Source organism: Heloderma suspectum, chromosome 1, assembly GCF_057233095.1.
Source record: "Heloderma suspectum isolate Gila_16-S chromosome 1, 16-S_ref, whole genome shotgun sequence".
NCBI classification, from domain to species: Eukaryota; Metazoa; Chordata; class Lepidosauria; order Squamata; family Helodermatidae; genus Heloderma; species Heloderma suspectum.
Window position 1 is genome coordinate 439,339,266 of NC_139458.1, and position 203,235 is coordinate 439,542,500.

The 203,235-nt window shown below is 50.2% G+C and overlaps 5 protein-coding genes across 14 annotated transcripts in view; 3 read left to right on the top strand and 2 right to left on the bottom strand.

Annotated features, from left to right (window-relative positions):
* Positions 1-48,287: 48,287 nt before the first annotated feature.
* CCDC25 (coiled-coil domain containing 25) lies at positions 48,288-71,284 on the bottom strand. Of its 2 annotated transcripts, XM_084832679.1 has the most exons (9): positions 71,171-71,284; positions 69,608-69,655; positions 68,307-68,346; positions 64,427-64,478; positions 63,038-63,113; positions 58,086-58,189; positions 54,858-55,060; positions 50,327-50,372; positions 48,288-48,962 (listed from the first exon to the last, which is right to left on the bottom strand). In XM_084832679.1, the coding sequence occupies exons 1-9, from the start codon at positions 71,193-71,195 to the stop codon at positions 48,933-48,935; spliced, it is 624 nt and encodes a 207-aa protein (XP_084688805.1). In that variant the 5' UTR covers positions 71,196-71,284; the 3' UTR covers positions 48,288-48,932. The 2 variants fall into 2 exon arrangements, with proteins under 2 accessions (XP_084688805.1, XP_084688754.1); XM_084832628.1 differs by lacking the exon at positions 48,288-48,962 and having other exon boundaries at positions 48,969-50,372.
* Positions 71,285-83,433: 12,149 nt separating this feature from the next.
* Positions 83,434-106,807, top strand: ESCO2 (establishment of sister chromatid cohesion N-acetyltransferase 2). 7 transcript variants are annotated; one of them, XM_084829533.1, is made up of 11 exons: positions 83,499-83,572; positions 84,470-84,529; positions 85,015-86,011; positions 88,958-89,048; positions 89,258-89,318; positions 99,908-100,040; positions 100,250-100,381; positions 100,654-100,743; positions 101,259-101,402; positions 102,798-102,982; positions 103,563-106,807. In XM_084829533.1, exons 2-11 carry the CDS (start codon positions 84,486-84,488, stop codon positions 103,693-103,695), a joined length of 2,010 nt encoding a protein of 669 aa, XP_084685659.1. In that variant the 5' UTR covers positions 83,499-83,572; positions 84,470-84,485; the 3' UTR covers positions 103,696-106,807. The 7 variants fall into 7 exon arrangements, with proteins under 7 accessions (XP_084685660.1, XP_084685659.1, XP_084685663.1 ...); XM_084829537.1 differs by having other exon boundaries at positions 85,022-86,011; XM_084829536.1 differs by having other exon boundaries at positions 83,499-83,564.
* An 18-nt stretch (positions 106,808-106,825) lies between these two features.
* On the bottom strand, positions 106,826-117,050 carry PBK (PDZ binding kinase). 2 transcript variants are annotated; one of them, XM_084829540.1, is made up of 7 exons: positions 116,792-117,050; positions 115,676-115,772; positions 114,990-115,132; positions 114,528-114,697; positions 112,970-113,099; positions 108,374-108,547; positions 106,826-107,980 (listed from the first exon to the last, which is right to left on the bottom strand). In XM_084829540.1, the coding sequence occupies exons 1-7, from the start codon at positions 116,847-116,849 to the stop codon at positions 107,775-107,777; spliced, it is 978 nt and encodes a 325-aa protein (XP_084685666.1). In that variant the 5' UTR covers positions 116,850-117,050; the 3' UTR covers positions 106,826-107,774. The 2 variants fall into 2 exon arrangements, with proteins under 2 accessions (XP_084685666.1, XP_084685667.1); XM_084829541.1 differs by lacking the exon at positions 108,374-108,547 and having other exon boundaries at positions 106,916-107,980.
* Positions 117,051-124,374: 7,324 nt separating this feature from the next.
* Positions 124,375-176,201, top strand: SELENOI (selenoprotein I). 2 transcript variants are annotated; one of them, XM_084829544.1, is made up of 10 exons: positions 124,375-124,697; positions 157,352-157,420; positions 157,788-157,896; positions 159,251-159,325; positions 160,376-160,638; positions 165,290-165,398; positions 166,675-166,723; positions 167,122-167,302; positions 169,825-170,007; positions 171,544-176,201. In XM_084829544.1, exons 1-10 carry the CDS (start codon positions 124,641-124,643, stop codon positions 171,670-171,672), a joined length of 1,224 nt encoding a protein of 407 aa, XP_084685670.1. In that variant the 5' UTR covers positions 124,375-124,640; the 3' UTR covers positions 171,673-176,201. The 2 variants fall into 2 exon arrangements, with proteins under 2 accessions (XP_084685670.1, XP_084685668.1); XM_084829542.1 differs by having other exon boundaries at positions 124,614-124,697; positions 157,357-157,420; positions 171,544-173,272.
* A 24,863-nt stretch (positions 176,202-201,064) lies between these two features.
* The window catches only part of ADGRF3 (adhesion G protein-coupled receptor F3), a 3,039-nt gene continuing 868 nt past the window's right edge, over positions 201,065-203,235 (top strand). The window contains exons 1-2 of the mRNA XM_084825282.1: positions 201,065-201,541; positions 203,028-203,235. The exon at positions 203,028-203,235 is cut by the window's right edge and continues 320 nt beyond it. Coding sequence (XP_084681408.1) covers positions 201,065-201,541; positions 203,028-203,235 — 685 coding nt within the window. The remainder of the gene's footprint in view (positions 201,542-203,027) is intronic.

A 203,235-nucleotide genomic window follows, 5' to 3' on the forward strand; every position in this document is an offset into this window, starting at 1 on the left:
AGCCTGGGCACAGGACCGCCTTGGCCCCGGTCTGGGCAGGCTGGCTGTGGTGCTTCGCGCTCCTTTGACCGGGACAGCGAAGGAGCCCATCCCAACGGCTGCCTCGCCCGTCCCAGGGCTCGCCGTCGCTAGCCCCCCAGCGGGCAGAGTGGAGATGATGCCATCCCCAGCCATGCCCATGGAGAGTGCTCTCAGCAGCAGTGGTGTCGTGGAGGCAGCGCTCGCCAGGACACAGTCCCGGCACTTTCTCATGAGCAGGGGATCTGATGTCATCTGCCGCCCCCCTCAGAATGCCCTGCTCCCTCTGAGCTTAGCTGCGATCCTCGCCGTAGCTGCAGGGGGAATGAATTTTCCAAGCAGCTATGTATTGTTCCATGTTGCAATGCAAAGCATTAGGGATGACTCGGTCTGGAATGAGCAATTAAGACCTCTTCGCTTTACCAAAGACGGGGTCCTGGTGGAGATGAAGACTCCCAGAACTGGTTGGTTGATACGGATCGACACAGCGGCCTGAAATTTTCGGGCTGCCCTTGGAGACTGTCACAGTGAGCTCCCGCATTTCCAGATTTACCACTGCACCGCTGCTGAAGAGCCTGACACCCCCCGTGCCTCGACCGGAGAGCGGGCCGGATCGCGGGGGCGGGGGGCTGTGTGTGCACTTCAGCCTGCGTTTACGGAGATGCCTGCAGGCTCCCAACCCACCGCTTGCTCTGCTAATGACCCCTAATTGCAAACCCGCACCCTTTTGCTGGCTGTTCCGCACGGTGGATGCAGGGCCAAAGAGGCTTCCAGGCGCCTGCTCTGCTCCACTCCCAGCTGGGAGCATCTGGAGAACAGCTGCCCACGGCCGCGGACGGTCCCAGGGGCACAAAGAGCCTCCCGCCTGCTCCAGATGGAAAGCTGGTGCGTTTTTTTTCTCGGAGGGAGGCTGCTCCCTGTGGATGCCCGTTTTGGGCATCGACACAGCGGGGGGAAGAGTGTTCTGGGAGGAGCGGATTCTGGCTTGCCAATCAGGGTTACGTTCACCCCTTCCCTGCCAGCATTTCCAGCACTGACCAGGTGAAGTTGCCATCTTTTTTGTGGTGGGCTGTGTCAGGGCATGCTTTGTCATGTGTCTGGCACCCCTCAAGGTCACAGCTCACCAAAACTTTTTGAGCGAACTTGAGCCAAGATGGGATGTGGCAAGACATCACTGTCGCATGCACCGCAAGCATGCTGGAGTGTCCACAAGGCCACGTATCCTGCCTCAAAAGAGGCAGCTTGTGATGGCTCCATCCCAACAAGCTCAGAGCAAAACAGCCACTCAGTAATGCTCCCGCAGTGGAGGTCGCATCTATAGGAAGGACCCACCACCATCAGTAGGATCTCTACTTTTTCTGGCAGCACATCACAGCGCACAGGTAGAAATTCAACAGGTAAAACTCCCCATTGTTACATCTCGCATCTGCTGGAGTGCTCCTGTTGTGCAGCAGTTAAAAGCGCATGAGCCCTGCTGCCAGAATGAAAGGTGTGGAGAATGTGGAGAGGGAGAAAAATGTCTCTCCCTCTCAAAATACTAGCAACCGGGGTCATCCCATGAAGCTGATTGGTGGGAGATTCAGGACAGATCAAAGGAAGGGCTTCTTCACACAGCACAGAGTGAAATTATGAACTTGCTACCACAGGATGTAGTGAGGGCCACGAGTTTGGATGGCTTTAAAAGGTGGTTGGACAAATCCTGGAGGAAAAGACTATCAGTGGCTACTAGACCTGATAGCTGTGTGCTCCCTCCAGTACCAGAGGCAGTGAGCCTATGTTCGCCAGTTGCTGGGGAATATGGTAGGGAGGGTGCTGTTGCGCTCATGCCCTGCTCGTGGGTTCCTGGTTGACAGCTGGCGGGCCCCTGTGTGAACAGAATGCTGGACTAGATGGACCCTTGGTCTGATCCAGCATCAGGGCTCTTGTGATGTTTTTATGTTCTAACCCCCCTACACCCTCCCTCCAATGTTCAGTCAAGGGTGTCTCCTCTCCCACATCATAAATAAAGGCTATTTTGGGAAATACATATTGGCTAGAGGCTAGATGCTTCTCCTGAGCAGGAACTGAGTGGAATCATCTCTGGAATAATGAGAAAGGGGTGGCTCTGAATCATCTATGATAGCCAAATGGCCAGATTTTTTCTTTTCTAAAGCCTAAACAGCTTTTGTGTCTTTAATAGTTGCTCAGTCTACAGAAATCAGCACCTGAAGCATGGTGTGAAGATAAGAATGATCATCTGCTGACGACTAGAGGTCAAACTGCTGTTAAAATCATAGGAACAGAAGCCAATAAAAAAGCTGGCAACCCTGGAATCAAGATTCACAGTGCAAGAAGAGCTCTGCTGGATCAGGCCAAGGTGGGTCCATCCCGCCCAGCCTCCTGCTCTCCAAGAGCCAACCATGGCCCCGTGGGAAGCCCATGAGCCCAACAGCACCCTCCTGCTCGTGCTCCTCCTCAACTGACACCAGAGGCTGACGTCTTCTGCACGTGAGGCTCACACAGCCACTGAGACGCGTGGCCACTTACAGGCCCCTCCTCCTGGCATTTGCCTGCAACGGAGGCGCTGAGCTTTGGTCAGCCTGAGGGCCGAATTCCACTTCAGCCAAGCATTGGGGGGCAGCACTCCAATGGTGGGTGGGGCCAAAGGCAAAGTGGGCAGGGCTGCAGGCCGAAGGGGTGGGGCCCAGACACCAGCCCATTTGAGAGTGAAGCTCCCCTGGCCAGCAACTCGGCCACAGAAGAGGCGCTCTGGCCTCTCAGAGCGGGGGGGGGGGGGCTGCACAAGAGCTGCGAAACCATCAACCAATTGGGGGCAGGGCTGGGGCCTTCTGGGGAGCCCTGGGGGGCTGGATTGGGGCCCCAGGACGGCCAGGTTTGGCCCGGAGTGGAGGCTCTGAACCCATGGCCTCTAAGGACGTGGGAAGACCACAAAACACCCTCCGACCCCAAGGCAGGGCACGGGAGCCTTTGTGGCCTGGGGCCGAGGGGCTGGGCCTCCCAGCTGGCTTCGTGTCACATCTGGCGAAATGTCTCCAGGAAGCCACGCATTCTAAACGTTCAGCCGGCATCCGGTGTGTTGTTTATAAGGCACAAAATCAAACAACTTCAGTGGAGGGAAAATTTGCGAGTTTTGGCGGGGAGCGGGGGATCACAGTGTGTTTATTTATCTGGAAAAGCTTGCTACGTTTTTTGATCTTTGGCAGAATCACACCAGCCAGAGAAATAACATGTCCCCAGTTTGGGGGAGTGCCTGGAAGTGGCCTGGTTGGTTCTGATTTCCTTCATTTTTTAACTTGGGGGGAGTGTGTGTGACACAACACAACGACAGCAACAGCAAGGCTTGCCACAACAGTGTGCATGATTTCTCAGGAGGCCTGATCCCTTTTGAGGATATATTCAGAGCAGGGTTGAGGCCGCAGTCCTGTGCAGATTTCCCAGGGAGTAAATCCTACTGAAATGAATGGAGCTCTCTTCTCTGTAAACCTGCATAGGATCAGGCTGCTAAATGCAGAAGCCAAGAGTGGGATGACAAGTGAAGACTTGAGTTAAGATGTCTGAGGGCTTAACTGGAGGTTACACAGAAATCTATGAGATGAAACTCAAACGGCCTCCCCAACTTTTTTTTAAGAGAAAAGCTACTCTGCAAGGGGACAACAAAGAGCAGAGAAGAGGACTTCAGCGTTTCTCACCCATCAGGCTTCTCCTCCCCAGAGCCCACCCCCAGCATTTCCTTCCCCTCGCAAGGCTCCAAAGCCAGTTTGCAAGGATGAATGCGAAACAAAAACCAAAGTCCGGGGTGGGGGGTTGTTTTGCAGATTTCTGTGTAGCATTTAGCTCAGTTCTTAAGTCATTTTTCCTCATTCCTTGGCATCCTGAGGGACACACTGGAAGTTATGTGCAGCAGTTTTTAATGACGCCCCGGCAGATCATTTGAAGAGCAGCCTCAGGAGTGGACATTCTGAGGGGAAGAGCATGTGGGGGCAGCAAGTGCTTGACCCTTTCCCTGCTGGACTATTTATTGGTTTGCTTTGTACCTCGCCTTTCTACCAAGAAAAATGGCACTCAAGGTGGCTTACAATCATAAATAAAACTGGATTAAAACAGGAATAAAAGGTATGCACTGAAACACAATTAAAAACAGAACAATAACGGAATGAAAACAGCACCCCGCCCAACAGACCCGCTTCCATGCCAAAGGCCTGCTTGACTAAAAAGGTCCTTGCCAGCCTGCAGACGGTCAGCAGAGGGGGAGTCAACTAAGCCTCCCTTGCTAGAGATTTCACAGCCTGGGGGCAGCCACCAAAAAGGCCACCAAATGCACCTCTGAAGGCAGCGGTATCAAAAGAAGGGCAAATAAAAACCCCTTCCCCCACCCCACTCCTCACCGCAGCCTTGCCACACATGCTGTTCGGGGGGTTTATATAAACAGTTGAGAGTGCCTGTTAGAAAGGCCTCCCGTGAAGCATCTTGTTTGTCTCTTATTCTGCCACCACAGTTCTTCAAGAGTTGAATATCATATTTCTGTATTTTTTATTTGCTTTTTGTAACCAGCCTCTTCACAATCAGGGCCTCACTCTAAAGGGAGACAGAGGCTGAGACAGAGAGAGACTCCCTCTAGATCAGCCTGGTGCCCTCCAGATGTGTTGGATTACAACTCCCAGCATGCATCTGGAGGGCACCGGTTGGGAAGGCTGATCTAGATCCACCCTGGTCTTGTGACACATCCTGAGAGGCTTCTGCACACACAGTTCACCTTAATTCAAAGCAGGCAGACACAAAATGTGAAACACAACTATTTTCTTTTTGTGGTCAAGCCACACGTGCTGATCTTTTGCTGACCTTTCTTAAATTCATCAGATATTTGCTGACCAACTAGCACAGTTTGCTAGCTCGTATAAGCTATTTAAATCACTGGCTGGAAAAGAAAGATGCTTAAATTCTTGCCCAAGAATCAAAGGACCTAAGAACCTAAGATGAGCCCTGCTGGATCAGACCAAGGTCCATCTAGTCCAACAATCTGTTCACACAGCAGCCAACCAGCTTCCTGTGGGAAACCCACAAGCAGGACATGAGCACAACAGCATCCCCCCACCCCTGCCCAGGTTCCCCAGCAACTGGTGTAGAAAGACACCATGCCTCTGTTGCTGGAGATAGTATAGGGCCATCAGGACTAGTGAAATGACATGACATGTTTTCACCCCAACACTTCCAGGCATCTAATTCTTGTTCATTCTGTAGGCCTGAACCAGGCATGTTGGAGAAATGTGCAACGCTTTCAAATGTGTAGCATTTCTATTAATCCAACCTATGGATTCCAGAGCAGACAGGCTTTTTCCAAGTTGTGCAGAGTTGCAGACCTTTTTTAAAACTTTGTTTTAATTGGGGGGGGGGGGTTGCGCAAATCTGCACTTGCACAAATGCAAACAGGAATGAAATTCTACATCCCTAAAAATCCAATCCCATCAATGAGAGACAATGGAACAAAAGACACCCGACAACCCATGAAACAAAGACGGAACAGATTTATCCAAATCTGTACATCCCTGGCCTGAACCTATAGCAAAGTTCACCAGAGCCAAAGTAGATGCAGAACAGAGGAGAGTTTACAGGCTTTTAAAAGATGCGGGGGAAGATTAAAAGATGCGGGGGAGATATGATAGCGCTCTTCAAGTACTTGAAAGGTTGTCACAGAGAAGAAGGCCAGGATCTCTTCTTGATCATCCCAGAGTGCAGGACACGGAATAATGGGCTCAAGTTACAGGAAGCCAGATTCCGACTGAACATCAGGAAAAACTTCCTGAGTGTCAGAGCAATACGGCAATGGAACCAATTACCTGGGGAGGTGGTGGGCTCTCCCACACTGGAGGCCTTCAAGACGAGGCTGGACAGCCATTTGTCAGGGATGCTCTGACTTGGATTCCTGCATTGAGCAGGGGGTTGGACTCGATGGCCTTGTAGGCCCCTTCCAACCCTACTATTCTATGATTCTATGATTCTATGATTTTGACAAGATAAAACATATGGAAAGACATTTTGGATCCCCTAGGGTTCAACAAGCATCAGTTCTTAGTTGCAGAAATTCTGGCCCTGCTCCCACCCCCACCACCCTGCCGAAATTGTAAAGGGAAATGGGGACAGCTGCAGCTTATCTCTTAGTGAGAAAGAAGAGATAGCAGAGAAAGAAGGGGGAGAGGTTTCCTTCCCATAAGCTCCCTTCTCTTTCCCTCTCCCCCAGTACTATTTCCTCTCTGGGGAAAAACTTGCTAACTGAGCTAAAAACACACACACCATTATCTGGAAAGAGGAAGGAAATCTGAACAGGAAATTGGGTCAACTTGTGTTGGGCTCTTCCCCCCTGCAGGTACAGGAAGACAAGGTTGTAGGGCCATCAAGGACATGAGGATGTTGGAGAACTGTGCTCAGTCCACACAGGGAATATACCTGAGTACCAGTAGTAGACTTTGAAATGCAGGCGCTTATCCTGGCGCGCAAGCGCGCACACACACACACACACACACACATACACACAGTCATTGGGACATAGAAATATTATTATTATTATTATTATTATTATTATTATTATTATTATTATTATTATTATTATTATTTCTATACTGTCCCATAGCCAAAGCTCTCTGGACAGTTTAAAAAGTTAAAGCATTAAAGTACAATATACAAAGTTCAAAAACCATTTACATAAAAGCATAGGGACAGTATATACAAACAACATATAACTAAATATAACTTTGAACTAAAAACAATGTTTAGAAATTCCAACAATAAAACACAGCTTAAAAACAGTATACAAACATTAGCAAAAGGAACAAGAGCTCTCAAAAGGGAAGGCCTGCCGTAATAACAGTGTCTTTAATGCCTGCTTAAAAACCTTCAGCAGGCGCATTTCAACCAGCCAGTCGTTCCACAACTGGGACAGCAAAGGAAAAGGTCCCCTGGCGTGTGGCTTCCAGTCTCATATTAGGCAGCCGCAGCAGAGAGCCCTCAGAGGACCTTAGGTGGCGGGCTGGGATGCAGGGGAGAAGGCGCTCCCTAAGGTACCTTGGACCTAGACCATGCAAGGCTTTAAGGGTAAGAACCAGCACTTTTGTTTTGCTTGGAAACAAATTGGCAGCCAGTGTAAAGATTTTAAAACTGATGTAATATGGTCTCCACGGGGTGTCCCAGAGACCAACCTGGCTGCCATATTTGGTACCAATTGAAGCTTTCGAACTAAATATACAGGCAGCCCCAAGTGCAGCACATTGCATAAATCACGCCTAGACGTTACCAGTGTGTGCATCACTGTTACCAGGTCCACATGTTCCAGGACTGGGCGTGGCTGGTGCATCAGCTGAAGCTGATAACAGGCACTTCTCACCGTTGCCGCCACCTGGGGTGCCAGGAGCAGGGTTAGGTCAAGAAGCACCCCCAAGCTACAAACCTGGTCCTTCGGGGAGAGTGCAGCCCCACCCAGAACTGGTTGACATACCTCAATACTTGCATTAGGACCCTTCATGATGAGCACCTCTGTCTTGCCTGGATTCAACTTCAGCTTGTTCCCCCTCATCCGGCCCATTATTGACGTCAGGCAGTCCTTCAGAGGAGTCATGCCTTCCTTGGATAAAGATGATAAGGAGAAATAGATTTGGGTGTCATCAGCATACTGACAACACCCAGGCCCAAACCTCCTGATGATCTCTGCCAGCAGTTTCATGTAGATATTGAACCGCATCGGGGATAGAAAAGCAGCTACATCCTGCTTTTCTATTCTTTATACTCAAGAGGATAACATTCTGGTAAAAACGAAACACAGACATCCAAAGCAAGCAAAGAAACAAACCAGTAATAAAATCTCAATAAAAATGTATGGGGCATGACTGCAACCCCGTGCATGGTGCCTGGGAGCAAGTGCCATTGAGCTCAGCGGGGCTTGCTTCTCACCACATTAGCTCAACTGGTAAAACACAGGGAGCTTTAACAGAAGGTCTGCAGCCAGCCGATGTGCATGCTTCCACCTCTAGCAATGCAAACAAACATGCAAAGAAGTCTTCCCATGGAAACTGCTGGAGTGAAGAACCCCGTCAAAGGAAAGAAGCATTATGCAGCTCCAGCTTGAGCATTTGCCCTGCTCTCTGACTTCCTCTATGCCAGCCTTCCCCAACACATGTTCCTGGGGATGATGGCAGTAGTAGTCTAACACATCTGGAGGGCACCAGGTTGGGGAAGCCTGCTCTATGTTAATCTGTCACAAACACCAGTAAAACCTGAAAGCCCCATTATCCCCTCATTCCCTTGCCACAGCAAGGCGCATCTGTCAAGGCAAAGCTCGTCCTCACTCCTGCAAAAACCCCACTGAAATGAATGGGAGCTGAACTCTCCATTTCCAGTGGGGATTGTGTGGATGGTATCCACTGTCAACACATTTCACACCTCCCTTGGCCTGCCAGTGGAAACAGCCTGCTGCACACCCGCCGGTCAAAGCAGCCCACCTAAGAGGGGCAGAAGATGTGCTAAACAACGATGACTAGGGGGCGGGGTGGGGATTTTAAAGCTGTTCCCCATCTGTGGTCAGTCAGAGGGCTATGTGGGAAGACGCCTGCCGCTGGAGTTGAGAGGGGAGCCTCGCGTTTCCCTCCGTGCTTCATTTCTGCCTCTGCGTTCTGGCCTATCATGGTCGTGCCCATCCCCTTCTGCTTCTCTGGGCCTGGCTTGGCGAGAGCGCCGCCTCCCTCACACAGGCAAGGTGCTGCCGCATTCCTCGTGGGACTGGAGCAGGCCAGCCTTGGAGGGAGAGCCGGCTGGCCCCCCATTCCTCCCTGCTGGGGGTCCCTGAAATTTAATCTGGCAAGGCTCCCGGGCTTCTTCCCCCCAGCCTGCCTGGCCAGAGAGACGCCAGGAGGGCAGAGGCCTGATTGCAGGGTGGAATCAAAACAGAGCCTCTCCTCCCCCCTTCTCCAAACATCCGCCCCCCACGCGCACCCCTCACCCTGCATTTTCAAACAGCCAGCAGCGTGGGAAATAGCCAGCAAGCTGACAGCATCCAAACCAAATGAAGGGTTGAATAAAACCACAAACCCCCTGAGACCTGGAAGGGCTGAACTGAAGGGGAGTGTGGGTGTATTGTTTGACTTCCACTCTCCAAAATAGATCAGCCAGCCTCAAGAAAAATATGTTTTTTTTACTGGCAAAGGGGGACAAAGTTGTAAGAAAGCAGGGGAAACTAGCAGGGTTCCCAGCTCAAACCCCCTGGCATCTAAAGAGGCAACTAAGCTTGTCTATCAGCAGAGAAGGACCATTTGGAACTGTAAGGAAACGCTGGGAGGGGAAGGATGAGGGGAAAGAAAGCAGCCATGTTGCCAGGGATTTGGATGGTCTACCTCCCTGGAAATGCAAAGCTGTGCAAGGCTGGAATCTGGAACTAGCTACTATTTTTAGTGTCCTGGGAATTTCAACTTTCATTTTTTTAAAAGCATGCTCCTGGTCCTTATTATAAGCCCAAAAACATTTATGTATTTTTTTGTTCAATTTATGAGCTGTCCTATTGCTGAAGATCTCATGAGGGCCATGTGGCAGGATCCCAAAAGTCGTTGGGAGGACTGAGACTTCCAGTGCTCAGGAGGTGGGGAAGCTACGCTGGGCAGAACTCCTTCCCTTCCTTCTGCGGAGCCAGCAGTAGCAGCATAAAGGATGCTGCGATCTCCCCACTTCAAGGCTGGTCAACACAAAGAAAGATGCACCGTGGAATTGTTATGTGCCTCTATCGTGCAGGGTTTGGGCTTGACCAGCAACGGTTTGATGTTAAATTAGTGCTGGGAATTTACTACTGTTTTCCCCAGCTTGCTCGGAAGAGGCAGTGTGGTAGAACCAAACTACTGCTGTTTGCAAAGGGAGGTGGAAAACACATTCCAATGGCAGTCGGCCTGGAGAAATGTCATGCCCCCCCCCCCGCCTCTGTGAACTCAAAAGGATGATCAAAAGCAAATGCTCATGGGGGCACGCACGCATGCATGCGCGCACACCCCGTGACAGCAGCACGGCCCGGTTCAGGTCACAAGACTCTCTGGCGCCCAGAGGCCTTATCAATAGTCCAGGGAGGTTACATGCCGCTACCCCATGACTGTGGGAGAGGGGGCCCCATCCACAAGGAGAGCCCCCACTTCCGCTGCAGTGTTGGGTTTGGCATCTCTCGCGAGGGAGCGGGGGGCCCTGTGCGGCTTCCTCCAATGTGGAGGGGCGGCAGCCGCCAGCCAAGCTGTGGAGCAGGAGAGGTGGTTTGCCACCCAAGGGGCTGTTCGGTTCCTTGCAGTCCTCGGCATCCCTCTCAAAAAACAAGGCCACGGCCCAGTCTGCCCACAACGGCTCCTGTACACGCTCCATTCAGGTGAATGGGACAGACACAAGAGCAGCTTAGAATGACCGCTGGGATGCTGGGGAAATGTGGCGGCGCTCTTCATCCTGGCAGCCCCAGGGAAAGGCCTAGGCAGGGGGAGGGGGAACGACACCTGGGACCATCACAGCACCTAGCAAAGCCCCATTTAAAAGTCTGCAGCTGCCTCCCGCCAGCCATCTTAAGGCTGTGACTGAAGGCAGGCTCCATGGCTCCAGCATCAGCTTACTTATTTCCTCCCCCCACCCCCCACATTGTTTACCTTCTAGCCTGATGAAGAGCTCTGGAGAACTTAGAAGCTTGCATGTTCTTTGGGGGCCTTTGGGTTAGCCCAATACAGGTATTGTCCTAAAATAGATTTTGACCTTTCTCTTATGGCCCACATGGCTACCTTTGCTTTTTGGTGTGTGTGTGCTTTTCTTTACTGTCAGTTCACACGCCAGCATTGGTCCATGACTCACAGAGGGCACAATTCTATTGGGAAAGGCAGCCACCTCCGAACTCGGAGGCAACCGCCTATCCAATGCAGGGCAGGAAATGCGTGGAGGGGATCACCCCCTCCGCACTTCAGCCACCCTGCATTTGTGGCTAGACAGCTGATTTCAGTTGTCTAGCTGCGGGAAGGTGGAGCAGAGGAAGTGGTGGCCAGACGACACATTGGATGTGTCATACTTCCGCCTTCTGTGCCCCAGAACGCCCCTCAGAATGCCCCATTTACACCGCTCTGGGCTCCTCTTCCGAGCGTGGGGTAATTCTGAGCTGCCTGCGAGGCAGTGTGGCAGGTGGGGGAAGGTCGGTTCTCAGGGAACCGACCTCAGAGCGTGGGCTCCGAGGCCGGTTCTTGGAAATCGTCATGTCCTATGGCTTTCTAGCCGCTGACCAGCAGCCATAGGATTGCTCCCTTAGTGACCTTAACCAGAGGTGGGCAACCTACAACTCCCAACAGCCCTAGCCAGCATAGACAATGGTGAGGGACAATGGGAATTGTAGGCCAAAACATCTGGAGGGCCACAAGTTGCCCAGCCCTGCCTTTGGCCACTCTCTGTCTCTCAACTGACGTTCCTGATTGGTAAAATGGGGACAAAAATGGTCTAGCTGAGCAGCATTTTCAACATCAGTTAGTGTGTTTGGTTTTTCAGATACAAGGTGATTAATGAATGTTTGATTGCTTAAGTGTATAAGTACCATTTTAAAGAGGGTGGGGTGGGGTGCTGTTGCGCTCATGACCTACTCTGGGCTCCCCATTGGGGCCTCTGGCTGGCCACTGTGGGGACAGATGATAGATGAGGGAGGCCTTTGGTCCAATCCAGCAGGGCTTTTCATATGTTTTTATGCCTATAAAGCACGTTGCAAATTTGAAGTGCCACTTAAATAGCAATAGTAATCTGGATTCCCAAGGACCAAGGATATTAATATTAGTACTCCTTGGTACATTCCACATGGTACTTTCCCTGTGGTGCCGGCGAGTATCCATTTCCACGGGGGGAAAGCATCACCTGAGAAGCACAGAGCCGGCCTAAGGGCACCAGGAGTTGCCTGGGGAGGCAGCGCCGGTGAGGTCACTGGAGAAACAGTGAGCAATCCTTACATGGCGCCTCGGAAGTACCTCTGTTGTGACTGTGTGCAAACAAAGACTCACTTGCATGCCAGCATCCTCTGTGCCAAGGGGGCTGACACTGGGGGTTGGGAAAAGTCTTGGCTCACCGCTGGGGCTTTGCATGGAAGAGGTCCCAGGTTCAGCGCCCGGCATCTCCAGGAAGGGCTGAGACAGACAGTCCTCTCTGAAACCCTGGAAAGGTGCTGCCAGTCCGTGGAGACCATGCCAAGCTAGAAGGAGCAGGGGTCTGGACTCCGTATCAGGCTGTACCCAGTGGTGCAGTGGTAAATGTGGGTGTGCAGGCCCCCCTCCTCACAGCCCCCACCACCACATCCCCAAGGAGCATCCAAAATTGCTGGCAGCTGGGTGCATCCATGCCCACACACCAGGTCTAGCCATTTTCAGCTCTACCAGGAGATGGTTGCTTATAAAGCAAATGGGTCTCAATTGCCCATTCAAGACAAGCCTCCCCAGAATAGCTGACATCAGCCCCCGCAACCTGGCGCCCTCCAATTGTGTTGGACTACAACCCCCATCGTCCCACAGCCAGCTCTGTGAGCTGGACAGCACTGTACCAACTCCATCTGATACGGCGGCTGCGCCCCTACCTTCCTGACCATCTGCTCCCATCAGTAGTACATGCCCTGGTCTCCTCTCACCTGTGTTTATTCAGTCAGTCGCTTCTGACTCTCCATGGCTTCATGGACCAGCCCACTCCAGAGCTTCCTGTCGGCTGTCGCCACCCCCAGCTCCCCCAAGGTCGAGTCTGTCACCTCCAGAATATCATCCATCCACCTTGCCCTTATGTGGCCAAAGTACTTCAGTTTTGCCTTTAATATCATTCCCTCAAGTGAGCAGGCTGGCTTTATTTCCTGGAGTATGGACTGGTTTGATCTTCTTGCAGTCCAAGGCACTCTCAGAATTTTCCTCCAGCACCACAGTTCAAAAGCATCGATCTTCCTTCGCTCAGCCTTCCTTATGGTCCAGCTCTCGCAGCCATAGGTTACTACGGGGAAGACCATTGCTTGAACTATGCGGACCTTTATTGTCAGTGTGATGCCTCTGCTCTTCACGAGTTTATCAAGATTTGTCATTGCTCTCCTCCCAAGAAGTAAACGTCTTCTGATTTCCTAGCTGCAGTCAGCATCTGCAGTAATCTTTGCACCTAGAAATACAAAGTCTGTCACTGCCTCCACGTTTTCTCCCTCTATTTGCCAGTTATCAATCCAGCTGGTTGCCATAATCTTGGTTTCTTGGAGGTTTAACTGCAACCCAGCGTTTGCACTTTCTTCTTTCACCTTCTTCATAAGGTTCCTCAGCTCCTCCTTGTTTTCAGCCATCAAAGTGGTATCATCTGCATATCTGAGATTGCTAATGTTTCTTCCAGCAATTTTAACTCCAACCTTGGCTTCATCAAGCCCAGCACGTCGCATAATGTGTTCTGCGTACAGGTTGAATAGGTAGGGTGAGAGTATACAACCCTGCCATACTCCTTTCCCAATCTTAAACCAGTCCATTGTTCCATGGTCTGTTCTTACCGTTGCCACTCGGTCGTTATACAGATTCCTCAGGAGGCAGACAAGATGACTTGGTATCCCCATCCCACCAAGAACTTGCCACAATTTGTCATGATCCACACAGTCAAAGGCTTTAGAATAGTCAATAAAACAGAAATAAGATGTTTTTCTGAAACTCCCTGGCTTTCTCCATTATCCAGCGGATATTGGCAATTTGGTCTCTAGTTCCTCTGCCTTTTCGAAACCCAGCTTGTATATCTGGCAATTCTCATTCCATGAATTGCTGGAGTCTACCTTGCAAGATCTTGAGCATTACCTTACTGGCATGTGAAATAAGTGCCACTGTTCGATAGTTTGAACATTCTTTGGTGCTTCCCTTTTTTGGTACGGGGATATTTTTTCCAATCTGTTGACCATTCTTGTGTTTTCCAAATTTGCTGGCATATGGCATGCATCACCTTGATAGCATCATCTTGCAACATTTTAAACAGTTCAGCTGGGATACTGTCGTCTCCTGCTGCCTTATCATTAGCAATGCTTCTTAAGGCCCATTCAACCTCACTCTTCAGGATGTCTGGCTCTAGCTCACTGACCACACCGTCAAATCTATCCCCGATATTATTATCCTTCCTATACAGATCTTCCGTATATTCTTGCCACCTTTTCTTGATCTCTTCTGCTTTTGTTAGGTCCTTGCCATCTTTGTTTTTGATCATAACCATTTTCGCCTGGAATTTGCCTCCAATGTTTCTAATTTTCTGGAAGAGGTCTCTTGTCCTTCCTATTGTATTATCTTCTTCTGCTTCCGCGCATTGCTTGTTTAAAAATAATTCCTTATCTCTTCTGGCTAACCTCTGGATTTTTGCACTTAATTTGGCATATCTCCCCCTATCACTATTGCCTTTTGCTTTCCTTCTTTCTTGGGCTGCTTCCAGTGTCTCAGCAGGCAGCCATCTTGCCTTCTTGGTTTTCTTTTTCTTTGGGTTGTTTTTTGTTGCCGCCTCCTGAACTTCTGTCCATAGTTCTTCCGGGACCCTATCTACTAAATCTAGTCCCTTAAATCTATTCTTCACCTCCACTGCATATTCATTAGGAATATTAGTGAAATCATATCTAACTGATCTGTGGGTCTTCCGTATTCTCTTTAGTCTGATTCTAAATTGTGCAATAAGAAGTTCGTGATCCAAACTACAATCAGCTCCAGGTCTTGTTTTCACCGACTGCATAGATGTCCGCCACCTTTGGCTACAAAGGATGTAGTCAATCTGATTTCGGTGTCGACCATCTGGTGAAGTCCATGCATAAAGTCATCTCTTAGGTTGCTGGAAGAGAGTGTTTGTTATGCACAGTGAGTTGTCTTGGCAGACTACTGTAATGCGCTCTGCGTGGGGCTACCCTTGAAGATGGTTCGGAAGCTGCAACTGGTGCAGAACGCGGCGGCTCACCTGATTAAAGGCAGCCACTGGCGTGATCACATCACTCCGGTGCTGAAGGAGTTGCACTGGCTACCAGTTGTTTTCTGGGCCAAATTCAAGGTGCTGGTTTCGACCTTTGAAACCCTTTACAGTTCTGGCACAGCCTACCTCAAGGAGTGCCTCCAGCAACACCAGACAGGCCACTCAACAAGATCAGCCTCAGATGGCCTTCTCTCTGTCCCATCAGCCTGGACAACTAGGCTGGTGAGGATGAGGAAGAGGGCCTTCTCTGTGGTGGCCCCCATTCTGTGGAACTCCCTCCCTAGGGAACTCGGCCATGCCCCCTCTTTAATGAGCTTCCGCCACACGCTGAAAACTTGGTTGTTCAGGCAGGCATTTGGGGTTGGTTAGGGAAATTTTAGAAAATGTTTTAATGTGTAATTTTATTGTTTTTAAACTGGTTGTATTGTTGTACATTGCCCAGAGTGGCCAGGTGACCGGCCAGATGGGCAATTAAGAAAATAAATAAATAAATAAATCTATCTATCTATCTGGAGGGCACCAGGATGGGGGAGGCTGCCTCACATGACAAGGAACAATATTGTGTTACTGGGAAAATTCATTCCCCCCCAGCTACTGTGAGGACTGCAGCTGAACTCCAAGGGGACAGGGAAGGGGGGGGGCAGATGACCTCAATGTCCTTGCTGGTTAAACAGTGTCAGTGCTGCACCCCTGCAAGCCCCAGCTCCACAACGCCTCCAGCAGTTTCCGATGTCTAAAGGCCAAGCAGCTGCTTGTCCCACACTTTTTCGTGCTGAAAAGCACTCAGTGTTGTCCTCCTGCTGGCCTGTGCATTGAAGATCACGGGGAGGGCTCAGCTGTGCGGGCCCCTCCCTGCCCTTCTCGCTGCCCGGACCAGCGTCCCCTGGACCAGGCCTGCCTCTGCCAAGAGCATCACACTCTGCTCTGGCTGGGCTTTGCTGGCCATCCTGAGCACAGCAGACACTGTTCTGATGACATTCTGCTAGCTTGGCAGCTTCTTTCCATCCGGCCCCCCTTTGCAAAGGCAATGCGAGTGTGGGGCTGGCCCCTTCCCTGGGATAGGGTGTGCATGCCTAGTCATTATGTGCAACATTGTGCCTTTCATAAGGAACCAGAGGAATGCCAGAAGAGCCCTGGTTTGGCCTGCGTAGGACCCCCGGTTTGATCCCTGGCAGCGTCTCCAGGGAGGGGCTAGGAAAGCGTCCTGCCTGAAACCGGCACAGCCCTTGCTGCCAGGCAGCATCAGCAATAGCGGGTTAAGTGGACCAGGGGCCTGACTCAGCACAAGGCCGCGTTCTATATTTCTATGTCCTGCTGCTGGATCAGACCAAGGGCCCGACCGGTCCAGCATCCTGCTTCCCGCACCAGCCAACCTGATGCCTCTGGGAACAGGGCATGAGTGCAATAGCCTGTCCTCCCCTGCTGCCCCCCAACTCAGAGGCAGATTGCCTCTGAAGAGGGACGTCCAAGGGCCTCACGACTAAAAGCCCCTGCCAGCCTCCACTCCGCCTCCTCCGTGAATGTGCCCCATCGCTCTTTAAAGCCACTTAAGCCAGAGGCCGTCACTGCATCTTGCGCAGGGGACGCCAGACTGTGTGCTGCGTGAAGGACTCCCTTTTGTTTGCCCTGAGTCCGCTGCCCCCCACTTTCCCTCCAGCAGCAGCGGCCATGCCACGGGGCCGCAGCGGCGAGAGGGGAGGGAAGCGGGCCGCTCGGTCAGCAGCGCCGAGTGACCCCCCGCCCCCGCCTCCATTCGAGCTGGTTGCAGACCCGCCACGCAACGCGGAGAGCGGGCGCCCGAGGCGGCGGGCTGGCCTCGCCTCGCCCCTCTCGCGCCGCGGCTGCTAGGCGCCGCCTCGTTTCCGCGGAGCAGCGCGCCGCCCCGGGAGCCCTCCGGGCGGAGCGGCGGGGCCCGGAGCGTGGGAAAGCCGCGCGCTGGGTGCGCCGTGCGCCCGCGCGGCCTGGCGCAGCTGTTTTGCCCCGTTCTCCGTAACGGGTTTCCTGCGGCAAAGAGAGAACGGGGGGCGGGGCGGCGGGGACGCCTGGCGGAGCGATGCCCGGGAGCCGACGCCACCGGGCGCCCCCGCAAATTCCGGGCGGGGCGGGGCGGGGCGACGGCGCGCGAGAGCCCCGCCTGGAAAGCGGGCGGCTCTCCCGGCCCGCCAGGCGCCGCGCGGCGCTCCTGCGCCCGGCGCGCCCTCCGTCCGAGCGGGCGGCACCGCCTCGCGCGTGGCCCCGGGGCCTCCTTGCCCAAGAGGCTGCCTGACCGACCGGCGTGGCAGCCCGAGTGTGCACGCGCAGAAGAGGGGAGGGGGCGCGCGCCTTTGATTTTCCCCTGGGCCTGGGGGCTCCCTTTCCGCGTCGCCCTTGTAATGCGCGTGACCGGGGCCCTTCCGGCCAGCGGCTCCCGTGCTGATCCAGCCATCTGCCCTGCAGCTCCCCACGGGCGTGAGGCAGGCGGAGCGGGGGCCCAGGGCCACCCAGCTAGCTTCACAGCTGAGTGGGGACTTGGACCCGGGTCTCCCTAGTCTGGGCTGGCGCCCCGCCCACAGTGCCAGAAATTAGGACCTCTGTGGGCTCTCCTTGTGATGAGGCGAGCCCCAGCCCTCATTTCACCCATGCGGGGTCCACATCACCTCCCCTGTTAAGGAGACCCCGGCCCAGCCTCTGCCCTGCTGCCCTCCCCCGCATTTCCCGGAGGAGGAGGGGTGCTTTTGGCCTCCTTCCTTAACCCAGTGGGGGCACCGTCATCTTCCGCCCACCCCAAGAGCTGCGGAGCCTTGTTCCTGGCCGGCCGGCCTGCCCAGCGGCTCCTGGGGCAGGAAGGGGGCGGCAGCAGGGAGTGCTTGGTTGGCTTTGTAAGTTTCCATTCCAGGAGATTCTGGCCTGCACATTCGAAAGGCACCAGCCCGGTGACTCAGCATTGTGCCCAGCCCCTCAGGGCACCTACATGACTCGCAAGTCATAACCGAGTGGGGTGCTGTTGAAAAACAAGAAATAAGTGCCCATCCCACGTGGGCTGCGCGAACAGAAACTTTACAGGCACAGCACAGCCACAGGCCTTGAGCCTCAGGGGCAGGACACTAGATGAGCCAGGCAGACTGGGTGGGTGGGGGAGCTGGTTTGGGGGCAAGAGCAAAGCCCAGTGGCACCTGGTACAAGCAAAGGACAGCAAAGGGCTACAGCTGATGACTCAGGAGAGGAGCCTGATAAGACACGGGAGGTAATAACAAAAACTGCCATTAGAACCAGAAAAAAACCGCCTGGCTACTTTGACTGCTGCTCAGCAGGGGAGCACCCACTGTGCATCCCAAAGATCCCAGGTTCAGTCAAGGTAGGACCAGGAAAGACCCCTTGTCTGAGAACCTGGAGGTCAACAGCCAGTCAGTATAGGCTCTGTGCTTTTCTCTGCTCAGAGAGAGGCCAGAGCAATCACTCTATGGCTTTCTCTGCACAGAGAAAAGGACCGGTCCCTCTCAGTGGAAATCGGAGATTATACTGATCACAGATAAGAGCGGGGAGAAGAGTTCCTGACTGGAGATAAGAGCTGGGGTTAAATGGCCTAAATGGCTTTGGACCAAAGTATTTAAAGGAACTCCTCTGTATAAATCAGCTGCCTCTGACTTCAGATCAACATGGGAGGCTTTTTTCCAAGCACCTCAGATACATTGTGCATCAGCAAGGAAGATGCATAATGTATCTGATATGTTACAATATGTAACATGTCCCTAAGATCAGCTGCTGTCGCAGAGGACTGGAGAATGGCCAATGTAACACCAATTTTTAAAAGGGATCCAGGAAATTACAGGCTTAACATCTGTTCTGGGTAAATTGGTTAAAAGCATTATTAAAGATAAAATTAGCATATAGAAGGACAAGCCCTGCTGAAAAAAATCAGCATGGCTTCCGCAAAGGTAAGGCCTGTCCCACTAACCTTTTAGAGATCTTTGAGCATGTCAATAAACATGTAGACAGGAGTGATCCAGTAGACATTGTTTACTTGGACTTCCAAAAGGCTCTTGACAAAGTCCCTCACGAAAGACTCCTGAGCGAACTTAGCAGTCATGGAATAATAGGACAGGTCCTCTTATGGATCAGCAGCTGGTTAAAGAACAGAAAGAACAGAGTAGGAATAGATGGTGAATTCCCCCAAATAGGGGGACATAAACAGTGGGGTCCCACAGAGATCTGTATTGGGACCAATGCTTTTCAATTTATTCATAAATGATCTGGAATTAGGAGTGAGCAGTGAAGTGGCCAAGTTTGCCAATGACACCAAATTTTTTAGGGTGGATAAAACAAAAAGGAATTGTGAAGAGCTCCAAAAGGATCTCTCCAAACTGGGAGAATGGGCATCCAAATGGCAAATGTGGTTCAATGTTGTTGTTGTTCAGTCGTGTCCGACTCTTCGTGACCCCATGGACCATAGCATGCCAGGCCTTCCTGTCCTGCTCTCTCTCCCGGAGTGTGCTCAAGTCCATATTCATTGCATCGGTGATGCTATCTAGCCATCTCATCCTCTGCCATCCCCTTCTCCTTTTGCCTTCAGTCTTTCCCAGCATCAGGGTCTTTTCCAGAGAGTTTTCTCTTCGCATTAGGTGGCCACAATATTTGAGCTTCAGCTTCAGTATCTGTCCTTCCAATGAGCACTCAGGGTTGATTTCCTTTAGGATGGACTGATTTGACCTCCTTGGAGTAAGAGTCTTCTCCAGCACCACAGTTCGAAAGCATCAATTCTTCGGCGCTCAGCCTTCCTTATAGTCCAGCTCTCACAGCCATACTTTACTACTGGGAAAACCATAGCTTTGATTAGACGGACCTTTGTCGGCAAGGTGACGTCTCTGCTTCTTACTATGCTGTCTAGGTTGGCCATAGCTTTCCTCCCAAGGAGCAAGCGTCTTTTAATTTCATGGCTACAGTCACCGTCTGCGGTGATCTTGGAGCCCAAGAAAGTAAAATATGTCACTGCTTCCATTTCTTCCGCTTCTATATGCCAGGAAGTGATAGGGCCAGATGCCATGATCTTAGTTTTCTTAATGTTGAGTTTCAAACCAGCTTTTGCACTCTCCTCTTTCACCCTCAACAAGAGGCTCTTTAGATCCTCTTCGCTTTCTGCCATGAGGGTGGTATCGTCTGCATATCGGAGGTTGTTGATAATTCTCCCAGCAATCTTAATTCCGACCTCTGATTCATCCAACCCGGCATTTCTCATGATGTACTCTGCATATAAATTAAATAAGCAGGGTGACAATATGCAGCCTTGTCGTACTCCTTTCCCAATTTTGAACCATCGGTTATTCCATCTCTGGTTCTTACTGTTGCTTCTTGACCCTCGTACAGGTTTCTCAGGAGACAGGTAAGGTGGTCTGGTACTCCCATCACTTTACGAATTTGCCACAGTTTGTTGTGATCCGCACAATCAAAGGCTTTAGCGTAGTCAATGAAGCAGAAATAGACGTTTTTCTGGAATTCTCTTGCTTTCTCCATGATCCAGCGAATGTTGGCGATTTGATCTCTAGTTCCTCTGCCTCTTCGAAACCCAGCTTGTACTTCCGGTAGTTCTCGGTTCGCATACTGCTGAAGCCTAGCTTGTAGGATTTTGAGCATCACCTTGCTGGCATGTGAAATGAGCGCAATTGTGCGGTAGTTTGAACACTCTTTGGCATTGCCCTTCTTTGGAATTGGAATGTAAACTGACCTTTTCCAGTCTTGTGGCCACTGTTGAGTGTTCCAGATTTGTTGGCATATTGAATGCAGCACTTTAACAGTATCATCTTTTAGGATTTTAAATAGCTCAGCTGGAATACTGTCATCTCTGCTAGCTTTGTTGTTACTAATGCTTCCTAAGGCCCACTTGACTTCACTCTCGAGGATGTCCGGCTCAAGTTCAGTGAGCGCACTATCATGGCTATCAGGGACATTCAGATCTTTCCTGTATAGTTCTTCTGTGTATTCTTGCCACCTCTTCTTAATCTCATCTGCTTCTGTGAGGTCCCTGCCTTCTTTGTCCTTTATCTTGCCAGTCTTTGCACAAAACGTTCCCTTGAGATCTCCGATTTTCTTGAAGAGATCTCTAGTCTTTCCCATTCTGTTGTTTTCCTCGATTTCTTTGCATTGTTCATTTAAGAAGGCCTTCTTGTCTCTCCTTGCTATTCTCTGGAACTCTGCATTCACTTGGCTATATCTTCCCCTTTCTCCCTTGCTTTTTGCTTCCCTTCTTTCCTCAGCTCCTTGTAAAGCCTCATCAGACAGCCACTTGGCTTTCTTGCATTTCTTTTTCTTTGGGATGGATTTCGTTGCTGCCTCCTGAACAATGTTACGGACCTCCGTCCATAGTTCCTCAGGCACTCTGTCTATCAGGTCTAATCCCTGAAATCTATTCCTCACCTCCACTGTATATTCATAAGGGATATGATTTAGGTCATACCTGAACGGTTTAGTGGTTTTCCCTACGTTCTTCAATTTCAGCCGAAATTTTGCAAGAAGCAGCTCATGATGTGAGCCACAGTCAGCTCCAGGTCTTGTTTTTACTGACTGTATGGAGCTTCTCCATCTTTGGCTGCAAAGGACATAATCAATCTGATTTTGATATTGACCATCTGGTGATGTCCATGTGTAGAGTCGTCTCTTGGTGGTTCAGTGTAAGAAAGTGTAAAGTAATGCACACTGGGGCAAAAAATCCCAACCAAGTATGGGCTTCTTCACATGGAGCTTTTATCCTGCTATGGAGATTGGTTACTCACAGAAGTTTGCGGGTCCTTTAGAAGAGATCGTCAACCTCTAGGGTGTCTTCCACACTAAATGACCTTTATTACGTTTTTTTAAAATCTGAGATAATGAGCTATCAAATGACTACGCCTGTGTTCCCTTGTTAAAAGAGGAAAACTCGCAATAAGAGGGGCTAGACCACAGCACCATCTAGCAGCTGTGTAATGAAATATATCAAAGACTCAGATAAGGGGGGGAGAGAAGTGTGTGTAAAGGGAGTCCATTGTGATCCTGCATTTAAAATGGAAGTGGAAAGCCCCATTTTAAATGTGGGATTATAGGCTGGTGTAGAAATCCTCTGTCACCTGATGGGATCCGAGCTAGCAGTGACTGATCAAGAAAGAGATCTTGGGTTTGTGGTGGAGAGCTGGATGAAAATGTCAACCCAGTGTGCAGCTGCCTTAAAAGGCAAACTCCATGTTAGGCATAATTAGAAAAGGCACTGAGAAGAAAACTGCCAATATTATTCTGCCCTTATACAAATCTATGGTGCACCCATACAGCTCTTCTATAACATCTATGGTGCAGCCACACCTGGAATAATATGTGTAGTTCTGGCCACCACACCTAAAAAAGGATATTTTAGAACTGGAAAAACTGCAGAAAAGGGCACTAACATGATCAAAGGGCTGGAGCATCTCCCTGAAGAGGAAAGTTTGTTGGAATTGTTTAGCTTGGAAAAAGGAAGGTAAGGGGAGACAGGATAGAGATGTACAAAATTATGCATGGTGTGGAGAATGTGGATAGGGAGACATTTTTCTCTCTCAAAATACTGGAACCCAACGGGGTCATCCCATGAAGCTGATCGGTGGGAGATTCAGGACAGAGCAAAGGAAGGACTTCTTCACACAGAACGTAGTTAAACTATGGAATTCACTTCCACAAGATGGCCACCAATTTGGATGCCTTAAAGGGGCATTGGACAAATTCCTGGAGGAGGTGGCTATCAGTGGCTACTATTCCAGATGGCTGTGTGCCCCCTCCAGTACCAGAGGCAGTGAGCCTATGTGCACCAGTTCCTGCAGGAACTCATGTCCTGCTTGTGGGTTTCCCGTGGGCAGCCGGTCGGCCACTGTGTGAGCAGAATAGTGGACTGGATGGCCCCTTGGTCTGATCTAGCATGGTTAAGAAAGCCTTCTCTGCTGTGGCAACCTGAGTGTGGAATACCCCCCCCCCCACGGAGGTGTGACTGGCAGCAGCATTTCAATTATTTTGGTGCTAGCTCAAAGGTCCCCTTCCCCCCACAATGCTCCATCCATAGGAAGCCACTGGGTGAGGTCATCTGAGGTTTTGGAGCAAGGTGTCATCAGCATGCTGAGATGCCCCACGTGTTTCTCTTTGTCATCTGAGTCAGGTGAGGCTGTGCAGGTGCAGACCTCGGGACGAGGGCCAATAAACTGACATTGAATCCTGACAGGACCAAGGCTGGGCCAGGCCTTTAGCCGTCTGTTCTATTGCATTTGCTGCCTTCTCTGCATTTATCATGATCGTATGGTTTAGAGAGAGAGAGAGTTTTGTATTAGTTTTAAAATATCTGCACACACCCCTGGTGTCCACAAGCGCAAAGAGCAGTTTTAAAATATTTTAATCAATCAACACTCGGTGCTGTGTGGACCCTCTGCTATTCGCAGGACAGCCGTGCCCCAGCGGCGCAAACGCCCCTCTTGCGTGGAGGCAGCCTCCTGCTCACGGTTGGGTGGGCCTTGGGCCAAAGTCCAGGGCCAGCAGCCCAGGGTGGGCAAATGGCTGCCCAGGGAGCAGTGGGGAGGAGGGCATCACAGAGGCAAGAACTGTACTCCTGTGGGCCTGAGGGCGCTGTCCTTTCGGTGCCAACATCAGCGTTTGAGCCTACCAGACTCCTGGCGGCCTTTCCCCTCTGCAAGGGTGGGGGACCTATTAAAATGGTCCGCCCCCAGAGATTAAGGGATTCCGATGGATTCCAGAGGGCTCTGGGGGATTTTCCTGCTGGTATGGCTGTGCTCCTGTCGAAGCCCAGGTCGCTCTGTGGAATGCAGAGATGACTCGGGCGGCTGACACGATCGCGCCCAAGCGCCCTCTCCCTCTGAGCAGAGCCCGGCCAGCTCCTTGGTATACACCTGAGCTGAGGGCAATGAAGCAAGAGGGGAGACGGCTAGAACGCAGGTGGAGGAAACTCGTGCTGAGTCTGACCGAACACAGGTAAGAGCCCACTATCGAGCCTACTCTGTGGCGGTGAGGGTGGCAAAGAGGCAGTTCTTTTCCACCAGCATTGCATCTTCTCAGTGTCGTCCAGCGGAGCTTTTCTGAGTGGTTCACGGCCTGTTACATTCTGGGCCAGGGAGAGAGACGGTGGAACCCTCGGTAGCACGCTGTGACGAGTTTGCACGGCACTTTGAGGATAAAGTCGCTCAGATTCGTCATCAATTGGACACCACCATTAATGCAGTTCCATTGGTAGAGGCGTTCAGAGCACTGTCTGGTCCAGTTTTATTGGATGAGTTTCAGTTACTGAGGCCTGAGGATGCGGACAAGGTGCTTGGCCAAGTCCGATCGACCACTTGTGTGCTTGACCCTTGCCCTTCATGGCTTATTAAATCAAACAAGGAGGGGTTGTCCGGCTGGGTCCAGGAGGTTGTAAATTCCTCCTTGAGAGACGGAGTGGTGCCTGGTGCTTTAAAAGAGGCAGCAATTAGACCACTCCTGAAAAAGCCTAACCTGGACCCAGAGGATGCTAACAATTATAGGCCAGTGGCCAACATCCCCTTCCTGGGCAAGGTGCTTGAGCAGGTGGTTGTAGGACAGCTCCAGGCACTCTTGAATGAAACGGATTATCTAGATCCATTTCAATCGGGCTTCAGGCCTGGTTTTGGAACGGAAACTGCCTTGGTCGCCCTGTGGGATGACCTCTGCCGGGAGAGGGACAGGGGGAGTGCGACCCTGTTGATTCTCCTGGACCTCTCAGCGGCTTTCGATACCATCGACCATGGTATCCTTCTGGATAGGTTGTCTGGGTTGGGAGTTGGAGGCACTGCACTACAGTGGTTCCGCTCCTACTTGGATGGCTGATTCCAGAAGGTGGTGCTGGGGGATTATTGCTCTGTGCCATGGCAATTGTGCCATGGGGTTCCACAGGGCTCTATTCTATCCCCCATGCTGTTTAACATCTACATGAAACCGCTGGGGGAGGTTATCCGGAGGTGTGGGCTGAGGTGCCATCAATATGCGGATGACACCCAGCTCTACCTCTCTTTCTCATCAAAACCAGGTGAGGCAGTGGCTGTTCTGAACCAGTGCCTGGGCACGGTAATGGACTGGGTGAGGGCCAATAAACTGAAACTCACTCCAGACAAGACAGAGGTACTGTTAGTGGGTGGTTCGTCTGCCTGGCTAGGTGATATTCAACCTGTTCTGGAGGGGGTTGCACTCCCCCTAAAGGATCAGGTTCGTAGTTTGGGGGTGCTCCTGGATCCAGAACTGTCACTTGAGGCACAGGTGAACTCAGTGGCACGGAGCACTTTTTATCAGCTTAGGCTGGTATACCAACTACGCCCTTATCTGGACAGAGACAGCCTTGCTACAGTTATCCATGCTCTGAGAACTTCTCGTCTGGATTACTGCAATGCGTTATACGTGGGGCTGCCTTTGAAAACGGTCCGGAAACTTCAGCTGGTCCAAAATAGGGCAGCAAGATTGTTAACAGGGACTGGCCTGCGAGCTCATATTACGCCAGTACTTTTCCAGCTGCACTGGCTGCCAGTCCATTTCCGGGCCCGATTCAAAGTGCTGGTGTTAACATTCAAAGCCCTTAATGGCTTGGGGCCAGGTTACCTGAAGGATCGCCTCCTTCCATATGTGCCCGCCTGGACCTTAAGATCATCATCAGTGGCCCTTCTCCGTGAGCCCCTGCCAAAGGAAGTGAGGCGGGTGGCAACTAGGAGGAGGGCTTTTTCTGCTGTGGCACCCCGGCTCTGGAATGAGCTCCCTAGTGAGGTTCGCCTGGCGCCTACATTGTACTCCTTTCGGCGCCAGGTGAAGACCTTTTTATTTTCCCAGGCATTTTAGCTTTCTAAATTTTTATCTTTGCTGTTTTAAATCTGTATTTTAAACTCCTGTACTGCTGCTAGGTTTTATTGTGGTTGTATTGTTATATTGTGGTTTTAATGTTCTATATATTTTAAATTGTTTTATTGTGTGTTGTTTGGTTTTAATTTTTGTGAACCGCCCAGAGAGCTTCGGCTATTGGGCGGTATAGAAATGAAATAAATAAATAAACAAACAAACAAATAAATAAATACCAGGAACATAGACGCAGTTGTAACACACGGAGTGGCATTTGGGCGGAGAAGAGAAATGTCAGTTGAAGTAATACATGCGGCCCCCATAAGACCATTAAGGCAAGGGCCTACAATGACCCTGCTGCCCCACTGCCTACTAATCCCTACACAGGCAGCACTTCCCATCTGCAAGGCCCATGAGCTCCATGGGCCTCCTCCTACCAGAGCTGTCAAGGAGGCCGTGATTGCTCCTGTTTTACAGCTACAGGCCCGAGGCTGCGGGCTGGTGACCTGCCCAAAGCTGCACCCCACAGGCATGACAGATGTAGCACCCTTCTGCTCTCTCTGTCCACAGAACCACACGGCCTTTCCCAGTGGCCCTCCCAGCAGAGTCGCCACTTTGGGCCCAGCCTGGCCCTTCCGGCTCTGGGGCAGCTCTCCAGCGCCTGCCGGCTGGCCTTCCCTCCCAGATGGCTGGGGCCTCTGCGTATGTCGCTGCTTTAAGGCCAGGCCAGGCCGGAGCAGGGGCAAGCTGGCCAACGTGGGGAACGGCTTCCCCCCTGCAAAAACACAGGCGTGCCTCACGGAGCAGCACAACACCCAGCCTCCCGCGGCAGGGACGGCAGCGTTCTGTGGGGAAGAGGCCTTCCCCCCCACGGTCCACTCTGCGCCAGCACCAGGAGAAAGTGCTCTTGGAGCCCTCCTGGAGGAGGGGCCGGAGCCACGGGAGGGTCGCGCTGGCTGGTCCACCTCGCCTGCCAGCGTCTGCAGACAGCGACTCTTCCCAGCTTCATGTTTTTCACAGAAGTGCTGGCAGGACGGTTTTCTGGGCGCATGGAAATTCTGCTCAGGCAGCACATTATATTTGTTAGCATAGGCTGCGAATGAGGAGGAGGAGAGTCTGGCAAGAGGGGGCAGGAATTGCAGAGTAGAATTTCAGTCACGTTAGCAGAAAAGCTCGAAAAGTCAATGGATGGCAGGCTGCGGATGGCAGGCAGGCTCTGGATGGCAGGCAGGCTGCCGCTTTCGACTCTGGCTGGGCTGCCTTCGCCGTGCCTTTGCCGCCGCCTCTCTGGAGTCCTAGAGAGCCCCACTGCATTCCGGAAGCAAGAGCCCACCTCAGCACATGCACGGAGCAGGCTGCGAAGCAGGGGCCACCAATGGCCACTCACAGATCTTGGGGCTGGCGCTGCTGCTAACGGGCCTCCGAAAGCGAAGATTCCGCCCCCCAAAGCAGCCGAATTGCTCTTGAGACTAACAGGCATTTTGACTGGAGGACCCGTCTCTTTGGCCTTGCGGGGGGCGGGGCACCTGAGCCTCCCCAGCAGGCTCACAGCGGCACCCAAGCATCTGCCTCTGTCGCAGACTGAGTTCCACGCCGGCTGCGGAAACATCCTGGATCCCAACAGCAGGGGAGCAGGGAAGAAGGCGGCAGAATGTCCCTGATCGCAGCAGCTGAGCTGGAGGGCTCTTGGGGGACTCTGGTGCTGCCAGTTCTGGGGGGCGGGGGAAGCTGCCCGATCTTTTTGTCCAACTGGGCAAGCAAGTGGGTGTCAAGCTGAATGCTTGGGCCAGGCTGGGTGGGGTGGTCACCGTCCAAGGCAGATGGCACCCCCCCCCCCGCACACACACACAGCATGGACACATGGATCCAAGCACACAAATAAGGGAACTGGCCAGGCCCGAGGGAGCTGGGGGGGGGCAGAACCTGCAGCAGGGACTCGGGCCGGGGTGTTTGTTTAAGCACAAGCAGCTAACAAGGCCCAGCTGTGCTCCCTCTCCTCCAAGCCACTGCCACAGCAGGATCGTGGGTTGGCTCAGGACAAGGGACTCCAAACCCTCTGCCAATGGCAGCATAACAGGCAGCCTGGCCGGCGAAGGCGGCAGACTGGAGAACAGGAACAAAGGGAGTGCTCCACTTCCGCCTCTTGGTCCGTGCTGGGCCACTGGGGTGTGGCGTCCTCTGATCCTGCAGGGCAGCAGGGTGCAGAACCTCAGGGCTGCGGCCAAGGTGGCCCGCTTGCAGCCCCAGTCCAGCCCCCCAGGGCTCCCCAGAAGGCCATGCCCCCTTGTCCCGCCTGGACTGCAACAGACTCTGCATGGCCAAGAAGCAAGGCGACGCAAGCGTCAGCAGTCAAAGAGCCAGGAAGCAGTCAGCTCCGTGGGGTCGGGTGACAGCTGGAGCGGCCACGACAGCAGGCAGAAGTCAAAGCGCGGTCGGGCAGCTGGATCTGTCACACAGTCCGGAGCAGAGCCACGAAGGAGCCCAAGGGTCCGGAGCCCAGAGCACCTGTCACAGGGCGAGGCCTGGGGGGCACGGCAGAAGGCCCAGGAGCTGGAGGGACAGTGGGAGTGGGGGTCACCCAGCCTCGGTTTCTGAAGCAGAGCTCCCCCTTCCAGTGGGGATGGGCCTGTGGTTCTCTCTGTGAGGGCCCGGGCTCCCCACATCTCCTGATACAGAGGGCTCCACAGAGTCCAGGATGCCCCCCTCCCGTGACTGCAGCTCGGTTGGGGCTGTCCTGCTTTTGCCATGTTCCCTTCCTTCCAAATGGCTGGCGTGCTTCTCCCAAGGCGCAGAAGTGAAAACAGGCTGGTGTTTCGGCCCTGCCCCCATGGCCTTTAGCCCCACCCGCCACTGGGATGCGGCCCCCGGGAGCTTCTCCAAAAGGAAATTCGTCCCTCGGGCTGAAAGGGGTTCTGCGCCCCTGCTGCAGCAGAGGGGCTGCGCAAAGCACAAGCCGTGGGTGGCCAAGAGACGGAGGAGGCCGCGTGTCTCTGCACCGCCCGGCCCCAAGGGGGAGGCTGAGCAGTGCCAGAGAAAGGGACGCACGCTGCTCCACCTCTGCCCCGCTTGGCCGTGGCTGCACCCCAGAGGCAGCTGCGCCAGGCCAGGGGAGGGTGGGCTGCCATGCAGGATGGACACACAGTTCCCTTGTGGACGTCTTCTGCAGGGCACTGGCTGTGGGGTGGGGGTCACGTTGCACACACAATGGGCCAAACCAGGGCAGACGCACCAGCAGAGGCATTTTAGGGAAGCTGTGCAGAACCTGAGCTCGACAGACACCCCACCCCCCGTATTTCACTTGAAAAATGCATCGGCAGGAAGTATCCAGGAGCCATGGCAGAAAGGGGCCGGCCGTTTGTAACCACCCCTTTGGCTGCTGTGGTGGCAAAGACCAGAAATGATGTCAAAGGGAGCGTGGCATGCCCCCGATGCCATCTGGTCCCCAGTGGGCATGTCGGGGGTGGGATGATCCCCCGGTGCACCTGCTGGGAAGGGACGTGGCTGTGGGTGAGCCATCTTCCACTGGAGGGGCCCAGGGGGCTCTGCGGGCTGGATGGGGACCCCTCCTGGGTTCCTCTGTAGGCCAAAGTTTACACCACGAAGCAGCATGGCCAGTGGAGGCAAGGGCAGGCAGATTCGGAAGCCAGGCACAGCCAGGAAGGCGCTCCAGCTTCAAGCCATCGCCTGGAAACGCCTGCAGAACAGCCAGCCCGTGCCAAGGGCCTTGTTCCAGCGTGCCACGCACTCTTGCACAGGTCCTGTTCCTTTCCAGCTTCCTGGTGCGCATGGTGCCTTGCATTCAGGGGAAGGGCCGCTTGGGTTTCCCACCCCAGTCGTCTTAGGCCGGGCCAGGGGCCAAGCGAAGGCTGCGTCCCAAGCCCTCGTCTACACCCAGCCTGAGCCATGCGCGCAGACCTGGGGATAACCCAGCCATCTGTTACGTAACCAGGCCAGCCAGACAAGGGAGCCCTTTCAGGGGCTGCCAAGAGAGCGGCTGGTAAGGCTGATCTTCTGTGCTATTGGCCGATGCCGAGTGAAGCGATGAGTACAAATCACCAGCAAGCTAAACGATAAAAGGGAGAAATGGTTTCCCAGCATCCCAGAAAGGAATGCAGAGCTGCTTCCCCCCCCACACACCCCGTCATGGGACCTGGGCAGGGAGGACAATGCCAGAAGTTTAGCCCCTCTGCATCCTTGGCTGACCAGCAAGTTCACCTGCTGGTTGCCAGAATACTTTGCACAGACATCAGAAGATGCAACGTCTCCCCACCCCCACCTGTTTCCTTTCCTTGCAGGTTCAACAGCAGGATGACACCAGGAGGGAGCCGGAAGTCACCTGCTCCTCTTCCCAGGTATTGACTGGTACTCCGTCCTCCAGAAACCTAGAACAAGGTCTCAGCCAATGGTCAGAGAACCCTGGCCGAGGGTGAATTCAGCCTTTGCCTCCATTGTTGCTCTTTTTCCTGAGGACAGCGCTGCCTCCTCGTAGGTGGCCCCTTTATGCACCTGACAAAGTGAGCTCTGCTGCCCCATGACAGCTTCTGCTACAATAAATGTGGCCGTCCTGAAGTGGGAGGGGTGTAGCCTAGAGGCAAAGGTGCCACTTCAGTCCTGGTGTCCCAGTTTGGGGTCGTAGCTCAGTGACAGAGTGGATGCTTGGCCTGCAGAAGGCCCAGGTTTGATTCCCGGCATCTCCAGGTAGGGCTGGGAAAGACTCCTGCCTGCAGCCCTGGAGAGCTGCTGCTGCCTGCCAGTGTCCACAATACTGGGCTAGAGGGACCAAGAGTCTGGCTCAGGATAAGGCAACTTCCAATGTCAGGTGTTTTGACACATTCTCAGCTGAAAGATCTTCCAGGCATGGCAAGTCTTCTCAAAATACACCGGAGAATTTCATGTGCCGGACTGGCACCTTCCTGCCAAATTCTCCCAGGGTTGCGCACATGATGGCCTTGCCTGGGGCCGGAGGAGCCCTCGCTCCCTCTCTAGCTGCTGCAAACACTCCCACAGAGACCCTTTGTTCCTGCCCAAAGCCCTTCCCAGGCCGGATGGTGCTGGGCTGGACGCCACCCCCGCATGCTGCCTTGCCTTGCCCTGCAGTCCAGCAAGAACCCCTGCCAGTGCTGGCTCAGCGGGAAGACGAGCTGTCATAGGAAGGGCCGGGCCGGGCGCAGTCCAAAACCTTGGGGCTTCTGGGTTTCCATTTGCTCCAGCGGGCCAGGCCAAGGTCAACATTTCCTCAGCTGTTGGGGCTGCTGGCAGGCCTGGTTCTGATGACAAAGTAACTTCTGCCACACTCCCAAAAACACAAGGAGCCTTTCAGTTCAATGGCTGGGGGGGGGGGCTCAGAGCAGGTTCAGTGGGCCTGGCTTGCGCATGGATGATGCCAGCAGGAAGGTGCATGCAAGGCACAAGGCAGTGGTGTCCAGAAGGACAGGTCCCACCTCCTGGCACTCCCTTCCCACGGCCTGGGCTGCATGATGCAGTGATGACAGGTCTCTTGAGAATGTGCAGAGGGCAGACAAGCCACAGCTAGGGTGTCAGCCTCTGAGGTTATGGAAGAAGGGCCATTAAGTTAAAAAGCCTCCTGCTCAGGCTGGGGTGGCTGGGGGGTCCTGCCAGTATTTTGAAATGTAGACACAACTCACAGGCCATTTATTTTATTTATTTCTTACATTTGTATCCCGCCTTTTTCCTCTTGCAAGGAACCCAAGATGGCTTACATGGCCCATCTTATCCTCTGCATCCTCACAATAAGCCTGTGAGGTCTGTTAGGCTGCAAGTCAGTGACTGGCCCAAAGTCACCCAGGGAGCTCAATGGCTGAGCAGGGACTAGGACCCGGGTCTCCTCAGGCCCAGTCTAACATTGCAACCACCATACCACACTGGCTCCTGCTACACACACACAGCAAAGATAGTTGTATTTATTTCTTCCGCTGGATGCTGAAAGTTGAAACATGAGTTTCGTCTATTTACATGCAGGCTTTTGGTTTCACATGGTTAAGCCAGGCTTCTCCGAGCTGGTGCCCCCAGGTGTGCTGGACTACAGTTCCCAGCATCCCCAGCCAGAGATGCTGAGAGTTGTAGTCCAACACACTTGGAGGGCACCAGCTTGGGGAAGGCTGGGATAAGACCTGCCCAGCTTGCAACCCACCAGGGCCAGGGCACCCACGTCCACTGGCTGGCTGCCGCAAGGCGCTTCAGAAGGGCCGTTCCTCAGCAAAACAGGGCTTACTGCCACCTGGGGGTGGGGGTGCTAGACACGGCTGTGGGCTGTGTTCATGAGCCATGCGCATGATCTAGGCTGCCTGCCCCAGGGTTCCACGGTAAGGTGCTCAGCAGAACTGGCCATTGGTGGAGGCTGCATCTTCGGGACTGTGTCGGATCTAGGTATTTTCTTTCTTTCTTTCTTTCTTTCTTTCTTTCTTTCTTTCTTTCTTTCTTTCTTTCTATACCACCTAGTTGCTGAGGCTCTCTGAGCAGTTCACAACAATTCACAAAAAACTACAACATTATAAAACAATATTATAATAAAACATGGTCTAAACTTTTTTTTAAGGTACAAAATTTAAAACAGGCAGATGGTGGCAAGATGGCAGCAAGCAGAAAGCCTGCTTGGAAGATCTGGTGCTCCACCTAGACTCACAATAAGCTGTCGCTCCTCTGTTTTTTTTTCTCCTGGGGGTCTCTGCTGCCTGCAGCTGATGGGAGCATAGGCAGAGGGGCTGTTTCCATCCAGTTCCTCCCAGGGGAGGTGAGAGCTGCCTGCAGCTGATGGGAGCATAGGCAGAGGGGCTGTTTCCATCCAGTTCCTCCCAGGGGAGGTGAGAGCTGTCACCGTGCAGACCAACCAACTCCTCCAGCAACACAGATGGGCCCAGGGCTGAGTCACTCCACATGGCTCCTGCCCAGCCAGCCAGGGGCAGACAAGGGATGAAGGCGTTGGCCTCAGCCCCCACACTGACGCAGGCATCATAGGGAACACGGAGGGAAGGGAGTGCCATCACGCTGCCTCATCTGGGTCCAAGCATGAGGTAGGGGAACATCACTTGACCCTAAGATGGGTGGCGTGGACCACGTGTCAAGCATCCTGGATGTGTGGCAGCGTTTGGCCTGTCCTTGCCAAGGTTGTCCTTTCTCATCCCAGCGTCCCATCACCAAAACCAAGTGGCCCAAGGTTGCTGTGCCAGGGAGAAGAAATGCAACAGATGATGTTCTGGGGAGCAACTGGGAGTGCCCAGGGGTTCCTCGATATGATCCGTTGTGGCTGACACGGCGGAGCAACAGCGCCATCGCTGCCAGCGGGGATCCAAGCACAGCTCTTCCGCCTTTCCAGGCATTGTGGTTTGACACGTGCAGTGACCTACGGAACGGGCTAACCTACCACCACCATCCCTTGGCACATGCTGCTATAAGATTGCCAGTGAATGCCGTTTTATTACCCCATTTATTTATTTTGATCAATCGTTTCATTAGTGCTAAAATGCTTTTCTGGCCATTAAAAAAAAAATCAACTATTTGTGTCCTAGGACTTCAAGAAAAAGTGTTACAGCACCGTTTAAATAACTGACACATTTTTAAACCACTGCCTTTCTGGTCACCACCAGTTCAGCAAGATGTGTTTCCCCCACACACTTCAACACTTCTGATCTATACTTTCGATCCAAAACAAACATCAAACATTTGGGGTCGTATCCAGTGGCGTTGTTCTGCCAGCAGTAGGGAACTGCTGGTGAAACAGATTTCCCCTTCCTCCCTGCACCCCCGTGTTTGCCCCCGCAATCTGCTCCAGAGGTTTGGGGGACCCTCCGGAGCAGATCTGGGGCATGTGCAGGGAGCTGCAGACAGGGAAGTCCCATCACACAAACAGAAGCCCCGTCGCGAAAGCGCATGTGACCCGCACGTGTGAGGGTTGGGTCCAGTCCTTTGTTTCGCTGATGTTTCCTAGAGAGTAATCAGGCAGTGGCGCTTAGCAGCAGCAGCGCTGGCAATGAAGATGGTGCGGGTGGGGGTGTTTTGCAACACATCGGCCGCCTAGTTTCATTTTAAAAAATCAGTTATAACATCAGAAGAGGCAGGGAGCCAGGAGTGGTGCCTGTGAGCACAGTGGCGCCCCTGGGTGCGGTGCTGGGAACAGCAAGAGGGTTTGGGGGGGCAGTGCTGAGAAGACCCTGTTAGAAAGCTGAGGTTTCCTTCTGGGAACGCCAGGAGAGCTCAGCCAGCTCAAACCAGGCCTGGGCCCCGCGTCGCCAGGCTGCTGGCAAACATGGGCACCCCCAGGAATTTGCCCAGCGCGCGCGGGGGTGGGGTGGGGGCTGTAGCAGTTCAGCTGCGCTCTTTTCCGGACTGGCATTCCGGGAGGACTAAAGAAAGCCCTTGCACGCGGACTGGCGCCCCTTCAGACCGCGGTCCGCCCGCGCGCCTGCCCGCTGCCCTCCCGGCCACGTGTCCAGCTTCGCGGGCGGCAGCCGGTCAAGGCAAGCGCGCCCCAAAGGCGCCGGAGGCCGCGGGTCAGCGCCCGGCCAGCTCGCCGCTCGGAGCCCGCCTGCGAGGCCTGGGCCGGCCGCCGCACGCGCTGGGCGGCGCCGGAGCCGAGGCGCCGGAGGGCAGGAGAGGCTCGCGGCGCTCCGCGGAGGCCCCCGAGCGAGCGAAGGGCGGAGGCGTCCCGCCGGCAGCCTCCTCGCGGCGCCGCCGCCGCGAAGGCTGGCGCCCGCCCGGGGGCCCAGAGGACGCGCCCGGCGCCGGTCGAAGCCGAGCGGCGCCTCCGAGCCCCCCGGCCGGCCGGCGGCCTCGCCCCGCCGCACCCCGAGCCGGAGGCTGCGCGCTCGAGCGGGGAGCGGGCCGGGCCGGGCCGGAGAGGCGCCTGGCTGGCGTCGCCCCCTGCCGGCGCTGCCCGGGCAGCAGCGCGGGCCGCCTGCCCAGCCGCGGGCGGGCGGGCGGGCGGCGGGATGCGACAGACGCGAGGCGGCGGGCAGCTCGGACGGGCCGCGGCTGCCCCCGAAGCGGAGCCTCGGCCTGGGCCGGCCGCGCGCTGCGTGCCCGCGCGGCGCTGCTCGCCGCGGGAGCCGTGCGCGCGGGGCCAGAGCTCGCCTCCGTTTCAGCGCCGTTGCGAAAAACGACGTTGCTGCGTCGGTGTTCAGCCGAGATGGGTTTGAAACTGGCCCTCCCCCGTTATGCAGCACGGCGTGCTGCTGACTAGGGAGTGTATTGGGGGGTCCCCACTGCCTCGGGGGCCCCAGTTCTCCGTCGCTGCTGATGTACAGCAAGAATTGCGGGATTGAGACAGGCGAGACTGACAAGCGGATGCCATGGGGCTGAACTGACGGTATCAGAAATGCACACTTTGCGCCCCCCCCCCCCCCCGGTTTGCAGCAGCCTCCGCTTTCTTGCAGGGGCAGCCCAAGGTACTGGGGCCCGGGGAGAACAGCAGGGAAGCACATCCTAACACCGCAATGTTTACAGACGGACATTTGTTCCCAGGCACAATTCACGTGCTGGCGTTGACCTATGAAGCCCTAAGACTTGGGGCCAGGAGCCATCCTGCTCTGGGGGCGGAGGCATCATTTCCCCCCTCCCCCGCAAAGCCTTACCTGCCAGACGGAGTCATGAACAGCCGCTTATTCCAGCAAGGCTGACACCCCACACCATAAGGTGGGCTGAGCAACCTTTGGGGGTTCAGACTGCCAGGGGTTCCTAACCTCTGCAGGCATGGAGACCCCACTAGGAACGTCCACTTCCAGAGAGCAATGAATCCAATCACAGCCCTGGCTGACTGCTGGAACGGGGCAATGTCCCAGGCAGTTGAGCTGGCTCACTCCTAAATTGTGGGCAGAAATGCCTTTGAATGGCCCCAGCTGGCATGTTAGGAGCCCCTGGTAATCTACAACCCCAAAGGTTGCCTCTTGCACCCATTCTTGGAGAAAGCCATTCTGGCTGCGGTCATGCAGGCCTTGGTCATATCAGGCTGGATCCCTGCAGAGTGCTCTCAATGGGGCTGCCCTTCAAAAGTGTTCAGGAGCTTCAGCTAGCACAAAATGTGGCAGCCAGGATGCTGGCTGGATCTGTGTCACAGAGCACATCAGCTATGTGAGCTGCACGGGCATCTACTGAATGCCCGGGCACAACTGGTTTGGGATGGGTCAAGTCTGCCCACCACTTACGGTTATCATTGGAAGCCGTGCTCCGCGTTCCTTTCCCGTCACAATATAGCTGGATGGGCCATGGGATGGAGACCTTCGCAGTAGCGCTGTCAAGGCTGTGGAACACCCTTCCTCTGGAAGCTTAGTCACAGAACTGGCATCAAGGGTAGGCATGGCTGGGCACCTGCCGAGGGCCCACATCCCAGCAGGGGCCCACTGCCAAGAGCCCCCTAGATTTGTTCCTATGTTTCACCATTGCACCTCCTTGTTCACCTGCCTCTTGCCCTGGCCCAGACAAGAGAAGTGGAGGGGGGGGGGGAGATGCCGCTGCCAATTTGATCACTACCTGCTAAGCAAGCAAACCATAGTGAGGATGAGGAATAGCTAGTAGCAATGGTGGGAGAAGGGGAAACCTTGCAGGCTCTGTTATCTGTCCCTGGGTCCCCCACCCTTGCTTTAGACGGATGCTCAAGGCATCCCTCTTTGCCCAGACTGTGAGGCTGTTTTTACTATGCACCCTGCTGCTACAAATACGTTTCATGCTGCTCCAGTTTTTAGCTCTGCGTATGCACGTTGCTTACCTATAACTGCGGTTCTTCGAGTGGTCATCTGTGCATTTGCGCATACAGGCCCTGCACCTGTACTGAGTCTCATTCGGGAAACTTCTATAGCTGAGGAACGTTTTTGGTGGGAACCCTCCCCCACTGTCCACTGTGCATGCCCCAGGGGGTTCCTGCCCGTTCCCTTAGTTCCTTGGGACTACCTTATGCACCCTCAGACCCGAAGGAAACCAGTCACGCCTCGGTACCAACAATGAATTCAAGGCTGGCACTGAAGTGGGGATGGTGGGAGGGCTGTGTGAATGCACAGATGACCTGCATTTCTTCTTTGTAGTCTCTGTGCATCACACATATGGGCGATTAGCAAGCTCACTTACCGGTGGTAGGTAGGTGCCTCACGCCAAGACCAATGTCAGAACGGCTCACCCAAACGCACAGTCGGAACGTGCCCTGACATCGAGTTTGTAGTGCTTCACAAAGGTCGACAATTTCAACCAAATCGCTGCCCTGCATAAGTCCAACAGCGGTATGCCTTTTGCAAAAGCTGCAGACGTGGCTACTCCTCAAGTAGAATGCGCTTCAATATGAGACAGGCGCTCGAACCCAGACCAGACCAATGGTTTGCATGATCCATGAAGCTAGTCTTTGGGAGGAGACAGGAGAACCCTTCTTGGTGCCCCCATAACAAACAAACAGGCACTGCATGGTACGGAATGGCGCTGTCCTGGACTTGTAAAAAGCCAATGCCCTCTTGACATCGAGAGCATGCAACTATCTCTCCAGGTCAGAACAAGGGTCTGGGAAGAAAGCTGGTAAGAATATGGTTTGGTTGACGTGGAAATCAGAGACCACTTTTGGCAGAAACTCAGTGCCCAGTCTCAGGTCAACCTTGTCCTTGTGGAAGATCATGTAGGGATGATCCGCTCATAAGGCACAGATTTCACCCACACATCGAGAGGACACGATAGCGACCAAGAAGGCAACTTTCCACGATAGCAGGCGAAGGTCTGTCTTGGCCAGAGGTTCAGAGGGCTTTGAGAGAAGGGCACGCTAGACAACAGAGGGACTCCATTGAGGAACCAGAGTTCGAACCAGGGGAGTCAAGTTTTTTAGACCCTGCAGGAACTGACGAGCAGTAGGGTGAATAAAAAGGGGAAAACTTTGAACTGGCCCTCTGTAACAAGAAAGAGCTGCCAAATAGACACTTATGGATGAAAGTTTTAAACCTTTTTGAAACAAACTATACAGAAAGAAAAGAACATTCTCAACCGATGCCTGAAGAAGATCGAATGCATGAAGATTAGCAAAAGTCAGAAAAGATTACCACTTTGCAGCATAGGACTGATGGGTAGACGGTTTCTTAGATGCATCCAGGATTGCCTGAACTCCGAGCTGAACTCGAGGAAAAACAGTCATTGTCGAATCTTCCAAGCCATTAGCTTCAGAGTGTCGAGATCGAGGTGACGAATCCTGCCCTGGTCCTGAAAAATCAGGTCTGGAACTTGCGGAAGGTGCAAGAACCGTCTTCCTGAGAGACGCAGCAGGATTGGAAACCATGGCTGTCTCAGCCACCAAGGAGCAATTAGAATGCAGTCCATCTTGTTGTGTGTTATCTTTTGGTATAGCACCTTGGAGAGAAGAGGAAATGGTGGGAATAGATAAAAAAAGTTCCCCTCACCACTGTATCTGGAACGCATCGCCCAAAGACGATCAACCGAACCCCGCTATCATGCAGAAGTGAGGGTACATGGCATTCACTGGGGTCATGAACAGATCCATTGAGGGATGGCCCCAGTCCAGAAAGAGACAAACCAGAATGGAAGCCGACATCTGCCACTTGTGAGGCGACTGGTATGCCCGACTTAGGGCGTCTGCCAAAATGTCTTGACCAGCGATGTGAAGAGCACTCAAAGAGATGCCCAGTTGAACTATCCATTGGAAATGTCTAGGGTGAGGGTCACAAGTTCACTGGTTAGACCTCATCTGGAGTACTGTGTCCAGTTTTGGGCACCACACTTTAAGAAGGATGCAGACAAACTGGAGATGGTTCGGAGGAGGGCAACAAAGATGATCAGGGGACTGGAAACAAAGCCCTACGAGGAGAGACTGAAAGAACTGGGCATGTTTAGCCTTGAGAAGAGAAGACTGAGGGGAGATAGGATAGTGCTGTTCAAGTTCTTGAAAGGTTGTCCCAGAGAAGAAGGCCAGGATCTCTTCTCCATCATCCCAGAGTGCAGGACACGGAATAATGGGCTCAAGTTACAGGAAGCCAGATTCCGGCTGAACATCAGGAGAAACTTCCTGACTGTTAGAGCAATAGGACAATGGAACCAATTACCTAGGGAGGTGGTGGGTTCTCCTACACTGGAAGCATTCAAGACAAGGCTGGACAGCCATCTGTCAGGGATGCTCTGACTTGGATTCCTGCATTAAGCAGGGGGTTGGACTCGATGGCCTTGTAGGCCTCTTCCAACCCTACTATTCTATGAAGTCTGGAAAAGTTTGCTTCCAGATGTGCCACAAGACCGTTGTATTGTCGTTAAGGATTTGTACATGACAACCTTGAAGGTAAGGTTGGAAAGCTTGCATCATTTTCCAGGCTGCCAAAAACTCTTAAGAAGTTTATGTGGCACTTCCTTTCTCTTGCCGACCGGAGGCCTTGTGTTCGCAATGGACTGCAGTGAGCTCCCCATCTGGAGAGAGACGCATCTGTCCTCAGGATCCATGTAGGAGACAGTTGGACGAAGAGCATGCCTCAGTCCAAGTTGTCCTGCTGCATCTGCTAACGAAGGGATGTCAACACTTTGTCCGGGATCATGAGTCGACAACGCCAAGGATCCGGGGTGCAATTGACGTTTCGGAGCAACCAGTTCTGAAGTGGCCGCATCCGAAGTCTTGCCCATTGAACAATTGTGACTGTAGTCGCGATGTGACCCAGGAAAACTTGAATGGTGCAGGCAGTGACCTGTTCATGGAGAAAGACAGTCTCTGCGAGAGAAACCAGCTGATCCTGCCGGTTTTGATCCTGCAGTGTGGGCTGTCCCACACTGGAGGCGTTCAAGACGAGGCTGGACAGCCATCTGTCGGGGATGCTCTGACTTGGATTCCTGCACTGAGCAGGGGGTTGGACTCCATGGCCTTGTAGGCCCCTTCCAACCCTACTGTTCTATGAGCCATGTATCCCCCATCTTGTAACTGTGCATTTGGTTTCTTTTTCCTAGGTGCAGAACTTGGCATTTATCCCCATTAAATTTCATTCTGTTGTTTTCTGCCCAACGCTCTGGTCTATCAAGATCACTTTGAATTCTGTTTCTGTCTTCCAAAGCATTAGCTATCCCGGCCAATTTTGTGTCATCTGCAAATCTGATCAGCATTCCCTGCACCTCTTCCTCCAAGTGGTTAATAAAAATGTTGAAGAGCCCTGGGTCCAGGACTGAGCCCTGCGGTACCCCACTCATTACCTCTCCCCAGTTGGAGAAGGTCCCATTGATAAGCACTCTTGGAGTCCAGTTCTGTAGCCAACTGTGGATCCACCGGATCGTTGTTTCATCTAGCCCACTTTTAGCTAGTTTGCTCATCAGGATATCATGGGGCACTTTGTTGAAAGCTTTGCTGAAGTCGAGGTATATGATGTCTACAGCATTCCCACGTCCACAAGGGAGGTGACTTGATCAAAAAATGAGATCAGATTCATCTGGCAGGACTTGTTTTTGACAAATCCATGTTGGCTTCGAGTAATCACGGCATTGTTTTCAAGGTGCTTACAGACAGATTGCTTTCTAATCTGCTCCAGATTTTTCCCTGGGATTGATGTCAGACTGACTGGTCTGTAGTTCCCAGATTCCTCCTTTTTACCCTTTCTGAAGATAGGGACAACATTAGCCCTCCAGTCATCTGGCACTTCCCCCATCCTCCAAGATTTCTCAAAGAGAATAGACAGAGGTTCTGAGAGTTCTTCTGCCAGTTCCTTTATTACTCTAGGATGCAGTTCATCTGGCCCTGGAGATTTGAACTCATTCAAAGTCATTAGGTGTTCCTTGACCATATGCCTATCGATCTTAAGCTGCAATCCTGCCCCTTCAGCCTGTACTTCACCTTTGCCAGGGGGGTCATAGACCCTCTTTTGGGAGAAGACTGAGCCAAAGTAGGAATTGAGCACCTCTGCCTTTTTTTTGTCATCTGTTATCTGTTATCATTTTGCCATCCTTATTTAATAGCTGAACCACCATTTCTTTCCTCTGTCTTTTACTGTGCACGTAGCTGAAGAAAGCTTTTTTGTTGCTTTTAGCATCCCTCACTAACCTCAGCTCGTTCTCAGCTGTAGCCTTCCTGACGCCATCCCTGCAATTCTGTGCTATCTGCCTGTACTCTTTCTTTGTTACTTGGCCTTCTTTCCACTTCCTATATGTGTCCTGTTTTGTTTTCAGGTCATCTGTAAGCTTATTGTGAAGCCACATTGGCTTCTTCTGTTGTCTTCTACCTTTTCTTCTTGTTGGAATGGTTTGTAATTGTGCCTTGAGAATTTCCTTTTTTAAAAGCTCCCACCCATCTTGGACTCCTTTTCTCGTTAGCGTCGCTTGCCATGAGACCTTACTGATCATTGTTCTGAGTTTATGAAAATCAGATTTCCTAAAATTCAGGGTATGCGTTTGACTACACTCGGCTTTTGTTTCCCTTAGAACCAAGAACTCAAGTACAACATGGTCGCTTTCCCCCAGAGTTCCTATAACTGCTGCTTTATCCACTAAGTCATCTCTGTTGGTTAGGATGAAGTCAAGGATAGCCAATCCTCTAGTTCCTTCCTCTGCTTTCTGCAGGAGGAAGTTATCCAACACACAAGTCAGGAATTTCCTGGAGGGGCCATGTTTTGCAGAATTTGTCTCCCAACCAATATCGGGGAAATTGAAGTCCCCCATTACTACTGCATCATGCTTCCTTAAAACATCAGCTATTTGCTTTTCAAAAGTTTCATCCTTGTCTTCTCCTTGGTTGGGTGGCCGGGAGTAGACTCCAACCATCAGGTTCCTTTTATTCTTTGCTCTATTTATTTTGATCCAGATGCTCTCGATGGGGCTACCAAGCTCATCCTCCTGTATTTCTGTGCAGAGATATGTCTTTTTCACATATAGTGCAACCCCACCTCCCTTTCTGTTCCTCCTGTTCTTTTTGAACAAGTTATATCCTTCAATTGCTGTCTTCCAGTCATGAGAGTCATCCCACCAAGTCTCAGTTATACCTATCAAGTCATCATTTCCCTCTTGTATTAAGAGTTCAAGTTCGTTCTGTTTGTTTCCCATACTCTGGACATTAGTATATAGACATCGAAGACCATGTACTTCATAGTCTGGCTTCCTTCCTACATGTGTCTGAAGACTATTATTGGGCGCTATCAGAGCTGTTATCTCTGCTGCAGTGCATGCGCCTACATCCATTGTTACCCCCAACTTTACATTTCCCTTCCCTGTAGGATTCAGTTTAAAGCCCTCCTGATGAAGTTCTTCATGCTGTGGCCAAACACATTCTTCCCATCCTTTGTGAGGTGCAACCCGTCCCTTGCCAGCAGCCCATCTTCCAGGAAGTATAGGCCGTGGTCCCAGAATCCAAATCTCTCTCGTCGGCACCACCTTCGTAGCCAGTCATTCACCCGGAGTATTTTTCGTTCCCTTTCTATCCCTCTTCTAACTACTGGAAGGATGGATGAGAAAACTATCTGGGCCCCAAAGTTCTTGAGTTTCCTTCCCAGAGCTTCAAAGTCTGACGTGATTTCTTTGTAGCTCCGCTTGGCGGTATCATTTGTTCCCACATGGATGAGAAGAAAGGGATACCTGTCAGTGGGCTTTATGAGTGCAGGCAACCTCCCGGGAGACAACATACCTGGCGAGTCCTTGGGTCTTCACGACATACTTGGGTCTGGATCCCACGCAGCAAGGAGTCTCCCACTATACCACTCTTCTCTTCATCTTCTTGTAGGCCTGGGTTTCATCGCCTCTGTTTGACTGACCCTCAGCCTCTTGCTCACTCTCATGTAGGTTCCCCTGTGATTCCTCCTCTGCAGGCTGTCCTCCAGTCTCATCCGCAAGTGCCTGGAATCGGTTCCACAGCTCCACTGCTTCCACTGGTGCAGAGTGGCGTCTCGTTCTTCTTCTCCTGTCACCCTTTTCCAAGGAGCATCCTCTACTCAATTTTTCTTCACCTCAGCATTTCCCACTTCTGCCTCATCTTGCTGTTGCTCTTCAAGCTTCTGGTTTTCCCTTTGCTGCTGTAGTTCCCCCATTCTGTCCAAGAACTCGTGTTCTCTTATTCCCTGGAGGGTCAACGGTCGCCGCTCCAGCCCACTTACTTTTTCTTCCAGCAGCGCGATCAACTTGCACTTGTTGCAGGTGTAGGCCATGTTGTTCTCAGGCAAGAAAACAAACATGGCACCCACCTTGCAGGTCACCACCACTGGAGAGTCCTGTCGTTCCATTGCCTCTTTGCCCTTTTTGTGTCTAGCTTTGTGATTGTTCTAGACTGACCTATGCCTGCTCCTCTACTCAGTAGAGGTTAAAAGCAGAGTCTCACTGGTGTGGAAGTGTGTGTTAGAAGATAAATAAATGGGGGGAAAAAGTTAGCTAAAAAAGAAAAAATGAAAAAAAAATGTTAGGGGCCTCCCTCTTGACCTCCCCTGCCGAACTCCCCTGGCCAACTCCTGTTTGCTCCCCCTGTTCACTTGCTCTGCTCGCTCGCTGTCTGGGAGCTTGCTTGCTTCTGTAGTCCCTGGACCAGCTGGAGCAGCTTGCTCTGCTCTGCTCAGCTGGGAGGCAGGAAACAAACTGAAGCTTCCTGCCCACACAGCTGCTGGGAGTACTCAGGCCACCCCCCAATTCAGTTGGAGCTCTCAGAAGCACTTGGTGAGCTCACAGCCACTCAGAAAGGGCAGCTCCCTGGGCTTCCTGCAGCTGACTTACCTCTTAGCCTCTGTCTCCTTTGTCTCTTCAACCACTGCAACTCCCCAGGGCAACTCCTGTTTGCTCCCCCTGTCCGCTCGCTCTAGTTGCTCACTCTCTGGGAGCTTGCTTGCTTCTGTAGTCCCTGGAGCAACTTGCTCTGCTCTGCTCTGCTTAGCTGGAAGGCAGGAAACAGACTCCCACATAGTGCTTGACAGATGACTATAAGACTACAGTTGACATCAGATCCAGGAAAAGGCACATTTGGAGCCATGGGGCAGTCAGCAAGGTTGATGGAGTGCAGGGATGTTCTGTTGCTCTTCCAAGTGGGATAACTCTTTGCTCATCCAGAAGATGAAGTGGTCTTGGCAAACATCCTCACCCAGCAATTACTGTTACAAGCACCAAAGGAGAAGCCTGCAGAAGGTGCCAGTGGCAGATGCAGGCTTCAGTAATGGAGAGTTAATCATACAACACAGAACAATTCATCTCCACTGTGTATCAAGTCACACAACTAGCCCTGGGGTAGCTGTGTGAGATTCTGATGCCCTTGTGTTGCTTTTAGCTAATTTGCACGATTCCATGTTCAAAAGGATGGCTTAAGGGTGGGGCAGCCAAGGAAGAAAAAAGTACAGCCCAATTCACTCTGGTGGAGAAACAAGCTTTTCATCAAAAATGTGACCAACTTTTCCTGCATCTCCAGCAGTGATGATCAGCTCCTACTTTGTGGGGGGCATGCTGGTAATGGGAATTTACAATAATAATAAGCTTGCCATAGGAGTAGCATTCAAATATGGCATTCGTCTTGTTTTTCTAGTGGCATCTTCTGATTTTAAACGTTTAAATATTATACTTAATACTTAACCCATATGAAACTGATAAAGATACTGTATCTGCATTACAGCTACAGCTTGGCAAATGTCAAAACTGGATTCATCACCTTGAAGTTCTTTAGGGGAAAAAACCATTTGGCCCCAAATGCCCACGTGTGTTCGATTTTCAGCTTCACCATATCTATCACTAGTCTAAAATAACATTCTCCCACAGGGTTTTTGTTTGCATCACTGCACGATGCCAATGTGGATGTTTGCTTCTTGACATGGCATTTAAACAGGGCTGTACACTGACTCTTTCCTGCTGGCTTTACAGCAGTAGCTGTAACTGACGTTACTGCTTTGCTTGTAACTCAGGGTTGGGCAACTTATGGCCCTCCCGATGTTTTAGCCTACAACTCCCATCAGGCCTTGCCAGCATAGCCAATGGTGAAGGGCAATGGGAGTTGTAGGCTAAAACATCCAGAGGGCCACAAACTGCCCACCCCTGCTGTAACTGATGGTCTTCAAGGAGCCATCGGTGTAGTCACCCGTGTGAGTTCTGTTCCTGCACAGAACCAGCACTGAGAGAATCAGCTCAGGGAACATTTGAAAGCTTTAGCCAGGGCCTGGCCCCTTTGGTCCTCCCCTTGAGAGCAGATTCACTGTACATGTGCATGCCTTGAGGGGTGGGCCAGGCACCATCCCACTCAGCTCCTTTGCTACCACCAGATCATCAGTGCTCGAAAGATGTCTTATAGACACCAACAGCGGGGAAGGTGGGCCAGTTACATGACTGCACGAAAGATCACTCAAATTCCATCAGTTCCAGGTCAGCAGCTGGTTTTCCATCTTTGTGGTCTTGCTGCAGCCCCACATGTGTGGGGCTGGTTAGCTTTCATGCCTTGAGAAGGCCCAGAGCCAGTTCATGCCGTCTTGCAAATCAGGGGCGGGGTGTTGGACAGACAGACTGGAAGGACAACATTGTGGGTCCAACGGAAATAGAAGATCACTTTGGGGTGAAAGTGCCAGATCTGAGCTTAGAACAACCTTGTCCTGATGCATGCAGAGAAAGAGTATTGTAATGGAGGGCAGCATAAAGTTCGCTCATGTGCTTCACAGATGTGAGAGCAATCAGAAAGGCTGTCAGAAAGAAAGAAAGAAAGTTAGTTGGTTGCAGGCAGCCTGGGCTCAAACAGTTTATGTATCACCTGGAGCTGGAGCGGCCGGCCTGATAGGCACATACAGATTGTTGAACCCTCAAAGGCATTTTAGCAAATTGGGGGGGAGGGGGGCGGAACTGGATGACTTTCAACAGGAGCGTAAACAATCAAAATCTCAGCCATGGGTACTCCCATGAGACTGAAATTAGCTGGACTAAACGAATTAGTTGCAGGATATAATTCAAAATAGTGATTCATAAAATACAAAATGGGACCAAACGTATGTTGGGCAAAACACAACAAAAGAAACCAAGTCCACGTTCTCGTGTATGATTTCTGGTTCATAGGCTTCCATGAATTCAGAAGGACCTCCCAAATGCCCCTCTCAGGCTTTTCCTGCTGCTGAAAAGGTGACATCTGTCATTTACTGAGACCAAAACCAGATTTCTTGGAGAATGGCTGCACTTGAAAATGTAGCCACGGCACTGAGGGAGGGCACATTATTCGTGGGCCACTTTGCCCGCTCTGCTTAGAGTACCTGCTGCCCAGTGGTGGGAGCTCGGAACCTGAATGGCTGGCCGGCAGTCAGTAAGATGTTGCTGTGTAGATCCAATTCCAGAATTCCATGGCCTTCCGGCCGTCAATGCTCCCATTTGTGGATATGGTTTGGCCGCCCTGTTGTCCGTGGCTACCTGGACAAGCCTGCTATGAGGAGGTGGAGGAAAGGAGGCCAGGACTCTGCAGATTGCTAGTATCCCAAAATAATTCATCTGTGTGCTTCTCTCTGAAGAACAGCAAGGGGCTGCTCAGGCCCAGAGGGAGGATGAGGACAATGCAGCCCCGAGGAGTTTCCTGGAGAAGGCCAGGGCAGCCAGTTGGCGTGTGGTGAGGACAGGTAGCCTGGGTCCCAACAAGGAGCTCTAGAAATGGAGATGGCTTGAGGGATCCATCCTAGGGCTCATGCTCGTCCCCATGTACCCCAGTGGGATCTTGGAAGGGAGGCTCAGGCACAGAGGAGGGTCTCCCCAGTGATTAAAGCCCAAGACTGCTCCAGAGTCCCGGGAGGCAGGTTCCAGAAACATGGAGACCAACAAAGAGAATTTAATCTCTTGTCTCTCAAAAGTGCCAAATGATGACTTGCCAGCTTGAAGGAATGTAACCGTTCCTGCAGGGGGTGAAGAGGCGGCGAGTGTCCTCGATCTCACCCTCTGAAAAAGAAGGAACCAGCCAGGCACCTGAGGCAACGCCGCAACCCAAACCCAAGGAAGAAGGGTGTCCCTAGGAATTACAGCCATGGTTGTCCTAGCCTGATTTCCAGGCAGCTTCCCGAGAGGCTTATGGAAAGCCTGCAGGTTTCCCATTGATCTTCTGGAAGCTACACTGAGGCACAAATCTTCCTGTTCACCCTATTAATGTATTTATACTTGGACCTGTTGCTAACACTGACCCAAAGAGGTGGTTATTACTAGCAGCAGCAACCCTTTAACGGCTAAACGTTTCTTTTAATTATACAGGAGAACAAGCGTGCCATTATGGGCTCAATTCATCAATGAGCAAACTTCTACTAATGCAACAGGTGTTTTCTCCCCCTAGTCCCCCAAATCTGTTCTGGAGGGTCCCTCAACCCTCCAGAGCAGATCTGGGGGGCGTGCTGGGGACTACAGTGGGGAGGGGAAATCCAGTCTCGTCTGCTGGCGGACAGACACTATTGGATACAACCCCATGGTACCAGATCTTGCACAGGAACTTTGAAGACTGCCTGTATTTGTTAAGGAAGATGGCTAAGTGAATGCTGGTCACTAAAATTATCCCAACTTACTCAAGCGGTAGAGGAAGTGTCAGAAGCAGCATAGTGAACAGAATGGAGGGTTTTTCCTCCAAGAACAAAAATGACACACAGGCTGGCAGCACAGCCATTCTTCCGTTTCTGGCTGTTATTCCACTCGTGTATTCTCGTATTATGTCTGAGAGGTCGTTTGGCTCTCCCTTGTTTGCACAGGCTGCCATTCCTTTTGTCTGTTTCTCTGACTACACCCTGACGCCTGGTCTGAAGGCACAGTGGAGATACTGGGTCGATGCTGCCTCTGTTTCTGAGGCTCCCAGGAGGATCGGCCGCCTCTGATGGGCACGGGGCTGGCTTGGGTTCCGATCGTTTTCTGCGGCTGTTTAGGAACGTGGAAGCAGGTCTTGCACCATGGGCAGTGGCTGAGAACTTGAGCCGTCGGAGAGGTCAAGGGCAGCCCCGTGCCCCTGGGCACTGCTGGAAGAACTGGCAGCAAACTGTTTTTCCAGCTCCCGCACCCGGAGGCTCCACAGGGCGAATCCTAAGACAGTGGCTGCTTGCCCTTTCCCCCGCAGGGAGGTTCTAAACCTAGGAAAAAAACAGCGGGCTGCTGGCTTGAGAAATGTCAGACAGTACCAGCTGGGACCCATGTCCTGCTATTCCCCACCAGGGCGACTCTCAGGCAGCTCCCGTGCCGTCTCTGGCAAGGACTTGCTCTGCAATCAGTGCACCTGGTAAAAGACACCCACTGTGCCCGTGGGCAGGCAGGAAAGGTGAATCGGGGGGGGGGGGGGGCTCGAACAAGAAAACACGGTCAGTGCCCAACAGAAAAACAAAGGACACAGGGAAAGAATGCCTGCCCTTTAAAAGGGAACGCTTGCCACGGAGGGGCAGTCCACAGCGAACATTCCCTGAGCTGCTGCCATGGTGGCGGTCAGAGATCCGAGCGGGAAAGCGCTCCCTGCCCCTTGAGGCACACGCAGCAAGCCAGCAACGGCCCCTCGAGTGGAGAAGCAGCACTGCCAGCCCCCTGGCTGGAGCTCTCGAGCGCCCACAGCTGGCCTTGGGCAAGAGCACAACCCGCGCAGGGCTGCACGGAGACCGCGGAGAAAGACCGCCTGGAAGAGCCAAGGCCCAAGCACACCCTTCTTTATTTCAGTAGCAACGCCGGGTTTGGCAGGATGCCTGAGGTGAAGGGAAATACCCACCAGTTCCATGGCTCGCTAAGGAAGCGATGCCTTTGGGTTCCAGGCAAGCATTTTACGGCATGGAAATGCTGCTGCGCAAAGCACAAATCCCCACAGAGTTTAAGAGAGAGAACCAGACTCTCAGCACAAGTGCGCTCCATTACCCAAACCCCCAACCCCAGCTCAGCCCCAAACACTCTGAGACAAGGATGTCCTCGGGTCAGTGACTCTGATTCCAGCGGAAAAGCCTTCCAAGTAGAGCTGCTCCCCGGGGGGGGGGGGGGGGGGGGTCAGGCAGAGCCTGCGCTTCTCTGGCACAAGGCCTTTCTGAAGCAGCCTCCTTCCCAGTGTCCTCTGGAAAGATGTCCATCCAAGTGGCTCTGCAGTCGGAACTGGCGGTCTCGGAACGCCTGCAGGACTGCTCTGTCCCAGAAGGACAGCGGCCCCCTCCTCCTCCCAGGCACTCGCTGCCCACAACGACACAAGTACAGAGACCCCCAAGTTCATTTGCTCATTTTTGGCATCAACGGCAAAGCGCTAAGATGTCAAAGTCCACCTCCATCTTCCGAAAGGAGGGTGCCTTGGTTTACATGAAATCATCCGAGTCATTGCCATCCTGCAGGAGGGAAGACAGAAAAGGATTGTCCAGGGATGTCTTAAGGACTGCCTGATTTTACAGGATGTTGGGCACCCCGGGCTGGATCGCAGGCCTATGTTCTCTTGCTCCAGGACTAAGTGATCCCACTGTCTTGGCTCCCCCAGGGAGGGGAACATCAAAGCCACGCTCTCCCACCCCTCAGCCCCCAAACAAGAGGGCAGTTCCTCCGAGGGTGAGCCTGAGCCTCCTTTGCTGGCAGCATCTGCCCCGCAAGAAAAGAGAGGGGGAGGCACCGCCCTCGCCCGGGGCACAGCCTCTGCCCCAGGGGAGGGGCAACTGCAGTGGAGCTGGGCAGACCTCCTGCCTCCCTTGGGCTCGTAGCTGGTCTGCCAGGGCCAGCCCGCTCTTGGGGCTGGTCGCCCAGCTCTCCTCCTGAGCGGAGCAGGAGGGCAGCCACTTCACCCCAGAGTTGCCCAGCCTCTGCCTCCAGCCCCCGGGTTGCAGTCAACAGCGCCTGGGCCTCCCAGACTGGGCTTCGCCATGCTGGCTGGACAACCCAGTCTCGCCGGTGACTGCTGGGTGAGCCATCCCGACTCAGCTCCCGCAGTGTCAGGGAGAGGCGAAAAGGACCCACTGGGACCCAGCATCCCTTTACAACCACAGCTGGGAGGAGGAAGGCATTTCCCCCTTGGCCTGACTGGCCAGCGATCCTGAAGGAGGGAAGGGCGGCTTCCTTTCTGGCATGCAGCTTGGCTCGCTTGCTACAGCTATCCGGCCCCATGGCACTCCAAGCAGTTCCCTGCCATGCACCTCGCCTGCTCCTGCCGTCTGGCCTCCGCACACGTGTTGGTGGACTCAGGGGGAGGGGCAGCACTGAGGTGTGAAGGATCCTGCTCAGGGGGAGGCAGCAGACTTGACGACCCGCTAGCTCTTTCTGGCCAAGTGGATCACAAGGAGACGCCTCTCCTCAGCTTTTTATTACAAACAGAAAAAAGCCACAAGCCAGCCACAGTCCAGTCCCACTCTCCCTCTTGTCCTGGTTTCCCTCTTTCTATATTACATTCATACTGCGCTCTGTAGCCAAGGCCGGCTCCCAAAGCAGCTAGCAATGGCCACAGACAAAAAGGGACATAGGGAGGATTGCCACGTTTTCCACAGGGCTCCGTTGCCCCTCTTGACACAGAGGCTCTGGCCAGGTGCCAGCAGTTCCCTTGCCAAGGCAGGCGGCAAAGACCCGGCTTTCCCCAGCTGAAGCTGACTAGCTCTAGGGGAGCTGGCGAGGGTGTCACCTGGGATTCCCTTCAGCCAACCCCAAGATCCATTGTGGAACCCAGGGGAGGATGCCCCCCCCGCCCCCTTTGGGAAAGTGGCTGCTTACATACCTGATTGGAGGACATGTTCTCTGCCTTCATTAAGGAAGAGTAACTTCTGCAAAAGAAAAGGAAAAGGAGCCTGGCAACAATGCCTTTTCACCATTGCTTCTTAAAACAAAAGGGAAATCACGGCTGTTCAGGTGAGATTTAACATGAAGGATAGGCCAGTTCTTACTACACCTCACACCCACGTCAGGGAAGGGACTCCCGCCCTTAGCACACGCCAAGTCGGATGCTCACCAGCAATGAGGGTGCAACCAACTCTGCCTTGAGATTTGGGTAAGCTCACTTGGAAATCCTCATGGCCTAAAAGATGAGGCCAGTCAGGAGAGGCTGCAAACCTCCCCCCTGCCGACCGCGTGGGCCCTCCCTGCCCAGCACAATCAGCCCCCTCAGCATGTTGACAGCAGAGACTTTGGGTTGAAGCACCCACACATTTTACCAGCCTCCTCCTTCGCTACCGTCAGACTTGCATCACTGACGATTCCTTACTAACTGATGTGAGCAATGCAGCCTATGCAAGGGAAGGCCTGCGTGGAAGGCCTGTGCTAAAGCCAGCCGGCTGAAATACAGGACAGTGATTTAGAGATAGTTTCCCATCATGAAGCAGGGCAGTCCTAGCACTTTTGTACCTATTGCATGCCAGGAGAAAGGGAAAGGCTGAACTGATGCACCTGTCACTGCACCTTAAACAGGGTATCTTAAACAGAAGAGGGCAACTAAAATGATCAAGGTGCTGGAGCAACTCCCTTATGGGGAAAGGTTACAACATCTGGGACTGTTAGCTTAGAAAAAAGGCAAGCAAGGGGAGACATGATAGAGATGTGCAAAATTATGCCTGGTGTGGAGAACGTGGACAGGGAGACTTTTTCTCCCTCTCATGATACTAGAACCCAAAGGGGTCATCCCACGATGCTGACTGGTGGGAGATTCAGGACAGATCAAAGGAAGGACTTCTTCACACAGCACACGGTTAAACAACGGAATTCACTTCCACAGGATATAGTGATGGCCACCAACTTGGATGGTTTTAAAAGGAGATTGGACAAAATCATGGAGGATAAGGCTATCAATGGCTACTAGTCCTGATGGCTATATGCTACCTCCAGAACACCAGCTGCTGGGGAACATGGGTGGGAAGGTACTGTTGCACTCATGTCCTGCTTGTGGGTTTTCCCTGGGCAGCTGGTTGGTCACTGTGTGAACAGAATGCTGGACTAGATGGCACCTTGGTCTGATCCAGCAGGGCCCTTCTGATGTTCTTATGACATTCCTGAATGAAATGTATTAGAAGAGCAGGGAATGGTTGGACAAAAAAGGACACATATAGAAAGTGGAAAGCAGGCCAAGCAACAAAGGAAGAGTACAGGCAGGTAGCACAGAATTGCAGGGATGGCGTCAGGAAGGCTACAGCTGAGAACGAGTTGAGGTTAGCGAGGGATGCTAAAAGCAACAAAAAGGCTTTCTTCAGCTATGTGCATAGTAAAAGACAGAGGAAAGAAATGGTGGTTCAGCTATTAAATAAGGATGGCAAAGTGATAACACATGAGAAAGAAAAGGCAGAGGTGCTCAATTCCTACTTTGGCTCAGTCTTCTCCCAAAAGAGGGTCTATGACCCCCCTGGCAAAGGTGAAGTACAGGCTGAAGGGGCAGGACTGCAGCTTAAGATCGATAGGCATATGGTCAAGGAACACCTAATGACTTTGAATGAGTTCAAATCTCCAGGGCCAGATGAACTGCATCCTAGAGTCATAAAGGAACCGGCAGAAGAACTCTCGGAACCACTGTCTATTCTCTTTGAGAAATCCTGGGGGACAGGTGAAGGGCCAGATGACTGGGGGAGGGCTAATGTTGTCCCTATCTTCAAAAAGGGTAAAAAGGAGGAACCTGGGAACTACAGACCAGTCAGTCTGACATCAATCCCTGGGAAATTTCTGGAGCAGATGATAAAGCAATCCATCTGGAAGCACCTTGAAAACAATGCAGTGATTACTCGAAGCCAACATGGATTTGTCAAGAACAAGTCCTGCCAGACAAATCTGATCTCCGTTTTTGATCAAGTAACCTGCCTTGTGGACTGTGGGAAAGCTGTAGATATAATATACCTCAACTTCAGCAAAGCTTTTGACAAAGTGCCCCATGATATCCTGATGAGCAAACTAGCTCAAAGTGGGCTATGAAACAACGATCCGGAGGATCCACAGTTGGCTACAGAATTGGACTCCAAGAGTGCTTATCAATGGGATCTTCTTCAGCTGGGGAGAGGTAACGAGTGGGGTACCGCAGGGCTCAGTCCTGGGCCCAGTGCTCTTCAACATTTTGATTAATGACTTGGAGGAGGAGGTGCAGGGAATGCTGATCAAATTTGCAGATGACACAAAATTGGCCAGGATAGCTAATACTTTGGAAGACAGAAACAGAATTCAAAGTGATCTTGATAGACTGGAGCGCTGGGCAGAAAACAACAGAATGAAATTTAATGGGGATAAATGCCAAGTTCTGCACCTAGGAAAAAGAAACCAAATGCACAGTTACAAGATGGGGGATACATGGCTCAACAACACTACAAGTGGGAAGGATCTTGGAACTGTTGTCAATCACAAGCTGAATGTGAGCCAACAATGGGATGTGGCTGGAAAAAAGGCAAATGCTCTTTTGGGCTGCATTAATAGAAACATATCTTCCAAATCCCGGGAAGCACTAGTTCCCCTCTACTCAGCCCTGGTTGGGCCTCATCTGGAGTACTGTGTCCAGTTCTGGGCACCACACTTTAAGAAGGATGCAGACAAACTGGAGAGGGTTCAGAGGAGGGCAACAAAGATGATCAGGGGACTGGAAACAAAGCCCTATGAAGAGAGACTGAAAGAACTGGGCAGGTTTAGCCTTGAGGAGAGAAGACTGAGGGGAGATAGGATAGCGCTCTTCAAGTACTTGAAAGGTTGTCACAGAGAGGAAGGCTAGGATCTCTTCTTGATCATCCCAGAGTGCAGGGATGGAATAATGGGCTCAAGTTATAGGAAGCCAGATTCCGGCTGAATATCAGGAGAAACGTCCTGACTGTTAGAGCAATATGACAATGGAACCCATGACCTAGGGAGGTGGCGGGCTCTCCCACACTGGAGGCGTTCAAGACGAGGCTGGACAGCCATCTGTCAGGGATGCTCTGACTTGGATTCCTGCATTGAGCAGGGGGTTGGACTTGACGGCCTTGTAGGTCCCTTCCAACCCTGCTATTCTATGATTCTATTCTATGATTCTAGAAGTGGAAAACCCACATTCCGCTCAAAGCTATGCCTGGCACTGAGAAGGGTGACGTGGCGCTGAAGACCAGGGAAACCACTCCTCGGCCACTCTAAAACTGCAAGGACTGCCCCAAGCTTTGGTAGCCAGAATTATTATTCTTTTCCGAGGAGGAAAAAGGGAATGTTTAGGATGACTAGCAGCATGGCTCTCAACCAAAATCACCAGCAATGGATGCGGTCAGGAAAGTAGTCACTCTCTCTCATGGAAGTGCTTGGCTACAGCCCAGGAGAGAAGCCCTGGATGGCAAATGGGAGGAAGAAGATCTCTGGCCCTCTAATGGCTCCTTCCAGAGCCCACAAAGCTCCCAGTCCAGGGCAGGGACCCAAAAGCGTGCACCGCAGGTGCACAGGGGCGTTTTTGGTTTGCCCATCCTGGCAGCAGCCCCACCCAAAAGCCTCCACGTGCAAAGGTCAGGGGGTCTCCAGAGTAGCACCACGTGATGCATGAAGGGCTGCTGCAAAAAGGGGAAAACAGTCACCCCCATGCACCAGCAGATCCTGGCCAACGCCAACCCCGTGCAGCCCAACCCCCGGTTTCCCAACAAACACAGGACGCTGCTCAGTCCCAGCTCAGCACTCCTTCAGCAAAACCAAGGAGGAATTGCCCAGGGCCAGTGGCATGGTGGCTCTGGATGCTCTAGCAGGACTGGGAGGCGTCAGAGAACCACCAGGGTGACAGCCCGGTCAGCAGGGAGGCAGTTCAGCTGGACCAAAGCCGTCCTGCCCAAAAGCAACCGACAGTGGCCGCAGCACTTATTCTGCTGGCCAGGAAGGGCAGGCAGCCTGTGGGTCGGGAGGCAGAGACAGTGCTTGCTGCTCAAACAGCCAGCCACTGTAGCTAGGGCAGGTTGCCCCCCAACACCGGGAAAGCAGCATGCCTGTCTATGTCACAAGGCGGACAGATAATCCCTGTTGGTGAGAGGATCTCTCGGCACAAGCACCGTTGGCCTGTAGAGTCATCAGACAGGGATCTCAAATCCTGGCGTCAGACCACAGTTATTAAAAAGTTCTGTTTGTGGTCATGTGGAAAGTCAGCAGCCTGGGAGGGAAGACAAAGGGGAGTCTGCCATTCAAGCACGCTGTTCAAGAAACCAGGCCAGCTCCCTTTCAGAAAGAGCTGCCGCCACCAAGCTTCTGCTGCCTGCTTGAGAACGGAACCTGCAGCCATGGGGCAGGGGGTGCGCACACGCCAATCGACTTCCACTGGCAGCCAGGAAGGGCCCCACTGCCTCACTCACCTCAGCTCTTCCATCTCTTTCTTTTTCTTCATCTCCTCTTTCTCTTTCCGCTTCATCTCTTGGATCTGGGCCTTCTTCTCGCTCCTCTCCTCTCGGTCACGGGCTTCCCTCTCTGCAGCCAGGTCTGGGAAGCGCTCCACTTTGGTCTTCTCCAGCCGATTCAAGATCTCATTCACTTTCTTCTCCACTGTCAATATCTTGACCTTGGGGCAGGAAAGAACTGTGATCCTTATCACAAATGTAGCTGAAGAAAGAAAACTCTAACTCCTTCAGAGGTCTAACCTGGGGCAGTCCCAGGGCAGAAGCAGGAGTCACAGCAGTCATGGGCTTGGAGAGGCATATTTGCGAGGATGCCAACAAAGCCATGAACAGGTCACCCAAGAGATGCCACATTGCAAGGGACCTGGGCTGCCTCCTTGGTCCAGGCCTAGAGTCAAAAGGATTCCCCAAGCAAGAGCAGGGCTAGACCAAGACCAGGGGAAGTCACACGAAGGAAGTCAGAAGTGAAGAGCTGGCCATCCAGGAGAGACCAATCCTGGCCTGCCTTCCAGCCGTCTACTCCATTCCTCATTTCAGCACTCAGAAATGCTCTCCACCACTTTGAGTTCTTTTAGCTTTCCCCTCACTTTCCACATCCACCGCACGCCCCTCCTGCTTCTCAACTTCAAAGATCTCCACTGAGCGGCATTTCCTCTCTTGCCTGCCTTTGAGAATAATGGGATCGGCCACGCTTCTATCAGGTTGCTGCCCTTTCCTACTCCCCATGCTCACTCACCTTCAAATCTCACTGGTGCAAAATCTTCAGTGCTCTTGACCTATCTTTTACTAGCCCACCTATTCACATGGGCCTGTTTCATCTGGGGAGAGTCCAACTCGCCACAGGTGACCAGAGAAGTGGCCACTTACATGCCTGCCCTGTAGCTCCCCTTGCTCGGTGCTGTCTGCTACCCTTTAGCAGGGCAGAACGAGGCAAGTGACCCAAGCGACACAGCCGAGCCACACCGAAGCCTGCAGGCACAGGCAAAGCTGTATGTGGCCCCCACCACTACTTTCCTGCTTGTCAAAGTTAGTGTCACCCGCTATTGCATGCTGACTGCAAAACTGGGGAAGGATGGAGGGGACTCATGAGATGCCAGAGGCTGGAGAGCCTAGACTGGGTTTGTAATGGAACCCTACAGAGAGAGAAGCTGTCCTTCCCTCAGACCACCATCAGCCCCTCCTAGGTGCCCCCTGAGATCAGCACTGAGACGTGCATTTGCCGTTCGAAACCGTGCTCTGCAACACTGTAGGCCAAAGACTGATGTCAGCAAGCCTGAGCAGAAGGTTGCTACTGTCATGGCTTCACTTCCCAGGCTTCTGAAGGAGGGTTCTTTCCAAAACAGCCAGATGCTACTTTGCCAGCTCAAAATATCAAGGCAATGACTCCCTGCCTTCGTGTGGTTAAAAACAATTTTTTTCAAAACCCTGGTGCCACAGGGCCTCCAATATCTGATTCAGAGCCCTCTGATGTCACTGGAAAGGTTTCCTTTTTCTAGGCTCAAGAGATTATACATCACTTGCCAAGGTAATGCAGGAAGTCTGCCGAACAACCAAAATATGTACATCTCCAGGAGGCCAGTGATGCCTCCGCCCCCCCCACACACACACTAGAAACTGGACCCTTGTTTCCTCATCTCTCAGACTCCAGCCTGAATGACCCTGTCGTGAAGCCATACCTATTGGAGAGGAGAGAAACAAACGCCTCAAAAAGTGATGGATCCACTTACATTGTGAAGTCAAAAAAGCACCTCTGAACTGTACATGACCTTGAAGGAGAAGCAGAGCCGATGGAAGGGGCTCCTTGCTCCTAATTAAAAGCCACTCAGCCACATTCTACAGTTCCTATCAGGGTTGCTCCTGGATTCCTGCATTGAGCAGGGGGTTGGACTTGATGGCCTTGTAGGCCCCTTCCAACCCTACTATTCTATGAATCTATGATCTTTCAAATTCCTTTGAATTCTAGCTTTTATTTTTCAAAAAAATAAGAAAGTAAGTTTCCAAGCCTCATGAACTCAAAGGAAAATTCTGAAGACTGGGGAACTGCAAACCTCGGAAGCTGCCTTCTGCATCACTAGGCCATCGGCTCATCCAGCCAGCCTGAGACTGCAGCCAGGGGGCTTCCCAGCCCCATTTCTTTGGGTCTGGTTTTTGAGATGCCCAGCTGGGGAAAACAGAAACTGGCCCAGGGACTTTGTCGATGCAAAGCACATGCTCTTCTGCCAAGCTATGGGTCCCCCCATCCAAAGTGGATGACCTGGGGCCTGCAATCCCCTACGTCTCCCCAGGAGCCCTGTGCCAGCCCTCGGAAGGAGGAGGGATGGATTGCAGCAGCAGTGACTGCTGGCCAGAGGTGGTGGTCAGAGTGGGGCTTCACCTGCCTGCACTCCCTCTGGTCTCACTCACACGGCTCCCCAGCCCCCATGTGTGCCTAGGGCACAATCCTATGCATGCTTAGTTGGAAAGGAGCCCTACAACTGGTACTGCTGGGAATTGTAGGGCTTTCCCCCATATAAACATGCACAGGATTGGGCCCTAAGCCTCATATGCCCATCCTTCCTCTCCTTTCGCTACCCCAAACTCTAACAAAAAGATTCCACAGGCTTCCCTAACCTAAGGGCAGCAATCAGGACGAAGTGCACAGATTAAGGAAACCTATGGTATTTTGTATTAATCTGCAGAATTTATCTTAAATGGAGGAACTGTGAACACTGGGCACTAAGGCAGAATCTCAGCGCTCTGGGCAGTAGCCATGCAATAAAGTGACAGTGGATAAGGGAAGGTGCGCACACCCACTTGCTGTAACAGATGGGTACGTAGCCACTGTCCTCTTAACTCATGCAGCTTCTCAAATGAGGTCACCTGCAGGCAGTTTAACTGGGCAAGAACATTTTTATATATGGGAAGTGAATAACGAACAGCTTGGTAATGCTAACACAGCTCTCCCTAGCAACCCTAAGGCCTTCCACGCAGGGCACGGCTGCAGCTTCGCCGAGGGAGTGGCCAAAGGATGCTGTGGTGTGGCCTGGAAAAGCCCAGCGGGAGCTTCCCCTTCCATGTCTCCATCCACCCACTCCCCCACCAATTTACAGGGCACGAGCAAAGTCTCCCATTAGCTTCCTGTGTGCCAGCGCCCCGGGAGAGGGGGCAGATGTGTGTGGACAGGGTGACAGGGAGGAGGAAGACACTTACATCCTTTTGCCGGTGAAACCCGATCTGTCCCACATCCATGTCTGCCGTTTTCTTCAGGTTGGTCCACGAGGTGTACACCACATTGACATTGTTCATTTTGCAGCCTAAAGAAGAGAGCCGCTCCTTTCACCAAGAGCTAATATTTCACCAAGGGCTGATGTCTGTCTAGCTGATATTTTGATCCCCTATACAGGGGATGGGGGGTGGGGGGAAATGGGGACAACCATTTTTAGTCCAGGACTAGATTGCCCTCCCCCACCCCCCCAGACCAAGCCCAGTGGGCTGGATGACATTGAGGGGGAGGGGCCCCGCCCCAAAGCAGCACCCACTTTTTTCCCATGCCTCTCTGCATGGAAAGCAACTTGACCGGTGTTTGCAAGAGGCCACTCCTACCACTGGCAGCTGAAGGCCGCCTTCCCACCTTGCTCGTGTCAAGTGGCTCCTTTCTGCGGGACATGAGCAAGGCAAGAAGGAACTCAGCCAGTGCTGGCAGGAGCCAACTCCTGCAAATGCCAGCCAAATCAAGTGGCTCCTCCCCACCCTGTTCAAGTCCCAAACGTGGTGTGATCAGGACGGGAAGGAGGTGTCTGACTCAACAGGGGCTTGCAGGAGCCAGCGTCCACAAGCCACTGCCACGTGGTGTAGGGGAACCTCCAACTTATCACCCATCTCTGATCAGAGATATCAAACGGATGCCCTTTTGCACAGCTATGCCTCTGCTGAAAGATGAGCTGCACAGAGGGGAATGGGGGACAGCATGGGGATTCCTTTCCCCAGAGCGTGGGGCTTGGGAAGGGGGGGTGCTTGGGGAGGACAGGAGGCAGGACCCATGGAGGGTGCTCAACTCTCTGTGGGCCGTATGGCAAAGCCTCAGGTTACAGGGTGAACTGGGAGAAATCGGAGGCCATGCCCCTAGGAACCCCACATAGCAAGATGGTTTATTCGGAATGAGGATTTAAACTTAGTGAAGATTCTTTCAAGTATTTAGGTCTCTCCATCCCTAAACTATTAAATAACTTAATCCCATATAACTTAGATCCCCTAATGGAGCGCATAAAACTGGGCACTGAATGATGGAAGGGATTCAGATTAAGTTTGTGGGCCAAAGTGAATGTCATTAAAATGAATATCCTTCCCAGGCTGATTCACGTGCTAAGGGGGATCCCCTTTAAAGTATCTAAAACTTATTTTAATCTCACGGATAAATTATTTAGAATGCTCTTATGGGGAGGAAAACAGGCCAGGTTCTCTATTGCAAAAATGAGACTCTTGAGTGCAGGAGGGAGGCTTCGGTCTGCCAGACCCGGGCACTTGCCGCACTGCCCATATTTTAAGACAGGCATTGCGCTGGTCCGAACCTAAAGGATCGTAAACCCCTATCTGGGTGGTGGTGGAGGGGCAAGCTTTGGAACCTGTGCCTGCGTTGCAGGCATTGGGCTCCTTCTATGTGCGCCCTGGTCATCGCCAGCTCCGCACCATCGCAGAGGCAAGGAAGGTTTGGGCACAACTGGGAATGACACTGAAATTCGACCCTCACTTGCATGTGGGCCCCACACTTTGGAACAATCCCAACATAGTTGTACGGAGTAGACAAATATGCTGAGACACTGGCTTACAGCGGGCATTTTTTCGTTAGACCAGTTGATAGATGAGCACCAAAATTTTGTAAATTGTGAGAATCTACCGATGACAGCTCCCCTCCACCCATAGCTAGGTGGCAGCTACTGCAGTTGCAGCATGCTCTCAGAGCTAGATTTGGTCCTGCTGCCTTCTCAGCATCGGAATTCCTGTCACCATGGACAGTCCTCCAGTCAGCATCCTCCCTCCCTAAGCAAACACTAGTGGTATTTATCCAATTAAGAAAACTCCAGAGGCTTAATCTTTCTCATATTAGGGAAGCATGGAACACCGAACTTGGCCAAGAGCACCAACTTTCAGACTCAGTTTGGTGGGCCCTAAGAGCACAAATTTTAAAAAGCACCCTAGGTCTGAAATTAAGATTAATCCAACAAAAAATTATGCTAAGAGCTGACCGGATCAACTGTACCAGAAGAATTTAAGTGACTCTCCCCTTTGCTGGAGATGTGAAAAAGGGAAAGGGACTCTAAGGCACATGCTCTGGAGTTGTCCAGTGCTGGAACCGTTCTGGAGGAATGTGACCAAAAGAATCAAATTCACTCTTCAATTAGGCTGTGACATACTAGGCCATTCAGTGGTGTTACGACTCAGGCCATCAATATGGAAGAGTGATACACCACTAACGGACTGGTTGTTGAGGGCAACTCCAGCAGCTAAAAGATTGGTGCTCTAGGCACGGAAGTCCAAACACCCACCCAGGACTGAAGCCTGATGTGAGGCCATGTCATCTTTGGCCTCCAATGAACTAATGTTGTTTAAACACCTGATGAAAGAGGACAGAGGCCTCCTGATTTGGCAGCCGTATGTGGAACAGTTTGATTAACCATTCTTATTAAGATATTCCCCTTTTGCTTTCCTTTGAATATTATTTGTCTGTCTGGGTTTTTTTTTCCTGAGTTGGCCATGAGGTGGGATCACTCAGGTGATGGGTGTTATTGGAGGGTGCAAGGAGGGAGAGTTGGTAGGGAAAAAAGGACTATAAGAATCAGAAATTCATGCGATAATGTCCAGGATTTGAGAACATTTATTCATGTTTAATCAGTACAACTAGTGGACCCTGTTGATTTTTTGATATATTGTTCTTTTGTGATATGAAACTAAAAGCTAATAAAAAATTATTAAGAAAAAAACTCTCCATGGGCCAGATCGAGCCCTGGTGCAGGACAGAGGCTGCTCTCCCTTGCCATCCTTCAACCATCCTTCCTAAGGTCTTAATAAGGATCAGACAAGGCAATGCCTCCAGCAGTTCCCGAGAGGCTGCAGTCCTGTTATGTCAGAGAGACTGTTACTGATCAGGCATGGCAGAGGGGGAGAGAGAGGAAGGGCTCCTGCAGCTCCCGCCATGCTGCCCCTTGCAAGGCATGGGAAGGAAGAGGCTCCGTCACATCCTGGGGCAGAGTTAACTGGCTCCAGACGCTCCCAGAAGGGCGCCAACTCCAGAAGAGGACCCTCAAGCTCTCACCTCCCCGGCTCTGGCAGCGACAGGGAAGCACCACCAAGAAGGCAAGCGCATTCAAAGGTCCTCGGGAAGAAAGTCTTAAAAGGCGGTGGCAGCTGCCGAACCAGACATCTGCTTCCCATGGACGTACTCCCAAATAGCATGGCTGCAGTCCCGTGGCTGCAGTTATTATTATTATTATTATTATTAAATTTATTAATCGCCCATCTGGCTGGTCACCCAGCCACTCTGGGCGATGTACAACATACCATAAAACAATTTAAAACAATAAAATTCTACCATAATTTTTTTTTTAAAATACCCTAACCCACCCCAAATGCCTGCCTGAACAACCACGTTTTTAATGCACGACGGAAGCTCATTAAAGAGGGGGCATGACGGAGTTCCCTAGGGAGGGAGTTCCACAGAGTGGGGGCCACCACAGAAAAGGCCCTCTCCCTCGTCCCCACCAGTCTAGCTGTCCTGGCTGATGGGACAGAGAGAAGGCCATCCGAGGCTGATCTTGTTAAGCGGCCTGTCTGGTGTTGCTGGAGGCGCTCCTTAAGATAGGCTGGGCCGGAACCATCTAGGGTTTTAAGGGTCAAAACCAACCCCTTGAATTTGGCCCAGAAAACAACTGGTAACCAGTGCAACTCCTTCAGCACTGGAGTGATGTGATCTCGCCGGCGGCTGCCTTTAATCAGGCGAGCCGCCATGTTCTGTACCAGCTGCAGCTTCCGAACTGTCTTCAAGGGTAACCCCACGTAGAGCGCATTACAGTAGTCTAAACGAGAGGAAACCAGGGCATGTACTACCGATGGGAGCAGATGGTCGGGAAGGAAGGGGCGCAGCCGCCGTATCAGATGGAGTTGATACAGCGCTGTCCGGCTCACAGCTGACACCTGAGCCTCCATGGACAGCTCGGAGTCCAAAATGACCCCCAGGCTGCGGACCTGGTTGCACAGAAGGGCTTCTCATCTGCTTCTAGCTTTGAAACGGGGAGCATGCCCATCCAAGAATGGAAACGGCTCTGGATGGATCACAGGAGAGTTATTTTCTAAGGACAGAAAATGGAATCACATGGGACCCACAGATCTTCCTGACTTCCTCATTTTTCATTTTTATCCCACCTTTCCTCCGAAGAGTTCAAAGTAGCGCACACAGCCCACTTTTCACCCTAACAACAATCCTAAGGGATGGTACAGGCTCAGAGACAGTGACTGACCCAAAGTCAGCCAATGGTCTTCAGGAAGGAGTGGCATCTGAATCCAGGTCTCCCCATTTGATCCACATTTGAGTCCAACATCTGATCCACTACATCACACCAGACCTTGTAGATCGCCTCCTCTACGACTCCTCCCTAATCCTTACAGCTGCCAAAGCTGAACCTCTCAGTGGTTTCATTACAACTGTGGTGTTTCCTCCTCCTGGGAGATCTGCCAGAGCCTGAACACTGTCAAATCACCCTGTCTGCACAGCCATTTTGTAAGCTAAATATCACTGATAAGGGGTTTTATGCTTAAGGCCAACTTTACTTCCATCACCCCCATCCACTTCATTGCTGCCATGCTTTGTAAAGCCTCATTAGCAACACCAGTTGCTCAGGATGGGGCAGGAGAAAAATAAATACTAAGTGAATAAGAGCCAAGCCAGGATGATATAAAGGGCCCTGTACTGTCGCCTTGCCCAAATATCTCCTCTATAAAACTTCTCAGTGTCTTAGGTTCGGTGCCACCAGTACACTGATTATACCCAACTCCATCAGTGCTGCCACCTTCTTCACACTTCCCAACTTCAAAGGCCTTCTCTACCTGGCACTCCCCTCTGAACCCTCACAGTTTGTCACTTTGAGGATGTGATGCATGCAAAGCCTTACCTTGGATGCTATTGGCCTTCACGAGGTGAGCACAATCTATCAAGACCTCCTTTGGAATATCATCCATCGTCTGCCCCTAAAATGAACCAAGGTGGATGTGAGCAGCCCATGTGGAGGGATGGGGCAAAAGGCATGCTGGGGAAAGACAAACACTGTAAACACAACTATGGGCCCCTGCACTGAACAACTTCCTGAGGATATTCGTGTTAGTCTGTTGCAGCAAAAAAAACAGCCTTGTAGTACCTTAAAGACTAACACATTCAGAATGGCACTAGCTTTCATAGACTGGAATCCATTTTGTCAGATGCACTCCATGAAAACTTATGCCTTACTAAATGCATTAATTTAAGGTGCTACAAGGGCCGTTTGCTGGTTTTGTATTAACCAAGCCCACCAAAGCAATTCTTTTTAAAATATTTCAAATTTCAGGGCCTTTCAAGTGAGCAAATCACTCTGCATGATTACTAGCAGAGAATTCTTACAGCAGCCCTCATATCGCCATCATCCCATATCACTGGTGCTGGGGGCGGGGGGCACGGCACACTGATTGACTTTGTGACCCAGGTGAGCGCAAGTTGACCCTGAGATTTCCCAGCTTACACGGAGCTGCTACACTATGCCAGTTATAAGCTTTCAGGGCTGAAAGGCACCTCCACAGGGCATCTAAATGGAGAGACCTAAGAAACCACATGACAAGGCAGGCGTATAGCTTACTTTTAAAACTTGGAATCTCTTCCTATAATATGATATGAATGCAATCTCTTCCTATAATATGATCCAATATTACAGTGTGTGTGTGTGTGGGGGGAATCTTCCCATTTTCTGGTTCTCCTTACTGAAGTGACTGTAAGGCTCATCAAGTGATAGCAACACGCTTTGCATGCAGGAGGTCCCAGGTTTGACCCCTGGCATCTCCAGGCAGGGCTGGAAAAACTCCTGCCTGAAACCCCGAGAGCTGCTGCCAGTCTGTGTTGACAGTATCAGGCTAGAGGGACCAGGGGTCTGACTCAATATAAGGCAATGCCCTGTGTTCCTAAGCTTCTATGTATTCTTAATGTTTATAAATTGCTTGGGTACTAAATGTGGCGAGGGAGCCTCTAAATCTTTCACTCACAGTCCTCCAAGACCACATAAAGCCTGCTGAGCCTATCCAGCCACCTCCTCATGCCTCTGCCCTTTCCTCCCTTCTCTGTTGCTAACGGCTTCCAGCAGCTCAATCCTAGCTGGCACATTCCCTTATGATCTTCTGCACGGCACGTCAGCAGGCACTGCAAACAGCACATGACAGCTAGAGCTCCCAGAGTGACACCCCACCCCACCCCACCCCACCATGTAACTGAATAATGTCACAGTGAACGGTGCACATAAAAAGCAGAGCTGGGCGGTTACCTTGTGTAGCCGGAGGTACACATGCGCAGAAGAGAGCTTGTCCACATGAAACCTACACAACACAGCACAGATTTGACTGAAGCGATGATTCAATCCAAAAGAAATGTTTCCATATATACTACTCTAATATGCTGGCCACCATCTGAGAATGAGCATTTTAAAGCATGCATATTTGATAGCAGGGGAAGGAATTTTTATGGCTTATCGTGCTCTTATCTCTGAGAAAGTATTCACATAGCCTGAAGAGGAAGAAATTGAAAGGCTGAAGGAAACAGCTGCTAAAATAGCAAATATTTCATTTGAGTAAGGACACAGATAAAGGCCCAGTACTCCCTCTAGTGAACCTGCGGCAAACAGCACTAGACTAACGAGGCCAGGATTTAAGTGTACCTTTACAAGATCACCTGGTAGTCATTCCCCCTCCAAGGAATAAGACCAATTCACGAATCATCTCCAATAGATGTTTACATTTGCAGTATTTTCCAGTGGCTAAGACTTATCAACAAACCTGGGATATCTTTCCTGTTGCACAGCTATACATACAGGGAGGAAATTGATTACTTGGGCCCTAAAACAATCAGTCCATGTCAGTTGACATGGACTTAGCAGGGACAAAAATTTCCTTCAATGTTCTCTGTGCAGACATGCGCATGCATGCAAGGAGTAGCCCTGCTGGATCAGACCAAAGGTTCATCCACGCCAGCATCTGCTTCCAACAGTAGCCCACCAGATGCCCCTGGAAAATCCACAAGCAGGCCACAAAGGGGACAGTCTTCCACCACTGCTCGCTCCCCCAGCAACTGCTCCCAAGAGGCTTACTGCCTCTTGCCTCTGAAGTTGGAGGTTTCATCTCATTGTCACAAATACAATCATCTTGAATCTACCCTTTGGTGTCCTGACTGGTCCAAGCCACTCTTCACAGGAGCTAGAAGAGGCAGCACTTAGAAGCGGACAGCATCCACAAAAGCATAGGCCGGAATAAATATTGTCAGTCTTTAAAGGGCCACAAGACAATTACATAATTAAGATTAATGCAGTTCCATTGGTAGAGGCATACAGAGCACTGTCTGGTCCAGTTTTATTGGATGAGTTTCAGTTACTGAGGCCCAAGGATGCGGACAAGGTGCTTGGCCAAGTCCAGTCGACTACCCGTGTGCTTGCCCCTTGCGCCTCATGGCTTATCACATCAAACAAGGAGGGGATGTCCGGCTGGGTCCAGGAGGTTGTAAATTCCTCCTTGAGAGAGGGAGTGGTGCCGGCCTCTTTAAAGGAGGCAGTAATTGGGCCACTCCTGAAAAAGCCATTATCTAGATCCATTTCAATAGGGCTTCAGGCCTGGTTTCAGAATGGAAACTGCCTTGCTCGCCCTGTGGGATGACCTTTGCCAGAAGGACAGGCGGAGTGTGACCCTGTTGATTCTCTTGGAGACCTCAGCGGCTTTCGATACCATCGACCATGGTATCCTTCTGGATAGGCTGTTTGGATGGGAGCTGGAGGCACCACACTGCAGCGGTTCCACTCCTACTCGGATGGCCGACTCCAGGTGGTGGTGCTGAGGGATTATTGCTCCGTGCCTTGGTTATGCCACGGGGTTCCACAGGGCTCTATTTTAATGCCTATGCTGTTCAGCATCTACACGAAACCACTGAGGGAGGTTATCCAGAGGGGTGAGCTGAGGTGTCATCAATACATGGATGACACCCAGCTCTACCTCTCTTTTTCATCAAACCCAGGTGAGGCAGTGGCTGTTCTGAATCAGTGCCTGGGCACAGTAATGGACTGCATGAGGGCCAATAAACTGAAACTCAATCCAGACAGGATGGAGGTACTGTTAGTGGGTGGTTCGTCTGCCTGGGTAGGTGATGTTCAACCTGTTCTGGAGGGGGTTGTACTCTGCCTAAAGGATCGGATTCATTGTTTGGGGGTGCTCTTGGACCCAGAACTATCACTTGAGGCACAGGTGGACTCAGTGGCATGGAGCACCATTATCAGCTTAGGCTAATATTCCAACTATGCCCTTATCTGGACAGAGATAGCCTAGCTACAGTTATCCATGCTCTGATAACCTCTCGTCTAGATTACTGCAATGCGTTATACATGGCGCTGCCTTTGAAAACAGTCTGGAAACTTCAGCTGGTCCAAAAGAGGGCAGCACGGTTGTTAACGGGGACTGGCCAATGACATCATATTATGACAGTACTTTTCCAGCTGCACTGGCTGCCAGTCCATGTCTGGGCCCGAGTCAAAGTGCTGGTATTCACATTCAAAATCCTAAATGGCTTGGGGCCAGGTTATCTGAAGGATTGTCTCCTCCCATATGTATCTGCCCAGACCCTAGTATCCTCTTCAGGGGTCTGCCAAAGGAAGTGAAGTGGGTGGCTATTATTTATGTATTTATTTCATTCCTATACTGCCCAATAGCCAAAGCTCTCTGGGCGGCTACCAGGAAGAGGACTTTTTCTGCTGTGGCACCCCAGTTGTGGAATGAGCTCCCTAGAGAGGTTCACCTAGTGCCTACATTGCACTCCATTCGGCGCCAGGACAAGGCCTTGTTATTTTCCCAGGCATTTTAGCATTCTAGTCTTTTAGCTCTGTTGTTTTATATCTGTATTTTAAATGTCTGCATCGCTGCTAGATTTTATTCTGGTTATGCTTTTATATTGTAGTTTTAAGCTTTTATATTTTATATTGTTTTATGCTGTACGTTGTGGTTTCAATTTTTGTGAACAGCCCAGACAGCTTCAGCTATTGGGTGGTATAGAAATATAATAAATACATAAATAAATCTCTTTGTTGTTTTAGGATTGAGGAGAAGAGCCTAATGGATCTACAGGAAAGAATGAAAGCACATGTGGGCTTGGCTTTTAGCCAGGTCCCCGTGGAACTCCTGCTGCCAGAATTAAGGCTGAAATCTTGAAAGCACTTCATTAAAACACATATCTGGAATCAGTAAGGGGATGAATGCCATTAAACTGAAGCTCAGTCCAGATAAGACTTGGGTACTGTTGGCTGGTGAAACAGTGTTGTTCTCAGTCTATAATGTGACGTAATGCTACTGCTGTTTTTGTTTTTTACTCTGTCATCAGCTCCTGTCCTTTTTAATTGTTGTCATTTTATTGTGATTTTCTACTGTTTGCTGCCTTGCATGTGATGAAGAGACAGGATATAAATATTTTAAATAAATCAAAAATAAGTAATACAAAATAGTCACACTGGTTTAAGTGGGGCAGCCTGAATGAATGGATTCAATTAAGAAGTGCTTAGCAGAACAGTTCCTCCCAAGTTTGTTTGCTTAGTGTACATGGCTCAGGTGATGTCTATTGATGAATCCACTGAAGTACTGCAGAAAGTTGTCAACATTTGAACATTTTTGGAACTTCTGTTCTTTGGACTGGCCCAGCCACCACTTTCTGTGCCAAGGCAAAAGTACATCTGTCTGCCAGGAATCTAATGATTCCAAGCTCACATCCTTGAGCAGACATCAAACCAGCTGGGCTTGGAAAAGAGAAACTATAATGAAGGATATTCCAACAACAGACCTAATTTGGCAAGACAACAAAGCTGCAACTGGGGGGTTGCAAAATTATTATTGGGAGCTTTAAAAAAAATTAATGAAACAGGACAAGAGCATATGGTTGAAGGCCCCTCCATTTTAGACAAATAAAAATAAAAAGAATTCCTAATGTGGAAAACTAGGAAATCAAGATTCTGTACCCTGATGTGCGAAGGTGTTGTCGTTTTATCAGCAGAAAGGGTGCTTTTTCCTTTTCTCAGAGGGTAGTATTTGCTGAATATGTACATCAGCGTTACTAAGGAGGGGGATTCATTTCACAGCCAAAGGACCACCACTGCACACACAGAGACTCCCTTCAGTACTTACCAAATATCTTCAGGCCAGCCATGTTTTATTAGGTCTTCATCTACAAGAGAAAGCTAACAGTGAGCAGAGAGGATTCCCAGCTGCCTCTCAGAGACCATTTATTTATTTATTACATTTGTATACTGCCCAATAACCAAAGCTCTCTAGGTGTTTCACAATACAAAACTTAAACTATAAAATATTTTTAAAAAATACAAAAACCTAGAAGCCTTCCCCCATCAGCTGTCAGGATTGGGCCCAGGCTCCCTGTGGAATCTGAAGATTCTGAGGCAGAGCTAGGAGAAGAACAGCGGAGACATTGGGCAGGGAAGGAAATTCCCCAAGACTCCCCAGGAGCTCGGGAAGAACCTTGCCAGTAGCACATCAATCAGGAGGGTCAGGGACAGATACCACCTCCCGTCCCCACAATGGGAAATCAGCTTCTGTCAGAGCGGGAGGAAGGACACGAATAGGTAGACGCAAGAGTCTGTCGTCGATTTAAGCAGGCGGACCTTATGAGAAGAAGGAGGTGCTCTACTAGGCTGGCTGCCCACCGGAGGCAAGGCAGAGAGGACCCACCCTGCAGGAGGGGCTCAGAAAACCATTCGTGTCCTGTGTATTAGCCTATAGTTAGTTTAAGAGGCAACTGTCCTCCTCAGTAGAAGTTTCTTTATCAAAAGATGCAACTTAGCTAATTAGACTCTGAGGGCAGCTTCTAGCCTTTGCTGATTTTAATGGTTTGAAGAGCCACTGTTAACTCAATAAAAGAGTGTGTGGATAGCAAGTTGAGTCTTGGACTGTTTTACTGCTCTGTGGGAGGGTACAGAAATCTGACATCAACTCTTTCACACTCCCTTGCACCTTCCTACAAATCATCCATTTTGCTGGTGTTTCATCTTAGAATGGCTAACATGACAGACAAGGGCACCAGCCGCATGAGGTGGGCAATTTCTTTCACTGTGTGCGGAGCCACTCCTGGGTGTGAATACTGGACACAGACATTTGGGCACCTGCCTAGGAAAGAAATAAGGTGCATCTGTTTCTACAAGTATTCTGCTTAAAGGGATTCTTCGACCTGATTCCCTAGCTTCATTAACTGATGGATACATCAGTAATGCTCTAAATCTAACAGTTAAATTTGGAAAGTAGTCCACATGGACCTTTGAAGCAGGGCTTATCTATTAGCAAGAGCCAGTGAGTTTTTAGGGAAGATGCATAACTTATCATGAGTTCATTGTTTAAAACAAAAGCAGGGTTAAAAACACAAAACATATAAAACTGACTCAATCTTGTCAGGCATGTCCACAGAGTTTTATACTTACTTTCATATTTATCTTTTCCCATATAAATTGTGTAAGCAGCGGGAACAACTGAGCGAAAGAGAAAGGAAACAAGATGAACCAATGTTTCATATCAGGCCATGCATAGAAGAACATGTTGTTCCACAAAATAAGAGCTGAAATACCACTAATCTATTATAGTCCTTTCCTGGGAGGCAGAACCACTGGAATCATTGCAAGGTTTGCTCATCTAAAGGGTTCTAAAGCTGTGCTCCATGGACCACCAGTTGCCCCTGACACTCTTTCAGGTGGGCCTCAAATGATCACACTGAAGATGCCAAGGGTGACTTTGGGCCAGTCCTCATATCACAGCCTTAACCCTTCCTCTTAAGAATTATTCTGAGGGCAGCTTCTAGCCTTTGCTGATTTTGCTCAGAGGATAAAGAGGGAAAACTCCGCATACACTATTTTGACTGCCTTGCAGAAAGGATGGGCTGTACATGCAATAAAAAAGAAATAAACCATCAAAACACTACAGGTGTTGTGAGGAAACAGCCATCTGGCAAGACAAGGAATACAGGCCTTCCTGCAGAAGTGGGCCAGGAGGAGACAAGTGAGTGGGGGGCAGATGCCTGTATTTTATTCATTAATTTATACTGTACTTTTTGACTTGCAGGCCCCCAAAACAACTATAAGTACATATAGATCTCTCTCTCTCTCTCTCTCTCACACACACACACGTATATGTGTATGAGACAGGGGGATATTTGCAGAGGGGAGCAAAAGGGGCCACAATTAAAGAGAGGGGCCACAATTAAATAGATGTAGGGTGGGTACTTTGAGGGTAGGTTTGCCAGAACTTTTTGTCCTGTAACTGGGTGATGTTGCACCCACTGAATGTATTTTAAGTATTTTTATGCCACTCCTCAGCCAAAAAGGCTCCCAGGGCAGCTTATATAATCAGTTGAGAAAGATAGTCCCTGCCCACAGACTTACAGTCTAAAAAGACGGGAGGCACAAGGAAAAAGGGATGGGGAGGAAAGAGGAAATAATTAAGCGGTCTCTCAGCAGAGCTGGTGAAATGGGCCTGCTTCCCACGTCATCTCCCCTAGTGCAGCCTGCTGGGATGGCTGCTGGTGATGGCAGCTGAGGGAGGATTCCTGCCTACAGTCCAGCTATTTTGTCTCACGTTCCGATGAAAAGCTCAGCGTATGTGTGGTTAAGCCATCCCTGTGCTTCCTTTCAGGAAGGCCTCAGGAAGCAAAACAGGCACGAATGACGCCTCTCTGCGCCCGTATCCCATGGCGGCCGTGCCCAGCCTGGGGCCCTCAGATGTGCGGGACTGCAACTCCCATCACTCCCAGCCCGCCCACGGCCACGCCTGGAGGGCGCCAGGTTGGGCCAGGCTGCCCCTTTCCCCCTCCAGGAGCCCACGGCGTACAAGGGGGCTGAGCGCGGATCTCTCTCTCTCTCTCTCTCTCTCTCTCTCCCATCGCAAGCTCCTTGGGGCAGGGACCTGCTGCCTTCTGCTCGCTCATCCACCATGAAGGACGACTCAATAAGCGGCCCCGAGGGGCGCTGTGGGCGTGGCTGGCGCCCCCTTACCGTTGGACGTGAAGTAGAACACCATGGCAACGGGCCGCGGGGGTCTCCTTCGCGTCCGCCCCGGGGACGAAGCCAGACACGCTCACGAGCGGCCAGCGACTTCCGGTTCGAGCGGCCCGTCTGCCGGAAGTGACGCTCCCAAGGTGCCTGGCCTTTAGAGATAAGACGCGTGTGCAGAGGGGACCACGCGCATGCGCTGCAGTGGGTTCCCAGACAGTAAGGAGGGTAAGAGACTGGCGTGGGCTAAGACCAGGGAGGAAAGGCTCCTCCTGTGCAAGCGCCGCGTCATTGCTGACCCCTGGAGGGACGCCGCGTGAAAGTAAAAGGGTGAAAGAGGAGAGTGCAAAAACTGGTTTGAAACTCAACATTAAAAACGAAGATCATGGCATCTGGCCCCATCACTTCCTGGCATATGGAAGGGGAAGAAATGGAAGCAGTGACAGATTTTACTTTCTTGGGCTCCAAGATCACCGCAGACGGTGACTGTAGCCATGAAATTAAAAGACGCTTGCTCCTTGGGAGGAAAGCTATGGCCAACCTAGACAGCATAGTAAGAAGCAGAGACATCACCTTGCCGACAAAGGTCCGTCTAATCAAAGCTATGGTTTTCCCAGTAGTAATGTATGGCTGTGAGAGCTGGACTATAAAGAAGGCTGAGCGCCAAAGAATTGATGCTTTCTAACTGTGGTGCTGGGGAAGACTCTTACGAGTCCCCTGGACTGCAAGGAGGTCAAATCAGTCCATCCTAAAGGAAATCAACCCTGAGTGCTCATTGGAAGGACAGATACTGAAGCTGAAGCTCCAATATTTTGGCCACCTAATGCAAAGAGAAAACTCTCTAGAAAAGACCCTGATGCTGGGAAAAACTGAGGGCAAAAGGAGAAGGGGACGGCAGAGGATGAGATGGCTAGATAGCATCACCGTTGCAAGGAATATGAACCTGAGCACGCGCCAGGAGAGAGTGCAGGACAGGAAGGCCTGGCATGCTATGGTCCATGGGGTCACAAAGAGTCGGACACGACTGAACAACAACAACTTAAGAAGGGTGATGAACATGTAATTAGTGGTCATAATTAGTGATTATGACTAATTAGTCATAATTAGTAAGGTGGAGCTGGTTCTCCTCTCTGACATCTGTCTTCATCGTAGGGCAGAGGACAGAGTGACGCCCCTAAACGAAGCATCGCCAGTATGCCGGAAGTTAAGGCAGTGTGCTACTCTAATTCCCAGTTCTATGGTTCCTGCTAAATGAGAATTCTCATCTCTATGCCTCCCCGCAGCCGCACACTTCCGGATATATTCCTCCCTGTGTGGGGCAAGAGTGGCGGAAGGACGGTTTCATTGGCCACACTGGGGATGATGGGAGTTGTAGTCCAACACACCTGGAGGGAGCCAGTAGGGGAAAATCAGATACCTGTTGCTGGAGAACATGGGTGGGAGGGTGCTGTTGCACTCATGTCCTCCTTGGAGGTTTCCCATGGGCAGCTGGTTGGCCACTGTGTCAACAGAATGCTGGACTAGATGGGCCCTTGGCCTGATCCAGCATAGAATCATAGAATCATAGAATCATAGAATAGTAGGGTTGGAAGGGGCCTACAAGGCCATCGAGTCCAACCCCCTGCTCAATGCAGGAATCCAAGTCAGAGCATCCCTGACAAATGGCTGTCCAGCCTCGTCTTGAAGGCCTCCAGTGTGGGAGAGCCCACCACCTCCCCAGGTAATTGGTTCCATTGCCGTATTGCTCTGACACTCAGGAAGTTTTTCCTGATGTTCAGCCGGAATCTGGCTTCCTGTAACTTGAGCCCATTATTCCGTGTCCTGCACTCTGGGATAATCAAGAAGAGATCCTGGCCTTCTTCTCTGTGACAACCTTTCAAGTACTTGAAGAGCGCTATCATATCTCCCCTCAGTCTTCTCTTCTCAAGGCTAAACATGCCCAGTTCTTTCAGTCTCTCTTCATAGGGCTTTGTTTCCAGTCCCCTGATCATCTTTGTTGCCCTCTTTTGAACCCTCTCCAGCTTGTCTGCATCCTTCTTAAAGTGTGGTGCCCAGAACTGGACACAGTACTCCAGATGAGGCCTAACCAGTGCTGAGTAGAGGGGAACTAGTACTTCCCGGGATTTGGAAGCGATGCTTCTATGAATGCAGCCCAAAATAGCATTTGCCTTTTTTGCAGCCACATCACATTGTTGGCTCATATTCAGCTTGTGATCGACGACAATTCCAAGATCCTTCTCGCTCGTAGTGTGGTTGAGCCACGTATCCCCCATCTTGTAACTGTGCATTTGGTTTCTTTTTCCTAGGTGCAGAACTTGGCATTTGTCCCTATTAAATGCCATTCTGTTGTTTTCTGCCCAGCACTCCAGTCTATCCAGATCACTTTGAATTTTGTTTCTGTCTTCCAAAGTATTAGCTATCCTGGCCAATTTTGTGTCATCTGCAAATTTGATCAGCATTCCCTGCACCTCCTCCTCCAAGTCATTAATAAAAATATTGAAGAGCACTGGGCCCAGGACTGAGCCCTGCGGTACCCCACTCGTTACCTCTCCCCAGCTTGAGAAGGTCCCATTGATAAGCACTCTTTGAGTCCGATTCTGTAGCCAACTGTGGATCCACATGATCGTTGTTTCATCTAGCCCACTTCGAGCTAGTTTGCATCAGGACTCTTATGTTCTTACCCCAAGTCAGATCATCAGAAACTGCCTCACGTAGAAAGCTTCAGACAAATAATTCATGGAGGAGAAGGCTATCAGTGGCTACTTGTCCTCATGGCCATATGCTGCCTCCTGGTTCAGGGGCAGCATTCCTGGAACCTACCATTGCTGCAGCACAACAATGGGAGGGGGTACTTTTTTCTTTTTTAAGACAGCATGATTATTTCCCACAATGGCCAGACGGATGCTTCAGGGAAGTGCACAACCCCAAGGATCTGAAGGCAATGACCCCTCCCTTGGTATTTGTCCCACATGGTTATGCTCTTTTATTATTACGCTGTTGTTTTTACTGAATTATGTAAGTGTCCTGGAAAAGGATGGAATGTAAATGCTTAAGTGCAGTGTAGTGATTATAGTACTGGAATGGGGCCGGGGAGACCCAGGTTCAAGCCCCCACTTGACCATGAAACTCACTGAGTGACTTTAAGCCAGTCACTGACTTTCAGCCTAACACAGGAAGTTGCCTTAGACCGAGTCAGATCCTTAGTCTATCTAGCCTAGTATTGTCAACACTGACTGGCAGCAGCAACTCTCCAGGGTTTCAGGCAGGATTTTTTCCAGCCCTACTTGGAGAAGCTGGGGATTGAACCTGGGACCTTCTACATGCAAAGCAGGTGCTCAATCACACTGAGACACGGCCCTTCCCTACCACACAGGGTTGTTTTGAGAATGCAATTTACGATTACATTTATATCCTGCTTTTTTTCCTCTTGCAAGGAACTCAAGGCGGCGTACATGATCATCCTCCTCTCCATTTTATCCTCACAACAACCCTGTGAGGTAGGTTAAGTTGAGAGTCAGTGACTGGCCCAAAGTCACCCAGTTGTAAATTCGGTCCTGTTTAACCTCAAAACCTGCACCAAATTGGTCTGAAGCACCAAGCTAATCCAAACAGACAAACATCACTACGGACAACATTGTAAATTGAAATCTTTATTTCAGAAAAGTACAAAATTAAAGTGGCATGGTGGTTATAGGAGTGTTATAAACATTCTTTGCAATTACAGGTAAAGATAATGCAACAAAAATAGAAATTAAATTAAAAGATTAAAAGAAATTAAATTAAATAGAAATTAATTAAAAGAACTGCAATTGTGTTACAAAATATGCTTTAATTTACATGGGCATGCATATCACATACATGTAAACCAAACACATACCTGAGGGATCTTTTGACGTTGAACTCTGGGCACTTAGGAAAACCTGATACCCCACAAAGCTGAGGGAATCAGAGACCACAACAAGGTCTTTGAAAGCAATTCTTTGATTTATTAAAGAAGAATTTAAAATGAATTAAAATCACACATCAGGGGAATTAGAACTATATGTATGTTTGGGGAATTAGACTGATGCATTAACACTCAGAAGGTTAAAGCCAAGCATATAAAGCCAATAGTGAAGTAACTGGGATGAATAGGAAATTGTCTGTGTGTGTGTGTGTGTGTGTGTGTGTGTGTGTGTTTGTATGTGTAGAGGAAGAGAGAGAAAGGGCGGGAAAGGAACTTTCAGCTTCATATTTTTGAATGGAGAAGTAACAGACTGGGAGGATTGAGAGAGTTTTAAAGCAAATGCAGGGTTTGGGGAGAAAGTGGATGGAGAAAGAGCTAAAGCCTAGGAGTTTTGGACTTTGGTATTAGGTGGAATATTAGGGAAAGGCAAGAAAAGAGAGAATTGAAGATGATGCAAAGGTTTACCTCTCCTTATCTGCTGATTTGCGAAGTGATGGAAAGCTCTGTTGAGTTCCTTCTCTGGGAAAGAAGGGGAGAAAAAAGAAAGGAAGTGGGTGTGCTCTTCTGAGCAGAAAGGATGGAAGGAGTCATAGAATCATAGAATAGTAGGGCTGGAAGGGGCCTACAAGGCCATCGAGTCCAACCCCCTGCTCAATGCAGGAATCCAAGTCAGAGAATCCCTGACAGATGGCTGCCCAGCCTCATCTTGAATGCCTCCAGTGTGGGAGAGCCCACCACCTCCCCAGGTAATTGGTTCCATTGTCGTATTGCTCTAACAGTCAGGATGTTTCTCCTGATGTTCTGCCAGAATCTAGCTTCCTGTCACTTGAGCCCATTCTTCTGTGTCCTGCACTCTGGGATGATCGAGAAGAGATCCTGGCCTTCCTCTCTGGGACAACCTTTCAAGTACTTGAAGAGCACTATCATATCTCCCCTCAGTCTTCTCTTCTCAAGGCTAAACATGCTCAGTTCTTTCAGTCTCTCTTCATAGGGCTTTGTTTCCAGTCCCCTGATCATCTTTGTTGCCCTCCTCTGAACCCTCTCCAGTTTGTCTGCATCCTTCTTAAAGTGTGGTGCCCAGAACTGTACTCCAGATGAGGCCTAACCAGTGCTGAGTAGAGGGGGACTAGTACTTCCCAGGATGTGGAAGCTATGCTTCCATTAATGCAGCCCAAAAGAGCATTTGCCTTTTTTTGCAGCCACATCACATTGTTGGCTCATATTCAGCTTGTGATCGACAACAATTCCAAGATCCTTCTTGCTTGTAGTGTTGTTGAGCCACATATTCCCCATCTTGTAACTGTGCATTTGGTTTCTTTTTCCTAGGTGCAGAACTTGGCATTTATCCCTATGAAATGTCATTCTGTTGTTTTCTGCCCAGCGCTCCAGTCTATCCAGATCACTTTGAATTTTGTTTCTGCCTTCCAAAGTAGTAGCTACCCCGCCCAATTTGGTGTCATCTGCAAATCTGATCAGCATTCCCTGCACCTCCTCCTCCTCCAAATTATTAATGAAAATGTTGAAGAGCACTGGGCCCAGGACTGAGCCCTGCAGTACCCCACTCATTACCTCTCCCCAGTTTGAGAAGGTCCCATTGATCAGCACTCTTGGAGTCCGATTCTGTAGCCAACTGTGGATCCACCGGATCGTTGTTTCATCTAGCCCACTTTGAGCTAGTTTGCTCATCAGGATATCATGGGGCACTTTGTCGAAAGTGTTGCTGAAGTCGAGGTATATATGTCTACAGCATTCCCATGGTCCACAAGGGAGGTGACTTGATCAAAAAATGAGATCAGATTCATCTGGCAGGGTTTGTTCTTGACAAATCCATGTTGGTTTCGAGTAATCGCAGCATTGTTTTCAAGGTGCTTCCAGATGGATTGCTTTATCATCTGGTCCAGAATTTTCCCAGGGATTGATGTCAGACTGACTGGTCTGTAGTTCCCAGGTTCCTCCTTTTTACCCTTTTTGAAGATAGGGACAACATTAGCCCTCCCCCAGTTATCTGGCACTTCCCCCGTCCTCCATGATTTCTCAAAGAGAATAGACAGTGATTCTGAGAGTTCTTCTGCCAGTTCCTTTAGTACTCTAAGATGCAGTCCATCTGGCCCTGGAGACTTGAACTCATGCAGCGTAATTAGATGTTCCTTGACCATATGCCTATCGATCTCAAGCTGCAATCCTGCCCCTTCAGCCTGCACTTTGCCTTTGCCAGGGGGGTCATAGACCCTCTTTTGGGAGAAGACTGAGCCAAAGTAGGAATTGAGCACCTCTGCCTTTGTCATCTGTTATCATTTTGCCATCCTTATTTAATAGCTGAACAACCATTTCTTTCCTCTGCCTTTTACTATGCACGTAGCTGAAGAAAGCCTTTTTGTTGTTTTTAGCATCCCTCGCTAACCTCAGCTCGTTCTCAGCTTTAGCCTTCCTGACGCCATCCCTGCAATTCTGTGCTACCTGCCTGTACTCTTCCTTTGTTGCTTGGCCTTCTTTCCACTTCCTATATGTGTCCTTTTTTGTTTTCAGGCCGTCTCTAAGCTTGTTGTGAAGCCACATTGGCTTCTTCTGTTGTCTTCTACCTTTTCTTCTTGTTGGAATGGTTTGTAATTGTGCCTTGAGAATTTCCTTTTTTAAAAGCTCCCACCCATCTTGGACTCCTTTTCTCGTTAGCATCACTTGCCATGGGACCTTACTGATCATTGTTCTGAGTTTATTAAAATCAGCTTTCCTAAAATCCAGGGTACGCATTTGACCACACTCGGCTTTTGCTTCCCTTAGAACCAAGAACTCAAGTACAACATGGTCGTTTTCCCACAGAGTTCCTGTAACTGCTACTTGATCCACTAAGTCATCTCTGTTGGTTAGGATCAAGTCAAGGATAGCCGATCCTCTAGTTCCTTCCTCTACTTTCTGTAGGAGGAAGTTATCCACCACACAACTCAGGAATTTCCTGGAGGGGCCATGTTTTGCAGAATTTGTCTCCCAACCAATATCGGGGAAATTGAAGCCCCCCATTACTACTACCTCATGCTTCCTTAAAACATTGGCTATTTGCTTTTCAAAAGTTTCATCCTTGTCTTCTCCTTGGTTGGGTGGCCAGTAGTAGACTCCGACCACCAGGTTCCTTTTATTCTTTGCTCCATTTATTTTGATCCAGATGCTCTCGATGGGGCTACCAAGCTCATCCTCCTGTATTTCTGTGCAGAGATATGTATTTTTCACATACAGTGCAACCCCACCCCCCTTTCTGTTCCTCCTGTTCTTTTTGAACAAGTTATATCCTTCAATTGCTGTCTTCCAGTCATGAGAGTCATCCCACCAAGTCTCAGTTATACCTATCAAGTCATAATTTCCGTCCTGTATTAAGAGTTCAAGTTCATTCTGTTTGTTTCCCATACTCTGGACATTAGTATATAGACATCGAAGACCATGTGCTTCATAGTCTGGTTTTCTTCCTACATGTGTCTGAAGACTATTATTGGGCGCTATCAGAGCTGTTCTCTCCATTGCGGTGCATGCGCCTACATCCATTGTTACCCCCAACATTACATCTCCCTCCCACGTAGGATTCAGTTTAAAGCCCTCCTGATGAAGTTCTTCATGCTGTGGCCAAACATTCTTCCCATCCTTTGTGAGGTGCAACCCGTCCCTTGACAACAGCCCACCTTCCAGGAAGTATAGCCCGTGGTCCTAGAATCCAAATCTCTCTCGTCGGCACCACCTTCGTAGCCAGTCATTCACCCGGAGTATTTTTCGTTCCCTTTCTATCCCTCTTCTAACTACTGGAAGGATGGATGAGAAAACTATCTGGGCCCCAAAGTTCTTGACTTTCCTTCCCAAAGCTTCAAAGTCTGACGTGATTTCTTCGTAGCTCCGCTTGGCGGTATCATTTGTTCCCACATGGATGAGAAGAAAGGGATACCTGTCAGTGGGCTTTATGAGTGCAGGCAACCTTTCAGTCACATCTCTAATCTGTCCTCCTGGGAGACAACATACCTGGCGAGTCCACGGGTCTTCGCCACATACTTGGGTCTCGATCCCACGCAGCATGGAGTCTCCCACTACTACCACTCTTCTCTTCTTAGTGTTGTAGGCCTGGGTTTCATCGCCTCTGTTTGCCTGACCTTCAGCCTCTTGTTCACTCTCATTTAGGTTCCCCTCTGATTCTTCCTCTGCACGCTGTCCTCCAGTCTCATCCGCAAGTACCTGGAATCGGTTCCACAGCTCCACTGCTTCCACTGGTGCAGAGTGGCGTCTAGTTCTTCTTCTCCTAACTGTCACCCTTTTCCAAGGAGTATCCTCTACTTCTAGTCCTCTTTCTTTCTCTCCCTCCTGTGTGTTCTATGAATTTGGGTTGCTGTTTTTGTCCTATTTTTCTTAGGATGTAGTGATCCTAAGTGCATAGTAAAAGGCAGAGGAAAGAAATGGTGGTTCAGCTATTAAATAAGAATGGCAAAATGATAACAGATGACAAAGAAAAGGCAGAGGTGCTCAAGTCCTACTTTGGCTCAGTCTTCTCCCAAAACAGGGTCTATAACCCCTCTGGCAAAGGTGAAGTACAGGCTGAAAGGGCAGGATTGCAGCTTGAGATCGATAGGCATATGGTCAAGGAACACCTCATTACTTTGAATGAGTTCAAATCTGCAGGACCAGATGAACTGCATCCTAGAGTAATAAAAGAACTGGCAGAAGAACTCTCAGAACTGCTGTCTATTCTCTTTGAGCAATCATGGAGGATAGGTGAAGTGCCAGATGACTGGAGGAGGGCTTGTGTTGTCCCTATCTTCAAAAAGGGTCAAAAGGAGGAACCTGGGAACGACAGACCAGTCAGTCTGACATCAATCCCTGGGAAAATTCTGGAGCAGATGATAAAACAATCCATCTGGAAGCACCTTGAAAACAATGCAGTGATAACTCGAAGCCAACATGGATTTGTCGAGAACAAAACCTGCCAGATGAATCTGATCTCATTTTTTGATCAAGTCACCTCCCTGGTGGACCGTAGGAATGCTGTAGACATCATATACCTTGACTTCAGCAACACTTTCGACAAAGTGCCCCATGATATCCTGATGAGCAAACTAGCTCAAAGTGGGCTAGATGAAACAACGATCTGGTGGATCCACAGTTGGCTACAGAATCGGACTCCAAGACTGCTGATCAATGGGACCTTCTCAAACTGGGGAAAGGTAACGAGTGGGGTACCACAGGGCTCAGTCCTGGGCCCAGTGCTCTTCAACATTTTTATGAATGACTTGGAGGAGGAGGTGCAGGGAATGCTGATCAGATTTGCAGATGACACCAAATTGGGTGGGATAGCTAATACTTTGGAAGACAGAAACCAAATTCAAAGTGATCTTGATAGACTGGAGCACTTGGCAGAAAACAACAGAATGACATTTCATAGGGATAAATGCCAAGTTCTGCACCTAGGAAAAAGAAACCAAATGCACAGTTACAAGATGGGGGATACGTGGCTCAACAACACTACAAGCGAGAAGGATCTTGGAATAGTACTAGTTCCCCTCTACTCAGTTAGGCCTCACCTGGAGTACTGTGTCCAGTTCTGGGCACCACACTTTAAGAAGGATGCAGACAAACTGGAGAGGGTTCAGAAGAGGGCAACAAGGATGATCAGGGGACTGGAAACAAAGCCCTATGAGGAGAGACTGAAAGAACTGGGCATGTTTAGCCTTGAGAAGAGAAGACTGAGGGGAGATATGATTGCGCTCTTCAAGTACTTGAAAGGCTGTCCCAGAGAGGAAGGCCAGGATCTCTTCTCGATCATCCCAGAGTGCAGGACACGGAAGAATGGGCTCAAGTGACAGGAAGCCAGATTCTGGCTGAACATCAGGAGAAACTTCCTGACTGTTAGAGCAATACGACAATGGAACCAATTCCCTAGGGAGGTGGTGGGCTCTCCCACACTGGAGGCCTTCAAGACGAGGCTGGACAGCCATCTGTCAGGGATGCTCTGACTTGGATTCCTGCATTGAGCAAGGGGTTGGACTCGATGGCCTTGTAGGCCCCTTCCAACCCTACTACTCTATGATTCTATGATCAGAATAAAACAAAACGAGTCTTTCTTAAATGATTACTCATGGATGTTGGAAAATGGATTTTTAGGTGTCAGCCATTAAGAAGACTGTGGGATTCTCTTTCTTTCCTGATGTGTGGAAAAGATGGGAGTTGATGGGTGCATATCTCTGGCTTTCACAGGTCCAGGTGAGCAAGATAGCCAGGGGGATTTTGGTGATGGTCTTAAGCAAAGGTGACAAAAGATTCATGTAGGCATGCTTGGTTACACAATATTGGGTTTTCAGGGTCTTACGGCTTTAAAAATCATTGAATTCTTTATTTTTTCTTCTATTTACCTTAAACAGGAAGGTTAGACATCAGCATAAAGTATTTTCATGGTGCAGTCTTCTGAAGTTGTTGTCCTGAGGTGAGATCTGAAATTTGCAAGTGTTAACACAGAGGGAATTAAGGCAATCAAAGCACTGTGGCTAGCCAGAAAGTTTATGCAAGAAGTCTGCATCTGTTCTTCGGTTGTGCAAGTCCTTAACATCCTATGGGACCTGCTTTTCTGCCCTTTTCTAAGACCAAAAAACCCTAGTCCCCGTCCAGATACCAGCCACATTTTCCCAGATCAGCAGAATTTGGGGGTACTTCATAACAATTGCCAAAGCTGGTATTATGAATTTAGCTAATAAGATAATGAACAGCTTGAATTTCTAACATTGTAATGAATCTTCGAGGAGTGGAGGGGGCAGGAGCTGCCAGTTCGGAGAAGCTCTCAGCAGCAGGAAGAGAAGCTTGCCACACGATCCCTCCTGTGGCTTGGGACTCTGAGGCAGGGGTGGTAGTTGAAGGAGCCCGCAGTGCCTGTGGGGGGACGCCGTGGGGCCCGGATTGGAGGGGGGCTTCCCTTCCCTCACATTTTGGTCCACGCTTTCTTGATGTATAAGAGCAGGGGCTTGAAAATGTTGGGGGACTTCTTGGCAGGGTGGTGTTGGAGTGGCCCAGCTTCTGCTTGGGCTGGCTTGAAGTTTTCAGCAGCTTTGGAGTGTCATTGGGAGTGCTCTGTGGCGATGGTAAAGCTGTCCTTCAGGACCAAGGGAACTCCTCTGCGGAGTGCCTAACTGGGCAAGGTGCCCTTTCCAGGGCCCGAGGTTGGGGTGCTGCTGCCACCCGGTCTTTCCAACGCTTGCTCCGACTCCTGTCCAGCTTGGAGGGGGGCTCCTTGCCTTGCTGTCCCTTGGATGCCTCCACACCTTCCACCAGCCCCCACTTGTTGGCTTCGTGTCTCTTGATCTTCAGCAGGAAGCCCGGCCTGCAATGGAGGAACAACTCCAGGTGGCTCTTGTCAGCTGGGGTGTGGGCCTCGGACAGGTGCCCAACCATGCCTACCCTTGACGCCAACCCTGGCACTCACCCTCTGCTCCGCACATGGCAGCAACCGAAGCAAGGCCTCCTGGGCAGATCTTAAAGCACACTGGGGAATACGTTTGGGCTGGGGGGGCGAGCCATTCTCCTGCACACTCCAAAGACCCCCAGGCTCAGAACGGCCTGGGGCGCCCAGCGTTCCTGCACATGGTGCTGCATGTACCGGAACTGAACTGCCTTGGGCTGCAGGCTCGTGGTCAGGGCAAGGGGAGCCCGCCGGCCCATCCGCCCCGCAGGTGACATCTGCGGGCGCGCGCGCCCGAGCAAGCAAGCAAGCAGAGGCGCGGTTCCCTCAGGACGCTGCTAGCGGCATCGGCGGCCCACTGTGAACGGCGCCGCGCTCGCTTGCAGAGCCGTCTCTGCTGCGGACCAGTGGCCGAAACGGCCCCCTTTGCTTTGTATTCGTATAACTCGGCCGTTTAGGGCAGGCCCCAGCGGTGCTCCTGCACAGGGCAGGCCCATTGAGGTGAACAGGCCTAATCTAAGCAGGGCTGCCGTCGGGTGCTGCCCGTCGTCCTCCCCCTGCCTCGCAACGATGGGGACGCAGGCGCGAGGCCCGGCGGACTGCAGGGCGGCGCTGCCTGTCGCAACCCTGCGTGGAGCGCTCCGCTCTTCCCGCCCAGGGCTACACACAGCCCACCTAGGAACCGCCACTCCCACAGAGCTTTGCGCCAGCCGCCGACTTCACATCCGGACTTCTTCCCCGCGCCTCCCCTGTACCACTCATTGGTCGGGGTTTGCTGACACGCCGGCTGGATTCTCCTATTGGCCGGGAGCCAGAGGAAGGCGGGCTTCCTCGCGCCGTCTGAGGGAGCTAGGTTAGGCATTGGCTACTCACTGAGCCAGTGATCGTCGAGCGGTGCAGAATGAGCGCAATGGTGGCCAATGGGAGCCAAGGGGAGGAAGGCGCGCGCGGGGAGAGATTCGAACGGAGCAGTTGCGGCGCGAACGGCGAGGGAGGCGCGTCGTGTGTTGCGCGGGGCGCCGTTTCTCCCCGGTCCTGAGGTAAAAAGGTGAGCGGGCTTCTTTAGGGAAAGGTCGGCGGAAAGGACCGCGAAGGCCCTTCCTTCCCCGAGGGTGAGGGTCGGATCGCCGTGAGGGCGGAGGCGAGCTCTCGTGGGTCACGCAGCTCAGGCCCCGGCCGGCTTTTAGGGGGGGACGGGCGGGGGGCGGTCCCTTTTCGCACCCCCAGACACGCGTCGCCTCCGGGGGGGGAGCTTCGCTCGAGGGGAGGCTGCTCGGGGCTCAGACTCCCTGCGCGTAGGAAGCGAGCCTGTCAGGGCGCACGGAGGGCGAGTCTGCGATCACGTGGGTCAGGGACCCTGGGGCCGCCCCGCAGGGCCGTGAAGCGCCACGAGGAACGTCGGAAGCTGCCTTCGGCGCGGCGTCGGCCCTCGACGCTGATCGGCAGCCGTGGCGCCCCCCACAGCCTTTCGGGCCCGGAGGTGCCCCCGGGGATTGACCCTGGGACCTGCTTCCACGCAAAGTAGGGGCTCCGCCGCCGGCCAGCGGCCCTTCCCTGCTGTGCAGCGCCTTTATCCAGCCAGACAACTGGTCTTCTCCAGCCACGCTGACTGGCACGGAAGGGCCCTTCTCAGCCCTGTGCGAATGGGGCCTGGGGCCTTTTCCTCGCCAAACAGGTGCTGTGCCGCTGAGCTGTCATTTCTGCATGCCTGTGCAGTTTCCCAAGTACACAGAAAGTGCTCCCTTGCTTTTGGGTGAGCCACCCCAGTTCACTTTTAATTACTCTAAGGGTGATGGCTTTGGCAGTGTAAATTGGCATGGGGAGCAAGAATATTGGTGGCAAGCAAAGACGGGCAAGGGGTACAGCCCTGAGTTTGTTTTTTCCACCCCCCAACTGTGCAGGCAGAAGGACTGCATTTATTAACAGAAATATTTCTGACTTGTAGGCACTTTACTGAGGATATGGCAGGTGTTACTCCAAGAAAAAGAAAACGCAGTTCTAATGGGTGAGACTTACCAGAACTTTTTAAAATCCTTTTCACTACCAAGACTGCTATTTGCCACAGCTGATAAGCAGGAAAAAAACACAGATATATACATAGGGAGATCTTTCCATTTGTGCTAGAATGCTATGAAACAAAATTGTAACAGATATGGCAGGAACAAGATCTTTCTCATCTTTCTCTAATTCCTCACTCTCCAAATTAAGAATTAGGCAAATACACTGTTGTTTTTCATGGTTTCCCTGTGCACCAGGGTGATGTTGAAATGCCTCAGAATCAGCATTGGGGCAAGTTTCTCATTCACATTCACTTTAAAAGGACAACAGTACCCTCAGCTGTACCTTTGTATCCACAAAGAAAGTCATAGCTTCAGAAGCCATGGAATGATGAACTATATTCTAAATATTTTTAAAGCTGAAATGGAGCTAATATAGCTTATTTCATTCTGAAATATGTAAAGAGTGAAACATTAACGTTACTTTTTATAGCTTGCAGGTTCTACATGGTAATCCAGTGAAAAAACTGATGATGGATTTCATGGAGGAGCTGCCTGTGGTTAAGGTGCCTACACATCACAGTTTTATATCTCCAGTAAAGCAAACATCAAGTTTCCAAGATGAATGCAAAGAAAACCAATACTCTCCCCAAAGGTCAAGCAGATCACAGAAACTTGATACTTCTCCACTACAGACAGCCAACGTGCCAAAGGGAATACGAAGGGAGTTCCCACAGAGAAAGTCCCCAGAGTCTGGCTCCAAATACAGTTTGACTGTGCCCACCAGCTTGTTTTACAGCAAAGAGAAGCAATTTCAAAGCGTACTGGAGAGGAAGCTGGCAGATGAAAGCCATCCTCTTAGTCCAAGGAATGATGACGGAAACCTACCTATTGTTAACAAGACGGAGGCAGCACAGATAAAAGTTTTAACAGCCAGGTACCCAAACTCAAAAACAACCAAGCGCCCAGCTACTTCAAGACAGGCCAGGACTTTGCCAAGAAACACCAAAAAAGCCAAAATGGAGATTGTTTCTCCCAAGCCTGTTGTTGAAAACTGTGCTATTGAAAAGAAAACTGATGCTCCTTTCAGAGTCTTAAGCATGAAATTCAAACCTGTGCTGAAACTCCAAACAGGAGCAGCGTTCTTTGCCACTGGGAAGAAGTGGCACTCTGGTTCTAAAAAGCCGCTTTCATCTCCATCATGCCTCCACTCTGTCATAGTAAAAGAGAAGCAGGAGAGACCTCCAACCCATACTGAGCTCTACTTGTCCACTGAAAGCAAAGCTAATGAAGCTGGCAGGAAAGGAAGCCATGCAAATGGGTTCCTTAAAAAGGAGAAAAATGATCACATGGGGGATGGTGAGAAACTGACACAGAATACAAGCCAATATAGGGAGGCCATGTGTAAACTGAATGCTAGTCTACTACAAACTTCTCGTGCTGGTTGCTCAAAGGTCCAGACGCAAAAGGAAACTGATGCTGGGACTCAGGTATGTAGAATTTATGAAAGCTGGTAACATGTCTGCTATGCGCTAAGGTTTGCCTCACTGGAAATATTTAAACAGAGGCTGGATGGATACCTGGCAGGGATGTTGTACTTTCTTCCTGTATTGCAGCTCTTGCATTGAGCTGGAGGTTGAACTATATGATCTCCAAGGTCCCTTCCAACTCAGATTCTGTTGTGTTTTATCACATCAGCATGTGGACAAGGTTTTGTCCTTCGAAGAATATTGAATGTTACAATATATTGTATGTTGACACCCTTGCTGTGTAACTTTCAGTTTATCAAGGTTTTCGCATTCTCTGTTCTCAGATTATCACCAGCTGACTAAGGAGACTGAGAATAGCTTTGTAGCCTTGCCTGATCCCGAGGGCAGTGCGTTGTTTTATTTATTTATTTAAACGTTTACACGCTGCCTTTCAGTTTTAAAGAAAACAACAAATGTGCTCAGCCCAGCTAACAAAATTGGAAATAAAATACAATGTAATAAAATAAAAACTCTTACATTAAAATCGCAGAGGATAAAACCTGTGAAAGCCAATGCAATCATAAATGCTAATGGTTTCAGAACATATGCTGGTAGGCCTGGGCCAGAAAGACATCAGACCTGGCATCAAGCAAGATTCTGTGGCGAGGTTGTTCCTCATATGAGGTGCCACAACTGAAAAAAGCCCCTGCTCCAGTCACTGCACATCTACAGACAGAAAATGGGGAGACTGGCAGGTTCAGATAGGCTTGTATGGGAGAAGGTGGTCCTTAAGGTACCAGGGTTCCAAGCTTTTCAGGGCTTAAATTGTACCTGAACAAGACCAGCAATCAGTGAAGTTGTTTGAGAACTGCTGAAATGTTCTCTATTGCTGGTCCCAGTTAGTAGTCTAGCAGCTGAATTTGAACTATCTGAAGCAGGGGTGGGCAACTTGTGGCCCTACAGATGGTGATGGCCCAACAACCTATGGAGGGCCACATGTTGCCCACCCCTGAACTGAAGCTTCTAAGACATCTTCAAAGGCAGCCTCAGCTATTGCCATTCTAATCTGAATGGCATCGATAACAGCGGTCAAGCTATCTGACCAAAACCAGATCCCTCCTGGAAGCTTCTGCTTTTCATTTCTTACAGGCTTAGGTCAGAGCTGGATCTGAAAATCTTGGCTCTGCTCTCAGGCAAGAGGAATTGCTGGAGCAAAGAGAGGCCTCCCTTGCGGTTCTTCCCTGTTGAATCATAATTGACAACATCTGAGGGATGGCTTGAACCTTTGAGAACGATTGAGCAGGAGATTGGACTCGATGGTCTTATAGGCCCCTTCCAACCCTACTATTCTGTGATTCTGTAGGGAATATGTACGATCACTTTGCTTCTTTTCACTACCAGAACAAGCCAGCTTCCTTCCCCAAATAGCCAGGACAAATAGAAGAGATTGATAGTCTCGTGGAGTTTGCAGATAGGGGATAGTATCCAGGAGTGTCTTTTGATTGAAGGAAGGCTGTGATCCAGTGGAGGCTTCTGCGAATGGAAGAGAGGGAGGTATCCCCCTTCTCTCTGTAGCCACTAAAAATTGTTCCACAGGGCTAGGGACCCCCCAGAACAGTATGGAAGGTGGCATGGGGGCTGCAGGAGAAGATTTTGTGAAAATTGGCCCTCTCCCTTCTTTTCATAGAACCCACCAATAGATAAGGGAGCCTTCTGTGAGTGGAAGGACATTATTGAGTATAACCCGTGGTCACTCTGGCATACCAGTCTTGATACTTTATCTTGCTCAATAGCACAAATGAGCTGGAGCACGCAGTTTGTTCGCTCACATGAGTGGGTCAAGAAACCAAGAAGTAATATCTTCAGGGGGTTTTTTTTTTTGAACCTGGGTTGTGGTGGTTTGCTCCCAAACAAGCCAGGGTTTGATGTTGGCTTACTTGTCCTTGCTTGTTTGGCAGTAATAAACCAGGATCCTGGATTCAGACATAATACAAAGCCACTGCTTCCTGGTTCCTTTACCTGCTAATGCGTGTTGGACGAACAAAGTGGGAGTGAAGGGGCTGCATGCACTAGCACGTAGGTTGTTCATGGTAAGCCAAGATTAATAGGGAATCTTGGCTTACTGTTATATATGATTACAGCCAGTGGCAAGATGATACCTGAGTATGACAACTAGTAAATCTCTTTATTTCCTTCATATCCCACCTTTCTTCCATGGAAATGAAGGCAGTATACATAAGGTTCGTTGGTGGTCCTATCTGGCACTCACCCAGACTCAGATCTGCTTCTCAGCAAGTTGCTGCATCACATATAAGAATATAAGAGCCATGCTGGATCAGACCAAGGGTCCATCTAGTCCAGCATTCTGTTCACACAGTGGTCAATCAGCTGTTGACTGGGAACCCACAAGCAGGGCATGAGCGCAAAAGCACCCTCCCACCCATGTTACCCAGCAACTGGTGTACATAGGCTCACTGCCCTTTGTACTGGAGGTAGCACATAGCCATCAAAACTAGTAGCCACCTATAGTCTTCTCCATAAATTTGTTGAACCCCCTTTAAAGCCATCCAAATTGGTGGCCATCACTACATCCTGTGGTAGCGAATTCCATACTTTAACTATGCACTGTGTGAAGAAGTACTTACTTTTATTTGTCCTGAATCTCCCACCAATTGGCTTCGTAGGGTGACCCCGGGTTCTAGTATTTTGAGAGAAGGAGAAAAATGTCTCCCTATCCACATTCTCTACACTATCTATAATTTTGTAGACCTCTATCGTGTCTCCCCTTACCCTCCTTTTTTCCAAGCTAAACTATCCCAGCTGTTGTAACCTTCTCTCATAGGGGAGATGCCCCAGCCCATTGATCATTTTAGTGGCCCTTCAGACCATGCCATGGAACAGAACCTCTTTCGGAAATAGTCCATTGAAAATTTGCTTTGTTCAGAATTATTGTTGCCTTGTTCACAGGGCTTTGAAGAAACCTCTCGGGCATCACCCAGAAATATGGACAAGCATAAGAATAACTCTTCCAGTAAGCTTTCTAGTGAAACTATCAAGGGTGAGTATAATTGATGTCAGGGCTGTGTTAGAATTCCTGGTGCATCTGTATGCTGCAATAAAAAGCTTGATAGACGATACTATCTTGATCCTTACACAATATTGTGAATAGAGGGCATTCTCCATGCATTTGGGAGATGGGTCACATTGCCAAATAAAAAACAAACGGAATGGAAGATAGAACTCACAAGGGTGTTTCTTTCTCCCCAGTGTCATCTTTGACAGACAGAATCCATCCTATATTCAGTACACCTTCCAGAAACAAAAAAAGGTATGCCAGTCTTGTTCAGATATTCATAAGTAATGATATAATGGATATGAAGAGAGGTTCAAGCTAGATGCTCTTCTTTATGAACCAGTCCTTCCTTTCATTTAAAGCCCAAATATCATATGGAGTTGTGATAATACTTGCTACATATCCATAGCTGTCATAAGGTTTTCTTTCCCCAATCTGTTTGTACTAATTCTGAAATAAAAAGCAATGTAAGCCTCTCCGCGTTACTACGCTTGGCATTGGTGTAACCATTCAGGCTGCAATGAGTTTCAGGTCCCTTGCTAAGAACTGGTATCCTTAAGTGGGGAACTAATTTAGGGTGGGAGGCCAGATGACCTCCCTAGCCCTCTGTGGGCTGAATGATATCAGGGGGTGCCTGTGTTGTCCTTCTGGACTTGGGAGGACTTGACAGAGGCAGAAAAGATGCTGCATACTGACTTGAGCCACCCAGCACAAATTGCTCAGGTTCATAAGAACCTATCGTAAGAGAAGGCCGGAGAAAACAAGTGTGTCTAGAACACCCTAGTTGGTAATGTGCATTGTAATTCATCTGTATGCCTCTGTATAAGTTGCTGGCTGGTTGGTCACTTTGTGAACAGAATGCTGGACTGGATAGGCCTTTGTCTAATTCAGCACCACCATTTTATGGGTGGCTGAATTGAGATGATTTTTGCTATTGTTGCCTAGACAGTTACTGAAGGCATTTTGTATTTGTTGAACAATACGTTTTAGTTTTTGGCAGGTTTTTATTAATAGTTTTTTAATGTAAGTAGATTATTATGACTTGTGTTTATGTTAAGTTTAGGAAGAGGGGTTTTTCATTAAAGGCAGTATACATATATTTTAATAATAATAAATAATAATGATGAGAATGAAAGAATAAAATATTACCACTTGTTAGACTAAATGATCCTATACCTGATTTAGTTACTGCACCAAGATAAATCAAAACAAGTCTTCCAGTACTTTTGAAAGATTTGGACTTAATGTGTCCAAGGGAAAATAATTCCAGAATTGTAGGGCAGCTGCCAAGTGTGTCCCTCTATTGTTGTTGTTGTTAAGTCATGTCCGACCCTTCGTGACCCCATGGACCATAGCACGCCAGGCCTTCCTGTCCTCCACTCTCTCCCGGAGTGTGCTCAGGTTCATATTCATTGCATCGGTGATGCTATCTAGCCGTCTCATCCTCTGCCGTCCCCTTCTCCTTTTGCCTTCAATCTTTCCCAGCAGCAGTGTCTTTTCTAGGGAGTTTTCTCTTTGCATTAGGTGGCCAGAATATTTGAGCTTCAGCTTCAGTATCTGTCCTTCCAATGAGCAGTCAGGGTTGATTTCCTTTAGGATGGACTGATTTGTCCTCCTTGCAGTCCAGGGGACTCGTAAGAGTCTTCTCCAGCACCACAGTTCCAAAGCATCCATTCTTCGGCGCTCAGCCTTCCTTATAGTCCAGCTCTCACAGCCATACATTACTACTGGGAAAACCATAGCTTTGATTATAAGGTCCCTTAATATTATAAGGTCCCTTTGTCGGCAAGGTGATGTCTCTGCTTCTTACTAAGCTGTCTAGGTTTGCCATAGCTTTCCTCCCAAGGAGCAAGCGTCTTTTAATTTCATGGCTACAGTCACCGTCTGCGGTGGTCTTGGAGCCCAAGAAAATAAAATCTGTCACTGCTCCCATTTCTTCCCCTTCCATATGCCAGGAAGTGATGGGGCCAGATGCCATGATCTTCGTTTTTTTAATGTTGAGTTTCAAACCAGCTTTTGCACTCTCCACTTTCACCCTCAACAAGAGGCTCTTTAGATCTTCTTCGCTTTCTGCCATTAGGGTGGTATCGTCTGCACATCTGAGGTGATAATTCTCCTAGCAATCTTAATTCCGACCTGTGATTCATCCAGCCCGGTGTTTCTCATGATGTACTCTGCATATAAGTTAAATAAGCAGGGCGACAATATGCAGCCTTGTCGTACTCCTTTCCCAATTTTGAACCAATTGGTTGTTCCATGTCTGGCTCTTACTGTTGCTTCTTGACCCTCGTACAGGTTTCTCAGAATTTGCCACAGTTTGTTGTGATCCACACAAAGGCTTTAGCGTAGTCAATGAAGCAGAAATAGACGTTTTTCTGGAATTCTCTTGCTTTCTCCATGATCCAGCAAATGTTGGCGATGTGATCTCTAGTTCCTCTGCCTCTTCAAAACCCAGCTTGTACTTCCAGTAGTTCTCGGTTCACATACTGCTGAAGTCTAGCTTGTAGGATTTTGAGCATCACCTTGCTGGCATGTGAAATGAGCGCAATTGTACGGTAGTTTGAACTAGGGATGGACGAAAGGGACTTACCTTGTCCCGCAGCTTGCTTCGCGGTGGGGGGGAGGCGCTTCGGTTCTCCCCCCGAACTTCAGGCGAGGGGGGGAGGTGCCCCGCCTCGCCTGGCCGAAATTCAGGCCGGGGGGGAGGCGCCCCATCCCTCACCGGTGAAATTCAGGCCAGGGAGGAGCGCCCCGTCTCCCCGGCCGCGAAAGAAGAAGGCTGTGTTTTAATGCTGCTATGGACCAGTTAACTTCTTTTTTTTTGCACCTGTTAGTGGATGCACAGCATTGAGGCTAATTCTGTAACCCTGAAGTGCTGGATATGAGTCCAGAAGCTGGATTGGCTGTGTCTGCAAACCACTGCAATTCTTGCACTAAACACTGTTAGACCAAGTCTGTTCAAATAAATGTTTGTATTTTAGTCTGTGCTGTGTTTGAGTCTATATTTTGAGCAGCTATAGCAGGGATGGCCCACAAAAACTATTTTACCTGATTGCAGTAGCCCTACCAAACGTAACCAAGTTGTGGTAAAAATATTGCCCACATCCTACTTGTTGATTTCCTACTTCATCCTCTGGGTTCTGTATATGCCCAAACCCATCTGCTCCAGAACTGTGAAGTCCTTAAAATGCATTGGTGCTCTATCTTTGTTTATAGGACTTATGCCCCCATTCCAGGAGTGTGGGAGACTGCAGGTTTCTATTCTCACCCTCTGAGGGAGATTCTTTGAACAGCTTTCCTTATTTCTATCATTCTGGCACACACAGGTTGCTGTGTAGAGGCTGCAACTCTAGGTGCTACTAGTTACAGGATTTACATTTGTAAGCTTCAGTAAGTGCTGATGAGTGCTCACCCCACCAGGTGACGACGCTATCCATGAAGGCTCTCCCTGACTTTATAGCATGACTGGGGGGAGGATGTTTAACTCCAGGAAGGCGAGGGGTGGGCAAAGACCACTCAGTCAGCATCTCAAGGAAAGCACAGGTCAAGAAGTGACAGGTGAAACATTCCTGCTCCATCTGACTAGCTTATCTCTCTTCAGGTGACTCATCTGACCAGGAGAGAAAACAGCTATAGGGACAGACCCCACTCAGCAACAGATTAGCTCAGTATACTGTTTCAAGAATTATAATATGTTGGGGCTAACCCAGCTGAGGGATATTAGGGCAGAGCAGTGCACTGGAACCAGTCACCAAAAGGAACCCCTTTGTGCATGCACTATGCGTGGGGTGCTACTGATTCTATTCCACAGGTTACTCTTATGCCCACTGTGTCTATGTTCTTGTTTGGTGCTAAACAAATTGGTGGGGAAATTCTCTTGACCGGCCGCCGCCACCGCCGCCATTACAAAAAAAAAAAGTTCAATAAAAAAAAGCAAAAACACACCCGTGATAGGCTACGTGACGATTTACGTAGCCTATCACGGCTAGATTTCCAAAGTCAGCCGTGATAGGCTACGTAAATCGTCACGTAGCCTATCACGGGTGACTTTGAAGAAAAAAAAAAGCACGTACGCAAGTGGCGGCGCCCCATGGGCACCGCCATTTGCGTTCCTTATTTGGATAGGGGCAGTCTACGTAAAGATTTACGTAGACTACGGCAAAAATAAGGGCAACGCAAATAGCGTTCCCTTATTTTCGCCATAGTCTATGTAAATCTTTACGTAGACTATCCCTGTCCAAATAAGGAACGCAAATGGCGGCGCCCATGGGGTGCCGCCACTTGCGTATGCGCTTTTTTTTTTTCCCAAAGTCACCCATGATATGCTATGTGATGATTTACATAACCTATCACAGCTGACTTTGGAAATCTAGCTGTGATAGGCTACGTAAATCAACACGTAGCCTATCACGGGTGTGTGTGTGTGTGTTTTTTTACTGTACTTTTTTTTTTTGTAATGGTGGCGGTGGCAGCCGGTCGGGAGACCGGCCGCCGCCCCCGCCGAACCGCCGCCGGCACCCGCCGCCGAAAGGGACATTCGCTGAAGGTAAGCCCCATCCCAGAGGGGGGGCCGGGGGGCCGACGGAGAATTTCCCCACCAATTTCAGGGGGCCGAATGCGTCGGCACTCGGCCTCCCGAAGATTCGTGGAGAAATTCTCCGCCATCCCTAGTTTGAACACTCTTTGGCATTGCCCTTCTTTGAAACTGGAATGTAAACTGACCTTTTCCAGTCTTGTGGCCACTGTTGAGTGTTCCAAATGTGTTGGCATATTGAGTGCAGCACTTTAGCTGCATCATCTTTTAGGATTTTAAATAGCTCAGCTGGCATACTGTCATCTCCGCTAGCTTTGTTGTTAGTAATGCTTCTTGAGGCCCACTTGACTTCACTCTCTAGGATGTCCAGCTCCAGTTCAGTGACTGCACTATCATGGCTATCAGGGACATTCAGATCTTTCCTGTATAGTTCTTCTGTGTATTCTTGCCACCTCTTCTTAATCTCATCTGCTTCTGTTAGGTCCCTGCCTTTTTTGTCCTTTATCATGCCCGTCTGTGCACAAAACATTCCCTTGAGATCTCCGATTTTCTTGAAGAGATCTCTAGTCTTTCCCATTCTGTTGTTTTCCTTGATTTCTTTGCATTGTTCATTTAAGAAGGCCTTCTTGTCTCTCCTTGCTCTTCTCTGGAACTCTGCATTCAGTTGGATATATCTTCCCTTTCTCCCTTGCTTTTCTCTTCCCTTCTTTCCTCAGCTCCTTGTAAAGCCTCCTCAGACAGCCACTTGGCTTTCTTGCATTTCTTTTTCTTTGGGATGGATTGAGTTGCTGCCTCCTGAACAATGTTATGGACCTCCGTCCATAGTTCCTCAGGCACTCTGTCTATCAGGTCTAATCCAGGTCTTTCCCAGGGGAAGGAGCCTGGGAAAGGAGGACAAGCCAGCAGCTGCACCGGATGATCCTGAGCCTGAGCCTGCTTCTGCCCCCGCCGCAGGTACTTAAGGCGGGGCTGCCAGAGGCAGCGCCTCTGCATGCGCCTCGGCATCGCGCCAAGTGCGACGCTAAGTGCGCACTTAGCGTCGCACTTGGAGTCGCGTAGGACCTGAAGACCTACCCACCTGCTTCTCCAGAGACACCAGCAGCTACAATACCAGCAGCAAATAGCGGCAGCAGAGGGCAGCAGCTTTAAAGACAAGGGGAAAGGGGCAAACGTGGACTTTATCTGCTCCTTCTTAGCTGCTGTTCTCTTTTATCTCTTTTATCTTTTATATTCTTTTAAACTGTTGTGCTATTTATATCTTAACATTTTAATATGTGCCTGGGAGGACTATTGGGCAACTCAGGGAGTCAGAGAGGTGCCACCATAACTGTGGTCACGGGCAAGGGGAGGTATGGTGTTGGGGGATTAACAGGCCAGATGAGGAGAAGAGGAGCTAGACACCTTACAGCTGTCCCCTCTTCTGGTTCTTCCCCCAACCTGATGGTTCCTGGCAGCCTTACCAGTCTGCCCTCGGGTCTGGTGGTGCTGCTGCTGAATGCCAGGTCGGTCCAAAATAAAATCTCCCTCATCCATGATTTGATTGTGGATGAGGGGGCTGACCTGGCATGTATTACTGAGACCTGGGTGGGGGAACTGGGAGGGGTCACTCTCTCCCAGCTGTGCCCTCCTGGGTACTCGGTGCAGCACCAACACCGACTTGAGGGTCGGGGAGGGGGGGTTGCCGTGGTCTATAGGAATTCAATCTCCCTCTCCAGGCTTCCTGCTCATTCGAGCACAGATCTTGAGTGTTTGTACCTTGTGTTGGGTACCCGGGACAGATTGGGGATTCTCTTGGTGTACCGCCCACCCCGCTGCCCATCAGACTCCCTGCCTGAGCTGACGGAGGTGGTCTCGGACTTGGTGTTGAGGACCCCTAGGATGATGGTCCTGGGGGATCTCAACTTCCATGCCGAGGCCACTGTATCCGGGGCGGCTCAGGACTTCATGGCCGCCATGACAACCATGGGGCTGTCCCAACATGTCATCGGCCCAACGCATACAAAAGGACACACGCTTGATCTGGTTTTCTCGACTGGGCAGGAGGATGGTGATCTGAAAGTGGAGGAACTAACATCTGTCCCTTTGTCATGGTCAGATCACTTCCTGCTGAGGTTTAGACTCCTGGCGGCCTTTCCCTTCTGCAAGGGTGGGGGACCTATTAAAATGATCCGCCCCCGGAGATTAATGAATTCCGATGGATTCCAGAGGGCTCTGGGGGATTTTCCTGCTGGTATGGCTGGTGCTCCTGTCGAAGCCCAGGTCGCTCTGTGCAATGCAGAGATGACTTGGGTGGCTGACACGATCGCGCCCAAGCGCCCTCTCCCTCTGAGCAGAGCCCGGCCAGCTCCTTGGTATACACCCGAGCTGAGGGCAATGAAGCAAGAGGGGAGACAGCTAGAACGCAGGTGGAGGAAAACTCGTGCTGAGTCTGACCAAACACAGGTAAGAGCCCACTATCGAGCCTACTCTGTGGCGGTGAGGGTGGCAAAGAGACAGTTCTTTTCCACCAGCATTGCATCTTCTCAGTGTCGTCCAGCGGAGCTTTTCTGAGTGGTTCGCGGCCTGTTACATTCTGGGCCAGGGAGAGAGACGGTGGAACCCTCGGTAGCACGCTGTGACGAGTTTGCACGGCACTTTGAGGATAAAGTCGCTCAGATTCGTCATGAATTGGACACCACCATTAATGCAGTTCCATTGGTACAGGCGTTCAGAGCACCGTCTGGTCCAGTTTTATTGGATGAGTTTCAGTTACTGAGGCCTGAGGATGCAGACAAGGTGCTTGGCCAAGTCCGATCGACCACTTGTGTGCTTGACCCTTGCCCTTCATGGCTTATTAAATCAGACAAGGAGGGGTTGTCCGGCTGGGTCCAGGAGGTTGTAAATTCCTCCTTGAGAGAGGGAGTGGTGCCTGCCGCTTTAAAAGAGGCAGTAATTAGACCACTCCTGAAAAAGCCTAACCTGGACCCAGAGGATGTTAACAATTATAGGCCAGTGGCCAACATCCCCTTCCTGGGCAAGGTGCTTGAGCGGGTGGTTGTAGGACAGCTCCAGGCACTCTTGAATGAAACGGATTATCTAGATCCATTTCAATCGGGCTTCAGGCCTGGTTTTGGAACGGAAACTGCCTTGGTCGCCCTGTGGGATGACCTCTGCTGGGAGAGGGACAGGGGGAGTGCGACCCTGTTGATTCTCCTGGACCTCTCAGCATCTTTCGATACCATCGACCATGGTATCCTTCTGGATAGGTTGTCTGGGTTAGGAGTTGGAGGCACTGCACTACAGTTTTTCCGCTCCTACTTGGATGGCCGATTCCAGAGGGTGGTGCTGGGGGATTATTGCTCTGCGCCATGGCAATTGTGCCATGGGGTTCCACAGGGCTCTATTTTATCCCCCATGCTGTTCAACATCTACATGAAACCGCTGGGGGAGGTTATCCGGAGGTGTGGGCTGAGGTGCCATCAATATGCAGATGACACCCAGCTCTACCTCTCTTTCTCATCAAAACCAGGTGAGGCAGTGGCTGTTCTGAACCAGTGCCTGGGCACGGTAATGGACTGGATGAGGGCCAATAAACTGAAACTCAATCCAGACAAGACGGAGGTACTGTTAGTGGGTGGTTCGTCTGCCCGGCTAGGTGATGTTCAACCTGTTCTGGAGGGGGTTGCACTCCCCCTAAAGGATCAGGTTCGTAGTTTGGGGGTGCTCTTGGATCCAGAACTGTCACTTGAGGCACAGGTGAACTCAGTGGCACGGAGCACTTTTTATCAGCTTAGGCTGGTATACCAACTACGCCCTTATCTGGACAGAGATAGCCTTGCTACAGTTATCCATGCTCTGATAACTTCTCGTCTGGATTACTGCAATGCGTTATATGTGGGGCTGCCTTTGAAAACGGTCCGGAAACTTCAGCTGGTCCAAAATAGGGCAGCAAGATTGTTAACAGGGACTGGCCTGCGAGCTCATATTACTCCAGTACTTTTCCAGCTGCACTGGCTGCCGGTCCATTTCCAGGCCCGATTCAAAGTGCTGGTGTTAACATTCAAAGCCCTTAACGGCTTGGGGCCAGGTTACCTCAAGGATCGCCTCCTCCCATATGTGCCTGCCTGGACCTTAAGATCATCATCAGCGGCCCTTCTCCGTGAGCCCCTGCCAAAGGAAGTGAGGCGGGTGGCTACTAGGAGGAGGGCTTTTTCTGCTGTGGCACCCCGGCTCTGGAATGAGCTCCCTAGTGAGGTTCGCCTGGCGCCTACATTGTATTCCTTTCGGCGCCAGGTGAAGACCTTTTTATTTTCCCAGGCATTTTAGCTTTCTAAATTTTTATCTTTGCTGTTTTAAATCTGTATTTTAAACTCCTGCACTGCTGCTAGGTTTTATTGTGGTTGTATTGTTATATTGTGGTTTTAATGTTCTGTATATTTTAAATTGTTTTATTGTGTTGCTTGGATTTAATTTTTGTGACCCGCCCAGAGAGCTTCGGCTATTGTGCGGTATAGAAATAAAATAAATAAATAAATAAATAATCCCTGAAATCTATTCCTCTCCTCCACTGTATATTCATAAGGGATATGATTAGGTCATACCTGAATGGTTTAGTGGTTTTCCCTGCGTTCTTCAATTTAAGCTGAAATTTTGCAAGAAGCAGCTCATGAGCTGAGCCACTGTCAGCTCCAGGTCTTGTTTTGACTGACTGTATAGAGCTTCTCCATCTTTGGCTGCAAAGGACATAATTAATCTCATTTCGATATTGACCATCTGGTGATGTCCATGTGTAGAGTCGCCTCTTGTGCTGTTGGAAAAGAGTGTTTGCTATGATCAGCGTGTTCTCTTGGCAAAACACTATTAGCCTTTGTCCTGCTTCATTTTGTACACCAAGGCCATGCTTGCCTGTTATCCCGGTGATTTCTTGACTTCCTACTTTAGCATTCCAGTCCCCTATGATGAAGAGGACATCTTTTTTTGGTGTTAGTTCTAGAAGGTGTTGTAGGTCTTCATAGAACCGATCAACCTCAGCTTCTTCGGCATCAGTGGTTGGGGCATAGACTTGAATTACTGTGATGTTGAATGGTTTGCCTTGGATTCGTGCTGAGATCATTCTATCGTTTTTGAGATTGTACCCCAGTACTGCTTTTCCCACCCTTTTATTGACTACGAGTGCTACTCCGTTTCTTCTAAGGGATTCTTGCCCACAGTAGTAGATATGATGGTCACCTGAATTAAATTCGCCCATGCCTGTCCATTTTAGTTCGCTGATTCCCAAGATGTCGATGTTCAATCTTGCCATCTCATGTTTGACCAGCTTACCTTGATTCATTGATCTTACATTCCAGGTTCCTAAACAATATTGTTCTTTACAGCATCGGATTTTCTTTTCACCACCAGACACATCCACAGCTGAGTGTCCTTTCGGCTTTGGCCCAGCCGCTTCACTCTTTCTGGCGCTACTTGGAAATTCCCTCTGCTCTTCCCCAGTAGTATATTGGACACCTTCCGACCTGAGGGGCTCATCTTCCGGCGTCATCTCTTTTAGCCTTGTGATACGTTCTATGGGGTTTTCTTGGCAAGAAATACTGGAGTGGGTTGCCATTTCCTTCTCCAGTGGACCACATTTTGTCAGAACTCTCCACCATGACCTGTCTGTCTTGTGTGGCCCTGCATGGCATAGCTTATGGCTTCACTGAGTTACGCAAGCCCCTTCGCCACAACAAGGCAGTGATCCATGAAGGGGTGTCCCTCTATATGATCTCATATATGCGGAGCCAGTGTGCTTAGAATGTCAGATAAGGATAGGGGTGCCCAGATTCAAATTTTTATCCACCCATGAAATCCACTTGGTGACTTTGGGCCAGTCACTGTCTCTCAACCTAACTTATGTGTTGTGAGAATAAAATGGAGGAGAATAGTGAATGCCACCCTGAGCTCCTTGGAGAAAGGGTGGTATAAAATGTAAAATCTAGACTTTCACAGGAATAGCATACTTGAGGTGAGGTGATGTTCTCAATATAATGCACTGGAGGATGTGATCCCTTCATCGTAAGACCTCAGCTGAATAGTTCAAAACTAGCACTTTGAATTGTGCTCAGATTGCTAGAAGGTGTTTAGTGCTCACCTCTGCAAGGTGAATCAGTCCCTATCAAGTGTGATGGTGGCTTTTTGTTGGGAGGAAAGGGGGCAAATGACTGTTCTGTCTTGCGGTCCTACTCATCAGTGATCTGACTTTTTATGTAAAATGGCTAGCTGAAAGAGTACTAAGAAATGACCTTGTAGTTCCTCTGGAACCATGTTGGTGAGATACAAATGCCTTAAATTTCAGGGCACAGGCTCTCCCAGATGAGCAGCTTTCACCTGTGGAGTTCAGTCCAGTAGTACAAAAGGCTCCTGCCATACTGAGAGCCAACAAGAAGACAAAAGAACTGAGCAGAAGTTTAAAAGATCAGATGGTCATTGTGAGTATATTTCTGCATCTGCTGTTAATTCTGTAAGGGCCAGTTGTAATGCCATGCAATTTAAAGGAGCTTTCCAATTATGCTGTACCTGCCAGGCTGACCACGTCTTGTTTCTTTTAAGTGTCTTTCTAAGTAATTTGCTGCTCTTCCTTAATGTCTTACACTGTCATGAACAGTATTACATGGACACACCCTCTTTGCCCTGACAGGATGCTGGTCAGAAACATTTTGGTGCCACTGTCTGCAAATCATGTGGCATGGTCTACTCAGCTGCCAACCCAGAGGATGAAGGCCATCATGTCCAGTACCATCAGAGGTTCCTTGAGGGAATAAAATATGTGGTAAGACTTAAGCAAGATGAACACTGGTACCCTTTGTGAGTTAATTTCTTGTATTTTGTTCTACACAATGAATTCCCGGGAATGTAAATGTAATAGGAATTGAGAATTGCTAGGAAACTGAGTATGAATGTTGTTTGAGAGGGAGGTGAACATTCCTGGTGATCACTTATTCAAGCAAACTTTTATACTGTGTTTTCCAGCTCTGCACTTTAAGCTGTTATCCATCTACATTTGTTTTCCTCTGCTGTTTTTTTCTTTTCTTTTCTTGGTAGAGCTGGAAGAACGAGCATGTGGTTGCAGAATTCTGGGATGGGAAAATCCTCTTGGTCCTGCATGATGATCCAAAATATGCCATCAAGAAGGTGAAATGCAGAGTTTTCTTCTAGCCTTGCTCATCCTGGTGTGAAGTGGCACTACTTTTGTTTGTCTCAAAGCTGATGCCTATCAGTTTCAGGAATGATACAAGACTCTTGTATTTTGAATAAATAACTTTTTCCCATTCACAAAGTACCGTTAGTAATCAAGTAAATATTTTATGTCTCCAAGTTGAGTCCCTCTATTTTTAAGGTTTAAATTGAATGTTTGGTCTGAATTTGTAAAATAGTAATTATATTTTAAACAAAATAGGATTGTGTTAGATTTTAGGACAATTTTCTAGCCACGCATTTTGTAGCATTACCAGATAATTACCTCTTGCTCCAGATCATAAAGGCCACCTAGGATTTAATCAGGAGTTCTCCCCTGTTGATTCTACAACTAACTGCTCAGAGGCACAGTAGCAGGAGGCATCTAGAAATGTTGCTTGTCATGAACTAAGTTGACGTAGTTAAATCTGGTTTAGTTGCTAAGTTTTGTGTGTTACGGTTTTCTTCCATAGGCTGAAGCTGTACGGGAACTTGTAGATAATGAACTTGGATTTAAACAAGTGACGTTGACCTGTCCAGGCCAGACCCAAACATACCTCTTTGTATCCAATGAAAAGAAGATAGTTGGCTGTTTAATTGCAGAGCCAGTCAGGCAGGTGAGTAAGTTGCAACATGGAGTGGAAATCTAGTTCAATTCATACCCTTGATCCAAGAGCTCAGTCTTGGAGGTACTTGTGACTCTGCAAAAGAAGATGGGTAATCCAGATGGCTAGATTCTTCAGCCATGTGTATCACTACTGGAATGAGGCAGCTGGCTTTTCCTCTAAGAAACAGGTCTGCTGATAGCTTCCATTGAACTGAAAGCAGGATGTTGGCATTGGGAGCTTGCCCTTTTGACAGCGTAGAGGGCCATTAATGGGTTTGGGATGTGTTTACTATGAATTGTTAAAGATGTAGGGAAATGTCCTGTTACTGAAAAATCTAGCAGTCACTAGCAACACAAGTTTTCCCCTTCAAGTTTGTCAAATATGAAGTGGAGATCTTGCTGTGTGACTTCACTGGGCCTGGCAGCTCCCTTTTTCTGCTTGTATTTTTAGGGCATTGCTTAATGGAACTTAGTGGGTACACCCCTACCTTAGCTGGTGGACTCCTCACAGAGACAGGAAGGAAATTCAATCTATTTAACAGGCCTGCATAATACACCAGAGTGTTTAAATCTCTTTGCCTAGTTAAAGGGGAAAATAAAGCGGGGGGGAGTTGCAAGAAAAAATTAACACACATGCACACACACTTCCTCTCACTCAGTCTTTGCTGGCCTATATGCCAGAATGAGCATAAGAGTCAGCTAGCACCTCACTCTGATCTAAGAACCTTCCAAATGAGACTGTTAGGTAAGCTGGGATCATTCCTCTGATTTATCTGTTCTAGTCCCCTACACAAGAGGATGAACCCACTGACACTTTCTCATACCCAGGTGGGTGACTATTGGATTTGCATTCTGGAAGAGTAGCTGTGTTAAGCCTGCTGCAAAACCAGCAAAGAGGCATGTGGCATCTTAATACTAACAAATGTATAGTGGATGAGATTTATTAAATTCACATGGCTACCATCAATAAATAAAGTAAAAAGCAAAATGGATACATTAAAAATATAATATACAATAATCAAACAAAAACAGCATAAAACTTCCCTTCTGTCAGAGACAGAATAAAACAATTAGCAGCTCAGCTTTAAAAAATGCTAAAATGGTGAGTCCAATGTTTGTTTAAAACACAAGTTTGTTTAAAAGGCCTGCATGAGCAAATTTTTGTGGGCAAGTGCCTACCTAATCAAATGTATCTGAGATTTCAGTGACTCATCATGAAAAGAGTTGTATATTGTAAGTAAGCCCGCAAAAAGAATTGGGGTACTAGTGGCTTTTGGCAGAAACACCCCAAGCAGCATCTACTCCAGCAGTGCTGGATGTCATTTGTATGTCAGCCTTTAATATAGGTGTAGAGCTGTTCACCCACCCATCCCTGCCTTGTATGAGCTTGTATTATTTTCCCCAGGCTTTTCGAGTGCTATCAGAGCCCCCAACAATGTTGGCATCTCCTACGAAGAACAGCCTGGAGCATCAGCGTGCTTGGCGCTGCTCGACAGAGCCAGAGAAAGTGTTCTGTGGGATCAGCCGAATCTGGGTGTTTAGCCTGATGCGGAGAAAGTGCATTGCCACTCGTCTGGTGGATGTGGTCAGGTAAGGAAGTGTGCTGGTCCAGTTCTCCAATTCAAAAAATTACTGAAACCCAGAATACAGTGTAAGACTCTTGTTCTCAGATACACCTTTCTTGGGGTACAGGCCATTTTTAGGTTGGTTTAAGGGAGGTATTCTAGGATGCAGATGGGTCTTACACTTAAGAAATGGTTATCACATACAGACCATATATATATATACAGCAGGGTGTTGAGAGAGCCTTGGCCTTGAGTAACTTGCATAAACTCACCCAGTACATATAAATGGTAGATTCCAAGCAGACAAGCTCTGGACCTCTCATTTTAGATACTAAGTACTGAATGAGGTGATTTGTCTCTGGGTTAAAAAGCCATTTAAATACAGGGTGAGTCTTATCCACATTAGTACAAAGGAGCTATTTCTCTTAAACTTGATACATTTATCACCCCATCTGATTGCAAGTACATGGTGAGACAGAAAGCATTCTTCATGGGCTCTTTAGTTTTGACAAATTTTGAAAGGGACATTACAAACTAAAACTGAAATAAGCACAAAGAGGACTGGATATCTGTGCTACATTGACAGCTTTTATTTTTTGTTCCAGGCGTACGTTCTTATTTGGTTCTTACCTAAGCACCAACGAAATCGCTTTTTCCGATCCCACACCAGATGGCAAGCAATTTGCAGCCAAGTATTGTAAAACGCCCAACTTCCTCGTTTATAATTTCATTAGTTAAGCCCATTTCTCTGCAACTGCAGGGTGAACCTGGGTGGAGTCAGAGCTTGCCTCTTCCAACAGCAAGGGCCTCTGCCCTAAAAAAGATACAATTGCATTTTTCTTGTATTTTCTTCATTTTAATGTTGTAATGTAAATTAGAAGTGGTACCAAACCAAGTTTGCGTTGCTTTAAAGAAATTAATTCTGGAAGTTAAAACTTCTGAGGATGATTGTAATCTCTTAGATTGTAAGTATGAAAGAGAAAAGACCTATTTAGTCTCTCTAGCTATGACAAAAATTTGCTTTAGCTATTCTTATCTCCTGCCTCCAGTGTTCCCCATTATTGTATTCCTGGCAGATCTCCTCTTTGCTTGCAAATAGGTTTAGCCAGCTGGATCTGAGGGGAGAAATGATCTTCTAAGCTAAAGAAAGTAATTCTGTGCTGAGAGGCAGTATAAAGTCTGCTTTACAGAAAAGAAGGCTGTGTTTTAATGCTGCTATGGACCAGTTAACTTCTTTTTTTTTGCACCTGTTAGTGGATGCACAGCATTGAGGCTAATTCTGTAACCCTGAAGTGCTGGATATGAGTCCAGAAGCTGGATTGGCTGTGTCTGCAAACCACTGCAATTCTTGCACTAAACACTGTTAGACCAAGTCTGTTCAAATAAATGTTTGTATTTTAGTCTGTGCTGTGTTTGAGTCTATATTTTGAGCAGCTATAGCAGGGATGGCCCACAAAAACTATTTTACCTGATTGCAGTAGCCCTACCAAACGTAACCAAGTTGTGGTAAAAATATTGCCCACATCCTACTTGTTGATTTCCTACTTCATCCTCTAGGTTCTGTATATGCCCAAACCCATCTGCTCCAGAACTGTGAAGTCCTTAAAATGCATTGGTGCTCTATCTTTGTTTATAGGACTTATGCCCCCATTCCAGGAGTGTGGGAGACTGCAGGTTTCTATTCTCACCCTCTGAGGGAGATTCTTTGAACAGCTTTCCTTATTTCTATCATTCTGGCACACACAGGTTGCTGTGTAGCGGCTGCAACTCTAGGTGCTACTAGTTACAGGATTTACAGTTGTAAGCTTCAGTAAGTGCTGATGAGTGCTCACCCCACCAGGTGACGACGCTATCCATGAAGGCTCTCCCTGACTTTATAGCATGACTGGGGGGAGGATGTTTAACTCCAGGAAGGCGAGGGGTGGGCAAAGACCACTCAGTCAGCATCTCAAGGAAAGCACAGGTCAAGAAGTGACAGGTGAAACATTCCTGCTCCATCTGACTAGCTTATCTCTCTTCAGGTGACTCATCTGACCAGGAGAGAAAACAGCTATAGGGACAGACCCCACTCAGCAACAGATTAGCTCAGTATACTGTTTCAAGAATTATAATATGTTGGGGCTAACCCAGCTGAGGGATATTGGGGCAGAGCAGTGCACTGGAACCAGTCACCAAAAGGAACCCCTTTGTGCATGCACTATGAGTGGGGTGCTACTGATTCTATTCCACAGGTTACTCTTATGCCCACTGTGTCTATGTTCTTGTTTGGTGCTAAACAGTCCGCTTCCCTCATCTTAGCTCAAAGGCTTTTAGATTAATTCATTACATTTATATCCTACTTTTTCCTCCAAGGAGCTTAAGGCAGTGTACATGATCCTCCTACTTTACATTTTACCCTCACAACAACCCTGTGAAGTTAAGGCGAGAGTCAGTGACTAGCCCAAGGCCACCCAGTAAACTTCATGGGAATAGAACCCAGATCTCCCCAGTCCAACACTTTAACCACTCCACAAACCATCTTTAATGAGCTTCCACTGTGCATTAAAAATGTGGTTGTTCAGGGTATTTTAGAAAATGTTTTTATTGTAGAATTTTATTGTTTTAAATTTTTTTTTATTATATGCTGTGTATTGCCCAGAGTGACTGGGTGACCAGCCAGATGGGCGATTAATAAATTTAATAAATAAAACCACACTGGCTCATTAGCATACACAACACCTATACATGGTGTCTCCCTGCTGATGTGTTGTGTGCATTATGCCATTTTTCTCTATGCTAATCTGCAAGCTAGTTGTGAGGGTCATGACATCATACTATACCCTTTATGGGGAGGAAGGGGCCTAAATCAGTGTGCTTGCAGGTGCCCATTTGCTCAGCCACTGTTTCCATGGGCAGAGCTGCAGACCCAGAGAACTAGGGAGTTTTACAATGTCATGTTTCCCCCACATCTTGGTCAAGTTCGTGCAAAAGAAGACTGATCAATCCTCTTTAGAGACTGCATAAAGAACTACATCTGCAACAATCTCACAGTTTGGGGTGTTTCCGGCTAATAGTTGGGGAGGATCAGTAACATTCAGGAAACAAACCGTGACAATATACTTCAAGAACGTATTGGTAGAAACCAGAACCTGGCTTCAGGCTACATGGAGTGGAAATCTATATCTCATGGACTTGGCACGGCAGACTAACAGAGAAATAGACACATCAGTGCAGCCCTGCAAGAGATGCAGCTGAACAGGACCATTTTCTAGAGATCTAGTCCTCATTCCTATCAGGGACTGGCCAACAAGATCACATTATGCCAGTACTATTTCAGTTGCACTGGCTGCCAGTCCCTTTCCAGGCCTGATTCAAAGTGCCAGTATTAACATTCAGAGCCCAAAATAGCTCGGGGCCAGGTGACCTGAAGGATCACCCCCTCCTGTATGTACCTGCCTGGACCCCAAGATCATCCAGGAGCCCCTGCCAAAAGAAGCAAGGCACGTAGGTGGCTACCAGGAAAAAGGCATTTTCCGCTGTGGTGCCCGGGTTGTGGAATGAACTCCCTAGAGGGGTTCACCTATGTTATACTCCTTCCTGCACCAAGTGAAGACCTTTTATTTTCCCAGGCATTGTTAGCATTCCGGTTTTTTTTAGCTCTGCTGTCTTAAATCTGCTGTTGCATTTTAAATATCTGCACTGCTGGTGGGTTTTACTCCATACTTCTATTCTGTAGTTTTCATGTGTTATATTTTATATTGTATTTTCTGTTGTATTCTTGTAGCTTTAATTTTGTGAACCGCCCACAGAGCTTCAGCTATTGGGCGGTATAAAAATGAAATAAAATTCCTCTCATATACCAATGGAATTGTAGAACTGCTGCCCCTGCCTCAGTCTCTTCTCTGAAAATACTCTTTTATAGTCTCTCAAAGAACTCCATGACAGAAAGCAAACCAACCCCCCCCTACAATAGCCAACACTCCAGGTATGTTTTGTTTATTTGTTAGCTTATATATCTGTAACATTGTATAAAGCTAATCAAAATTAAATGCATTTTCGTTGATTCACCAGCTGTCTTTGAGGTGGCATGGCAACCCAATTGGACCTGCTACAGGGACTGACAGAGGAACATAACAGGTTGTTAGCAAAGCATTTGCCCCTTTTACAGCAGGAGGAGTAGTCCAAGAGAAAACAGATTGGCAGTTAATGGGTGAAAAGCAGAAAGGCCACACAGCACCAACCCACTGCCAAACCCACGTCAGGTGGAGAGGTACTTCACGAAAAGAAGATGGTGGCCTTACAAAAAGGAGACTATGAACTTTGCTAAACATCTGGTAAACAGAGCTGTTGTCCTGAATTAGAAAAAAAAAATGGAAGGGTCTTATGTCAAACAACTGCTGGTGATCACATTTTACCATAAGTAATAAGAATCTATGAGTCAAGTCACTCACATACACACCTGAACTACAACACAAACTGAGAGAAGCAGGGGGGGGGGGGGAAGGGAAATGCTACCATGTTGCTCTGTATTTACAATGTTGAAGCACTGGTCTACACAGGGGGTCTTCCCACATCATCAACTTATCAGCAATCAATAAGAAAAAAATGTCACGGAAGATATTTGACAAAATCTTTCTAGACTAAAACATTGAGTCTGGCTGTTATAAATAGCTTAAAACAGAACAGTCTTAAGACCACTCGGTTCCAGTTAAAATTATGGAAATCTGAGAACACTATATCCTCATGTAATAAAGCTATATATACATTATGCATCTCAAGAAATGTCTAGAAGGAAATGGAAATACTGCCACAGTAGTGCAGGAATGGAGAAGGGGCACTTATTGTATGAATCCCTCTGCCTCCAAGACGTTCACTATGTGTGCAGCTGCAGGACGCTTCCTCGGATCCTCCATGGTACAGAGAGAAAACAGCTCAATGGCCTGTTGATACAAGGGGCCCAACTCCTCCACATTGAGGGGTGGCCGAGTTCCAAGTGCCTCATAATAGGCATCCTCATCAAAGTCATCTTCATCAAAAGAAGCATCTGAAAAGACATTACAACTGGGTCAGCTGTTTTCTCAGAAGCTGGAATGAAGAGATGCTCCTCATACACATTTAACTTCCATGCTGCGTCCCAAAGAAAGCTGGTATCAAGGTGGGAAGAAAGAATAGATTAGAATGGTGCTCTGTAATAGGGGCAGCACCACCCAAATTTCTCCAACTGCCACTTTTTCGTTTTTAAAAACTCAAGAGGGCTATGTTACCAAAATTCCTCTTACAATTTCAATTTGGAGCGGGGAGGTATTCTATGCTGAATAAAAGCTGCAGTGTGCCTGGCTTCAACCCACCAATCACAGTCACACAGCTTGTCCCCCAGACCATACAACTCCACCACCCGCTGCTCAGCTGGACCAAGAAGAATCCTCATCAGACACACCATCATTATCATCTCCAAGCAGGTTAAGATGGGGTACGGAGAGTGTCATCATTTCCCACAGAGTCAGCCCAAATGCAAAGATGTCAGCCTTGTCAGTGATGACGCCGTCCTCCTCCAGGACTTCTTTGGGCTTCCAGGGCTCAGTGCCAACATAACCAGTGCCTGGGTCACTCACTGTGTGAAACAGATAATCCAAGTCAAATGCCAAGTTCCATCCTCAGGACCAGGCACACATCTTCCGAGAGGAAAGCAAGAGGCTAAGACAGCTGTAGAGACGGAGTGAGATGGTCAGAAAGCAGAAGGGAAGCCAAGAGAGGCTCTCACAGCAGTGACCCATCACAAACATTGGGCAGGAAACCAAGGCAAGTCTGCTGAAACACTGATGTTTGGTGGAAAATGCAGCACCCTGACAATCAGACTTCCTCTCCCCCTCTCGTCCAAAAGCCCTTACAGTCAGTTAGGTATGAAGTATGCCTGGTAAAACCTCAGTAATTTGGGTGATGGGAAGGGATGAGTAGGATTTCCAATTGTAGGAAAAGAGGAAGGGCATCAGTGTCTTGCATGGCTCTGGCTCCGTTCATGTAATTTACAGAAGGCACAGTACCCAGTTTCACTTGCATGGAGAACCCATTTTAGGCGATTTGTTTTAGGCTTGTTTTTTTCTTTTTTTAAGGCCACATAGTACACACAGCCCTGTATTTAGCAGTGCAGACCATGCTGAGGGTGGGGAAGAGAGTTTCAGACTCATTGTGCTACCCCTTTCCTACTGGTGCATGTGCAAATTGGGAATACCAGTACACATCAGTAAGAGAATGCCTCCTTCAGCTCACCTGCTCAGATCTTTGTCTCTCCCTCCTATGCAAATTGAAGCAGCCTGGAGGGAGAGAAAGGGGACTGACAGCTGTGGACCCGAAAGGACACCTCCATCCTAGCTTCCCAAATTATATAGAATCTCCTGCTTCCTTTCCTATTCTGGAAGACAAGCAGGATTTGGAATCCAGTGTTTATGCCTTTTTAGCTTACAAAGTAAGTGAGATATGTTCCTGGGCTAGAAACCTGAGTTTTTAAGGCACACAGACAGAAGGGGCTTGTGTAACTCAGTGAAGCCATAAGCTATGCCGTGCAGGGCCACCCAAGACAGACAGGTCATGGCGGAGAGTTCTGACAAAATGTGGTCCACTGGAGAAGGAAATGGCAATCCACTCCAGTATTCTTGCCAAGAAAACCCCATGGAACGTATCACAAGGCTAAAAGAGATGACGCCAGAAGATGAGCCCCTCAGGTCGGAAGGTGTCCAATATGCTACTGGGGAAGAGCAGAGGGAATTTCCAAGTAGCGCCAGAAAGAGTGAAGCGGCTGGGCCAAAGCCGAAAGGACACTCAGCTGTGGATGTGTCTGGTGGTGAAAAGAAAATCCGATGCTGTAAAGAACAATATTGTTTAGGAACCTGGAATGTCAGATCAATGAATCAAGGTAAGCTGGAGGTGGTCAAACATGAGATGGCAAGATTGAACATCGACATCTTGGGAATCAGCGAACTAAAATGGACAGGCATGGGCGAATCTAATTCAGGTGACCATCATATCTACTATTGTGGGCAAGAATCCCTTAGAAGAAATGGAGTAGCACTCATAGTCAACAAAAGGGTGGGAAAAGCAGTACTGGGGTACAATCTTAAAAACGATAGAATGATCTCAGTACGAATCCAACATCAACATCACAGTAATTCAAGTCTATGCCCCAACCACTGAGGCCGAAGAAGCTGAGGTTGATCGGTTCTATGAAGACCTACAACTCCTTCTAGAACTAACACCAAAAAAAGATGTCCTCTTCATCATAGGGGATTGGAATGCTAAAGTAGGAAGTCAAGAAATCACCGGGATAACAGGCAGGCATGGCCTTCGTGCACAAAATGAAGCAGGACAAAAGCTAATCGAGTTTTGCCAAGAGAACATGCTGATCATAGCAAACACTCTTTTCCAACAGCACAAGAGGCGACTCTACACATGGACGTCACCAGATGGTCAATATCGAAATCAGATTGATTATGTCCTTTGCAGCCAAAGATGGAGAAGCTCCATACAGTCAGTAAAAACAAGACCTGGAGCTGACTGTGGCTCAGATCATGAACTGCTTCTTGCAAAATTTCGGCTTAAATTGAAGAACGTCGGGAAAACCACTAAACCGTTCAGGTATGACCTAAATCATATCCCTGATGAATATACAGTGGAGGTGAGGAATAGATTTCAGGGATTAGACCTGATAGACAGAGTGCCTGAGGAACTATGGACGGAGGTCCGTAACATTGTTCAGGAGGCAGCAACTCAATCCATCCCAAAGAAAAAGAAATGCAAGAAAGCCAAGTGGCTGTCTGAGGAGGCTTTACAAGTAGCTCACGAAAGAAGGGAAGCGAAAAGCAAGGGAGAAAGGGGAAGATATACCCAACTGAATGCAGAGTTCCAGAGAATAGCAAGGAGAGACAAGAAGGCCTTCTTAAATGAACAATGCAAAGAAATCGAGGAAAACAAGAGAATGGGAAAGACTAGAGATCTCTTCAAGAAAATTGGAGATCTCAAGGGAACGTTTTGTGCAAAGACGGGCATAATAAAGGACAAAGAAGGCAGGGACCTCACAGAAGCAGATGAGATTAAGAAGAGGTGGCAAGAATACACAGAAGAACTATACAGGAAAGATCTGAATGTCCCTGATAGCCATGATAGTGCGCTCACTGAACTTGAGCCGGACATCCTAGAGAGTGAAGTCAAGTGGGCCTTAGGAAGCATTAGTAACAACAAAGCTAGCGGAGATGACAGTATTCCAGCCGAGCTAATTAAAATCCTAAAAGATGATGCTGTTAAAGTGCTGCATTCAATATGCCAACAAATCTGGAACACTCAACAGTGGCCACAAGACTGGAAAAGGTCAGTTTACATTCCAATTCCAAAGAAGGGCAACGCCAAAGAGTGTTCAAACTACCGCACAATTGCGCTCATTTCACATGCCAGCAAGGTGATGCTCAAAATCCTACAAGCTAGGCTTCAGCAGTATGTGAACCGAGAACTACCGGAAGTACAAGCTGGGTTTCGAAGAGGCAGAGGAACTAGAGATCAAATCGCCAACATTCGCTGCATCATGGAGAAAGCAAGAGAATTCCAGAAAAACGTCTATTTCTGCTTCATTGACTACGCTAAAGCCTTTGATTGTGTGGATCACAACAAACTGTGGCAAATTCTTAAAGTGATGGGAGTACCAGACCACCTTACCTGTCTCCTGAGAAACCTGTATGAGGGTCAAGAAGCAACAGTAAGAACCAGACATGGAACAAACGATTGGTTCAAAATTGGGAAAGGAGTACGACAAGGCTGCATATTGTCACCCTGCTTATTTAACTTATATGCAGAGTACATCATGAGAAATGCCGGGTTGGATGAATCAGAGGTCGGAATTAAGATTGCTGGGAGAATTATCAACAACCTCCGATATGCAGACGATACCACCCTAATGGCAGAAAGCGAAGAGGATCTCAAGAGCCTCTTGTTGAGGGTGAAAGAGGAGAGTGCAAAAGCTGGTTTCAAACTCAACATTAAAAAAACGAAGATCATGGCATCTGGCCCCATCACTTCCTGGCATATAGAAGGGGAAGAAATGGAAGCAGTGACAGATTTTACTTTCTTGGGCTCCAAGATCACCGCAGACGGTGACTGTAGCCATGAAATTAAGACGCTTGCTCCTTGGGAGGAAAGCTATGGCCAACCTAGACAGCATAGTAAGAAGCAGAGACATCACCTTGCCGACAAAGGTCCGTCTAATCAAAGCTATGGTTTTCCCAGTAGTAATGTATGGCTGTGAGAGCTGGACTATAAGGAAGGCTGAGCGCCGAAGAATTGATGCTTTGGAACTGTGGTGCTGGAGAAGACTCTTACGAGTCCCCTGGACTGCAAGGAGGTCAAATCAGTCCATCCTAAAGGAAATCAACCCTGAGTGCTCATTGGAAGGACAGATAATGAAGCTGAAGCTCCAATATTTTGGCCACCTAATGCGAAGAGAAAACTCCCTGGAAAAGACCCTGATGCTGGGAAAGACTGAAGGCCAAAGGAGAAGGGGACGGCAGAGGATGAGATGGCTAGATAGCATCACGGATGCAATGAATATGAACTTGAGCACGCTCCGGGAGAGAGCGCAGGACAGGAAGGCCTGGCGTGCTATGGTCCATGGGGTCACGAAGAGTCGGACACGACTGAACAACAACAAGCAACACCTTTCAACAATTGGCTTTTTCTTTTGGTATGCGTGGATATGGGTCAAGTGGCTTAAGCCCCCTCCCAAAGCAGCTCATTTTTTAATCTGCAAATGAATCTGTGGCCAGACTTTTTAACTGTCCACTGTGAATAATCATAGCAGAGAGCCCAGTGTGGGCAGTTGAGTTCTTGCAAGGACCCAGCATTTTCCATCAGGAAGCTTAACAACTGGCCACAACAACAAAGAGTACCCTGTGAGTGCCATGGGCACCTCCTTCTCCTGGCACACAGACATAGGGACTGAAATTGATTTTTTTTTAGCCACAGCAAATAACGGCATGGCACCAGTTCAACATACCCATCATATTCTCATCCAGAGGCAGTGAAACACCCACATCGCAGATCTTTATTGTCTCAAAGTCACCTTTAATAACAACATTGGAAGATTTGATGTCACCATGAAGCAATTTCTTGTCATTGTGAAGATACTGGAAGATACAGAAGAGGTTAAAGTAAAGGGCTTGTTTCCAAAAGAGGGTGGACAGAGAGGCCATTTCAAAACAAGTGTGAGTTTTAATGCAATGTCTTGTGGAAATGCCCTTTGAAGGTTCACCCAGAGTGCCAGACACTGATAAGGCAGAGAATGGACACATTCAAGGCCCACCTGCTTTTAGGATCCTGCAAAGTTCCTCGGAACAAGAATCTTGGAAGGGCACTTCCCTCAGCAGTGAGGATGCTGGCGGAAGGCCCAAGAGTAAAATCCTGAGACCTAGGATCTTGGAAGGGCAAGAATAGATGGGTGGGCCAGCGAGTGAGGTCAAGGAGTTAGAACAACTTATGATTGTGCCAGCCTGGCCAAGGAGCAATGAATGTTAGAAGGCAATTGAGAGGTGACCAATACAAAACAAGCCAGATAACTGTAAGCCCCTCTCTGCTGGCTTCTTTAGGTCATCGCTGCTATACTCCTCTCCCCTAGTTATGCCTGCTCCAGCCTTCCTTGGAAATCCCTACACTGTTTCCATGTTACACACTGCATCAGCTTTCAAGCTTTGCTCTTAAATCTTTCCTCCATTTTCCCCCCTTAAAAACATTTTTTCCATTACCATCCCATGTCTACTAACCTCTGCCCCCTTCCCGTTGCACCTCTCATCCATTTTAATGTTGATTGTAACCCCCCAAAGCAGGGACTGTGTCACTTCCAGGTTCTGTACAGCTCCTAGCCAACTCTTGCAGCAGAAATCCAACAGCCACCCAGTGGTGGATACTGTGTATCACCCTTCTGCATTCTAAAATGCCTGATGTCCCTGCCCCAGCCTCCTTAATCCAACTGTACGTTTGCCCCTTCCATGTACTACCAACCACCCCAGTTCCATGGAACTGCCTCTTCTGAGTTTCTTTGGGAACAGATCCTCTCAACTTGCTGCCTCCTTCCTGAAGCACTAGGCAGTCACTTCCCTCTGGCAGTTGCCCCTGTGAAGGAAGGTTGATCCATTCACCTCTTACCAGGCTGAGATAATCAGCAAGCCCGTCTTAAGATTCACACATTGGGTGTACCCGCCGGTGGGCTCTCCCACACTAGAGGCATTCAAGGAGAAGCTGGACAGCCATCTGTCAGGGATGCTCAATGAATTCCTGCATTGAGCAGGGGGTTGGACTCGATAGTCTTGTAGGCCCCTTCCAACCCCACTATTCTATAATTCTATGTCCATACGCACCCAGAGACTGCTCTTGGTTCAAAATCTCTTGCCTCTCAGCATTAGAACAAGCACCAGATGTTGGTTGCACCACCTGAGCAAATGCAAGGGCAACTCCTTCTTCTGTTACAGAAAGGAGACCATTTTAGTCAGGTCTCTGTTCCCCATCGCACCCTCGCTAGAGCAATATCAGGTAGCATAAGAGCAACCTGCACAGCCTACCTTCAACCCCCTTGCCATGTGCAAGGCAACTTTGAGGATGGTAGCAGCTGGAAAGGGGCCCTGGTGTTCTGTGTTCCTTTCTTCAATTAGGTCATTGAGAGACTTTTCTCCCCCGTATTCCATGGCAAGGCACATGCTCCCATCGTTGGCTTCAGCAAATGCACGATACCCTTCAGAAACACACACACACCATTTGTTTAGGGGCTAGAAAAGTTATCCCAGACTCAGTGCCTCCCAAGGTTTTTCATTCCTGGAATAATTCAAACCTTTATTGAACATCGTTTGAAACTGGCTAGGAAAGGACCGAATGTTATCTTTGGTATACATTTTTTCAATGTCCAAGTACTTAAAAATAAAATTAAACCCCCCCGGAAAGCTTCCAGGGCAGTTTAAAAAGACAAAATAAAGCAATAGCATGTTAAAAAAACTTATCAAGATACCCCTTTCCCCACTCAAACATACCCACAATGTTTGGGTGCTGAAGATTCTTTAGAATACTGGCCTCTTCATTCAACCTCTTTTGATATGTACTTCGCTGACTGGAATCACATTTGGGATTTATTTTCTTCACAGCCCAGGGAGAGCGAGAGGTGCCTCTGGGAGATCTGGAAACAAGCAGCCACAGTTGAAGAACAAACCAGTTTGCTAGGACCATATGAAGCACCTTTTAACTTCTTATTTTGAAATGGCTCAGGTCATCAGTTTTGATCTGAGACTACAATATTAATACAAAGTTGAGGACGAAACTGTGCATACCTCTCCCCTTAATCAACCCTAAATCAGATTGGCTAACAAGTCCACAATTAGTTTATCGTGTTTAGAGCTAAATCATCATCAAGAAACCAACCCAGAGCTCCTTTGATAAACCCATTTCAGGTCCTCGCATAATTCAGGTTGCAGCACACCACAAGAGAGCACGCACAGATGAGAAGCACCATATAAACAAGCAGAGCAGCACGTAAGCTGTGCCAGCAAGTGAGCCAAGCCTCAGGGAAAGGTAACCTGCCCTACTAGCCTATTTGACCTAGAGAATAATTCCAAATTCATCCTGTATCTAGACCCATAGCTAAACCAACTATTCTTTGCACTCCATGCAGCAATCTCAGTCTCAATGGGACAAGTTTGTGATGCCTTTTAAGATGACATACCTTTTCATGAGATAAACATTGACTCCAGTTCCATACCCAAGCTTCTGCATGAAAGGAGAGGCTGGAATAGCTATTGATGGTGAAGAGCTACACTGTTCTGCATTATAAAAATGAAAAGAGTGATGCTGTTTATATTTCTACTGCATTAATTGCCAAGCTTTTGTTACCAGAATAGCAAGAATAATTTGTCTAACTCAGTCCCCAAGACCGGGCTCTGTCACAGGTTTCTGGTATGATCTTGGCAAAGTCACTCCATGTGTCTTCCACATACAATGACAGGATAATGCACCCATCTGTCTTCAGGGACATACCATTAAGGATGGCAAAAGTCTGACTACAGTTTCTGAAAAAGAACATGGCAAGGCTCTCGGGGCGCCCTTGAAGGATTCAAATCAAACCATCTGAATCCCTCAAGCAATGCACCACCACTCTCCCCACCAATTCCTCCAGGGGAGAAACAGAAACACGCCATTTGCCCACTGCAACTGTAGAAGAAAAGCATCGAGAGAGGAATCCAACCAGACTTAGCTCCATGCGCTTGTCCTTCACATCTCAACTGGATGTCCAAGGCCTGGAGGAAGATACCCAAAGCCTGCATCATCCCCAAATCTCAGATTTGGGACACAGGGAACAAAAACCCTACTCTGGATACACAACCCCTTCTGAGCAGTGTGGTCTCCATTGAGGAGATTTACTAAGAGCACAACCTCTTTCAGCCCAAGGGCCAAGTTCCATTTTGGAAAAGCTTTTGGAGGCCGCATTCCGGTGGCGGATGGAGGCTGAAGGCAAAAGGGGCCACAAGGAGCTCTGTAGGTGAAAGCTCCTTGCGCTAGTAACAGCCTTAGGGGAGCGTTTCAGCCGCTTCGAATGGGGGCAAACTGCACAACGGCTCTGCGCTCCTCCACCACCAGAGGCACGAGCTGCGGCGGGGCCGCGGAGCGGAATGCCGGCCCAGAGGACCTCTTGCTCTGGCGTTCTTCGCAGCCGGGAAGCCGCCAAGCGCCCCGTCTTCGGGGGAAGAGGCGAGGCGGGGGAGCGGGCGCGCCCTCCCGGCCTGGGCCTCCAGCCCTGACGCGCGGGGAGAGCCCGCGGCCACGGCCCGACGCGCAGCCTCACCTGAGCGCCTCGGCGCCGAGGCCCTGCGGGGCGTCTCGAGGGCGCCTGCGGCGGCCATGGCCGCGCGGCCCTGCCGGACGGGGGCAGAGCGCGCGCAGCGGCAGCGCCGGGGGGCTGCGGCCTGGGTGCTCCGCCCCGAGAGCCTTGCGGAGCCCTCGCCGGACGCCGCCGCCGCCCCCGTTCGCGGGCCCTCCGTCCTGCGGGGCGGGCGAGGCGGCGCGCAGACTGGCTCCGGCCGTTCCCGCCGCCGTTTGAATCCGGGCGGCGCGTGCGCGGACCGGCGGCGGGGCGGGGCGCGCGAGGCCGCTGTCGCCCCGCCCCGCGCGTTCGCGCAGCCGGGCGCCCGCCCGTCGCTTCCGAGCCTCGGCCGCGCCGGCTGGGCTGGGCTGGGCTGGCCGGAGCGGCAGCGCAAGCCTGAGAGCCGCGGGGCCGCGTCGCCCCGCGTTCCGTTCACGCGGCGGGCAACCAGCGGCCGATCAGGAGCCCGCGAGCGGGGCGCGAGCGCAGCCCCCACCCCCGGCCATTGGTGCGCACAGGCTCGCCGCCCCTGCGCTGGAGGGAGCCCGTGGCCGTCAAGCCCAGCAGCCGTCGACAGCCTTCTCCTCCAGGCATTTTCCATCCCCCTTTAAAGCCGTCCGACTTGGTGGCCATCCTGCGGGAGCGAATCCCACCGTTTCGCGGCGCGCTGTGTGAAGCCGGGCGCCCTTTGACCTGCCCAGAATCCCCCACCAATCGGCGTCGTGGAAGGACCCCGCTGGGTTCTCGTACTATGAGAGAGGGAAGAAAATGCCCCCCACCCGCCACGCAGAATTCTGTACACCTCCCTCGTCTCTCCTCTTGCTTGCCTTTGTTCTAGGCTAAACAATCCCAGATGTTTTAACTTCACAAGGGAGACGCTCCAGCCCCTTGATCATTTTGGGAGCAGCACAGAGGAGCAGCTGGCAGAGAGGCACCGATTGGGCCGCAAGAAACGCCGGCCCTCTGCCTCACCTGCTGTCACCTGCTAGCGGGAGTGTCGTCTTCTGCTTGCCAAGCTCTGCTTGCTTTGCTGGACTGTTTTACTTTGCAGTTTGAAAAGAAAGTCCCATGCTGTAAAGAACAATATTGTTTAGGAACCTGGAATGTAAGATCAACGAATCAAGGTATGCTGGAGGTGGTCAAACATGAGATGGCAAGATTGAACTTCGACATCTTGGGAACCAGCGAACTAAAACGGACAGGCATGGGCGAATTTAATTCAGGTGACCGTCATATCTACTACTGCGGGCAAGAATCCCTTAGAAGAAATGGAGTAGCGCTCATAGTCAACAAAAGGGTGGGAAAAGCAGTTGTTCAGTTGTGTCCGACTCTTCGTGACCCCATGGACCATAGCACGCCAGGCCTTCCTGTCCTGCGCTCTCTCCCGGAGCGTGCTCAAGTCCATATTCATTGCATCAGTGATGCTATCCAGCCATCTCATCCTCTGCCGTCCCCTTCTCCTTTTGCCCTCAGTCTTTCCCAGCATCAGGGTCTTTTCCAGAGAGTTTTCTCTTCGCATTAGGTGGCCAAAATATTTGAGCTTCAGCTTCAGTATCTGTCCTTCCAAGGAGCAGTCAGGGTTAATTTCCTTTAGGATGGACTGATTTCACCTCCTTGCAGTCCAGGGGACTCGTAAGAGTCTTCTCCAGCACCACAGTTCGAAAGCATCAATTCTTCGGCGCTCAGCCTTCCTTATAGTCCAGCTCTCACAGCCATACATTAACTACTGAGAAAACCATAGCTTTGATTAGACAGACCTTTGTCGGCCAGGTGATGTCTCTGCTTCTTACTATGCTGTCTAGGTTTGCCTTAGCTTTCCTCCCCAGGAGCAAGCGTCTTTTAATTTCAGGGCTACAGTCACCGTCTGCGGTGATCTTAGAGCCCAAGAAAATAAAATCTGCCACTGCTTCCATTTCTTCCCCTTCTATATGCCAGGAAGTGATGGGGCCAGATGCCATGATCTTCGTTTTTTTAATGTTGAGTTTCAAACCAGTGTTTGCACTCTCCTCTTTCACCCTCAACAAGAGGCTCTTGAGATCCTCTTCGCTTTCTGCCATTAGGGTGGTATCATCCGCATATCTGAGGTTGTTGATAATTCGCCCAGCAATCTTAATTCCAACCTTTGATTCATCCAGCCCGGCATTTCTCATGATGTACTCAGCATATAAGTTAAATAAGCAGGGCAACAATATGCAGCCTTGTCGTACTCCTTTCCCAATTTTGAACCAGTCGGTTGTTCCATGTCCGGTTCTTACTGTTGCTTCCTGACCCTCGTACAGGTTTCTCAGGAGACAGGTATGGTGGTCTGGTACTCCCATCTCTAAGAATTTGCCACAGTTTGTTGTGATCCACACAATCAAGGGCTTTAGTGTAGACAATGAAGCAGAAATATATGTTTTTCTGGAATTGTCTTGCTTTCTCCATGGTCCAGCGAATGTTGGCGATTTGATCTCTACTTCCTCTGCCTCTTCAAAACCCAGCTTGTACTTCTGGTAGTTCTCGGTTCACATCCTGCTGAAGCCTAGCTTGTAGGATTTTGAGCATAACCTTGCTGGCATGTGAAATGAGCACAATAGTACGGTAGTTTGAACACTCTTTGGCGTTGCCCTTCTTTGGAATTGGAATGTAAACTGACCTTTTCCAGTCTTGTGGCCACTGTTGAGTGTTCCAAATGTGTTGGCATATTGAGTGCAGCACTTTAACAGCATCATCTCTTAGGATTTTAAGTAGCTCAGCTGGAAGACTGTCATCCCCGCTAGCTTTGTTATTAGTAATGCTTCCTAAGGCCCACTTGACTTCACTCTCTAGGATGTCCGGCTCAAGTTCAGTGACCGCACTATCATGGCTATCAAGGACATTCAGATCTTTCCTGTATAGTTCTGTGTATTCTTGCCACCTCTTCTTAATCTCATCTGCTTCTGTGAGGTCCCTGCCTTCTTTGTCCTTTATCATGCCCGTCTTTGCACAAAACGTTCCCTTGAGATCTCCAATTTTCTTGAAGAGATCTCTAGTCTTTCCCATTCTGTTGTTTTCGATTTCTTTGCATGTTCATTTAAGAAGGCCTTCTTGTTTCTCCTTGCTCTTCTCTGGAACTCTGCATTCAGTTGGGTGTATCTTCCCCTTTCTCCCTTGCTTTTTGCTTCCCTTCTTTCCTCAGCTCCTTGTAAAGCCTCATCAGACAGCCACTTGGCTTTTTTGCATTTCTTTTTCTTTGGGATGGATTGAGTTGCTGCCTCCTGAACAATGTTACGGACCTCCGTCCATAGTTCCTCAGGCACTCTGTCTATCAGGTCTAATCCCTGAAATCTATTCCTCACCTCCACTGTATATTCATAAGGGATATGATTTAGGTCATACCTGAATGGTTTAGTGGTTTTCCCGACGTTCTTCAATTTAAGCCAAAATTTTGCAAGAAGCAGCTCATGATCTGAGCCACTGTCAGCTCCAGGTCTTGTTTTTACTGACTGTATAGAGCTTCTCCATCTTTGGCTGCAAAGGACATAATCAATCTGATTTCGATATTGACCATCTGGTGATGTCCACGTGTAGAGTCACCTCTTGTGCTGTTGGAAAAGAGTGTTTGCTATGATCAGCTTGTTCTCTTGTCAAAACTCGATTAGCCTTTGTCCTGCTTCATTTTGTACACCAAGGCCATGCTTGCCTGTTATCCTGGTGATTTCTTGACTTCCTACTTTAGCATTCCAATCCCCTGTGATGAAGAGGACATCTTTTTTTGGTGTTAGTTCTAGAAGGTGTTGTAGGTCTTCATAGAACCGATCAACCTCAGCTTCTTCGGCCTCAGTGGTTGGGGCATAGACTTGAATTACTGTGATGTTGAATGGTTTGCCTTGGATTCGTACTGAGATCATTCTATCGTTTTTGAGATTGTACCCCAGTACTGCTTTTCCCAGCAGAGATCAAATTGCCAACATTCGCTGGATCATGGAGAAAGCAAGACAATTCCAGAAAAACATCTATTTCTGCTTCATTGACTACGCTAAAGCCCTTGATTGTGTGGATCACAACAAACTGTGGCAAATTCTTAAAGAGATGGGAGTACCAGACCACCATACCTGTCTCCTGAGAAACCTGTACGAGGGTCAGGAAGCAACAGTAAGAACCGGACATGGAACAACCGACTGGTTCAAAATTGGGAAAGGAGTACGACAACAACACTTCACTCATTCATGATATCGTGGATGAGGGAGCCAACCTGCCGTGTATCATGGAGACCTGGGTGGGTGAGCTGGGTGGTGTAGACATGACCCAGCTTTGCCCACGTCGTTACTCAGTGCCGCACCAACTTGGGGGCGGGGGTTACCATGATCCATAAAAATTCAGTCTCACCAGGAAACCCCTCCGCCCGGAATAGGCTGTGAGGGCCTGGACATTGTGCTGGGCCAAAGAGACCGATTGGGGATACCATTGGTGTACCGCCCACCCCGCTACCCAATGGATTCCCTGACTGAGCTGGCTGAGACAGTCTCGGATGTGGTGTTGGGAAACTCTAGGACTCTGGGCCTGGGAGATTTCATCATTAATGCTGAGGCTGCCTTAATAGGATCAGCTTGGAACGTCACGTCCTCCATGACAACCATGGATGGGACTGTCTCAGTTTGTCACTAGCCCAATGCATAGGGCAGGGCAGACCCTTGACTTGGTCGTTGCCTCTGGGTGTAAGGGGGGGGCAGTCTGGTTATTGGGGTGGGTGTGGAAATTACCCCCTTATGGTCAGACCACTTCCTGGTGAAATTTGGTCTCACAGCACCAGTCCCTCTCCGCAGGGGTGGGGGACCCATTAAGATGATCCACCCCTGGAGACTTATGGAATCCTAGCAATTCCTGAATGCTCTAGGGGATTTTTTAGTAGCCAGAGCCGGCAAGTTTGTTGAGGCCCTTGTAGCGCTACGGAATGGCAAAGTACGAAGGGCCACTGACACAATCGCTCCTGAGTGCCCTCTGGCACCGTGGAGCTCGGAAGGCTCCCTGGTTTACTGGGGAGCTCCAGACAATGAAACCGATCAGAAGATGGCTGGAGCGTAAGCAGCATAAGACGCATCATGAAGGTGATTGAGCACTCATACGAGCATATAATCACACCTACTGTGTAGTTGTGAAGGCGGCAAAGAAGGCTTACTTCGCCACCTCCATCGCATCCTTGAGTAGCCATCCAGCCGCTCTTTTCTGAGTGGTTCAGGGGTTGCTAACATCAAACCCAGTGAATGCATGCACTGGCAACCTCACGATTAGACTACTGCAACACACACTATTAGGGCTACCCTTGTGTGTGGTTCAGAAGCTGCAGCTAGTTCAGAATCCACAGCTAGGCTGCTCGCTGGGACACGCAGCTATGCCCACATGTGTTAAAAGAACTGCACTGGCTGCCTATTAGCTACCGAGCCACGTTCAAGGTTATGCTATTACCATATAAAGCCCTAAACAACTAGTGACCAGGATACCTAGCGGACCCCCTTGCCTTATATACCCAGGTGACACCTGACCTTCGGAGAAGGTGCTGCTGATCATTCCAAAACGAACGGAATGGAATGTTGCCATGAAGTAGCTCGACAGCAGCCTTCTCTGTAGCATTACCCACCCTCTGGAAAACTCTCCTTTGTGACAGTTCAGGCAGCAGAAAATTGTATCTTTCAAACACCTAAACACTCGCCTTTTCACCTAGGCTTTCCCTGGGCTGTAAGTAAACTAATGCTGCTCCATTTTGCTGCTTCTTAAATGGTTTTTACTGTAGTTGTTTTGATATTGTGCTTTTAATGTTGTTTCTAAATGTATTTTACTATTGTAAACCATTAAGGGATTTTACTATATTCAGCGGTAAACAAATGCCATAAATAAAATTTAGTTGCCCTTTTCTGCACTTTTTTCCAGCTCTACTAGAGCGAGAGCGCGCCGCACACTGGGCTGACATTTTCATCAAGCTGCCCACCCCAGCCCCAAAATCTCGTTCTTGGTCAGCCACTGCTTGCTCATCGGCCATCAGGTCTCTCTGTAAACAGAATGCTGGACGAGGTGGGCCTTTGGTCTATTCCACCATGGCTCTCCTGATGCTCTTATCTCCGCTGGTGGCAATATAGCTCGGATTTTGCTAACGTATTGGGGCTTCCTTCATATCCTCCGTATCTCCCCTCAGGCAGTGTATCTTGAATATAGGATTCCACCTTGAAGTGGTCAGTTTAAAAGACCCTCGGTTTCTGTCAGTTGTGTCCTGTAGCAAGTTCCGTGTCACATGAATTCCTAAGAATTCCAGTTAAGTAGTCAGGCTGTGGTGTCTGATGGGAAAATATATATTTGAATGATAAGGCAAATGAGAGGATATCCCACTGTGATCACCACCACCACCGCATTTCCTCAGTTACTTCTTGGTACAAGAACTCCCATTTCAGACATGCCCCCTACATAGTCAGGATTTCGGCATGAAGAACCCACCGTGTTGGATCCTGTGGAGAAGCAGCTCTCAAGACTGCTCTGACTGGGCACATAGGGCACTATTAGTGCAGCAGATCCACACCGCCACTCCGTGGAGGCTGAATTCCTGGCAGGCTCCAAACCGGAGCAGGCGTCAGATGGAAGACCCCGGGGCAGAGGAGTAGCTGCCTATGAACCGAGCCCCCTTTATAGCCCCCTGGCTAAAGTGCTGGAATAAAGCTGAGCCGTGGCTCAGAGGTGTTATGGACGCTCCGTACTTTCAAAATCGTTTTGGGATTGAGCTCTTGGAATATGATCCAGGGAAGGAGGACTGTGCTTGGATGACAGGGCTTGTGCCGGCAGTGGAGCTGTGGAAGAACGGAGCCCTGCAACTCAGCCCAAAATTCAGCTGAAGTTTGGGCTTTATCCCCAAGCACACAAAGTCGGGAGTAAATCTCATTTATCTCCAAGGAGCTACCTTCTGAGCAAGCAGGCATAAGACCTGCCGTGTCTACCCCTTGCCTCGCCGGCGGGCTCGGATGGCCGTGCTGCGGGTTGGCGCGAGTTCCCCCCCCAGGCACCTGCCCGCTATCCTGCGCGCCGAGCGAGGAGCCCCCCGCGCTGCCTGGCTCGCCCTCGCGCGCAGCGGCGCCCGGAAGGCAGTGTCGCCCCCTGCGGAGGGGCCTGTGCCCGGGCAGCGGGGCCACCGCTCCGCAGGCCCGGCCGCGGCATCCCTCCGGGCGCGGCGGGCGGCTTCCGGCGGGCAAGTCTCTGTTCCGGGCAGCTCGCGAAACTCGGCACCCGGGCGGAGGCCCCGGCGCCCAACGAGGCCCTCGGCGCCAGCGCGCGGCCGGACTAGCGGGGGGGGCTGCGCAAGGCGGCGCGCGCTGCGTGCACCCCCAATTGGGTGGATCCTCGCCAATCACCGCGAGGAGGGCGGGCTCGCAGGCGGCCCGCGAGCACTCGCGTAGCCCAATCAGGTGCTTAGAGGCGGGAGCCGTCAATCCTCCCGATGGCAAAGGGCGGGCCTGGGAAGAAGTGGCCGCGTTTTATTGGGCCCCGGTGTTTGAACGACACAGCCCGTGCCGGCTTAGCGGGGGGCACACAGCGGGCCCCTTAATACGCCGCCGGCGACCCACGGCTTCCCGGCCCGAGGAGCGGCGCGCCTCCTCGGGGGCGGGGCGGGGCGGGGCGGGGCGGGGCGGGGCGGGCGGCGCCCTGGGGCGTCGCGGGCGGGCCGGCCTGGCGCGGCGGCCGGCGCGTACGGCGGCCGGCGAGGGACGGGCGCCCTCCGCTCTCGCTGCCTCGCGACGCCGGGCGCCGGGACCTGCGTGGGCGCCGCCCCCGCCCCGCCCCGCCCCGCCGCCCTCCCGAGGCCCGCGCGGGACGCAGCCCGCGACGCGCCGCCATGGCCGGCTACGAGTACGTGAGCGCCGAGCAGCTGGCCGGCTTCGACCAGTACAAGGTGGGCGGCCGGCGCGGGGTCCCGGGCGGGCGGGCGCGGCGCCGGGGAGCTGCTCCGCGCGGCCGGCAGCGAGGCGGCCTGGCGCGGGGGCGCGCGGATGCGTCGGGGGCGCCGGAGCGGGGCCGCGGGGCGCCCGCTGGCCGCAGCCGGCCTTCGCGGGGCCTGCCCGGCCCTTCCCGGCGCTGCCGGGCTGGAACCCGGCGCCTGCCGCACGCGGGCGGGCTGCGCCCCGCGGGCCCCTCCGCGGCTGACGCGGCCGGCCGGGCCCCGCGGCAGCGCCGCGGCCCTCCGGGGCGGGTGGCGCGGCCTTCGGGGAGCGGGGCCCGGCGCCGTCCTGCGCGCGGCTCCGCTGTGCCCGCTGGGGAGGGCTCGTTCCCTCGGCTCCCGCTCCCGCCTGCGCCCGCGCGCCCCCGCGCTGCTCTCCTCCTCGCGTTGAAGCGGCGCTGCTCCCATCTTGGGCGGCGCGGGGGGGAGCGGCAGGCCCGGGGCTGCGCCGGAGCGGGGAGCGGCGCTCCTCTGGGCCCCTGCGGTCGCCCTGTCGCGCCTGCAGTAGCATCGCAATGGCGTAAGCCTCGGTGATGCATGAGACGTTTCCCTCAGCTGGGAGGTGTAATCACGTATGTTGCTGAGCAGTGGGGGAACAGCGGGGCCGGAACACCGAAACGGAGAAAGCGCAGCCTGACAATTCGGCTGGGTTTTAAATGTGTGCAAAAAAGTGGACGCAACAGCTCTCTCAGTATTGCTTAGCTAATAAACACCTGTAGAGGGGCAGGAAAGCATCCCAGTAGCCGCAGCAGGGAGGCGGCCTTGGGGAGCAGTGGCAGCGAAAGCCCTCCTCCTTGGGCCTGCATGCAACCCTTCTCCTCTCCGTTCCATGGGACATCATCTTCTCTGCCGTCCTTGTCCTTGCCCCACGTACGCTGGACTGGAAGCAGCAGCGAGATCTGCATTGGCAGAAAGGGGAGCAGCAGCGAGGGAGCGGGGAGGAAGAGGACAGAGCAGGCACGCACTGCACAGGCAGAAAGGGATCTCATTATGTGTAGGTGTCCCTTTGCACCCACTCCTCTGCTGCTTCCTAGCATGTAGCAAGATAGAAGGGAAGAGGCTTGCAGCAAATGGCATGTTGGGTCTTCTCAGCCTCCTTTTCCAGTGTTTCCAGTGTGGTGTGCGCTGCTGACAGCAGATGGGTGGAGGCAGAGATGCATGCTCCCTGTGCAAGCTGGGAAGATTCCTGTTGGCTTCCCTAAACATTACCCTCCCTTCTTTGCTCCTTCTAATCATGGCGCAGATTAAGGATCTGGAGTGTGTCCCTCGGTTTTGACCACCACGTGGGAAGAACACAGAGGTATAATGCCATAGGCGTATATGCTTCCTCTCCTCGCACACGCCACCAATGATGCAGGTGCTGTATAGAATATGTAAGCATTGCCCGCCCAGAGGGCTTGGAGCACCTTTTCGGATTCATCTCTCCCCTCCTCAGCCCTGTCGGGGTGAGATTCATGAGGGGCCCTGACATTGTTCAGGGCTGACGTGTATTCTGCTCCTCCTCCAGCATGCATTCAGTTTAAGCTTGCCTGCCATGATGAGGCACATTCTTGTCTTTGGCCAACTCAAGTCTGTATCTGGTGAAAGCCCTGTGGAACTCAGGGCAGAGAAGTTGTGTGATCTCACTGGCCCACTTGAACTGGTGCCAAATGTTGTTACACTTGCCGAGGAACAAGCTTGAAGGCTGCAGCTTGTTGTTAACAGCATTTAGACACAGATGTGGCTTCACTGTTTGTTTATGTGCTGCTCTCCATGGTTTCTTTGGGAAGCTGTAAGTCTGGAGTGTGCGCTTGGTGGAGTAGCGGGCTTCTACGTTTTTGCTCACCTTAGTGAGGGAGCTGTTGTCATCCAGTGAGTGTGATGAGCTGAGCCTTCTTCCCAGCCTTGGAGCTGCAAAGGTCGGTGGGCCTAGCAGTCGCACAGCAATCCCTGCCCCGTCCTCCGCTCCAGGATTGGGAGGAAAACTGAGAGTGGTTTGGCTGCTGTGTTGCCGAGGCGATGGGAAGGCTTGGGCTGCACAGAGCCAAACCACAAAGTCCCCCGCAACCCTTTCCCTCCCTGGAGTGGGGGGGGGCATTCCTTGGCCCCCTCTTGGCCAAGGCACTTAGTGCTCATTGGCTAAGTGGTGGCCAAAAAGGCGAGCCCTGGCTCCACGGGACAAAGAGGAGCAGGTTTCCTTGGCGGTGCATTAAGCACCTTGCCCACGTGGAGATCTGATGAGCAATCTCCACACCTCCCTTCCTGCAGGAAAAAGAAACCTGGGGAGCTGATGTGGCCTTCCTTGGCCACAAGCCACTGACGAGCAGGGGCAGGTCACCACAGCTTTTGGCTTGGCAACCAAGGACAGTCAGAAATTGTGAACCCCTGTGGTTGAGTGGCCTGAGCTGAGGAGACCAATTCAGTTTAATAGAACAAAGCAGGTTTAATACTGGGACTATCATACGAAGACTGGTTTTTCTCCTGAAAATATTCTGCAGTGAATGGTGAGAGTTTAGGTGTTAAGGGATTACAAGTGGGACCTGTGATGAATTGTTGTGCTATGTCCTGGTGTGTCCCTCTTTTCCTCTTCCCCCACCCCAGTTGCGTGCTGTCCATCCTGATTCCACCTTATTTTATTTATTTATTATTAAATTTATTAATCGCCCATCTGGCTGGTCACCCAGCCACTCTGGGCGATGTACAACATACAATAAAAACAGTTAAAAACAATAAAATTCTACAATAAAAACATTTTCTAAAATACCCTAACCCACCCCAAATGCCTGCCTGAACAACCACGTTTTTAATGCACGACGGAAGCTCATTAAAGGGGGGGCATGACAGAGTTCCCTAGGGAGGGAGTTCCACAGAGTGGGGGCCACCACAGAAAAGGCCCTCTCCCTCGTCCCCACCAGTCTAGCTGTCCTGGCTGATGGGACAGAGAGAAGGCCATCCGAGGCTGATCTTGTTAAGCGGCCTGTCTGGTGCTGCTGGAGGTGCTCCTTAAGATAGGCTGGGCCGGAACCATATAGGGTTTAAAAGGTCAAAACCAACGCCTTGAATTTGGCCCGGAAAACAACTGGTAACCAGTGCAACTCCTTCAGCACTGGAGTGATGTGATCTCACCGGCGGCTGCCTTTAATCAGGCGAGCCGCCGCGTTCTGTATCAGCTGCAGTTTCCGAACCGTCTTCAAGGGTAACCCCACGTAGAGCGCATTACAGTAGTCTAAACGAAAGGAGACCAGGGCATGTACTACAGATGGGAGCAGATGGTCGGGAAGGAAGGGGCACAGCCGCCGTATCAGATGGAGTTGATACAGCGCTGTCTGGCTCACAGCTGACACCTGAGCCTCCATGGACATCTGGGAGTCCAAAATGACCCCCAGGCTGCGGACCTGGTCTTTCAAGGGTAGCCGTACCCCATTCAACACCAGGTCAACATTCCCCAGCCTCCTCTTGTCTCCCACCAAAAGTACCTCGGTCTTGTCAGCGTTCAGCTTCAGCCTATTCCTCCCCATCCAGCCACTCACCGTCTCCAGACATTTGGACAGGGATTCTACGGCCAACCTTGGTGAAGATTTAAACGAGAGGTAGAGCTGCGTGTCATCCGCATATTGATGACACTGCACCCCAAACCTCCTGATGATAGCCCCCAGCGGCTTCACATAGATGTTAAATAGCATCGGGGAGAAGATGGAACCCTGTGGCACCTGCCCTCTTCTGACTAGTGCGTCCTCTTCTTCCCCACATGCATAGGTAAGAGCCAGCAGAATTGTTTGCCATCATGTGAGGAACTTGGCAAACTCCCCCCCTCTGCTCTCCCCTTGTGCAAGTGCACACCTACATGGTTCTTTTGGAATGCAGTGAGGGGTGGCCCTTTTTTACACGTGCAAGCTTTGGGGCTCACCTGAGCATATAGGTGCCTTCCTCTTCTCGGTGGAGTCCTTTTGCTTAGAAGGCTGTTGACCCACCCTGCCCAAGTTCAGCACAGGAGGAGATTTGAGGTTGTTGCTGCCGTTTGTGTTGATCAAAGTTCTGTAACTAGACTTTCCTTTGGGACTATGGTTGTCTGCACAGTGTTTTCCTCTGAAAATCCAGCTGCAGAGTCATGGTAAGCTGAATCTTGGGCATAACTAATAAGAGGAATGCAGGAGGGAACCCCTTTTTCTTTGAGGTACGAAATGTGGTCTTGGGAATAACCTGTTGGGGGGCAATCCTATAGGGAGAGGTGGCTGCCTCCGAACTCGGAGGTGACCGCCTATCCAATGAAGGACAGGTGGAGCGCGGAGGGGATCTTCTCTGCACTCCGGCCACCCTGCATTCGTGGGTAGACGGACGATGTTGGCTGTCTAGCTGCGGGACTTTGGAGTGGGGGGTAGGGGGGCCGGACAACGCATAGGAAGCGTCATACCAGCAGTTCTGCACTCTCCGCCTCTCCCTGCCCCCAGGAACACCCCCTTTCGCCCCGCTCCACACTGCTCTTCCAAACTCGGAGCCCGGGGATGATCCATGCTGCCTACATGGGGGCAGGGAGGCAGTTTCCTGGGAACCAACCTCAGAGCGTGGGCTCCGAGGTCAGTTCTCGAAAACCAAACCTATGGCCATCTAACTGCTGTCTAGTGGCCATATGATTGTGCCCTTATACGCCTTCTTGCTTTATTTCAGAAAGGCTACAAGGCTGCTGCGTGGGGCTCAATAACCTTTGTTGTTCAGTCGTGTCCGACTCTTCGTGACCCCATGGACCATAGCACGCCAGGCCTTCCTGTCCTGCGCTCTCTCCCGGTGCGTGCTTAAGTTCATATTCATTGCATCGGTGATGCTATCTAGCCATCTCATCCTCTGCCGTCCCCTTCTCCTTTTGCCTTCAGTCTTTCCCAGCATCAGGGTCTTTTCCAGGGAGTTTTCTCTTCGCACTAGGTGGCCAAAATATTGGAGCTTCAGCTTCAGTATCTGTCCTTCCAATGAGCACTCGGGGTTGATTTCCTTTAGGATGGACTGATTTGACCTCCTTGCAGTCCAGGGGACTTGTAAGAGTCTTCTCCAGCACCACAGTTCGAAAGCATCAATTCTTCGGCGCTCAGCCTTCCTTATAGTCCAGCTCTCACAGCCATACATTACTACTGGGAAAACCATAGCTTTGATTAGACGGACCTTTGTCGGCAAGGTGATGTCTCTGCTTCTTACTATGCTGTCTAGGTTGGCCGTAGCTTTCCTCCCAAGGAGCAAGCGTCTTTTAATTTCATGGCTACAGTCACCGTCTGCGGTGATCTTGGAGCCCAAGAAAGTAAAATCTGTCACTGCTTCCATTTCTTCCCCTTCTATATGCCAGGAAGGGATGGGGCCAGATGCCATGATCTTCGTTTTTTTAATGTTGAGTTTCAAACCAGCTTTTGCACTCTCCTCTGTCACCCTCAACAAGAGGCTCTTGAGATCCTCTTCGCTTTCTGCCATTAGAGTGGTATCGTCTGCATATCGGAGGTTGTTGATAATTCTCCCAGCAATCTTAATTCCGACCTCTGATTCATCCAACCCGGCATTTCTCATGATGTACTCTGCATATAAGTTAAATAAGCAGGGCGACAATATGCAGCCTTGTCGTACTCCTTTCCCAATTTTGAACCAATCGGTTGTTCCATGTCTGGTTCTTACTGTTGCTTCTTGACCCTCGTACAGGTTTCTCAGGAGACAGGTAAGGTGGTCTGGTACTCCCATCACTTTCAGAATTTGCCACAGTTTGTTGTGATCCACACAATCAAAGGCTTTAGCGTAGTCAATGAAGCAGAAATAGACGTTTTTCTGGAATTCTCTTGCTTTCTCCATGATGCAGCGAATGTTGGCGATTTGATCTCTAGTTCCTCTGCCTCTTCGAAACCCAGCTTGTACTCCCGGTAGTTCTCGGTTCGCATACTGCTGAAGCCTAGCTTGTAGGATTTTGAGCATCACCTTGCTGGCATGTGAAATGAGCGCAATTGTGCGGTAGTTTGAACACTCTTTGGCGTTGCCCTTCTTTGGAATTGGAATGTAAACTGACCTTTTCCAGTCCTGTGGCCACTGTTGAGTGTTCCAGATTTGTTGGCATATTGAATGCAGCACTTTAACAGCATCATCTTTTAGGATTTTAAATAGCTCGGCTGGAATACTGTCATCTCCGCTAGCTTTGTTGTTACTAATGCTTCCTAAGGCCCACTTGACTTCACTCTCTAGGATGTCCGGCTCAAGTTCAGTGAGTGCACTATCATGGCTATCAGGGACATTCAGATCTTTCCTGTATAGTTCTTCTGTGTATTCTTGCCACCTCTTCTTAATCTCATCTGCTTCTGTGAGGTCCCTGCCTTCTTTGTCCTTTATCATGCCCGTCTTTGCACAAAACGTTCCCTTGAGATCTCCGATTTTCTGGAAGAGATCTCTAGTCTTTCCCATTCTGTTGTTTTCCTCCATTTCTTTGCATTGTTCATTTAAGAAGGCCTTCTTGTCTCTCCTTGCTATTCTCTGGAACTCTGCATTCAGTTGGGTATATCTTCCCCTTTCTCCCTTGCTTTTCGCTTCCCTTCTTTCGTGAGCTACTTGTAAAGCCTCATCAGACAGCCACTTGGCTTTCTTGCATTTCTTTTTCTTTGGGATGGATTGAGTTGCTGCCTCCTGAACAATGTTACGGACCTCCGTCCATAGTTCCTCAGGCACTCTGTCTATCAGGTCTAATCCCTGAAATCTATTCCTCACCTCCACTGTATATTCATCAGGGATATGATTTAGGTCATACCTGAACGGTTTAGTGGTTTTCCCGACGTTCTTCAATTTAAGCCGAAATTTTGCAAGAAGCAGCTCATGATCTGAGCCACAGTCAGCTCCAGGTCTTGTTTTTACTGACTGTATGGAGCTTCTCCATCTTTGGCTGCAAAGGACATAATCTGATTTCGATATTGACCATCTGGTGATGTCCATGTGTAGAGTCGCCTCTTGTGCTGTTGGAAAAGAGTGTTTGCTATGATCAGCATGTTCTCTTGGCAAAACTCTATTAGCTTTTGTCCTGCTTCATTTTGTACACCAAGGCCATGCCTGCCTATTATCCCGGTGATTTCTTGACTTCCTACTTTAGCATTCCAATCCCCTATGATGAAGAGGACATCTTTTTTTGGTGTTAGTTCTAGAAGGTGTTGTAGGTCTTCATAGAACCGATCAACCTCAGCTTCTTCGGCCTCAGTGGTTGGGGCATAGACTTGAATTACTGTGATGTTGATGTTGGATTCGTACTGAGATCATTCTATCATTTTTAAGATTGTACCCCAGTACTGCTTTTCCCACCCTTTTGTTGACTATGAGTGCTACTCCATTTCTTCTAAGGGATTCTTGCCCACAATAGTAGATATGATGGTCACCTGAATTAGATTCGCCCATGCCTGTCCATTTTAGTTCGCTGATTCCCAAGATGTCGATGTTCAATCTTGCCATCTCATGTTTGACCACCTCCAGCTTACCTTGATTCATTGATCTGACATTCCAGGTTCCTAAACAATATTGTTCTTTACAGCATCGGATTTTCTTTTCACCACCAGACACATCCACAGCTGAGTGTCCTTTCGGCTTTGGCCCAGCCGCTTCACTCTTTCTGGCGCTACTTGGAAATACCCTCTGCTCTTCCCCAGTAGCATATTGGACACCTTCCGACCTGAGGGGCTCATCTTCCGGCGTCATCTCTTTTAGCCTTGTGATACGTTCCATGGGGTTTTCTTGGCAAGAATCCTGGAGTGGGTTGCCATTTCCTTCTCCAGTGGACCACATTTTGTCAGAACTCTCTGCCATGACCTGTCCATCTTGGGTGGCCCTGCACGGCAGAGCTTATGGCTTCACTGAGTTACGCAAGCCCCTTCGCCACAACAAGGCAGTGATCCATGAAGGGGATCAATAACCTTACCTTTCCTCTTTCTCATAGAGGCTGGTCCAGTAGGAGAATGCGCTTTCTCTCCTTTGAGTCTTGCTCTCTGGAACTGGAAGGCAATATTACTCTTGAACGCACGTGTACTTGTCTGCTCATGTTGCAGTTTTTGCTGTTAGCACCAGATTTGCATTGGCAGTCTACTATTGGCTTAACTTGTGGGTTCTGAGTCACTTGGGAATCTTGAATTGCTTGTGGGAATGACACTCAGGTGATCCTCTGAGAAAGCACTTATTGGGAGACAGCCTAGAGGTGGAGTTATGCTTGCAGAAGTGGTGAAGGTGACTTGTTCAGAAGAGATTCAAAACTCCCTCCTGGCTCTGGAGAATCATAGTGCTACGAACCAGTTGAAATCCTTCTCTTTCTGAGGAAGACGTGACAGAGAAGCGTACCACCTAACTGTGGTTTCTGTGGGCTTTCAGTTTTGATTTCCAGGAAGTAGGGCTGGACAAATTCAAGCTTATAATGCATCAGGAAAAGGCTGATAATGGATAGCAATTTTGGTTAAGGTTGGGTGGAGGGGGTGGATCTGGACATGGCTTTTATTGGACTCATAGCATAGTTGCTTCCTGACCCCATTTTTTGCAGGTTTGTCTATTCTCTAATGAAGAGGTGTCTTAGGAACTGCATCTCAGTCTTCTGAAATCAGGGAGAGTTTTCATCTCGCAAAAAAAAATTCTGTTGGTTCTAGCAGCATAACTGAAGCCACTTTGAGAAGAGCACCCCACACATGGAGCAGGAATGCATTTGTGTGTCCCTCCCCCCCCCCCCGCTGCTGCACCTGCTGGCTCTGTCCCCTGACCTTTGCTGAAAACACAAAGGTTGGGTGGGGGGAACACCGCCTGACCTTTGTGTTGTCCCCCCCTTCGCCACTCCATGTGTGGAGGGCTCTTCTGGAAAGAGCTTGAGGCCCTGGAGCACATTGAGAGAAAGTTACTTGTACCTGGCTGTAGACTTGGGAAGCTCCCTTATACTGAGTCTGGCCCTCGGTCCATCTAGGCCAGTGTTCTTGACACTGACTGGCAGTACCAGCTGAGCAGGGTTTCAGGCAGAGGATTCTTCAGCCCCACCTAGAGATTCTGCCGGGGATCAAGCTGGGGACCTTCTGGATGCAGAGTAGAGGCTCCGCCGCTGAGCCACGGACCTGACGCATTGGAGAAGCGCATTGCCAGCAGAAACCATGATATCTCTGAATTTAGTGCTACAAGGGCAAACTTGTTTCTAAAAGGAGCTACTGTACTTGGCTGAATAACAGTCATGGGATAGTATTCCTCAACTGGAATGCTTCTCTATATACTGGTCTTAATACAGGCCACCGGTCTCCCAAAGAGGCAGATTTGGCAAATTCTAGGAGATTGTTTTATTACCAAGAAGTTTTGTTTATGGGGATGTTGAAGACAACTTGAGAATCCAAGATTGGATCGCAGAGCAGCTCACAGATGTTGAGATGGTCTTTGTTGGAGGTCCTTTTTCACGTTCTGCTGCTAAGACGAAGCAGGTGGTGACCCAGAATGGGGCCTTCTTGGTGGTGATGCCCCATCTTTGAAATGCCCTCCCCAGGGAGGCTTTCCTGGCACCGATTATGTTATCTTTTGGGTGCCAGGTACACCCAAAGATCTGGCCTTGATCTTTATCTGCCTTTATTTGCTATTACTGTTCTGCTGTTTTATAACTATTATTTATTGTGTTTGGTTCTGTTTGGTTTTAATCCTCTTGATCTGTGGGCAACTCTGGGAGCTTTCTCTTAGGGTTGAAGAGCGAGATACAAGTGTGTGAAATAAATAAGGTGCCTTTTCTGGCCAAGTCTTGGCCCCTTGAGCTTCTCTTTCCAGAACTTGTCTAGGCTGCATAGCCATCTCTCTGGGTGTATCTCTGCATAGGATCTTCCTGAGCTGCTGGCTTGGGATGTCTGCGGCTAAACCTGAAGCATGGGAAGAAGATGGCATGACAGTGATTCTGGCCGTCTTTAATTGCAACTTCCCCATAAGTGAATTTTTTTGATAGGAAAACAACCTTCTAGTTCAGTCTTCCCCAACTTGGGCCTTCCTGTGTTGGACTACAACTCCCACAATACTGGCTGGGGATTATGGGACATGTAGTACATATTTGGTGGGCGCCAGGTTGGGGGCCTCTGACCTACTTGCTGTCCGAGGAATGGGCATTTCCGAGGCGCCGTGCAGAAAGCAACCCTTGTGGCTTCTGAGGCCAATGCGCGCAGGAAAGGGAAACGGCGCTGGGCACTCCTGTGTGACCCCCAGCTGTCTGGATTCGGCAAAGTCCTCCATGGTTTCAGTTGTCAGTGCATCTGAGCAAAGAGCTTTGGGAGTGATCTGTGGTCCCTGCTCACCCAGGCACTAGAAGAAGCCCTTGTTCGAATGAGCAGGAGGTTCCAGGAGAGCAGATGCCACAGATGGAGCTGAATGCAGCATGAGATGTTGGCTGGGTTCTGATGTTTTCTCATTTGCTGAAGATTTCGTTTTATCATTGCATGGGGCAACTTCTGCCTCTTATAGTCAGAAGGTGAAGGGGGGATGAGGCCAAGACGAACATGTGGCAAAAATACGTAAGCCTGGTATTCCCTGATTCCCATGTACCACATTTAATCTGCATTCAAAAATCCACCCAGAATTGACATGGTTTTCTTTGGGATGAGAGGTTTAGAGAGCTTTCCCTAATGCAAGGCCCTCCTGATGTGTTGGGCTAGCATCCCAGCATCCCCCAGCTAGCATGGCCAACACATCTGGAAGGCACCAGGTTGGGTACAGCTGGGTTAAGACATTGGAAAGCTGTTGAAAAAGAAATGAAGCACTTCTTGATATCTAACTTGAATTTGCTCTGTTGCAAGTTGGATCCATTCTTTTTTGTGCCCTGGGAACAAAGCCAAGTAGGCTATAAAATCTGAAAATCTTGCCATTTCAGGGAAAATGGGAAGGTTGCTAAGGTTCCTTCTAACCATGGGATTCTAGGAATCTAAGACCTTAGACTCCATGCCTTTGCTGAATTCTGAGGACTTGGCTTTGGAAGAACTTGGAATCCTCCTTACCAAGGGGAGGGGGTAGACGGGAGGGATAAGGCCTGAATGGAAGGAGGACAAGTCTCTTTCTTTGGGATGTGTTAGAGCCTTGATGAACAGGCTGTAATGGTCAATACCCACTTTGGAGGTATTGCTTAGACCAGGCGTAGGGTGCCTGTGGCCCTCCAAATGGATTCCAGTTGCTGTCCATCCCAGCCAGCATGGCCAGTGGTCAGGAATGATATGGGTTGAGTCCAACCACATCTGGAGGGCACCAGGTTGCCTATCTCTGGTCTATCTACAGGATCCCTAAGAAGCAGACCTGCACTCACTTAGAGGTGGAATGATTTCACTTAATGAGGTGGAATGACTGACAAGCAAAGGGAGTAGTGATAACCTGGTTAATTTCCCTCTGCTGTCTCTAATGGCCAGTGAAGAAGGGAGCAGGATTATTGTACTTCCTATATCCCTTGAGAACAGATGGATGGGCACCTTCTGTGCTCTTAAAATTCCCTTAGGATTTGCACTAAAAATAATGTTCTCCCCTTAGTGTATAGCCCTGATGTGTGGCAAACAAATTAATGAGATGTCTGGCAGCTGCTTTGAGAAGCCTGCATTTGGTAGGACTCTCTGGCTGTAAGATTGCATTTTGGTTCACAGTTCAAAGAAGGCTGTGTGTCTCTACTACTAGCTGGCTGTTTTGATTTTAATGTGGACCAAATTATTTTGGGTGGGCAACGTAATCCCCTCCCTCTAGTCTGTATTTCTTAGATTGAAGGTGGCTGTGGGTTATGTATGTGATGGGACGGGACCATGATGTTGTACTCCTTTCCCCAAAGCCTAGGGGATTTATGTCAGTACTTCAAGGTTTTTCATTATCTGTAACAAACAGAAATGGGGAAGACTTACAACTAAAATTAGACTACAAATATAACATCGAAAAATGATCTATTCCTTTGGGTGGCACAAAACTTGGGAAGAAAAGGCGCTTCTAATAATTTAGTCATATCGCTGTTAGTCCTGGACCATGGAGGAATTACTGAAAATCGAATTATGCTGCGACAGTGCATAATTTAACAGGTTAGCTTTCTCATGCACATAGCTGTAGGGCAAAGCAAGTTACTCCAGACTTGATGTTGGTGATGGAAATATCAGTGCCGTAGCCCAGGGTGAGCAGAAGGTAGATTGGGATCTACTGATAGACCTCTGGTTGATTTGCAGTAGATTGGCAAGGGTTTCTGACTCACCTTTGATTAACCCTAGCAACCCGTAAAAGCTCCCCCGCCCCCCTTAAATGTAGTTGCTGAAAAAGAACAGTTGTGGGGAAACCAGGAGTAGATATTGGTGCGAAAAGACTTCTGAGCTTGGTTCTGGTACTGATTGCCAATCCCTGGGCCGAGCATGTGCTCAGAGGCAATCTGGTCCTTATTTTTTAGCATACATCCACCCTCCTGAGCCACTAGGCCCATCTCTGGTTGGTGGATCTTGGGGTTCTAGTAAAAAAGCAAAATACATCCCACAAGCCTGCAGTCTGCCTACTCCTGCTGCAGCCATCTTAAGCCTAACCCTTAGGTGTTGGGTCTCCACTTTATGTTGAAGGTACGGAAAGGAACTAATGTTGCCATAGCTCTTTGCAAGTTCTCTTCCTTGGTGACCTTTCATCACAGGGAGATGTCGCCCTCATTGGCATAACACCCCGTCCCCGTTTGTGCTGCTTTGGCTTTTACCTAGGCTTCCACAGCAGAGTAGCTATAGACTGACGGTGTACTTCAGAGCCATAATGCCTTTTACTAGCAACTGATTCTGTCTTTCCCTGGGAAATTACGACGCAAAGAGACTCTCCCTCCACCCACCACCACTGATGTTAACCTTCCTAAAAGGGCAAAAGGTGAAGCAGGTTAACAAATGCCAGCATTAAAAGCACTAATTTGCCTCTGGTTGGGCGATTTGTTTAGCTAGCTCAGCCTTCTCCAACCTAGCACCCTCCAGGTGTGTGGGTCCACAACCCCAATTATCCTCAGAATGGCCATACAGACTGGGGATGATTGGGGTTGTGGTCTAACACATCTGGAGGCTGCCAGGCTGGAGAAGGCTGAGCTTGTGGATCTGTGGGGTGGTCCCCCATTGCCAGCTCTCCTGCTTCTAGCTGTCTTGCCATGGCTGCCAGGGTCCAAGGTCATTATCTGTTGCTGGGAGTTGGCATCCAAGAACATCTGGGAGGCTGCACGTTCCCCACCCCAAAGGTAAACTGGTGCTGAGAAGCTGCTGGCCTCAGTAACAGGAGCCCGCCTGCCTTCCTTCCTCAGAAAAGGCTGTTTGTGATTCTGGCAGTGCTAGAAATGCCAACCAACCTTTTTCTCGGTTTCCCCTGAGACAGCTGTAGTTTCTGAAGTGCCTGGCGGCAGAAAGCCTCATGCATTTATTAAAGCAGGGGTGGGTCATGCTGCAGAATTTGGCCTGGATCAACAGATGGGGCAACAGATACTCTGAGCTTTAAAAAAATCCCCAATTCATCTATCTGTAATGAATCAAATTATTTGAGCAAATTTACATACTGTGGCTGCTTTTTTTATAGTTCTCCATGGAGCTGTGCAACATTCTGAAAACCTTGTCCTTCCCTGGAGGTTGACTTCTGCCCTTTTTTCAGAGACTTTACCAAAGAGAATAGGTTGGTTGTCCTCCTCTTAAGACCCTGGGAACAAGAGGGATCGACTGCTGACAGACGAGGCTTGTACATGTGCCCTGAATAGACGTTTATTTATTGCATTTCTGTACCACCCAATAGCAGAAGCTGCCGGAGCAGTTCATAAAAATGAAACTCACAAAGCTTAGAGGCTGCAGCTTGAGCTGTGAGCTGGTATGTGGCACAACATGGCGTAGATGCTGCTGTGCCATAAAATCTCTATTCTCTCTGCCTACCCGAGACTTCATCAGGGGCTGATGCTGCATGTGCAAGCATATCTTTGGAGCAGCAAAGGCCAGACATCTGTTCTGTTTCTAACTGAAAGCTGACATTCTGAAGAAGGAAACTCTGTGTCCATTCATTGCCAAATCCCACAGTTTATGCCTTTTCTGTGCATAATTACAAAATATATCTTGGCCACACTTTTCCATAACTATGCCCACCTAGAGGCTTCTAGTTTTGTATTTTCAGCCTGTTTTATGACTTTGTCATGAGTCCCAGGCTGGTCTTGAGAGGTTCCTTTGTTCTCTCTCTTCCCCCCCCCCCTTTTCAGGATCAGACCCTGCTTGGGATGGCCATGCCAGGAATAGGTAAATCTCTTATAACCTGAGTAGTGCTGCCTTACTATTTTCGTAAGAAGCTGGTGGAAGCCCAGTTTGAGTTAAAGCAAGGCAATTATTCCGGAGGAGTTTGTGCTTATTTTCGAACTCTAAGCCCAGTGACCACCTAGTTCCTGCAAGAACTCTTAATATGATGGAGTGCCATGGTAGTGTGTGGCCTGTGGTGGAGTAAGGCATAGGCCAGTGTTTGCTAAGTCTTATCTGGGTTCTAAGCGGAAGCACACACCATTTGTATCCTCAGTAATATATATAATTTCTCAGACAATTTCTAGAACAATAGGCAAGCCACCTTCTTGCAACAACAAGATGGCCCAGTTTTTATTGTTCTCTGGTGCGCTCTCCTTCCCTCTGCCAGTCATTCAGAGTTTATTTCTGTCAATAGTGATGTTTCTGGGATTCCCCACTCCTGATAGCTGCAGCACGTGTTGCATTGGGGAATCCCAGGGCACCCTTACTCCATCCATCATGGTGAGGTCACTACCTATCTTCTGTAGAGCAGGAGCAGGCAGACTTCGGGCTTGTGGGATCTACTTACTAGAACCTAGAGGTCCACTAATCAGAACCAAGTGCAAAATGGGGTGAGGGGCAGCAGTGAAGTCAATTCCAGTTTGCACCTCATGAGCCATGTGCTGTATATTCAGATACAAACGTCCATCTGAGTTACTCTCAAAGTGCCCAGTAGAGCTGCACAAAGACCTGATCAGAGGCAACCAGTGAATACTCCTGTTTTTCAGTGAGGAACACGAGGGGCAGAGGGTGGCTGTTGTTTTCACTTTGATTTTTTGCTTGCTGCTGTTAAACAATTGAAAGCCAGAAATCCTTGCTGATCTACTGTAAATCTCCCAGAGATCTATCTGTAGATCCTGATCCACCTTCTGCCCACCCTTCTTCTAGAGGAAGAGGGGGAATGCTAATTGTACTTTACTGCCTCAGCCACAGAATGGTGGATGCATTCAATGTAATGGCTTAATTACTGCCAAGATACCCTTCAGCCCCTCTCACAGCAGATTCATTTGCCTTGACACACGGTTTGGACATCACTGGCTTTTACTGAGGGCATTCTTAGAAAGCAGCCAGGTTGATAAGAAAATAGGAGTGCGGGCCCCAAAGCAAACACGTGCAAGCTAACTGATATTCCTTTGAAGAGTTGGCAGGACTCATCAAGGCCCAAACTTAAGTGACCTTTAACTGATGTTGCATTAAAATTCAGCAATGCCGGCTAGAAGCAGCTGGTTTCAGACCTGAAATGTCACAGCAGAGCATGGACACAAACTTGAGTATCTGATGTAGGTGAAGAAGGCTGTTAACAATGCTTGGCGTTTGTGTAGCACTTTGAATTATTTCTGCAGTCCTTACAACAGCCTGGCTGTGTGAACCCTGTCCCATTAACCTTTCCAGTTCTGGCAAAATCTTTGTGTTGCTTTTTGCTGGATCTGACTATCTAGGCAAGCATCCTGTTTCCTGGAGTGGCCAACCAGATGCCTCTGGGAAGCCCACAAGAAGAGCATGAGGGCAATAGCCTCTCTTGCTGCTGTTCCCCAGAAACTGGTAGCCAGAGGCAAGGCACCTCTGATCCTGCATGTAGCATATAGACATCATGACTAGTCGCCATCTGAGAATCAAATCTCACAGAAGAGAAATAAGGCTGTGAGGAGCCGGCTGCTTTCTCAGATCTCTGGAGGAGGCAGTGATGAAAAAACTGAGCTCCTCTCTTAAGCTGCTTCATGGCTCCCTGAGTCACACGAGGAATGTGCATGTGATTGCCAGCAAGGAGGGAATACTGCTTCAGACAGTGTTTGCACTGGAGTAATTTCTCTCCATTGGCAAGGAAAGAAGGGGAAGATGAGCAGTGTGCAAATGCTCTCAAGTGAGCACCATGGCTCATGTTTCTCATCAGGAAGGCTGAAGTTTGAAGTTTAAACTGGTTCAAGAATTTTCATACCATAAGAGACATGGGATGCTAGTAAGCCCCTTCCTCAGCAAGCAGGGCCCATGGCCTGTTCACACAACCACTTCTTTCATGGTCAAATCTAATTCTGCCTTCTCCTTTTTTATGCATTCCCAGTATGTTTGCCATGTTGAGAGAACAGCGCCTGTCTTGTGAATGGACAGACATACATCCAGATTATATCTGGGTTTTGCCCGTTATTAGGATGCTGAGTTGAGAAGTTCTGCATGTTGGAAAAAACCCTGACTCCACGTGTTCTAGTCCACTGGGAAACGGATGCCCATCTGGCACTTGAGCATGACTCAAAGTGCAAGACAAGGCTGAGTTTCCACAATCATTGGCCCTCCACACTCAATTGTAATGCAGAAGAGAAGGGAAAGGGTGTCGGCCCCAGGAATGTAGCAGCTCAAACCTTCCTGAACCCGAGTGAACAAACAAATGACACCAATCAATAATGCTCTTGAACTCGCTGTATTTACTTGGATGCAGGAGGCCTGGAGTCAAACCGGGGTGATTGCCCTGTACCCATGCAGCTGTCCTTATTTAACTCAGAGCCACTTGATACGTTATGGGAGGAAACTTGCCTGTAAGGCTTGGCACATGTGGCGAGGATGTGAACTCTGGCTAATGGTAGATCTTTGCATGTATCTAGCTTGTGTATGTACCTCTTAAAATACGCATGTTTTGACTTCCCCATGCCAAGAGGGAGCTGCTCTGTCAGGAACGGCTGGTTCAAGGTGCTCCAGGTGCCTTGAGGCAGTAGCTCCCAACTGAGCTGGTTTTGCTTGCCTCTTCTCCAGGGGATGGGATTTCAGGGAAGACCATCAGCAGGCTGGATGGGGAGGCCTCGCAGGCCAAACCCAGCCCACAGGCTGGAGGTTCCCCACTGCTGAAATAAAAGGTCACAAAATAGTGAGTAAGGTTGAGCAAAGACAACAGGCACATGGATCACAGTGGAGCTGGCAAAGATGGCCATAAGTGAAACCATTCCTGTTGCAGAGCTTTGGAAGAATGGTTTTGAACGCGAGGGGTTGCGGAGGGGGGGGATTGCCTTAATCCAGAAGCTGGAGAATCTGCATTGATTTTGTAGAAACCTACATGCAGCTGAATTGTGTAGTCTGCTTTTCCTAGGAGTTCCCTGTGGGGTGATTATAATCTCACTGCGCACAAGCAGCTCTTTGCGGCGCTGTATGATGCACACAAACAGACAAGAGCTGAGCTGTGAAGGCCTCTCCCTGGAGCTCGCCATTTGGCAGCGGCAGCCTCCTCTTACTGACATGTTAGTAGGTCAGCATGATGAACGGCAGTGCCGAAGGAACAGACGGCAGGGCTTTGACAAGACTGCTCCACTTGCACACGGGGCTGATCCCCATCGGCTTCTCTTGGAATGGAGGGGATCCGTTTCTGCCATAGCAAGGAGGAAGAAGCCCCTCTTGTATGTTGGGGCTTGTTACATGGCATCAAGTGTGGCCTGGGGCGACTTTCCTCTTCTGGTGGACTGAACAACTTGAAAGTAAGGCAGCTGTTTTGCTCCTCTCTAGGCTTAAAATAGATTAACATTCTGCATCAGAATAGCCTGTTCCTTCCTTCCAGTCCCTTACCTGGGATTTTACTTCTCCCCTGAAGACTTTAGGGAGGAAGCTGAAAATTGGGTCACATCCTGAGACTCAGCAGCCCTACTGGGAAAGGCAGCCTTCTCCACCCTGGCACCCTCCAGATGTGTTGGACTCCAACTCCCACAATCCTTAGCCAACATGCCCATTGGCCCTACTGGCTAAGGATTGTGGGAGTTGGAGTCCAATTCGTCTAGAGGGCACCAGGTTGGAGCAGGCTGGGCTAAGATGACCTAAATGGAAAGGAAGACCCAGCTCCCATCCCTTTTGGGTGGAAGAGAGAAATTCAGCTGGGGCCCTTTCACAGTAAGCTGCATGGACCACAATTCCCTCTTCTGCGCTCATCTGAGAAGGAGGCACCCTGTCCTCCCTTGTCATCAGAGCACCCTATTGTAAATCTTGCTTGGCCACAGTCCTGGCTTCTACGACTTTGTTGGGGCTTGCCCGCACACACACTCAACCAGTTTGCAGCCAAAGAAGCCAGAAACATGCTTTTGAAAAGAAAACTGAGGTTCTTGGGAATCCTGCGTTCTATCCTACATTCCATGCTTGTTCTGCAGCTTCTTGGAATTGCATTAATACAATCCTTCTGTAGCTGCTGGCTTCAACCTTTGGAAAAAGAGATGCAAAAACCAGTGAGCTTGCTTGGGCTGCATGGTCCACGGGCCTCATTTAGACCCGAAAGGCCACAAAACAGAGGTGTTATCATTGCAAGTTTGCTTTTCTCCTCTAGCAAGCCTGCTTGGTGTCTTCTGATGCCTGTAAGCTCTCCGTATCCCATAATTCCATACAGAGGTGGTAGTTGAGGGAAAGACCCTACTATGAAATATGCACAGTTCTTTTGTACTGATAGCATAAATATTCTGGGTGTTTCACTGAAGTAGTCTTGGATTTTTATATTTGCCATTTTGTAGGCAATGTGCATAAATCAGAGGGGAAGTTGGCATAATTTTTCATTGCCTTTGAATGATCTACCGCTCTATAAACCGCTCCTTTAGGGTTTTGAGTCACAGGAGGACACACATTCACAAGCTGCTGTCCTACAGCTTATGGCTGCCTCTCATGTCTGTTTCTCCTTGGCTCAGTACTCTTGTGCTTTAGTGGCTGGTGGTGGGTCTAGGATTGATGCCCATTTAGGCACATAGCCTATAGTTGTTGAAATAAACTCCCCCAACCTCAAAAAAAAAAATCCACGCACACACCAGCCCAATCAAATCTCTATTCACCTTTGTTATATATCATAGAATAGTAGGGTTGGAAGGGGCCTACAAGGCCATCGAGTCCAACCCCCTGCTCAGTGCAGGAATCCAAGTCAGAGCATCCCTGACAGCTGGCTGTCCAACCTCGTCTTGAAGGCCTCCAGTGTGGGAGAGCCCACCACCTCCCCAGGTAATTGGTTCCATTGTCGTATTGCTCTTACAGTCAGGAAGTTTCTCCTGATGTTCAGCCGGAATCTGGCTTCCTGTAACTTGAGCCCATTATTCCGTGTCCTGCACTCTGGCATGATCAAGAAGAGATCCTGGCCTTCTTCTCTGTGACAGCCTTTCAAGTACTTGAAGAGTGCTGTCATATCTACCCTCAGTCTTCTCTTCCCAAGGCTAAACATGCCCAGTTCTTTCAGTCTCTCTTCATAGGGCTTTGTTTCCAGTCTCCTGATCATCTTTGTTGCCCTCCTCTGAACCCTCTCCAGTTTGTCTGCATCCTTCTTAAAGTGTGGTGCCCAGAACTGGACACAGTACTCCAGATGAGGCCTTACCAGTGCTGAGTATGATCAAGACTAGGCCTAGTGCATACTCAGACCTTTTTAAAACATTGGATGGAGAGCAACTTTCATAGTTATGGTTCGCTATTTCCATGTAGATTGTGGTTGAACATCATGGTAAGCCAAAATTTTAAAAAATTCTGGGTTATGGTGAGCAAGCCAGCATGCCAGTGCATGTGACCTGATTGCTTCCACTTGGTGCTTCCTGCCAGTGGGAGTGGCTAAACAAGCCAGGGACTCTCTGTCTATGACTTGGTTAACATGATGTTCAAACTGGGAATGCCGGCTTATTTCTCTGCCGACAAGCCAGAGGGGGGGCGGGGGGGCAGGGGGCGGATTTAAACTATTTACATACTTCTTGATATCATAAGATCTCTAAGCCGTATACAGAAGAAATACATACAGTGCAATACAAAAACAATATAAAACAATAAACATATTAAAAACCATTCAGAAACAGTATAACAGCAGTTCCAGAGGGTAGGTGCCACTACCAAGAAAGCCCATTTATGTGCTGAAACTTGACAACATGCTGTTGGTCATGAAATGACCAATCAGGCCTCTTTGGAAGGTCTCTGGTCGATTTGGTGCATATAGGGAAAAATGGTTTGTTGAAGCCAAGTGGAAGCGATCGAGCTGCATGTGCTACTAGCATGCTGCCTTTCTCATGGCAACCTAGGATTTTTTTTAAAGAAAACTCTCGCCGTACATGCAAACAAGGTCACTGTCAATTTTGGTTTCATTTAGAAGTACTGTGTTTAGCAAATTGTCAGAACTGGCCATGCTATGAACATCTGCAAATAAGAGATTATGATTTAAGATGTAAAGTTTCATAATGAGAAAATTTACTTCCTTGGAAAATACAGGAAATAAAACATTTTATTTCAAATATATAATTTACTATTAGAATGTTACTGTGAAGAACAGGTCAACCAATGGAGTCAAGATGTATGCACTCCAGTCTCCTTTGATATATGGGAATGTATGCAGACACACAGTAACAACTTTTCTGTGTTCAAAAGTGAGAGAGAACTCTTTGAGTAGATGGTATATAACTCTGGTCTTAAGAAAATAACTGGTTCATATAGCCAAGTATATTGGAACTATAAAAAAGGTACCTATCTTCATATGTGGCGGTCATGTGAAATTTGTAAATATACAAACTGAAAAGATAACGAGTGTTACACTTCCATTAGATCCTTTGATTTTATTTTTTAATTGACCTTCACAAAAAACGTACCTCTGGCGTACCGAGAGTTAGTAAATAATAGTTGCCACATTGATATGTATGGTTTGTGCTTCCAATTTATTATAATTTTTGTGTATTTTTAAAGTTAGATAAGGGCCGCGGTGGCTTAGTGGTTAAGACGCTGAACTGCAGACCGGAAGGTCGGCAGGTCAGCAGTTCGAGACCCGAGTGCTGCGTGACGGAGTGAGCTCCCGTCTTCAGTCCCAGCTTCTGCCAACCTAGCAGTTCGAAAGCAAGACATTGCAAGTAGATAAATAGGTACCGCTTCGGCGGGAAAGGTAACAGTGTTCCGTGCACCTCGGTGTTCAGTCATGCCGGCCACATGACCACGGAAGCGTCTTCGGACAGTGCTGGCTCTTCGGCTTAGAAACGGGGATGAGCACCGCACCCTAGAGTCGGACACGACTGGTTGGGGACACCTTTACCTTTTTAAAGTTAGATAATTTGTTTTTGTATTAACTGATATGAAATAAATGTCCTTTAACAAAAGGGTTAGGAGCATGTTTGTGCATGGCTCCTCTGTAGACTGGACTTGCAGGTGTTTGCACCGCAGGGCTCTGAAACCAGAGCAGGTGCTTCTGTAATGGGGTCAGAGGCTACTTGATATATAGCCTAAAGATTCCACCAGTCATTGTGTTGCAAATTCCTTGCCTCCTGCCAGGTGAACTTTGGACCATGCCAGCCATCTACCTTCTTCTCAGTCCCCCTCCCAGCTCATTGTCAGAAAGTACCTGTGCGATTGGAGGTCAGTTTCTCTGGAAACTGAGTGCACGCTTTCAGTAGTGTGAAGTGTTACAACTGTTTTCTGAAGGGGAAGCAAAAACATTTTTTGCAATTGAAGTATATCTTTCAAGTTTGTTTAATGGTGCACGCTAGGCAAAATAAGTCATGTGGCTCCTTTAGAAAGGAACTATTTTATTTTGGGGCCTGAGTTTTTGTAGGCAAGAGCCTTCCTTGCCAGATTTGCAAAGTGGTCAAAAGTGGCGGGGGAGGCAGGGTGTCTTTAATTGCCAGCTAGAAGTGATGGTTGCCATGGTTCCTGTCCTGACTGGGGTGGGGCAGGGGAGAGAGGTCTTGTCTCTGACATCATGCTGCATTTCAGTCCAGTGGTGCAAGGTTAGGGACTATCCCTTCCCCAGTTCTGAGCTCAGGAAAAAGCCAGAGAGCTCAGATGTGAGACAAGGAAATGTTGCATGATTCACATCCTTTAGGGCCTTGAAGCGTGAATTCTTTCCCTAGCCTAGGTCAGGCAAACCACTGTTTAGGTGAGTGTAGATGCGCTGCAGGAAGCCTAGACTCGGCATGCTTCCTTCTCCTCCTCTGCATGCAAAAAGGGGGGAAATGACAGCTTCTGTTTTAGAACAAACCACAGTTCTGCATGACAGCCAAATTTGGGGCTGTTTGTTCTATAGTGGAAACTTTCCCTCTCCTCTAGTGTGAAGAGGAAGGGAGGGGTGTGAGCCCAAGGCCCACTGCAGCTTATTATCAACCACCTAAACCATGGACTAGGTCACCTTCCCCAACCTGGTGCCCTCCAGATGTGTGGGATTAAACTCCCACCATCCCCAGCTATCATGGTAGTCCAACAGAGTTGGAGGGCACCAGGTTGGGGAGAGCAGCTTTAAGTGAATGAACCAAGTCTCTTGTGTTACATTAGCCATTCATAGCCTTTACTTAAACCAGTAACCTTATTTAGCACATATTTTTCACCTTCTCTACTTTGGAACTTTGTAGGCCAGTTCACACAATCAAATAAGCCACCATGGCTTAAAAAAGTGGCCTGTGCCAGCCACTATTTCCATAATTACCTGTCCAGGCATGGCTTGTTGTGTTGTCTGAACCCTGCAATAGGCTTTTTCCCTCTCAAATAAGCCGGGCCGCCTGGGTTCAGATGACATGATAAGCTGGCCCAGGCAAGTAATTTGGGAAATGGCAGCTGGCATGCACTGCCAATTAAAACAAGCTATTGTCGCTTAACTTGGTTGTGCAAATCGGGTCGCTGCACTGGCCACTTCGCCAAAGATTTCACCAAAGATGTTTTTCCCCCCAACGTGGGTGTAAGTAGTCTTTGTCGGAAAACACTTTGTGGCACACTTGACTCACATTCGTGCACCTCTCATGTTAAGCATACTGATCTCTTTGCAAGTCTGAGGTTTCCCCAAGTACAGCTGTTAGTTTCAGCATGTCTGCTTTCTCAGTTCATATAGCTTCACAAACTTTCCCAGTAAATCTTGCAACAAATGAAGTCCCTATATGCCACATGGGTCACTTGAGAGAGATTGAGGGGCCCAAGGTGTTTGTGGGTGGCAGATGCAAGGCGTGAGTCGTGGCAGCCTTCCCCAGCCTGGGGCCCTCGTGGGACTGCAAATCCCATTGCCCCCAGCCAGCACAAGCGATGGGATGCCCAGCTCAGGCAATATGCCAAGCGCACTCCCTCTCCGTCTTTAAAGCCTTATTACACCACAAATATAAAGCAAGTAATTAAACAGGAAATCATAAAACCCAAGCAAACACTAGTAAGCAAATATTATAAAAGAAATAGCAGCAAAAAAGAATTACTGTACTGTTTACCGTTTCATAGCTTTGCCCTGGGAGAACTTTGAGACTTGCTCTTAATCCTTCTCTGGGTTTTATCATCCAAGTTGACTTTGTTCCTTTGCTTATTATATTCCTGGAAATAAAGTGGAGAATTTATTCAAATATGTTTTCTTTGTTAAATTTGGAGTGTAGAATCATAGAATAGTAGGGCTGGAAGAGGCCAACCCCCTGCTCAGTGCAGGAATACAAGTCACAGCATCCTTGGCAGATGGCTGTCCAGCCTCGTGTTGAATGCCTCCAGCGTGGGAGAGCCCACCACCTCCCTAGGGAATGGGTTCCATTGTCGTTTTGCTCTTACAGTCAGGAAGTTTCTCCTGATGGTTCAGCCGGAATCTGGCTTCCTGTCACTTGAGCCCATTATTCCGTGTCCTGCACTCTGGGATGATGGAAAAGAGATGCTGGCCTTCCTTTCTGGGACAACCTTTCAAGTACTTGAAGAGCGCTATCATACAGCTCAGTAACTATCAGACCTCACTTTGACCTATCAGTCATGGGCATTTGGTTTTTGTTTGTCGCTTTGTTTTTGGGGAGATCAGTGCTGGGCCAACACAGAGTGAATCAGAAGGAAACAACATCCAGGGACAAAAAGAGAAGACAACATTCTCCAGTGTGTATCTTCCTGAATCCTCATACTAAAGCTGCAGAACTTGGGACAGAGCCCCATTGAACTCAATGGCATTTATTTATGAGGACACATGTATAGCATTGTGCTGATAACCTCAAACTGTCACGAGTGCTGGTCAGAAGACAGATGCTATATGGGAATATTTTAAAACATTCCCTCTATAGATAAAAAAGGAAAGCATGAAGAATATATACAGTGAAACAAAGAGACGCAAAGCCTGCTTGAAAGAATGGAACAGTGTGAATAGTACCTATTTAGGTGTAAATTAATGTGGCTTAGTGATGGGATTGTACCATTGTTCAGGAAATATATGAAAAAGTTTTGATGGTAAACTTGATTTAAATCTGCCTTTTTTCTTGCGGATTTAAATCAACCCACCTGGGTAACACTGGTCTGTCTTACAGGCTTCATACATGCGTACATCCCCCTCACTTTGGAGCAGGACCATAGTGCAGTGGTAGAGCCCCTGCTTTGCATGAAGAGGGTCCTAGGTTCACCCCCAAATCTCCAGGTAGGGCTGGGAAAGAGCCCTGCCTGGGACCCTGGAGAGCCATGGCTGCTCTGAGCATTTGAAAGAATGTTATAAAGAACCGCTGATCCTGATACACCCAAATTGTGTTGCCACAGTAAATAGAGTTGGTCTCTGGGGCTTTGTTCCTAGAGTGTGTCTGGGCGTCCTCTGCTGCTTATAACTGGCTGTGTTTGGAAGGATTCCCACTACCTTAAGATGAGTTGGTGGTAATTTCAAGAAGCTGTGGAGGAGTGTTAGCTGGAGGCTGGAGGCAAGCCTTCCAGCTGTTCTGCTCTCTCTGGCTAGGCCTGTGCTGTTGCTGTACTTCCTTCACTAGTGGCAGCGTTGCTCTCTTGATGGTGGGATGTTGCTTTGATAGGCTGGTATTGTCCAAGCCGCTGAAAACATGTAATGTCTCATTTCTTCATACAGCAAGTGAGCTGCCGAAGGCACAAAGGCAGTAACTCTTCTCAAGGCTGTGCCCCGCAGCTTGTAAATGGTGGGGAGAGATTTGGAATGGCGAGAGGATGGGGCTCCTGCACAGCCCTCTGCCCTCTAGCGTGCAAGAGCTAACCCACCACTCCTCCCATCCTCCAGCAGAATATTCTGTAGAAAGGTGCAGAGACAGATAACTTAAAAATTCAGAACAAATTAATCCAAGGATCAGAAACCCCTTGCATTTGGGGTTGCAGGCGACCCTTTATCAGGGGCACTCTGTTGTTGTTGTTCAGTCGTGTCCGTCTCCTCATGACCCCATGGACCACAGCACGCCAGGCCTTCCTGTCCTACGCTCTGTCCCGGAGTGTGCTCAAGTTCATGTTCATTGCATCGGTGATGCTATCTAGCCATCTCATCCTCTGCCGTCCCCTTCTCCTTTTTCCTTCAGTCTTTCCCAGCATCAGGGTCTTTTCCAGAGAGTTTTCTCTTCGCATTAGGTGGCCAAAATATTGGAGCTTCAGCTTCAGTATCTGTCCTTCCAGTGAGTAGTCAGGGTTGATTTCCTTTAGGGTGGACTGATTTGACCTCCTTGCAGTCCAGGGGACTCGTAAGAGTCTTCTCCAGCACCACAGTTCAAAAGCATCAATTCTTCGGCGCTCAGCCTTCCTTATAGTCCAGCTCTCACAGCCATACGTCTAGCAATGGCATAATTTATGATACAAGCAAAGGCATGTTCAATCTTTTGCGTAAAACTTTTGGAAAAGAATAAGTGAGCTTATTGTTTGGCTCTCTAGCTAAGATTAGGGTCATTCTATTAGGATTGCTACTAAGTGATTAAATTAAAATTTGATCTTGATTACGTCATGATGTCCTGTGAATAGCCTTTGTATTTCTTTCTGTTATTCCAAGCTTTGATGATGACTTTGCTTCCATGTCTGCTTTTCTTCCTCCTCCTTCTGCCAAGGTTTTGGTAGTAATCTGGCTCTGCTGCTTAAAAGCTTAACAATTGAAAAATGAATGGCCTGTGGCTTGAACTGGAGCTGCATCTCGGCAGGAAGTGCCAGAGCTGTCAAGGAGGCAAACTGGGTGGTTGATTGACTGGGATTATTTTGTTCAACTTGCTATTGGTGCACATCCAAACTGTAAAACTTTGACCAGCCTGGGGTGGGGTTCAGCTGTGTGTGCGCATAGAAATTACACTGGTGCAACCCACATTCTGCACCAAGAAAAGCAGAATTCTGTGACCTGTATAAAGTATGCCAAGGAAGCAAATTGGCTGGTTTTGAGCTGTACTGTAGGGCTGAACATCCTGCTTGTTTCCCTTCCCCCTTCTACTGCTTGCCCAGCTCCAGCAGCCTAAAGGCCTCCTTCCCCTCCTCCCTTGCTGCTCCATATGGCTGAAAAGCCTTCCAACAACATGTGTTTCCATCTCACATCAAACCCTTCTTTGAAACCCACCATCTCCAGGAAACCTTGGCCTAATCTCCTGCTTCTCTTCCCCGACTGCAATAAAGCTTACCAATGTGTAATTGCCTGAGTTTATTTCTAGCTTGTTCCCCTTGCCCTTCCTGACTTTGGGCAGTATCCTATACGGCCCTGCACTTCTGCACCTTCCATTGCACCACTGGGACCCACCACTAGCACAGTGGGAAGTTAGCGCTGCCTGGAGCAAGCCTGGAAACACTCGTTTCCGGATCAGGACAGGTCAGCAGAGCTCTCTTCTGCATTTCTGCTCATTTCCACTAGCTCCCTATTGCACTAGCGGTGTGTCCCACAGATGCTCAGGCAGCATAGGATCATGCCCTTTGTTGCCTCCACATGTGTCAGAGCTTAGAAATTAAGTTTCAAACACCAAATTTGCTGATGAGCATACATGCAAATACTACAGCTTTAATCACTATTCCTAATTATTCCCCCCTCTACAAACAGAAAGCTTAATTAGGCTTCAAAAGGGAACTTAGCATAGAGATGCAAAACCAATGAGAGCAAAACCTTTGGCTTTCATATGGGGGAGGCTAAACCACTGCAAGGCCATCTTTTTTATGAAATAAAAAATAAATAAATAAATAAATAAATAGTGTTTTTGTTTATCTGTTTTTCTGGTGTATTAGTAGTGGCCTGCAAGAACCAGAAAGGGGTTCTTCCTCCTCCCTCGAGAGTATTGGGTTCTGCTACAGCTCAAGGCAGGGTGATGCTTGTGGTGGAGTTGCACACCCGTTGACTTCCTGGTGGTAGCAAGGAATTTGGAAGATGTGGCTTGGTCTCCCTTGCAGTCTGGCTGGCTGCCATTCTTGGGCCCGGGGAGGATTACTTCCCTCTGGTCAGAGTAGCAGCTGGTAACGTCAGGTTTCTACATTCCAGAGCAAGGCTGCAGTGCAGTAGGAGCGGTGCCTCCACTGCACTGCAGCCTCTCCCTGGAGGCAGCTGCTCTCCGCTTGTGGCATCCTGGGTTGGGTGGACGGGCAACCCTGCTTCCAGGCCAGAGGGTTGAATAAGGTGGACCTTGGGCCACTAACGGTTCTGAGGGTCAGGAGTTTGATACAACGCTAGCAGACATTCAGCATGTGAGTCCCTTTCTGCTTATTCCAATGCTCAGGCCCATCTCTTGTCTCTGTCAAATTCCACAACAGGGATAAAGATAATGGGATTTAGACAATCTGCCAAGTAGCCCTCTCCGTTAACTGAAATCTCATTACCTCTTAAATCACTTGGAAGTTGGGGGTTTAGAAAAGGCATGAAGCTGGTCCTGAATATGCCAAGTGGCAGTGAGACTCAAAACACATCCGTCTGGGGCTCAGTTGGCACAACGAGGCCTTGCTCATCCTTCCCATCTGGAGAGTGTTGCTATTCTGTGGCGAAAGTGGACTTTGGGTTACTGTTGCCTATCTCTTAAGTGCCTCAGCAGAGCTTGAGATGGAGGAGGGGTTTCTGCCTGTGATAACCTGGAACATTGCAGTGGAAAGGTGGGCGAGAGAAACAAGCAGATGTCCTCTGCTCCAGCTCTCTGTAGCTTCTGGTGTGCACCTTTGACTGGATCTCATTTTGGAAACCCAGTGAGCCATAATTCAGCAGCATGAGAGCAAGCCTTACATGCCAATTCCCTCGTTTCCAAGTGCTCAGGAAACTGTATTTTGATATCTCATCCAGGCTGGGCAAATTATAGTTTGCTGAAAACCCCGGAAGAGATGGAGCGGGTGCATGTGAGGGGAGGAGGGGAGGGGAGCAGCGCATGGGCACAAGGTTCACACCGGATTGCCATGCAGCTTTCCAGTGATGCTTTTTTCCATGTAGGACTAGGAAGTGGCTCAGAATTGCTTCAGAGGCAGTTCCTGCTGTGAAGCTGTGTGTGGATGTTCGAACCATTTTGGCAGAATGGGCAACAGGTCTGATGCATGGGGCACCATCTGTCCGGGCGCTCCCCAAGGGGAGCTGGCATGAAGTGTGCTTTAATTTACATGGGTGTGCATATCATATGTATGTAAACCAAACACATACCTCAGGTATCTTTCGGCGTTGAACTCTGGGCACTTAGGAAAACCTGATACCCCAAAAGCTGAGGGAGTCAGAGACCACAACAAGGTCTTTGAAAGCAGTTCTTTGTTTTATTAAAGAAGAATTTAAAATGAATTAAAACCACACATCAGAGGAATGAGAACCATTCATACATCTGGGGAATTAGAACCATACATTAAGACTGAGAAGGTTAAAGATAATCAAGCATTTAAAGTCAATAGTGAAGCTAGATGCACTGGGATGCATAGAAAATCATGTGTGAGTGTGTGTGTAGTTGATCACAGAGGAAGGGGAGAAAGTGGGGGGAAAGAAAGAAGTTTCAGCTTGGGATAATTTGAATGGGGGAGAAACAGACTCTTTTGGGGAATTGAGAGAGAGTTTTGGAGGAGGGGGCTAGAGCAAATGCAGGGGATTGGGAAGAAAGTGGATGGAGAGGAGAACAACAGGAAGCTCCAAAGCCAAGGGGTTTTGGAGTTTGGAATGGGATGGAATATTAGGAAAAAGGGAGGAAAAGAGAATAATTGGATGCCTTAGAAGAAAAAAATAGAAGAAAATGCAAAGCTTTGCCTCTCCTTATCTGCTGACTTGTAAAGTGCTGGGAAGCTGTTAAGCTTCTTTTGGAAAGAAGGAGACAAGGGGGGCCGGGGGTTGCTCTTCTGAGCAGAAAGGATAGAAGGAATCCTATTTCCTCCTCTCCCTGTGTTCTGTGAATTTGGGTCGCTGTTTTTATCCCTCCTGTCTGGATTTAATAATCAAAGCAAAACAAGCTCTTCCTCCAAGATTGTTCACGGATGTTGGAGAATGATTTTTAGGTGCCAGACGTAATGGAAGGAAGAAGACAATGGGCTCCTCTTTCTTTCCTGATCCCAAAGGATGGGAATTGAGGAGTGTGTGTATCGCCGGCTATCGCAGGTCCAGGCGAGCAACAGAGCCAGGGGGATTTGGGTGACTCCCTTAAACAAAGGTGACAAAAGAGCAATGTAGTCATGCTTGCTTACACAATATTGAGGTTTTAGGGTCTCGCAGCTTTAAAAGACCTTGAAATCTTTATTTTTCCTTCTATTTTCTCCGGGTTAGAAATCAGTGTAAAATATTTCATGGTGGGGGCTTCTGTGGTTGTCCCGTGACAGGATCTGAAATTTGCAAGTGTTAACACCAAGGAATTAAGGCTATCAGGGCACAATGGCTGGCCAGAAGGTTAAGAACACCAGAAGATCCATGATGGATCAAACCAAGGGTCTACCTAGTCCAGCATTCTGTTTGCACAGTGGCCAGCCAGCTGCCCCAATGAGAAGTCCACAAGCAGGATATGAGTGCAACAGCACCTTCTCGTATGCAAGCAGTCTGTAGCTCCACTTGGGTTGTGCAAGGCCTCAATATCCTATGGAACCTGCTTTTCTGCTCTTCTCCAAGGCCAAAAAAACCCTAGTCCCCTTCCAGATACAGGCCCTATCGTCCCAAAACAACAGAATTTGGGGGTGCTTCGTAACAAAGCTGTGCAAGATAGTTGAGCCTTTGGGGCATGTGTAAAAGAGGGAGCCATAACTTGTTCTTCATAGCTGAGGCATTCTAGAATTAAAACCTGAACACTGAAGCTGGCAGTTAGCCTCCTCTGTGGAACATGCCTTCTGGGCCAGCATTTCTTTGGGTTACTAACACGAGTACAAAGGGTTATTTGCTGTATTAGAGTGGCTGTGTACTATATTTCTGGCCCGCTTCTCTCTAGATGACAGAACCATGGTGGGTATGTTTTGTGTCTTTCTGCTAGTTTTCTTGAAATGCCTGGGAATCCAATGAGTCAAGGGAGCAAAAGCCCCAGGTGCTCTCATTTCCACTGGCTCCTAAAAACACTTTATCTAGTAAGGGAGGCTTACTTGACCATCTCCCACTTGTCCTTAAGGAAATGCTTGGCCTTCGTTGTGTTCCTGCTGGTCAGATTTGTATAGGATTTTACTCTAGTATTTCTGCTAGGTCTGTGCTTTTATGGCACCATTTAATATTCTTATTCTGTGAGCCACTGTGAGGATCCATCGAGTTAGTCAGCAGGTAGTAAATTTGAGAGGATAATAAAATTAGCCTTGGAGAGTTGCTTCTTGGTTGTCGAGGAAGGCAGTTTCTCCTCCCCTGCATGCAGCTTTGTGTGTCTGTGTGACTTCCTTAGTCCTTCTTTGCAGCCCTTCCTTGCAGGAGGAATACCTCCGTGAAGCAGATGCTGTGACTTCCAGGCAGACATGGGCCCTGGTACTTCTCAAGTAAGAATTGCCTGAGAGGGAGAGTTTGGAGCATGTCAGCAAGAACAGGAGGATCTCTCCTCTCACTGCAGGTCTCAGACCTTTCCCTCCATTCAAGCTGGCTCACAGAAGCAGTGTTTTGGCATTAAACTCTGCAAAAATTCATGCCATGACCTGTTCACAGGATCCGTTATCCTGGAATAACAGTCCCTGAATTTGCTCTCTAGCCTCTTGTGTACATCAGCCTTGCAAATAAAACCCATCTGCTACCAGTTCTTCAGGGCTCTATGTTCTGTGCTTTAAATTATTACTATTTTTAAGCTTGAGTTCTGTGACCTGTAGAAATTATGCAAATTAACCAACCTTGCATTGCTCAATCCACCTTTGCACAATTCTGTGATTATTCTTGTTTATTACTTTGCATAACGTATTCTGGGTTTGCTAGTCATGAGGAGGGGGCAGGCAATATGAAGCCCCCTGCTGACTACTGGGACTCTTACTCAGTGGCTTCTGAGATTTCCCAGGCATTGCCAAACCCCTCCAAGAATACCTGGATATCTTCAGAACCATAAGGGCTAGAAACTTGCCCTTCAACACAAAAAAATAAAACTAGCTTTCTAAGAATCTTAAATTCTGTGCCCACTACCACATTCTGTGATCTTCCTGCCCATACACACAGCTTTTCCTCCTTTACTCATCTGAGGCATATCAGTGGCTTGGCATAAAAAGAACCAGCTCCCTTCCCACCCCCAGTTTCCAAACACTGCCCAGCCTGAAGGTAGTTCTCATTCAGCAGAGATGAGCAAGCAAATGGCCCTTTGCAAGTAGGGATGTCAGAGAAATCCACAACAGATTCAAATGGCTTCGAATTTCTGTGAATCTGACCTGCGGATTCTGCAGTGGACCAGCTTTTTCCGAGTAGTGGTGATTTTGTGGACTTGCCGACTGTTTTTTCTCTTATGTGTGCGTGTGGGGGGATTTGTGCTAATTTGGATTTTTGCTAATTCGCATTTGTGCAAATGTGTTAATCCACATTAGTTAATGTGCATTAGGCTAATGCGAATTAGCACAAATAGAACGAAATTCTGGGGGGGGGAATCCAGTTCCATCCATGAGCAGATGACAGAACAAAAGATGCCTCATAATCCTCTAACCACAGACAGCACAGATGTAACAAAATCCGTACATCCCTACTTGTGAGCTTGGCTTCCATATTGGAATGACTTAAGTGAGTTAAGTGTCAGGAGCCCGGGCACGTTCCGGGACTCGTTGCTCAGCTGTCTTCATGGCAAGGCAAATGGTCATGAGAACAGTAGCAGGCAGTTGCTGCGGGGCGGGGGGCGGCAGGCATGGTGTCAAGAATTCCCAAGAACAGTGTTGGTCCAGCAGGGGGCGGGAGGAGCCAGCTGGCCTGTGGGTGGCTTGTCTCGTGTGCTTCTTCCTTGTGGTTGCTTGCCCTGGCACGTTTGGCCACACTGGCACACCTGTGAACCAGGTAGCTGGGTGCTCTTCCTCTTCCCCCTCGAGCCTGGGAGAGAAGACTAGAAAAGGGGCAGGGCAAGGATCCGTGGGCACGGTCTGTCTTGAGCAAACTGGAGGTTATGACTCTTGAGGTCATTGCAAACACCTGGGTTCTGAGCCATGCTGTGCCGCTGTCCAGGGGTGCAAGATCTTATTGTGATGGCACTGTGTGATTAACAGGTGCAAAATGGGACAGTTGTGCTGAAAAAGGGTGGGAGTGTCTGAGCTGCATGCACCTAGCGCTTGGTCGTGAGGTTGGGTGGGGCAAGGGAGAGGAAGGGGGCCTTTCTCGACAACTCTTAGCGGGACTCTCTGGAAGAATTTGCTGGGGCCTTCAGCTGAACCTCTTTCCTCTCTGGGCTTCCTTCACAGTACAGCGCTGTGGACAGCAACCCCCTCTCCCTGTACGTTATGCACCCATTCTGGAACACTGTCGTGAAGGTGAGTGGGCCTCTTTTCTGTATCCCTGCTCTCTGAGTGCACTTTCCCACCTTGAAGTGGACTTGTTAACATCCCTGTCAGTGGAGAGTTCTCCAGAGCACTTTCTGGTTGATGTGACCTCTGCCTGTTCCAGTCTGTGACTAATGCAGAAGCTTCTTCTCTTCAAGAGGGCTGAATTGTTTGGAGATGTGATCACATTATGGCCTGGAGTTCTTGTGCTCCCCCCGGTGATAAGCAAGAAACATGAGCTTTATCTAATGCCGATAAACGGTCACCTTCCCCGCTGTTCATTGCCATGGAGGAGACTATTGTACATGCTGTTAATGAATGTGGGTTTTCTGCGTGTGTTCTTACTACTTTCCCATAGATTTTCCCTACATGGCTGGCCCCAAATCTGATAACGTTTAGTGGCTTCCTGCTGCTTGTCTTCAACTTCTTCCTCATGGCACACTTTGATCCTGACTTTTATGCATCTGGTAAGACTCCTTTAAAAAAATAATGTTTTGTACACATTTATGAGCAGGAGAATGACCGTGTTGTGAGAGACATGTCCCCAGTGCTGATTTAGTGCATTGATGGATCTCCTTGTTTCTGCTGTGGTGTTCACATGGAGAAAGCGGACAGGGATCATTCTCGCTCTCTCATAATACTGCAACTCAGTGGTGCCATCCCATTAAGCTGGAAGGTGGGAGATACAGGGCAGGAAAAAGGAAGTTCTTCACACAGCACATCAGTAACATAAAGGAATTTGCTAGCATAAGATGCTGTGATGGCCACCAAATTAGATAGCTTTGAAAGGGAATTAAACAAATTCATGGCTTTCGGTGGATACTGGTCACAGGGGTGATGTGCTGTCTTCAGTTCCAGATACCAATTTCTGATGAACATGGAAAGTGCTGTTGCACTCCTGTCCTGCTTGTGGGCTTCTCACTGGGGCATCTGCTTGGCCACTATGTGAACACAGTGCCAGACTGGATAGGCCTTTGGTCTGATCCAGCAGGGCCACTGTCTTTTATTTCTTTATTATTTATTTAGACGATTTCTAGGCCGTAGGGCAGGCGCCTTCCCAAGTCAGTGTACAACAGTAACATTCACATAAGAAAAAATGATGCAAACGTTCCCAAAAACAACAGACACGAGCTAAGACAAAACCTGCAACATACCCAGTCCAATAAAACATAATCAGGGGAAGGCCAAAGTATACAAGGAAGTTTTCAGGGCTGTCCTAAAAGCCTGCAGTGATGGCGCCTGGTGGACTGCTGATGGCAACTCATTCCAGAGGTCTTCTCTTTTGCTAAACAAGAGGGCAGCCTTAGCTCTGCTCGCAGAATGCTGGACTAGGTGGACCCTTGGTCTGACCCAGCAGGGCTCCTCTTATCTCCTTATGTGAAGCTGGACTATGTTTTCGTTGCATTGGGGTATCTCAAGTTGTACATTTTATGTTATTTAACGTTATTTTTAGGCTGCCTTTAAGGGTAAAACCCTCCCGACCTGCCCTGCTGCCCTCCAGATGTGTTGGGACTACAGTAATCATCTGGCACATCTGGAGGGATCCGGGAGAGGCGGGCTGTTGTTGATACTTTTCTCAAACTATAGAGAAAACCTTTCTCATCACCGTGGTGAAATGTGTGCAAGGATGGCAGGACCCTCTCCAATTTGTAGGCGCCTGCATCAGATTTGTTCTGGCACCTGCGACATCTTCCTGTCCTGGCCACAGAAATGCTGAAATGCGTTTAGGCACCTGACCCTGCCACGGTGTGCTGTTCCCCTTGTGCAACAGATGTATCCCTAGGGAATGTGTTGATGATCAAAACTACTTTCTTTCTGCAGCACCTGACCAAGAGCATGTTCCGAACCATGTGTGGGTCATAGTAGGTCTCCTCAATTTCATGGCCTACACACTGGGTGAGAGTTGCTGATTTCCTGCATGTTTTGTCTGTGTGACGGGGTATATATTTCTCTTGCTCTGTTTATTGGTGGGCCTTTGCAGTGGTGTTAATGGGCGTCTGGCGCCCTGCACACAGGAGCCACCTGTCGCAACGCTGTTCGCAGCCCTGCTCCAGCATGCACGCACACAAGGCGGGCTGCTTGTTTCCTTGCACCCAGGTGGCTGCAGCCATCTCCTGCAGCCCATCCTTTGGCTGACATGGGAGAGAGAGTTCTCCCCAAGGCAGGGAAGGGGTGGCAGCCTATACCATAGCTGCCACCAACAAACTCTGATTTAGCACTCCCTGCAGCAGATTTATACCTCTGAGATGGAGAGGAGGCACCCCCCTCAGGCCAGCTGAGGGCAAAAAATGAGACTCTGGCATCTGCAGTAGAGTAAGCCGCGATCCCTAAACAGCTTGCTCTAAAATAATCGGTTTCCTTCTGGAAAAGCACTTATTCTGGCAGTCTTTTACAGAAAAAAATAAGTATTTGTTAACGAGTTTATTGGTAGCTTCTGGGGCTCCATTATTGACTGTGTAAGGTGCAAAGTCTTTGTGTATAAATGAACAACAACAAAAGGACAGCAAGAATGCTTAAACTTGGGTCCAGCTGTACCAGGCATTGAAGATCCTGTAACATTTCTGTAATGGAGCAACAGAAACTTAAGGGGTGGAGGTGGGATTTTCACTAGAGGGATGCTTTGGGGAAAGGGATGATTCCCCCCCCCTTCTTCTAGCGCCATGGTCCTAATCCAAATCTTCCCCTCAATCACATTCACTCACTTGCTTGTCTGCTTCTAAAAACAAAATTATTAGAGGAGGGAGATCCAAGTATGCATCTCCATTGTCTCATCTAGCTTGGCTTTTCAAGGAAAGCTGTGAGCTGTGTTTTATTGAGCTGTGTTTTTTTTTTCTACTAGTTTTTAAAAACTTTCTCCCACTTCCAGACCCAGCCAATCCCTGGGACTGCAAATAATTCTGGCTGCAGTATGCTAACCTGCCCCCCCCGCTTTCTGCCCCCCTTCAGATGGTGTGGATGGGAAGCAGGCTCGCCGTACTCAATCCAGCACCCCACTTGGGGAGCTCTTTGACCATGGTCTCGACAGCTGGGCTTGCATGTTCTTCGTGGTGACGGTGTACTCCACCTTTGGCCGGGGACCCAATGGCGTCAGCGTCTTCGTCCTTTACCTCCTTCTGTGGGTGGTCTTGTTCTCATTCATCCTCTCCCACTGGGAGAAGTATAACACGGGGATCCTCTTCCTGCCCTGGGGATATGACATCAGCCAGGTGGTAAGTGTGGCCTCCTGCCCCTCACATTTTCAAGGAGAAGCCTGCTGCAGGCATTTCAGGCTCTCTTTTTCCTCCAAGCTTTCAGCTTATTTTGATAATTTGTTTGCATTTGTTTTATTGACTTGTGTTTAGTGCTCTCCGGTATTAATTGAGGAATTTTGATGGTGTAAAACCATCAAAGGACAGGTGAAGTACCAGATGACTGGAGGAGGGCTAATGTTGTCCCTCTCTTCAAAAAGGGTAAAAAGGAGGAACCTGGGAACTACAGACCACTCAGTCTGACATCAATCCCTGGGAAAATTCTGGAGCAGATGATAAAGCAATCCATCTGGAAGCACCTTGAAAACAACGCAGTGATTACTTGAAGCCGACATGGATTTGTCAAGAACAAATTGTGCCAGACGAATCTGATCTCATTTTTTGATCAAATAACCTCCCTTGTGGACTGTGGGAATGCTGTGGACATAATATACCTCGACTTCAGCAAACCTTTCGACAAAATGCCCCATGATATCCTGATGAGCAAACTAGGTCAAAGTGAGATAGATGAAACAACGATCAGGTAGATCCACAGTTGGCTACAGAATTGGACTCAAAGAGTGCTGATCAATGGGATCTTCTCAAACTGGGGAGAGGTAATGAGCAGGGTACCGCAGGGCTCAGTTCTGGGCCCAGGGCTCTTCAAGAATTTTATTAATGACTTGGAGGAGGAGGTGCAGGGAATGCTGATCAGATTTGCAGATGACACAAAATTGAGCGGAATAGCGAATACCCTGGAAGACTGAAACAGAATTCAAAGTGATCTTGAGAGGCTGGAGCGCTGGGCAGAAAACAACAGAATGAAATTTAATAGGGATAAATGCCAAGTTCTGCACTTAGGAAAAAGAAACCAAATGCACAGTTACAAAATGGGGGATATGTGGTTCAACAACACTACAAGCGAGAAAGATCTTGGAATTGTTGTCGATCACAAGCCGAATACGAGCCAACAATGTGATATGGGTGCAAAAAAGGCAAATGCTCTTTTGAGCTGCATTCATAGAAGCATAGCTTCCAAATCCCAGGAAGTACTAGTTCCCCTCTCCTCAGCGCTGGTTAGGCCTCATCTGGAGTACTGTGCCCAGTTCTGGGCACCGGACTTTAAGAAGGATGCAGACAAAGTGGAGAGGGTTCAGAGGAGGGCAGTGAAGATGATCAGGGGTCTGGAAACAAAGCCCTCTGAAGAGAGACTGAAAGAACTGGGCATGTTTAGCCTTGAGAAGAGAAGACTGAGGGGAGATATGATAGCGCTCTTCAAGTCCTTGTTAGGTTGTCCCAGAGAGGAAGGCCAGGATCTCTTCTTGATATTCAAGAGTGCAGGACATGGAATTATGGGCTCAAGTTCCAGGAAGCCAGATTCCGGCTGAACATCAGGAAAAACCTCCTGACTGTTAGAGCAATATGACAATGGAACCCATGACCTAGGGAAGTAGTGGGCTCTCCCACACTGGAGGCATTCAAGACGAGGCTGGACAGCCACCTGTCAGGGATGCTCTGACTTGGATTCCTGCATTGAGCAGGGGGTTGGACTCGATGGCCTTGTAGGTCCCTTCCAACCCTACTATTCTATGACTCTATGAAAACTCCTGGGGTGGGGGAAGCTCTTTTAAGGGCTGAAAGGTGGTGTGTGCATGATTTAATACATAAGGAAACACTAAGAAATTCCAACCTGGCTTGCACGTGGCCTCACAGATGTGTAGCTATTGCACCTTCAGGGGTGCATTCCTACACTCAGACTTCCCCTGGAGCGTGACTATGTCCAGGACAGGTTGAATCCCAGTCATCAAGCCAGGCTTTCTACTAACCAACGGTGCCTCTGCCTTTTCTGGATATACTCTCAGCTTGTTCACCCTCATCCAGCCCATTATTGAACTTGGACAGTGTTCAATGGTGTCTACTGCTTCCTTCGAGGCAGGCAACAAAGAGCAATAGAGCTGAGTGTCATGATCATATTGATGACGTCTCACTCCAAAGCTCCGAGTGACCTCTCTCAGTGATTTCATATAGATGCCAAACAACATAAGGTACAGGACAGAATCCTGTGGGACCCCCTAGACCAACAGCAGTGGTGCTGAACAGTAGCCCCCAACTCCACCTTCTGGACATGGCCTTGCAGGAAGGACCAGAACCACTGCAAAACCCCATCCCCAAGGTTCAGCCCCACCAAGCAGTTTGGAAGGATACCATGGTCAGTGGCATCAAAAGCTGCCAGGAGGACTAGCAGGGTCGCACTCCCCCCATCCAGTTCCCAGTGTAGGTCATCTACCATGGTCACCAAAGTGGTCTCAGTCCCATATCCTGGCCCAATTGAAATGGGCCCAAATAATCAGTATCCTCCAAATGTGTCTGGCGTTGCGAGGCCACCACCATTCGTAATCGCCTTGGCTAAGGATGGGATATTTGAGACTGGAACATTTTAAGTATTTAATAGATGAATCCGTCCACTGCAGCTCTCCAGACTAATGGACTAAGATCCAGAGTCTCCTCTGATTGGCTGCTTGACAGACAGGGCTGGCATAGACTGGATCTGGCAGAAGTTGCATCACAGCCATGCCCTGGCCCTGCTGGGGCCCCGTTGAGCCCTTTCTGAACACTAACTGGCCATGTTGGAGCCTCCCAAGAGCCCTTTGCCCTCCTCCGTCTGCAGCCTCACCCAGCCAGCAAGGTTTTATTGTCTTGGACTTGAATACTTCCACAGCTGAGCAGAGAGCTGGATTGGATTTTTCCTCCCAAAGGCCCAGTTCCTTGTCCCCCTCTGCATAGTGCTGGCTCATAAATTATACTTGGGCAGGGGAACGCCGGGGGGAATTTGCGCTTGTTGACGGCATTGCAGGTGGAACCATAGGACGCTTAGAACAAATTTCATTCCTGGATGGAAGCAGAACTAGCAGCCGAAATCTCAAGTGAAGGGAAATTTGTCAGAGGCTTCTGCCTGTCCATTTTAAGCGTGTGTTTATTTTATCTATTTATTTATTATTACATTTATATCCCAGCTTTTTTCTTCTTGCAAAGAGCCCAAGGCAGCTTACGTGCTTCTCCTCCTCTCCATTTTATCCTCGCAACAGCCCTGTGAGGTCAGGTAGGCTGAGAGTCAGTGACTGGCCGAGAGCCACCCTCTGAGCTTCATGCCAACTGGGGACTAGAACCTGGGTCTCCCAGTCCGGCACTTTAACCATCACTCCACGTTGGCTCTTGGAGCGTGGCTGAATCGGGCTCGGGCTCTCTGTCCCCCTGGTCAACTGTTTGGGTGGTGCAAATTGCCCGTGGAACCTGCTCCCACGCAGTGCTGACAGTTTAGAGAGCGCCGAGGGCAATCCAGCACACCTCTGCTGATGTGGGAAAACAGGGGCTGAACACTTGGGCGCCCTGAGAACCCGGGCCTGGCTGGCTCAGCCTGAGTGCTCCAGAGTGTCTTCACAGCTTCTGAGCAAGCCCTTGCTTAAGTATGGTGTTCGTATCCTGCCCTTCCTCCAAGGAGCTCTGTGCAGTGTGCATTGCTCTTATCCTCACCACAGTCCTGTGAGGTAGGCTAGGCTGAGAGGGTGTGACTGTCTTAACATCACCCAGTGGGCTTTGTGGCAGGGTGGGGATTCGAACCCATGTCTCTTTAGTCCAATTCCACTGTGCTGCCCCTTGCGTTGGGAAGTGAGATGAGTCCTTCTGCAAAACAGAACCGTTTGCATCTAGCATCATCCTGCCCAAAGAAAACCTATTTCTAAAAACCCTGGCTGAGAGAAAGAGTGGTTAGATAATTCTGAGCATTTTATCATTCTCAGCATGTGTGTCTCCAGAGAGTAAGAGGCCTGTACGGCAGACCAGTCCATACTTCAGCTGAGGCTAAAAGTGGCTAACTTAAAGGGACCTAATGGGTTTGGGAACAGAGTCAGGTCCTCCCAGGCTTACAGCTCCCTCCCTCCGAGTTGGTTTAAACCAAGCAGATTTTGGTAGGACTGCATGTGAAATTTGGGAGCCTGCTGTTTGCAGCCAGCATCTGCCGTGGAAAGGCAGCTGTTAGGGCCGGGGGGCAGGGGAGTGGGAGAGCAGGAAGAAACAGCTCTTGGGACAGTTTTCCCACCAGCAACATTGGCACAGGTCCCTTCAGGATGGTTTGGCGCTGCCCTTGATGGGGCAGGTGTGTAGCTTGGGAGTACTCCTGGATCCAGCTGGGTTGCTAGAGCCTGGGGAGCAGCGACCCCAGCAAGGGCCTTCTGAATTGGGGTGCCCTTGCCATGAAACTCCCTGCTTTTAGAGGTGCGTCAGGCATTTCCTGCAATTCAGTTTCGCCAGCTGCTTAAGAAGCATCTCTTCACCCAGGTCTTCGGGTCCTTTTGATGTTTTTGAGAAGACCTTTGAGTCTTCTGCTTTGTTTCAATGGCATATTGTATTTATTATTTAGCTGTTGGCTTGAAAAGTTTAGGGTCTTAATAGTATTCTTTTATTAATGCTTGTGTTTTGTATTTTCATTTGTAAACTGTTTTGTGATTTTTTATGAGCAGCAGTGTATAAATTCAGTAAATAGAATTCTCAGTAGGCAATTCTCTTACGCATCTGTTGGTTGGATGGATCTTTCCACTGCTAAAGTGCTGACGTTCTCTCTCTGATTCCGTTTCAGACCATTTCTATTGTGTACATAGTGACATCCATCGTGGGAGTGGAGGCCTGGTACAACCCTTTCCTGTTCAGTTTCTTATACAGAGACCTGTTCACTGCTATGATTATTGGTAAGGAGCTTCCCATTGAAGCCTGTCTCTTCCTAATCACTACTTTGTGCCCAAATGCAGCGTTTCCTTTTAGAGAAAGGGTCGCTATTTGTGTTTAAGTCCATTCGTTCATTTCATTTTTATACTGCCCAATAGCCAAAGCTCTCTGGGTGGTCCACAGACATTTAAATTTCTTAGCAATGCAGAAACTGGGTCATGATCGAGGAGCTACTTGCTCCAGAATAGCCCTATTTAAGATCAGCGAGGCCTACGCTGGCGCCATGCGGCTTGTGGGTTGTGACCAGATTTCAGTTGGGAATGAACGGATTGTGTGCGTCATTATTAGTGAAATGACTGCCTAGCACTGTCTTAAGACAGCCTTCCTCAACCTGATGCCTGAGGGAATTCTGGGAATTGTAGTCCAACACATCTGGAGGGCATGAAGTTGGGGAAGTCATTCTTCATATACGTGATGAAATTGAGAGAAGTGATGAATTATGATGCTCTGACGACTGAGCATCTGTGTGCCTCCAAATACTGGAATTGCAGTTCCAATGAGAGGCTGTGGAGGAGGAGATCAGGGGGTGGGGAGGTTCAGCGTAGTGTGAGATCATGGTAGTAATTGCGGGGAAAGGAGATGTTCAGCCAGGGCTGTGTCTTCCGGCACTGCAGCCTTATGCTGGGGAAGTGTCTCTGTTCTAGGCTGCCAATTCAAGCTGCTGGACCATGTCCCAGGCGGCGTCTGGCATCCCTGGTGGTTTATAGAGGACTTCACTCAGGTTATATCTGTGCCAGCAAACTTCAGCGTGGCTTGTCCTGAGATGCAGACACACACAGATGCTCCTCAGGCTGCTTCTGTGTAGGAAGACACCTGGGAAGCTGCCTTGTAGCAGGCCAGACTGTTTGGCTGTCCAGCCCAGTATGGTCTGCTCTGACTGGCAGCAGCGGCTGCCCAGGGTCCCGGGCAGAGCGAGGTCCCTTTCCCATCACTCTCCGCCTGGCCGTTCTAACTGATGGGGATTGGACCTTCAGCATGCAGCACAGGTGCTCTGCCACTGGGCTACGGTGCTTCCCCACGTCCACACCGCTAACGATTTGTGCATCCTGGATATAAGGGTTGATACTTGGCAATGTACATGTCTCAAAAAAAACACAGGGAGAGAAACTGCCATTAACTTCTTGGCAGCTGTAATCTGAAGAGAGTTGCAGGGCAGGCTTTGGGGTGTCATATGCTGCCTTTGCTCAAAGGAATGTGGTGCTTTCAACTGAGCAGTCACCTGGCCCTCTCCTCCCTTAGGTTGTGCACTCACTGTGACCGTTCCCATGAGCCTGCTGAATTACTACAAGTAAGTGTTCTCCAAACTCAAGCATCAGTGCTTCATCCCGGCAGCAGTTGTGCCGTTGGGAGTCCATGTCACGTGGACAGAGCCTTGAGAAAGCAATGTGAATGGGGTGCCACGGGCAGGCATCCATGCTCCCTTCCCTTCCCAGGACATAAAAAAGGGCGGAGGCAGGATTTCCAGTGCTCCCAGCTGTTTGGCAGGGGCCCGGCCACCTGGGCAAAGGCAGGTGTTCCATTTTCTGTCTGCACTGTAGCCTTGCAAGTGGGCCCTGTGAGAAGGATCCACTCTGTTCAGAGCTGGGCTGATGAAGCTCCGAGCTGCCTCAAGTTCCCTCCAAAGCCTGGTGCTAAATTTTCTTCCCTCGTTCACAAAGTCCCTCTCTGCCGCCTCCTGCCTTTCAGAGCCCACACAAGCAAAACTCTGAAGCACCACTCCTTCTACGAGGCGATGCTGCCGTTCCTCTCGCCAGTGCTGCTCTTCATCTTGTGCACCATCTGGATCTTTCAGTCGCCTTCAGACATCTTGGAGGCCCACCCTCGCCTCTTCTACTTCATGGTCGGGACAGCCTTCGCTAACATCTCCGTAAGATCCCTCTGTGCTTTGCTCCAAAACCAGATAGACCATGTTCCTCGGAGGAGGGGCAGGATAAAAACCAGATATGCACACCCAAGGCGGAGCAGGATGGGGCTGCAAAGATGCTTTGGCTAACAGTTCAACTTGTACGCTTGTTTTTAAATTTATATCCTACCTTTCCACTAAAAATAGCACTCAAAGCAGCTAGCAGTAATAATGTACAGAAATAGTACAGTGAAAAAGAAATAAACAGCAGCCGCTGCTTAAAACCAGGTTCAGTGAACAAAACCGTTAGCAGCCCAAAGCCTCCCTGAATAGAAATGTCCCTGCCCGCTGGTGGAAGGACAGTAGGGATGGAGCTGGGCTTACCTCCCTCGGCAGAGAGTTCCAGAGCCTGCGAGCAACCCCTGAGAAGGCCCCTCTCGGGGCCCCGTCAGATCTGCCTCTGGTGGTGCTGGGACAGAGAGAGGGGATCGTACCAGGCAGGCTCGCGCCGGAGAATGCAGCCCTCCAGGCAACCCAGTCCCAGGTTGTACAGGGCTTCATAGGTCATAGCCAGCACTTTGAATTGTGCCCGACGATGGACCAGTAGCCGCCACCCAAGTTTTTGTAACAAGGGGGTCACGCATTCCCTGGAACCAGTCAGCGGTCTGGCCGTAGCATTTCTGACCAGCTGATATTTAGGAGGCAGCCCCACAGAGGGCCGTGCAAATGGGACGTGACGAAGGCATGTGTCACCGTGGCCACATCTGACACCTCCAAGAACGGGCGCAGTTGGTGGCCTAGACTTAGCTGTGCCAACTCAATGGCCATCCTGGCTGGGGATGATAGAAGTTGTATTCCCAACACATCTAGACAGTGCCAGGTTGGGGAAGGCTGATACACAAACAGAAGAAGAGCTGTGTTGGATCAGATCAAGGCTCACTCTAGTCCAGCATTCTGTTCACACAGTGGCTGAACAGCTGCCTACGGGAAACCCACAAGCAGGACATGAGTGCAACAGCACCCTCCCACCCATGTTCCCCAGCAACTAGTGTACATAGGCTCACTGCCTCTGGTACTGGAGGTAGCACATAGCCATCGGGACCAGTAGCCATCGATAGCCTTCTGCTCCAGGAATTTGTCTGATCCCCTTTTAAAGCCATCCAAGTTGGTGGCCATCGCTACATCCTGTGGTAGCGAATTCCATAGTTTAACTACATGCTGTGTGAAGAAGTCCTTTTATCTGTCCTGAATCTCCCACCAATCAGCTTCGTGGGATGACCCAACTGGGTTCTAGTAGTTTGAGAGAGAGAGAAAGAGAGAGAGAGAGAGAGAGAGAGAGAGAGATGTCTCCCTATCCACATTCTCCACACCATGCATAATTTTCTGCACCTCTATCATATCTCCTCTCACTCACCTCTTTTCTGAGCTGAACAGTCCCAGATGTTGTAACCTTTCCTCTTGGGATATAAACCATCCATCATGTTTGCGGATTTAGAGGAGGGCTGAATACGACTTCCACTGGAGAGGGGTGGGGGGCTCCAGTGCCTTACTATCTTTTGTTGCGCTCATGTCCTGCTTGTGCATTTCCCTGTGGCTGTTTGCCCACTGTATGAAAAGAATGCTGGACTAGATGGACCCTCGGTGTGATCCAGCAGGGCTCTTTTTATGTTCTTATGTTCTTATTGTTCCTTTCCCGTGGCTGCTTTCTACAACCTTGCAATTGATCGCTATAGCCAGGGAGATTTCCCACGTTTTGATGTACTTGAGAAGAAATTTATTTATTTATTTCATTTCTATACTGCCCGATAGCTGAAGCTCTCTGCTTGAGTGTTGTTGTTTTCTGACCTACTGAATCTAAACCTATCTGAACCCAAGCAACGCACTTTAGCATTGACCCTAAAACGTCGGGGTGGATGCCAAGATAGCTGACCCGAACACATAATAAGCATAAACTTGCTCTTGCAGTCACGCTGTTTAACCAATTTTTATGAAATCTTGAGAGCAAGCTAGTAATAGCTAATTCAGCAGGTTGGAAAAATCATAAACGCTTGAGCAAATTCTCCTCAAGTAGCCTCCAAACTTGGGAAACCTCGCTGACTACTAGCTTAGGCTGCTCTTTTTAAACAACAGCAAACAGGTGAGGGCAGACACTTGGAGGAGGACATCATTCTGAACAAAAGTTGCTTACATTGAACTGCATTTGCCATTTTCAAGCAGAGTTGAAACAAAAACCATACAGCAGCTTTGGCCAACCCGTCCTGGTGCCCTCCAGCTTTTTTGGACTAAAAGTCCCAGCATTCCTGTCCAGTGGGCAGCTGGCGGCGGTTGAAGTGCAAAACATCCGGAGCGCAGCAGGCCAGGGCAACGCTCAGCTCTGAATCCTAGAAGGGCACCCTCAGTGTAGCTCCAGGAAAAGCTGCCCGATGGATTGGGGCTGTTGCTGAAGCAGTGGATTGCCCGGGGAGGGCAGGCGCCGGGGGAGCCTGAGCCTCCTTCCCCCACTCCCTCCCTTACCGTCCTCCTCGTGCCCCCTTCCTCCCTTCCAGTGCCGGCTGATCGTCTGCCAGATGAGCAGCACGCGCTGCCAACCCCTCAACTGGCTGCTGCTGCCGCTGGCCCTGGTCCTCCTGGCGGTGCTGTCGAACATGCTGCCGGAGCACGAGACCACCCTCCTCTACTTGGTCACCACCTGCATCACCTTGGCCCACATCCATTACGGAGTCAGTGTGGTAAGCGATCCCAGGTCTGGCGCTCGGCTCCCGGCTCGGCTACTCGCTCCTCTGCCCTGAGTGGTGCTGTCAGCTGGAGGTCAGGCAAGCTGGAAAGGCTTCTCCCGTCCCCACCTCTTCGGCGAGTGTGAGCCGAGCTTCTATTAGCTGTGAGGAAGCCAGGCTGGCGGGAGCAGCGGCTCCTCTGCGAGAGGCGGAGGTCTGACGTCCGGTCTGCCTGTGCTGCTGTCGCCCTTCCCTCCTTCCCGCGCGCCAGCCTCCCTGTGCCCTCGGTGGCGTCGAGGCCTCTGTGCTGCAGTGCCACAGGAGCGTACTTGGCATGACGTGACCTTGAGCAAGTGCTTGCCGCGAGGAACGGAGCTGCTGTAAATCAGGATTATCAGTGGACGAGAGAGGTTTTAGTTGATTTGATCCCCAGCGGGCCAAAATGTAAGCTAAAAATCTGCCTTTTAAGAGATTAAGCAGTTAAATAAACGGTCACGTTACCAGAACCTCAGTGTGGGTGCCCTTCTGAAAGAAGTGAAGAACGTGTAATTGAATAAACGAGCTTTCATTCACTGTTAAAGGACAGGCTGATTTTTAAAATATTTCGTCTTACTGTAACACACCAGAATAAAAGTAGCTTCAAACTGGATGAGGACTAGATGCCAAGCGAAACTTTTAAAATGTGTCGGGTGATTTCAGGGCTTCAGTTCGTACTCTGAGGCTGAGACATAGTTCAGTGAACTACCCGGGCCTGTGTGTGTGGCCAGACCCCTCCTCAGGCATAGAAGGGAGTGGGAGGCACATCACCAGTCCCTGCGATTGGCAGGCAGTATGAAGCCTCTCAGTTAGCCAGGTATCGATGCCAGGAGCCGGGCCTCCTGCCCTTACCTGGTGCTCAGAGTGGTTTCCAGTCCTTTGGGTTCCAGCTTCACACTCTGCCACACCCTCCAGACCTAGATTCAGACATGATCTCCAGCAGCCCCAGCTGCGTCTTGATAAAAATAGCCACTGTCAAAGGCACCCCGAGATATTTTTCCCCCTGCACTGGCCATTAAATATAAACATATATGTGTGCCGTCCTTGTGTATCTTGACTTTATAGTGCCCACAGTTGGAGGAAAAAATATAGAAGATTACATCAGCCACTCCCTACAGTAGATGGCAGCAGCAGCCCAGATGTGTTCTTTGTATGTCTGAGAAATGTTAATGAATCTGCCCCTATTCTTTTGCATTGAGCAAGTGGGTCCATGGGATGCCATTTCTTGAGAAGGGCAGTCCCCCGCCCAGCTGTTTCCTCCCAAGAGTTGAGTGAGTGAGAAATCGGTCATGCTGGGAATTGGGAACCAGCAGAGGGGCGTTGGCACAATGAAGCAAGAGACCTGTGGAGGAGTGTGATGCGGAACTAGAGGAGGGACAGAGGAGCAGGAGGGGTGGTGGTGCAGAGAGGGGGAGGGAGGTGCATTCGAGGGGCAGCCCTTGAGCAGTCCCGCCCCTGGCCTGGTTTTCCGGCTCTCCCGTCCCCTGCATTTGCTCACTTCTCCCTCCCCCCCAGGTGAGCCAGCTGAGCAAGCACTTCAACATCCGCACCTTTTCGCTACGAAAGCCCAGCTCCGATTGACTAGACGTGGGGAAGGCGTCGGCAGAGGAGAATGCTGGCCTGCGGTCTTCAGAGGTACTGTAAATTTGGTAGCCTGTGTAAATATACTTCAGCCATCACCATGGAACTGGATTTGACCCACTTGGGATGGTTATGGGGCAGAGACCATCTGGGGCTGGGCAGCCCATTGTTCCCCTGCCCACCTCCCCCACTGCCATCATGCCAACTCTCTCACTGATGTGCAGGCGGTTTGAGCCACATGGCAAGGACGTCATGGTCACAAGCACGCGCTAGGCCAGCAATGTGCCCAAGGAAACCTCCTGGCCAGGCAGGGGCGATGCCCCTCAGAACCTTCGGACACCAAAAATAATGACCCCCAAGGCATCGGCAGTGGCTGCGGAGCTAGGGGATTGCCACAGAAGAGCCATGTGTTAACGCTGAAAATGTAGCCTGCAAAATGACCTCTGGGAACTGAAGGAGGAAACGGTGGCAGACTTCTCAACATCCAGAGTTGTGGATCCAGTCACGCTGGAAGCTTCTGGTGGGGAGAGAGAGAGAGGAAGGAAGCAAGCAAGCAAGCACTCTTTGAAGGGGCTAGTGGTTAAACCATGTATCCCCCCCACCCCAGGACTTCTTGTGCCCGCCATGCATGGGCAGCCTTGGAGAACGAAGCAGCAGTGCCTCCTTCACAGGACGGAGTTGTTGCCAATGGCCTGACTCCAGCGTGTGCGCTCGTAGTGACAACATCGGGGGGGGGGGGGCGCGGCACATTTCCAAGAGCGGTTAGTCGGGCATATATGTGTGTACACACACCCTTTCAGAGCTGCACTGCTTCCTAATGGGGGAATTAACTCTATTTTCTGTTGTAAAAAACAAACACCAAGTGATTTTGATTTTCACGCCCCGTTTTAGTAGATGTCTCCAATCTAACCAAGTGGCTTGTTTCTGCTTATCACCCGGTTGGAAATGTATTCAGCAGTCTTTAATTCCATTTCAGTCAAGTGGTGGTGAAGACTGAACGCTGATTCCCCCCCCCCCCACTTCTGTTTATAGCTTTATTCAATGAAGATTTTTTTCATTTGTCTGTGTGCTTGTTATGAAGAGTGCAGCCTAAACCCAACCTTCTTGGAAAGGTTGCACCCGGAAGAAACTGAGCGCAGCAAAGGATGGATGTTGATATGTAATTAACGGCAGGGGCAATTTTTGTTTGTTTGTTTGTTTGTTTTGTGGTTTGAAACAAGAGGAAGCTGTGCCGTGGCACCTTCCCCTTGTGGATGACACATTCCATTCTTCAGAAAAAAAAATTGGAATTGTGAAATTACTATTTAAATTTTCTTTTGTAAACTTGAATCATTATGTTGGCAAGCAAGGTGTAGGCACTGTAAAATCTGGGGGCTGGGGTTTTTTCTCTCCCTCCATACATAGATTTTTAAAAGAAATTCTCACGTTTGACTGCAAATGCTATTTCTGGTCTGTTAATGGGCAAAGGAAGAACTGATTCTGACGGTTAGTGATGCACTTTTCAAAATGCAGTAGGAAAAAAGACTGGTTTCTGACATGGATGATGAAACAAAATGATTCTGATTTTTGCTTATTTGTTTAATGTTTCATGTCTGTAAAAGTGAACCTGAAATAGGGGTGAGGAGACTTTATTCACTTTTTTAATTAAATGACTTTGCACAGGAAAAAGTTGGGTGTACAGAGGAATTGAGACATGCTTGAATACTTGACACTGTAACCACTGGAATGCAATACAGTAATCAATTCTAAATCGCACCAGAGACACTGGAAGCAGGGTGCTGTTTGACCCTCCTGGAGGAGGTGACCAATTCAAAGGGAGGGTCTGTCTTTTGTGTTTGATGAATGAATCATTGTAGGAACACCTGGTCCTCTGTCTCTTTCTTTGGAAGAACAGCTTTTGTTTTGGAAACGGGGGTCCTCAAATTGGCAGTAGTGGTGCACAGGCTGCTGTGGCATCAGAATCGTTTGGACAAAAAGAAGGCGATGATGAGGCTTTTCACAGAAGCCAGTGGCCTTTGGCAGGCAGGTGCCTCATATGCAGGCCTGACGCAAGCATAATGATGTGATTTGGTAAATCACTCCTTTAGACTCTGCTTGGAAGCATATATGTTCCTAGGAAATACTCGTGCTCCACTATGCATGTCCAGGGCGGTTTCTCTCTCTTTCTCAATCTCAAAAGAAACTTGGTTCTACTTTCCTACAGATCAGGGCTTCTCAATAAGGAATTTGGTGCCTTAAATGACTTGCCTCAAGTTGAGAAATAGTCAGCTGTCTTAAACAAAACATTTTAAGTGTTGTCCAAGTTAAAGGAGTAAGTGTAGCATCTTCAGAAGGGAAAGCTAGGAAAATGGATTTAATTTGTGCTGGTTTTGTCTTAATTTTATTGCCACTTAAAGCTTATTGCAAATTTTCAGTGGGAATCAAATGCACCATTTTTTCTGTGGTCTTGGAGCACCTTTTTTTGTGTTCATCTCAAGTATTTTTAAAACAAAGGTATTGTGTATTGAAGGGTGGCTGTGTGCATTCTGCCACTTGCTCCCCACATTCAGGAGATGTTTGTAAAAGATTGGAGGTTCTCTCTGAATCCAACTTGATTTTGCTGTCTAGATTACCTCAGTGAATGAAAAGGACATTCCTTTCCAGAAATGCAGCTAGGACAGTCGTAACAGATTCTTAAACCATTTGGCCAACCTTGCATATTCTTTTGCCATTTGAACAGACGACGCCTCCATTTTACATGTTGAGAGCAAAAGCTTTGTTTACCTGCCTTGATTCACCACCATCTGTGTCCCTGCACATACACAGCGGCTTTGGCCCTTTAAGGCCTGCCTCCAAATGGTTCGTTAGGGTGCAATCCTATGCATGTTTAGACAGGAAGAGTCTGACAGCTCCCGGGATTCCACAGCCAGCAGGGTTGCCAGACTTTTTTCCATCTAAACGTGCATAGGATTGCACACTTAGAGGTGTGGCTGGTGGTGTCTGGGCAAAGAAATTGCAGAGGACAGGTACCGCATCACCAGTTTGCATTCTTGCGAGACTGAGACTCTTGAGGGCAGAGTTTGGTCCCAAATGTGGCTTATGTAGAGAGGCAGTCAGCTTTTACAGCTGCTCTGTAACTCCCAAGCAAACAAAGGACTGGGATGACCAGAAATTCTTTGCATGGTGCAGTAGCATCTTCCTTCTTGCATGTTACTGGACATAGACTGCAAGGACACTTGTAGAGAGCTGGCTGGCATAGAGCCTCAATGGTGTCTATTTTGTACTAATCAGTTGATGATGCACTCAGGCTGCACTCATGTTGGAATAATTCCCAAATAATTTGGCTGGTGTAAATCTCACAAGGATCTTTGGCTGTCCCTCACACTGATTTCAAAGTGTGTTCTGGGCAAGGCACTTCATGGAGCCTTGGGTCAACCCAGTGATGTAGTTAGGAAGTTTGTGTGTGTGTGTGTTGGACTCAGTGGTGTGTGTGTGTGCGTGTTTCCTTTCAAAGTGCCATTTTTGTTTGAAAATGATCCTAGGATGTAAAGTTTTGTGGTGATCACTTGGGTCCTCTCCTTCCTGATCCCCCTGCTCAACATCCCCAATGATCAGGGATTGCAGGCTTGAACTGGTCTGTCTGTGGGTCCGTCTGCTGCAGCAGACCCATTAGGAAATAACAGACTCTGCAGTGCAGAGCCAGCCCGCAGCTTTACTGCCCATGTAGCAAAGGGTTAGGTTAGGGACGCACATGATTGGAAGGGGGCTCTCAGTACTAATCTCCCTTAGCAAGGGCCATGGATTGTGCCCATTTAGGTGAGTGTAAGAGTTTTTAGGGTGGTAAGAGTTCAGTGGCAGTGCAACAGCACACTCCTGATATCTCACGGTTGACAGAATCCTTTCTCTGCTGACAATCTTACTTTGAATGTAGGCAAGGGAAGAGCCCTTTTCAAAGGAGAGACTGTCTAGAAGCAGGAATGAGCTATGCATAGATTTTGGACTGCTTGGTCTTCCTTGCTTTCTGGGTCTCTCCCTGTGTTCTTGGCATTTCTGAGAAGCTAATTTTGAGTGAAAGATGGAGGTAGAATCCTTCGCCCTTTCTAATGTAGCGCATTTGGGGCACAAATGAGGGCAAGAAGCATTCCTTGCTTCTGGGTTCTTCCCCTAAGAGGAAAGGTAGTCGCTGGGTCCCTTTCTAGAATTTGGCCCTCCCTTAAAGGGTGCCTTGGTCTTTGTGGGTGCTTTCTCTCAGGAAGCCCCCCCCCCCTTCTCAGACAAGGGCATCATAGCTGGCTTGTATTCTGCAAAGCATTTGGTCCAACAGACCCTGGCCAGGACTAGCTGTGTCAAAGCAAACTGACTGTACAGATCATTATTAGTGAAAGAAGATTGCAATAGGGAACAACTGTACATGGTCACCGTAGGTTTCTCCACAACCTTTCACACATCATCAGGATTTATGTCTGTCTTGCACATTGTTGGAGGTTGACTGTCTTGCAATGGATGTGAATTCTGATCCATGATATCTATTATTACTGGTAAATATTTATTGTATTTAATAACTTCAAAAACTTATTATGAAATAAAACATCAATAAAAATTTTTCCAACCTTTTTAACATCTCTCTCCTCATCTCTGGGTGCTTGTCAAATTCTGGACATAAGAAAGAAACCATGTGCAGGGCTGGAACTTACTGAAGCAGAGTTAGTGGCTCACAAAACAGCAGCTTCTACACAATAGGATCATCACAGAAGCTGCCAAGAGCTGGATGGATGGGATACAAGGTGCTGGCAGGCAGGATTCTAGCTGGTCTTGGCCCTGGCTTGGCTGGGGGCGGAATGGATGCTGTGACGTAACTGCTTGCAGGGTTCTAGTCTTTCTGGTAGGGGTCCTAAGAACATCAGAAGAGCCCTGAAGCTGGATCAGACCAAAGGCCTCTCTAGTCCAGCATTCTGTTCACCCAGCGGCCACCAGCGGCCCATTGCCTAGTGCAGGGGTGCTGAACCTCTTCTAGCCCGAGGGCCGCATTCCAGTGGTGGGCAGGGCCAAAGGCAAAAGGGGCATGATCAGAATACCAGCCTGTCTGCTTAAAGCTCTTCCTGCCAGTGAAAGCTCAGCCTTGGGAGGGGGGCATTTCAACCCTTCAGAATGGGTAAGAAGACCTGCACAAAAGCCAGGGATCCACCAGACGGTTGGTGGGGGGATCTGGGGAGCCCTGGTGGGGCAGACTTTTATGATAATCTATAATAATAATCTGGTTGGACTCCAGAATGCTCCCTGGCCATTAGGGGCTTATGCAACTGAAACCAATCAGTGCCTGGCAGTGGGCAGGTCGAAATTCTTCCAGAGGCTGCTGTGAGGAAGGGAGGGCCGAGGAGCCGGGAGGCCGAGGACCTGCCAGTGGATTCAGCAAGCGCTCCGTCCAATTTAGCACCTTTCCTTCTCTCATCCACCCAGCCACCCTGCCTGCAACACAATATTCCAGGTTCAGAAATGGCCCTGGACACTTCAGCTGGTCATCCAAGAAAATTTAATCCAGATTGGCACGCGCGAGTTCATATGGAGGTAGCAGGTTTGTTTTAAGATGAATGGGGAATCTTGAATGCGCTCCAAGAGGCAGTTGTACAGTTTGCCCCACACCCCAGACAGCGCCGGCTCACTTCCGAGAGCTGCCAGCAGCAGATCCTTTCTGCAGCAGGGTGGTGCTCAGTCTCCCCCTCCCCCGGTCAGTCCAGGCTTCTCTGGAGCACGGGCTTCGCTGCTGGCGCTGTGGTCTTGGCCTGCGGAGATGAGCACGTCCCAGCCTCATGCTGCCGCTGCCTTCCTCCAGCCATTGAGCCCCTGCTCCCGTCGGAGGCCCAGCTGAGAGCAACAGCCGGGTTGGAGCATCATCTAGGTTGGCTGCTTCCGCACTGTCCCTCTCCAGGCAGAGTCGCTTGTTGTGCTGCAGGCTTTCCTGCTTCACTCTGTCAGAAACAAGGAGGCCGAAATGATCGTGAGAGAGACCCAAAGCCCCACAGTGGCCGAGAGCTGGGAGCTGCTTTATTATACGCAGACACACAAGAGCTCTGGATTGTGGTGGCCAAGTCAGGTCATCTTCACCCCTACCAAGAGCTCACTAGGCGGCCTGAGGCAAGACCCTCGCAGCCCTTCCATCTGCTCCAAGAGCATGAGGGATGGTCTTATTACTAACCACCTACCTTACAGGGTTGCCTAATGTTGGGTAATTATTGTTGTTGTTCAGTCGTTAAGTCGTGTCCGACTCTTCGTGACCCCATGGACCAGAGCACGCCAGGCCTTCCTGTCCTCCTCTCTTTCCCAGAGTGTGCTCAAATTCATATTCATTGCATCAGTGATGCTATCCAGCCATCTCATCCTCTGCCGTCCCCTTCTCCTTTTGCCTTCAAGGGGCTTGCGTAACTCAGTGAAGCCATAAGCTATGCAGTGCAGGGCCACCCAAGACAGGCAGGCCATAGCGGAGAGTTCTGGCAAAATGTGGTCCACTGGAGAAGGAAATGGCAACCCACCCCAGTATTCCTGCCAAGAAAACCCCATGGAACTTATCACAAGGCTGGGTAATTATTACACAAGGGCATTTCAGGAGGTGGGGAAAGCACTGCTGGAAACTGGAGGCAACCCCAGCTGGGCTTTCAGTTTGATACAAATGGGTGGGGGTAGAAATTAGGGAAAACACTCTTTTACCACTCAATTATGTTCAAGAGAACAAACCTACCTTCTCTGTCGGGTCCCCAACATGCTGCCTGGGCGAGGCCCGCGAGGTGTGCCCGCGAGCCCTCTAATAGTGCCTTTGTGATTTCTATGTATACAAAGCATGTCACAAACTTCCTGGTTGCTCTTGTTAAGTCTATGGATCTGCTTACTCTATGTTTTAAGTCTATGAACCTCTGCTTGCAGCTTCGATGTGCCCCCTGCTCTCTGGTTGGCCAAAGTAATAGGTTACGAAAAGACATCCTTCTAGGTGTGAGTGGTGGGTGGGTGGCTGTGCTGGAAGGGAAAGCAAGTGTTCCATTTGAATGCAAAGCAGGGTGGGGTCTTTTCCACTGGAGAGGGGAGCACTGGCAAAGAGAGGGCATTTCCCACCCACCTGCTCACCTTCCTATCTGCATTTTTGAGGGGGAGGGGATGGCACTTCGTCTCCAACCCTTAGCGTGTTTGGAGGTGCAGTGGTTGTCCTCTGTGCCCTTCCATTTGTTTGTTTCAGAGAAGGGTGGGTGAAGCAATGGAATTTCCAGCCTGTTCACTTATCTGCCGGTGATGCTTTACCTTCAGGCTGTTGTGTTTGGGGTGGTGGTGATGCAGGGGCATTTCCCAGCCACCACCACCCCATGGCTGCCTGCCTTGTTTGCTGTGGCTCTCTGGATGTTGCTTGGTGCACATGGGGAGCATGTGCAAAGTTAAGGATTTTGCTCACTCGTGTGCCTGCACTGCATTTGCTCATTGTGCATGCTAGATTTCTGGGCTTGTGGGCTGCCCACCCAGCCCCATTTGTTTGTTTTGCAGTTCATGGTGGTGGAGGCTTTTTGTGGGGGAGGGGGGAGGCCAGAGCCTTTCTCTGCTTCTTTGCCCACCCAACTCCTTTCTGTTGGTGGTGGTTGCCAGGATTGGTACTTCATGCAACGGGAGGTGGTGAAAACAAAGTTAGGGTGTTTCCCCACACTCTTCCCTCAATTTTTTTTCTGTCCACCCCTGTTTTCCTGGCCCTCTTCTGCCCCTTCTCAAGCCTGTTTTCCAGTGTCGGAGGCATCCTTGTTTCAGCTCTAACCTTCCACCACCGTGTTTTCAGAGGCTCTTCGACAGCACGTGTGTGTTCGTGAGCTTGTGCATATGAGAGCATCTCTGTGTGTGTGAGTGAAGTTGATTATAGCCCATTTAAGTTTGTGCCAGTTAGTGCTAACATTTTAGTAGTCTTTTATTTTTTTTATGGTGCCACAGAAGCCTCATTCTTGTTTTTAAAGTTGCGTTTCCCAGTAGGATTAAAAATGGGTGATCTCTTACTTACGAATTCTACATGTGATCTTCCCCAAACCACTTTAAAAACACAGGTCTCCAATGTGACCTGCAGTTTCAGGTTGGTTTGGAGGAGATCCCATTTAAAACTCATGATGATCCATGCCTCTGATCCTTCTATGCATGCTGTGGTTGTGCAGGCAAGTGCCATAAATGTGAATTTTAAGGGTCAGTACTTGGAGACCGATGTGATCTGTAATTTTAAGGTGTTTGGGGGAGATCCCATGTAAAAAGAAAGTGCTGGGTGTCAGCGGGTGTTTGTTCTCCTTCCATGCAGAAATGTTTGAATGTTGCTTGTTGGTATTTCTATTTCTATGCCAGGAATATTTGGATGTTTACATTTCTGTTATAACTACTTGCTGCTAATGTTTGGATGTTTGTATTTCTGATTTTTTTTTGTTAGTAAATTATTTCATATTTGAACTATTTTGCAGTCTTGTCATCTTTCGGACCTGACCCCCACCCCACCCCAGGTGACCATTTTGTGAGTAGCCATGCCTACATGGCAGCCATGTTGTCACTGGTGCCCTTGAAACTTTGTCAGGATTCAAAATGTGCCCACTGGCCAAAAAAGGTTGGGGACCTCTGTTATATGTGGTTAAGGGTGCAATCCTCTCAGGATAAGAGCATAAGAACATAAGAAGAGCCCTGCTGGATCAGTCCAAGGGCCCATCTAGTCCAGCATTCTGTTCACACAGTGGCCAACCAGCTGTCAAGCAGGAACCCACAAGCAGGGCATGAGCACAACAGCACCCTCCCACCCATGTTCCCCAGTAACTGGTGAACATAGGCTCACTGTCTCTGGTACTGGAGGCAGCACAGAGCCTTCTCCTCCAGGTAGCTATCTAACCCCCTTTTAAGCCATCCAAATTGATGGCCGTTACTACATCCTGTGGTAGCAAATTACATAGTTCACCTATGCGCTGTGTGAAGAAGCCCTTCCTTATATCTGTCCTGAATCTCCGATGACTGTGGGTTCTAGTATTTTGAAGAGAGGGAGAAAAGTATCTCCCTATCCATATTCTCCACACCATGCATAATTTTGTACACCTCTATCATGTCTCCCCTTACCCTCCTTTTTTCCAGGCTAAACAATCCCAGCTGTTGTATCCTTCTCTCATAGGGAGGTTCTCCAGCCCCTTGATCATTTTAGTTGCCCTTTTCTGCACCTTTTCCAGCGTTGCAATATCTTTGTTTAGGTGTGGTGACCAGAACTGAACACAGTATTCCAAGTGTGGTCGCACCGTAGATTTGTACAGGGGCAGTATGATGTTGGCAGTTTTATTCTCAATCCCTTTTCTAATTACACCTAACATGGAGTTTGCCTTTTTCACAGCATCTGCACACTGGGTTGACATCTTCATTGAGCTGTCCACCACAACCCCAAGATCTCTTTCCTGGTCAGTCACCGCTACCTCAGATCCCATCAGGCTATACTTGTAGTTGGTCTTTTTTGCCCCAGTGTGCATCGCTTTAAACTTGCTTACATTGAACCGCATTTGCCATTTAGATGCCCATTTTCCCAGTTTGGAGAGATCCTTTTGGAGCTCTTCACAATCCCTTTTCGTTTTAACCACCCTAAATAATTTGGTGTCGTCTGCAAACTTGGCCACTTCATTGCTCACTCCTAATGCCAGATCATTTATGAACTGGTTCACTTCCTGCCCCCAGCGCTGTGTGTCTGGCCTGCCAGGATCGGGCCAGGATCGCCCTCCCCATCCAGCATGCCCTGCTGCAAGAGTTCCCACTGAACCCCAGAGCGGGCCTCATTCCCACTGGCCCCCGGAGATGCCATCCCTCGCCATCCACAAGGCCCAGCAGCTCTTCCATCTCCCGCTAAATGCAGAGGCAGAACACCTCGCGCAGCAGCTCCCGGCCGCCACACCCCGCACTCCAGCGCCTCGTCCGTCAGCCACAGCAGGGCCTTGCCAGATGGCATGGCTGCTTCCTGCCTCCAGCAAGGGGTTGCGCTGAGCCCCCAGGGGGCTGCTGCTCAGCCAGGAGCACACCCCCACCACTGCCCACTGTGCCACGGGCCGCCGCAGCTCTCCCTCCTCTGAGCCCTGCAAGGCAAATGCTGTTTTTATTTCTTTGCTTTGCTTTTTTATTTCGTCCCATCAAATTCTTAACTCGCTCATATCAGGGTAACGTGTTGCAGCCCAGACCCCCTGCCCATGCAGGTGCTGCCTTTCATTCTTTGCCCTCAACAAGAATACCTGCATGGAGATGCCCCCCTTCTGACAGAAACGGGAAAGCTCTTTGCTGTATGCACGGGCTGATGTGGTCAATTGACAAGTCTGTCTTCAACACAAAGCTCCCAGGCTTAACAACAAATACAAGAAAAAACACAAAACGAACACAGCAAAATTGCAGAAACAGCAGGAAATAGATGATAAAATCCAAACAAAAGCATCATTCTCTCCATGTCCCAACTTCAGGGATGAGTGCTGATACATTAAGTAGCCGAAATGGCACCACCCACACAGAAGAGGGGAGGTAACAGCATGCTCTGGGAAACCCCAAAGTTGGCAGAAGTAAATAATATGGGGAGGGAGCTTCATATAGATGCTAAAGGGGGCTATTACATGCCGGCCCCAAGGACACCATAGACCCCTCTGAGGTGGGCTGGATCCTTGCCCTTCTTGGCTTATAAAAACTAGCAGGCAGGGAACAGCTGGCTGGGCCAGGGAGGTGATTAATGCCTCCTTGCGAGACGGAGTGGTCCCGGGCCTCCTCAAAGAGGCGGTAGTGAGACCACTCCCAAAGAAACCTTCACTGGACCCGGAAAATCTTAGCAATTTTAGGCCAGTGGCAAATCTTCCTTTCCTGGGCAAGGTTCTTGAGCGGGTGGTTGCCAGCCAGCTCCAGACACTCTTGGATGAGACTGATTATCTAGATCCATTTCGGTCGGGGTTCAGAAACAGCCTTGGTCGCCCTGTATGATGACCTATGTCGGGAGAGAGACAGGGGGAGTGTGACCTTGTTGATTCTCCTTGATCTCTCGGCGGCATTCAATGCCATCAACCATGGCATCCTTCTGGGACGATTGTCTAAGCTGGGAGTGGAAGGCACTGTGTTGCAGTGGTTTTGCTCCTACTTGGAGGGTCAGCTCCAGAAGGTGGTGCTTGGGAGATATTGCTCAGCCCCGTGGATTCTCCAGTTCCACAGGGGTCAGTTTTGTCCCCCATGCTATTTAACATCTACATGAAACCGCTGAGTGCAGCCATCCAGCGTTTTGGGGCGCATTGTCACCAATATGCTGACGAGACGCAGCTCTATTTCTCCTATTCATCTTCAGGTGAGGCTGTGGATGTGCTAAATCAGTGCCTGGCTGCGACAATGGACCGGATGAGGGCTAACAGAGTGAAAATCAATCCAGACAAGACTGAGATGCTGCTGGTGGGTTGTTCTGCTGACTGGATGGAGGGTGTTCAGCCTGTTCTGGATGGGGTTGCACTCCCCCTGAAGGAGCAGGTCCGTAGCTTAGGGGCCCTCCTGGAACCATCTTTGTCACTTGAGGTTCAGGTGGCCTCAGTGGCACGGAGCGCCTTCTACCAACTTCGGCTGGTGGCCCAGCGATCTGTCTGGACAGGGATAACCTGGCTTCAGTTGTCTATGCTCTGGTAACCTCCAAGTTAGATTACTGCAATGCACTCTACGTGGGGCTGCCTTTGAAGATGGTTTGGAAGCTGCAGCTCATGCAAAATGTGGGAGCCAGGTTGATAATGGGGACCAGAACATATAAGACCAACTCCGGCCCACTTGCAATGGCTGCCCGATTCAAGGTGCTGGTTTTAACCTATAAAGCCTTACACAGCATGGGACCACATTCCTGACGGAGCGCCTCTCCCGACACGAACCTACCCGTACACTACACTCAACATGTCACCAGTACGCTGATGATACTCAGCTCTATTTCTCCTTGTCGTTGGAGTCGGCTGAGGCGGTGAAGGTGCTGGACCAGTGCCTGGAGGCTGTAATGGGCTGGAAGAGGGCCAATAAACTGAAGCTAAATCCTGACAAGATGGAAGCTCTGTGGATTAGTGGTTCCTGAGTCCAGGAATTGGGTAAGCGACCTGTCCTGGACGGGGTTGCACTCCCCCTGAAGGAGCAGGTGCGTAGCTTGGGGGCCCTCCTAGATCCATTCCTGTCACTGGAGCCCCCCCGTGGACTCCATGGCCCGGAGTACTTGGGACCAGCTTCAGCTGATACGCCAGCTATGGCCTTTCCTGGACAGGGATAACCTAGTGCATGCACTGGTAATTTCCTGATTAGACTCGTGCAATGCACTTTATTGGGGCTGCCCTTGAAGACGACATGGAAGTTGCAGCTAGTGCAAAATGCAGCAGCTGGACTGCTGACTGGAACACCTCATAAAAGCTATATAACACCGGGTTTAAAGGAATTGCATTGGCTGCCAATATGCTTCCAGTCAGAATTCAAGGTTTTGGTGATGACATTTAAAGCCCTAGGCAGCCTGGGACCTCAGTATTTGAGGGAGTGCCTCTCCCTATATATGCCTGCCCAAGAACTGAGATCTGTTGGAGGGGCCCTCCTCTGCGTCCCACCAGTATGAAGCATACACTATGGTGGGACGTGGGAGAGGGCCTTCTCTGCTGGGGCACCCCGGTTGTGGAATACCCTCCCCTTGCCGGCCCAATTGGCGCAGACATTGGTCTCATTTTGGCGCCAAGTAAAAACATGGCTTTTTACCAAAGCCTTTGAGAGCTAAATGCATTCCCTAGCACATGGTTTTAACTGTTTTATTGTTTTAGATTTTAACTGCTTTTAGCTCGTTTAATAGTTTAATATGTTTTTAGGTGTTTAAATTATTTATTGTTTTATAACTGATTTTATCTGTATGCTGCCCTGAGATCTTAATGATATAGGTCGGGATAGAAATGTTTTAAATAAATAAACAAACAAACAAACAAACATTTAAGGCCCTCCTCCGGCTGTCTGCACTGAGGGAAGCTTGGAAGACGGCGACAAGGGAGAGGGCCTTCTCGGTGGTGGCCCCCAAATTATGGAATTTGGAATTATCTCCCTGACAAGGCCTGCTGGCGCCAACATTGTTATCTTTTGGGCACCAGGTTAAGACCTTTCTTTTCTCCCAGGCATTTGGCAGTATATGATAACTTTTAATTGATCCTGGAATGGCTTATGGTTATGGTTGTTTGCTTTGAGATTGCTTGTCTGAAGTTGTTTTAGATATATGTTCTTCTGTATATTGTCTGTTCATGTGCTTTTTTATGGAATAGGCTTTTAAAATCTGTATATTGTATTTTTAAATGTTTTTAATCTTTGTAAACCACCCAGAGAGCTTTGGCTATTGAGCGGTATAGAAATGTAATAATAATAAATATATAAAATAAATAAAAAAGAACATGTAGGACAAGATGGAATATTGCAGGAGCCCACAGGTCAAATGCCATGGGGTTGAGCAGAAATGCCCCAATACTATTATCTGTAATTGATGCTGCAGGTAACAGTGGAATCACCATATCATAGTGCCCCAACCCGCCAACCTGTCCAGCAAGAAACCATGACCAGTCATATCAAAAGTAACAGAGATCAAGGAGAACCAACAGGGTTGCCCTCCTGCTGTGTCTTTCCTGACAAAGGTCATCCATCAGGCTGACCAAGGCTGTTTTGGTCCAAACCCCAACCTAAACCCAGAAAGGGGTCTAGATAATCTGCCTCGGCCAACTGCCCCTGGAGTTGGGCTGCCACCATCCTCATGTACCTTGCCTATAAATGGGATATTTGTGACTAGATGATCATTGTTAGAATTTTCCAGGCCCTTTGAGGACTACCTAACAGATTTTGTAACAGCACTAAAATTAACCAGTCAATATGCTGGAATGCCTGGGCTGGTAAAAGTCATATGAAAACACCAAATTACAGGGAATTAAGAACATCAAAAGAGCCATGCTGGATCAGACCAAGGTCCATCTAGTTCAGCATTCTGTTCACACAGTGGCCAACCAGCTGCCAACCAGGAACCCACGAGCAGGGCATGAGCGCAACAGCACCGTCCTGCCCATGTTCCCCAGCAACCGGTGTACTAGGCTCACTGCCTCTGGTACTGGAGGTGGCACAGAGCCATCAAGACTAGTAGCCATTGACAGCCTTTTCCAGGAATCTGACTAACCCCCTTTTAAAGCCGTCCAAATTGGTGGCCATCACTACATCCTGCGGTAGCGAGTTCCATAGTTTAACTATGCGTCGTGTGAAGAAGTCCTTCCTTTTCTCTGTCCAGAATCTCCCACCAATCAGCTTCACAGGATGACCCCACTGGGTTCTAGTATTTTGAGAGAGGGAGAAAAATGTCTCCCTATCCACATTCTCCACACCATGCATACTTTTGTGGACCTCTATCCTGTCTCCCTTACCCTCCTTTTTTCCAAGCTCAACAATCCCAGCTGTTGTAACCTTCTCTCATAAGGGAGACGCTCCAGCCCCTTGTTCACGTTAGTCGCCCTCCTCTGCACCTTTTCCAGCCTGGCAATATCTTTTTTTAGGTGTGGTAACCAGAACTGTACACAGCATTGCCTCATGGAAGCGTGAAAGAAGCTAGGGAGGGGCTATAGTTCTGTAGCAGGACATCCGCTTTGTTCCAGGTTCAGTCATGAGTTCTGATCAGCTATCTCCTAAGGCCTGGCTTATGCAGCTTGCATTTAGAATGGGCAAGGCAGGGAAGTGAATTTGGCAAGGTCAGATCTAGTAGTTTTCAAGCAGTCTGCAAAGTTTTTAATTTTCAGACTTCAAGTCACCGTTCCAAAATGTGCATTTCAGTGTCTGCAGGTTTGTCAAATTTCAGATGAGAGTGAAATGTTGTTCCTGCTACAAAAGCCTGCAGCCAGAGGAGGGGAAGGAGTCCAGGGGGTTTCTCTGCAACCATGTGAACCCACTTTTCTCAAAGACCTGAGTGGGAAGGAGAAAAACCAACCCTCTTGTTTTGTCTGTTTGTATAAAGTAAAATACAGTTCAGAACTTCTCTTGACCATGGAAGAGAATTCTCTTTAAGAATTCCCCAAGATATGCTCTGGGTGGAATAAAGAAGAGAGAGAAAGGGGAGGGGAGGGGAGGGGAGGGGAGGGGAGGGGAGGGGAGGGAAGAAGAAAAGAAGAATGGTGATTGAAAATGTGCGGTGGGGGGGGGGGATTCCTTAAGCCAAGGGCTTGTTTCAGAAAAGGGTTTGTAAGATTGCAATACTTAAATTAACTTTATGAGGTGAGGTGGCTGAGGGTTTTTTCTAGCTTTTTTTAACGCTCTAGAACCTATTTAAAAGCCTCAGCAGATCATGACGCCACATAGTCCTAACCTTCCTTTTGGAATAATTCAAGTCCTACAGCTCTTTAGGGGAAATTAAAGTGGAGGGGGACAAAGAGATTTGTGGAGGCTGACTGGATCCTTTCCTGTACTGAAGCTACTAAACTTCTGCAGGAGCCAAAGATTCCAGTTTGGGGCAGTAAAATCAGATGCTGTGTGAAACACCAGTATTTCACATGGAGCTCTTTCTTCCCTTCCATCTCCCTCTTCAAAATTTAATTGCAAGCAGGCTCCCAACAGTGGGCATGTGAGAGCAGAAAAGTAGATGGAGAGAGTTTTTTTGCACTTCAAAAATACTCTACACCAGATTAGGGATAGTGACCTCCTAATGGTCACTTTAAACACCTTCTGATTAAGACCTCTAATCCCCTGTGTGGCTTGACAGTTTTTACTTTTTGTTTTAGTCTTTGAGAAAAGGAAACTTTATGCATGGCTAGCACAAAAGCCACTAGACCTAGCTGTCTGAAATTTGGCAGGTTCAGTCAGCTCCAGAGAAGCTGCCAGGTCCCCAAATTCCATGCACTTATGTGGAAGCACAAAACAATTATAGCTCTTTACTTTGACAGATATTCTTCAAAAAAGCAATTTTACCTGTGGATAGCACAAAAGCCACTGGGCCTAACTGTCTGAAATTTGGCAGATTCAGTCAGCTCCAGAGAGGCTGCCAGGTCCCCAAATTCCATGCACTTATGTGGAAGCACAAAAAAATTACAGCTCTTTGCTTTGGCAGATTTTCTTGAAAATAGCGAAATTTACCTGTGACTAGCACAAAAGCCACTGAACCTAACTGCCTGAAATTTGTCAGGTACAAGCAGCTCCATGGGCGCTCCTCCCAGGTCTCCAAATTTCATGTATTAATCATACAAAGTAAAAAAAATTACATCCGTTTCTATTTTCCAATGCAAGTCAATGGGAAAATGTTAAAAAAAATGGCAATTAGGTCAGCTCAAAAGATCCAGGGCCCTGCTCAAAAAAGACCTGGGGCCCGTGCCCAGGTGGGCCTTCGATAACGACTCCCCTGCTGCGGGGGGGGGGGCAGTTGTGCAGAGGCCGGGGAGGGGAGGGCGCATCTGCTGCAACCTTCCGCAGCTGGCTCCCCTGCAGGTGCGAGGGCCCTGGCGGGCACCGGCCAGGCTGGCTGGGGGGGCGGGAGTTCCAGTCCGACATATCTGGAGAGCACCAGGCCAGCGGCGGGAGGGGGGTACACGGGCAGGGCGGCTTTGAGTCAGCGCGACGGTGGTTTTCCTCTCCAGGCGCTGTGGCGGGATGCGTGGCTAGAAATCTCGAACCCGGCCAGCGGGGGGAGCGGGGTTCCTGCGGATGCCCGGCCCCAGGGGCCTGGGGGGGGGACGGGGACGGGCATGGAAACAGTGTCGCGCCCTGGGGCAGAAACGCCCAGAGAGTCGGAGAAGCCCGCCCAGCTACCAAGCGCCGGCCACTCTGCCCACCACGAGCCAGGGTCTGCCCACCCCAGCCACACAGCCCCCCCACCCGCCCGCTTCTGCACAAGCTGGGTTTTGCATGCAGGTGGGGGCATCACCTCCTGCCCTTCCAGGAGCCTGGGGAAACCACATGCAAATCCTTCCTGAAAGGACGTTTGCACTGCAAGGTTTATTCAGTTGCATCCTGGAACGATGGGGCGGGGGGGGGGGGATCACCATCCCAGCAAAGTCAGCCAGGAGGGGTTGTCGGCCCCAAAGATGTTGAACCTCCCCCATTCCATTGGCTGCGCTGGCTGGAGTTGATGGGAGTTGCAGTCCAACACATCTGGAGAGCACCAGGTTGGGGGAGGATGCTGCTTTTAGACGCCCCTCCTGACAGGCTGCCTCAGGAGGAGGAAGAAGGGAGAGCTCCCCGCTTAGTGTGGGCGATGCTTGGAGCGGTGGATGCTTCCAGACAAACGCTTTGGCCATAATCCACCGTCACTGTTTAAGGGGCCACAAGGTTCATTGGCCTGTTTCTTTTTTTTGCCTCCTAGTACCTCAGCAGTTTGGTGGAGGGTGTCACTTCCCATGGCCCGCCCAGTACGGAGCAGGAGAGCAGCTGGTGAGTCATAAGGAGGGGTGCTGGTGAAAACTGGAGGGGTAGCAGAGGAAGCTGGATCCTCCCCCGCCTCGCTGTCAGAACCCCCGCCCTTCGAGACCGTGCGGGCTCCATCAGCACCCCCGCCGCACTGCCTCTCTGCACCCTCCAGCGTCCCCCTCAGAGGCCCCCGCTCATGCAAAAAGACTCGCCACCCCGGCTCCAGCACAACATCCGCCTGAGCCCTACCTGAGGCTCTCTAAATGCCCCAAGCTGTGCTGCAGCCCTCCCCAGCTTGGTGCCCTCCAGAGATGTTGGACTACAATTCCCAGGCTGGCTGGGAATGCTGGAAGTTGTTGTTTTTTAATTGATGGATGGCTTGATTAGCTGCCCATCTGGCCGGCTACCCAGCCACTCTAGGCAGTGTACAATACGAATAGGTTGTAGTCCAACACATCTAGAGGGCCCCTGATTGGGGAAGGGCATTGTGCCGTGATGGAGAGAGGTCCACCTCGCTCATGTTCCTCTGGCCCTGCTGGGACCTGGGACCCACTTACAGCACGATGCCCCCAGTTATGAAAACTTACACACACACTACGCCAGCTTCCCCCTTCCAGGCAAGATGACTGAGAGTGCGTTTCTTTAGAAACAAACAGCAAAGAGAGCCATGTTGGCCCTAAGAACTTAAAACAATAAGGATGTAAAGCCAGAGACATCTCTCACAAACAGGTCAGAAAGCCCAGTAAGGATGTGTCCACCCCCTCCATGCAGTGTAGACCTCATGGCAAAATTTCCCAGTGAGAAAATGGTGTGTAAACCCACCCAGGTTTTATGCCAGCCCAAAAGGAGAGGTGCATAGACTCCGAGACACAGCCTGGTGATCATTCTCCTTGCACGACTGTCTTCGATGTAGTTGGATGTGGATGAGTTATCTTATTGTTCCATCTCTTCACATGAACTGTTCAGTGAACAGTCTAATGTGAGCCTATGACTGAGTACACACAACACTCAAGGCTGAGTATGGGTTGAGTGGGTTGTCGCTGAACCATGGGTTGTTGTGTTGTCCGAACCCAGGCACACTAACAAACCATGGTTTGTTAACCATGAAGAGACCCCATGGTTTGTTGTTGGGTTATGAACTGCGGGTTGTGCGTGGTTAACAAAACCATGGTTTGTTATCACGGCTGGCTCCAGACAACACGGTTGTTCAGTAGCAACACAGTTTAATAGCAACCCACGCTCATCCATACACAACTTTGAATGCGGGTTATTGTGTTGTGTGAACCCAGTCTGTGTTATTATTGGTACTGGATATTGTTAACTGACCTGCAGGTATGTCTTGCGCTTATGTAAATCCTGATATGTGTAAATGAACTGTAACAGAGTTGTGATGTATTTATGCTTATTTGTGTGTGTTTTGTGAACCGCCTTGAGCACAATGCATTGTTGAAAATACAGTATGCAAATAACTGGACGATGACAATGACTTTGCTCATGTCCAGCTACATGGTGCATGGAGGCGAGCTCAGACATGAGTACAGAGGCATCATTAGCACATCTGTGCGGATTTGCCCCCACCCTAGGCCATCTCCACAGCGCTGCCTACCTCAAGCTGACGCCGGTGGCCCGTTCATCCTTAGATGCCTACCGAACTCAGCAATTCCTCCGCACCCTGAGCCTCCCTCAGAATGTATCCGGAATAGAATGCACCATCACCGCCCTCGCCGTAACTACTGGTGAGTAACTGATCAACCGATGAGATCCTTTGGCCTCCATCTCCCATCATAGAATCATAGAATAGTAGGGCTGGAAGGGGCCTACAAGGCCATCGAGTCCAACCCCCTGCTCAGTGCAGGAATCCAAGTCAGAGCATCCCTGACAGATGGCTGTCCAGCCTCATCTTGAACGCCTCCAGTGTTCAGAGCCCACCACCTCCCTAGGTCATGGGTTCCATTGTCGTATTGCTGTAACAGTCAGGAAGTTTTTCCTGATGTTCAGATGGAATCTGGCTTCCTGTCACTTGAGTCCATTATTCCATGTCCTGCATTCTGGGATGATAGAGAAGAAATCCTGGCCTTCCTCTCTGGGACAACTCTCTGGGTACCACAGGGATCAGTCCTGGGCCCAGTGCTCTTCAACATTTTTATTAATGACTTGAAGGAGGTGGTGCAGGGAATGCTGATCAAATTTGCAGATGACACAAAATTGGGCAGGACAGCTAATACCTTGGAAGACAGAAACAAATTTCAAAGTGATCTTGATAGATTGGAGCACTGGGCAGAAAACAACAGAATTAAATTTAACAGGGATAAATGCAAAGTTCTGCACCTAGGAAAAAGAAACCAAATGCACAGTTACAAGATGGGGGATACGTGGCTCAACAACACTACAAGCGGGAAGGATCTTGGAATTGTTGTCGATCACAAGCTAAATATGAGCCAACAATGGGATGTGGCTGCAAAAAAGGCAAATGCTCTTTTGGGCTGCATTAATAGAAGCATAGCTTCCAAATCACTTGAAGTACTAGTTCCCCTCTACTCAGCACTGGTTAGGCCTCATCTGGAGTACTGTGTCCAGTTCTGGGCACCACACTTTAAGAAGGATGCAGACAAACTGGAGAGGGTTCAGAGGAGGGCAACAAAGATGATCAGGGGACTGGAAACAAAGCCCTATGAAGAGAGACTGAAAGAACTGGGCATGTTTAGCCTTGAGAAGAGAAGGCTGAGGGGAGATAGGATAGCGTTCTTCAAGTACTTGAAAGGTTGTCACAGGGAGGAAGGCCAGGATCTCTTCTCCATCAGCCCAGAATGCAGGACATGGAATCATGGGCTCAAGTTCCAGGAAGCTGGATTCCGGCTGAACATCAGGAAAAACGTCCCGACTGTTAGAGCAATACGACAATGGAACCAATTCCCTAGGGAGGCGGTGGGCTCTCCCACACTGGAGGCGTTCAAGACGAGGCTGGACAGCCACCTGTCAGGGATGCTCTGACTTGGATTCCTGCATTGAGCAGGGGGTTGGACTCGATGGCCTTGTAGGCCCCTTCCAACCCTACTGTTCTATGATTCTAAAAGACACGCAGCCCTGACACACTTAGGGGCCTTTTTAATAATGAGCACAGAACGCTCCCAAAACATGGCCCCTTAAGGGTTATAGGGTTTGGGAGAATGAGGACGCAGTTGCTAAACCCAGAACTACTTTAATGAAAAGAATTATACATTTAAACACTAAAGCCTGCATTCAAAAGTTTTAAATTGAGAGGGTTACATTCATACAGACTCATAACTGCTCAGACAGATTAAATGAAAGCTATGCGAAGAGAAAACTCCCTGGAAAAGACCCTGATGCTGGGAAAGACTGAAGGCAAAAGGAGAAGGGGACGGCAGAGGATGAGATGGCTAGATAGCATCACCGATGCAATGAATATGAACCTGAGCACACTCCGGGAGAGAGCGCAGGACAGGAAGGCCTGGCGTGCTGTGGTCCATGGGGTCACGAAGAGTCGGACACGACTGAACAACAACATGATGGGGCTGGGGGGTGTACTGGCTAGCATGAGTGGGGTGGGGGGAAGAATTCCTGGCGGGGGGGGGAATATGAGGATGGGCGATTGTGGGGGGGGAGACGGAGGGTTGTGTGGGACTGCGGGGAGCCGGCGGGGAGGGGTCTGGTGGCTGTCCAGGCAGGACGTCGGGGGTCTCCTGATCGAGGGCTGCGACGGGCGTGAGGCGGGCGGCGTGGGCCAGGAAGTGGCTTTCTTGGGGTGGGGAATGCCCGGGAAGGGAAGGCGGCCGGCGGCCCCCCTGGGGAAAGGCCGGGGCCGGGGCCTCGCCGAGACGGCCGGGAAGCGGCTTCCCTCCCGGGAGCCCCACGCAAGCTTGGCAGATACGGGGCGCAGCAGAGCGACGCAGCTGGGTCCCGCAGAGAAGCGGGCGCGGGCGGGGTCCAGAGGCCTGGCCCGGCCAGGGAGAGGCCCGGAAGAAGGGGTGGCCCGGCCGGCCGGCCTTCCCCGCGTGGCTTGGGGCGCGGGGGCGCCTCTCGAGCAGCGGGGGCGCGGCGAGGGGAGAAGCGCCTCCCGCCAGGGCCCGCGGAGCGAGGCCTCCGGCCGGGGGCGCCCTGCTGCGAGCCGCCGCCCCGCCCCCCGCGGAGACGCCCCTCGGCGGAGCGACGGCCCGTGCCGGCGATTCGCGGCCTGCGGGGGCCGCCTCAGCGCCGCGCCTGCCTCCGCCTGCCTGCCCCGAGCGACAGCCGCCGCGGGCCGCTGCTGGAGGCCTCCCCAGGCGGGCGCGGCGCGGCGCAGCGCCCCGCCGCCCCGCGCCGGCTCTCCGGCGGAGGCGCGAGCGCCCGGCGGCCAGCGCAGGCGGAGGAGCCGGTCCCGGAACGGCCGCGCCAGCAGCGCGCCTTGGCGCCCCGAGCCGGACGGGGCGCCGCTGCCAGGCGCCGCGTGTCGCTGCCCGCCCGGCGGAGCCCTGCTTCGCGCGCGGGCGGCCCGGCCAGGAGGCGTCGCCAGGCGGCCGCGCCGCGGGTCTGTCTGGGCAGAAGGCGGCGCCCGTCTCGGGGCGCGGGCGCGGGCGGGGGCCGAGCGCGCGGCGTCTTGGAGGCTGAGCGCAGCGGGCCGGGCGGCGCGGCGGGGCGGGGCGGCGCGGGGCGGCCAGGGCTCCTCGGGGGCCTCCCTCGGTCTCATCCGGGAGCCGAGGCCAGACGCAGGCGAGGGGATCCCTTTCCAAGCTTTATTCTTCTTCTGCAACTTAACAACTCCACCGCTTGCGACTAGATCTGCGCAGCGCGGCACCCGCGCCCCACGTTGGAGCAGCTGGTCCCCGTTTGAAAGGGAAGCACTGGCAGACCCCGGGCTCAAGGGCTAGGGAGGGTCCCTCCCTCCCCTTTGCCCGTGGGTCCTCTGCGCGCCACCCGGGCGCTGCGCCTCCTTTCCGCGCCCGCCATCTGGCGCCGCTCTCTGCGTCTGCGCCGCGCATCCACCCAGTCGGCTCTCGGTGCCTGGTCACTCCCTGCACTGCTATCTGATCTAGGAATGCGGGTGGGAGGAATCTCCGTCAGCTGCGGGCCCTGGGAAAGAGGGGCGCGCTCCCCTCCCAGGAGCGACCGCTCTTCCTCGGAATCAGAACTACTCTGGGATTCTATGGGCTCAGGGTCCACCCTGACACAGGACTTGGTTCTGCCTACACATGCCTGGGGCCGCGCCTTTGGAGGCGATGAGAGCCCACTTCACTGGCTGCGTGAAGGTTAGGTTAATCCAGGCTTCCCCGAGCTGGTGCCCCCCAAGAGGCGTTGGACTATGATTTCCATCATCCACAGCCACTGGGGATGATTGGAGCTGTAGTCCACCACAGCTGGAGGGCGCCAAGTTGGGGAAGGCTGAGCTGAGTCGATGCTTATGAGCACCAGGCCCTGCAAGATGCGTCTCTGCTGCCAGCGGGTCACTTCTGCCGTCTGTTCGGACCCTGAGGCAACTGACCTCCCCCACCTGGACCAGGCTCCTTTCAAGAGCCCCCTCAAGTCTTCCCTGAATCAGACAAGACTCCTGGGTCTTTCATAGTTCAGCAGAAGAGTGGATGGTGGGAACTGCAGCTTGCCAGGCTGTGGGGGGAGGCTCTGCGCATCCCGCTTCTCCGGGGTCCCTGCCCACTGGCACAGCTGGACACCCTCTTTTGGTCCCACCAGCTCCTCCAGTGTGGCCCCCATCCGAGTGCGTATGAATCGGTCCCCAGACTCTTCCACCTGCCCCCTTCGCCTTTCTTGCCTCATGTCTGCTAGAGGCCCCTGGGCAGGAGCTCCTCGTTTCTGTGTTCTGTACAGTGCCTAGCCTGCGTGTGTGCTATGTAAATGTTAGAACTGCAGCGAGCGTTACACCAAAGGGAACGTTCGGCATAGGAGTAATGGAGATCAGGCTGTGGGGGGGGGGATCTGGGAGGCACGCGAGGCCGGCTTGCGGAAGCACCCATGGCTGGGCCTTCAGGTGGCCCTGAGCTCTGCACTGCTGACCTGCAGCCCCTTTCTTCATTTTAGTGTCCGAACAGCCCACACTGGCTCCCAGACTTGCTTCTGTGGGAGTGGAGGATGATCTGACTCTCCCCTTCAGCATGGGGGAAGGAGCCACGGACATGAAGCTGTGCCTGCTCAACCCCGAGCAGAGCAGGCCCAAAGAGATCCACAATGGCACGGAAGCAACGCTGCTGCAGAACGGCTCAGAGGCTGTTCTGAGGATCTCCTCTGACTGTCTCCCCAGACTGGGCTGGTGCTGTATTTCTCTCCCCACCCCCGGGGAATTAATACTTTGTCTAGATGAAGACAAGTGAGCAAAGCGCTTGTCTTACTGTGAAACCGGGCGTCTTAGGGATACCTGTTTTGTTGACGCGTTTGTGTCTCTTGCTGTCGTGCTTGCAGCAAATCTCCCGCGTGGTCAGCCTCCCCCTGGAATGGGCTCTCTTAAGGACTGACTGGGGGGTGGGGGCTCCTGCATTCCCCGTGGGGTTGCTGAATGAGCACAGAGTCTCACACCTGGCACAGCAATCGTATTCTCACCATCTTTGCTTTGTAGTTTCTTAAGTACCTTATGGCTGCAGTGGCAGGCAGGGCAGAAGCAGCTCAAAAATATTTTTGCAGAGTCTGGTGAAAATGTAGAGATCAGAAGGGGTAGGACTTCAGTGCCTCCCCGCCACAAGCGTGATTCCCTGCCTCCACAATTCTACAACGCCAATTCTCCATCTCCACCATTCTTGGAGACTGCGGATTATTTGAGATTATTTGCACACTGAGTAAATAATGCAGCACCCGCAGAGGGAGATGGCATTGTTGGCCAAGTTCATTTTTCCTGGGTGTGGAATGGCTCTGGGCATGGGGCACAGGGCCCTATGAGGGGCAGCCCCTATTTCCCCAGCTCCAGGCCAGGGCCCAGGAGCACAATGATGCACGTTTCCAGCCCGGCCATGTGTCTCATCGTCCTGCGGGAAAGTACATCTGCCGCTACCAGCAGGGGGACACCCTGTGGGAGGTGAAGCAAGAGGTTACAGTCCCCCTCGTCCCTGCAGACGTCCTCCCGGCCCTGTTGCGGGTCTCCATGAACTGCAGCTCCCCTGACTGGCCAACTCTACAGTGCTGCATCCGGAACCGAGTCAGAGGGCTCAGAGCATCCTGGAATCCTGGCGCTCCAGACCCAGGTGGGTGAGGGGCGAGGGAGAAGGACCGGGGCCCATCCGCCCTGGCCGGACGTCCTGACGACGTCCACTTGTGTGCAGCCAAAGAGAGGGGTGGCTGTGAGCAGCAAGAGGCCTTCGACACTGCGCAAACAGCCTTCGCCAACCTGGCGCCCTCTAAATGTGTCAGCCGCAACTCCCATCACCCCCTACCAGCTTAGGCAATGGACATGCTGCTGGGGGTGATGGGAGTTGTAGTCTGACACCTCTGGAAGGTGCCAGGTTGGGGGAGGCTGGTGTTGACTCACCCAGTGCAACCACATTGTCACTTTCAGGCCAAGGGAAACTTTCAGTTGCTTCCCTCTCCCCCGACCTGCTCTCTCCCTTTCCTGCCACGCGTGTGATGCCCTGTCTCCTCAGTTGGTCTCGTGGGCAGTGCAGACCCACTCTGCCTCTTCCTCCCTCTGGATTCCTGCCCCAGCGACGACACCACCTACTGGTGCACGTTTGAAGGAGACGGGTTTGGGTCTGTACAGGCCACGGTGCTGGTGAGCGTGATTCAAGGCAGGTAACGAGAGGGGTGGGCAGGAACAGACGCTGGACGTGGCTGCCCTGTTGCTGAGGGACAGAAGGTAGAGGGGTTTACAGCTTCGTAGAGGGCAGCTCTTGCTTCAGTATCCAGGCGCCTCTGGCTCCCTTCCACTGCTAGCTGCGCAGGGTGCATCTCCTGCCCTGCCCAGGACTCTGGGATGAACTCCTAGTCCATGCAGCTCCAGGCAAGATCTGCATCACGGCCCTTCGGAGAGCAGGCCGCATCCGTCTGTTTGCTGTGCTTGGGGTATTTTGCGAGAAACGTTTCTTCTTTGAAGCTGAGGGTCTCCTGCCATCCCTGATATCTGTCGTGGACCTACCAGGTGCCCACAGGAAGCTCACTCTCTTAGGCAGGGGATAAATCCCATATTTTCTGGAGGCTCTCTGGGGGTTGGTTTGAAATGTGTATTGGCTGGATAGAAGGACCTAATGGGTGGAGTGGGGAGGGAAGAACTGGCTGTAGAATTGTTTTTGTGGGATGGAGAATTAAGGAAGGTGCTGCTGAGCTGATGGTTAGCTGAGGGGACAGAGGAAAGGGCTGGAGAGCAGAAACATGCTGGGGACAATGTGTTTGGGAAGTCCAACTGAACTGACCATTTCATTTTTCCCCTAAATGTGGAGGTGCCCCTTCTGAGGTGGACAGTAGGCCCAGCCACTCTTCTAAGAGCAGGGGTTTGCAATCCCAGGCCGATAAGACCGGCAGAGGCCTGTTGCATTCCACAAATATCCAAATTTGTGGATATTTGTAGAGCTCCCCCTCCATTCCACAAATATCCAAATGTAAATGCCAACAGCCATACAGATCCAGATTCTACCTTTCATGGATGTGGACAGCAAGATGACAATGTAGAAGCCATGGGCAGTCCACTTGCCAGCATGGGTGTTGGTGACCCACCTGCCCTCTTGACCAGTTTCCCTGGCTATCGAGAGAAGGCTCCCACCTCAGCCTCTCTACAGCCAGCCTGACTTCATGGGCCACCTGAATGGCAGTATTTTGAGGGGTGCCGAGGGAGCCTGGCAAGACCCGAAAGGCCAAGGCGCAACAGCTGGTCCACACAATGGCCACGTGCAGTCCAAGAGCTCTGTCCCAGCCTTCTCTGCAGCCTTGCAAGGGTCCTTGGGTGGCACCTCTCGGCGCGTGTTGCGTGACTGCCTCAGGTGGGGAAAGTCGTGTCCTGACCCTGCACCTCCCTGCCAAAGAAGTCCCAGCCTTTGTAGGCATCTGTTGCAGGATGGTGGGGGCTGCACAGGGAGCCCATTCTACATGGCTGCCTGAACTCGCCACACATCATTCCATTCCGTGTGCGCGTGCGTGCGTGCGTGCGTGCATGTGGGTGCAGAATGAGCACACGTGGAGGCATGCGCTGCATCGGGGTGATGGCTCTGTGCTAGTGTTTCCACTGTGCCGCAGCAGGAGACCTCTTCTGCCCCAGCGAGGGCGCTCACGGCGGGTGGAGTGCCACAAAGGTGGGCCAGGTGGCTGAGCGTCTGTGTCCCAAGGGCAGCAGCGGGAAGGTGCTGCAGAGCTGCTCCTCTGGAGGGACCTGGGGGGATGTTCAGGACAACTGCACGAGCCGGTTGCTGCTCTCTGGCTTGCACAGAGCCCAGGTGCGAGGGGTCTTCCTTCAGGGAGCTGGGAGCCTGGCCTCTCTGTCTCAATTGGGAAATGGCTTCTTCGAGGGAAGCGGGGAGGCAGTCCCGCCACGAAGTGCAATGGGATGCAGGACGGCACGGTGGGAGCAGAGGAAGGCGGCGGGGGCCCTTTCGTGTGCGCAGCATGGAAGGAGAAAATAGGGAGGGAAGAACACGGGGAGTCCTGAGGCTGGGTCAGACCAAGGTCCATCAACCCAGTGTTCTGTTTGCACAGCGGCCAGCCGGCTGCCCCAATGAGAAGCCCACAAGCAGGTCGTGAGTGAAATAGCACCCTCCTGCCCATGTTCCCCAGCAAATGGTGTACAGAGGCATCATGCCTCTAATACTGGAGGTACCATACAGGGCTAGCAGCCATTGATAGCCTTGTCCTCTATGAATTTGTCCAACCACCTTATAAAGGCATCCAGATTGGTGGCCATCACTAGATCTTGCAGTAGCGAATTCCATCATTTGCGCTGTGTGAATAAGCCCTTCCTTTGATCTGCCCTGAATCTCCCACCAATCAGCCTCATGGGAGGACCCCACTGGGTTCTGGCATTGTGAGAGAGGGAGAAAAATGTCTCTCTGTCCATGTTCTCCACACCATGCATCATTTTGTGCACCTCTGTCATGTCACTTGCCTCCTTTTCTCGAAGCTAAACAGTCCCAGATGCTGTAACCTTGTAGGGGCGTTGTTCCAGCCCCTTGATCACTTGAGTTGCCCTTTTCTGCCACCTTGGCCTGCAAGAACGCTAAATGCAGGGGGGGGGGCTTTACATGGAGGGGCCCAAAGCTGTCACTGTTGAACAGGATGTGCTCCCTAAACTGCACCCCAAAGCCACCGTCTTATCAGGCTGGCCTGGAGTGTGACTGCAGTACAGCTGGAGGGGGAAGGCAACCGACAGTCCTGGACGCACTGGCATGAGAAGGACCTCCGTTCGTCCTTCTGTGTCTGTGTTGCTGCCCTGCTCTGCCCGGCTAGCCCAAGCCATTTGTAGGACCCTGTCCCAGAGAGGGGAGGTGGGGTGTGTGTGGCAGCGGAGGGGCCGGGTTTTCCATCATGGGATGCTAACTGCTGATCCCTAGACTGAGTATTGGACGTCTTGACCCAGGAGGTGAATGTCTCCCTGCCTGTCCAATCGCGTGCTGGAGATGGAGCCCTCTGCTTACACCCTCTCCTCGAAGTCCCTTCACTGGCTCCCAGTCCTGCTCCACATCAGCCTCTGGCACCCCAGTGCCCCCTCCGGTGCCCCCTTCCTCATCCTGTGGCCCAGTCTGCAGCCCCACGGCATCGTGCTGCCTCCGCCCTGTCTGTCGGGCAGTCAGCACTTCCCCTAATTCACCTCCGGAGTTAGCAAGCATCAGGTGGCTCTCTTGGCCATGGACTAGGAGCCCACCCTCAGCCGTGCACATCTCCGCTGCGGCTCCCAGGCCAGGATCCTCGTGTTGGGCGGTGCCCCCAGATGCATCACCACCTTGGGATCCCATCAGAAGGGTTGGCGTGGTGTCCAAGAGAAGCCCAGCGGGAGAGCTGCTTCAGAAGGACGTAAGCATTGCCAGGCTGGGCCAAGGCATCCAAGGGCGTGGCAGGAGATGCCCTGGGAAGCCTGGCACGATCCAGAGGGACAGGTTCTGTCCTGCAGTCCCCTCTGGATTGTTCACAGACTTCCTGGAGCATCTGAGAACGGCGCATAACCCCCACTGAACAGGGCGACCCTGGCGAGTCATTGGTGCAGGCACCGTGTCCAGGAAGGGTGGAAAAAGGGCCTCCGGGGTTGACCTGGCTGGGGAGGGGGCCACAGCTCAGAGGCATGCAGGAGGACGCAGGCTCAACCCCAGCATTTCCAGGCGAAAGGCTGCTTGGAAGCAGCGGTGACAGGGAAGACCCCTCTCTGACTGGGAAGCTCCTGCCAGCCAGTACTGGGCCAGAGGGACCAGCAGCCTTCCTCCATGCAAGGCAGCTTCCCGTGCCCTCTGTAAAGAACTGGCCGCTGCAGCATCCTACAGCCAGGGATCCATTGGCGGGCCTTTCCCGGGCCTCTCCATGGCCTCACGGCCTTGTGGCTCTGTTGGTGTGCAGCTGCTCCAGCCGGGCTGGGCAACCCGCAAGCCGAGGTCCCTTGGATGTCGGCCTGGCTGAGGACAGCGGTGGCGGCAGAGCCCAGGCAGAACCAGGAGAGCAGCTGCCCCCGGGACCTCCACACTGTGGTTGCCATGATGGAGACCCTCTCGCACGTGGCTCTGGGGGTCAGCATGCGCCTAGACAGCGGCGCCCTGACCGTGAGTGCTGCAGAGGTGGCAGGGGCTCAGGGGTGCCAGGGCAGGGTTCTGCGGGCATGCCAGGCCCGCCACAGGAGGACCCCACTCCTGAGTGCGCTTTCCCGCTGCTTGCAGTGGGGCCACAGGTGACCCATGGCGAATCCTCCTTCTGCCTGCAGGACTTGCTGGCTGCCACTGACTGGATGCTCAGCCTGGACCCTGTGGCCTGCCGTGCGGGCCCTCTGGCCGCGAGCAGCTTCCAGGTTCCTGCAGGCCGTTGAGAACCTCACCAGCCTCCTGCTGCCTCCGCCCGGTGGCTTCAGCTTGACGCTCCCCAGGCTGGAGCTCCAGAGCGCCCAACTGGGCTCTGGCTCCGGGGGCGATTTCAGCATGGCATTTGACACCGAGCCCCCCATCTGCCTGCGCATCGCTGCGGAGGAGCTGGGTGCCCTGGCATGCAGGGGACAGAACTCCACTGTCACCAGCCTGGTGCTGAAGGGGCTGGAGGGGGTCTTGCCCGGGGGGGCAGCACCCTGCCCCGGCACGGCCTGGGCAGCCTGGTGCTGGCCACCGCCATCAGGGCTCCCAGTGGGAGTGTCCGCCAGGTGGAGATTGACATGACATTTGGCCACTGGAACGCTGTGGAGGCGGAGCAGCGTCTGCAGGCCCAGTGTGTGTTCTGGGATCACAGCTTGCTGGAGGGCATGGGTGGCTGGTCCACCCAGGGGTGCCAGGCCTCTGGCACCGGAGCGGACACCAACTGCTCTTGCCAGCACCTCACGTCCTTCTCCGTCCTCATGTCTGCCTACCCAGTGCCCAGCGGCGGTGCCTTGGACTTCCTGAGGAGCCGTGGCGTCTGCGTCTCCATCGTGGCCCTGGCCGCTGTGCTCGTCATCTATTATCTCGTCTGGACTTTGGTGGTGAAGAGCAAGGTGAGAAAGGTCAATAAAGGCCCCTCCCATCAGCTCCTCTGCCCAGGGCGATCACGGTCCCAGCCACAGCAGACGGCAGAGCACCCTTTCAAAGGCGTTGCAGAGCAGACAGCTCTGCGGGGCTCAGACAAGCAAGCCAAATCACATGCTCCAGGGGAAGACACTCCCTGCCCCCGTGCTCCCCCAAATGGCAGCCAGCCAGTCCCTGACCGAGACCAAGACCAATCCAAGGGCATTTTCAGTGGAGACGTGGTGTGCTTGTTTATAATCCTGGCCTTTCCACAAACGTGGGTGCATGCAACGGTTCAGGTAAAAACAGTAATGCACAAAAGGCAATAAAGCCATGTTAGAGCAGTAAAACAGCACTGAAGCAACATTAAAGCCACCACGCACAATTGAAAAGGGCCAATGAATGAGATGTGTCTTAATTCTTTCCCGAAAAGCTGAGAGAGCAAGGCCAATCCCCGTTCGGAGGGGGAGTGTTCATTCTAGAATTTGGGAGCGATGCAGGAGAAAGCCCTTTTGCATGTGCCAGACAAAATTACTCTTTCCCGGGGGGTGGCAGCATTTACACAACTTGTTCTCCTGTGGGAATAATTCCTATGCTGATTTAAGCTGTAATGCTCAGGGGAGATCTGGAAAAGTCTAGGACCCCTGGCAAGATCAGGGACTCTTGACTCACCTGTGTTGTAAGGATCTTTTGGTCTTAGCTGAAGCCCCACCAAGTCTGACGGGTTGGGCCTGCATGGAGCGCCCCAGTCTTTTCCCCAAGCCAACGCCCCTCCTCCCGCCCTCCGACCCCTCCAACGCTGAGTCCGTTGGTTGAGGCAGACCCAGGCCTGCTGTTCTGAATCTGGCCTGCTCTCCTTCCCCAGATTTAACACAGCCACCAGGCCCCTTGGAGGAGACAAGGGACACATCCCGCCTGCCAGTCCAAGAACTGTGTCGGATGGGGAAGGAAGCAATGCCCACCTAGCCCCCCCCTCCCCAAATGGCCTCCTGTGCCCCTCGCTGCAGGGGCCATCTGCAAGGGCCAGCCTGGGTCACATGACAGAGTGACAGAATGTTGGTGTGTGTACAGGATCATCACAGGCAGCATCACAAGCTGCCTTAGGCGGAGTCAGGCGCTGGGTCCATCTAACTCAGTACTGCCAACACTGACTGGCAGCAGAGGCTCCCTGGGGTTTTTTCCTAGCCCGGCACCTCCTGCGTGCAGAGCAGGTGCTCTGTCACTGAACTGCAGCCCCTCCCCTAATGGCCAGATGCTCTTCATGCATTTTGAGGCTCCTAACAGCAGAAGCATCCTCTTGGCTGGGTGGCCTCTGCAGCTCTACAGAGCCACAGGGTGCCCTGTGAAGGCCCACACTAACCTGGAAAGATGGCGTTCGCTCTCCCCTCAAATCCCTGTCTGTGCAGACCAGGGACGTGAGGCCAGGAGCAAAATCCTCTGGACTGGCTAAATAAAGAACGCCCTTTGGATTCCCAGGTGGCCTACTTCCGCTACACCACACTGGTCAACATCGCCTTGTCCCTGCTGATGGGGAGCGTCTGGTTCCTGGGCTCCTCTGTGATGACAGCGCGCCATGAGAACGCACTCTGCGTGGCGGCAGCTTTCTTCACCCACTTCTTCCACCTGGCCATGTTCTTCTGGATGCTGGTCCAGGCCCTCCTGCTCTTCCACCAACTGATCTTCC

Excerpts from the sequence above, each read along its gene's own strand:
- CCDC25 (XM_084832628.1), bottom strand. The coding sequence starts at position 71,195 with ATGGTGTTCTACTTCACGTCCAACG. Across the intron at positions 69,656-71,170 it reads GTTCTACTTCACGTCCAACG|TTGTTCCCGCTGCTTACACA; the intron begins GTAAGGGGGCGC and ends TCTTTCGCTCAG. Across the intron at positions 50,373-54,857 it reads AAAGAGATGGAAGAGCTGAG|AAGTTACTCTTCCTTAATGA; the intron begins GTGAGTGAGGCA and ends TTTCTTTTGCAG.
- ESCO2 (XM_084829534.1), top strand. The coding sequence starts at position 83,445 with ATGGGAGCCAAGGGGAGGAAGGCGCGCGCGGGGAGAGATTCGAACGGA. Across the intron at positions 89,049-89,257 it reads TTCTAGTGAAACTATCAAGG|TGTCATCTTTGACAGACAGA; the intron begins GTGAGTATAATT and ends CTTTCTCCCCAG. Across the intron at positions 100,041-100,249 it reads TAAAAGATCAGATGGTCATT|GATGCTGGTCAGAAACATTT; the intron begins GTGAGTATATTT and ends TTGCCCTGACAG.
- PBK (XM_084829540.1), bottom strand. The coding sequence starts at position 116,849 with ATGGCCGCCGCAGGCGCCCTCGAGACGCCCCGCAGGGCCTCGGCGCCG. Across the intron at positions 115,773-116,791 it reads CTCGGCGCCGAGGCGCTCAG|AACAGTGTAGCTCTTCACCA; the intron begins GTGAGGCTGCGC and ends TTTATAATGCAG. Across the intron at positions 115,133-115,675 it reads AATGTTTATCTCATGAAAAG|ATCTCCCAGAGGCACCTCTC; the intron begins GTATGTCATCTT and ends GCTTGTTTCCAG.